Source organism: Mesocricetus auratus, unplaced genomic scaffold (genome assembly GCF_017639785.1).
Source record: "Mesocricetus auratus isolate SY011 unplaced genomic scaffold, BCM_Maur_2.0 Super-Scaffold_6731, whole genome shotgun sequence".
Taxonomy (NCBI): Eukaryota; Metazoa; Chordata; class Mammalia; order Rodentia; family Cricetidae; genus Mesocricetus; species Mesocricetus auratus.
This window is the reverse complement of record NW_024429185.1, coordinates 12,228,127-12,516,484: the sequence shown is the minus strand read 5'-3', so window position 1 is coordinate 12,516,484 and position 288,358 is coordinate 12,228,127. Positions and strand designations below refer to the sequence as shown.

Sequence of the window (288,358 nt, the reverse complement as noted above, 5' to 3'; positions counted from 1 at the left end):
GAATAAGCAAATACTGCTTATTCTCAACCACCACAAGCATCAGAACTTTTGAGCGACCAAGTTCAAAGAATCCATAGATGCCACCTGTGTGGTCATGGTGCTGATAATGGAGCAGAGCGCAAGAGATGCTTCTCCTCCCTAGCTGAACGTCACATTTTACCAGAGCACACCTCTGGGGATTCTTAACACTATCCTAAATATTCAAAGGAGCCGCTAACTGAAGGATCAATACAGATAAATTGACATCTGGGCACTTAGCTGGAGAGTATCATTGACCATTACCCACAGTTCCTTCCTTGTGGTGGCAGGACTTTAGTTAAATGAAAGAAATCATACTATTGAAGTAACTCAGAAAATATATAACAGCTATTTTCACTATCTCCACACAAAGAGAAACAAAGAAGCCCCAATTCTTAAAAGGCCATTAATGTGGAGGCCTCAAGTGGCAATGGTTAAGCATTACCTCAGAATGCAAACCCTCAGACGGGAATATATCATAGAGCAAAGATATTCACAATGGCGATTCAGGCCTGACTGACCTTCTATGTCATTTTTTGGCTCTTCTAATAGGTTTACTTCAACCTGTAATCAGCAAACCTGAGACAAATTGGATTATTAATACCAAGGGCCTACAAACCTGGTAGTTTCATGAAGTAATAATTGCTATGTGCAATTTAGCTCGCAGACAGTGAATTTATTTCTTTGGGGACGCTTAATTTACATGAGACTATAATTTGCCTAGATAGTTACAATATAAAAAGTCTTAAAAGGACCAAGAAAGTGTATTTATGGCACTTCTAAACAAAAACAACAAGAAGGCCACCCAGGAGCAGCACATTTCCTCAGGTATACTCCTCCCCTACTGTTGTGCCTAATGAGCAAACCCAGAGGCCCCTGTGCCTAAGGTTTCCCCCCAGTAGAAGAAAACTAAGCAAAGGATTAAAAACTTTAATGCTCCTGAATTTTCTTTCTTTCTATATTCACTTTGGATCAGTATCATGTAGCATCATCCTTATTTTTGCTTCATGGTGACCAGATACCATACAGAAACAGTTTAAAGACAAAGAGGCCTGTTTTCATTAATGCTTCAGGGAACACGGTCCATCATGGTGGGGCACCTGACAGAGCTGGTCACATCTCGGCAGATTAGGAACCAGCCATCTGATGCCACAAACAGGTCCAGGCTATCACTCCCAGGGTCCCACAACCTTCCAAAGCATCACCCTCTACTATGTCAGATGTTCAAACACTTTAGCCTGTGGAAAGTATTTCACATTCAAGCTCTACTTTCCACAGGGGATCGCATACATCTTAATAGATAGAGGCGATCCCTTCTCACTCTGCCTGAAAGCATTCTCGGATGTGTGTTTCATCTGTGACAGAAGAGACACTGGGCTGACGGCTGTCAAGGAGAACTCTGTTGTCTGTGTGCTGACAGCCTGCACATGTAATGCGATCTCAAGAAAACTTGACTTACCCCAGCTCATTTTACTATTTCATTCATTTAATAGAATTAAACAAGAGCATAGTCAAAACACTGGCTTCCTCAGACTTTTTATATAATTCACCATATTTTTATTTCATGAGCACTGTAAACAAGGCACCTGGCCCACCTCCCCTAGGAACATCAGTGGAAAGACTTTAAAGTCTTCATTAAAAAATCATAAAAAGAAATGTAGACGCCTTCAGTAGAAACATAACTCTAATTCTAACGTGGACAAAAAACAACAAATATCTCCATAACTAATTGCTCAATTGCAATTTTGACAAGCTCTACTATGAAGAACTAAAAAGTGCTAATACTAAGGACACCAACTCATCCAAATGGGCATCTGCAGAATGGGAAGAGGAGAACTGTCTAGGAATAAGAAGACTTCAGGTAGAGGGGACATGGGTCCCAGAAGTAGGCTGATAACTACATCAGTGACAGCACAGTGCAGAGTTGGTGAGGACAGACAAATGGAGACTTCCGAGTTCTGTAGAGGATGTTTGGGTTTTATCTTGAGATCAATATGACTCTATAAGAGGATTTAAAAACATCTTCTGTGTCTGTCAGTTCTGCAACTGTGAAAGAAAGGGAGGAGAAGGGGTATAGCCAGAACACCTAGGTGGACGAGGCAGAATTTTGCCTCATAGCAACAGAAATACAGGTTCAAGTGAGGATTTCCCCATTATAACTGGTGAAATCAGTGACCTTTGACATTCTAAGGACTGTAAAATCTTAGTTATTTAATTTTGCCAACTTAAAAATAGCCATCAGAAATTACATGATGAGGGGCAGCCATTCAAATGAATTAATCCAAAAACACAAAGGCACACCCAATTCATTTATTCTGCCCTGTATTACAGGACTTGTGCAGTTTGTAGCTTCAGCACTCTGCTTCTCAGGGAGGAGGTGGAGTTGGTTTGGCCCCTCACAGGCCAGAAGCACCCTCTCCCTACTAACAGGTGAATTGTAATCACAGTGGAGTTGAGGGACACAATTCTCCAGCCCTGGAGCCTGTTGTTCCAAAGAGTTAAATACAGGCTTAAATCAAAAGTCAATGTATCCTTTTAGGAGAATTGTCAACCACCACTTTACCGAAACTACATAGCAAGTCAGAATAAAGATGCTTCAAAGAAAACAGCATGAGATCATTTTGGAACTTAAGTCCGTCTCTAGTTGTTTTCATCCTGGACTATAATAAACAACAAAGGCCTTCACTTTCTGCCCCCAGCACACAGAAAACACAATTGGAGCCTTCAGCTCAGGCTCTAGGCTGTAATCACTGTATTTTGAAACACTGTCAGCTGTCATTTACATGCTTTAATGACTGAGAAGGACTGCTAAAGACAGGCTTCCAAACCTAACTTCATTTCTGTGAATGCCACTAAATCAAAACCTCCGAGATCCAATTAGATGCTAGGTTTGTAACAGGAAACTTCATTAAGCAAACCCATAACATGAACAAGACAGAAAATGAATGTGATAGAAGTCATAAAATACAAACTAGCTTCAGAGTGGCCACTGTGCTTTTCTCTAGTGTCTTATTGATTTGAAGCATCAGAGCCGGGGAAGTCTCTAATAAGGTCCACGAATATTTGAGGACATATATCCCCTCCTGTTGTCATAGCCATGTAATTTATTGTTCTTCTTAATTACATATGTGTAATAGAGACACAAGTATATACAAACATATACAACAATTGGCCATCAATATCCGTGGGTTTTGTGCCCAAAGATTCAATAAACAGCAGAGAAAGAATATTTGGAAGAAAAGTGGCATCTAAACTGAATATGTAATTATTCCACAAACAATGTAGTACAGCTCTTTACAGAGCACATATATTGTACTGGGTTTAATACCAGATATGATTTACCATATACAGGAAGATGTGCAAAGGCCTTATGTAGATACTAAGCCACTTTATACAAAGGACTTGAGTATCATGAGTTTCTTTTCATTTGAATAGTGTCTGGTAATTAAACCCCTAGTGAATGATGATGCATATGATGCCTGAAAGCCCAGCATGCACACACATGCATGTGTGCACACATGTATATGTGTGTATAACTGTCATGACTACTACAAAGAAATCACCACATTTTAAAGAACTAGACAACAAAATTAAGTTGCAGAAATTTTACCTAAACATAATTGAATCTTCTGTTTTTGTTTATGTTTTAGATTTACATCATGTAAAAACATGGCATTCAATTCTTTGAGCTACAAATACCCAGGTTCTTGTAACCATAACAGGATCTCACATTTTTGGGGCCAGCCAACCTGTCAGGACATGCCTGAAAAGGGGAGTGAGGAAAGATATAAAAGGCAGAAGATAGAGATGGGAGGGCTCTCAGTGAATACTGTAGCAGCCTCAAATTTATTTCTCACACCCCTTTGATACCCAAAGCAAAAGGAGACAGCAAAAGACTTCCTTTCCATAGTTCAAGGAACAAACAAACATAATCACCTCCTTAATTCTCAGAACATCTAGTAGCCACACCTTTGGCCAAACATCCCATTATTTGGCCTTGGAATATAAAAACAAGTGTGAACTCTCTGACCTTAAGTCAAGATGGAGTCACTGTGGGCTCCCACATCAAATGACCACAAAACCCCAAAGACTTTCTCCAGGTTTACCCTTCTTCAATTGGAAGCCCCAGCCCTCAACCATGGAAAGCACTGATGTGTTTTAATGTGGTAGTTTGAATGTAACTGGAACCCATAAGCTCATAGGGAGTGGCACTTTTGGGATGTGTAGCCTTATTAAAAGAACTGTGTCACTGTGGGGATTGGCTTTGAGGTCTCCTATGCTCAAGCTATGCCCAGTATGGACACAGACTCCTTCCGATGTCTGCAGATCAAGATGCAGAATACTCAGCTCCATGTCTGCCTACACATCACCATGCCATCATGATGATAATGGGCTAATCCTCTGAAACTGTAAGCCACCCAATTAAATGTTTTCCTTTATAGGAGTTTCCCTGGTCATGGTGTCTCTTCACAGCAATAAAAATCCTAGGACACTTCCCTATAGGTTTCATGCAGTATGTGATATTATATAAGCAGTTTCTTTTGCAGCACATGTTGTTATGTAGTCAGTTCATGCACTGTGTGGTGTTATGGAAGTGGCTCATGCGGTATGCGGCATTATATAAATAGCTCATGCAGGTGTGGTTCATAAAGTGTGTGGTGTTACATAAATGGATGAAGTGTGCAATGTTATATAAGTGTTTTATGTGATGTGTGGTGTGTGATGTTTTATAAGTGATCCATGCAGCATGATTTCTATATAAATGTTTCTCACTTTACAGGATATTATACAGGCAGTTCATGTGCTGTGCAATGTTATATAAGTGACCCATGAAGTATGTTGTAGCAAGCTGGTGTTCGCAGTTTTACAGCGCTACAATACTTCATAACGATCCAAGGCAAAGGGCTAAGGATGTAAATGAAGACAAAGACAGCGGCTCATTCTTACAAGGAGAATGGCGTTTATTTTAACAAGAGCAGAGCATTATATACCAGTGGCAGGCACAGTGGAAAAAACACCAAAGTCAGAATCCTATGTTCCCAGGGCTGTCCAGCAAAGGGTGGGCCAATAACAGAAATTAGCATTTAGACAATAAGGATGGACAGAAAACAGAAACTTGTATCCAGGCCTTACTGGGAGGAAGGTGCGAGAAGTGTTTTGCTAGAAGCTCCTAGTCACAAGCAGGTCAACAGACCCCTATGGGGGAAGGGTGCAACAGTATGTGGTGCTATACAGTGGTTCATGCATTGTGTGCAATGTTATCTACAATCATTTGAATCTAACTTTTCTCTTGTGGTACCCTTGAGCTTCATTTTCATTGTTACATATATCTTACTCTAATGAGTTCCTAAGTAGTGTTTTGCACCCTATCATGTAACTTACATACATACATACATGCATGGGAGATATTAATAATTAGCTCTCTAGCACAGCATGGTCACTTTTTAATTGTGACCTCTATATCAGCCAGCTTCTCTGCCATGAGTTTCTTTCTTCTTTCTTTAAATCATGTCATTTTAAGGGCTGGGGAGATGGCTCAGTGGTTAAGAGCACTTGCTGCTCTTACAAAGGATCAAAGTTTAGTTCCCAGCACTCACGTCGGAGAGCTCACAAACAATTGCAACCCACGCCCTCTTCCAGCCTCTGTGAGTGCCCACATCATGTACACATACATACGTGCGGACATACACAGAAGTTTAAAAAAATAAATATTTTAAGTGTCATTTTAGTCTAGCCACTATACAAATGAGTGGGCAGTTTACTTACAGAAATTAAAAAAACAGAACAACCACATGGTCCAACTATCCCACTCCTGTGTATTAATTCAAATGAATCAATAGATTAGTGATACCTGCATACTTGTGTTTATTGTGTGTTGCTGGAAGTTTTTCTTGTCCCACAAGGTCCCACCACTTCAGCCCCAAATAAACACACAGATGCTATATTAATTATTAAACTGTTGGCTGGTGGCTTGGGCTTCTTATTTGCTAGCTCTGTCTTAATTACTAACCTATTTCTATAAATCTATGTATTTCCAAGTGGTCTTAGCTTACCAGAGAAACGTCCAGACCTGTTACTCCTTCCTCCACTACAAGGCAACTCCTTTTGTCAGGCTCTCCTGCCTATCTTTCCCAGAATTCTCCTCATCTCCTAGTCCCACCTATCTTCCTGCCTCCATTGGCCAAACTGATTTTTTCATCAACAATGAGAAACATATACACAGAAGGACATCCCCCATCAATTGTGTTTATCTCTCTAGACCCAAGTGTCTTGCTAATTTTTAACTCTACTGAGAAGCTTCATGGTTCATAAATTCCTTGCCTAAAGTATTAAGTGCACAGAAATCTTTTTTATTGGTGCAAGTAAAGTAAGTTGTGGCCCTCACACTTACCTTGCAAGTTTGGGGTGTTCATACATTCAAGATTCCCACAAGAATACTACACAGAAAGCTAAAATGTATGTATGAGAAAACCTGGTACTGACCTGTGTAGGCCCTGTGTGTACTGCTTCAATCTCTGTGAGCTCATATGAGCTTTGCTTGGCTGATTTAGAGGGACTTGTTCTCCCGATGTCCTCCATCCCCTCTGGCTCTGACACTCTTTCTGTCTCCTCTTCCACAGGGTTCCCTGAGCTCTGAATGGAGAGGTTGGATGAAGACATCTCATTTAGAGTTGTATGTTCCAACGTTTCCCACTATATCAATAAAACCCTAAATAATCCAATTATAAATGGGGTATAGACCTAAATAGAGAATTCTCAATAGAGGAAAATCAAATGGCTGATCCTTAGCCATCAGGGAAATGAAAATCAAAACTACTTTGAGATTCTATCTTACACCTGTCAGAATTTCTAAGATCAATAATGCAAGTGACAGCTCATGCTATAAAGGATGTGGAGTATGGGGAATATTTCTCCATTGCTTGTGGGAGTGCAAATCAGTGTGGCAGTTCCTTAGAAAGATGTGAATTGATTCAGCTATACCACTTGAGCATATACCCAAAGTATGCTTCATCCTACACAAGGACACTTGCTTAATCATGGTTATTACTCATAATAAATAGTCAGAGACTGGAAACAACCTAGATGCCCTCAATAGAAAAATGGATTAAAAAATGGCATCATGAAATTTGCATGCAAATGGATGAAACTAGAAAAAAATCATCCTGAGTAAGGTAACCCATACCCAGAAAAATAAATATGGTATTCACTTGGGATAGTAGTCATTAAGTAAATGATAATTAAGCTATAATCCATAGACCCATAGAGTTAGGTTTAGAGAAAGGGAGAGAGGAAGGAACACATGAACCTCCCTGGGAGGGGAAACTAGAATTGACTTTATGGGTGGACTGGGGATGGGAAAAGGAGGATCAGGTAGACATGGGTAAGGGAGATGGGGTTGAGGGAAAGAATGTGGGAAGAGACAACTTGAATTGAGGAACATTTGAGGGGTGGTATGAAAACCTATTGCAGTGGAAACTTCCTAAAATATATGAAGGCAATCTCAATGAAGTCTCCAAATAATGGAGAGGATAGAGTCAGAACTGGCCATCACTTGTCACCAAATGAAGCTTCTAGTACTGGAACTGGATTACATCCTATTGATTAGTTGGTCAAAGGGACCCCATTGAAATTCCCAAACAACCCAAGATGTTACCAAGAAAATAGGTTGCTCTCCAGAAATTAATTGCAAAGACCCATTGCTGAAGACAGTACCCACACAACTCACTGAACATAGAGATCAAGCTGGTGCCTACACGGAGCCTTCACTTTTATGTCTTTGTGTCTTTGGTGTGGGAAGGTACTCTGAAGGCTACCTAATGAGAAACATGAACAGCAACCAAGCCACAAATCCATTTATCTATAATGCTATCCTGTCAGCAAAATATGCAAGATAAATGGTGGCACAAAGCTTATGGAAGTAACAAACAAACCAATGTTTAATTGACTTAAGACCCACTCCATGAAATGGAACCCATACCTGACACTTGGGTGACCAATAACCAGATAGCCCCAAGTCCTAGGGTAAACTCAAATACTACTGTTCTAGTATATACATACACACTAACAATAAAATGGCTCTTACTGACATCATGCTATACTCATAGATCAGTGCTTTGTTCATCCATCATCAGAAGAGCTTCCTCCTGCAGCAATGGGAACGAATACAGAGACCCAGTTCTCCTTTTATCTGTATACTCTTAGTATTAGCATTTCTAATAGTGTTCATTTTGGGGGATTTGAAAGTATCTGGGAATCAAACTCTTATATTTTTGGTTTTGAGCCTAGCCTTTAACAGCTGAGCCATCTCTCAGAGGCAGACACTCACAGCTAAACACTGAACTGAACTCCTGGAACCCAGTTGCAGAGAGGGAGGAGTGATGAGCAAAGAGGTCAAGACCAGGCAAGTGAAATCCATAGAAACAGCTGACCTGAACAAGGCAGAGCTCATGGACCCCAGACTGATGGCTAAGAGGCCAACTTGGGACTGATCCAGACCCCCTGAACGTGGGTGTCGGCGAGGAGGCCTCAGCAATCTATGGGGCCTTGGGTAGTAGATCAGTATTTATCCCCGAAGTATGAATAGACTTTGGGAGCCCGTTCCACATGGAGGGATGCTTTCTCAGCCTGGACACCTGGGGGAGGGCTCAGGCCCTGCCCTGGATGATATGACAAACTTTGGAGATTCCCCCATGGAGGGTCTGACCCTACCTGGGGAGAAAAGGGGGGATAGATGGGGGTTGGGGGAGTTGGGGGGCAGGGGAGGATGGGAGGGAGAGGGAGCTGGAATTGACATGTGAAGTAAGCTTGTTTCTAATTTACATTAAAATTAATTAATTAAAGTATCTGGGAGAAAATTAAGAACTATATTAGTGAAGGTTGAAGCTGTTAAAAGTTTAACTTTCAAAGATGTTATAGGTGCCAATATTGGATTTAATCTGGAATATTTAACTTGCTTTCTGGGCCCTGTAGTTATTCAGCAAGTCTCCTAGGCATAATAATTTAATTGTAGAACTCATTTACTTAATAGCCCATAATAGTGTCTGTCTAGCTTTTAAAACTACTACAATAACTTTGCGAAACATTAACACATTAGTAAAACTTTATTCCTAATCAAACATAAATGCAAAGCAGTATGAGTACCTGCCATGCCTTCTTTCTGAGCAAGTGTCTCTCTCGAGGCTGCTGGATTCTCTGCTGATGTAGTACTCAAGATTTCTTCGGACTCGGCATCAGTGACCCTCCAGGGGCCTTCCAAGCTGATTTTTTCCTACCTGTGTCTTTGCCTCACCAGCATACAAATGGCCATTGTAGGATTTTCTAGTTCCTATCCTATAAACTAGACTAATCATACCCGGACGTAGTTTTGTTTCCTGTTGCTATGATGAAATACCTTGTCACAGCAACCTAAAGGAGAAAGGATTTCTTTTAGCTCACAATTGCGAGTTATCATCCATCATAGTGAGGAAGTCACAGGAGTAGGATGTGGTGATATCTTGCTTGTACAAATAAAGCCTGATCAGAGGTTAGAGGCAGCCACTAGCTAACCATAGAGGTCGGGAGGTCTGTACAAACAGACAGGAAGTGAGATAACTGGGTGGAAACAGGAAGTAAGATGGCTGGGTACAGACAGGAAGTAAGAAGGCTGGGTGGAGAGAGACTATAAGCAGGAAGAAACAGGAACTCGATCTCTTTTCTGCTGGGAAGCTAAAGGTGGCATTGGCTTTCCCCTTCTCTTTATCTCTCAGTTTTTCCTCTATATCTGACTCCAGGTTTTTATTGCTTAAACCAATTAAGAACTCTCATTTACAGTAGGGGCTGCAGAGAACTGGTCACACTACATCTGCAATCAGGAACAGAGAACAAAGATTTAAGACATATATGGGAGTATTCAGCTCACTTCCTCCACTCTTCAAAAAGACGTTATTTTATGTGTATATGTAGCAAGCTTTTTCGGTCCAACATGCCCTAATTAATGACATAGACACTTAATTATGAATGCTCAACCTTAGCTTAGACTTGTTTCTTGCTAGCTTTTTCCCCCCTTATCTTAAATTAACCCATTTCTTTTCATCTATGTGCTGCCCCGAGGCTCCTTTACCTCATCTAAGTGCTTTTCTACCTAGCCCCCACCCCCACCCCCGTATCTGACTGAGTAGGCCCTGGCTGGCTGACTGGCTCTCCTTTTCTCTCTGACCACTAGCCCCACCTATCCCTCCTCTGCCTAGCTATTAGCCAGTCAGCTTTTTATTAGACCAATCAGGAGCCTTAGGCCGGCAAGGTGAAACAGCAACACATCTTTACATAGTTAAACAATTATTCTGCAACACAAACAAATGCAACACATCTTTATATAGTTAAACAAATATCCTACTCCACAACATGCATATGTCAATGTTTGCCTGCCTGTATGTGCACCATTTACCTGCCTGGTGCCCTGAGAAGAGCAAGAGAGGGCGCCAGATTCCCTGGTGCTAGAGCTGTAAGTGGTCATAAGCCTCCATAAGGGTGCCAGGAATCTGAGTCCTCTGCAAGCAGCAAGTACTTTTTTAAAGACTTATTTATTTTTACTTTATGTGTATAAGTATTTTGCATTGATGTATTTATGTGTACCAAATATGTGCCTGGTGCTCATAGAGGCCAGAAGAGGGTATTGGATCCCTGAAACTGGAGTTATAGATGATTGTGAGGCATCATGCAGTGATGGAAACCAACCCCTAGTCCACTGCAAGAACAGCCAGTGCTCTTATTCACCAAGCCACCTCTCCAACCCCTACTTCTCCACTCTGATACTGTCTAGAATCTTCTTCCCTGGGAATGGTGTCACCTACAACAGCTGGGTCTTCCCACCAAAATGTCCACAGGCCACCCTAATCCAGACAGTGCCTCAGTGAGACTTCCTCCCTCTGATTCTGGCTGTGTCACAGTGGCAATTTCAAACCAATCATCGCAGACTCCTATGCTATGGCATGGCTTCTAGCACACCCAAGGGTAGGGAGTCTTGGTAACTACCTTGAAGGGACAGATACATCTCACCTTTTTTTAAAACACAGAGCACACAAAAGAGGACATTCAGCAATTAATAAAATAACACTAAAAGGTTACATTACAAATGGATGTCTAGCCCTAGATTCTAAAGCCTACAAAATGAGAGAGAAAAGAATAGTGTAGAAACTGACCAAAAAAGAAAAGTCTGACATGACCAGTTCATACAACAGAAATTATTTTTCTCAGTTACAATTTCTATCTGGTATAAAAGCCATATAGAAGAAAAGAAAAAAAGCTAAAATTATTAAAAGATTATCAAGACTACTGGTATTTTTTTCTTCTGTTGCATTTAAGACATTCAAGTCTGCTTGGTTTCTCATGAGCCACATATGCCCTCCAAATGACTCATAGCAGTTTTATTTTCTGGAGTGACTCATAGAGCCTGGGTTGTGAGAGAAGTAGAAGGATGGCCGTATTCATCTTCCAAACACCACATTGCAGTTGGTCACTAATAGCAGAGTGAATCACTCTCCTCTCATGAGAATATGATTGTTCTACCTTCCCAACTGATTTATAAACACCTCAAAGATGAATCACATCATATGCTTCTCCATCTTGAATGGAGTTCACAAAAACCTTCTCTGCTGCCACATTTCACATCATGGCCATCACCCACACAGGCACAGGCACAGTTCATGGAAGTGATAAAAATTAAAATCATTCTGACTCTGTAGATACTGCAGTGTTTGATGAACCAAATCCCAACCACCACTTTTCCCATTTTCAATGTTACTTTCAGCTCTGCAAAGCTGATAGCCCTTCCTCTAAATCTCTCTCTCTGTGTCTCTCTCTGTGTCTCTCTCTGTCTCTCTCTCTGTCTCTCTCTATCTCTCTCTCTGTCTCTCTCTGTCTCTCTCTGTCTCTGTCTCTCTGTCTCTGTCTCTCACCCTCCCTCCCTCCCTCCCTCTTTTCAGTTTGACACTTGTGAAAGCAAAGACAGTCTTCCCACAAAACTAATAGTTAAGGGAAGCTAGCTGTGTCACTAGCCAGTCATGTAGCCTTCTGGGATTCCCCATCCTCCTCTTGGCTTGTGTCCTTGTCTATAAAGTAGTCATTGCATAAGATGTATTAAGTGTCACTCCCGTTCCAATATGTTCTGGTCTTAACCTTGAAGGAATGTTATGTTCCAGGACATATAGATATTCAAACGTGGGTATCGTTTTCATCTTCCTCTGGTTTCCTATCTAGGCAAAGGTAAGTCCAAACAGTATGACTGAACTGTTTTCCCTTCCCTGGGCCTCACTGGAACAGGTCAGTTAGGATTCTCTGTCCTGATAGCCCCACAGAACAATCTTTGAAGTAAATAATAAGATGACAATAAAAGTTCTGTTTCTTTTTATCCTGCTTTTAGTGGTTTTTCAAGTGAGAAAAATTGATGACAGATAAAAGCCTCATCAATATTGCAGGCACAAAGCACTCAATAGCTACAGATTGCAGTGGCCATGGATGGACCTTCAATATCTCAGCTGTTAATAGATAATAAAAATGGTTGGACCTTGAATTTCTTCTCTAATATAGTTAGGGCCTCAAAGTTAATAACTACTCTCTCTTGCACTCAAGCCTGTCCCTTGGGAAGACTCATTGACTCAGAATGGAGAGTCTGGAAGGCTGTTGCTATCCTCACAGCCCATGGAGGTATGACATGCCTTTCCTCCCATCACTCGGGAAGTGAGTGGTGGGGACCCAGGCATGGGACCCAGGCATGTAACCCAGCCCTGAGCCCTGTAGTTCTAGACAACAAAGGCTCTTTAGCCCAGACCCCAGGAGACCTCATACCCAACCAACCCAGAAGTGGCTCTGATCCTTAATATAACAGAGTGGTTGTATTAATTCACTGGCTCTTCCTGGACTTAGCATCTTTGGATAAATGTACAAGCTCAGTCACACTTGCATACAAGCTAAATGTTGAGAAGAAATCTGTTTGTCTTCCTCCCTCTCCCTCCTATTTTTCCCTCTCTCTATCTCTATGTCTGGGAACCTTTCAGCAATTATAGGACAAAGCACCATCTCTTCACACCTCCAAACTCTTTTAAAATAGATAGATGAAAGAACACATTCTGATGACATACAAACCACTATCCTGTCCAATGTTAAGTAGGAAGGGCAACAATATATGTAATATTAACTCAGTTACTGCCATGATTTGAAGGTGTCCCTCCAAGATTCACATGATAAAAGTAACTGTCAGCATGACACCATAGGTTTAACATTCATAATCTGAACCCAAAGTGCTCCCAAATGATATTGTGAGTATCAACATCATGTCACAAGTAGAAAATTCCATATCTAATCTCATATGAGCATGCCCAGTCCAAACACAGGGGCACTGAAAGTATTATATAAAATCACCTTCAATAAAGGAAATGTGGTGTATTTACACAGTGGTAAGAAACAGTGACATCCTGAAATTCACAGGCAAATGGACAGAAATAGAAAAAAACATCCTGAGTGAGGTAACCCAAAACCAGAAAGACAAATACAGCATATGCTCACTCATAAGTGAATACCAGGCATAAAACAAAAGATACCCATCCTACAATCCACAAACCCAGAGAAGCTAGAACCCTCTTGCAGAAACAGATGGAAGAAGATGCATAAACTCACAACTAACCAATGGGTCAAGCTCCTGAAATACAATCAAAGTGAGGCATGATTGATAATATGAACAAAGGAGTCAAGACCATGAAGGGGAAACTCACAAAACAACTGACCCAAGCTAGTGAGAGATCACTGACTCAGGTCTGACAAATGGGGAACCTGCATAAGACCAAACTAGACTTCCTTAATATAGGTGACAATGGTGTTACTGGGACAGTATATGAGGCCACTGGCAGTGGGTCCAAGATCTAACACTAATGCACAAACTGACTTAGTAGAGCCCATTCTATATGGAGAGATACCTTGCTCAGCCTAGACACAGGGGTTTTTGGGGGTGGAGAGGTGCCTTGGTTCTGCCTCAACGAGACAATGGGACAGACTTAGTAGACTTTGTAGGAGAGGCCTTACCCTCTATGAGGAGCAGATGGGAGGAGTGGGGGAGTAGGGGAAGTAGGAGGAGAGGAGGGAGGGGGTACTGGGATTGGAATGTAAAAAATTAATTTAAAAAATCACCTTCAGGTTGTATGTGCTGGTGGGTATGAGACATACTGGCCATGATGTTCATATATATGCATGAATTTCATTTCAAGATGGAGGTCTCTTCCCAGATACTTCATAAGATACATGTAGACATTCCAAAATCCAGAAAACGAGTTCAAAAACACCAACTCTTCTAGCCCCAAACATTTCTGGTAAAAAGGCTCTAAACCTTGTAGTAAAAGGACTTTCAGGAAGTAATTATTTTCTGAGCTCTCTGCCCTCAGGAAATGTGTCAACACTCTTACAAAAGAAGTTGAAGGGTTGCCCTATTCTTATGTGACCTACTGCCTTTTCGATTGTGGGAAGATGTTGCTGGAAGGTGCCACCCATGGGACAGACCCACACAACCCAAATGAGCAGGAGTCATGTTTCAGAACCACAAGAAATGAAAACAACCCAGTCTGGGTGAATTATTGTAGTTGCTTGAATCATCTAAGACGATTACCTAGAACTTCAGGGTATTCACTTAATACAAGCACGTCAATGGGCCTACCATGTGAGTGGATTCCACGACAGTCCCCATTTAACAGATGAGAAACTAAGCCCAGGGAAACAATTACATGGCTTCCCTGTGGTCTGGCTCTTAAGTGCTAAGTTCTATGTAATGGTTGATAAGGAAATGAGAGTGCAGGGTAGTCAACTTTACCAAATGCAAGGCCCGTTCATCTTGCTATAGTTGAACTTCAGATAAAAAGTCAGTAACACTTAATACAAGTGCTGCCCTGCCAAGAAATATTTGGAACATACCAAAACTGAAAAAAAAAAAAACATGTGTGTGTTGTTTACCTGAAATTTAAGTTTAGGTACATTTCCCACATTTAAACTGGCTTTGACTTAGAGGCAAGGCCCATGGGAGATAGCCAATGGGAATACAGTGGAGAAAATGTCACAAAGAACCAGGAACCAAAAACTGCAGCTGGGGTCCAAACAACCTCATTAGACAGTATAACCTCCAACTGACCTATCTCATAAAGGTCCAGGCCAACTCCCAGGACTGTCACTCTAGACAACTGGATGCCAAGACCTGACCTTTTGACAGGGTACAAACCTTATTCAAACCACAGCCGATGGAAAAATACAGGGATCTCATGGTATTATGCTTTCCAAACTTTCTGAAAAATCCTATCTTTTCTGAGCCCAACTCAGTAGGAAGTCTTGGCTGGAGGCCTGAAGAGAGAAATAATGAAAAGATGAGAATCAGGTCATTTGTTTTTATGTTTAGAATTGACCCCCCCCCCGCCGGAAGTACTCTAATACAAAACATCAGTGTTTTCTAAAGCTAGGAGTAGGGCTGAGGGGAGAGGAATGGAGAAGATACAGGAAGATCACCAACAATCACCAAAAAGACTGGAGCCTCTGACTTCCTTGCAACCTTCAGTCCCAGCCCGAGCCCCCAGCCAGGAAGGCAATATCTTGCATTCTCTCATAAGACACATCTGAACACTATTTAAAACACACTCGGGGAGCAGGACCACTGAAGTAAAGCATTTTGGAAGACATCTCTTAGAACATTTTGGTAGCTTCTCTTTTTAGCACTGGATGATGTCTGTTATTATGATTCAGTAAGTTTGTCTGTATTCCCATAAAGCTTGACATCACACAAGTGAGTCAGCAGGAACCAGCATCCTTCCCACACCTCCTATTTACCGACAATCTGCCCAAGCACAGGCACCCAAGTCATGAAGGGTTTTATCAGAGCAAGAGAATCTCATCTTGACCAAATCCTGATGTTCAGAATAAGGATAACTATGTACAGGGTAACTATGTACAGGACAGGAAGGGAAGGATTTTAGCTCCATGACTGGACCATTTGATTCAGCCAGATCTGCCAACTGAGAATTACGTTTAAGGGCCTCGGAGGAGAGGGGTTCAAATCCTGGCTCCCTCACTTAATAGCTTTTAATCTTGTACAAGTCACTTAGCCTCTCTGCTCTCTCTAAAATTAAAACAATATTATTAACCATCTCACAATGTTGTAAGGAATTAATGAGTTAGTCCATGTAAAGTTCTTTAAGCACAGTGCCTGGCCTATATAAACATCCAGTGGCTATCACTACTGTTATTAGTGTTGGTCACTGAATCAATATAATGTGCCTCTCTGTAGCCCGTGTGTAGAAAATCATATTTCTGACCCTGAGTCATATCCCTGTGGACAGTTTAACTGCATCTTAGGTACCAGAAAGGCTGGTAGGTATAGCCACTGTAAAATCAACTCCTGGTGTGTAAATTCATATATAATTACATCTCAGTGTTCTTTATTGGGCTTCTAGTTGCAATTAATACATTTCTTTTAAAATCTAAAAATTGCATATATTTAAATATTTAAAATCATCTAAGCTAATTGCTGACAGAAGACACTTTAAGCTATTTCTTCATGAGCCTGTTTACTACTAAGTAATTAGAAATAGGTTTATTTTGAAAGAATATCATCTCTTTGTCACCTAAATGAATGCTTAAATTTTTTCTCACAAAACTAGACTTAAATTTAGATTTTTAAGACAAAAACAATTCTCTGCCTTTAATAGTGCCATTTCAAATGCAGATGAGGAGAACTGAAATTTCCATAGCATAAAAATAAATGGGATTCCAGAGTCACTATCATATAAATAGGTGTCCATCTGGCCAACCCTAGGCTTGCCAAATTTCTGCCTTCAATTGTTCCCCAAGTTTAACAAGAGTTTAAGCAGTGCCCTCTTGTGGCCCATAAGGTCACTGGCAATCTGGAGTCTGGTAAATTTAATCTGTGGTCTTATTATTCACCAAGTGGTTTGTTTGGCATTATATATTTTATATTTGCTGGAGTGATGGAGAAGGGAAAACTACAAAGCTCTGAAGTGAATTCTGTCTCTTGTGAGCACAGATGCGGCCTGCTTTGAAGTCTCACAGCATCACTGATGGGAGCTGCTGCTGCTGCCACTGCTGCTGCTCCTTCTAATTTGGGGACTGTGTTTGTCTACAAGGCCAGGAGGAGTTTTGCCAAGAACAACTCATTAAATGAATGGCTGCCTGCAATTGATTATTTTAGCCACAAGATGCTTCAAAATCATCACATCTGATCTACCTATCTTCAGCTGAAAAGTTTCAGAACCCAAAGAATCCAGAACGAAGCCAGGGGTGGAGGCACACACCTTTAAACCTAGCATTTAGGAGAAAGAGGCTATATAGAGAGATTCCACGCTAAGAAAAAATGTTTTCAGAATGAATGAAAGTTCTTGTTTGTCTACAGATAGCTGCTATTTCCTGGCAAACTATATCACACTCTTAGAAATTCTACTTTTCTTTCTTGGTTCCAGAAATGTTGTTGAAGCAGTGATCAGGTACCATGACCTGTGCTAGACTCGGAAAATAAAGCAGTACTGAAGACCAGTACAGCTCTGTAGAGTGAACAGTGGGAAGACAGCATGGAACGAGCCGGCTGGAGGTGGGCATCACTAGAAAAGAAAATAACGGGGAGGTTTTGTGTAGAGAGCTACATGAGTGACCTGAGAAGGAATTTAACAGATTAAGGCAGGGTGGGAAACCATTCCAACTAAGAAAAACAAAACATCCCAGAGTTGGGGCTAGAGAAGGACTCGACTCTTCTAGGGAGCTGAAAGATCTCAGTGGAGCTGGAGAGGGTGGCATATTATAGATGTACACCAGGTCAGCGTCGGCCAGGGAGTCCCGGGGACTCGGGGGCAAAAGTGCTTGCTAAGTAAACCCAAGCTCTATCAGCAGAACCACACAGGCACACACACACACACACACACACACACACACACACACACACACACACACACACACGGCGGTGCAGGGAGGGGGAACAAGTCATGCAGGGCTCTGTAGACCACATGTAGACTTTGAGCATTTTGTCTTAAAGGCAGTGGGAGCACATGGAATGAGTTCCTGGCTAACATGATAGAGCCATCTTTAAAAAAAAAAGTCACAATGGGTATGAAGACAGACTTGAAGAGGAGGAGTGACGGCAGTGCAGATGTATATCAAAAGGCAATAGTAGTCATGTTCTGGAAAGAACCACTGCTGGCTGGAACCTTGTAGGAGTGCGTGGGGTGGCCGGCGTGTTTGAGGCCATAGCAGGAGGAAACAGGACTTTAGATATATTTGAAGATGATGCTGGTGAGATTTCACGGTGAAATTTAAAAGGGGAGGGGATGGTTAAACATGATGCAGCAAAGCACATGGACACGTTCCAATTATACGCACCTCACAAATGATACTGCATGCAGAGAAACCAGATTTCCAAAGGAAGAAAAAGCTGACTTCAAAAAATAAAAGGCATCCCCGTAGCTTGTTTCACCATGACCTCCCCTCTCTGAAGTTCCTGGAGCCCAGACAGGGGGCTTATTCTGTACCAGTGACTTTCCAGACTCAGGCCAAGAGAATGTACTGGAAAATCTGAAAGCCCATTATTTGAAGGGCCAAAAACAAGCAAGAAGTTTATCCTCAGCATCATGGCTATCCACGGAATGGCTTGGGCTCGGAGCAGAACATAAACTGAGCACACATTTCCAACATTATAGTCAACAGATTCAGAAAAGTCAAAAAGAGAATTCTCACATTTTTCGGTAAAGATGGAAGGGGTGTGAATACACATCGAAATCTCTTAGGAGACACACAAAGCAGGAGAAATGTTCCTTTCAGTTTCCTGCTTACTCTATGCCCACACTTCCGTCACTAGTATGAAATAAAAATAGATCTTTCTGGCCTCGAAGCAGAAAGAATTATCTAGTCTGCAGGACAAATGTCAGGCTTTTAAATTGTCTGAGAGTTCAAATGAGTTAGAAAGAGGCACCTCAATCTCTCAGCGGAGAGAGACATGATTGAATGTGGGAGGCCAGCTGAGGACATGGCTAGAGAATTTTGCATAGGAGTGTCTGGCAGGATGGATGGAGCAAACCTCATTTCCATTTACATAAAAAACAAATACAGGGAGGAGAATGGGGAGCTGAGAGTGTCTTCTGGTGGCTTCATTTAGTAACTCATTTCAAAGCAAATGAGAAGACAGTGTCTAACAAAACGGTTTCATTTCTTCCGAGGGTTCTAGAAGCCTTTATCACCTCAAGCCCACAAGGAGGAAAACTCCTTTTCATTAGGGAGAAAATAAATGTTCTTCCATCTGCTTTAGATGTGACATTGACTTTACTGGGCCCATTTGTCTCATTCTGTCATTTTGGTCTCTAGGAAGAAGACAGAAGCAAGAATGCAGACCCAAGACCAAGCAAACAGCTCAGTCAGTAAAGTTCTTGTGGTACAAACATGCGGATCTGAATTCAGACCACCGGCACCCATGCAGAAAGCCAGGTACAGTGTGTGTGTGTGTGTGTGTGTGTGTGTGTGTGTGTGTGTGTGTGTGTGTGTGTGTGTAATCCCAGCGATGGGGAGGTGGAGACAGGCAGAACGCTAAAGCTCACTGGAAAGCCAGTCTAGATACGTCAGTGGGTTCCATGTTCAGCAAGAGACCCCGACTCATGAAAACAAGAGAGATCTAAGAAGGAACTCAACATCGACCTTGGCCTCCACATAAACATGCATGTACACACACACACACACACACATTTTATGTTTACTGTTTTCCTTTGAACAGTTCTGTCTCTCTTCCTCCTGAGTATTCACCGATGGCGTTCCCACCTGCTGACAGTCATCCCCGTCCGCTTCCCAGGGGATACATTAGAATCACCAGACCATGTGATCTCTTGTCTATTTCCCTAGACAGAGGGAGGAAGAGCCTTAGCACAGGTGCCTTGTTGCATTTGATCTTTCTTTTCTGTGGGAACATGAAGGGATGGGAACAAGAGGTTCCACTTAGAAAACATTCAAAACCAACCTTGTATGGCCACAAACCATGAAAACCCCCAGCCTACACATTAAGCTCTATAAAATCTTGTGCAGGCCTTACATTCCTTGCATGGAGTGGCAAGGGGCTCACTAGGCCCCACCTCTGCCAAGGACCTGTAGATAGTTAATGTTTGCTGGGTGAGCAGGGGCATCCGGTTCTTCCGGGACATAACCACAGGTAGGTGGCCCATGCTCCTGTAACTCTAATGAAATTCATGGGGTCAAACTGAGAAGGAAAGGGGCTCAGAAAGAGCCTTGGGTGAGAGGGCCAGGGAGGCAGAAGAGCTTTTGTGTTTGAGGAGCTGCTTTGTCTGCCCACTGAATTTCTGGACAGAGTCGCAAGCCTCATAGAGAGGTCACCATTTACAATCACACCTGTGTCAAGGCTGTAGGAGGGAGCGGTTGTGAGGAGAGCCAATTCTTGGTTGCAGTCTTGGAAAGTGGAGTGTGCACAGCGTGTGAGAGGATTTATACAAGTATATGCCTGGTATTTGCTTGATGAGAAAAAGCTCGTTCCAGATCAAATGAAGCTAACTGGGGTGTGGGTATGGCATAGATTATTAGGAATCTGTAAGGCTGTTTCAATGCATTCTCTGCTGCCATGTGTCGATTTTGATGCATTTTGATGCCTGACTTTACCTTGACCCAGCAAGTGAATCACTGCAGTCTGCAATTTTTTTTTTGCCGTCACTGCTGATGCATGTGCAGAAGATCTGAGCTTAAAAGCAAAATCCTTGCTTTTCTGTGGTCACCTTTGCTACAAATCTCCACACCTTATGTCAAGCATGCTGACATGGCGGTCTTGTCTATCCTAGGATACAGAAAAGGCATAACCAGTCACCTTTTCATGTGAAGATAGACAGACAAGGAAAGCAGAGGGAGTCAGCCTGTCTTACCTTTGAACTAGCATGGGAGTAAGAAGGATGTATGTGCTGCATGAGTTGACAAGATGTTTGCACACAGCTCTATTGTTTACAGAAGGAGTTAAACATGTATTAAGCTCTTATTGCATGTTGGGGTTCTGCAAACAATGCAGAAAGATCAAAGAAATGCAAGATTGTCCTTATCCTGAGAAATAGCCATCTATGTGCTAAGAAAATGTTAGCACATATGATCACTCAGAGCAATTAGGCTCTGAAGTACTTGGCAGCTGAGCATAGGTCTGCCTTGACCGAAGAGACAAGTGTTCAACCACCAAGAGCCAGCTCACTTATTCAACAAGCAACACATGAAGGAAATGTGTCCGGGTCTCATCAGGCTTCCCTGGCATAAAGATGACACTTCATTAGAGTAAGTTACACCATCTGCTGTTGTGGGATATTTGATCACACCGTGAAAACCAGAGACTGTATTAGTAAAATCAACCTTGGATCAGGGGGTGGAGTCAGAAACTTGTTGACAGGATTCATTAGCCAGACAGAGAAACTAGGAAGATGGATAGAGAGATGCCCAGGAAGGACTCAGGAGGGACTTGAGGTTTTGCTTCTTTTGGGTTTGGGAAAGCTTGGACTCTCTTGCTGGGTCTCCAGCCAAAAAAAGAAGATCAACTGGTTGCCTCTCACCCTCTCTGGGCTAGCAGATTTTCACCCCAACATCTGACTCCCAAATCTTTATTGGTAAATAGAATGCTAGAGACTTAATTTAAAACTATATTTGGCTGGGCAGTGGTGGCGCACGCCTTAATCCCAGCACTCGGGAGGCAGAGGCAGGTGGATCTCTGTGAGTTCGAGGCCAGGCTGGACCGACAGCCTCCAAAACAATACAGAGAAACCCTGTCTCGTAAAACCAAAAAAAAAAAGAAAAACTATATTTGACGGCAGTGGGACAGCCAGTGCTGGCGGGACGGGAAATCCAACCAGATTGCAATCTGAGTGGCAGGGGGCTGACTTCAGGCCACAGGGCCCCAGACAGTAGTTAAATTTGTTATGGCCATGTCATGAACCCCCACCCCTCCCCAGAGGACCACCAGGAGTCTGAGTTCATATGTAAAAGCAAAGAGCCTTTATTGGAAGCTGGAGCTTGGGCTCTCTGTCCTGACTCAGAGGTTAGATCAGGGAGAGCACTGAACTCAGCTGTGGCAGGGTTTGTAAGGAATAAAGGATGGGGGAATTCTAGATTCGGCTGTGGGTGGGACTCTTGATTGAGCAGGAATGGGGTAACAGAAGTCTTGTCAAACAGGGATTGGTGGTGGCCTTGCTACAAGGAAACTGGCAACCCATATACAAGTTAGGTGAGCTATTCTTGATGTTTTGGAGCCTCTAATGCTTGTTTGTCTCAATTTGGATTGGTCCCCCACAGGGTACGTTTGCAGCTTTTCCTGGTTATTGTAAGGGTGAGGCCTAGTCCCGATATTGTTAGTCTCCCTGCCCCGAGCAAAAGCTTCCTGCTCTTTACCTAGCCTTATGTAGCTGGTGATTTTTAAGTCTTTGGCCTTTTAGAGGGGGCCTGCTACCCAGCTCCTAAGTAAATCAAACAGGGAGGCTTATTCTTACTTGTGAATGTCCAACCCTAGCTTGGCTTGTTTCTAGCCAGCTTTCCTTAAATTAACCCATCTACCTTTTGCCTCTGGGCTTTTCTTGTTCACTTCTGTAAATCTTACATGGGTGGCTGCGTGGCTGGCCCCTGATGTCCTCCTCTCCTTATTCTCTTGCTTCTCACCCTGCAGGTCTCCTGTTAATATTCTCTGCCTGCCAGCCCCGCCTGTCCTTACTCCTGCCTCTCTATTGGCCGTTCAGCTCTTTATTAGGGCCACCAGGTGTTTTAGACAGGAACAGTAACACAGCTTCACAGAGTTAAACAAATGCAGCATAAACAAAAGTCACACACCTGAAAATACCATTCTACCACAGCCTTATCGGGAGGATGTCACTACTCCTCCCCCACCCCCATACCTGACCCCTGGCACATTTCCCTGCAAACTCTCTTCCCTAGATGACCCACATGATAATTAGGTAATTAGGCAAATTGATAAGCCATTTTGATAGGACCCTACTGCCCCATACAAAGCCTTGTGATAGAAGCATGCCACCTAATGAAAACTAGGGTTTGTCCCCAGGTTCCCCAACCCTATGTATACTCTAGAATAAAGTCGAGCTAATTCATCAGTCTCTCTCCAGGAGGGCTGTCTCCATTAGTGCTTATGGCCCATGTACAAAGTTTTGTTTTTTTGTTTTTGTCAACCCTCCTGCCTCTTTCCCTTTCAGGCTGATGGCTAATCGGCTGAGAGGAAAAGGGGACCTCCACACAGTGATAACACTCTCCTTCCATGAAATCCCAACCATCTCCTGACATCCCCAAAGAAGAAAACCATGGACATCCTCAAGCTCAGGGTTTTCACTGACCCAGAACAATATTACATGCCTCGAAGCAACAGGCAGTGTCCTTTTCCCCTCTGGGCCACACTTCTTCAATTAGGAATACACATGGTAGTCCCTGGGTTTCCTACCCAGATCCCTTCCTACAACCCTTTCCCTCTCTTCGCCCAGCTCAGAAATCAGTCCATCCAAAGTGCGGAGGAACAGAATAAAGATTTAAAGCACACAATGCCTGTGAGAGACCATTCTAAGTAGACTATGCAAATTAACTCAAAATACCCTTGACAGGCTTCGGACTACAACTAGCACCATTTCCCAAACAGAGCATAGTGATAGAGATTGAGCAACTTGTCCAAGGTTGCTACCAGCTACTAGAAGAACTAGGGCTTGATCCAAGATCCTCGGCTACAGAATTTGCACACTCAGACATGCCTTCTCTGTTCCTTACTGTTCTGTCTTTCTCTCGGGCACCCACCCAGAAGTTATCCACTCTCCTCCAGGCAAGAGTTAATAAATGAATGAATGAATAATGAATGAATGAATGAATAATGAATGAATGAATGAATAGAAGTCCTTGGGATACCGGTTCAAACTGGGATCTGTTGTACAAGAGCATCTTCCCAAGCTCAGTTTTCCCAATTAGTTTAAACACAGTTCTCTCAAGGTCATAGATGCCCACCATCAACCCTGGTAACCTGAGGCTGATCTCTGTGACTCGCAAGGAGGAGGGAGAGAACTGACTCCCCCAAGTTGTCCTCTGACCTCCACACGCATCCATGCATGCTGTAATATGCATGTGTACCCATACTCACATCACACACACACACTCACACACGAGAGAGACAGAGAGACAGAGACAGACTGAGAAAGAAAAAGAGACAGAGAGAAATTTTTTTCAACCACATTGTCTCAAGCCTTAAATGGCATTCTCTTGGAAATCAACCCTCACTAACACCTCAATTTGTGTGGCATATGCCCTGTTGTTCTCACAGCAGTGGGCAGTTATCATGGAAAGTTGGAAACATCTGGAATAGGGGCATTATTCAGAAAGTGCAAACCCTAGCAGGTCTCTAAAGTGAGGCCTGAAGGAAGGCGGTAGAGACCAGACAGACAATAATAAAGCTCATAGAAAGGGGAAGGGAGCAAAATGACACAACAAACAGTTTCCTCTGGTTGACCTGTTTCCCCCTGTTAGGATGCAATGGCTGATCTTGTTTTCTCTCCTAGCCCAGGATTCCTGGTCTTAAGAAAAAAAAAAGTTTTTGCTTATCTCTACCTGCCCTCAAAATGCATTTTTCCTTCCCCAGGACCAACCTGATAAAACCCTGAGAGTTCACAATTCCATATACAAGGATCTGGGAGAGCCGGTTTCAAGTGGCTCTCGGGTACTGCTAATAGAAATGGTAAAAATCTCAAGGGCTTTCCACCTATGAACGATCGGCTATCAGAGCAATTCATTCAGTGACAGACACCGTAGGATGACTGTTCTGAAAACATAACATGGAATAAAGGGCTTCTGTTTGCACAGAATACCATGGCAACTGACAACTGCATCCCAATAGAATTTTTTTTTAAAAATCTAATACAGAGCTGAAAAAATCAAAAATTCTCCCGAGAGCCTGTAGGGTGGAAGTGCTTTCTCCTGGCTTTTACTGTGGAATACAGGAAGCCGAAGCTGGGCTGTAGGTGACTCAGGCTGCAAACCTGCCACGATTCGAAATGAGTCTCTTGCTAGGTGGGGTAGAAAGAGGAGAAAGAAAGATAACAAGATAACCGGCTCAACCACTCAGGGCCATGCAGCAGTCAAGACAGCTAGGGTGTGGGGGCAGCCATTGGCTGTGCCGCACAGTCTTTTTCTCTTTCTGAGAAAAGTAGATTGCCCTTTTATGACTCCCCCTCCCCCCCTTCCCTCTGGTGGCTTTATTCCTCTCTCTACTGTCCAATAGGCCAGCACTGACACGAAATGGAACTCCTAAAACCACTACATCAGCAGTGAGACCCCGTGGCTGATGGCAGAAAGCAACTTTGTTTCCTCCCCTTGGTTATTTATTTGAACTTTCTCTTTAGCGCTGATTGTTTACACTGGAAACGAAAATAGATCACACAGCTCTCAGTCAGCCTCAAGTAACATGGAGACTCCTGGCAATATCCTGTCAGTAAAAATTACTGTCATGGGGATGTCCTGCCTCGCGCAATAGTTAAAATTGCAATCTTCAAGGTCTGGGAGGAAGGGTAGCTCAGTGGTAAAGTGTATGCTTAGCACACAGGGGGATTTTCCTATAATCGTCTATGTCAGACATCTCCACGCTGTCTATGTGGATACTAGATGGAAACCTGAAAACCTGTAACTGGGGTGCGGCTCAATGGAAGGGCACTTGCTTAGCCTGCAAAGAGACCCTGACTATAAGCCCTTTGATCACTCGCACAAAAAGACAAGAGTTCAAAAACTAAAATGAAGCTTTTCATTCAGTCATCCAAGTCATTACAATATCCACTTTGCATTTTGATTTGACAATTATTTACCAGATATCTGCTGTATAAAGAATAAAGAATATTGGGTAAAGCCTGGGGATACAGAACAGGAGTGGATTGATTACCTAGTATGCACAAGTTCTTAGGTTCGATGCCTAGCAAAACACACATACTCACACACACAATGCAATATATAATTATAATATATAGTAATATTACACTATATATACACACATATAATATACAATTAACCAGATCACAAGGCCACATATACTTGTGATGATAGATTATTTATGATTTATTAAAGCTTGCCTGAGGATTTAGAAAGCAAAGTCAGCCTCAAGCTATAGAGATCAGATAGTGGTGATACACACCTTTAATTCCAGCAACCAGAAGCTAGGAGGCGGTGGTACACATTTTAATCCTAGGACTCAGGATTAAGAGGTAGACAGATCTCTGTGAGTCCAAGGCCACCTAGATCTACACAAGATTGATCCAGTCCTTGGGACAGACTTAGTAGACTTCCCATGGGAAGCCTTACCCTCTCTGTGGAGCAGAAAGGAGGGTGGGGGGAGTGGAGGGAACAGAAGGAAAAGAGGGAGAGGAAACTGGGATTGGAATGTGAAAAATAAATTAATAAAAAGAGAAAAAAAGATTGATCCAGTCCTAAAGAGAAACAGCTCACACAGAGATGATCTCAGCACCTGGGATCACACGCCTTTAATCCCAGCACTAGAGGGTATAAGAGATGGGAGCAGGGTCTTCAGTAGTCAGTATCAGGATTCATTCTCCAGCCACATTGAGGATAGGAAGACACTGAAGTCTCAGGGTTCTCCAGCCATGCTGAGTAGAGGCAGCAGTCTGAGGTTTGGTGGAGCCAGGATTGTCACTCAGTCTGAGGTAGAGTGAGAGCTAGTGACCAACTGCTTTGCATTTCTGATCTTCAGCTTGAAGCTTGAACCCCATTATTTTATGTATCATGTTACATGTACTAAAAGCCCTACTGGTCCTGAGGGAAGTAAGTGCTTTCATGAGTCATCACAGGAAGCTCTTCCTTCCAACAAGAATTGTTGGCAACAACTTTAAGAGGAAGTGGAATTTTCATTTGAATGTAAAGGCTTCATCATAATGATACCTCAATCTAATATTTTATATGTGTACCCTAAGTCCCTACCACAACCTTATGAAGTAGGTATGGATACTATATGCAGTTACAAATTTAAAAAACTAAAGCGAACAATATTAACTAACTTATCCAAGGGTACACGGATGGGAAAAGAAACAACAGGGATTCAAAACCAACACTACTAATCCAGTTCGCACCCTGTGGGGGTCATCCCAGGACAGGAGACAGCTGAACAACTACACGAACCAGGAGTCAAAGGGAGGGCAGGCTATTGAGGGACATGGTGTGGACTATTCCACTGAAGAGGACTATCTCATATAGAGTTATACCAGGCAGGAGGAAAGCAGTTATCTCCAGCTCTAAGTAGTATTTGTTAGGAACTGCTCAGGCAAGGGTACACCGTGAAGATACTTCTCCGTCAGTAATGGCCCACTGCCAAGTGCTAATAACAGAGTATATTGTTATTATATTTGTGCCTGTGCTCTCTCTCTGTCTCTCTGTCTCTGTTTCTCTGTCTCTGTCTCTGTCTCTGTCTCTCTCTCCCTCTCTCTGTATACTTAGGATCTGTGTGGGTGTAAATACACACACATTCCACACATTTGTTGCATTTGGCTGACCAGAAAACAACCTTGGTCGCCTGGCTGTGGTGGCGAAGACCTTTAATCCCAGCACTCGGGAGGCAGAGGCAGGGGGATCTCTGTGACTTCGAGGCAAGGCTGGACTGACAGCCTCCAAAACAATACAGAGAAACCCTGTCTCATAAAACCAAAAGGAGAAAGAAAGAAAGAAAGAAAGAAAGAAAGAAAGAAAGAAAGAAAGAAAGAAAGAAAGAAAGAAAAGAAATCAACCTTGGGTGTCATCCCTCAGGTGTGTTCATCTTGTTTTGATTTGGGAGATTGTTTGCTGCTGTTGGGTTCTGTTGTTGTTTTGCTTTTGTTTGAAACAGCGTCTCTCACTGATCTGGAACATGGCAACTAACATGGGCTCTGAGGATGTGTTAGTCTCCATCCCCTCAGCACTGGGGTCAAAAGTACATGTCACCAGGCCTGGCTTTTGTATGAGTGCTCTGGGGACTGAACGCAGGCCCTCATGCTTGCATGTCACTTACCAATGGAGTCATCTCCCCAGCCCTCCTTATTTCTTTATTGATGCAACAGGATTTGACCTGACAACTTGCAGACAAGGTCTCTCCATCTGTACAGTCTTACGCTTTGGTCCTGGAGCGCTCTCCTTTTTCACAATTCAGATGGATAAAATACCAATCAAAACTCTCTAGAAGTGGGGATGGAAAGACAGCCCAGGGGTTGACTCTTGCAGAGGACCCAGGTTTGGTTCCCCAGCACCCAAGGGTGCCTTCCAGGGGATCTGATGTCCTCTTCTGACTGACAAGGGCACCAGAAATACACATGGTGCACATAAATATATATGCAAGCATTTATTTACACAGACACATAAAAAGAAAAAGTCCCTGGAAGAGAAATGGCTTTCATTTCATCTTTTGGCGAGGGAGGAAAGCTCAACAAACATGATACATGAGAAAAAGTAGTCAATTACAAGAAGTAAAATATGGGATGGCCTGAAGGATTGATCTGTCAAAATAATAGAAAAACTATATGATTAAAGAATGAGGATCACTCCCAGTTCTCAGTGGCATCTTTGGAAGTGTGCTTTAAACTGCCATTTAGCCACAAGGACGACCTTTTATTTAAGAAAAAATGACATTGTTATTTATTGCTATGTTGGGTGATTTATAGTAATGCCCTCACAAACTGATGGGGATTCATCGTCTTTCTTGAATGAAAAGGTCAATGCGGAAATGAGACATTGAGCGTGTGAGTGTATGTCCATCTGCACTGCCATTGCTTTTCTGGAGAGTGGCAGGGACCTCCGTCACAATCTAGCTGAAGCATTATCACCCCCTCCTCATGGAGAAGACGTGGCAATGCTATGGCTGGCTTATGGCAGAGGTCCCTGACAAGAGAGTGTGTTTTACAGCAAGGTTTTTGAGCACATAATGATGAAGGGTCTAGAGACCAAGTTTGACAATATCTTTTTCAGCGCATGTTTAAATCCTAATCTTTTGATTACAAGCTGAAAGAGGGGAGCACAAATGACATAGGGGAGCACCCATTTTATTTTTCTGCCATCTGTAGTGGTGAGCAAAGACTTGGTGGGGTCATTATTTGGAACCAGTTTCCTGCTCTAAGGCCCAGCAAAACAGACTAGAATGGAGTCACTCCTATTCCACCCGCTTAAATTGAACCTGAAATGAGAACAACTTTAAATCCTGAGATTCCAGTCTTCTATGGCTATAGCAATAAAAAGTGCCCTTTGAGCGTCAGCCTACAATCCCAGTGCCAGTGAGTCTCGGAAACAGGGAGGTTCCCAAGAGAGATGCATGATACCCCAGAGAAGTGGAATGAGGCAAGACCTCCTGAGCAGATTGGGACCATGGGTGGGGGGGGAACCAGGGAAAAGAGAAGGGGATAAGAGGAGGGGAGAAGAAGACATGGGGGAGCAGGAAGGTTGAGTCAGGGTAAGGATGAGAGATACCATAATAGAGGGAGTCATTATAGGTTTGAGAAGAGAGCTGACACTAGTGAGATTTCCAGAGATCTATAAGGATGACCCCAACTGGCAAACTAAGCAATAGTGGAGAGACTACATTAAATGCCCCTCCTTGATAGTAAGGTTGATGAGTATTTTATATGCCATCCTAGAACCTTCACCCTGTGTCAGATGAAAGCAGAGACAGATACCCACAGCTAACCACTGAACTGAACCCCTGGAATCCAGGAACAGAGATTGAGAAGTGATGAGCAAAGGGGTCAAGACTGTGCTGGTGAAACCCATTAAGACAGCTGACCGGACAAGGGGGAGCTCTTGAACCCCAAACTGATGGCTGAGGGGCCAGAGGGGACTGATCCAGATTCCACAAATGCAGTGTCAGTGAGGAGGCCTCAGAAATCTCTGGGGTCTGGGGTAGTAGATCAGTGTTTACCATGGCGTACAAATGAACTTTGGGAACCCATTCCACATGGAGGGATGCTCTTTCAGCCTGGACACATGGGGAAGGGCCTAGGTCCTGCCCTGGATGAAATGACAGACTCTGGAGATCCCCCCAAGGAGAGCCTCACCCTCCCTGGGGAATGATGTAGGGATTGGACTGGGGGCTGGGAAGGTGGGCTGGTGGAGAGACCAGGCAGGAGGGATTGACAGGCGAAGCATTCATGTTTCTAATTTAAATAAAAACATATATTGAGAGAAAAAAAGTGCTCCTTTGCTCTAACCCTATAAGGAAAGTAATTTTGGGAGAAATTAATCATTTTGGGGTATCTCATTTCTATTTCACCCCTTTTCTATAAAGCCAAGTGTTCTCTGTTCAGTTCATCATTCCCTTATTCTAGAAGTACAAAGTCAATTAAGTCTTTACAGTGTGTGTTAACATAATCATGGACTCATCTTAGGACATGTCTACATGGCAGTGCACTTAACTCTTTGGAGTAGAGAAAATAACAAGCGCTCTTTTATTTACACATCGCCAAATATCATTGTCTTCCTTGCATTTTCTAGCTTTGGTGATGGTGTGTGTTCATGGCAGTTTAGTGACAGATAGCATGTCTATTGATGTTGTTAAAATGTCTAGGTTTACCCAGTAACGAGACACAGACCGTGACTCAATGATTCCCACCTGGAGTTTTATTGGTGGACAGGAAAGGAAAGGCGGGTGGGAGGTCACCAACCCGTGCAGAGCTGAGAGAGGGAGAGGGCGGGGTTGAGTGATAAAGGGGACAGTGCACTGAGTCCCGCAACGAGTGACATAGTGATGACATAGCCGCGTCACTGTGCGTGCCTGGTCGTCAAGGGGCAGAGTTAACAAAATACCTGAGTCCCTACTGTTAAGGGAAGCTTTTTCTTTGAGAGAAGCTTTTTCTTTGCTAGCCACTTTGGTTTATCACCCGCCAGCCACCTGGGCTCTGCCGCATTGTAGTCCCCAAATAACACACAAGACGCTGTATTAATTATGAAGTTGTTGGCCTTTGCTTGTTTCTTACTGGTTAGCGCTGACTTAAGTAATTACCCCATAATTGTTAATCTAAGTATTTCTTTTACCGGAGAATAGTTCCGGGCTTCCTACCTCCATGACATTACATCTTGACTCTCTTGTGTTTCTCCTTCCCAGAATCCTCCTGGACTCCTAGTCCCACCTATCTTGGTTCCCTATTGGCCAACAGTGCTTTATGACATATACACAGGACTTCCCCCATCATCTCCTCTTTTCTGTCTAAACAAAAAGAAAGGTCTTAACTTTAACATAGTGAAATTATATATAACAGAACAGTTATCAAGTAAGAACACAGTTACATTTTGTCTATCAACATTTAGCAAGATTTAAAGAAAATATCATCTATCCCATTCTTGTGAGTCCAAAGTCCTATATGTAGCTTATCTCTTACCATAACTAAGGAAAACTATAATTATAACTATCTGCCTTCAACTCCATCAAAGACCACAGAAGGATAATACATAAACACTAAGATTGACAGAGACATCTTACTGCCTGGACAGTCACCTGAGTTTCTCTGTAATGTCGGGGCATCCATCTTCAGCCCATAGGCCACAATGTGTCCAGGAGATTTCTCAGCAAAGCAGGAAATTTCAAACTATCCATCTGCATTGGCAGTCTGTCAGTCATTTTTTCTGTGTCCTGCAGAAAGTCTCGTAGACTGCTTCCATGAAGCAGGAACCCTGTAGGACTCTTTGAGTTCAGCAGTCACTTTCCTGTGGGTCCTGCATATCCAGTTTATATAGCAACAGTCAAACAGTCTAGGCAAGAGCAATTTCTTGCCCAAATGGCTAATCTTGCCATGTTGAAATCAAACTCCATAACGAATTTCTTCGATGCCCATCTTCCTCTCAGAGGTAATTGGTGCTGCAGGAGCAGATATTTCTCATTGTCAAGAAAAACTCTAAACCATTTTAAATGTCATTTTCTGAAGGTCTTTGAAAGGTTTGAAGACTATCTATCTCAAATATATTTCTGTATATCTAGAAAACCTAACTTACCTAACTATAAGTTCTGACTATTATAAGTAACTATCTGTAATCTGTATTTAATTATGCATTATGTTTTAAAAGATTAGTATAAACACAATACTTAATCAAGAGGAGAAATATACGCATCACAAAATTGACCTTGAATTTGTATCAATAAATGAAAAACCATACCCATACCACAAATTCCCCCTTTTTACCATTAAAAAGAGATTGGCTGTGATCATTAGCCAATTATAAACAACCCCATTTAAATGAAAACAAAGATTTATAAACAAGATGGGAATTAGGATGTCGCTCATTCCAAACTGCTTCGTGCTGGAAGGGGGCGCTGTTCATACCATGGGGATCATGACAAAACATCTCGACTTCCTGTGTTTCTCCTTCCCAGAGTCCTCCTGGACTCCTAGTCCCATCTATCTTGGTTCCCTATTGGCCAACAGTGCTTTATTGACATATACACAGGACTTCCCCCATCAACCCACCTCTCTCTCTTTTCTCACACACACACACACACACACACACACACACACACACACACACTCATGCATACACATAAAACACTGTAGTTTAAGATAATGAATCAGTGAATTGGTTATGCTTTTTGTCCACTATAAATATGAAGGCTGAGTGATATTTGACACCCTTTAAAGATGACTGGACCATCTAGCTGGTGCTAACTTAAGGCTACATGATGCCAGAGCTATTGATCTGGTTTAAGCAAAGTGGAACAGAACACTTTGCTCATTATACAGTTGAGTAATTTTTCAGGGCCAAGTGGTCACAGAATAGATCAGAATGTGGGGGTCAAAGGTTAATGCAGCCTTTAGAGTCCACCCACCTGGGATCCACCCTGTGTGACATTTTTGCTGAGTTTTAATGTGGTAATATAGCAAAAATTCACTGTCCACAAAGTTCAGTTTCCTCTGGAATCAGTGCAATCACCAGCCTTTCCATGATCCTCACTGCCAACAAGCCTTCAAAGGAGCCCTGCTTTATGAGGCGGGCTGGGAATCTGAATGCCCAGCCTCCACCTCCCAGGCTTTCTCCGTACCAGTGTCATCATTTACAGATGGACAATGGACTCCGTCACAGGGATTCATTTCACTCCTGGTTTCCAGATTGAAGATTTCTACCACCCAGAGCTCATGAAGGGCATTGTCGTCCCTTACACAGGTGCCAAGCCAAGGGCCATCTTGTCCGGAATCCCTGTGGATGCTGAGAGGAGGGTGCTCAACAGCACCTAGAATTCTAAGTGGCAAGCTCTCTTCTTGCCTTTAGTTTTCAACGACTCCTCAAACAAACGCTTATTTAAGAGACTAAATATGGCACAAACGGTTTTGAGCCCACCAAAGGTCAGAAAGAAATTGTCCTCTAAAATTTTTCTCTTTAATCAGAGTTTAAAATTGGAGGTATATTAGAATCATTCCTTTAAAGCATTCATAAGAATTTTTACTAGCACTTTGCACAGGCTAGGCCAGCACTTTAGCCTGAGCTATATCCCCCAGCCCCTTTTCACCTTCTTAGTTTTAAGTTGCACAGACTGACCTTGAACTCACTCTGTATTCCAGGAAGACTTTGAACTTGCAAGCCTCAGCTTTGGCCTCCTGAGTAACTGGGGTTGCAGCCTTGAGCCACTCAATTTAACTTGGTGTACATTTCTTTTAAGACATCAGAGATCCTGGCAATCACCAATTAGTACTCTTACTTTCATATGCAGAATTTTAAAAACAGAAATAGATTGACTGAGGATGCCTGGGAGATTAATAGAGCACACCTCTGGGGGTAATCATTGGAGATGATTGGATACCGAAGATTGACCTAATCGGATTAATCTCTTGGTGAATTCAATTTCAATGGGCATTATTGGGAGCTGGTGGAAACTGGGAAATTGGGAAAGCTTGAGGAAGTGTGTCCCTGGGGAAAATGCCTGTGAAGAGTCCATCATGCTCTAGACTCCTCCCCTTTTGGTCCATCTTTTTCTAGGCTGCCATGAGGCAAGGAACGATCTCCCACTCCAGTCATCCACCATGACATATTACTTCACTATGGACTCAGAAACACACAGCCAAGTGATCATGAACTGAAAACATGAGCCAAGAGAAATCTGCTTACCTCTCTCATGTTGTTTCTCTTGGGTATTGATGTCATCATGATGGAAAATTTATGTAACATAGAAGAAGTTCATGAGGATCATCCCTAATGACAATATCTACTCTAAAGCATGTAAAAATACAGAATGAAATCTACTATCCTCAGAGGTGTGGAGAGATGTGAGTGGGGGTATCATCTAGTCCATTCAGGGTCTGAATGAAATGAAAAGAGGAAGAGAGGATTCACTCTTACCCTACTCAACCTCCTCCTGTCATCATCTTCTCCTCCTTTTCCTTCTTCCTCCTCTTCCTCTTCCTCTCCCCGACTCCATTCCCTCCCCATAGCCCCTACCAGAATTCTAGAGCTTTGTCATCCATCTTCTCCTGTGCTCGGTGACCCTAGTTGTCATTCCTCCAGTCTGGAACTACACTCCTCAGCACTAGTACCCTGATGTTCAGGGTTCCCAACTTGGAGAAAACGATTTGTGGGACTTCTCAGCCATCTTGCGAACTGAATGGAGGAACAGATGAATGATAGACAAAGGATAAATATCTGTGGGTTGCCGGTTGCTGCCAAGAGCCATGTCTGGGTCTGTGGTCCTGCTGCAGCCGCTGTCTGTGTTGATTTACACAGCACATGTTGTTGGGGAAGTCTTATGCTAATAAAGCACTGTCTGGCCAATAGGAATCTAGATAGGTGGGGCTAGGAGTCGAGGAGGATTCTGGGAAGGGGAAACACAAGAGAGGTCGAGATGTAACCGCCATTGGGGTAGGAAGCCTGGAACCTCCCCCGGTAAGAAACATACTTAGATTAACAATTATGGGGTAATTACTTAAGGCAGAGCTAGCCAGTAAGAGACAAACAAGGCCAACAGCTTCGTAATTAATATAGCCTCCTGTGTGTTTATTTGGGACTCATGCGGATCTAGAACCAGGCTGGCGCGGCAGAGCCCAGGTGACTGGCGGGGGATAAACCAAAGCGGCTAGCAAAGGAAAAAGCTTCTCTTAACACATGTCACCTCAGGGGCCACAGGAACAATGCATGATGAAATCAGAGGGCTGGCTGAGGCCTCTGGGCCTACTTTTCACTGGCCCTGGGAAAGCTGGCCCTGCCCCTTACTGGACATTGCAGCAAGAGAGCCACCTGCCCCACAACACTGGGGAGAGATGGCCCAACCCTCACCGTAGGTGGGGGAGAACTGGCCCTGATGGCAAGGCATAGGAAAGCTGGCTCTGCACCTTGCCTGAGGGGGGGCAGTCCCAGTGGCCCAGACAGACCAGCTCAGCTACCACTCAGACCTGCATCCTGGGCCTTGGGTTGGGCCACCCTAACATCTACTCCTTCTGTGACCTGCTATGGCCTGTGTGAAGGGACTGGTCCTGAAGAATGAACAACCGCAGGATCTCCACGACTTGGGACAACAGCAGTATATCTAAGAGGAGTTTCAGTGAGGACCCAGGGATGATGGTGTGCCAGAGGCCTTGAACCAGACCAATGGCTAGTTGCAATGAACATGTTGCGGGTAGGGCTGATTGGACAAAAGAATACTACATGACACACCAGCATCTCCTGATGTCATTAGGAGAATGAAGAGATGTTGGAAACATGAAGGAGTGAGGTGGGTTTTGTTTGTTTTGTTTTTAGTTAATTTGGAGGGGTTCTTGGGAGGGTATGCTACAGGGTTGAGGGGTAAATATGGAGGGACTTGGAGGCGAGCAGGATTGGGGTACATTATGTGAAATTCCCAAAGAATCAGTAAAGAATTATATTAAAAATAAATAATTTAAAAAAGAGGTGTCTCACATAGGAAGAAGAGCAAAAGATGAAGAAAAATAGAAATAGGGAAGATAAGAAAAAATCAGACACATATACAAATATAAATGTCTAATTTCTGAAAAGGTAGCAATTTAGTGATGGGAGGTTAGAAGAAATTATCAAATAAGTCATGGCAGGATCCCAGAACTAAGGAACATGTATTATAAACCTGTATAGAGTCAACCCGTTCAAGGCTCAAAAGAAGTGAGAAAAAAAATTACAGTCAAAACACATTATAATTAGAACACTGAAATTAGAATTGAAAGAGGACCTGAAATTTTTTTGAGGCAAAACAGACAACAGGTGGGTTACATATAAAGAAGTTAATAACCTAAACAAAACAAATCAGTGGTATACGATTGTTTGTCAAGAGTATTAGCAACTAAAATGCTATAATCTTTAAGCTTCAGTATTCTTAATGCTTGTTATTTTCATCTAAGAAGCTGTTGTTTAAATAAGTGTATCACTGGCATCAGGAGACACAGCTCCATGCTGCTGGTTGTGCAGTCCAAGTACTTCCTTGTTAGCAGGCTTTTTCTTTCAGGCCACCAGCCAGCTCCCAAATCATGACATGGAGACTTACTACTAATTACAAATGCTGGGCCTTAGCTTAGGCTCGTTGGTTTTTATAACTTAACTTAGTCCTCTTTAGGTTTTGCCTTGGGGATTTTTACCTTTCTTTCTGTATGTCCTACTTTCCTGTTTCTCAAGTCTGGCTGGCTTGGTGGCTGCCTGGCTTCTGGCCTGGGGCATGTCCTTCTCTTTCTCCCTTGTTCCCTCCTCCTTCCTCTCAAGAGTAGATTTCTCTTTGTACTTATTCTCTCTGCCCACCAGCCCTGCCTATCCCTCTCCTGCCTAGCCCTTGGCCATTCAGCTTTTTACTAGACCAATCAGGTGCCTTAGGCAGGCAAGGTGTAAGAGCAACACATCTTTTTATAATTAAACAAAGCAGCACAGAAAATGTAGCTCATCTTTGCAGCATAAACAAATGTACACACCTTTGGCTAGTTAAAATAGTATTCCACAACACTTCCTCCCAGAGACCTTTACTGGGGGACAGTTGGGCTCTTGACCAATACTGTAGAAAGGAATTTCAGGACAAGTCAGTATGAAGCAAAGCTGGGGCTCATTAAGAAAGGAGCATACACACACAGAGAAACGAAAGGGCCATTGGTAAGAGCATCAGTTTGCTTTCAATTGCTGTAATAAACGCCATGACCCAAAGCAGCTTGAGAAGGAAAGCGTTTATGTTATCTTACAGCCCACAGTCCACCATGAAGGGAAGTCAGGGCAGGAGCTCATGCGGAAACTTGGAGGCAGTTACTGAAGCAGGGACCTCGGAGGAGTGATGCTTATTGACTTGCTCTCATGCCTGGCTCAGCTTGCTTTCTTTTGTTTTTTTGTTTTTATGAGACAGGGTTTCTCTGTATTGTTTTGGAGGCTGTCGGTCCAGCCTTGCCTCAAACTCACAGCGATCCGCCTGCCTCTGCCTCCCAAGTGCTGGGATTAAAGGTGTGTGCCACCACTGCCCAGCTCAGCTTGCTTTCTTATAGGACCTAGGGCCACCTGCCCAGGAATGGCAGTGCCCTCAGTGTGCAGGGTGCTCCTACATCAATCATTAATCAAGGAAATGCCTCCCAGACTTACCCACAGGCATTCTGACAGGGGTGTTGTCCCAATTGAGGTGCCTCTTCCCAGATGACCCTAGCTTGTGTCAAGATGTCAAAACAAAATGAAATAACAAAAAATAAAACTAAGCAAGGCAATAAGAGACACACGTTAATGTCTTTTAAAAATCTAAATTTTATATGTAGCTCTTGAAATTACATTGTTCAAAAGATGTATAAACACTCTCAAAGACTAAAGTTTTAAAATTAAATGCTAAAGGAGTTGATTTATTTAATTTTCTAATCTTAGAGAACCTCGTTTTGTAAAAGAAATTACAAGGTATTTTAAGAGATGCACTGCTCAGGTTTATGAATGAGATAAGGTCAATATCAGAGGTCATATGGGTCAAATACAAACATTCTGGTCGTAAGCATGGTTTATTAGCTGTTTCTATACTCCTGTTTCAATAGCTCTCAGAAAAGGGAGTACAATCACTTGAAAAGATTATATTATCATAGTCTTGAGTAGTCTTTTCAAGTTTTGTTAGGCGTGTTGAAATTCTTTAAGTAAGTGAGAAACATGTACCAGATGGGAGGATCGGGCAGGATCACGGAGGGACTGCTATCGCTTTGATGTTTTTACTTTTCCCTTTCTTTCATTCCTGCCTCAGTTACAGACTCGGAAGCAGCTATGCACCTGGCTTGACCAGCTCCTCAAAACCTGAGGCTAAGGGCTAGAGAGGCGGCTCCATGGTTAAGTGCAGGGAGCCATGAGTTGTGGCCGCCATTCCAAGATGGCACTGGGCCCCTGCAGGGCTGGAGTAAACAACTCCATATAGGGTCATAACCAGAATCACCAGCTCGAGCATACGCAGTGTCTTCAGCTTGCTGGGCCAATCAGGGAGCCTGAGGTGGCTGCCAGGGTTGCTCGACCAATAGGACAGTTGCACGCTGCCTCAGCTCCTATATAAGCAGCTGCAGTCTTTGTTCTGGGTCCCTTGCTTCCTGCTCTCCCTTCAACCAAGAGGCTCCAATAAAGCGTGATTTGGGAAGAATCCTTGTCTGGTGGTAGTCTTTCCTGCTGGTCAGGGAGTGCTCCACAACTGGTGCCGAAACCCGGGATGCTGGGACTCCTTTTGGTACCGAGCAAGGGACCACAGAGGATTCAGAACCCAACACGCGGAGCGGCGACGTCGGTAAGCAAGTTTTCTCCAAGTATGCTGATTGGGGGGATTGATCCTTTGGTGTTCTGTCTGGTTTTTGTGTTGATGGTAGTTGTTGTGCTCTTTTGCTGTTTTTGGTTGCGCTGTCATAGGCCTGAGCAAGAGTGCCTGTGCTGCTGCAGGCATTCTTAAACCCGAAAGTAAGCCTGTTGTAGATAAAACAGCCTTTGGGACGAACCAAATCCAGATTAGAGTCTATCATAATTTACGCAGCCTTTCGAAAACGCCAGATAAGTCCGCTGTAGATAAAGCGGCAACTTGACGTGCCATGGGTAACGTACAGGGCGCTGGTCGAGAGATGGTGGACATGATAGGCCCCGTACAGGCCTTACTTAAACAACGTGATTTAAAGGTGTCTAGGCGGACAATCGCCACCTTGCTGACAGATATAGATAAATCAGCTCCATGGTTCGCAGTCTCAGGGGATCTTACTTTGCCTGGGAAAAGCTAGGGCTCGACCTTGAAACAGCAGAGAGAGAAAGAAAACTAAAAAGGGGCACGATTCCTTTCTGGGGCCTTGCGCGTGACTGTCTCAGAGAGGGAACCAATACAGAAATCATTAGGGAAGGACGAAAAGCATTGATAGCACACCAGGATAGTTTTTCAGAATCAGACATACAAGAGGGAAACTTGGATAGGCCTAAGAAAAAAATAGAAAAGAAGAAGGAAAAGCAAATAATCATATGCAAAGATGAGAAGGAGAAATTAGATAAAAAGAAAGAAGAACAGCCCCTCCCCAGGCCAGGGGAGGAGACAGGCCGACTTTACCCGGTCTTGAGAGAATTTTCTAATCTAGAGTTGTCAGATGATGAACTTAGTCATGATGAGGAGGAGGAATTGGAAGAGGAAGCGGCAAGGTATCGAGAGGAGGAATGGGAATGGCCAGGAGTACATTCTCCTGCCCACAACCCCTCATATGGCATAAAAAATCCAACACCTCGTCCACCTGACCCACCACGGGTTGCGCCCTCCGCACCACCGATAAAGGCTGCTCCTTTGCATTTTGGAGTGCGGGGAGGCTGCCATTACATTAGCCAGAGCACCTGGGCCCGTTTAGCCTCAGCATTTCCGGTGCTGGAGGATCTAATGACTCAGGAGAGGAGATATGAGCCCGTCCCCTATAAGCAATTGAAAGATTTAGTCGCGGCGGTGAAAGACTTTGGGGCTACAGCAGATTACTCGATTGCCCTTTTGCGCAGAATCTGCGTCTCACCGCTGACGCCCACAGATTGGATTGAGTTGGGCAGAGCGTGCCTGACTAAGGGCCAATTCTTGGACTTTAAGTCCCTGGCCGCTGATAATGCCCAGACACAGGCTAGAATAAATATTCAAAATGGGCACCCAGAATGGACAGCAGACATGCTCCTGGGCCTTGGACGATATTTGGGCAATCAGGTTGGCCTCCCCATGGATGTTTATCAACAAATAAATGAAATTCATTATCGGGCCTGGAGAGCACTCCCCAATAAAGGGGAAGTGGCTGGTAACTTGACAAAGATCATTCAGGGCCCCGCGGGACCTTTTGCAGATTTTGTAGCCAGGCTACTTGAGGTAGCAGATAAGACAATAGGTGGTGCTGAATACACCATGCCTTTTGTACAACAAATTATCTTTGAACAAACCACAAAAGAGTGCCAAAGGGCCATAGCCCCGGTCAGACATAAGAATTTAGATGCTTGGATCAAAGCTTGCCAGGAGGTAGGGGGGCCCCCTGACTAACGCTGGCCTTGCTGCGGCTGTGCTTTCTGTCACTAAAGCCGCTCGTGATTCCAAAGGAAAAGGCTGCTTCCGATGTGGTCAGCCAGGACATTTAAAAAGAAATTGCCCTAATGGCACCGTCTCAACTGGGCAACCTGCATCGACAGGTTCGCGCATGCCTGGGACTTGTCCACGCTGTAAGAAAGGCAAACATTGGGCAAATGAGTGTCACTCCACTAAGGACATAAATGGCCACCCCATTCTTCCACCAGATACAACCGGGTCAAAAAAACGGGGTGAGGGGCCCCCGTCCCCAGGGCCCAAAAATATTTGGGGCATTTCAGACCCCTATGTCAACACAGACTCCCCAATTGATGGGGCCAAGTCAGTCGCCCGGCGAGCAACTAGCAGCTCCGCAGGGCTGGACCTCTGTGCCACCTCCGGATTGGTATTAACGCCTGAGATGGGGGTTCAGATTTTGACGTCAGACATGTCGGGTCCATTGCCAGAGGGCCAAGTGGGGATAGTTTTGGGACGTTCTTCGTCAACAATGAAAGGGCTTATGATTTTCCTGGGAGTAATCGACCCGGATTATACTGGGGAGATTAAGCTTCTTTGTCATTCCCTGTCAGGGGTTATTTCAATAGCTCCTGGAGATCACATTGCTCAGCTCCTGCTCCTGCCCTCGTCCCATGGGATGTTTCCCTCAAGAAAAGGGACCAGAGAAAAGGGAGGCCTAGGCTCTACAGGAGTTGATCTGGCTTGTTTGTCTATGGCTCTTGATGACAAACCTGTATTACAATTAATCATTGAAGGGAGGCCCTTTTATGGCCTAGTTGACACGGGCGCTGACAGGAGTACTATTAGAATTAAAGAATGGCCAAAAAAATGGCCCCTCCAACGCTCGGCCCAATCCCTACAGGGCTTGGGCTATGCACACACGCCCTGTATAAGCTCGAAAGAGCTGGTCTGGAAGATGGAGGACCAACAGGGCAGAGTTCAACCTTTTGTAATTGACCTCCCCATTAATCTTTGGGGCAGAGACATCCAACAGCAGTTACAGCTGCGGTTGACAAATGAGTTCTCAGAGGAAAGTAAAAACATGATGTCAAAACAGGGATTCGTCCCCACTAAGGGGCTAGGAAAAAATCTTCAGGGTATATCTCAGCCCATCATCCCGTCTGTGAAGACAGACCGGAAAGGGCTGGGTTTTTCTTAGGGGCCACTGACTCATCGGCTTCTGATGTTCAGTCTCTCCCCATACCTTAGGCAACTCAAAAGGCGGTGTGGGTACCCCAGTGGCCCCTTTCTCAAGAGAAATTAGAAGCCGTTAAACAGCTTGTCCAGGAACAGCTTCACTTGGACCATATTGAGCCCTCTGTTTCGCCATGGAATACACCAATTTTTGTCATTAAGAAACCATCTAGAAAATGGCGATTGCTCCATGACTTGAGAGCTGTTAACAACCAAATGCAGATCATGGGGCCTACGCAAAGAGGTCTCCCATTACTTTCTGCTCTACTGAGAAATTGGCCTGTGATGATTTTGGATATTAAAGTTTGTTTCTTCTCGATCCCCCTGTGTAAGCAAGTCAGGGAGTGGTTTCCTTTTACCATACCTTCCATTAATCATGAACAACCCGGTGCCCGTTTTCAATGGCGGGTCCTCCCACAGGGGATGGCTAATAGTCCTACAATGTGCCAACTGTTTGTGGATGCTGCCTTGTTGGCTGTGCGGCAGCAATATCCTGATGTGCGTATTATTCATTATATGGATGACATCCTGTTGGCAGCCCGTTCCCTACAAAATCTTGAGGATGCCTTTCAAAGGACAGTTTCTACACTGGAGGCTCGGGGCCTGGTTATAGCTCCTGAAAAGGTACAGCGTTCGACCACAGCTAAATTCCTAGGGATGATAATTCAGCCAGATACTATTCGCCCCCAGAAGGTCCTTATTCGGACTCAACATCTGACGACACTCAACGACTTCCAGCAGTTGCTGGGGGATATCAATTGGGTTAGGGGTTATCTTCATCTCCCTAGATCTGAATTATTGCCCCTATTTTCCATATTAGAGGGCAATCCTGATGTAACCTCCCCACGGGCCTTGACTCCTGCAGCAAAGCGTTCCTTACGCTTGGTGGAGGAGGCACTGTCCCGGGCACAGCTTAATAGATATGATCCATCTCTTCCCATTTCTTTATGCATCCTAAAGACAAGACATTCTCCCACTGGTGTGTTATGGCAGGATGGGCCCCTCTGGTGGCTACATGGCAATTCGGTGGGAATGCAGACCCTTAATTATTATCCTGCCCTAGTAGCCCTTCAGGCCATGATTGGCATAAAATTTTGCTTAACATCTTTTGCAAAAATGCCGGATAAGCTAATCATTCCTTATACCAAAGATCAGGTAGAAGTTTTGGCCGCCACTGTGGATGATTGGGCAGTTCTACTCTGCTCCTTTTCTAATATTATAGATAATCACTTTCCAAAACATCCATTGTTAAGTTTTGTGGATGATAATCTGGTCTATTTTCCCAAGGTCACTTCACCCGTTCCCTGGTCGGTGTCGTGACTATATTTACTGATGGGTCAAAAACAGGAAAAGGGGCGATGGTTGTGGGACACCAGCCGCCTCAGGTTTTTTCTTTTCAACCTGATACACCCCAAGCAACTGAATGCTTGGTGGTACTTGAAGTTTTCAAGAAATTCCCTGAGCCCTTTAATTTGTTTTCAGATTCCCAGTACGTGGTTAATGCGGTTTCCTCCCTTGAGGTGGCTGCCTCAGTTCGTCAGGCAAGCCCCGTCTCAAATATCTTGTTACAGATTCAACACTGTATTTTACAAAGAAGCCATTCCTTTTGTTGGCCATGTTAGAGCACATACCTTGCTTCCTGGCTTTACTGCTAAAGGCAATGAGCAAGCTGATTTAGCCACCAGAGCATTGATGACTATGGTGGTTGCAGATCCCATCCAGCAAGCTCGGGATTTTCATAACCTGTATCATGTCCCCGCCGATACCCTGCGGAAAAAGTTTGCTTTGACCAGACATGATGCTCGAAGCATTGTAAAAGCCTGTTCTTCTTGTATCACCTTCTTTCATCCCCCTCATGTAGGCGTTAACCCCCGAGGCCTACGACCAAATACCTTGTGGCAAATGGATGTCACTCATGTTCTAGAATTTGGCCGTGTCAAATATCTTCATGTCTCAGTGGATACCTATTCGGGTGTCATTTTTGCCACCCCTCTGGCAGGGGAAAAGTCCACTCATGTTAAAACCCACTGCCTGGAAGCTTGGGTGGCTTGGGACAAGCCAGTCCGTCTGAAGACAGATAACGGCTCTGCCTACTCTTCCAAGGGCTTTCGTGTCTTTTGTGCACAGCTTCAGGTTGCACACACCTTTGGATTGCCTTATAATCCCCAAGGCCAGGGGATAGTGGAGAGAGCTAATCGCAGCATCAAGGAACTCTTACAAAAACAAAAAGGGGGAGTGGCTGAGACTGCCTCCCCTAGGAACAGGATTGCCATGGCCCTTTTCACTCTTAATTTCTTGATAATGGATGACAAATGCCGTACAGCGGCTGACCGACACACCTACCCCACTCCGGATAGGGTAGGGGATGTGATGTGGAAGAATGTGCTGGATAACAAATGGTATGGCCCGGACCCTGTCATTCGGAGGTCCAGAGGAGCTGTTTGTGTTTTTCCACAGGGGCAAGAAGCACCTCATTGGGTTCCGAGTCGCCTGACCAGAGTCGTCGAGGCTCAGGAAAATGATTCTGCCATTCGTCAAGATATTGATGCTGTCGATCCTGTGGAAGATGATACAGAGTCGAGCAGAGCAGAGATGGGGGATTCTGTCAGCCTTCCCCAAGCCGATTCCTGTCAGGCATAATGCAGCTGTTTCCCCACGATTTTTTATCAGTCAGAAAATGTTGGGTCTTCCCATGTTACCCCTTGATATGCATGTGGCCCCCTTAGGGGAGAATAGAAGTTTTATGGAAAAGGGTTACCTATGTTTTACTTTGGAAATAAACCCGGGATCATGCATTGCTCTAAGAAAGCAGGGTTTGGCATGGTTCCAGCAGGATCAAGACTTTACTTTGGTTTCCCAGGAGAGAAGGAATTGGCAATTTGGGCCAGGGAATCAGTCGTCCCCTTTTCAGTTTAGCAATTATTCTTATCCCCAAAAGGCCCTTTGGTTCAATGGCACCTTTGTGTCCTTCCCCAATATTTCGGAAAGCGAGTCTCTGCCTGTCCAGCCACGACTTGCTCCACACTGCTGGGGCTCCCTTAAGGAAGGAGAACTTTGGCCTTGGACAGACTGTCAGTCTCACATGGTCGCCTGGGCGGATAGCGCACATAGATTCACCTTTTCTCCTGATATGCGGGGACCAGCCCCTCATAGGTTCTCGTTTACCATGGGTTTTTTTATGCAGGCGGATGTTATGATTCCCTATGATAAATGGTTACTTTGTGGTGTATATGGTAGCTGTTCAGATATCTCCCCTTTTGTATTGTTGGGAGAGGGGGGAGGCAGGATATAGTAAGTTTAGTTGTGTGTATAATCTGACTGAAAGAGAGGTAGCAAGTAATGCAGGGAGAGGGATGGTGCTGGGGTTTATGCAAGTTAATGGTACTGGAGGATGCACCAAAAGGTTGGAAGATGTTGTAAACGTTACCTCTTATAAAGCTGCCCCAGTATGCCTTCATCCACCATTTTTGTTTATTTTAAGTAATTCTTCTTTTACCAATTGCTCTAATGAGACTTGCTCATTATCACAATGCTGGAACACGGCTAAATACACTCGAGCCTTGGTGGCACAGGTCCCTCGTTGGGTCCCTGTGCCAGTAGAGGCCCCTAGTACGATGACGTTATTTCGTCACAAGAGGGACTTCGGTGTCACGGCTTTGGTGGTGGTCGCAATGTCGGCCATAGCGGTCTCTGCCACTACGGCGGCCATTGCCATGACTACTGCTATTCAAACAGGCGAGACACTTAATTGGTTGTCCACCGCTGTGGCCTCAGCCCTAGAAAAACAAACCGCCATGGATGCTCATATTAAAGGTGGATTAATGGTGATCAACCAAAGAATAGATTTGGTACAAGAGCAGGTGGATATTCTTTGGCAGTTGGCCCAATTGGGCTGCGAATAGAAGTTGGACGCCCTGTGCATTACCAGTGTTCAATATGAAAATTTTACTAGGACTGCCAATTTGTCTCGCTCTTTGTCCTTGTATCTTGCAGGAAATTGGTCTGAGGATTTTGATGCCACCCTGGAAGACCTCAGGCATGCTGTAGTCCTAATTAATTCAACACGTGTGGATCTCAGCTTGGAGAAGGGACTACAGTCCTGGATCTCCTCTGCCTTCTCCCTGTTCAAGGAGTGGGTGGGGGTAGGGATTTTTTTGCATGCTGCATAGGAGGGTGCATACTGTGCCTTTGGTTGACCTGCCGCCTGCGGACTCAGGTGTCCCGTGATAAGGCAGTAGTGCTGCAGGCACTGGCTGCTCTTGAGAAAGGCAACTCCCCCCAAGTATGGTTGTCCGCTCTCAGGAGCCACTAGCCAAGCACGGCCTTTGCACCCTCATGGGATATTTGCCCATTGCACTGAGGAAGGCGTGCTGGCCCCTTCGTAGCATTGCCTTTGCACCTCCAAGGGCTTGATCCCATTGCACTGGAGAAGGAATGCTATGAGGTGTTTTTGGCCTCCCTTGATCGGTCCACACATCATGAGGTGAAGACCTGATCGGGAATAAGACCTGACTTGGCCCTGAAGGAAACAAGAAGGGGGAACTGCAGGGAGCCATGAATTGTGGCCGCCATTCCAAGATGGCACTGGGCCCCTGCAGGGCTGGAGTAAACAACTCCATATAGGGTCATAACCAGAATCACCAGCTCGAGCATGCTCAGTGTCTTCAGCTTGCTGGGCCAATCAGGGAGCCTGAGGTGGCTGCCAGGGTTGCTCGACCAATAGGACAGTTGCACGCTGCCTCAGCTCCTATATAAGCAGCTGCAGTCTTTGTTCTGGGTCCCTTGCTTCCTGCTCTCCCTTCAACCAAGAGGCTCCAATAAAGCGTGATTTGGGAAGAATCCTTGTCTGGTGGTAGTCTTTCCTGCTGGTCAGGGAGTGCTCCACAGTTAAGACTAATACACTGCCCTTGCAGGACATGCATTTCGGGTGTCTCACAACCTCTCGTGACTCCATCTCCGGAGAATCCGATGCCTGCTTTGGCTTCTGTGGACACTTGCACACATGTGCACACATCCACGGGCACACATAACTAAGAATAAAATAATTTTAAAACTTAGGACATGTTCCACAAAATGAGAGTATGCAGATTATGAATAACGAAGTACAGACTCCATCTCAAGAATGGGGCGTTGCTGGGACGGTGATGGAGCAGTGTGTCTTTCAAACCATATGATTTCTAAAAGTCAGATTCTCATTTTTAAACTCTGGGTACAACCCGAGATTGTGCCTTTTAAACTAGCTCTCCGGGGCTGGATGTCGCTGCTGTTGATGCTGGTGGTTCAGGCCCTACAACTAAGCATAGCCGAGATGTAAAAAAGAAGAAGAAGAAGAAGAAAAAAAAAAAACAACACCAAATTGTATTAAGAATGAAGGAGAAAGAGAAAAGATGGGAAGAAATAGGGAAAGAAACGGAGAGCGAGAGAGGAAAGAAAAAAAAAGATTGATTTACTTCTCGAAGATAACAAGAGCGGGATTGACGATGGACCAGGGAAGGGAAAAGGATGGAAGGCAAAAGATCAATTCTTTAAATGAACAGAAGAAGACGCTGAAGCGAGGCGGCATCACACAGCCACCTGGCCAGCCGTGTGCACCCGAGGACGAAGTCTGGAGCCCAGGAACCCAGAGTCGATCACGTCTGGAGCATCAAGCCTGGGTACTGCACAGTGGGCCGCCCCAGAGGCGTCTCATGGGTCAGGACACGACAGACCAGCACTCAGGGGGCGGGGCCTGCGCCCTCCGGGTCCGCCTCGGGGGCGGGGCCTGCGCCCTCCACGTCCCGCCTCAGGGGGCGGGGTCGGATCTCTAAATTGGCGCCGCTGAGCGGCTGCTCGGATTGGCGGCTTTTGAACCCGGAAGCAGTAGTTGGCGCTCGGAAGCGGCGGGAACGCGGTGCCCGTCACGCTGCGGCTGCGGGATGGTCGGCGGCGGCGGCGGCGGGAAGCGCAGGTCGGGCGGGGCGGGGCCGCAGGTAGGTGAGGCGGGATGCGCTGGGTGCGGGGCTGCCGTGCGCGGCGGGGGCGGAGCTCCGGGCGGCGCTGGGCGGCGCCCTGGCTAGGCCGGGAGGGCCGCTCTCCCGGGGAACCGCGGCGGACTCTTTCCTCGTTCCTCTCCCGCCCCAGCCGGCGTCCCCGGGCGCAGTTCCCGCGCAGCGGTTTGGCCGACCGACCAGGCGCCCATCCATTCCCTCGATCAGCTGATGGACACGGAGATGTGGAGGGCCCCACGCGAGCGTACCTTTCACCGCAAACTTGGGCCTAACGCTGCATTTAGCGAGTCCTGGAGCTGTGAAAGGCGACGCTTGTTTGCTTGACACAGGGTCTGTTTTGTAGCCCTGGCTGCCCTGGAACTCTTGAGACCGGCCTCGAACTCACAGAGATCCTCCTGCCCCCCCCCACCACTTTAAGACAACTCTGTCCTGAAAATCTTTCTTGATGGCAGAGAAGAAAAATGAGAGATCCTTTGACATTGGACTGTGAGGGATGAAGTGGCCGGTCTGGACTTTGACATGATTTCCTGCGTCCCCTGGGCATTCAAAAGCTAATAAGGGGAATTGAGCAGGAAAACTAAAGTTTAGCAAAAATTGTTCTAGATGAATTTTTAAACCGATTAGGTAAGGTGAGGCTGTCGTTAGTGCTTAACGGTCAGCAGACGGTACTTACAATTTTCACACTGGCTCGTGTTTCCTCACAACATGAGCAGCTGTCTCAAATTCTACGTGTTAGGAATGTGAGGATTCTGAAACTTATTGGTTTACAGCAGAGCCGAGGTCTCTTAAAGGTACAGTGGGCTGCTTTGGCAGAATAACTGGCTTAACTGGAAATGAGATGGAGATGATCTGATGGAATGTTTTTAACAGGCAATAGTAGCCAGTGTCAATTATCTGCCAGGACTGTTTTATTTTGAAATAGAGCTATTTCTTATTAAAGAAAAAAAACTGTGAAAACAAGTACTACCATGTGCCTTTAGATGAGACATACACAGCACAATTAAGTAGCTTGCCCCAGGTGACAGCTGGAAATTAAGTAAGGAGTCAACTCAAAAGTCCGAGTGTTGGCACACACATTCCCAACACTTGTCAGGCAGAGGCAATGGGATCAAAAGTCCAGGGTCATCCTCAGCTACATTGCAAGTTCCGGGCCACCCTGGGCTACCAGTTTACCCTGTCTTAAACAGGGTCCGATGTGAGTAATAGCACTTAGCCTCCATTCTGATGACCTGAATTCAATCCTTGGAACTCATGTCTAGTTGAGGGGGGAGGGGTGATGTGACCAAAATATATTGTATTTGATAAATGTAAATAAAAAATGGCTTTGAAAATAAAACATCTCTGCATCCACCCATCCAGGTTCCTTATCCTTTCTGCCTAAACTTCCTGCTGCTTCCAGTCACTGTAACTATTACCCTGAATTTTGAGGTTTTCCTTGCCCTCTTTTAGAGTTTGTTGTTTCCTTTAAAAAACTATTGTGGTCCATCTTGTTTTATTGCTGTAAAGAGACACCATGACCATAACAACTCTTAGAAAAGAAAACATTTACTTGGGGCTGGCTTACAGTTTCGGAGGTTTAGTCCATTATTGTCAGGGCTGGATGCGTGGTGGGATGCAGGCAGACGTGGTTGGTGCTGGAGAAGCAGCTGAGTTCTGCATCTGGATCACAGGCAGCAGGAAGAGAGAGACTCTAGGATTGGGATGGGCTTTTTGAAACCTCAAAGCCCACCCCCAGGGACACAGTTCCTCTAACAAGGCCTCACCTACTCCTTTCAAATGGTTCATAATTGACCCATGTTGTCTAACTATACTCCTTTTAGTTTCTTTAGTGTTCTCCATTGTTTGAAAGACCTATAACTGTCCATTCTCCTGTCGGTTGGCATTTGAACCTCTAAGGACAGTGCCATTGTGAGCAAGTCTTCCATGCCATTTGATGTGTACATACATTAGTAGACCTGGGCCTCTGAGAAAACGTAATTATCAGAAACACCTAGGTGAAAGTTCTCAACTCTAGCACAGTTGACGTTGAGTGCAGCACTCTGTGCGTTGCAGTGTTGAGCACTGTCCCTAATCTCCGCCCCGCCTGCTGCCACTAGCCCTGAAGGGTTATATGTGCAGTTACCCTGTTCACAGCCAGGTCTGCGTCGAAAGGAGGACTGTGATGGGAATAATATACTCCAGAGGCTCTAGGGAAGGATCGAGGTTCCCAAAAAGAAAAAGGTGGTACTTAGAGAACGGAGACAGCTAACCTGAACTGAGCATGTTACCGTGGCAGGAGTGAGGCAGCTTTCTGGTAGTAATGTCTAGCCTAGCATGCTTACATTGCACGGGTGCTGGAAGATGCAAAGAATAGCAAGTCTTGGCATTACAAAGCTTTTTCTGAAAGAAGTGGTTGGTTTTCGCTCAGAGTTTATTCTCATTAACTTTGCCATGTCTCCCCTCATTTTGTTTGGAGTGTTAAAAGGAAGCCTCCAGTTTTAAATGGAAGGTTCGTAGTGATTGTGTTTAGAATACAAGGTAATTGGCTATTCTGGTTTCTTCGTATATATGTGCCATTGTACCTTTTTTTATTTGCTTGATTTTTAAGATGGTTTCACTGTGTATACCATGTTGGCTTTGCCCAGGCAGTCTTCTTGAGTGCTGATAATGGAGTAATGACTTTTTGACAGTTTTTAAAATTTTTCTTGTGTTTCTGCTATCACGGAGAAGGTTATTTAAAGACATGCTGTGTGGGTATTACTTGACCGCCATGTAAGCTATTTCTACTTTGTATAAAAGAATTCTTAGATTTTACTCATAAATATTACTTTTTTAACATGTACTAAAATGGAGCTCCAAAGATGGCTCAGTAGCTAAGCACTGGTCTCACCGAGGACGAAGGTTCAGTTCCTGTTATGTTGGGTAGCTCTCAGCATCATATAACTCCAGCTCCAGGGACTCTAATACAGGTAGCCAACACAGACATACACACATGCACTTAATTCACGTAAATCTTTAGAAAAATGTCTGTAGTTCATGGAAACTAACCAATTATAGGCGATAATTGGTATGCGAGGAGAGTTGTTGAGGTTTCTTTTGGAGAACTAAAGTTATATATGCCAATTTCCAGTGTGAGAAGACAGTTGAAGTGAAGAAAAGTAAATCCTGTGAAGCCGATGTCTCCAGTGACCTTCGAAAAGAAGTAGAAGATCTTTATAAGCTTTCCCTGCCTGAAGATTTCTATCACTTCTGGAAGTTCTGTGAAGACCTTGATCCTGAAAAGCCAGCTGGTGAGTTCCTCCAGCGTCTTTGCTTCTGTGACTGGAAGAGATGCTAGGGACACTGGAGGAAAGACAGAAACAAGTAGAGAAAAGGGATTGCAGCCAGGTATGGTGACGCGTGCCTATTGCAGTCTCGGCAATTAGGACACTGGTTTGAGAGTTTCACGAGTTTCTGTGTACAGTGAGATCACATCAAAAAAAGAGAAGACCAAGGAACATTCCCACGGTTTGTAATGAGAGCTATGTTGTCAAAGAAACAATTTTAATGACACTGACCTGAGAAAACAGCCCCGCAGGAAGACAGGGTTATTTGGAGTCATGGGTTGAAAGGTTTCTGACCCTGGTTAGTTGACTTCATTGTTTTGGGATTTGTGATCTGTTATGCCAGAAGGATGTGTCAGGAAAGTGCTATGTCATGGCAGACAGGAAGCAAAGAGCATTCGGGAGCAGGAATCCTAGGATAGGATGGAACCCTTCAAGTCATGGACCACTTCCTCCAGCCCGACCTCACCTCCTACTGGCCAGTCACTTCTCAGTAATGTCACCAGCGGGGACCCATGCTTTCAGTGCATGAACTTTTTTGGTTTGGTCATACTCAAACCATAATGCTAATAATATGCTGCTGTCACCCCATGGCAAAGGCAAGCAGTTTGAGGATACCCCAAGCATATATTGTCATTTTACTTCTGCAAACTTGTGGACTAGGCAAACTAAGAATTTCCTTCAAGTCTGTTGACTAAGAGATGGAGGGTTTACTGCTTGAGTGTATCCTTCCCAGGAAGCTGCAGGTACTGAAGTTGTCAGTTGCCCATCAGCACAGCCTTCAGCACTGTGGTTTTCTGCCCCAGTGATGTGTGAAAGCAGATGGAGTCATTGAGTGTTATGGTTCACAGTTTATCTAAAAGTCAAAAGAGCCTGGAGTGCCCGCTGAGGAGAAGGAAAGGAGGTGTTTTTCTATCCTTGGTCTATGTTGTCTCCTCCATAATCTGTGTATTTGTAGCTAACAGCAGACGGCAGTGAGACAAGGTTCGTGTGTGGCTCTTAGGCCCGAAAGAATTCAGAGCATCTTGGCTTGAGCTACATGAGGGATGGGATGTTTCAAATGCTAAGCTAGTTCAGTAGGAGGCTTATGGGGAAATCCTAAATTTAGTGCCATGTTTCTGTTAAATTGATTCCTCCATTGAGTAAAAACACTTTTACAGACTTTAAAAGCATTCTTTAAAACAGTTTGCTTAAGAATTATTTAGAATCAGGACGCAGGGCTAGGTGGACCTCTGAGTTTGAGGATAGTCTGGTCTACATGGTGAATTCTGTAAGAGCTGCATAGAGAAACCCTGTCTCAAAAAAAAAAGGGGGGGGGGAACAAATCAAAGTGATGAAAGGCATTTCTCCTATTTGCCTCTAGAAAGTGTTGCCTGAGTAAACTTATTTTCCTTATAGATGCACTTGCCACAAGCCTTGGACTTCGGTTAGTGGGTCCCTATGATATCCTTGCTGGGAAACATAAAATGAAGACAAAATCCACAGGCTTGAACTGTAATCTTCACTGGAGGTTTTACTATGACCCTCCTGAGTTCCAGACCATTGTTATTGGAGATAGTAAAACTCAGTACCACATGGGGTATTTCAGGTAAAGGATCTTCTCTCTCTCAAATACGGCTGCTCTGCTATCAGAGTCTTCCAGCCCTCACTGGCATCCCCGAGGAAAGACTCCTTTCCTCCTGTTGGTGGCTCTGTGGTCTGCCTGCTGTTCTGGCTGTCCTTCACCTCGGTAGCCTGCCTAGGCTGTGAACTCTTTGCAGTAATCTTCCCTGATTTCTTTTTCTCTTTGAATATAAAGTTTTGTCCTTTTGGGATCAGAAGAGCTTCTTTGAAGCCCAAATAAGATAATGTAAACCAGCTGTTGACTTAAACCACGCACTTCCAGATTGGTCCTGCTATTTATTATCTTGATCGAGGGTGTGCCAGTCAGTGGTGACTACGGGCTTTCTGTGACTCCTGTTTCCTTTCTTGAAAGAACAGATAATAGCATGTATTTGATAGGAATAGTGTGAGAATTAAGGGAATGCCTGCAGATAGGTAAACTGTTAGCAGATACGGTAATGTGAGAAATACCTTACATGTATCAGGAGTACTGTGGTATAAAGTCGAAGTGAATTAATAGAAGAAAAATGAGGCGTGGCTAGAGAGAAGTACTGTACAGAACACTCGTGGGGCTGGGAATGGGGTCAGATGGATTTTTGTTCTTGGTTTTGACATTAATCAGCTGTTAGAACCTTAGCCAAGAATATACTGGTTTCTTCAGTTTCAAAATAAAAGGTTTGGCTATATACATGAGTTAGATTCTTCAATTTTTTTAATAATATGCCCTGTTTATTTCTGACTTTTGCTTTTTCTTGTTTTTCTTAATGAACTCTAAATGAAGGTGATCATCAATTATTTGTAATACTCTGTTGATAGACTTTCTTTACCATCTTTTATATTTGAGGAAAATAATTAGGTACTAAGAACCTTAGCTTTGTGTTCTGATATATAAGATTTTTCATAGACAGTCTGGAGATACTTGGAGCTTAAACCTAGTAAGCTTATTCTGCTTTTTACAGGTACAGTTTGTCTATAGACTTAATTTTCTGCTTGTTGGATCATAAATTCTGGGCAGCTAAATTTTTATTATCTTTTGTTAAAACAGGGATTCTCCTGATGAACTTCCTGTGTATGTTGGTACAAATGAAGCAAAGAAAAATTGTATAATTATTCCAAATGGAGACAATGTGTTTGCTGCCATCAAGTAAGAAGCTGTGTCACTTCAGTTCCTTTTGATCTCTTTGTTGCCTGTCCACGCCACATTACAGAGTAGGGTTGTGGTGACGCCAACACTGCAGATTTCTAGCGCTCACGTCTGTGACTTCTGAAGCTAGCAGAAGTTTTGCTGCTCGCCACCAAAAGTTTATGTAACTGACATATTGCTTTATTCTGGGCTGAGCTCTGAACATGTGACAGAGCATGTTCTGAGCATGTCACAACCCGAGTTTTATCCCCTACATTGCAAAAGTGTGTGAATAGTGCTTAGTCTTAATTTCATTCAGAGTTTTCTTTTAACTAGATATTACATTTAAACAGTGCCTTGAAGAATTTATTGTAACTGCAATATAGTTCAAGCTGAACAGTTTTTAAGAATACAGTAGGTATTTATGAAATCCTTGGAAGAGCTACTAGTACAAGCTGAACCTCCAGGGATGACAGTTGTATGATGACTTCTTGTATAAAGAACCCAGGATATTAACTGCTTTCTCAAGTATCTCGATAGCTGTATCATTGTTCTGCAGTTATACCAGAAAAAACAGTGCCCCGCCCTCTGCCCCTCAACCTCATGAAGCTAAGGATGAGGTACTGAGATCTCATTTACAGCTGCTCTAGACCTATCTGCTGTCTCTGCATCTTATACAAAGTCGACTGCAGAAGCGTGGCCGCTACTCTCATCCTTTCTGCCTTTCAGACTTAAGTTGTTTCTGCTTGCCATAAGCCAGATCCCACATGGAATCAGCTAAAAAAAGAGAAAAAAGATAGCATGAGAAATACACTGATTTTTCAAGTAGGAAGGGGTCAGAATCCAGCTGAATGAACCAACTGGTATTGGCCACATACATGATTTAAAGTCATTTGTTAGTAGGTATGCACTTTATGTTGTAATTTATTCAACAAGGTAATCTTTGTCACATGAAATAGACTGTGTTTTGTATGACTCTAAAGGGCTTTATTCCTGTGACTTAACAGTGAAATTTATTATTATTAAAGTCCACCCAAAGTGACCACTCTACCAGTGTACACACTGTTATATATGAGGGACAGCCACAGCTTGTTTTTTCTCTTTTAAGACTTGATTTTTATGTAAAATTTGCTTGGCATTTGTAATTGGTGGTTTCCTCCCCCCAACCCCTCCCCGGCTGGGGTTGGTTTTTGTTTTGAGTACTGGGGACTGAGCCCAGTGCTGTGATCAGCCTAAACAGGTGCCTATTACTTGGGTTATATCCTTGGCCCTGATACCATTCTTGTAAACCTTTAAGATTTAGTGTTCAGTTTAAATTGGCATTGTCTTTATTGGAAACTGTAGTTGTTACTGTCTTTTATGCTAGCACATAAGCCCCATGAGGGCAGGGGCTGTGTCTTTTGCATGGTGATATTCTCTAGTAGATGCTCTATAAGTCATCTTAAAAACACCATAGCATATAAATGTGTCTTATTAAAATATCCAGTGCTGGGGACCAAACTCAGGGCATTACACTTGCAAGACAAATGCTCTACCACAGAACTAAATCTGTTAACTCCCCAAATATATAATTTAATTTGCCTTTGTCTTATCAGTCTTAATAGTTTAAAACAATCCAAATTCTAGGTTTTTTGTTTGTTGGTCTGTTGTATAAGACTCAATAGCTAAAGAAATTCGAATTAAGAAAGCAGTGTCACTAGAAGTTAGGCAGTGACAGTGACCAGTGACTGGCAGGATCTAAGAACCTTACTGGTAAGTGTTAATTGGTAAAACCTTTATGGAAATCAATTTGAAAAACACCTGAACACATCCATATTCCAAGATTTCTTAGCTGGTAGTTAACACCTACAGGTACTGTGCCATGTACACATTAATGTCTTTAAATAGGCTACTTATAGCTATAAAAAGGAATTTGATATCTATTAACATATGTATTATAAATTGCTTGTAAAAGCAAATTATAGAATTAATTCATCTAGCAATAAGGAAGATAAGGTAGATAGAAAGCATCTGTATATTATAAATGCCATGACTTTGATTTGTTGTGAAGAGGGCAGATATTGGGTCAGAATGATTCTATTTTTTCCTGTCTGATGCATGTAGGAAATAATTTATACTCATAAACAGCAGGAGTGATGTTTTGCATTTTTTTCCTTCCATGAAACTAAATGCTACAGTAATTTTGACCCGAGGGACCTATGGTCCCTGACCTAAGTCGGAAGTATTCGTAGTAATACAATGGTTTTGTGTTTTTGTTGTGGACCAGGGGCACGAGAGTGGTACTGTTGTGCCCTTTGTAAGAATCAGCACATTGGCACTCACCGTGTTAGCAGTATAGCAGTATTGCATTGTTTATCATCCAGCATGTGCAGCTGTGTTGCAGGACATCAGTGATGCACATCGCCAGGTGCATTAGGTTGCTGCAGTCCAGCATATCCTAACAGTGCATAAGGAGTGGGAAATAGGAAGTACCTCTGCACATTGAATTGATGTGATTTGTGAGCTGAACTTTTACCTACTTTTGCTGAGTGGGAGTGACTGGCAAACTTTTATTTGGGCACAAGATCTTGCAGAGCAGGCATTTTTCTCAACCCAAAGAAATGACCAGTTGTATTTTGTGTCAATATTAAAATTCAAGATTTTTATAAAAAATTATAAACACTACGATGAGCTTGACAGCTGTTCTCTAGAACTTCCTAATTGTCATGAATGTGATGTTTTTCATGTTGCATAATGGAATGAACTTGGTGTAATGAGAAGTTTCAACATTGAGATTTACATACTTAGTGGGCCAATATGGTCCAAATAACCATCACAGGCTGCTGTAAAACGTGTGGGTAAAGCTTTCTTCAGAGCTGCAGTGGGCCTAACAAAATGTTCATGATAATTGTTTGCACATTGCACATCTTTAAACACGGAGCAGTGCTGATCTGATAGTAACTCTGACTGGTATAGAGATGATCTTAGCATCTTGACGGATACAGGGCCATGGTGACTGCACAGCGCCTTCCTCACAGTACTGGAAAGAAGTGTTTTAGTGAAGGAACAGTGGCTGTGTGGATGTGTCTAAGTGAGAGACAGAGTGCTTAAGGCCTCCTAGCTCCCACAAGAGCTTCAGGGTAGAACTCATTTTGACGGACCAGATCTAATGATTATTCTCTTAATATACAGTCCGTGATTAAACAACTGTGCTGCAATGAGGAGGTGCTGATTTCTGTGGTTTGGGTCTCCATGGCATAAAATCTGACATGTCTGTCCTTTGTACCTGAGTTTCCTGATGTGTAAAGAGGAGTGAAAACTTACATGATCTAAATGACTACTGCAAAAGAAGTCAGTTTTTTCCAGGAGTCTGTAACCAGGGTGGGTGCTTTAGAAATAAAAAATTCTTTTTGTGGGCAGCACATTTGTGTTTTCCTCTTGAGTCAGCCTTATATTTTTGTTGTTGATGTTTTCCAAAACAGGATTTCTGTGTATGGCTGTGGCTGTCCTGGAACTCACTCTGTAGACCAGACTGACCTTGAACTCAGAGTTCTGCCTGTCTCTGCCTCCCCAGGGGTGGGATGAAAAGCGTGTGCCACCACTGCCCGGTTCTGTGTGCCACATCTGAATTTCCAGCAGTATGACTTAAAACTCAGCCTGGGCTTTTTGATTGTTTGCTTCCAGTGTTTACGGTGAAGATACATAATACAGACATTTAACATGAGTACTGCTTATTCCTTGCTTCATGCAACTGGAGACTTTGGAGAAAGCACTGCAGGGGACTTCCATTTTCATCTCAGCTCCTTGACCTCTGTGTTTTAAATAGAGGCCAGCAATGTAACTAGGGCTTTTGCTTCTTTTCCAGGTTGTTTTTGATGAAAAAGCTTAAAGAAGTAACAGATAAAAAGAAAACTAGCATTTTGAAAAGCATAGATGAAAAACTCACAGAAGCAGCCAGAAAACTAGGATACTCACTGGAACAGAGAACCATGAAGATGAGACAGAGAGATAAGAAGGTAGGGTTCCACCCATCGTCTGACTGTTGTGCTCTTGGCTCCTCCCCATCTGCACTGTGTACTTTTCTCTAGCTCTGTCCTAAAGAAAGCTACATACCAACTCCCAGGGGCTCTTAGACAGTGCTGGAGCAGGGATCAGGTCAGCTTGCAGGTTGGCGTGCAGCCTGACATAACTGGAGGCCATTCATGTGGCACTGTAAGTCATTCTGGTCTTTTTTGGTGTCTTGCCAACGTGTATGTCTGTGTGAGGGTGTCGGATCTCCCGTAACTAGAGTTAGTTGTGAGCTGCTATGTGGTTGTTAAGAATTGAACCTGGGTCCTCTGGAAGAGCAGCCAGTGCTCTTAACTGCTGAGCCATGTCTCTAGTCCCTCATTCTGGTCTTTTAATCTTGTTGTATTGGCCATTGTATAAAGGTATTTTAAATAAAAGCAGCTTTGTACTTAAGCTTCATTTTTTGATGGGTGAGGTCTCGTTTTCATGCAAGGTACTTTAGGTGTGTAGTTCTGTACTTAGTGACCTAAGATGGCAAAGGCATCTTGCTTTTTAGAAACAGTATGGATTAAGATTTGTTCATTTTCTCCTGATTCCTCCTTGACCCTATCATAATTTACTAGTGCCTGCAGAGTGAGAAAGTGTTTTATAAAGCAGCAAGCAATTCTCGGGTTTCGGGTCCATTTGGTTTTTCAGTTCTAAATCTGTAAGCCAATAGATAGGTAAAAGTATTCTGTTTTTTTCTTTGTTTTTTTTTTGTGGGCATTCCTCATAAGTTCCGGGGGTGTGGGGACTGGCATTCTCCTCCAGTCTTTCAAGGTGTCTTCTGAAGCTGTTTTGTGGGAACATGCTAAGGCAGATGGCATCCTTACTGTCTCTGAAGGAACTGGGGCAGAGTTTAGTGCACTTAGTCACTGGGAACCCTGCCTCACTCTGATCTTGATTCAGCCACAGACTCGACTGCTCTTTTAGTAACTCTCTTCAGTCCTAAAGAACAGAAATGGGTTCTAAAGATATGTATTTAGAGAGTAAATTACAGTGACATTTAAACACTTGTATTGTTCTTTTACCTGTGTGGTTCTCAAGGGAAATCTCTTACTAGAAGAAAGGGAAATGAGCTGGCCTAGCTTCCATGCATTCTGAAGGTGTCTTACCAGACACTGAGCTTTTGTGGATTTTACTGGTCAGCAAGTTCTTTGTGAAGACCCTTGCTTTTTTCTGTTAACAGAATTTAGTTCAGAAATTTCATTAATGCTTTCCTACATCTAAAAATATGATTGAAACTTAAGTTTCATGTTGTGCTTATTTTGACTCCTCAAGTTTATATTCAGTATTTGTTTTTCATTAAATGATAGCTAGTAACATAAATGCAAGGAAAATAATTTTCAAGAAAATTATGATTTTCCTCATTGTGTTAATAGCTTTCAGATCCCTTTTATGTATAATTTTTAATGTTACTGTGAGATCATTAATTTGTAATTTCCTATTCCTGAAAAATTCAGCTTCAGTAGTATGTTAGTGACTTTGTCCTTGCATAGCACCATAGAATCTGCATGGTAGTGTGACAGAGCGTGATATAGCATCTCAGAGAGCAGCAGTGTTTTCGTGTAGATGGCACCTTGTAGTACTAGGAATGCAAAGTCTATGTGAGTCCTGCCTACATTTGCCCTATAAGAAATCTGTATAGACTTGGAAGAAAGTCTGCTTTTCTTCCAGTATTTTAGTTTTTGTTTTCACATTTAAGACTGAAATGCAACCATAAATTAATCCAATGTAAAGATTAAAAGGCTATAATTTCTTTTTCCCTAAATCATGATCACTGAAAATTTCTTTTGATCATTCTGCCCTTCAGGGTAGCTTAGCAAAAGATGATGAAAGACGTGGAGGAGGGAGGGGTAAGGGGAGGGTGGGGTGAAGGAACTCTCAACAGACCTGGGGCTTTGGAAAACCTTTAAAGTAGAGGGCATTTGGGGACTTTAGTTTTCTTCTGTCCTAGAAGCTTTCACTAGACTACATAAACAAGTAGAATATTTAAGATACTTAACTAGAAAGACCAAGGCCATATGTTAGTGCACATTTGTAACCTCAGCACTCAGGAGGCTGAGGCAGGAGGATCAGAATGCAAGCCAGGGGGCTGGTGAGAAGGCTCAGCAGTTAAGAACACTGGCTGCTTTTCCACAGGACCAGGGTTTGATTCCCAGGACCTACATGGAGGTTCACTATCATCAGTAACGAGGTCTAGTGGATCTGATGCCCTTTGCTGGTCTCTCCAGGCACCAAATATGCAAGTGGTATACAGACATACACATAAAATGGACAAGGTGTTGTGAAAGCACAACAACAAAAAAATAGGAGAAAAAGAATCTAAAAATGATGCTAAAATATGACTAAAAGAATGTTAACCAGGTTTATAATGGTGACTCCTATAGCTGGGCTTATTTTCATCCCTGAAGATGACTAGGTAAACTAGTTATGCAGTTTGTCTATAAAGGCACCATCTACTAGAAGTATCCTGTTTCACAGTTTACTAATGACCCTACATTTTTCAGGTAAAAAATAGGACTCTGAATTTGGCAGTACTGAGAAGAGTTCTGTTGTTTTCTACAAACTCCACCCTATTTCCTACCCAGAGTCCCCTGTTTTCTGTCTAGAGAAGACTGCTATTCTGCCTCACCTGCTGTTAACATACTGTTTTCTGATGAATAAGACAAGCTTTAAATTTTATAATTACTTCAAATGCTTGACTTCTGGTTTTTAAGAATGTATTCTCCCCAGGATCCAGATTTACTAAGACAATGTCCTTGAGTGTTCTGTGTGAAAATACACTGGATTTATGTGTCTATTGAGGTGGGGAGTCTTCTGTTCTTTTGGGTCTGTTTTCTTGGTCTCATTTTGTTTTTTTTCGTTTTTTTTCTTGACTTTAGGTTGTGACAAAGACCTTTCATGGTGCAGGCTTGGTTGTTCCTGTAGATAAAAATGATGTTGGCTATAGAGAGCTCCCTGAAACAGATGGTAATGTGTTTCATGTGTAAATGTGTATGTATGTTTGTACACACGGAGGAAGCCTTCCCTTGTGTACGGAAAAAGGTAGTTACGAGCAAAGTCAGGTTCCAAGTAAAATGAATTAAAACTGGACTCATAGCTTGACCTTGCACAAACGATTTAGTTTTACTAAGCCTTGTCTTTCTCATCTGCAAATTGGGCAGTTCATTTCATAGGGGTATTTGGAATGTGAAAGGATATAAAGTACTTAGTATGGTGTCACATAATACTTGATGCAAGGTAATTACTTTTAAAGTCTAAGGGATTTAAAACCCATTGCGTAGGTTATTTTTTTCTAACTCGTTTCAGACACAGTACTAACTTTGACATAGTAATAACTGAGGAGAAAGTATTTGGTTGCAGTCATGAAGCGCTAGTTCTTTGTGAACATTTCAGCTTTCATACCTGAGATACTACTTCATATCATACAGAGATACTTAGACGATTACACAGAATCCAGTTATTACTCTGCTGAAATCATTTACCATTGTTCTGTCTCTTTACTGTGAGCACCCCTATTGAGATTACCTTACTGTTTCTGTGGCATAAAATTGAGTGAGAGAGAATCTGAATTAGTGCCCCCTCAAAGAAGCAAGTATTCCTGCCTCAGATAGATGGCCACTTGTTTCTCACAACTATAAATGAGTCTTAGTAATTACCACTCTTTAAGTGACAGTTCTCAAAGTTCTTATGTGGTGTATCCAGCTGTATGTTGGGATGTGTTGTGTGACAATTTATATTTAATCATGTTTGCTACAGTTTTGTTCTTCCTCTAGGAATTCACAGGGGGTGATGGGCTAAGGTGTCCAGTAAGTGGCTCCTAAACACTTCACCATGTGGCTAGTGCCATTGACAAATGGCATAATTTAAATTTAAAATCTTGTTAAAAATTAAAACAAATTTTGTTTAAAATTTTAAGTTGAACCAGCATTAAACATCTTTATATTGATTTATGTTGAAATAGTGCTATACTAGAAGTATTGGGTTAGATATCACCAGTTTCATCTGTTTCGAGTTTGGGTGTAGGTGTGTGTGAGAGAGAGGGAAGAGGGAGAGAGAAGATGGGAGGAGAGAGGAGAAGGTAGGGGCTAACACATGCTCTGGGGTGCATATGGAGTCATAGGACAACCGTTGGGAGTTGGTTCTCATCATAGGATCTGACAGTCAACTCAAGTGACCAGGCCTGTGTACAGCACCTCTAACCCACTGAGCCCTATCACCAGTCCTCTCTTGAAATGTGATTACTATAAAAATGCAAATCATATATGCACCAATCCTATATTTCTCTCTCATACTGGTCCCAGTTCCCTGAAGCCAGGATTAATCAGTCCCTGTGGGAAGTTCGGGCACCCTTGTCCAGTCTTCTGCTTGAATCAGAAGTGATGTTATGATTAACATTCTGAATTGCAGCTTGTCAGATTACTAAGATGGCATCAGTTGAGTAGTAGTAGACAGAAGTAGTAGAAGACATAGGAAAATCTACCATTAAAGATGGCTGTGTGGTTTTGTTCATGGTATCTTTATATCATTGATTTCTTTCAGCTGACCTTAGAAGAATTTGCAAGACAATTGTGGAGGCTGCAAGTGATGAGGAGAGACTAAAAGCATTTGCTCCCATTCAGGAAATGATGACTTTTGTGCAGTTTGCTAATGATGAATGTGATTATGGCATGGGGCTTGAATTAGGAATGGACCTCTTTTGCTATGGCTCTCATGTGAGTAAAAACTCCGCCTTTCCCCATTACTCCCTGTACACCACTCAGTCTTTGCACCTATATTTTCAAGTTCCAGTGCTGGCAAGACATGGATCCAGCTTGATTTTTCAAGACAGGGTTTCTCTGTGTAGCTTTGTAGCGAACGGCCCCTCTGCCTCCTGAGTGCTGGGATTAAAGGTGTACTACCTGGCTCCAGTTTGTATTTCAAATTGAACTTTTGAACTAATTTTAAAGAAAAGATTCTAAAACTGTTGGAAATCTTGTATTTTGGCAAACATATCAATATACTAGGGGTGTGCCATCTTTTGGGTGTGTGTATAGACTCATAGGGATATATGTGGGAATGTACACACACCATTGCTTTGGTTCTGCTTCGGTGTTTATCTGCTACAGTGTCTTACAATACTATTTTCATATATTTTAGTTAAAATATTGGAGCTAGTAGCCTATCATTATTTTTTCCTTAAGAAAATTAGCCATATCAGTGCTACTTTAACTGTAGGTGCCACAGAGTTGAAAGCCCCCCCCCCACCAGCTGTTGAAGGCTGGGCAGTTTTCTTAGTACCTTTTTATTTCTTTTCCTCCTGTAAAATTGTCTTATATACCATGCACATTTCTCATTGTATCTTAGTAAGTCATTGGTAGAATCTTCTTCAGGCTCACAAAGACAGTCCCATTGCAGTGTCTTAAATTCATTATCCACAAACTGCAGGAATGCAGATTGTTTGAGTAGGTCAGAGATGGGGCCCTTATGGCACTAACATTCCCATGTGACACGAATGCCACATTCCAGACCATGCTGAAGCGCAAGACTAAGCCAGTAGCTTTCTCACTTGAGTGTGCATCAGTCATCTGGAGGGTGGGCTTGTGTGCAGGTTAGTGCCTCCCTGTCCCCCACTTTGAGCTATGGGGTAGGTCCTGAAAAATTGATGTGACTAGTGGAGAACCCTGCTGTAAAACATGATTCTCTGCCTGTGGTTGCTTGTTACCAGTAAAACGTATCCAATAAACAGGCAGATTGATACAGTTGTCACAAAGGACCTAACCGGAAATACCTTTGAGACATGAAGTAGGTAAAAGCAAACTTGATGGCTATGACAATCACACGAGGTACAGTATAGGTGCTTAAGTAAATGCTTACTATATACCAGCAAAAGAATGTAATAGCAATACTGTAAAATCATTCAGTAAACCTAAGACTGAACTCTTAGCAGGGAAGAAGTGTCTATGTGGCAGAATGAGTCTGAGAATAAGGGCAGGGGCTGGAGAGATGGATCAGTGGTTAAGAGCACCCACTGTTCTTCCAGAGGACCTGGGTTCGATTACCAGCATCCACATGGCAGCTCACAACTGTCTGCAATTCCAGTTTCAAGGGATTTGACACCTCCTTGTAACTTCCTTGGAGACCAGTCAAATACATAGCACACATACAGGCAAAACACACATAACATTATTAAAATAAAAGAGTGATTTGTACCCTATATTTAACATATGTATTATAGGATCTATAAAAGAAAAAAGCGTCACATCATAATTAGTAAAAAGAGTTAAGGGAAAAAAAGCATTTTATGGCAGTTTAGGACAAAATGGTTGATAAAACTAATGGACCATGGGAAACTTAAATTTGCAATGGCTCTGAATTCCCTTCAAGATATGCTTTTGGGGAGGGGAGGGCTTTTCAATAAATTATCAGCTATACTTGCCATTTCCTCTGCTTGATGTTTGTTTTCTTTTCAGTATTTTCACAAAGTTGCTGGCCAGCTTTTACCTCTCGCGTATAATCTGTTGAAGAGGGATCTGTTTGCAAAAATTATTGAAGACCATCTGGCAAGCAGAAGTACAGAGAACATAGATCAGCTTGCAGGATGAGTGAGTTGCTCTGTCGGTGCAATGTTTTAAAGTGGGACTGTCAGATGGGGCTTCGTTTTTAAGGAAGAAAAATAAATAATGGAAACATTTATTAAAAACTTTCATAATACAGCTCTTCTGGTGTTTTTCTTTCACATGCTAACAAACGGCACTCCTCTTAACTTCTAGAAATTCCTTGGTTTCTAAGGTACTTCTTTGAGTGTTGTCACTAGTAGTAACATGTTTATATAAAATACTGCTTGTCCAAATTCAAATAACCATTTATTCACTAGAAATACCAGGCTAACTAAAGCTAAAACCACTCTGCTTTTAGTGATGCGACAGTCCCAAAAATATAGTTTGTAAGACTTTTTACATGTCCTAGAGCCAATATGAATCCCAACAAGATTTATCACAAACAGAAGAAGTGGGAGAGCCAGCTTTTCATCCATGTCATACAAACAGGCCTAACATGGAACTGTATCTCCAGAAGCCATGCCAGCCTAAGAGAGCCAAGTTAGGAACTGAACAAAAGACATGACTATTAACTGTGGAATCAAAGGTTAGCTTAACCATAGAGCGCTTTGTCTAAGATGTGTGAGGTCCTAGGTTTGATCCCTAGCCCCACTAAACAAAATTTTGTATATGGCAATTACAATTTGGATGTTTGTGGATACAGTAAAGAGGGCAGTGAGGTAATTGATCTTTCAGCTACTAAACACTTTTCATTGTATCACAGAATACCAAACCTTCCTTTGTTGGCATTTTCCTTTACTAAAGACATAGTCCCTTTGAAGTCAGTACTAAAAACATTTATCTAGGATCTGACTGGAACACATTTTAAGTGCCTGAACACATTCATGAATCATTCTAACTCAATTAGGATTATTAGCCAACTTAAATCCATGTTCTTACTTCTTGGGGCCTAATAATGGAATTTCTGTTAACTTTTCAAGTATTTGAGTATGTCCAAGGAAATGGAATGCTATGAAAGTGGGAGATGATACTTTATAAGGACCTAAAATTCTCACATTAACTCTAAATTGACCTTACTGTCTTAGCAGCATTGTCTCTAAACTACACCACCATAATTCTTTTATTGATCCAATGGACATACTTCAGTTCTGCTTTCTAGACTAGGGTTTGACAAACTTGGAGCTGGTCAGTACTAATAATGAAACCTCATCACAGTTCCAAGCACCCTACTACCTAAATGCTACCCCCAACTTTCCATCTTTCTTCCTCTAGGACCCCCCCTGTTTTTTTTCAACCTGACTATACCTTTTTTCCCAGCCTTAAGGGTTCAATTCCCATCATTGTGTATCCAGCCTCAACTCTGTTGTATTTATGTTTGTACCCTAAACCAAACAGTCTACATTTCATCCTAATTCTACTAAGTAGCTAGAGGGGAAAACATGCTTCGTGTCAAACTGAGGTTATTTACTTTAACCTCAGATGGTCATTTTGATGCCTGTGGGTCCTAGTCCTTTCTCACCTGTGCTTAGTCTCCAATATCTCCTCCATCCTCACAACTGAGGATGTCACAGAAAAAAAGTGGCAACCATCCAAACAACAGATTCAAATGCACAGTATACTTTGCCTTTTACATTTATGTCTCACTTTGTGGCCAAGATCCCATACTCTTTAGCCTACACAAAGACCCCCCCCACACACACACAGATCATTTTCCCTTGCTCCCATAATTAGCTTAGGCTGTAATACTAATACCCTACTTAAAATAGGATCTCAAACTATTCTCTCAAACATTGCTATCACCAATGGGAAAAGCTATATCCTGCATCTTTAATCACTTGTAACAGACTTCTTTTCTGGAAAACATCCCAGAAGAATCACACCTCTCTACTGCCTAACAGACCCATTCCACTATTGTATGCCACTGTTCCATCAAACAATGAGGTCATCAAGCCGGGCGTTGGTGGCGCACGCCTTTAATCCCAGCACTTGGGAGGCAGAGGCAGGCGGATCTGTGAGTTCGAGACCAGCCTGGACTACCAAGCGAGTTCCAGGACAGCCTCCAAAGCCACAGAGAAACCCTGTCTCGAAAAACCAAAAAACAAACCAATGAGGTCATCAGTCTGCTCACACTGGCCAACTTTCAGCCCTTGCTTCACCTGTCAGTACATAGCTGGCTGCTGAGGGCTCCCATCATTTGGTTTAGCTCCCTGTTCTAAGGGCAACTCTTCCCACCTCATTGGCAATTTTCTTTTGCTCTCATTTCACCGTTGCTCTTCTGCCTCTTCTCTGTCTAAACTTCAACCCATGTCATTTTATCCTGTTTCTGGGAATATACCTCCCATTTAGCTCAAGGTGGATCTTTAGCTCGAATCTTTTGTATGTATTAGTTCCTACTTGAAATTCTCATTTGTAATCCTAAAAGGTATTGGCTAGAGAGAGCTCAGCAGTTAAGAGCACTTGCACCTACCTATTTCAGAAAACAAGTTCGGTTCCTGCCACCCACATCTGGTAGCTCATGACTACCTGTAACTTGAGTTTCCAGAGGCATCTGCACTCATATGCGTACACACACACGAAATAAGGGGCCAGAGAGATGGCTCAGTGGTTAAAGAGCAAGTCATGTACTTAACAGAGGAGCCAAGTTCAGTTGTCAACACCCCCATTAGGTGCTCGCAAAGTACCTGTAACTCCAGCTTCACAGGAGCTGATACCTGGCCCCATGGGTACCTGCACAGCATACTCACAGCATAAATAAAACTTAAAAAAAAAAAAAAGCCCTAGTATTGGGCTGTTCAGGTGGGCCTTATGGCCCGAGTTAGATCTCTGGATCCCACGTGACGGCACTGACCACTGAAGGTTGCCCTCTGACCTCCACGTGCATGCTGTGTGCTCCTAATAAGCACAAAATAACTATAGCTTCCTGTCTAAACTCAGGTAGTAGGAGGCAAAGATCTATTCTTCCTCCATCCTTTCCAGTCTGTGCCATTCTGTGATCGTGCTCACCCTTGAGCTCACTCTTACACACTCAGCAATCCCTTAGCAAATCCTGCTCGCCTTCATCTCTAGAGTCCTACCATTTTCAGAACATCACAGTTAAGTTCCATGAACACTAAGTGGAAAAGTACATGATAGATTGATTTATCCTGTCCCTTTGGTGCTCTCCTCTTAACTAAATGCTTAGTATTAGAAGACTGAAATTCCATTCCTGTATTTCTTAAAGCAGATCTGTTAGTGTAAAACATAAAAGTCATTTATTCCCTCTGTGTAGACAGTATAATTTTTCTTCTACAAAATAAAAAAATTTGGAAAGTGAACTGGAATCTTCTGTGTTGACAATTGGGTGCCCTTGCCTGTTGCTAGAAATGTGTCCATACATTCTCAATCCAGCATTCTCCTCCTCCTCTTCTGGCTTCTTGCTCAAAGCGAGAGAAGGAACAGCTGTAACCTGACTGAAGTATCACGAGCACCATGCTTTTGAGGCTGCATGTGTCAGGCATGCGGGCTTCCACTGCAGAGTGCAGCTGTGCAGGGGAGGGCTGCTGGGACAGGTGCAATTAAAGGCCAAACCACACATTGAAGTAGAGATTTTAATAATTTTCTTATTAACTCATCACAGTAATCATCTTTACTGTAATGATATGCAGCTTTACTACACTAGTATAAATAAAAACAGATAAATACAGCTCTAGGCAACATCACAGATTAACAACTAAGCATTCTTCAGGAACCAAAACCAAAAGCAATTATTAGTAAGAGATGCTGACACCTTTGCCCATTTTCATCATACCTTCTTAAAAAGGGTACTCAAATAAGGCGCTGTACTTAGTATATTGGTCAGTAAGTTTGCCAATTAGCTAGGCACATGTAGTTCATGGTCTCCACTATATTATTTGGTTGAAAATCAACCAAACCTTAATGTATGGAAAAAGAAAAATAGATATACCATAAAGAAAAAAAAAACCCCAAACCTCTGAACACATTAAAAACACGGCACTTTTCATGTATTTCAGCAGTATGAAATAGAGAAATATAACAAAGAAAATGAATGCTTTAATATGTACCCTGAAATGTCAATCTCTGAAACAAGATGTGTCATGACAGCAGAATCTAAAGGGAAATGTAGAAATTAAAATCATGTTCAGTTTTACTTTGTGAAGCTGCCAAGAAGCTTGCTTCTCCTTTGAAGACTTGGAACCCAGAAAGGAATGAGTCACCCATTAGCCAAGCTAAGGAGTTTGTACCTCAGCAGTGCCTTGCACACTGCAAATACACTTCAAGATCTGCAGAAATAATACTAAAAATGGGTGGACTCTATTTATCCAAACAACAATGAAGGGGCTATGAAAGATCTTGAAATCTGCCAACAGAAGTGAAAAGACAAAAATATTGTTGGCAGACAGCACAGCTGAGAAACCTTAAAAGTTTGGTGAACTGTGGATCATTCTAATATGGCTTCCCGATCTTTTAAGTCATCAAGATCATACAGATCTAACATGATCTCACCAATATTAAAAACGGCTCTTTGCCAGTTGTCTCAGAAAATGTCTGTCTGCACAAATGCATTTGCCTTTCAAAAATGCATACTCACAGATATCTGGGCCAATCTAGCGAGTAAAGTGCCTTTGCCAGTAGTGAATTAAGACCATGATTAAAACAGGTATTTCCATTAACAATTCCGAATACTCTGAGGTACCTTATAACTAATCCTGAAACAATGTGCACCATAGCTATTCAAATCAATTATCACTGAACACTTCAGGTAAGGTCACCTACCCAGTGATTTGAAGGTTATACTCAGATTATGATTTTATTGTTTTCATGTTTGCTTGAAAAGTGGTTTTAATCTACTAGTAGTAATTTACGGTATATTCAACTTTCTAGTTTGCAAGTCAGAATGGACAAGTCAGAGGGCATAACCCAGGCAGGAAATGGCAGTGAGAACTCAAGGTCTCCTATGCACTCTGGATCACAGAGAAGTGACCCTCTTCTCAAACCCTTGCGCCCATGGGATACTTTGTTCATACCTCCACATTTGTAAGTCAGAATTAGTCTATTAAAAAAAATCACATTAAAAAGGTAAAATTATTTAAGTGCAATATTAACTGATCTGTATTTTATAAATTTTAATCCATAAAAATATAAATAAGAATGGTAAATTTTTAAGAAAAGAAATATACATTTAGTGCAAGTTATGAATTACATTTCATCTCCAGTGTCAGCAGTGAAACATCCTGAAATAAAAGAATAATCTAATTTCAAGAAAAAAGTTCCAGTGTTTAACATGCAATTAATACCAGGTCCAGCTAAACAGAATACTTCCTTCTTTTCACTGTCACAGCAGCAGCACTGTTTAATTAGGCTGAAAAGCACTGTATGTCATAGTAGGAATTTTAGAAATAGAAAATTTGCATAAGAGTAGGTCACATTATCCATAAAGTCTGAGAGGAAAAAATAAAACTGATTAGAGTCAAGTTTCTTTGTTCTTGAGTCTGAATCACACATCACATAAGCTGGGGGATTTCATTCCCATCTCAAGATTTTAACTGCTTGGCCAGCAGTGCTATGTGTGTGCACATTTCCAAGCCTTTAGTGATGTGTACCAACTATATGGTTAATGGCACAAGAAACATTCCCTTCTTGTGATGAAACCTCAGTAAAATCACAGTACTTCTCAATATGAGAAAGGACTGCTTCAAAAGGACACACCAATTTAAAGGTTTTCTTACAGCTCAGAAAAGGGAAGAGGGGAGGGAGGAGAGAGAAGCTCTTTTGGAATGTAGAAAGGTAATGCTTAACTATACATTTCATGAGTTAAACAGAACAGTTCTGATATAAAAGGGCAAGACCTTGCAGTCATAATAGATGGCTCAATTCAAAGTAATCCCTCCAGAAACAGGGACTGAGAACGCGGCTCTGTGGTGCTGAAGGACAGCCAGAGGCTTGAGGATTCCAGTGAAGGCTCCATGAAGGCTCAGGCCTGCACTCTCTCTGCATAGCCTCAGCGAATGCAGCCAGTGCAGAGCAGCATGAGATGAATCACTGCTCCAGTCACTTAGGGAAGTACCTCACTCCTTTTACCTTCTCCCTCCCCAGACAATCCCTCTGGTCTCCCAGCATTATTTGCAAACCAGGTTGCAAAAGCTCGGCTTGTATTTCCTTTCCTTTTTTTAAAGAAGAAAAAAGTGGATGAGTCCCTCATTAAAGAATTGTGCTATTCAACAAACGAACTTCCTCTTCTGTCTCCTCTCTCTCCTCATCTACAGAACTCAGTTGAACATTATTGAAGCGGGGTCTTGGTTTGCCGTCTGGGCCATATGACGGAGGATATCTTTTTTTGTTATAATGCCAAGGAGGCGCCTGAAAAGGATAAACAGAAAAGATCTATTAAACTAAAAGGCAAAAGAAAACAGGAGCTAAATCTATAGATAAATTCTTTTGTTGACAGGAACAGATAGCCAAGCAAGCAGGCTGATTATGCATTTTTAAAAAGTGTTTAACTGGTAAAAACAATGAAATTCCCCAGCAACCATCCTCTGACATAAAAAGTACTGTGGTCACTCAGGCCTGACTGAGGTGCTTCTACTGGGACTGAGGACTGCAAGCCTCCCTGAAGCAGAGCTGTTTTGATTCATGTATGCCAACAAAAAAGTAAAAAAAAAACTGGGAAGGTGTATGAACAGGAAGTAACACTGATCCAGTTTGGAAAAGGAACCCATTCCCATTGTATTAGGAAACAATTTAAAACCTCAACATTTTGTAGAACCAAAATTTCAAGAAGTAATTTCCACATTACCCCGTTGTATGCAGACTATTCCTGGAAGCACATACAATTGAGATGAGCACAAAGCTTCACCTCCCAACTGCAGGTGCAAGAGTAAGCCTACAGCACAAGCCGGGGCTCGGAAAGCACACTCATGGTCTGTTTCCAGTCTTGTGCTCCCCGGAAAGAAGATACAGTGCTGCTATGAAAATGTTAACGCTTACATTAGAAAGTAGGTGAAAATCAAGAGGCAATCCTGAAAGGTTATTAAGGGAAAGCAGAAAGCAGAACGAATAGCTACTATATTGAGGTTAGTAGTTTTTAAAGAAGGATGCATGAAACACTTGTGAAATATTAGCATACAACAGGAATACATACTCAGTTGTATACTTAAACAAATAGGGACAGGTTTCATATAGGTATGACAATTGCAGGGCAAAATAATTTGAGGCATTAAGTGTTAAAGCCAGACAACTGGTTATGCATAAATCAAAATTTATCTGTAATCAATGACACCACTAACACAAAAGCTACTTTGATGGTAATCCAGAAGCATCATACAAGAGGGGCACACACATGACCTATGTACAGTCCACTAATGAAATGGCAGGACACACATTCTAATTCTGAACATATACAAGGGGTAGCAGAAAAACGACTAATGCTATGATCACAGATACATACACAGTGTGCTCTGGTTAGTGTGCCCAATAAATATTAGATGTTCAGCATTTCTACTTGCTAAGCTCAGGTAAAGTCACAAAAGAGCTTAGATTTGCCACAACACTACCACAGACTGGGAAGCATAAGAGTGAAGGGTGGGGACAGGACAGGCATTTTTGAACCAGTAAGGAGTCTGCTGAAACCATGAATCCACTAAGGTAGACTTTTCATGTTTAAGCGTATTGAATAATGTCTCCTTAATTCAACCACAGACTTCCTGCAGTTCTCCAAGTTGACCTAATTTTCATGGACGTTAACTGTGGTTCACTTTCTAAGAATGGGATTTTAGACAGTGTATCTAATTTATCTCACAGACATTTGCTGAGATACAAGAGTGCCTGGCAGCATGGTGGGGTTGTTTGTTCACAAGTTTCATGCCTCCTGACTTAAGGTGTCTAGTGAGGAGAGCTGACAGCTAATCACCAAGGGCTCCACGTGCTGCTTTAGTTGCTCGAGATGTTCTAAAATGTTCTTCTTGGTGATGATCCCCAAGACAATCCTGAAACAGATTATTATGCTAATAACTGTGAGAAATTAAACTGAAAGAGGTTCCAATCATAATGATAAAGAATGAGAGAAGGACAACATAACCATAAGAATGTTTCTCATGAACTTGAGATAAAAATAAGATTTAAAAATCTACGTTCCATTTTTCAGACATTCTACTAACTTCAAAAGTGACATAATACTGTTTCTAATGGTGGAGTTTATTGTTTGTAAATCAAAATAATGAAAATATGATAAATTTTAATTATAATAATGACTAAAACTAAAAGTACAGAAGAAACTTAATGACACACAGCTACAGACCTCAAAATTGGGAGATGGGTTTCCTTGGATGAACACGCTTTTCAGTTTCTAACATAACAACCTAAGAGCTATTTGATCTTCAGCATTGTATGTGTTGAGGGATGGAGGTTGAGTTTGAATTCCATAAGAAAACTTAAATCTCCCAGATTTATTTGGAATTCCAATTAAGGAAGAGCACGTGTAAATACGACTGACCCCATTTTCAGGAACTGAATCCCATTTCTTGTAATATAGTAATAAAACATTTATGAGTAGAGGTCAAAATGATTTTCAATGCATATTTTTCTAAGCAATTATTTCTCAGTTTACAATTATTACATCATTTATAAATTCTCATAAGGATACCTAAAACTAAACTACTTTTAATTACTAAATAACCTAATGCTTATTTTACAACAAATAATTGAATTTGACTGTAATATGTAGTGATATAAATTCCAAAGCCCATCTCAAACATCTTCAATATAATCAGGCATCTCCTTGGTGATCTGTCTGCTTAAGTCAACTTTCTGTTGAGCCGCCTCGGAAATTTCTGATTTCATTTTTGTTGTTATTGTTTTGTTTTTTCAAGACAGGGTTTCTCTGTGTAGTTCTGGCTCTCATGAAACTTGCTCTGTAGACCAGACTGGTCTCGAACTCAAGATAAAAGCATGCACCACCACCACCACCATCACCACCAGGCCTGATTTCTTAAAGAGGGTCACTATGGGACTTCAAAGCAATCTGGCCTTTAACAAATATTTACCTCATAATACAGTAATGGAGGAGCAGGAAGGGTAGAATAAAGGCAAAGATAGGTTCGTGTGTTCATATTATTTTCTTTAAAAAAAATGTAGTGAACAACCTCTCCAAAGCTCAAAAACTGTACTGCTTAAATAGTTCACAGACAACATAGTCAAGAGTTTCCTCTACGTGTGACTTTTTTTCTTTCTGAACACACTTATTTTCTGTGAAGAAATAAGGAAAATATGATCAAGGCTGTGAAACATGACCCCTTGGAGAAAGAAAGTGCTTTTATATAAGCAACAGAAGAAGAAGAAAGAAGAGGAAAAGGAAAAGGAATAAGAAAGGAGGAGGAGGAGGAAGAGGAAGGAGGAAGAGGAGGAGGAGGAGGGAGGAGGAGGGAGGAGGAGGAAGAGGAAGGAGGAAGAGGAGGAGGAGGAGGAAGAGGTAGGAAGGAGGAGGAGGAAGAGGTAGGAAGGAGGAGGAGGAAGAGGTAGGAAGGAGGAGGAGGAAGAGGTAGGAAGAAGGAAGAGGAAGAAGAGGAGGAGGAGGAGGGGGAGGAGGAGGAAGAGGTAGGAAGAAGGAGAAGGAGGAGGAGGAAGAAGGAGGAGGAGGAGGAGGAGGAAGAGGAAGAAGAAGAAGAAGAAGAAGAAGAAGAAGAAGAAGAAGAAGAAGAAGAAGAAGAAGAGGAAGAGGAAGAGGAAGAGGAAGAGGAAGAGGAAGAGGAAGAGGAGGAGGAGGAGGAGGAGGAGGAGGAGGGGGAGGGGGAGGAGGAGGAGGAGGAGGAGGAGGGGGAGGGGGAGGGGGAGGAGGAGGAGGAGGAGGAGGGGGAGGAGGGGGAGGAGGAGGGGGAGGAGGAGGAGGAGGAGGGGGAGGAGGGGGAGGAGGAGGAGCCACATACCAGGGCTTTGTGGTCACAACTCATCACTGCTTACAGAGTAGCACTGGTGTTTGTCAGTACAGAAGAGAACCCATGCCAGGCACAGACAACTCAAAGCCAACTGTAGCTTATGAAAATTTACTTTAGTTTCCAATCTAGCCATATAATGATTTAAAGGGCCCACGGCAAAGCTTTATGAAAAGATACACTATTTAGCCAATAATTCAGTTTTAAACAACGAAGTTTGGTACCATTTTCTAAATTAGACAATAGTAAACAAAACTGTAGACCATAGTATTTTATGAAACACATTTCTGATTTATTATTATACAAACACCCAACATAGCTCTTGGATTTTCTGCTTTGTTTTGTTTTTAACAGAAGTATAAACATCTATGATACTGCTATTTCTAAGCCAATATGGTCTATGGTAGAGGCCCAGAAAATGTTTCAGGAGATGAAAAGATCATGAAGAAAGATCAGTCAGTAAGCAGACTAGCCCAGGAGAAGACTGTGGAATAGCAGCAAGAGTCTACAAGCTGGAACGCTAACTTGAACAAAATACCTGCAAATACAACCCCTCCTACTCAGTGTGCAGAGCTGTGGAATTAGGTGAAAAAGGATGAACGTGCCCAGTAAATTACCTTCCTTTGCTTTTTATGCCCCCTTTATCTAGAGAGGGGTCATGTGTCTAAAACAAAATCTTAAAAAAAGATAAAATGTGCTGTGATCCTCTGATGTGTTTGGTACAGTATTTAACCAGCTTCACACTGAAGGGTGAGCCGTCAGTTCATAACAAAAAAAAATCTGTTTCCTTTCCCTAGTGTCTCTGCTCCACAACTTCCCATGAAACAATGTTCTAAGAATTCCAACAAGTCACAAGCAAGGAGGCACATGCCCGTATTCTCAGTGCTCGTGAGCCTCACACGGATCACAAACTCCAGGCTGCCTCTAGCTACAGTGAGGCTCTGTCTCAGTAACAACAAAAGATAAATAAAAAATTAAAATTCTCCTAAGAAAAAGAATGGAAATAAAAGGCTCTAAATACATGAATGTTTGTATGCCATTAGCAGTTCAGTTTATGGGTCAGATTTGTTTTGGAGAGGGTAAAAAGAATAGAAAAAAGAAAGAAAAACAGTATGGGTAAAGAAGATTTTTAGTTAAACTACAAATTTTCATATATATTATTTCATTAATGATAAATACTGGCTCAAATAGCATATAGCAAAATATGTAGGAAAAGATACAGACAAAAGACATGCAAAAGACAGTGATGTTGCAATGCTTCCTGAAGTCTGTGCAGAGCATCCCCAGGAAAGAAACACAAAGACAGTGATTTTGCGATGCTCCCTGAGGCTGAGCCTAGTATCCCCCAGGAAAGAAACACCTTAAGCTCAACAATCTATCTCTTCATCCTTCTCCAGCTCCAGTCAAGGAGACACAGTGTCCTTGACAACAGACACAGAGCTGGCATCCTCCTGACTCTTCAGGCATGAGTGAAGCTTGACTGGTCCTGACTTTATAACCAAACGAAGTCAGACATGCCCAATTGGGACCTGACTCTCACTCTGCCCTGAAATGATTCTGTTAATAAGGACCAGTAACTCTAGGGAGGGAACTGACTTCTGTTGTGTTGAACTTACCCGTTGTGAGTTACAAGGCACTGCCTCAGACCCAGCTTTCGGAAGATGTCTACCACAATCTCCATTGGGGTGTGGTCTGTAACTGTAAAAGGGCTCATATCAAGGATGCTTCTCAGTTTTAATGGCCGAGGGCTTTCTGCTGGAAGAGATGGAGTATGTTGTGCAAAACATACCCGAGAACTGCCAACAATACCTTCTTGTTTTTTTCTGGCACTTTCTGAAAAAGAGAGAAGAACAAACATTTTCAATTGATGAGTTTTCTTTTCTTACATGCAACTTTGCTCATGTGACATTAAAAACTAAGTGTGTTCAGCTTCTGGTCCCATTCCTTTTTCCTGTCTTCTACTTAACAGAGAATTAACTGGTAAGGCACTTGGTAACTTTTCCTATCTGACTGAAAGGGAACCTGACAATAATTTTCTGTAATTATATCAGGATGCGATTTTCTTCAATGGCACTGAACTGTTTGCTATCTGCAGAGACAAGGAAGTGTGTTGCAAATAACACATCACAGAATGTCATCAAGTGAAGCCCGCCTACACAGAATGTGCCTTGTTCTGCACTGGAGATGAGACTGAAGACTTTTCACCCTTGTTGTCTCCGCTTTACACCCCACCACTGTGAATGAGCGGGCTCTTCCTAACCACAATTACATTCCCAAGTAAATAAAGACTGATCTGTGGGCTCCCCCCACCCCCAATACAGAGTTTCTCTGTGTAGTCATGGCTGTCCTGGAATTAGCTCTGTAGATTAGACCAGGCTAGCCTCAAACTCACAGAGATCCACCTGCCTCTGTCTCCCAAATGCTGGGATTAAAGCCCCCCACCTGGCTGGGCTGTTTTACTTATAAAGCTTCTATCAATTTCTCCTCCTCTCCAATGTGCTCTATCCAGCTGCCTCTTTCTTCTCCCCACTTTGAGAGCCCAAAGAAAGTGCAAGAGACCACATAGAGGAAAATAGAAACCCATAACATGGACAGGATATGCAAACGAAATAGTCACCCAGCTTTATGCTTGGTTTTGAGTAAATAAATATTAACTGAAAACTATGTGTGTGTAAATATGGTATTAGGTATAGTGAAAGTATTTTGCACATAAATTTTGCTACAAAAATATTTAAGCCAAAATAATAAACACCAGTCCAGTGGGAGAAAGGAAACAGGTACTGCTTCTAACTGAAAGCTTTTGTGCTGTTTAGTCTTTCTGACCACTGAAGCTGTACTCAGCTGTGCTATAAGCATACTGAATATCAGGGCACTAAGTGAGGTCCTAAAGGCTGGTGGATGGTTCACCTGAAGAGCTTGGTTATGGTACGGAAAAGACATCCAACTCAGATGGCTCTTGAAAAATGCTAAGTTGCTTTAGATCCATAAGAATACAGCTTGTGCATGACAACTGAATGTACAGTGTAAACAGTAAGAGTATATATCTCCAGTGAATACACAGAATAAAAATGATGGAAAATGTGACATCAACAATATCAAAAAGAGAAGTATGAAGAGAGTCTGTCCTCCAGCAGCTGATGGGAGCAGATGCAGAGACCCATAGCCAAACATTAGGCAGAATGCGGGGAACCCAACAGAACAGGTGGAGGAAGGCTGTAGGACCCAGAGGGGTCTAGGACACCAGGAGAACTGGGCCCAGAAAATCAACTCATAGGGTTGCTCATAGGGGCTCACAGAGACTGAGGCAACAATCAAGGAGCCTGTAAGGCTCTGTACTAGGCCCTCTGCCTATATATTGCAATTATGTAGTTTGGGGGTTTTGTGGGACTCCTAAGAGTGGGAATGGGGTTATCTCTGACTCTTTTGCCTGCTCTTGGGACCCCTTTTATCCTACTGGGTTGCCTCATCCAGCCTTGATATGAGGGTTTGTGTCTAGTCTTATTGTAACTTATGCTGTGTTTGGTGGATATCCCTGTGAGGCCTGTTCTCTGAAGGGAAAGGGAGGAGCAGTGGATCTGGGGGAAGGAGAATAGGAATAGATGTAGGGAACACTGTGTATGAGAGAAGGATGAATAAAAAGAAAGAGGAGTGTAAGTATGAAAGTTTTCTATGCAATTAAGTTATCAGGAGTAGACAATCAATTTAGTACACTGTAATATCATTTAAAAATCCAGTATAGAAAGCAAAAGTGCATGGAACCAGAAAATAAATAAATTATTGTATATTAAACTTCCATAGCACTAACCATTACAAATCATGAAGGTACTGACTATTTACAATCTGGTTAAGATGGCCCACTATTTCTTTTCTTGATATTTAGAGCTTGTTAGAAATTCCTTATGCACCTTGTTGTCAAACTACATAATAAAAGTGACTTACAAAAAAAAACAAAAAACAAAAACACACACACACCAGAAAGCAAAAGTGTTCAAAAACCAATTGTGACTACAATATTAACAATGTGATGTTAAATATACAAACAACAACAACAAATATATCACCAATGGAAAAAAACCCTAAATACTCCAACATTTACCTGTGGAGATATATTTTAGGAAAATGTCTCTCACATTCAGAGACAGGAACTTCTGAGTTAATAATACACTTTAGATCACATAAGACTAGATTTCCTGTTGTACGCTCAGTCTGTTTGTTGAACCCGCAACCTTAATCGCCTTGAATTCTTAGCTTTTATAACCTAAACTAATGCAGTGCTTTACTCTTCAATTACGTACTCTTTCTTCCATGCCCCTGACACAGAGTACCATATCCCTGTATGTGTAGACTGTGGTAACTGCTAGAAACAGCAAATAGCGCAAACGCGACTTTATACAGGCCAACATTTGCCATAAATACTGGGAACTGATATCCTTTGATAGCAGTATCTTTGCAGTTACGCTCGTTTTTCTGTGTGCTTCTAGGTCAGGTGAGGTAAACTGCCTCATCCCTTATAAAACTCTTAGAGATGTCTATAAAATATCCCTCATCCCTTCCTCATGCCACGTTTTCTGTGCTGCTCAACACACATGGAACAAAGCCATTTGTTAGGGACATTGACACAGGGACAGATCTACAGCACTGCATAGCAAGAGGGCAGTCAGACCCAGGATAGAATTCAGGCAGACAGCCCAGAAACCATTAGCTACAGACAGACTGAAGACACAGGGAGAGGGGAGATAGTACAACAGTGACCGTGCTAAGTTAATACAAGAGGAACCCTGGAATTTTACTCCTTAATGCAACACCAAAGTACTCTGGTGCCTCCGAGGTTACCTTGACTGTGTTTAACCAACACATTTATGACTAAACAGTTTCATTTTTGTTTGGCTTTCACTTGTTGCAGTACTGGGAGCAAACCTAGAGGCTGGTGTTAGACATATTTACCAACCTAGCTATATCACTACCCTAAAATGCAAATTCTAGAGAAAAAAAAAAGCATATTTTTTTGGAATCGGAATGGTCCTCTATGAGACAAGGTATCAGAAGTGAACATCCAGCCTCTTTGCCTTAAATGTGTCATTTCAAGGAAAGGCATTTTTTCATTATGGGAGTGGAGAGAGGATGATCAAGAGTTAAAAAATCATCCTCAGCTGCATACAGATTACTGAGGCCAGCCTGGCCTAAAGGAGACCCTGTCTTAACCTCTCCCACCCCAAATACAGAATGGTCACTTTCATTTTTCTATTTCATTTGAAATTTAAGAGATTTTTAGTCCTCACCATGAAATAAACATATGTGGTAACAGATATCAAGCAGCTTAACATTGCACAATGTATGCATTTATCAAAACAACATTAACATCTGTTTCTATATTAATACGACTAGTATATGGATGCAGAAATTACTCTAAGGAGCATCATTTATTAGACATACAATGTGCCATGGCATCTGCTAAGTTGTTTTATTCTTAAAATTATTTTAATGTCATTCATTCACAGGTCTTTGAAGTAGAAAACAAAAGATTTCCTTTTTTCCCTTTCTTCTTAAAGACCAGGGTCTTGCTACGTGGCCCAGCAACCTCACACTGCAGTCCCTCCTGCTTCCACCTCCAAAGTAACAGGGTTCCAGGAGGGTGCCAAGCCAGATTTTGTTTTCATGCCACCCAGATTTTTAAAGACTTTCAACACTTTCGTTTTCACGATTTGAAATGATAAGACTTCTCATTTGGATTTAATATTCTAAAAACTTGTTCTATTATTAATTCTCTATTAAAAAGGAGAATATATCTAATTTGGTATTTCAAAGATCGTGTCTTGTTGAGCAAAGACAAATCTGTTCTTCCAATAATATATAATTATGTGTGTGTATATATATTATATGTGTATATATATACATAATATATAGTGTAATAGCACACACATAGACATATACTTACTGTACAGAATTGTTTTCCACTAAAAAAATTAAAATCTACAGAAGTACACACGAGCAAATATTTAAGATATGTTCAAAAGTAATCTTGTGACTTAACATTTCTGATGCCACATCTTGCTTATTTCATGTATCAAGAGTACCACATTCCCTTAAACTAACATTATTTCCTATGCAATAGTCTGGGTCAAGAGACAAAAGTTTACAACACCATCTGTCCACAGTCAGTAGAAGTATGAGTTATTGAAAATTTTAGCATTGTCTTGTCTTCAAAACCTGACCATTTTCCTTTAACTTTCTATACTAATTCCAAAACTGCTCTCCTCTTTTCCTTTTCTTTGGCTGGCACTAGCAACCCCTAGAGAATGAGAGGCAGACCTCATTATGACATTTCTAGCTCAAGGTACTGCCCAAAACACCAGGGAGTAGCAATTAGTTGTTTAATGAGTCTCCTCTCTCACTTCTGGCATCATATGGAGAGGATTTAAAGATTAAAATTCTTAGTGGCCTTCCCACCAATTAGCACAAAAACAATCACTGAAGCCTCAATTCCTTTCCTAGAAAACACAAGACTTTAAAGCTCCTAAATTAACATCACTTGCCCCCAGAACCCAACCAATTAACCTCAATGCTTTCTCTCCTCCTACAAATCTATTACACATAAGGCATATACATTGATGATTGTGTTTTTAGAAACCATACCTATTGCAATCGTCAGGTCTCTTCTGAGGGCAAATCCCACTAATCTCTGAGATTCTTTTGACATTATAACAGGAAAGCCATTGTAGCTGGTTTCATTAATCATGTTTTCTATGTCATCTACTGTCATATTGTCCTGTGTCAAAACAGCTAAGGGAGGATCACTTCTTCGAGGTCTCATGACGTCAGCAGCCAGGGTTGTATGAGTGAACTCTTCTTTTGCATCCAAGAAAGGGTACCCATTTAGTCGGATGTGTGCTTCATAAATGCCTTCCCTACCAAAGGCATCACCAACCCATTTACTGGTCATTACTGCAGCCATAAGAGGAACAATATATTCCAAGCCTCCTGTAAGTTCAAAAACAATAACCACCAGGGAGACAGTCATTCTTGTCACACCACCTGAAAGAAATAAACACCACTGGTCAGGGAGACAGCCTCCTCTCCACCACATTACTAAAGTCTTGCACTAGACAGTAAAACATGGAACACAGACAGGCTCTTACAGTGAAAAGCATTATCACTAAAAACAACTGCTCTTAGGATAACAGCCATTACTTCTAATATGATCTAGAGAAAAACCAACAAGTTATATATAGCACAGAAGATGATTGAAGTAACATTCCTAACCCTTTTATAATATTAACAAACAAACCACAGCTGACCAAGAGAAGTGACTTTGGCATTTTGATTTACTGCTGCAGCAAAGACAAAGTTCACTCTTATAAAAGCTTACTATAATCTCTTAAATATAAGTAAGTACACATTGGCTCTTTCTTGTTACCTATTTATAAACTAAACATATAGGTAGAATAGTAAAGAAATTTATTTCCTCTATGTCTTCTCAAAATGTGTAAAATATTTTGAAGGCTTGATATTTATTAACAAAGTGACATTGTCAAGTAGAAAATATATTCTGAGGCTGGGGTGAGGGTCTAACACAGTGGGAGGGTGTCTGCCTAGCATGTGCAAAGACCTGGGTTTATACCATTCTCCCTAGGAGGGATGAGGAGAAAGGGAGAGAAGGGTATCTACGTATTCATCTACTCAGATAATCATCAGCTGTAAACTCTCCGACACTGTCACCTAATCGATTTCTACTTACTGGCACCTTTCCTATGCTTCTGGTATGCACGCCACCCCTTCCTACTTGTTTTGTCAACTATAAAAAAAACTTGAAGTGGCTGCCAAACAACAACACACATTTGAAATCCAAGTTTCTCTTCTTCACTAAGAGGGGTCATTTCAACATTCCTGACCCCACGTTCCTGCACACATTCTTCCCGACAATCTAGGGGACCGGTTTTAGAACCTTAGTTTTATTCCACAATCTTGACTATCACCTCTACAGATCTGAATTCTTCTGTAAAATACCTAGCTATAAGTCCTTTTCTCAGGATTCTGACTGCCACCAACCTAGTCCAGGACTCTCTCTAGTCCCTGTGCTGTCATCTTAATACCACTTTATCTTACCTCCTTGATTATTAGTTACTGCCAACCTACTCCATAAGCCATGTACTACAACTAAATACTACTCTTTGCTTTTAGAGACAAAGTCTTACTATGTAGTCCAGGCTGGCCTTGAACTGTCAGCCTTCACATTTCTACTGGGACGACAGGCATGCACAGTCACAATGGCTTTAGTATCATTTCCATCATGTTGTTCTTTCTGTCAAAAGACTTAATATGGGCCAGCTAGATGGCTTGGTAAGTAAAGGCACTTGATGCCAAGTCTGATGACCTAAGTTCAATCCCCCAAGACCCACATGGAATTGGAGAACTGATTCTCACAAATTGTCCACTGACCACCATATACAAGTGTGACACTCTGAAACCCCCACAAAGTAAATAAATAAAAGTTTAACTGACAAGTTAAACTTGTTTCTTAACCTAACAGAGTTAAGCTCTGTTTCTTAACCTAAAAAAGAAGGATCTACTATGCATTATGTATCTACTCTATGTCAGCATGTCCCAGTCAGTTTATACAAGCTTTTTCTTGTGCTTAAACTAAGCACTTATTTTTTTTCCTGGAACCATGCTAACATCCATATGTACATGTTATTGCATATAATCCTCAAAATAATAATGGACAAGCTAATATTTCCATTTTATAGATGAGAAAAGTAAATATCAAAGAACTAAAGGAACTTTTCTAAAGTCATCAAGGCAAAAAAGGCAAAGCCAGAACTCTGGCACAAATCTGAACAATTTTAAATATATATTCATGCTGATGCAAACTCAGATACTAATCTTTTTGTAGTCTACTTCTTTCCAATTCAACTTGTTTCCCAAAATATTCAAAATGTACTATATAGTTACATTTCTTCAAAGCATGAATTACAAATGTGCTTTCATACAAATTTATCTTTGCATTAAAATCTTCCTATCATCAGATTACTCTGAAAAAACCTCAGAGAGTAACTCTATAGATCTAACTTACAGGACTATTATAAAGAGCTATAAGACACTTATTAAAAGTTTAAGATTAGGGCCGGGAGTTGTGTGGCCGAGAGTTGTGGGCACACAGACAGTGGCCAGGAGGACACCTGCTGTTTTCCTCTATTGCTCTCTGCCTTATTCCTTTAAAAAAAGGTCTTATAGTAAAGTGAAAGGTCTCCCTAGACAGTGAGCTCCCAGGATCCACCTGGCTCCACCCTGTAATGCTTGGGTTACCTGGCTTTTGGGATGGCGCTAGGGACTAGAACTCAGGTCCTCATGCTTGCATACCAACTGCTCTTTTTCACTGCACTACCTTCCCAGCCCTCTATTACATTTTTTTATCTGAGGTGCTAGCATATCCCAAGAGTCTGTATGGCTCTTCATATAACAGCTTAGAAAACATGGATATGACCTGAACTCACATAGGAATCGAGAACCAGACAGATCTGTCTGATTGTAAAACGACCCTAAAGTCTGCTTGAACAAATCAGATCCCAAAGAGTCACAGGTTTTAAACTGTCATTAGTAAGCTCCTACTTCAAGTGGAAAGAAGGCATACCCAGACAGAAGAACTGGGGGCTGACAGTCTTTAAAGAGGGCTGCCTCAAAACCAAAGCTTTAGAAGTATGAAGGTGACATGTATAATTTCTCAATTAAAATGTAACTTAACAACAGTAAACTCCTATTCTGCCCTTGCTGGAATACTGGAATCTTTGCTCCCTGTAAACCCTGCACTATGCTGTTAGCCCAAGAAAGTGCTCACTGTTGTGTCTTAGTGCTGGCCGTATCTTGCCAGAGGCCAGCCCACATTTCATTTTCCTCTTATCATTCACTGTACGGTGCAACGCTAAAAGACAGTGGAAGTTAAAGACATACTTGTCACTTTGATGGAAATGGTTCTGTTCTTTCATTTCACCTAATATTACACTTCTGAAGATGCTGAGTCACTGAGCAAAAAAAGTCAAAGTACCAGCCAGTATTAAATAGTAAAACCAAAGATTGGTGGAATATTCAAATATAAAACCTAACAATTTTTTCATGCCAGAGAAAATAATAAATTCTAGTAGATTTAGAGTCATTATTTTGCTTTTATTTCACTAAAATGAAGATTCATTTTTTACTTTTCTACAAATGTACCTTAGAAGCTAGAAGGCTGAAAAAAAATAAATCTTGTATTTAGGCTGATAAGTACTACAGAGTTTAAAGTGAAACTATTTTATTTTAGGAACAGCAACTGCTATCAATGGTTATAGATAGGCTCAGATCATTAGCAGTGAAAAAACCAAGTCTCCTTGGACAGGATTCAGATTAAGTCTGTTTTAACAAGATGGTTTCTGCCATAAAGCATTTTGTGATATTACAAATATGCCATTATTAAATTTTACATTAAACAAATGTTCTCAGTAAAACAAAATCCAGTACTACATAAGAATATTAGTGCTTCATCTCTTTTAAAATTATTCCTTCCCTCCATCTTGCATCCACTTCTCCCTAGCAACCAAATAAACATGAATATATTAATCTCGTCTCTTCTTTCTCAGACCTGTAAATATCCACAAACAAGCAAACTCAATCCCATTACCTAAGCACGCAGCGGCGCCAACCATGGCATAAAGGCCAGGCGTGATACAGTCAGCCCCAACCTCGCACCACTCCTTGAAGATGAACCAGTCATGGTGATAGTAGGCCAGCTGCTCCACGGCAATCCCCACAATTCTCCCTGCAATTGCTCCGATGGCCATGCTGGGGATAAACAAGCCTGATGGAACCTGTGACAGTACATACCACAGCTCTAGTCATGTGACTGAAAACTACGTCCTATGCACCTGTTTCTAATAACTTATGAAACTGTAAAATCCTAGCACATGTTAAACTACAGCAAAGTCCTGTTAAATCAAACAGTTCCTTATGAGTCTTTAAATACAGTAACAAAGTAATAGAGTGGATTCTCTAAGCCAAAGAGAAAGTAACTCAGTTTATTTAACCTTTATCCTAGGGAATCCTTAGCTACTCTCTAACAAAATTTTCAGTAGTCCAGAGGGGAGGGAGGGAGGGACTGGTGTTCCCATAAAACTAAGTCTGTCCAGTGTGAAGCAGTTAAGCTCAAGGCTGTTCTTCCATTATACTTCTGCAAATGGTAGAGGCAGCAAATGTCACTTCTTAAGTGCTACAGCCCAAGTCAGACAATGCTTCTGGAGTCCCCAAGATTTAAATGTGAATCAACTACAAAGAGAAAACCTCACTGGCAGAAATTACTAGAAGATAAGGAAAGAACATATTGGCAAGTACGAAGCTAATTAAAGGGACATACAATGCTAAGGACTGAAATACAATTCACAATCTTCAGCAAGAGCCTAAGACTTAACCAGGGCTTGCCATCTGCCTCCAGCTTCATCAGCACTGGCTGAGAATATGTGGTGTAATTCTACTGACAATAATAACACTGGGATTCGTAAAGAAAAAATAACCACTTTAATGGCTCCTTTAACTTAACTTTCTGCTAAGGAAAATAAGAGTAAAACTGTAGTTTTTTCAGTTTGATATTCAATGGACAAAAAAGGCAAGAGAAAAACAATCTTAAACTCAAAACTCATTGACAATGTCGTAGAAATAAAGCTGTTATTCCAAATGAACTGTTTGTGAAATTATGCCATCCCTGCAAGTATCAACTACTACAGGAACCACAGGTGTCATGATTTGAGGACAATATACGGCAAGCTGACATTTGCTTCTCTGTGTTTGTGTTTATGGGAAAGCTGTATTAAGTGAGTCTAGGAGAAGTAATGTTCCAGGGTGCATGATCTTAAATGCTTGATGCGCAGTCACAGTATGTATAGCTCTAGCAATTTGATTTTCAGACCACGGTGCCATGTAAGCTAACACACGGCACTAGTGTAGAATGTACAATGATGGCTTCTCCTGAATCTGTGAACATGTTGCATCCCAGGAAAAACTATGGCTGCAGAGAAGTGACTTTTAGAACAAGAGATTACCCTATACTATCTAGGTAAATTAAAAGTAATCCTAGTGTTTTTTTCCCCATGTGAAATCAGGATTTTATTTCTAAGAGTTACGAGAGAAAAATCTGGCCGGCCATCCATGGCTCTGAAAATGCAAGAAGGGGAACATAAGTCAAGGAAAGCACACAACCTCTAGGACACAGAAAATGCAGAAAAAACAAATTCTGTCCCACTATCTCCAGAGATTACCAGGAACCTCTTGATTTTAGACTAATAAGGTCTTTATAGATTCTGGTCTCAGAATTGCAATCATTCAGATAAAGTTTCATTTCTCATTACACATAAATATTTTGGACATCTCTAAATTCTTTCAATATCATCTCACATGAGCACTTACCTTGATACCAAAAGTGAATACTGTCATTATTATTTTAAATATGAGTGCTAGGCACAGCTGCCAGATAGCTGAATATACTCCAACGCCTGCAGGACGGTCAGGAATATCGTCAACAATTTTACTGGCATTCATGTCATTTCTGTAGTCACAAAGAGAGGAGGATTCCAGCGGCCCACAATCTGTAAACAGCTCTTTAATCAGTTCACTGGTGTTGAGCCTAGTGTACGGATTGGGGAAGGCTATCACAGCAGTAATGGCAGCAACAATAATGACTTCGAGAACGGGATACTTTCCAAATTTGGTGGACTTGCGTCGACGACACCAGGCAATATTTGCCCTAATAAAAAAGGCTCCCCAAAGCCCTCCAAATACCCCTAAGAGAATAAAAGGGAACAGTTCAAAAAGGTACCATGGTGTATGATACTCCACATAAAAAAGGACCAGACGGCTGTTACCAAATGGATTGATGGATCTCAAAACAAATGCAGCCACCAAAGCAGCAAAAAATGATCTCCATAAAGTTTTGAGAGGAAAATAATAGCTAACCTGTAAAAGAGAAAGAAAAATTAGTGCCATCATCTATTTCTGACTCATGATAGCAAGTATAAACTTCACTGTAGCTAGCTCAAATTTTGTTGCAGCTTGAATTTACATGATTTGCCCTTAAAAAAAAATGATGCTGTTTGACTATCTTGTAACTACAAATTCACAGTAACTGATTATGAATGTCTAATAATCATTTAGAATACCAAGAAATGCTTATTTTTCAAAAGGAGTTTCATATCTAATTCAATGTGTTAGCTAAAAACTGACCCTTAGAAACTCTTGTTAACTCATTAAAATGATTTGTTCTATAAAACAAAGAAAAAATTTAAGTCATACATGGGCATATTTTTATGTAAAATATAAAAAAGGGAAGACTTAAGAATCAATGAGAAAATAAAAACCTATTCCACCAAAGCAATAAAATTATTTCCTTAAACATCAATAACTGTTAAGGAAATAACCATACAAATTTTAAACAAGCAAATCATAAAACTTTAATTAAAAGTCAGCTAATGAACTGATTTAAAATAGTAAAATGAAAAGATGGACTGAAATTTAGCCAGCAGAGAAACACAGGTTTTAGTGGCTTCCATTAAGTAAAATTCTTATTTTGCTAGTTTTAAATATGTCAACAACGTAAAGTTCAGCTGGAAACAACTGCTAATCTTGACACATGAATACAAGGTCTAAACCTTAGAGCTGTTGGGATGGCCCAGCAGGAAAGTGCTCACATACTGCTCTTATGGAGAACTGGCCTCTGGTGGCTCACAAGTCTGTAACTCCAGCCCCGAGGACTTGACGCCCACTTCTGACTCACATGCATAAACCCACACACAGATGCATATAAATAATTTAAAATAAATCTGTTTTTGAAAAAAATTAAATAATTTTCTGTAGTTTGTAGTTCTCACTTTTTATGTGAGAACTAGTTTAAAACCTTCTAAAAGTACTAAAAAACTTAAATTCTATTACACAAGCTATGAAAATAAAATATACACCAAGATAATGGAGGAAGTCCTTCTGTGTATATGTAAATAAAGCACTGTTGGCCAATAGGAAAGCAAGATAGGTGGGACTAGGCGTCGAGGAGGATTCTGGGAAACAGAGGCACAGGGTCACGATGTAGGACACGGGAGACGTGAAGGGTCCGACCGGAACCTTTCTCCAGGAAGAGACATGGAAATATGCACATTAGCAATTGTGGGTTAAATATTAAGTCAGAGCTAGCCGATAAGAAATCAGCAAACAGTCAACAGCTTCATAACTAATAGAGTGTCTCGTGTGTTATTTGGGGGCTAAAGCGGCAATGGGACCCAGGCAGGAATCCTGCAACACCAAGATACAATTTTAAATGTATTCCTATGGCATTTTCATGCCGCTTTTGTACATACCTCTTCCAAACTAAAAAGAACTCCGCCAATGGGCGCCCCAAAGGCTACAGAAACACCTGCTGCGGAGGCTGCTGACAGCACCTGCAAAGAGAAAGTGGATTGTCTCTAGTTCCCGATCTACTCAGACCCAGCAAACACTTTATATTCCATGCTATCTAAATGCCACTTCTGACCTTGCCCTCCACGTCCTCTTGCAAAGGGCAAGAATTCATGTCTTCTAAAAGCTATTTTTTTCTTTTCTGCTTGAATTTAAAACTCATTTGCACTTTTTCTATTCAGTCAAAGCGTTGACACCAGACCTACAAATGTGAGTGTACTGTAATGAAGAGAAGGAAATGAATGCTGTTTACCTCGGGGAGAGAGGACAACCGTGGAATAGGGGTAAACAATTTACTTATTTTTACCTAGGATATCATTTCTCCGGGTTTTGAAGCCAATTGCTTTACCATTAGTAATTACTCAACACCTTATCAAGAACATTACAGCCCATTAAAGATGTCTCTATATTTTAACTGCCCTAAGCACTCTGAACATCCTGCCACACCATTCTAAGAATGCTCCAAAGGCATCTTTCTAAAAGGACCATTTGTTGCTGGTCCACTTTGAGTCACCAACTAAACAGTAAAGAAAGCTTCAAGAAGAAATAAGCCTATACACATTCTTGTGGGCCCTGGGCACATCTCTAGGGGCACTTGATCATTGCTGACTTTCCACCTGTAGGAAAATCAACTACACTGTAATTTCTTTGGAAATTTAATGAAGTATTATTCTTAAGAATCTTTATCCCTTTCACTACTTTGATCAAGTAAACATCTGTGGGCACCCTAAGCACTTGCTCAAATCATCAAATTTTATACTCCACAAACTGTATCAAGCTGCAGGGCAGAGGTCCTGCCTCTGTCACAGACCAGCAGTGCAGCCATGGTAAGTACCTCAACCTCTCTGAGGCTCCCTGTTCCTTTCTCTAAAATGATCGCAATAGTTTTTCTTAGTGAATACATACATACATACATACATACATACATACATACATACGGTACTGAGAATACCACCTACAACCCATAATACAGGATTTGGATATTGCACTTTTTAGCATACCTAGATATACATAGACAATTAGAGTAATAGCACAGTAGATAAAACAGTTTTTGGAATTAGAGAAAAATAAATTCACATTCTGCTACTAATTGTATGCTATCTTGAGCCATGTCTGCCATTTACTTATTTATTTGTTTTTAAGTTTCTCTGTGTAGTCCTGGCTGTTCCGGAACTTACTCTGTAGACCAGGTTGGCCTTGAATTCAAAGAGATACACCTGCCTCTACCTCCTGAATTCTGGGATTATAGATGTGCACCACTACCACCTGGTTCTGCTAGTGGTTTAAATGCTAAATTTTAACTTATGAATAAAGGTGGCAGTGCCATAATTTCACAATGTGAGCAAATACTTCCTAAGTACCAGATACAAAACAATGAAATTACAATTATCATTCAAAGATGGAAATGTGATGCTTTTAAATGTTCCACTTTGGAGATATCTATATCCAGTACAAGAATAGTACCTCAATGCTAATATTAAAAAGTACTATAATTACTTATAATTAAAGAAACTGATAAAAATTGGAGAAGGGGTATACTAGTACCAGCAGGATGAAAGGCTAGGGCCTGAGTTCAATCCTTGATGAGATGTAAAAGTCATCCCTGAACAACCATAGGATCTCTGTACCATCTAAGGCTGCAGGGTTAGATTATGAAAACAGAATCTAAGACTCTTAAAGAGACTCAAAACTCGAGAAAAGCTCAGAATGCTGCTTTTCATCCAGAAACACCCGCAATAATACATGAGCTGCAGACTAGTTTAACAGTCTGCTAGAAACGCTCAAGTTGGCCTAGAATAATGTAAGGGGGGACTTCCCTTGTTCCCTGTAAGGTAAGTTTCTGACTTAGACTCCAGAAGTCCTAAAGGCACTCAGAACTTTCTGTGTATCACACCCAATTTCCAAGGCATCAGATACTGTCTCCAGGAGGAAAACACAACATGACTTCCCAAGTAAGAACACAACGTAATATCAAAGGCCAAGTGAATAAAAATAGCAAAGAAGTTTGAGAAATCAACAGAAATCAAAGGGGTTCTAGCTAGCCTGGCTGAACCAGTAGTCAATTCCAAAAAGGTACAAGCTAGGAAAGTGAAAAGAAACACAGGTTAAACCAAGTTTTACTCTGAATACATAATGTATCCAAACAAGTTACATAGAAACACAGGGAAATCATTCAAGGGACATCAAGTTTATGTAACACTCATTCTTCTGTTAAATGAGCTACAGACATCACTTACCTCCCTCTTTTTAGCTTCATTTGTGCTGTACTTTGGAAAGAGGTAGGAAAAGATATTTCCACAGCAACAAGCAACGTGTACCAGGGGGCCTTCTTTTCCTAAACTTAAACCTGAAGCCACAGCCAGCACTAATGTGATGGTTTTAATCATTAAAGTCCATTTTCCCAAGTAACCTCTGATGATGAATCCACTCAAAATAGTTTTAATCTACAAAGGAAGGATGAAGGCAGTTTAATTTACTTTAGGAAATGAGAAGTTAACTTAGCTAAAACTATCTCACATTTCACTCACCAAGCTACTTGGTGAACTATAAAATATTTCATAATTTAAAAAAACTTTATTTTACCACATACAATAAATCTTTATCATATTTATGTATGGAACCAAAGATAAGAGGCAACCCTATCTCAGGAACGATAAAAACAGTAGGTCATGGTAAAGTAAATGCAGGGCCATAGTGATACATAATAAAACACAAATTTGAAAATGTCTGTTGTAGGAATAAACACAAAGTATTCAGAGACATTTCAGTCTGTCAAGAGCAAAGACATGCCTCCTCACCACATTGTGACCACATGGAATGTTCTTACCTAAACCACAGAGAATGAATGACAACAAGTACTGATTCCTTACTAAAGATATATTTATCTACACGGCCTTTAAAAATCACAATTTATTTTTAAAAGATATTAGAAATAACTTATTTTTTAAAAAATAAAAAATAGAATTAAATGAGTTCGAGCCTAAATGTTATTGTCTTTTAAATTACTACTGATGAAGTAAAAAGTAAGCACTTACACTACTGTGATAAATATTGTCCTAAAATATAAAATGTCTACGCTGGGCAGTGGTGGCCCACATCTTTAATCCCAGCAATCAGGAGGCAGAGGCAGGTGGATCTCTGTGAATTCCAGGCTAGCCTGGTCTACAAAGTGAATTCCAGGACAGGCTCCAAAGTTACAGAGAGAAACCCTGTCCTGAGAAACAATAGGTAGACAGATGATTGATTGGTAGACAGATAAAAATAAAATGACCAAATTCATGAGTCGTGTGTGTGTGTGTGTGTGTGAGAGAGAGAGAGAGAGAGAGAGAGAGAGAGAGAGAGAGAGAGAGAGACAGAGAGACAGAGAGACAGAGAGACAGAGAGAGAGAGAGAGAGGAGATGATGATGATGATGATGATGATGAAGAACCTCTCTATTACAGGCAGAACCATCTTTCTAGCCCCAGCTTACACTGTTTTAAATTTTCATTGTATATTAACAAAAAAAAACCCACCCTATTTTCTAAAACTTACAATTCCTAAAGATAAAAAGCAGCATGCAATTTTCATTCAATGGATATTATGGGCTTACCTCTGGAATTCCAGAGCCACAGGCATATGGAGCAAATACTTTCACCAAAGAAACTGCAAGAAAGGCAAAACTCAGGGCCCAAAAGATGTACATTATGTAGTTCATGATATAAGATCCCGGACCCTAAAAAACAAAACCAGCTCGGAGTATGAATGTGAGTTTTACAGTGTACCACTAACTCAAGTTCTGCCACATAAGAAACCTAATTGATACTTACCATTATGCTACTGTTATTATGATTTTTTGATTTGGGATTCAGATATGCACCCAGGCTGAGTTCAAACTTCTAGGCTCAAGAAACGCTCTTGCCTCAACTTCCTAAGTAGCGGGGTACAAGCACATGCCACCACACACAATTGGGTAAAAGCTCTAAAAGTCTCTTGGTTTATTTCTACAATGATAAGAGCTTTTTTTATGTGAACAAAGCATTTAAGTAGAAGACAAAAGCTAATCACTGTACATACTAAGAAGCCTTATTCCCATTTGGTAAATTTCCTAATTTTTCTGTTCTAAAGTCTTGTTACATAGATACATAGGCACTGACCTATGCCTACCCACAAATGTTTTAGAAATGGTTGGTGGAGGTAAAATTGTATTGGCACTTGATTTTTCCTTTCTTTTGCAAGCTTCTTTGTTTAATGCACACATGTATTTGGCGGTGTGAATTTACTGAACCACAACCATGCAGAAGCCCACAGCACACTGAAAAGGACAATGTGATTCTCTGGAAACAGAGTTAGAACTATGAGCTCCCACGTGGAGCTGAGAACTGAACTCTGGTCTCCAACAAGAGCAGTGGCCTCTCTTAAACATTGAACCATCACTCCAGCCTTGGCACTCAGATTTCATTCTATTTCAGTTCTCCTGGAAATTGCTATACTAACTTTAATTAAGCAAGATAAGAAACAAAAACCATACTGAACATAATACCAAAAAATATTATTGACCTAAACTTTGGCTATAATGAAAGGTTTTTTGTTTTTGTTTTTGTTTTTTTTAGTTTTTCAAGACAGGGTTTCTCTGTGGCTTTGGGGGCTGTCCTGGAACTGGCTTGGTAGTCCAGTCTGGTCTCGAATTCACAGAGATCCGCCTGCCTCTGCCTCCCGAGTGCTGGGATTAAAGGCGTGCGCCACCAACGCCCGGCTAATGAAAGTTTTTAAAATATATCTATATGTGGCTGGGCAGTGGTGGTGCATGCCTTTAATCCCAGAATTTTGGAGACAGAGGCAGGCAGATCTCTGTGAATTCGAGACCAGCCTGGTCAACAGTGCAAGTTCCAGGACAGTCAAGACTGTCACACAGAAAAACGCTATCTTTAAAAAAAAAAGTCCTTTTGTGAATATATATCCACATGTGAATATATAAATATTGACTCTAATATCCTAAGTTTAAGCTTTAGTACAGAACATCATTATAATAATATAATTAAATATTATACCAATACAAAAAAACATGACCTGCTACCATCTGCAAATACATAAGCCTAGCTCCGGTCCAAGGCCTGCTAATCCTTTTTGTGTGGGAGGCACGTTTCCTGGCAAATGGAGGTCATCTCAGAAATCTGTCCATAACGCAGAGATCAATGGATTATAGGGAGCCCAGGCCCACTGGACACATCTCTATCATAGCTCCTGCATCTGTGGTTCAGCACACAGGAAGCAGAGAGGTTTTAAGAACCAAAATGCCAGGAAGTCTACCTGAAAATAGTATCTCCTAGAAAAAGGCAGCATGAGCAAGGCCACAACAATGGCCTAGACAAAGAACTATAGAGACCAATAACAACCAGAAGTACTAGGCTCTTCCAAGGATGATTCCCCCTTTTAGTTATCCAATACAAAATGGACAGCCCTGCAAACATGGGCAAACAAAAATAGGCTCATCAGAGTGCACGTACACACACACACACACACACACACACACACACACACACACACACACACACACACACACACACACTGGAACAACAATAAAAGACAAAGAAACTATCAATTTAAGAGCAAGGGAAGCATAGGAGGAGTTGGAAGGAGGGTACCTGGGAGGGGATGGAGGGAGGAAAGAGAAGGGGGAAGGATGTACTTCTATTTCAATTAAGAATGTATCTTAGAAAGGCTGATTTTATAAACTATAAAATATATCTGCACTTCCATAATTCATATTTTCCAATCTTAGTGACATAAAATGTTAGTCCACTTTAGTACCTTTACACAGCTCCAGTTGCACTAACTACACTTCTGTGCAATAAATCTGTATCGTAATGCATATGACTCATAGCATTATTCATTAAATAACACAAAAGCTGCTTCAAACAATCTGCCTTTGTTCTCACTGTATTTAAAGACTTTCTATTATTCTCTGCTACATACAGACTGTCTTTTTTTCTTTAGTGCAGGTTACAATCACCTAATATGTCATTAATTCTATAGCTAAGGGAAGTAGACATTTATCAACATAACCGACTAACTCATCTTGAGCTAAGACTTACCTCTGCTTGACCTATGATTAACTCTGCCCATGTTTTCCACTGTGGACATTTATCCCTCTCTTCAAATGTTGTTTCATTAGACCCCCAACAACACTGCTCATGGTTGTACCACAATGCACTGAGGCAAATGCCCTCCTTTAGGTCAGTCATCCAGTCAGCAGCGATGTCTATCAATCCAGCTAGTGCCCCTGTAAGAATACATTGGAAATGTTTTGTAAGTCTAGTCAGGGAGGGTTGAAACTAGTTAGGAGATTAATAAAAAGCAAAAAAATTTCCTATAAACAAAGGGTCAATTAAGAACTAGTATCCAAATTTAAGAGTTAAATTTTTAAATACATGCTTTTAATTTTTTAATTTTTAATTTTTTTAAATTTAAAAATGTAAACACAATTTCAAAACTTTTGGATAGTTTTATTTTAAAATAAAATTAATATTCTTTGGAATTAAAACTGACACTTCATTAAAATCAATTGCCATTTTAAAAAGGGAAAAAGTTAGCCGGGCGGTGGTGGCGCACGCCTTTAATCCCAGCACTCGGGAGGCAGAGGCAGGCGGATCTCTGTGAGTTCGAGGCCAGGCTGGACCGATAGCCTCCAAAACAATACAGAGAAACCTTGTCTCGTAAAAACCAAAAAAATTTAAAAAATTTAAAAAAAGGGAAAAAGTTATCTCAAAACCATTAAAGCACCTTCAAAAGACAGCTACTTGACAGGAGCTTCACAACTCTGAAAACTGAGGTCAGGATGTTTAACTAGCATGTTTCCACCCAAAACTTAATCAGTAGACTCATAAATGATATAGACCTCATGAAAATTGAATGCTGACAACTAGGTGTGGTGGCACACCTTCAATATCAGCAATGAATTAAGAGTAGGGTGAATCTCTGTAAGTTTCAGGCCAGCTTTTATCTACATAGCAAATTCCAGTACAGTCAGAGTGAGATGGTAAGACTGTCCCAAAATAATAAAATAATATGTTCATTATTAAGGAAGTTCACATCATTCACTGAGTAAATTCATGATAAATTTAATTTTTCTTAATTGACACAAAGCTATACATATGAAGATTACCTTACTAACAGAATACTAAAAATATATCATTATGCTCAAATGATGCTCTCATCTCATCACAAGAAATTAATGGGTCACAATTCTTTTTTTTAAAGAATTATTTATTTTATGTTGATGGGTACTTTGTCTGCACACACATAAATACACACACACACACACACACACACTCACTCACTCACTCACTCACTCACTCACTCACTCACCACATGCATGCCTGGTGCCACAGACGCTCTGGAATTAGAGTTACAAACAGTTGTGTGCTGCCACATGGGTGCTGGGAATTGAACTTGGGTCATGTACAGAAGCACCCAGTGCTCCTAACCCCTGAGCCATTTCTCCAGCCCCCAGAACACAAAATTCTTATACATGCCAGTATTCAATACTTTTTTCTATTCCACAAATACTACTTTTTCACGCTTTCTGTCTTAGATGCTGGGAATGATTAAAACTATCCCAGTGGTACTCACACCATCAGCTCTGCTCTCTAAGAGACTGGGTGGCCACACTGGACAGTGCAGCACTACAACAGGCCGTGACTAGCCAAGCCACCTGTGGCTAGAAGGTTGCAGCCAAGACACTTGTACTTTAGTCCCTCATCTGTACATAGTTAGGATGCCGTTAATGATGGAGATTGCCACAGGCTTAAACACATGCAGAGCTGCTAGAGTACTGCACGAGAACCAGTATTAGCTATCAATTATGATACTAAAATACAAGATATTTCATTCATCCAAACCATTTATCTTCTCCAATACAGAAACTGAAAATCTGAAGTACCTAAAAGCTGAGGAGAGGAGTTATTCATCTAACTTAAAAACCAAACCAAAGGTTTACCGTCAACTTCCTTACCTGAAGCCAGTCCTGTCAGTGTCACTACCAGCCATCCTGACCAGGCATCATACAGACTTTTTGTCATTTCCCATGCTGACTCTTTTTTTTTACTGTTGATCTGAAATCACAAATATTTGCTTTATTTTTTAAACTGTATTTCTACAATTCTTGAGTCTAATTTTATCAAGTTATCACAACACAGAAAGTACCTTATAAAGTAACAGCAACAAAATTAGGACTGTAGGATGTTGTATTAAGAGCAGAGGATAAACACCATGCAGAGATCTGTATTTTAAATAAGAACCTCTAGATAAGTGGGAGGGGCCCATAAACTACATGGAAGTCTGACCTCTGCTGTTTCAAACTACATCAAATTCAAACCTTACCTGCTACACACAGATAACTTACACATCAGAAGTTAGATAACACAGCTGGAAACATCTGGCTTCAGTACTTAAGGTAAAATACAATTGTGTTTAAAACTTAAAATTAATAAGACAAAAAATGCTCATAAATATGAGTCACACGGGCAAAGATACCCCCCCAAGTTATACAACTGTGAATACATTGGTGCCCAGCTCCAATCCCATTTGCAATAGCTAAAGAACAGCCTCAACTGACTGTGAGAGTAGGCAGTTAGGAGAGTAACAAGAAGGAAACATATTTGCTGCAAATCTCACCTCATTAAGAATAGGGCACACACCTGTCTTCCTAAGAACGTTTTTCTAAGCCCAGCCCTAACTAGCTTCTTTTGTCCTACTCCTAGCTTAGTTTAAGAAGCTCTGGTGTACATCCAGGACTTCAGTGCTCAACTATCCTATAGGAGAGCTATAGCTGGAATTCAACGGCCTCGTCTATTTCAAATAGATCCTCTACACAAAAGTCACAATAACCAATTAAAAAGACACAGTAAATTCTGTGGTGAATGAGAAAATTGTATTCCTTTCATAACAGAAGCATCCAAACACAGACAACAACCACTTTTAGGATTGGATGTAAGGCAAGTCTTAAAAATAGTCACTAAATTTCATTTTGCTTTTCCTTGATAAAAAAATCAACATATTTTTAAAAGATAATACGAAATCATTTTCAGATACAGTCTGCCATTCTTCCTGTTCCTCTGTTTGTACATAACAGTCACTTAATAAACACTTGCTAATTATTTTCAGTATAGAAACACTGTGTGCATCACCACGCAACAAAAAATATAGAAACCACCTAAATGCTTACCAATCTAGTTTGGTCAAATAAGTTGTAATGCATATAAAAACTTTTCTAAAGAAATCACTGGGGATATTATCTGTCACTATGTAAAGCAAATTAAAAACAATGTAAAGTATTTTTACTCTTTGGTAGTTTTCTGATAGTTACGATAGTATATAATAAAAATTATCAATCTGGGGTAGACTAAAAAAATAGTTCTCAAAGAAAAATCCACAGACAACCTAGAAGACCCATAAAACCCCCGAAGCTTTGCAAAAAAAACTAAGATTGTATATGGCATGGGTTAAATGCCCAGGACCAGCATACTAAGATTGTATAGGGCCATGAGTTCCCAGGACAAACCCAACCAACAACATTGTCCACACTTGACAATCCATACATCAGCAAAGTCGTTATTTACCAAATAATAATTTCATGTCTAGAAAGTATAGCCTAAAAGTTCAAGGTGAAACAATGGATTTTAAGGTAACAAAGTCAGTATTGGTTAAGACAACTTCTGAATGCACACAACAGCTAATCTTTTACAAACTACTTGTTATTTTATTCTATCAGAAAGCAGCTATGATAATCTAAAATGATTAGTGAAATACTTATAGCTTTTCAAACTACAAATGTGTGAAGCTGTACTTTCTTTTTGTTCTTTAAGCATTGGAATGCAAAAGCAGATATAAAAATCCACCAGTCTTTTATCAAGCCAGGCAATCATGAGGGTTAAAAAAATACTCTGCAAATACATTTTTATTTTAGAAAATGCATTATTTTAATATAACATTAGTTAGGTTTAAAAATAATAGGTCTGTGATCATAACTTTTAAGTGAATCAGTATTTTTAAATGTTCTAAATTTTAACAATTAACAGGGAACTATTTATTAACTCATCTAAACAAGTTTCCTGAGGTTCCTCAGTACTTTTTCTAGTTCAAAGGCCATTTGAGTGCTTAAAACAAGACCCACTGGATGAGAGCAGTGAGTTCATGTGCTACTTGCAGTCATGCTCAGGTCAAGTGCCCCTGAACAACAGGACCTTCCGCCACAGCACAATCTGTGACAGGCTCAGGCTTCTCCAAGAAACAGACACCAAGACAAAAATTTACAGCCAACTTGTATAAACTTATTTTGATAGTAAATTTCAGATACCAAATAAGTAAATAAGCTTTGGAAACTTGGAACTTTTACTTGAAAGAAATTTTCTTTCTCTTTTTTGAAAACTCGTATTTTAATTACACCAGTTTGCATTCACCATACTGTGGATTTGGGGGATGGGGCTGTTTTGTTTGAGATATGCACTCCTGCACCTCAGCTTCTTGGTTGCTGGAATTATAGGCTTGCACTAACATGCCTCAATTTTTATTTCTGTTTTTCCTTTAAAAAAAAAATGGGGGCCTGAAGAGATGGTTCAGCAGTTAAGAGCACTGGCTGCTCTTCCAGAGGACCCAAGTTCAATTCCCAGCGCCCACAAGTCAGCTAACAACTGTTTGTGTCTTCTATTCTAAAGAATCTAGCACCCTCACACAAATATACATGTAGGCAAGACACCACTGCACATGAAATAAAAACAAATCATTTAAAAAAAGTAAAAACAACAACAACAAAATCACTGGCTGGTTATGCACACAAAAAGTTTTATCCAGGATCCAACTTGAGAAACATCTCAGCATTTAGTACCGGAAAAGGAAATGTTAAACAGCAAACCCCTACAAAAATCATTCTTTTTCTCAGTACATTATCTTCCTTTCGCATTAGACTTATGCAACAAGGTTCTTTTTGCTTTAGCTGCTGAGTGCTGAAAGCAAATACCTTGCTGTCTCACCCAACTCCTAGACTGCGCTTCTCTATTTCCTTCATATTTTGTGTTATTAAATCACCTCAAACCCTGTCCAGAAAAATACAAGGTATAAAGAACTAAAAGAGGGAAACCAAGACAAAGGGAAGAAATGCATCCTATATGACACGTCAAATATATTCTAATGTGCATTATTTTGATGACCTGAGATCATGGGCAGAAATGTAATCTTTTTTTGTTTGTTTGTTTTTTTCAAGGCAGGGTTTCCCTGTGGCTTTGGAGGCTGTCTTGGAACTAGCTCTTATAGTCCAGGCTGGTCTCGAACTCACAGAGATCCACCTGCCTCCGCCTCCTGAGTGCTGGGATTAAAGGCGTGTGTCACCACCACCCAGCAACATGTAATTTTAAATAATCCATTTTGCACCATTTTTATAAAATACTAAAACCACTTACACGTCTGTGCCTTTCTCTGTCTTTACATTTCTCTCGAACCCAGTCAATAGTATGGAAATCATCGTATGTACCAACACCTGGGATCGGTTCATCCAAAAGATCCAGCAAGTGTGTAGAGCTATTAATGCTGCCTCCATTTGTCATTGTATAATGAGTTCCTGCAGAACAAAAAAGAAAAGGCAAGTTTATTTTATCAGGTAACAGTGAGTTTTGCAACTTCCTTACAAATTGTTAAGTTACTAATGCCATGACAAAAATCACTGAAAAGTAGAGGAAATGTTGATTATCCAAAATTTATTTCCAATTTTGGATAAATTAAGATAAAAAGAATACAAATGACCTTTTATTAACAAGCAGCCCAATAGTCATCTGGTACTCTGGACGAAAGAATATTGTGTGAACTTATACCATTTGCCACTGACAACAAGATGAACTCCAGTTAGAAGACAATTTGTGATTCTAATAAGCAGAAAATAATTTTCATCTGGTAAAATGCAAATAGTTGCTTTTCAATAGGAAAGATAACTCTCAGAATTGTGAAGGTTTTTGTTGCTAGTTGTTGTTTTATGTCTTAAAAGAATTTTCTTTCCTTCACAGACTATATACATTTCTGTCTCACATGTTTACTGAATCTACTGTGAAATCAAGCTGGTTCCTTCATTAACATTAAATAAATCTTTGACATATATTTTATATGCACAAACAAATGTAAAGAAGGTTCTGTGATGCTAAAAAGACAACTGGGGAGTTGAAGAAATACAGATAGCTTTTAAATATGAAAATAAGTTCATTCTAACACATAAATGAAACACAAATTTTTAAAGTATGTAAATGCACTGAGCTGCCAGCTATGTAAAGGAAGACCTGACAAAAAGCTCATACTTTAAATATAAACCCTTTGGGAAGACAAAGGGGATGTCCTCATAGGCTCCTATATCTGCATCCTTAGTTCCCATTACAACTGTTTGGAAGGGTTAGGAGGCATGTCCTTGTTAGAGTACGTGAGTCTTTGCTGGAGCAGATGTGTCTGGGGATGGGCTTGAGAGTCCACAAGCCCAGCCAAGCCCAGGCTAGGCTCTCTGTCTCCTTGCTACCTATGATCTCTCAGCTCTCAGCTATTGCTCCAGTGCCATGACTGACTGCCTTCTGCCATGACAATGAACAAACCTTGAGAAACTGTGAGCAAGACCCAATTAAAAGCTTTCTTTCATGAGAGTTGCCTTGCCCGTGATGTCTCTTCATGGCAATAGGACATTAACTAAGACATATACACATAATCTAAAACCCGTAAGTTCACTACTAGGAAATTTTTAAGTTTCTATCTGTACAATCGTTGAACAAATTAAAAATTATGCAGTGTGTGTAGGATTTCCTACAGAAAATAAAACAAAAACATGAATGCCAGAAGACTTAAGATACAAAAGCCAACCAACAGTTAGAGGGTAAGTATTTTTGACATGGAAGCCACAAAGTTACAACTACTTAATTCTGTCTGCCCCAGTACCACAAAATAAAGTACAGAAATAAAGCATTCTAAGAGAAGTTTAAGAAACAGGTGAAATAAAAAAAAAGGAAAAAAGAAGGAAAGAAAGGTGGAGCCTAAGATTTGTCAGACTGGCCAGTTTGGCAACCCCTAATTCACTTCTTTATTTGGGAAAACAGGTACTTTCTCAGAATTTTATTCTTAACATAAATAAAAATAAAAATATTCATACATGATAAATATCTATGAAAAATGTTATGTTTTGTATAACTTGGCACATTTAATACAAATGCAAAGAACAAAACACAGAATGAACTAATGTGGTAAAATGCTAATACTTTAGGAATTCAGATAAATTTCAGGATCCTTTTGTCTTCAATGCTGAGAATCATTCACAATAAGTGCCCTGAAATTATTCAGAGAACCTGCTACAGGGATAAAGAAACAGCTCAGTCAGTAGAGGCCTGCTGTGTGAGCATGAGGAGCAAAGCTGAGATCGCAGGATGTACACAAAGTCCAGATACAGGAGTGAGATGACAGGAAGCACACACGAGGACCACTCTCCGGGTCTTGCTGGCTAGGAATTCAAGTTAGCAAGCTCAACGCTTAGTGAGGATCCTGTCTCTCTCTCAAATTAAAAAAAAAACAAAGGTATAAAAGGACTCAAGATCAGTTCCCAACAAAATCATCTGTACTCTAGATCCAGGGATCCAATGCCCCCTTTTTGGCTTCTGCAGGCAGCCACACACAGGTAGCACACATTTCTAGACTATCTGTATCATGAAGATATGCATATGGAATACCTAGTTCTCCAATACACTGTGACACGGAAAGTAGAAAAAGATTGCTATTCTCACTTTTACAAAATAAGAAAACAGGAACACAACAAATACTTATATTCATCATTCACATGCTTGAGTTTAGCAACTTTCAAATAATTACCCCATGGAAAATATTCTAACTTGCCAAGTCACAAAACTATGCAGCAAATCAAAACTTCTAAAAACCAATATTTTCAAGAATTCAAATAATTTCTTTAGCATGAATACCTCTACCTGATTTTTATGTACTTTGTTCCAAAACACACACACACACACACACACACACACACACACACACACACACACACACACACACACACAATTGTAAAAACGGAGAGGAGTAAAAGCCACTTGAGTCTCCTCTAATACATACATCAGAGATGCATACACATCCCACTTGTGGAGTAACGTTAAAGGTCCATTTCCTAACATTAACCACAAAGTATTTCAAATGCATCATTTCTTTGCATTCAATTCATAGTAGTGTGTTTGTGTATAAGGTTTTACTTACATATGCAAAAGTGAAATAAACAGAAATCAATTATATGTATATTAAATCTTTTAATAAGCAGCAGATTAAACACATGAAGTAGACAAGTTTTAGGCATTACCCAAACACAAACCAAAGTTCTCTTACACTTAGGATACACTTCTTTTATGCTAAAAGAGTATTTCAAGAGTTGGTTTGGAGATATACTTGTTATTAATAATGAATATTTGGGAGTAGGCTTTGAAAACAGGGACAAGAAAAAGTTGAAATTAATTGGAAAAGATGACCAAAAATACACATATAATTCTATTATTGTTTGCAATGGTAATCTAAATGTTTACATTATAGTACATCATAGACATATTAAATAATTCATCAGAAGTGATATTTTATTCACTTAATATGACTTTCAGAAACTGAATGAGAAACTCATACAGAAATGATGATATGGCTTTTATAAAAAAATATATATGTGTATATATATGTATATATATATATGTATATATAAGCTCTGGAAAATAAAGAGGTCTTCAAGGTTAAAATAGGGTTAGTCAAGACCATCGTGTTTCCTTGATTATTCCTTTCTTTGTCCTCAGCAAAAAAATGCTCCTTACAATTGGATTTTATTAACCTAAGCTTACAGGATGTCATTTCTCAATGCAAATGCTGCCCTCGTTTGCTATCTATAAAGACAGTAATGGAGATGTAGGAAAACACCTTCTGGAACTATGAATGAAGTTCATGACCTTATTTCCTTCCCCTGACCATCAAAGACATGAGTTATCAGGGAAAGAGTAGAAGATAAGAATTGGTATTACTGGGGATGGAGAGATGGCTCAGCAGGGAAATCACTCGCTTTTCTTGAAGAGAACCCAGGTTCAGTTCCCAGTTCCCACACAGAAGCTCACCACCATCTGTAACTCCAGTTCCAGGGCATTCCATACACACGGTATACATACATACATGTGGGCATTCCATACACACGGTACACATACATACATGTGTGCAAAACACTTATGCATATAAAGAATAAATATTTTTATTCAATATTATTCCCAAGTTTCAAATTAGGAATTCTGAAAGGTATACAAAAAAGAAAATCATAAAAGCAAATACTTTGAGCACAAGAGATAATTTTCTAGATTTCAAAAATCTGTAAGGAAAATAAATGGCAAGAAGCCATTTGAAGAACCCATCTTTCTTTGTTATTTGAGATGTGCTGTGGAAAGAACTGGAGAGAACCAAGTAAACAAGAGAGTCCTAAGAGACTAGTGAATGGCCTCAGCCTTTTCCATTTCCTGTAAGTGAAATATACAGACCATACTTACCTGCTGGCCATATTTGTTTAGATGATGAGTTTTTCATTCACACTTTCTGAAAGTCTTATCATTAAATGGACAAACATCACTTTTGATGAGCTGCTTAACATATTTTCTATGATGAACTACAATTAACCATATAGATGTTTAAGTTCAGTAACTGAATAATATGCATATTCCTGATCATCCTTTCCAATTTCAATTTTTCCTTGTCTCTGTTTTCAGAGCCCACTCCCAAATAATCATTATTAATAACAAGTATATCTCCAAACTTAAAATGATTAAATAATCAAGTAATTGCAAAAGGTCCATATTAATATTACCCATTTGGTATCCCTTTACTTCTCTTCTAGTAACATCTTAAGCTTTTTAAAGAAAACTTCTACCTTATGAGGTCTGTAGTCTTGATTTGGAGATCTATCAGATACACGCCTCGGCCAGGAAAAAGTGAGTATAGCTTGCCCATCAAGAAATAGGCACAGGATTTGAACTCTTTGTGGGACTGGGGGTCCATCAAAACTAGCTGCTGGATACATAAATTTCAAATATACTGATATAAAAATGAAACTAATTAATTTTAATAGCTAAACTATCAGAAGGATGTAAGCTGGCTCCTGCTACTTGGACTCCAAGATATTCAACTTTATTAAAGCTTGTTAGCTCTCAAATTTAAGACCCACTCCCATGACCCTGCAAAACACTCACAGAGAGAGATAGTTAGATAGATAGATAGATAGATAGATAGATAGATAGATAGATAGATAGATAGAGAGAGAGAGACAGACAGACAGACAGACAGACAGACAGACAGACAGACAGACAAACAGACTGACTTCTCTGGAGATTTAATCACACAATGTCTGTGCAGGCCAATCTAATGTCTACTTATATTTACCTAGCAGTTAAAATTCGTAACAAATTCTTTCCTTCAGAGGAGCCTAGAAAAGACCTTAATGTACTTTGATGTTTGAAGGTTTTAGAGTCAAATTCCAGCTTTGCCACCCATTAGCTCTGTGATCCAGTACACATTACTTATTAACCTCTTAGTGCATAGGTCCATTCTCTCAGCCACTCTCAGCTTAAAAGCCAGTGTGTAGACCAGAAGCAAGTAATAAGAAAGATTAATATTTGACAGACATTTTTGGTGTCTAAGACATCTCTAGATTGTATTATATGATACTCAATATAATCAAATCATATAGTATTAATCTTAACCCAAATAATTGACAAATTGCAAAAGAAAAGGGGAGAAAAAAGTATCTTCTACATGTAGGCAAGGAATTATTCAACTTTAGAGGTGGTAGGTGGGTCTCAAATTTGTAACTCTAATAATTATACTAATATATATACAAAAGCAGATCGCTTAGAAGTATAATCAACAACATAATTAGTGGCAATTTCAGAGCTCAAATATCACAACACTAAAAGACTTCACTTAGTAAAAAAAAAAAAAGCTATTCCGCTAATGAATTGGAGACTGGCCTGCAAGTGACATCACCAATTAACTGTACTAAGAAGGCTTTTCAATTTCATTTCATTCTTCTATAGTCATTGAACTGTATAACACTTGGACACCCATGGAAATAAAATGCACCATTTACTAATTACCTAAATATTTATCTTAGAAAATTTAAGTCTAGCTGTTCATTGAAAAAATATATTTCTAATAGAAAAAATAATCTTTTCAACAAATGATAGCCATCCATGCAAAAGAAAAAAATTAAGATTAGGTCCAAGTATAAAAGCCTTAGAAGAAAATGTAAGAGTCTTGTGACCCTGGGTTGGGCAATTAGACCTAACACTAAAGCACAAATGATAACTAAGTATATCAAGTGGACCCATCAGATTAAAATAACTGTTCCTTGTAAAAGCTAGACCCTAGTATAACTAACTCATATCTGAAAACAATAAAAACTCCTAGCCCTTGTACAACACCTGTACAACAGACATTGTTCTTAGTACAGTCATCCAATACAATAACATTGTACGATAAGAATTATTCTCCGTCAGGCGTTGGTGGCGTACGCCTTTAGTATGAGGCATGAGGGAGGCAGAGGCAGGAGGATCTCTGTGAGTTCGAGGCTAGCCTGGTCTACATAGAAACCCTATCTCAAAAAACAAAAAATAAAACAAAAAGAATTATTCTCCATTTTATAAATCTGAAAAACAAGACTAGGAGACTATTAAGTAAGGTCAAGGTCACGATGTAAGTAAGTAGTGGAATAAGCACACAAACCTATTTATCCCCAAAATCACTGCCACTGCATTAACGGGGTAAAAATAAAAATTTCATAATTGGTATACTTACCCATTTAGGGTACGTGGACACCTTTGTTAAGAGTTCAGAATGATTAGACTATGACTAACTCCTAAGCATATGTGCATATGCATTTAGCCTATGAACAACTGGTCCAACCCTATCCATAACAATCACCATGGGAACTCTGCCTTTACTTCCAGGCTCCAGATCACTTTTTACTGTATTGCTTAAAATGCTACAATAAAAAATATTGTGGCCGAAGGGATGCCTCAGTGATTACAGAGTCCAGATATATCACATAGATGCCAGGTAGGCATGGCAACTAGTTTGTAATTCCAGCCCTGGAGACAAGAAATCACACAAGAAGGGGGCTAGAAAGACTTTAGCCCTGTCTAAATTCAGAGTCTAACTTTAAGACCAAATAAAGGTTGGATCAAATAAAGTTTGCATCAAATAACATGGTAAAGAATAATCAAGGGAGATTCCTAATATCAACCTCTAACCTCCATACTCATAGGCACACATGTATGCATGCATGTGTGTGGGCGCAAACAAGCACCTACACATGACAAATGATAAAAAGAGAAGATGCTGTACTAGTAGTCATGGGCAGTGTTCTGTTTTCAGAATACACATTCCAAACCTACTGTGAGAACCCATTCCCATGTTCACCCTCAGGTTGTTCAAGATTCATCTTACACCACAGAAAGCATACCCACACAAATTGAAATATGCCTCTAGGTACATACCTAGAAGATAGTTTTTAAGACCTTTTGACTGTAGCCTACAGCATTCCTCACTGACATGGCTTACAGATACATACCTAGATAAAATGAAAGCTTAATAAATGATACTATTTAGTAAGTAGTGATTTTTTACTTCTTGCTTTATCTTTTAAAAAAATACTGGTCAGTCTCATGACCAACATTTTAACCCTGAAGAATGACGCAAAAGTAGAGAATAATAAATACTAAGATAATCTACTTTTCTATAGGTTAAAATCTTTATAACTCCTACTAGCTATCAATGTGTAGTTGTTGAACTGTAAACTGCTATCTCTTACATTGGAGTCAGTAATAAGTTCCATAGTCATGTAAACAGCAACCTGATGTTTTCCTAACAGAAAAACACTCCAATTGCATTCCTTCACAAAAAAGTAAGCATACCATTGCTTAATAAGATTGTCATTTATTGCTGGGTGGTGGTGGTGGTGGTGGCGGTGGCCACAGCAGCAGCGCGTGCCTTTAATCCCAGCACTTGGGAGGCAGAGGCAGGCAGATCTCTGTGAGTTTGAGGCCAGCCTGGTCTACAGAGCAAGTTCCAGGACAGCCTCCAAAACAATATAGGAAAACCAGAAAAAAAAAAAAAAAGGTTGTCATCTATTACCTCTAGGCCAACTGCCAAAGATATGAAGGCGAGCCTGGCGTTCCCACCGATATTCATGTTGCTATCAGAGAAGGCAAGCATAAAAAGCACAGGCACTGCACGCTATGGAAGAAGCAGGCAGAAATCCATGTTTAAGTATCCCTGCCACAGAGTTCCTTCTGTCCTGAGAGCAAGGGGTCCAGCCATGAACCTTCTCTCCCTCTGTGGACTTACTGATAAGGAATGGTCATCCTAATAAGGGAAGAGAGGGCAAATGTTGTAGGTTGATAGCAGAGGTGTCCCAGAGTTTTGGTAAATTTGAAAGGTAAATGTGCCTCAGTTGGTAGCTATTTACTTAGCATGTACAAATGCTAAATTGGATCCGCAGCACTGCATAAACCGGGTATGGTGGCCACACCTGCAATCCCAGCACTTGGGAGGTAGAGGCAGGATAAACAGACATTCAAGGTCATCTTCAACTACCTATCAAGTTCCAGGCGGGGCAATGGAGCATGGAGCTCTGCAGTTAGTAAGGATCCTTAGAATGAGATACAGACGTATATGCTCTGAAATCTGTTCAGTCATCTGGTCACATTTAATTGTTTAGAGCACACAGACTTAGAAGCTAATACAAAGTCCAAAAGAAGGCACACAGTTAACCAGCAGCAGTGCCGAGCCCACTGCCACATCAGGGCATGGCTTAGCTCTGCCGTGCTGCCACCTCAATATAACGATGGCAGCCTTGGGTAGAAAACAGATCACAGGTCCTAGGCATATTGGAAGCAGGTTCAACGTTCACTTCATGATCTGCATACATTATCACAACAAATAATAAAATGTGCCAAAAAGAAGATAAATTTTGGGTTGAGTTGCCAAGGAAAGACTACACACACACACACACAAAGAGAGAGAGAGAGAGAGAGAGAGAGAGAGAGAGAGAGAGAGAGAGAGAGAGAGAGAGAGAGAGAGAGAGAGAGAGAGAGAGAGAGAGAGAAAATACAACTTAAACACAATTAAAAATAAAATTTGAGCCAGGCAGTGGTGGTGCACGCCTTTAATCCCAGCACTCGGGAGGTAGAGGCAGGCGGATCTCTGTGAGTTCCAGGCTGGGCTGGACCGACAGCCTCCAAAACAATACAGAGAAACCCTGTCTCGTAAAAACCAAAATAAATAAATACATGCATAAATAAATAAATAAATAAAATTTGAAAGTATAATTTAGCTCACTAGCCTCCTATGGAGGTATAAGGTGGAAACCTCAATGCAAGAAAAATGCCAAAATTACAAATTTAGAAGCCCGTTCACATCCTGAATTTCTGATGAGGATAAGCCATGAGATTATTTAAAAATGAATTATAGTAAAGTGCCTGTTAGCTGCTTTTAGAAAACAGAGCTAGAGGGGCTGGAGAGAAGGCTCAGGGGTTAAGAGTACTTGCTGCTCTTCCATAGGTCCTGAGTTTAATTCCCAGCAACCACATGGTGGCTCACAATCACCTGTAATGACAGCTGGTGCCCTCTTCTGGCCTGCAGGGATACATGCAGGCAAAACACTATACACGATAAATAACTTTATCTTTAAAAAAATAGAGATCAGAATTTTTGAAAATTTAAAATTTAAATACTATGGGCAATATAAAACACTTGCGTATAACAGTGCTTGAAGACAAATAGTGTAAAACAAAGCATTGCTAATATCAAATAATTTATTCTTATTTTTTTTTAACCAGAAGCTTTCAGGATGCCCTTTTGACAATATATTTTAACACTTGAATTTCAAAAGTTGTACAAAAGGTGGAGAACTACTATGCTTTCAGAGGGAGGAAAAACAAACACATTCACCAATATAACAGGTAGGGGAAAAAAACTTAAATACATCTACTTTCTACACTGCTTCCTTCTCACAATAAAATAGGTCTCTTGGTTTTGGTGCAACAGAACTAATCATCTTCTGACTAGCTCTTTACTCCCACAGCATCTATTCATTCTATTCTCTCCACCACAAATGCCTGGCAAATTCCCTGTTCCTTGGGAAATGGCCTACTTAGTAACACCTGCCAAAAGGAGACTGCTCTCTTCCTCTCCCAAAGAGCCACGGAAGAGTCAGTCTAATAGCAGTTACAAGAAATTAACAGCCTTGATTATTTGTTTTCAGTATCAAAGCCTTAAGCCCCCACCGGACTCAAGCACAGGTGATTCGAGGCTTGAGAAGAGTATCTTATGATGGAAAGGGCCAAATTATCTCAATCAGATTCTACTAAGTTTTAGCTATTAATATTACTGTTGTAGCTACCATCAGTCTTTTTGAGTACCTAACTGTAACTTATGTAAACACAAGAGCTTCATAATTCAAATAAAACAATAGGTAGTCACATATTTTTTAAAGGCTTTCTACATGGAGTAAATGGAATATTAAACCTGTCCCCTTCAGCCCCACAAAAGTCCAGGGGCTGGTGAGAAGGCTCAGTGCATTAAAAACTGCTGCCAAGCCTGACACTAGTTTGATTCCCGTGGCCCACGTGGTGGGAAGACAGGAATTCGTTTCCACAAGTGCCTCCAAAAACATGCCACGGCACATGTGACCACCTGCCTCGTGACACACAAATAAATGTAGTAAATACAGTTTTAAAAACAAAACCATGAGAAGAGATTAGTAGGTGAAAGGAATTCGACCCCCAAATGACTTAAACTTCATTAAAAATTTAAGCAAGCAAGCATACTGAATAAAACTAGCAGTACAAATAAGTCAAGCTTTTTTTACATCTTGAAAAAAAAAGAGACAAATTATGAAAACCTGATTGCTTCTACCTAGCAAATTTACTCCCAAAGATGGCTATTTCTAAAATAGCATTTTAACTTCTAATCAATAACATATAAATGATTTCTATCTTGAATCTACTTGCTCTAGCCACTACAATATGCACTTAAGTAAAAAGCTTCATTTTTTATTTTTATTCATTATTCATATTATTTTATCCATTTATTCTATTAATTATTCATTTTTATCCCACCTTGAAAAGTACAATTAAGTCCAATTACCCACAGAGCTAATTCTTAGCTCCGGCGGCTTTACTAAACATATCCATGCTTACTTTATAGACAATTTTATACTTTTAATTTTTCCTCTTTCCTCCATCCTAAAGATCTATTCCTAACTATTTCATTTTGTCCTCATGGGGAAGTTGATTCACTTTTCTTGATTTAATTTACGTTCCTATATCCATATGCCCAGTTCCTTTGTGCTGACCTATGGTTTCAAAGGGTTACAAATTACAGAAAACAAACACCTCTCTCACAGAAACTAGGACACTACAGTATGCTTTTAAAGTAAGGCTAATAAATAACTGGTTTATATTGCAACCACTCATTCTTCCTAAACCATCAGCTTATATTAACAAAGGAAGTCTCATCAAAGAAGCAGGATGGCATTTGAGTGAGCGTCTAAGAGGGTTTTAGGCCTTCACGATGGTGCCTGGGAAATTAAGGACATGTCACAGAATTTGTTTAGTTTCTCTCTTAGTAATATCTGTATGTCTAGTTTCAAAGAAGTTTTGACATTTCTTATTTCTTGTGGGCTTTAAAATCAGTATAAATTAGTCCTGCCAAAGACTATCAAGCCAGACCCTTCTAGTTTATCATTACTAACAAACAGATGTTGCCATTACTCAGAGAAAGTATGGCCTGTCTGGTTTTATCATTTAAATACTGATTAATAAATAATGTTACATTTGAATAATCACTGTTCAATAGGAACAAAGAGAAATGAAAAAGAAATAAGCCCTGGGAGTAAAAACATTAGAAAAAATTATTCTTAGTACTTTCAGTTATTTCCTCAAATGTTTTAACATTTTATTTATGTATGTATCTATGTATGTGTATATATATGGAAATGGTATACAGAAAGCAACTCATAAAGGAAAGCACAATATATGTATGTGCCATGATCTTTAAACAGTTTTCTCTCAAAATATAAAAAAACAACCTTTTACTGAGCACAGAATTCTACAGAAAATTGTTGCACCTGTTCAGAGTCTAACATTTTGCAGGCACAGTATGACAAGCAAGTATCTGTTGAATGCATTATAATTCCTAAATTCTATGGAACTTAAAACTATTCTCAGGATACAATATGTACTTTAAATTTTCCTTATTTACCTTGTAAACATAATAAAGTTAGGATTACACCATAAAGTTTATAACGTCAAGCAAATAATTCAAACTAATATGGCTCATACATGAAGTCATCTGGCTAAAGAGTATTTCTTGAAGTTTATTTCTAGAACAACAAAGGCCAACTAGTCTTTTAAAAAATAATTTAAGAAAATGAGCAAAAGACCAGTTTAATTAACTAACACCTAATTAGCTTTAAGGAGACCAAGGCAGAAACTGCCAAAAGATTAACACCATTACACTGGGTACTTATCTGCTCCCAAACTACTGACTTATACTCTGGATACATAAAAAGAACCCTGAATTGTTTTATTCTATCAAGCTGTACAAGATTCCCATGGGAGACAATACAGTATGTCAATTAGATACATTAAATGACAAAAACAAGTTAAATAAAAAAATCCTTCCTGCCATTTTTAAACGTTATAAAATGCAGCTAAGAGCTTTTACTATTACTCCGTGGTGCAAAGTCTACACAGTAATTGGCAGCAGCTAAAAAAGAATGGCATACCGGCACTTGATTTCACTGTGTAAAGAAATTCTAAGTTTCCAGAGATACAAACATACTACTTTGCAGGTGCCAACCAACCACCGGGACTTTAGCTGGCTATAAAGGCAGCTTATTGCTGAGTTAAACAGAAAGCATTTTCACACAGAAGATGGAGTCGCAGCCCTATGTGATCTGAAGCCGTGCTAATCTGCACCGAGCAAACAACTGGGGAGGGCCAGCCCTGCTGGGAAGGTCGCATTCTCCCACACCACCAAGGCAGGACAACTAAGCAGCACACTGCAGCAAGAGGACAACAGACAGCCTGTCTGTCCCCAGAACCGCCCAGCCGCATGCACAACAACCAACAGAGGATTCAGAGCAAGGGGATGCTCTTACCTCTTTTATGTAATTCCCTCAAGGGAATACTGTCTCCTCCCCCGTCATAAGGCAAATAGGGATCGGAAGAAGCATCCATGATCAGAATTTTTTAAAAGAAGGAAAAAAAAAGAAGAGAAGCTTGCTAGATTAAAAAGACGGCAGCATTTTTTCCTCCCCTGCTATAGCAGGCAAGGGAGATGCCATATTTGATGAGGTTGGAACTGTATAGTTCGACTGGCTGAAGCAACTGGGTTCTTCCACAGTGGATGATGTCATCAAAGGGAAATTATTGCAGCCTGGTTGCTAGTGGCTACAATCTAGCTCGGCTTAGAGGCAGTGCAGCCTTCTTAATCAGGTCCTGCTGTGTACGACGATGACTAAGCGCCAAGTATAACAGCCGAAACTGGCTTGAGAAATTTAAAGTGCTCACAACGTAGTTTCAATAGTAAGAAAGCAGAAACACTTATTTTTATTTGGAGAAAATATAAGACATAAAAAAGTAATTCTAAATGCAAACAATGACCCTTTTCATGGCTAATGTGGGAAAAGAGAAAACACAAAAAAGGGTATGTTTCATAAATGTAATAATTTATGCATAAATTCATGAGTCATAACAATGAAAACTAAAACATACCAACAAGTCTCTCCACAGTCTTGGCCTTAAGACTATGTTTAATTTTCCTTTGATCCTTTTATGGAGAATTTAAATGCTGAGTCACTGAATTGAGTGAATGGTGTTTTATCTCATTTACTAATCCCCTTCACAGCCTCCTGTTCCCTTCCTTCAAACCCCAGCCGGGAGACACTCCAGCTTGGGGAAAAGGTGAAAACTTACCACTATACTAACAACTCTTACATGTGCAAATTATACAAAAAGATTAACTATGTATGAGACTTTCTATTTTGCTACTGTTTCCCAACTTACAGAGATTATGTACTTAGAAAGACTTTTAGTAGGAAAATATCTATCAAAGTTAGCTACTCCCACTGCCTCTGTGTTAGAAAATGAGTCAACCTCTAAGATCCTCTCCAACTCAGCATATCTGAAAACTGCAGGTAAGAAGAAAAAGAGAAAGTCTATTCATTTAACCTGGCCTGTTTTTAGTTATTCTGGAGTCTTTTCTCTCCCAAATTTGTTAACTTAGATAGGTTTCTATATTTCAAAAACTTGAAACTCAAATAGACAGCTTCTTACAAAAGTCCACAAGGAATCTGGAAGTCAAGACTCCAGGAAAAGAATCCAAACTAGAACTAGAGTGACATTTTAAGCAAGGAAAGTTTTGACAAAGTCAATTTTACTAAACTAGCTCAATGTGAATTTGGTCACTTGCTGTTCTTTGGTATAATATACACTGCATAGCACTCATAAATCATTTCACCTGCATGAGACTACTTCCTTACACGCCTTAACACAACATGAGAAACCGTCCTACTAACTTCCCTAGCATTTGTGCACTCTCTCCAAACTTGGTCACAAAGAATGAAGAGGACAGTACTGAGGAGGAATATCATTCCTGTGAAATGTTGACAATGCCAAGTAAACTTTGTAGCCATATTGACTTACTTTTCAAGAAAAAATTATGTGCATATGATATATGTGCTAGCATTTGCATAGAGGTAGTTTTAGAATGCGACAAAGTTTAACAGCTGTTATCACTGAGCAATGAGACAGAAGCGGAAAGTGGCTTGCATTCAGTACTCATCAGTTAGACATCAGTTTAATTGAGGGGAAGATTCCGAGATTAGACCCAAGACCTTCTGCATGATGAACACTGGGTCGCATCTCCAGCTCTTCATTAGAATTTTTAAAGGAATATGTTACTTTTATAATAATGAAAGTGAAGTTTGTTCTATTTCCAAAGCAAACTGTTCTGCATCACAGGGTTCACAGAAGATCCTCTCTCCTCAGACATACTTGGAAGCACAAGGCACTAGATCTTACTTTACAGTTAGCCCTCTTCCCTAAGAGAGTGCCGAGCATGGAGAAAGACGGAGCAAAGCTTTCAGAAAGGCAATCCATTAAAGCTACACAGACGTTTTGAAGTTAAAACACCACTAAACAAAGAAACACTAAGGTCTAAGAAGTAAACCTCCCCCTCCCAAAAAAGTACACCCCACAATAAACTGAAATCACAAAGTAGTTTTGTGATGTTCATACCTCATAAAGTTTTAGTCCCTCACCTAGGCAAACACACTGTGAATTTTAGGCCCTCACCTAGGCAAACACACTGTGAGTGAGTTTTAGGCCCTCACCTAAGCAAACACACTGTGAGTTTTAGGCCCTCACCTAGGCAAACACACTGTGAGTGAGTTTTAGACCCTCACTCACCTAGGCAAACACACTGAGTTTTAGGCCCTCAACTAGGCAAACACACTGTGAGTGAGTTTTAGGCCCTCACCTAAGCAAACACACTGTGAGTTTTAGACCCTCACCTAGGCAAACACACTGAGTTTTAGGCCCTCACCTAGGCGAACACACTGTGAGTGAGTTTTAGGCCCTCACCTAGGCAAACACACTGTGAGTGAGTTTTAGACCCTCACTCACCTAGGCAAACACACTGTTGAGTTTTAGACCCTCACCTGGGCAAACACACTGTGCAGTTGGTCTTTAGACAAGGACAGGAAGGCAGGAGGGCTGGGACCAGGAAATTAAAACGGATTACAATCAGGGTGTGGTAGAAGGAAGGGGAGCAAAAGAAAAAAGTCCAGAATTATTTTCTTGTTTTGTTTTTGGTATTTCAAGACAGGGTTTCTCTGTGTAGCTTTGGAGGCTGTCCTGGAACTCACTCTGTAGACCAGGTTGGACTGGAAACTCACAGAGATCCACCTGCCTCTGCCTCCATGCCCAGTGAAAAGTCCAGCATTCTTTTTTTTTTTTTTTTTTTTTTTTTTTTTGGTTTTACGAGACAGGGTTTCTCTGTATTGTTTTGGAGGCTATCAGTCCAGCCTAGCCTCGAACTCACAGAGATCCACCTGCCTGGGCCTCCCGAGTGCTGGGATTAAAGGCATGTGCTACCAATGCCCGGCAAGTCCAGAATTCTTAAGCACAGCATGAAGTTAAGGCTCAAGGGGGAAACTCTGAAGAACAAAACCCACAGGCCTGGAAGTAACACACAGGGCTTGCAAGCCTCTTTCTAGTCAAACATCAACCTCATATGGAAGCCTGGCTAAATTAGATTGTTTATATTGTGATATTGTGGTGGTCCAGCCTCCTGGTCACATAAACACTAATGATCTAAGAAAACTACTATCTTTTTGTTAAATTTCAAACCCAGGACAAACAGTTGAGGTGCCTATTTAACATAGCAAAGCAGACCTGGCCAACAGGTCCTCCCAGCATCCTCAGTCCCTAACTGTTCCAAGGTATGGCTGGCACTCCTCTACCCTTCCTCCAGAGGCTTTTCCTAGATAATCCAGACATTTTGGTTACCCACCCCTTCCCCTTTTGTCCCTTTGGCCTCCTGGCTGCTGTACTTAGTTCCTCTCTCCCTTCCCCTCCCTGTCCCACATGGCCCAGCTCAACCTGGTCATGTCCACTCGTAAATACCATTGTAAAAGGTAAAATGACAATGATTATGATAACTAAAGATAACAGCATGAAGATTCAATAATATCTACAGCGAAATTTACACCCTTAAATGTACTCAATTGAAATGGAAAGCCAAAGACCTACCATCTATTTCCAGTTTTAAAAAACTTTCTGTAGAAAGCAGAAGATAAAAATCAAGAATCAGAAAACAAATACACAACAGAAAAACAAAGACGAACTGATTCACTCTCTGGGAATTTGTTGTATTCACTCCTTTGCTCTTAACCTAGGGGTAGAGCAAATATATTATAACACAGTATTTCACTTTTCTGGACCTTTTTAAAACCTTTTGCAGTGCTAAGGCAACATATGCAGATGGGGTTTTAGAAACAAGTAGCCACGTCCTGTAGTATAATAAAAAGCAAGCTCACTTCTTTCCAGTGACACCAATTCAGGATTTTTAGGATTTCATCGGTACTTCAGGCTCATTTTACCTAGACAGGAACCAACAGATTAATATCAAGTTGTTTATCCTTGTACATTTAAAACATTTCAAATCACAGCACTGCATACATTTAACACGTTTTAATTTTCTCTAAATGTATTGCCTTCCTGTTACATGAATGCACACATTTGGGCAGCCCTCTATCCTCTATTTCTACTAACAGTAAGTAGGTTGCTCTAAATAAACAGCCTGGGGATACCAGTGCAGAAAATGTTTACAAGGGAACTGGCAACAGAATGAAGGCTATCAAATGCTTGAAGAACATGACCTTGCTTACAATAAGTACCAGATGAACTTTGGAATAGTTTATTTCTAAAAATAATTCTGAGTAGACCATTTGAAAGCATCTGGACTTCTCTCTAGCAGGCAGACATTAAATAAAACTACTAGAGTTGTTTCAGGGCAAAGTCCAGGGCCTGGAAGTCTCAAAGAAATAGGCTTGGCCACTGTGCTGGCTAATTTTATGTCAGCTTGTCACATGAAAAAATACCTTCATAAGGGTGGAGTATAGGCAGGCTATAGGACATTTTCTTAATTAGTGGTTGATGTGGGAGGGCTCAATCTATTGTGAGTGGGGCCATACAAGAGCTGGTGGTCCTGGGTTCTATAAGAAAGCAGCTGAGCAGGCCATGGGGAACAAGCCAGTAATCAGCACTCCTCCAGGGGCTCTGCATCAGCTCCTACCTCCAGGTCCTGTCCTGGGTGAATTCCTACTCTCACTGCTTAAGACGAACTGTTACGTAAAATTGAGAAACAAACCATTTCCTCCAAGTTGCTTTGGACATGGTGTTCCATCACAGCAATAGCCATTCTAACTAGGACAGCCACCTATCACAAAAGCCAATCAAAGAGAGAAGTCATGGTGAAAAGCAAGAAAAGAGACTTAACAATGCTAAATGCTGTAGGGACTCCAGACCTCTGCAGCCATGAGCATCCGTACTCACATGCTCCTACAAAACATACATAAAACGAAAAGTAACAATAAGTGCTTAAAAAGTTTCTGTATTAGTCAGGGCTCTTTAGAGTCACAGAATTTATAGGATGAATATATATATTCATATATATATAACTTTGAGAATATATGCATTCCCATATTGGAATGACTTAAGGACTACAGTTCAACAATGGCTACCTGTGAATAAAAAGTCCAAGAATCTAGTCCTGTGAGACTCGGTATCTCAGCGGGTCTTCTGATGCTGGAAACCCAAAGTAGACTCCAATACCAGTGAAGGAATGGATGTGCTGACAAAGTGAGGGCAATCGGGCAAAAAACAAACACACCCCTTCCTTCCTCCATTGTTCTTCCAGCACAAGGTGTGGCCAGATTAAAGATGTACCTTCAGCCTCAAGCAAAGTCTGGATTAAAGGCATGTGTCAACCATTCTCAAGATCCGGATCATTCGTGTGCCCTCCAGATACCGTCCAGTTGACAACCAAGAACAGCCATCACTGTTTCTAAACCAGCCTTTACCAAAGATTTTCAATGTATGGTAGTTGAGTTTATGTTGCCCAATGTGGCATGGTGCTGACCATCTCAGTGGACTAGTACCACCAAGTAGCCACCAACTAAAACAATACAGTTAAAAGCAGCTTGTCATCTCTCAAGGTCAGCATGCTGTTGCCAAATAAAAAGATTCTAACTCAGAATTCCTTTATTTGGTTTCTGAGCAACACCACAACTTTCTACTACAAAGCAATTTCTTTTGTTCTTAAACCAACAAAGACACTGTACTAATGGCTGGCTACTCTTGGATTACTGTGCCAGAGATTTTTTAACTGAGGTAGAAACACCCAACTTCATTATCATTTATAAAAGCAACCAACTCCAAATTCTAGGATTTCAACTTTTATATTCTAGGAACAATCTTCTTTTTTATAATCTTTTTTTTTCATACAATATGTTTTGATCATATTTTCTCCACCCCCAAACTCTTCACAGATCTTCCCTACCCCACCACAAACCTAAGGCTAATCCTTTGTCTCTGTTTCTCTGTCTCTCTCGCTGTCTCTCAAACAAAACAAATAAAATAAAAAGTCCTTAAAAATGAGATTTTGTGGCGTGGGGCTGACATACCATTGACACCCCATGGGGGAAAGTGATTTTTCCCTTTCCCAAGAGGCAGCAACTGCAAACAGCGTGTATTCTATCATCACTTTTAACACAGTACACGAGGTCCTGTGCTTCTCACCCACAAGTCAGCAGACCCCTGTTATCACTGTCCAGCTTCAGTACCCTCGGTGAGCTCCATCATTTTCAAGGGGACATGACTCCCAAGCTCAGTTTCATGATTTACATCTTCCTTTGCTACTTCTTCAGTCTCAGGCTATTCCTTTCTAAATGCTCATGCTCTGCTCTCCAGATCCTGTTCCTCCCTGGCACTGTGTGTGTGCTATGAGGTTCAGCACCAGCTGATGCTCTGCCTCCAAATCCACACTGTACTCCAGCTCCCATCCCACATCTACTGCTTCCTCCTTTCACCTCCTAAATTATTTCTCCATTTTAATTTAAAGGACAGACATGTCATTGGTTCTACCACTTACATGTTCTCGAAATCATCATCCCTAGATAGTACATCATCTTTCCCTAGACAGCAACAATCTCGAAACAAAGACCCACCGCATTCTCACTCCTCCATTATCCTAAGCACTTACTTATCTTGGTATCTGGTCCATATAGAAGCCTAATAATTATCTGTGGGCTGGGAAATACATAATTAAAATTAAGTCTATAAGCCTGAGTATATATACCAATATAATTACGTAAACACATATACACAAACAAAATTATGTCTGCATGGTCACGGAAACAAGTTAAATCTAAAAAGCAGTCAAAATCCAAAGATGATAATCAAGTTAGGTGCTTTGCATTTTCAACTGTCAGGTCCAAAGGAAATAGACTCCAATTCCCCAAACTCCAAAAGGCAGTTTGTATATCCGAAATGAGCTCAAACTAGACTATAGAATTTCTGGTAGTTAGATAACCACCAGAATTCCTCAGGAACTTGGGAAACCAATATCAATCTACCAAAAGGAGTCATTTTCCTTACCCTTACCTCTGGCAGAAGTGACAAATGGCTCTCCTTTGACATATACCTGTAACTGCATATCAAAACCCATGCCAGCCTCCAGACTCCCTCAGTAGCACAAGTACTTGTTAAACATTTCAAAGCACGCGTGTGCACGCATGCGCTCGCTCGCACACACACAAGCACACACACACACTCTCTCTCTCTCTCTCACACCCCTCTCTCTCCTGGTCCTCCCACACCCTTAATACCCTGCTATCACTATTCTCTGCTCTTATTCTGATGTCCTCTTACTCATTCTTTCCCCCCTCACTCTGTTCTCTCTTTTGTAAATTACATAATACTTTTATTGCTTACTCAGGAATCTCATTATGCAGCCCTGTCACACCCACCTTCCAGTCCTCCCAAGTCTGCCCCCCACTCATTGTGACCCTCCCCAACAAAAAAAAGAAACAAAGTCCAATTTGTGTTGTCCTTATACCCACTGGAACACGGTCAAGCTCCCAGAGGCCACCCCTTAAAGAAATCAGTCCTTTTGCGCCTGCACCCCACAAGAAGCCATCGGCTGTGGAGAGTCAAGCTTCAGCATCCTTATCACAACTTTTAAGGGTTCTCTTCAGTGGCTTTCTGCGTAAGCTGTTACCTTGGGGTGGGGGCGTAGGAGTTGTCACAGAAGGAGTTGCCATCTACGTCCCTCGTTGCCAACTGCACGTCTGCAGCCTCTCTATCCTGCTATCCGGCTATCCCCCTGTCTCTCCCACTCGGCCACTTCCCTGTTCCCTAGCCCTGGCCACATTCACTCCGCTTCTCTCTCTCTCTCTGCTCTGCACTTTTCCAGATGTCTCTGGAAGTTCTCTCTCTCTCTCTCTCTCTCTCTCTCTCTCTCTCTCTCTCTCTCTCTCTCTCTCTCTCCCTTTCCTCTCTCTCCCTCTCTCTCTGCTCTGTCGGTACAGTTTCTTTACTGTGCCCCCTTGCGCACATCTTGTATCATTTGGGGAACTGGGATTCCCTTTGGACCTAGCATCAGCCCTATATTTTTCTTAATTCCTCATATTCTCTACAAGCTCACTTAGATTTTATATTGAAAATCAACTCTTTCTAACCATGGGGTGGGTAGGGAAATTCTGACACAGAGTTTCACCATAGCTCTGGCTACATTGAAACTGAGTCTGTAAGCAGTCTGTTAAATCTCCCCTCTCTCTCTCCCTGTATGTGTGTGCATGCATGTATGTATCTTGGGACGTGATGCAAGGCCAGCACTCTACCACTAAGATATATCCCCAGCTTTTTCTAATCTATCTTTAAAGGTAAAGTTTAATCTCAGAATAGAAAGATCCTGACTACTTCTTACTCATTTTCCCAACTGTTCATATTTTATATTTCCATGGCACACTTGTCAAAATTAAAAATTAACGTTGGTAAACTCCAAACTTCACTTGGACTTCAGAATGCTTCCTGCATCTGTCATCTTTGTATTCTAGATTCCAGTTCAGGATACCACACTTCACTTGGCTGTCATCTTTCGTTTTTGACTTTTTCAGAAGTGACTTGTTTCCATGACCTTTCCTGTAAAATGCCCCCTTTTCTTCAGCTAGTATCTTTTTCTGGAGAAGATCTTTGGATAGAAGAATGAATACAAGGATGACATCTCCAGGGATATGATCTCAATCTCAACACATTTGTGATATTAATGTACAACATTTGCCAAGTTTCCACAGTCAAATATCTCTTTTTCTACCTGCCCCTAACTCTATTCTGTGGAAGTGGCTTTCAAGGAAGAAAGATGTAAGGATTAAGCTTTGTTCCTGGAGTTGCAAGAGCTACATGAAGTTTCAGGATTCTTCCACAAACTAGATTCTCTCCCCACCTCCCCACCCCGTTTATTCATATCATTTATAGCATAGATGTGGGCTCACTTCATACTTAGAGCAATAGTCCACATTCCTTCCCTTGTGGCTCCTCTGATTCTAGCTCGGCCTAGTGGGGGTTCTTTCAGGATCCTCTGACATGATCCCAGTAAGGTTTTTATGTTGTTGTTGTGGGGTTTTTTTTGTTTGTTTGTTTGTTTGTTTGTTTTTGGAGACAGCATTTCTCTGTATTGCTTTGGAGCCTGTCCCTGTCCTGGCACTCACTCTGTAGACCAGGCTGGCCTCGAATTCACAGAGATCCACCTGCCTCTACCTTCCAGGTGCTGGGATTAAAGGTGTGCGCCACCAACGCCCGGCTCCCAGTAGGTTTTTTAAAGTATTCTCTTGTTTCTGACACTGTAAGATACTGCAGTCTCATTTTGTGTTTTCCCACACCAGTAATCCAAATCATTATTAAATCTTTAAGTGAATCATAAAATACTTTTTGAGTCCAGGATAAACCAAAGGAATGTCATGACATAATCTATTTGATGGCTGGGATGTTTAAATTTTGGATAACCATGCCAAAATTGCCACAGAGGACTTTAAGGTATAATAAAACACTTCCACGATTTCTTCTAACATAGTCTTTGTTTTTCCTTCCGAAAACTAGACGAAACAAGTCTGAATTGAGTAGGCAGCCTAGATACTTTTCTCCTCATTTTTCAGAGAAGGAAACTGAGAAGCAGAAGTGATAATCCCTGACAGTGTCAGAAAACTTCTTAATATAGCTATGCTCTGCTGTCCACCACAGTGTCAATATTGTCACTTTTCCTCTCCAATACCACTACCATTTTGCTGGGTTCTTGTGCACTGCAGTTATGACAGCATAAGTAACATACTGCCTCCTATCCAACTGAATAGTCTATCCATTTCTATGGCTAACTAGTTAAACCAAACACTTCCCTATTAATTCATAATGATTCCCACCCCCCAAAAAAGAAAAAAGGGGTCCTAAAAACCATAAAATAGGCTGGACCAACAGCCTCCAAAACAATACAGAGAAACCCTGTCTTGTAAAAACCAAAAAAACAAACCATAAAATATGAACAGCAAATATACTAAATAGTTGGTTGTTCAACAACACTGCATTAAAGAACTCCTCCTACATGCATACCAATAAATTATAAGGGAAGGATAAATAATCAGCATATATGGTTGCCCATGATAAACTTTTATCTTCTTTACCATGAAGTTTGAGGAGAATTGGGAGTTCAAGGTCAGCCTCAGCTATGTAGTGACTTCAAGGCTAGCCTGAGCAACAAGAGACCCTGTCACAAAAAAAGTCAATTAAAATGTATGAGCCCTAAGGAAATTATGTGAAGAAAGTAAACTACTTCTAAAGCAAAAGGAACAATTAGGATAATGTTACTGAAACTTAAAAACGCTTGCACACGGGAGTAGGACTCGCAATGAACAGCACAGACAAGGATGACGAAAGCAAATACTGCAGAGGCAGCATGGACAGCTACAGGGAAAGGGCCACAGCAGCCGCAGCTCCAGTAAGATGAGGCTGGCCAGGGTCCTAGGGGCTAACTTCAGAAGCAGTGAACAATCAGTATTGTAGGGAAAGGCAAAGCACCTGCAGAAACTGCAGCCAGATGCAAGGCAAACAGCTCATCACCAGTGATATTTGGCAAAATAACAGCTTATCCTCCTATAATAACAAATGTACTTTTATCACAGACATGGAAGACCAGTTTTTTAATTTTGTAGTCAGATTGTTAGGGTTTGAAAGACACTGAAATGAATAAAGAAAAATGTAGTCAAATTCTGTAACCAAAATAAAAGCCATTATTTTCAGGTTTTTTTTCCATCCTTGTATATATAGCCAAAAGAACTGGAATATTAGGCAGAGTTTACTAATAAAAACCTTGCCTGTGCAAAGTGGTGGTGGTGCACACCTTTGATCCCAGCACTTGGGAGAGAGGCAGAGGCAGGCAGATCTCTGTGAGTTCGTGGACAAGGGCCTGGTCTACAAAGCAAGTTCCAGGACAGCCAGAGCTATACAGAGAAACCCTGTCTCAACAAACAAGCAAACAAACAAACAAGCTTGCCTGTGTCAGAGATCCACACCTTTAATTCCAGCACTCAGAAAGCAGAGGCAGGTGGATCTCTGTGAGTTCCAGGACAGCCAGGGCTACAAACAGCTCGGAAGCAAACAAACAAACAAAAAACCTTGGCTGCAGTTTTTACCAGATGGTAAATCACTTTAGCAACCCAGTATGTTTCTGGCTGCTAGCTTATCCTGAAACAAAATTCATTGTATCAAGCGGGTTCCTTAGACTCTGAAGACCTGTAAGATCTCTTACAAAATGTCTGTGAAGTTAAAAACCATTAACACTAACACACTTATCAAAATTCTATTGCTACTGTAAAAAAAATCAATATACATTTGCTAACTGAAACAAAAAAAAACCCATTCACTTACAGTACTAGGTAGATACCAAAAGTCCAAGATCAAGGTGTCAGCTGGAATGCATTCTTCTTGGAGGTTTTAAGAACAAAATCTGTTTCCTTGCTTTTTTCAGCTTCTAAAGGCCTCCTTGGTTCCTTTACTCATGGCCTCCTCTTGTATCATTCCAACCTCTCAGCTTTGTCTCGAAGTCTCCCACCAATGATACTGATCCACCTGCCTTCCTCTTTTAAAAACCTTTGTGATTACATTGGCACCACCCAGTTATTCCAGGCTAATCTCCTCATCTCAAAAGATCACTGAATGAACCACAAAGTCCCTTTCATCATCTGCTAAGTTATTTACAGGTGCCCGGAACTAAGGTATGGGGAGTGTGAGAGGGTGTGGGAGGGGCCATTACTCAGTCAAACAGAACACCTCTTTTTCTTCCTACTGACCTTTGTATATATATAGTTCAAGGGTAACAAGAAGCCACCATCTAGTACAAATCAAAGCTGTCACATGAACATGTACTAAATACCCTAGTGTTTTTCACAATTGTGTCCTGTTTTCCCTACAGATAAATGCCTGACACAACAGCAAATATTACTCACTTTATTAAATCACAGCTTCAGTCATATGCTCTACTTAATATTCCATGTGTGGAAACAGAAAATCTATCCCTCTGTCATCCTTACAAAGGCCCACCTGGGGAAAGATACTTGAGCTAATATGTAAGCTGAAATGTGAACTTACTTTCACAAACCCCACTTTCTGAAAGAACACCAAATATAGCTGTGTAGAACTCAGAATCTGGCAGGCATTTTCTCAACAAAATCAGGTGAGCCTACCTCTTCAAATATGGTAGTATGTGTTACCAATAATAAATTCACTTTTAGGCAAAAATAAAAACTGAACCTGTGACCCAGAGAACTTCCCATCAGTTCAAGACTTTCTCTCTGACATCTGTAGCTTCTTGATTGTATGCATGAAGACATACAGAAATCAACTGTTAGGGACTGAATTATGTGCCCCCCCTCAATTTGTATCTAAGTCTTTAGCTCTTATCTTAGAAAGTAACTGTATTTGGAAATAAGGTCCAGGTTAACTTTTGAAGTCCTAGTTAAGTGTGCCTCATTTCTTATGATGTGCAGACACTGAGAAGAACAATACTGTGAAGACGAAGACAGCGGGGGGTAGAGAGCTACCAACAAACCAAGGACTCAAAAGGAAAGAAAGCAGTATGTGGCTTAAGGTTCTCGGCCTGTAGTATGTTACTATGGCTGTAACAGCGAAGTGATACATTAATAAATACATTTTCCAAATTATTTCTAAGTATGTGGGTAGAAGATCCATTAAAAGTGCAAGGTGGACAAATAGATTAATTTTTACAGAGCACAAAGTATTCATCAATGGTTTCAACACTGCAATTAGCCTTTAAGAAATTAACACTTGTCACCTTTTAGTATAATATTAAAGAATATCCACAATGACATACAAGAGGCTACTAAATTATATTCTTTTCTAACTATGTATTTTTTGAGATGGATCTTCTAACATGTCACAATACATACATTTGAGAATCTGTCCTCTACTAAGCTAAACATTAGAGATATTTTTAAATGCAAATCAGTGCCACTCTTCTCATTAGGCTTATTGGGAAAATATATTTTTCATTAATGTCAAAATACATTTTAAATTTATATTTAACTGAACTAACATTCTTCTTTAATTCATAAAGGCAAATATTAATAACTTACATTTTAAGAGATGCCACTGGGTATGGTGAGACACGCTTATCACCCAGCATCTGTGAGGCAGAGCTCCAGGTCAGCAGGCTACACTGTGACGTTCTGTCTCACAGACACAGGGGTAGGGAGCAAGTACAATACCACATGGTAAATGTACGAGGTCAGGACTCCTAATTATTTTCTCAATAGTACAACAGAAAGACATCTGGGGAAGAGAAAAAAGCTCCTGCTTAAAGACACACTAAGAAGTATACCTCAATTATAGGTATTTTGTGAATTCCTGGATGAACTATTTACTTCATTTTTCTAAGGCATTTATGTCACTGTTTTCTTTAAAACTAATGATAGTTTAAATTACTGTAGCTTTGTTGTACAGACAGCATACACATTTGACCTATTCTCAATACTGAATGTCTTCTGACAGACACAAAATTATTCCTTTTTTAGAAGATTTCTTTTTAGTTAGGTGGTAGTGGTGGTGGCGGCGGCTGCAGCAGCAGCACAAGCCTTTAACCCCAGCACTTGGGAGGCAGAGGCAGGCGGATCTCTGTGAGTTCGAGGCCAGCCTGGTCTACAAAGTGAGTTCCATGACAGCCTCCAAAGACAGAGAAACCCTGACTTGGAAAAAAAAAAAAGATGTGTTTTTATTTTATGTGTATGAGCACTGTGTAGCATGTCACACTGCATGTAATGTCCACAAAGGCCAGAAGAGGATGTCAGATCACCTGGATCTGGAGTTACTGACAACCATGAACCAAATATGAGTGTTGAGACTAGAACCCAGGTCCTTAAAAGCAGCAGATACTCTTAATCACCAATCCATTCTCTAGCCCCACAAATTTCTTCTTAATGAAGAAGTCTGACCTTGTGTAAAAACAGTTTTCATGAATGGAATCTCTAGCAACTTCTATTTAGTCTTACATTGTATTGAGCTTTACTACTTCCCTTTTCTTTCTTTCTTTTTTTTTTTTTCTTTTGTGTGTTTTTTTTTTTTTCAAGACAGGGTTTCTCTGTGTAGCTTTGGCACCTGCTCTGGAACTCCCTGTAGGAAGGCCTCCAATTCACATAGATCCAGCAGCTTCTGCCTCCTGAGTGCTGGGATTAAAGGCATGCGCCACCACCACCTGGCCAAGCTTTACTATTTCTTTTTTTTTTTTTTCTTTTTTTTTTAATTTAAATTTAAAATAGAAAGGCTGCTTCACATGTCAATCCCAGGCCCCTCTCCCTTTCCCTCCCCTCCTCCCACACCCTCCCACCAACCCCCCCAATATCCCCTCATTTCCCCAGGGAGGGTGAGGCCCTCCATGGGGGTGTCCATAGTCTGTCATTTCATCCAGGGCAAGGCATAGACCCTCCCCCAAGAGTCCAGGGTGAGAGTACATCTCACATTGTTGGATGGGAAGTCCATTTGTATAACCGGGATGAATACTGATCTACTACCCAAGGCACAATAGATTACCTAGGCCTCCTCACTGACACCCACATTCAGGGGGTCTTGATCAGTTCCATGCTGGATTCCCAGCCATGAGTCTGGGATTCAAGAGCTAACCCTTGTCAGGTAAGCTGTTTCTGGGGGTTAAACCAGCCCAGTCTTAACCCCTCTGCTCATCAGTCCTCCCTTTCTGTCACTGGATTCCTTGAGTTCAGCTCAGTGTTTAGCTGTGGGAGTCTGCCTCTGCTTCCATCAGCCACTGAATGAAGGTTCTGTTTCCCAGACTTTCTGGCAGTGGGACTGTATGCTGGCACTCCCCAGATCTATGTCTAAAAACCATAAATGAGAGAGTACACGCCATGTTTCTCTTTTTGTGACAGAGTTACATCGCTCAGGATGGTTTCTTATAGTGTCATCCATTTGCCTGCAAATTTCAGGATTCCATTGTTTTTGCCCCCCCCCCCCGCTGAGTAGTACTCCATTGTGTAAATGTACCACATTTTCTCTATCAACTCTTTGGTTGAGGGGCATCTAGGTTGCTTCCAAGTTCTGGCTATTACAAATAATGCTGCTATGAACATAGTGGAACAGGTGTCCTTGTTGCATGAATGTGAATCTTTTGGATATATGCCTAAGAGTGGAGTTGTTGGGTCTTGTGGTAGGTTTATTTCCAGTTTTCTGAGGAATCTCCATACTGATTTCCAAAGTGGCTGTACAAGTTGGCACTCCCACCAGCAGAGGAGGAGTGTTCCCCTTTCACCACAACCTCTCCAGCATAAATTGTCATTGGTGTTTTTGATTCTGACAGGAGTAAGATAGTATCTCAGAGTTGTTTTGATTTGCATTTCTGAATGAAAGCTAACTGAATATAAAGAATTATAAGCCTAAAATCACACAGAATAACTCTTCGAGAAATAATCAAATGATGAATTCCTAAAACATTATCTATAGTCTCATCTATCCAAAGATAGTCTGAGATGAACTTTTGAATCTGATAATGCCTATCAGATGCAGTACTCTTGTCCAAAATGTCAGGGAGCAGCATATTCAAATTTTGTTTTTTGTTGTTTTTGTTTGCTTGAGGATTTGGGGACAGTCATATACACATAATAAGATACCTTAGGGTGAGGTCTGAGTCTAAACAGAAAACTCACTTATGTTATATTTTGGGGCATTACCACTGGATCATGCATAGAAGAGGCGCCTACAAGGTGCCACTCCCTGAGGGCTTAGTGGCTGCTGGGTGAAGGTGCCATTTTCTCTAGTGGTATAGCCACTGATAAGTTGGCTGTGATGCAACAATAACCTCCCACTCATGTTCAGATCAGCAACCCTAACTAAATTAGTCACAAGAAGCAGAAGTGAAAGTTGGTGGAGGAAGACTATTTGGGGGAGAAGAGTTTCATGGGGGGTGAGGGGTAAGAGGAAAATGACTAAAATTATATATATACATGCCTGACATTTTCAAGTGTATTGGTGAGCTAGACAGACAGCTCAGCTGGTTAAGAGGACTGGTTACCTTCCCAAAGGACCCAGGTTTGATTCCCAGCATCCTGTGGCAGCTCACAATTGTCTGTATATAACTAGTGTCCGAGGATCTGACTCCCTATTCTGGTCACCTCGGACACCAGGGATGCACATGGACACACATGCAGACAAAACACTAATACACACAACAGAATAAAATATTTTTTAAATGTTAAGTATGTTGGTAACATTTATTTCCTGTTCTCCTTTCTACATTTTTGTCACTTCAGGTGGCTTTCCTTTTGCTTAATTCTTATATAATACTTAAGTTAATAACTGAATTCTGTGTGTCCTTTTGAGCTACGTTGCTTCTTTTGTTGAAATAAAGTAGACTATTTCTCACTATACAAAAGAAATCTGCACTATGGTTTTACCCAGTAAGAGCTGAAGACCTGGATAACATGAGCCTACTTCTTAGATACCACAGTTTCATGAGGTTGATGCTATGCTTATCTGTAGTGATATATTCACCCCCCACACCTGGAGCACTGACCAACTTGATTCAACTTGATGTCATTGAACTAGCATACATCACCCCTACACCGGTTTGGGACTATACTGCTCTAGACAATTCCAGAACATTTAGATCAAGCAGTGCACTTCCTTATTACACCCTGGCCAGAGATTCAGATAAGAACTTCAGTCAAGCATCTCCTGCCACACAGAGACTAGCTAAAAATGTTATAGCTAGTCCTCTTGAGACTTTCTGTTCCTTTTTTTTTTTTTTCCTACAGGATCCAATGGAGTCATAGTCATCTCATTTCAGCAGGAAGTAATTCTAAGAAAACAACCCCTTTCCCTACTGTTGGCATTAAGGATATTTTGGGCTTTTTCTTTTCTCTCATTGCTAAAAAAGGGATAACTATCACCTGCTTGGGGTTGGTTTTAAGTTGTTGAGGGTTGGGTATGGAAGGTGACGCTCAGACTCGGGTATCTCTTTCACGTAAGTTTAAGGGTATGGATGGGAAGGGTGTGGTTAGGATGGGATATAGGTAGATTAACATATCTTCTTGTAAAGTAATTTTAGCAACTATTAGCTATAGATAACTTAAATTGTTAGATTCTTGTATGCTGACTGTATAGGATCTTCTTTCTGTTTACGATGTGTTACACACAAATGCAAAACTATCTTTACGTATATATTTTGTATATTGACACAACTTGGGATATTTTATCATATTGCACTTTCCAGTTCTACGTCTAGTCAAGACATTGCAGCTCTATATCTGTTAGTGAAAATTTTTTTATATATGTATGTATGTACATAGTTACACTTTTTGAAATCATTATCCTTGCTAAATTATTTTGGAAAGCTTCAGCCATCAAGCAACTATGTTTCTGAGAATTACAGATTATAGTTACCCATAGGTATAAGAATATACCTATGAGGTTAGCCAGACATAGATATTTGATCTTCAAACACTTCAAAGACCTGCAGAATATGCCATTTAAATATTGCAATATTAGTACTCCACTGACATGAGACACAATTGTTCCTGACAGCACCAAGCTATTCCCAAGTGTATGTTGGGCACTGATGTCACTCCTTCTAGAGTTCATTCTCTCCTTGGCTACTGGCCTCTTGGGCAAAGAACTGCCCCCACCTCAACCGCTGACTCTGGACATGCTGTCCCACTGTGCTTGCAGGGGATATACTTAAAGACTGCTGAACCCTACCAAGTCAGTGTAAGACAGTCTTTCAACCTCCCTGCTTCTGTGTTGGTCTTAGCCAAAGCTGGCTGTCCCAACGCGCTGCATGAGACTTTGGGTGACTGTCCAGGTAGCCTGTTGTCTCTGTCTTCCTTGTACCTTTGGAAGCTGCTCACCTGCGCTTCCTGCCTACCCTAGTATTGTTATCTTCCTTCTCAGGTCTTGGACAAGGTTTAACTGTCACAGTTATTGTCCTCTCTCCCTAGATGGAAATATTAAGTCAACTTCATAGTAGTCTCTATCACATAGTCTCTATCATACCTTTACCCTAGCACTGGATATGTAGTGCATGCCAGTTGTTTTTACATTTCCTCCTCCTAGAGATACCTGATATTTGCTGTTATTGTATATAGCTTGGTATCAAACCTAAATCATCTTCTCTAGACTAAAAGGGGAATTGTTCTGACCATTCCCATTTGGGCGTGGTCACAGGTGTGGACGTGACCAGTTAAAAGGATTGAATTGGGGCTCAGAAGACCCTTTGGGTGGCAGAGAGAATCCAGGTGGTAGGGTCTGCATACTTGGAGTGGGAGCCCGCAACCATCACTTGTTTCCTGTGTAAGTTATTTTCTCCTAATAAACTCCACTTCATCTTACTGTCAAGCATCCTGACTTTCACACCCATATCTACCTGCAGGACTAAGGATGGCATATGTGACCACATCCTAACAAGTATCCTTTAGGCCACCCAATCTCTTGAATGGCCACTCTGCATCTACTTTACCTAGCATTGCTTCTGAAATTTCTCATGGAGGAAGATTTAAGAATATTCTACAAGGTAAGCTGGGTGGGTGGTGGTGGCACACGCCTTTAGACCCAGCACTTGAGAGCTAGAGAGAGGTGATGGATCTCTGTGATTTTGAGGCCAGCCTTGTCTACAGAGACACCCCATATCAAAAAAAAATATGCACAATGGATACAATGTAAATAAAAGTATAAATATCTTTAATGAAGTTGAACTTAATGGTAGATATTTGAATGCTAATCTCAGAACCTCTGAGCCTAATAACACAAATCAGTTTTGAGTTTTAAAGCTCATGAACTGTTACACAGATACAGGATCTCTAATCCAAAACTTCAAAATCCACTGTGCTATTAAATCTGAAGCTTTCTGAGCCAATATGAAACAGAAACAGGAAACTCTCCACCAGATTCATGCTAGTCACAGTCAAGGCACAGGCACACTGCAAATACAGTACAAATTATCTTCAGGCTATATGTAATAAATTAATTCTGTGTTTAAATGAGTTCCCTGCCCAAGAAATTTCATTTTATATATGTGCAAATATTATCCCTTCAAAGTTCTTTAAAAAATAAGAAACATGGCTCTAAGCATTTCAAGTAAAGAATATTCAATCTATGTTTGAGAAATGAATAAGATAATATCTGTATTCCAATCCCACATATCATACGTCCCAAAAAAATCCATTAATTAAAGCATCTTACATTTGTTTTTCTGAAATATTTTAAGGGTTTTCCATACAAAGGAAATTAAAACAATTAAGAGTAAGACTTCTTGGGCTGGAGAGATGGCTCAGAGGTTAAGACCACCAACTGCTCTTCCAGAGGTCCTGAGTTCAATTCCCAGCAACCACATGGTCGCTCACAACCATCTACAATTCAGTCTGGTGCCCTCTTCTGGCCTGCAGGAATATATCACTGTATACATAATAAATCTTAAAAAAAAATCTTAAAAAAAAAAGAGTAAGACTTCTCAACTCTCACATTCAGTTTTACACAATCTAAAAACTTCAAAGATCACTTGACACTGCCAGGTAAACATTTCAGACAAGACAAAAATATACACAGGCTCAGTCAGGCGTTGGTAGCTCACATCTTTAGTCCCAGCACTCGGGAGGCAGATGCAGGAGGATCTCTGTGAGTCTGAGGTCAGCCTAGACTACAGAACAAGTGCCAGGACAGACCAAAGCTACATAGAGAAACACTGCCTCAAAAAACAAAAACAAAAATAGACACAGGCTTATATTTAAACAGGGTAATTACATTAGCAACACAAAGCAACTGCTTATGACTAATCTGCTTAAGTCTGTGGCTACCTATGGTTCACTCTTATTCTCAGTAGTTTACTTCGCCTAGAGACTGCACTGGGTAAGAATAATTCTAAGGTTCTGCTCATGAATAGCCTTGTGCTTCATTGGCAATGGCAGAACCATATGGTTCTCTTCAATAAATCCACCCTCATCACAAAAGCTCGGCAATGAAAGTGTTTCCAGAAATACTGGAAATGTAACTGGCATGTTGCATGAATGCTCTCATAAAAGGAATATGCTTACATTAGGATGAAAGAGTTTGGCATATCCAAGCAGAAAGAACACAGGAGAAAACAGAAACAGCCTCTCGTAACAGGTTCTCTATCATTAACCAGATACCCTTTTATGACCCAATTTATATCATGTGGGCAAAGATCTCTAATGCACTTATTCTCAGAGCACTCATTCAATGATTATTACTTTTAATAGGAAAGCACGGGGCATGCAGTTGCTGACTTGCTGAAGGGTACAGAATTAGCTGCGCCAGGATGTAAATTCAGGTTTCCAATTTGAAGGCTAATAACCACACAGCAAAACATCACTGCTACTTTTCAGAGATTTTTGTTGTTGGTGGTGCTGTTGGTTATTTGTGTTGTGGGGCTTTGTCTTGGAAAACTAAACAAATACTGAATTATGAAAGAATAGTTATTCCCGATCACTTGTCCTACTATTCATTGTCATAACCTTTAGACACAGGTCCTCACAAAAGACTTTTCCTTTCGTCTGTCTGAGTTCACGATGACAAAGCCCCTAATTCTTCCAAATACCCCCTTTCTGCTGCTGTTGGGAGGATCACATCGACTACACTGAAAGAACTCTCTCTCCCTCTCTCTCTGGGACATTCGCTGCTTCCGAGACAATTCTTACTCCACTGCTGGCCCTTCAGGTATTACTTTGTTGTGGAATATTGGTTTAAGATGTGTTACACTCATTTATGCTGTGGAATATCTGTGAAGTGATGCAAGGATTACTGCATTCTTTTACGCTGCATTTGTTAAACTCTGTAAAGCTATGTTACTTTGCCTGTCTAAAACACCCGATCAGTCTAACAAAGCCCTGAACAACCAATAGCTAGGCAGGAGAAGGATAGGTGGGGCTGCCAAACAGAGAGAGTAAATAGGAGAAATCTAGGCTGGAGAGAATAGGAGGGAGGAGCAAGAAAAGGAGGTGACAATGACACCAGGGACCAGAAATTCTGTCACACAGCCAGCCAAGGTATAAAAAGAAAGATACACAGAATGAAGAAAGGTAAGAAGCTCAGAGGCAAATTTAAGTTAGAAAAGCTGGCTACAAACAAGCCCAGCTAAGGCTGGGCATTCATAAGTAAGAATAAGTCTCCATGCATTTATTTAGGAGCTGGGTAGTGGTCCCCCAAAGAGTTTAAAAATAATAATTAAAAGAAAACCAACTACATTTACTTCCCCTTGTACAACAATCTTACCAATTCAAAAGATGTATTAAAATAGCATTCACTGAGACTGGTGAGATGGTTCAGTGGGTAAAGGCACTTGTCAACAAGCCTGATGACCTTAAATTCCCACTCACCTACATGGAGAGAACTGACTCCCCTAAGTTAACCTGACTTCCTCATGCACAATAAGCCGTGCATACACGTGTGCACAATAAACAAATGTAACAAAAAGCATTTAAAAGAAAATAAATTCATTTTTGAGATATAGTATGCAGACTATCAAACTTAAAAATATATAGCTAACTTTGAGGACAAAATCCATACAAAAAACACAAATGTCTGCTTCCCCTAATGTTTTTCAAACTTCTTCCTTGCTAATACTGCCTTAATTCATTTGGTTGGTAACATACCTAATCCAGTAAAGGAATCATGACTGTTGTAACTACTCACTGATGTCATTCCCATTGCCAATGGCTGGTTTTGGTTAGGATATGTTGTCAAGTTCTAGTCAGTGACATACAAAGAAGTATACTGGTGAATTTGGTTGGAGGAAAATTACGTCATATTTTTGTACCCTGGTCCTTCCTTTCTACTTAATCCTCCTTTTGTTTGTTTTTGTTCTTGGAGACAGGACTGTGTAACAGTACTGGCTGTCCTGAACTCACTTTGTAGACCAGGCTAGCCTCAAACTCACAGAGATCCACCTGCCTTTGCCTCTCAAATACTGGAATTAAGGGTATGTGCCACCACCACCACTTGGCTTAATCCTCTTTCTTAAAAGTCGAAGTAATGGCATCATCAGCATTTAATGACAGTGGGACGGGCTGGATCCTTCCTCCTGTCTCTTCTAGTTTCTTGAGTTAATTTTACGCCCACATAAAAAACCAAAGTGCTAAAGAGAGAAAAAAGAGAATGATGCTCATTTCACCTCTTTTTTGAAATTATGAATGCATATATTATAGCTTACAACTGTCAATAGAAAAAACTCAGTGATTATAAGAAAGTAAATGGCTAATAATACACGTACTGTTTTTCTAAATCAAGGACCATCCCAGGAGGCAGCCTGGAGTGTTACTATTGTGAAAAGCAATGAAACAAAGAGGTAAACACAACAGTCTTAACCACTTTTTGTTTTGTGCCATTTCTGGGCTCATAAACTGAGAGCCCCCAGGGTGGAGACTGAAAGCTCTGTCAGGGAAAGGGCTAAAGACACCACAGCAAAGGATCTGAGAGGAGGTGGGGCGCTTCTCAGTACTCATTGTTCCCAAGGAAAGAAGCACAGGGCAAGTAAGACGCAGAGCTACGGCTATCTAAGAGTCAAAGAGAACACTGGTGTCTGCCACTGAATGCCTTCAGTAAATACAGCAGGTTCCTTAAACAAAGCAAAACAAAAACCCACACAAAACCTCAGGAGCAATGCCCTAAGAATAAAATGATCTGAGAGACCAACTAACAGAAAGCCCACCATGTTGTAAATTCTCCTGCCAGATCCTAAGTTGTATGTCTGCTGGAGAAAAATTTCAAAGTACTCTGGTGCAGGTACTGCCACCCAGCGCAGTACTCAGTTAACAATTACAGGCATTAAAGCAAAAAAAAAAAAAAAAAAAAAAGCAAGCAAACAAACAAAAAAATCCAGAAAGTAGGCAACAGAAATGAAACCAAAGATCCAGGCACTGAAATTCTCAGACACAGATGTCAAGAAATGTGATTAATATGTTCAAAAAGGCACACAGTAACATGGAGACTTCCTTAGCACACGAAATAACTTCAATAAACTGGGAATCAGAGTAAAAACAGCAAATTTCTGTAATACAGAAATTGTATATTTCGGCATGTGTATTATAGAATGGCTACACTCCAAATCTCCAAATCACCAACACTATGAGAAGGCAGGCAACAGGAACTCTCATTCAAAACGACAGACACTAGTTGGGAGGCCTGTGGCAGTGGAAACAGTATTTATCCCAGGTTTGGGAGCCCATTCCCTATGGAGGGTTACTCTCTCAGCCTAGATGGGGGGTGGAGGCCCTGGGCCCTGTCACAAATCATGTGACAGACATTAATGATCCCTCATGGAAGGCCTCACTCTCCCTGGGGAGTGGATGGGGGTGGTGAGGGGCATGGGAGGACCGGAGGGAGAGGGAACTGGGATTAGTATGTAATATAATATTGTTTTAATTTAAATAAAAATTTATTTTAAAAAATGACAGTCGGGCATTGGTGGCATACGTCTTTAATCCCAGCACTCGGGAAGCAGAGGTAGGCGGATCTCTGTGAGTTCAAGACCAGCCTGGTCTACAGAGCAAATTCCAGGACAGCCTCCAAAACAATACAGAGAAACCCTGTCTGGAAAAAACAAAACAAAACAAAAAAACCAAAAAGATAGACACTTTAGAAGACAGACACTTTAGAAGTTGCTTACACTATTAGCTGTACCTTTACCCTTTACCATAGGATTCAGCTACAATGCACCAAAATATTTACTCCAGTTAGGTGAAATATTCACATTAAAATGAATAAAAAGATGAGAAATACAGAAGAGCCTAAGCATCCCAGTGAGAAACTACCACGTGTAACTGAAATCCTAACAAGAGTAGAATAGTAACGTTTGGATGGCTAATCTTGGTTATCAACTTGACACAGCTGGAGAGAGGGACCCTCAACTGCAGAGCTGCCTCTATCAGATTGGCCTGTTGCACGGTCTGTGAGGCATTTGCTTGATTACTAATTTACATAGGATGGGCCAACTCACGCTAGGTGGTCTAAGAAAAGTGGCTGATTGAGTAAGCCAATCTGCAGCACTCCTCCATGGTCTCTGCTTCTGTTCCTGTTCCAGCCCCTGCCCTGGCTTCCCTACATGCTGGACTGTAAGCTTTAAGATGGAATAAGCCCCTTCCTTGCCAACAGCATTACATCAAAGCAACAGAAAGCAAAGTAGAACAGGGATATACTATAAAAACTGTCTGAGAAAATCCCATTTAAGTTTCTCTAATTCCTCCACCGGGGTTGACACACAGAAAAGATCACTTTACTACAAAACCCAGATGTATGCATGCTGAGGTCACTGGACAAAAAGGCACCTATTTCCGAAGTGTAAGGAGCATGGAGCCCAGCACACACCCACTGAAATACAGCTACTTGGCACACAGAGGGGACACTGTAGCCAGTACCCTGGGGCTAGCACACTTTCTCACTGGGATGCTTAGGCTCTTGTGTATTTCCCATCTTTTACTTGCTGTTTTCATTTTTATGTGAATATTTCACCTAACTGGAGTGAATATTTTGGTGCAGTATTGCTGAATCTTACAGCTAATAGTATAGGAAACTGCCAAACTATCTCCCAAAATTTCTGTCATTTTGGTTTAGATTTCAAGGTGCCTGCCTTGGTACTGAACCAATCAGTTATGCCTTTGGGAAAAAACAAATTTGAATTCTTATTCACATTTCCCAAAATTAAATACAAGCAGATTCTAGATCTAAATGTGAATGACACAAGAAGAAAACAGAATACTATCTTTGGTCCCCTCAAGTACCTGAAATCTTTATTTTTAAGCAACAGTTTGGCTATGTAAGCCAAGCCTTAGATTCTGTATCCTTGTCTCAGCATCTAGGATTCCATGTGTGTACCATCATACCCAGTTTAGAAGATCATTAACCAGAACAAAGAAAGAAACAAGAACAAAGAATGTTACTAACTACATTTCATTAGAGTCAATGACTTCCTCAAAAGATCCTACTAAGAAAATGAAGACAATTCAGAGTAGGAGAAGACATCTCCAATAAATTATCCTGACAAATCAGAATATATAACAGGATTCTATAAAATAGAGATTGATCTGGCACTTCCAAAAGCAACCTAAAAAGCCAAGTCAACATATATAAATACATTTCAACTCCCATGTCATCAAATATAAGCTTTCTGCATACACAGAAGAGTAAATATGTTTAAAACTGATAACACTTTAGTATTTGTTTTTCGTTAAGATGTACAACTAAGCTTTCACACACCACTGACAGAGATAAGCATACCACAGTGTTGGAGTATCTCTGACAGTAGCTGATGATGCTGAGACATGCACACTCTAGATTTAATCATTCTAGACTAAGTGTAACTCTGAATTACACTACTTTACCAGTACTATTAACAAGAGCTAAACTCTGCAATGAAATAGAGAGAACAGTTACACCACAGTGTATTTACAATGGAAAACTACACGGTGATGGGAGTAACCACTGCCATATGCAACAACACAGATAATCTCAAAACACAATAAAAAACACCAGAGATGAGAGTTCACACATTAAGACTCCACTTACATAAAGTGTAAATACCCACTAAATCAATCTACATGGAAATCAAATAAGAGTTATCTTTTAAGGTAAGAAGAGAAAGTTTTAGGTGATGCTCTGTTTGTTAACTAAAGGGAAATCATTTAACCTGGTTACTGCTCAGACATTCATATACCTTCACGAGTACAATATAATGATTGCATGTTTCTCTGAATTATATTTAGTATAATTTAAAATTTTGTTTCAATGTTGGAGACGTTGGAGGTAGTAAAAATATTTTAGGAAAATACTATAAGGCCACTTTTAAACAGTTGAGTTTAAGTTTTTTGAATCTACCTTGACTTTCAAAAGTGACCCCAAATGTTAGTCTCAAAAAAAAAAAATCAAAAACAAAATAAAAAAGTATACATATTGGTATATATTCATGACTACAATTCTCAGTTGTCATGCTGCACTTACCAACAGCTGTGTCACCGTCTAACAAATTGTCATCTTCAGAAGTCTGAAAGTCCATAATAGCACCTGCTCCATCTAAGAGCTCCTCATCGCTACTCGCGCTTGTTATGCTGTTGTAGCTGTTTCTATAGTAGCCTCTATGGAACAGCTGCTCAGACTCCATTGAGCTGTCTGGTTATCTGGAAAAAAGGGGAAAATGGCTTCAACATTTTCCCAACATAGAACAAAAATCATGTATTCTAACATCACCAAATGAAAGCTATGGTCTTTGTACTAAAAAGTCCTAAGTCCATCCTCTGTGACAGTGGCTCCCTCTGTTATGCTAAGTGGTGAGGGATGGTTCAGTTCTTCTTTCTCACTATGCAGCTGTCAGAAAGACTCCTCCATACAGTAGTACTGTACAATCCTGTGCAATCGGGAAGGGCTGCAGTACGCAATCACTTATGTGTGCACAGACTTGACAGGGCTTTGCAAGGAAGAGGCCCGCAAGAATGGCAGCACATGGCTGAAATTCCAAGTCCCCTGGATTTTACCTCAGGCAAGTACTACCTAATTTTTAAAATTAGCATTGTAACTTAAAAATTTTTAAACTGACTTGAAATATTCACGTATTTTTGAGCTAGGGTCAACCATTAACCAGGGAAAAACTGAAAATAGTTAAAATTTTTCATTTTTTTCAAAGCAGGTACAACCAAATTATTGTATTCATTGTTTTTACTCTTTAGATACCAAAAATAACTTCTAAATTTCTTTATATATTACTTCCGTGCTCATTATCAAGATGGGAATTTATCAGTATGATGACATACGGGGAGCTCAGCAACCACTGAGGCAGTCAAACTAGTAAGGCTTGTAGGGCAGGGTGACTACAATGCACAGTAGGCACACACACCATGAAAGAATCAAGTCCCCACACTCAACCAAGACTCAAGCTCTTAGACAATCTTGCCTCCTTAGTACTCTTCCTTCTGCACATGTAAATAGCCATCACCGTGTCTCAGCAACAAAGGTATTCAGAAACTACAGTCTGCTTTAGAAAATCAGACATTACTAAACAATAGCCATCTTTTTCAAATCAATTTATGCTACAATCCCCTAAAGATTCCTTCAAAAAACACTCCCCCATATTCTCAGCACCTAGTACAGTGATTGGAATAGAAAATGGCAATCAATACCAAGCTTCCCACTCAACTGAGCTCAAAGAGAAATGTGTTCAGTTTTCAACACATACACACCCTCTGCAATAACAGTAAACTGGCCTTGAAATAAACAAATATGGAAATAAATTACAAAGAAATATTTGCTGTTCTGCAATTTTATAAATCTTTATTTCTTCTACCATAAAAACCCTGAGTGTTAATGTATTACTTAAATCATTTGTACAGTAGAGGGCAGCTTGCATATTTCCTATAGTTTAAAGATCAGACTCCAGAGACAAAGTCTAGTGTGCTGTAATAAATTTCTAATGACCCCAGCACAAGCACCTTGTCTGCCTCTAACTTCATCTTTATACTGCAGCCAGCCCTCCACCACCACCAAAAAAAGTCTGACGAGTAATTTCTCTCCCTATTCTGTGTATCAAAATACTTGAATCATTCTCACACTTCTTAGGAGACAAAGTCCTTAACAAAGCAGAAAAGCCCCAGGCTGGCAGTCCTGCCTAGCTCAGTTGGCCTTTCGTCTGGAGCATATCCTCTTCTCTTCATCTGACTGTACTACTCATTCTTCAGATCGCACATCAAATATCCATTAACTAGCTAGCAACTGGCACATTCTTGTAGCCTCAGCTACTCAGGAACCCGACGCAGGATTGTCCAGAGGTCAAAGCCAACCTCAGGAACTTATACCATCTCAAAACATCAGCAGTAACAAAAGCACTTCTCTAGTTAGAAAACACATTTCTTTGGCACTCTTATGACACTTTGGAAAAGTACATGTACTAACTACGAGCCAATAATACAGTTTGGGAGTTATTATTCTCTCCACTTAACGGATGAGAAATCTGAGACACAAAACGTTTAAATAACTTAAACACAACCATGCAGGTAGTTAAAGAAAAATGTCTATCCCAGTACATGAGTCAAATTTTGCCTATATCAACATTTCCTATTAGTTATTAAAGCTCCCCTTCGATAGCACTGACCTCAGCTTTATGAGGTTTTATGAATTTACTGATCTTCTGATCTGGAATGTATCCTGAGGCCTACTACTGCTCAATTTTTGTTTTCTACTATATAGCCAATGGTTAGCAAAGTATGTGGTATATATATTAGGTATTCAATTTGAGTATTTTTGTTTGTTTGCTTTTTATGAGATGGTTTCATTCCGTAGCCCAGGATGGTCTACCACATAACAAAACTATTTAATTTTGATAAAGTTCAATTCACCAGTTTTTCTCCATGGCTATTACTTTTTATTGTTAAAACACAAATAGTTCTTAGACCTGTTTCCCAAAGACCCTGCAAGCAAGTAACTTAAGGGAGCTTTGTGGTTTCAGTCAAGCAGAGCTGAAGATAGTGGCTAAACTCCCAAGGTGTGTCAGTCAACTATGTGTCTCACTGGGAAGTTAAACAGAGAAGAGCCAGTCACATCTGGTGAAAGAAGCAAATGAAAACTCTCCATGTCAGCAACCAGAAAGGACCAAAGTCTCCATGACGGCAGAGGGGGGAAAGTCTAGCCATCTGTAGGTAAGACACATTCCTATCTAAAGCTTTTTTAAATGTTTTACTAGCAAGGCATGGAACTTTTCTACTGCTCACTGGTCAGGGAGGCCCCAGAGGTCTCCAGAACCTAGGCTACTTCCACTGCCCTTGGCTACCCACCATGACTACAGGATGTGTTGCTGAAGACAGCACATACTTTGGCTGCAGAACACAGAGCAATGAATCCCAACTGACCAAGAAGGTACTAAGCAAGTTACTGAGGTAGAAAAGACACCCATGGTCTTACTCAGCCCTGACCTTTCATGTTGCAAAACCAACCTGTCAGGCAAATGTGCCCACTAGTGAAGAGTGATTTTTTTTTTCTTTTAGAGACAGTGTTACTCAGTGTAGCAGTCCTAGCTGTTCTGGAACTCAATCTGTAGACTAGACTGACCTCAAACTCAGAGATCCACTTGCCTCTGACTCCTGGAGTCCTGGATTAAAGGTGTGTGCCACGATTGCCTGGCAATGGTACAACTTGTAAGGGCTAACCAAGAACTTTCTGATTAGATCTGATGCCTCCTCTGACAGCGGAAATCTGGTACTGAGTCCTCTTGGGGAGGTCAAAGGCCCAAGGGTAGAACCTGCTATTCTTATTTTGACAGTTGTGCTGTCAAATTGCCTTCAAAATATTTATATTTATACCCACATGTGCTTCTTTTTGCACTGGGCAACAATCAATGGAGACATGCAAAATTAAAGTGCTGGGACAAGAGTCTGAGTACTTAGTCCTAAACTGAAGAGCTATATTACACACACACACACACACACACACACACACACACACACACACACACACACACACCACCAAGGCATAGATGAGGAGGTAGAAATAATTTAAGAGCTGGAGGATAGGGAGGAATGCTACAAAATGCTTTCTTCTGTCTAAGATGTGGCTATCATCTCAAGAACTCATGGGAGCTGTGATTATTTGCATATGACCTGTACAAGATCATCGCAAAAGCCAAACTTTACCCCAGTATAGATGTGGTAGATGATTTCCAGGCCTCACCCCCTACCAAGGAGCTGTTGGCACTGGAAGTGGATAGTTGCTGAAAGAGAACCACTTAGTGAGGATGTTACCACTGGTAGATTCATACCATATGCAGTAGATGCCCCACCCCCACACACATATGAACAACACTAAGTGGACTCAGTAGGTGATAGACATAGATAGGACAGACACACAGATGGACGGACAGACAGACAGACAGACCATCCACCCACCCTTCGATGGACCAAATGGGAGGATAAAAAAAGACAAACATGAGGTTGGAAGGGGGAAAAGTTGGAGAGGACATGGAGGGCATTAGAAGGGGTAATTGATAGGTATGATTATATTTCACTGCATACAAAATTTTCAAAAACAAAAAACTTTTGTTTATACTAGGTCTCAATTAAAATGTGACATTTTATTGATTTCAAAATAATTGTCTAATCACAAATACAGAACAGTTAAAAAGTATCAGAAATCGATTTAACTATAAATGCAATTTTATTGTATACTGTATTTTTACAGGTCTCAGAGAGTTCAGTAAACCTCAGTATACATCAAATACTATCTTTAAGGGAGATGTAGTATTCCCACAGTAAAAAACAGAACCCAACCGATGGCACGATGTAACAAAACTCAGAGAAACAGACTATCTCACTGTGATAGATAACATGAAACTCCCTGTGGTAGTTCGAATGTTATAGGCCCCCATAAGTTCATAAGGAGTGGCACTACTAGGAAGTGTGGCCTTATGGGGGGGAAGTATGCCACTGTGATGTGGGCTATAAGGTCTCCTATGCTCAAGATATTGCCTAATGTCTTAGATCACTTCCTGCTGCCTGACTGCCCAAGATGTGGAACTCTCAGCTACCTCTCCAGCACCATGTCTGTCTGCACGCCACCATGTCCCACCATGATAATGGGCTGAATCTCTGTGTAAGCCACCCAAATTAAGTGTTTTCTTTTGTAAGAGTTGCCTTAGTCATGATGTCTCTTCACAGCAATCAAAACCCTAAATAAAACACTCTTCTCCTCCCACCCCCCCTTTTTTTTTTTTGAGACACTCTTGAGCCTCAAAAAAGCTAAGTAGGATTTGGGGAGGGGTTGCTTACCTGATTTAAAAAGAGGCAGGAACTGAACTACCAAGCTGAGACAAGGAAAATCATTTATAGGTAGGTACATGAACTTCTAATTCTGGGAAAGGCTTGATGGTCAGTATGTTTGGGAAATCTACCATACAATATATATTTGTTAACAGTATAAGTTTTTGAGAAAACAATATGAACATGAACTTGATAAGCAAAATCTATGAAATGTTTCTCAAATTTATTCTGTCAAGGAATGACTCTTCCACACCATGAAACACTTCCAACAGTCTATGGTATCAGAACCTTAGAATACTTGTAGAGGGGGCTGGAGAGATAACTCAGTAGCTAGGAGCACTGACTGCTTTTCCAGAGGACCCAGGATCAATTCCCAGCACCGGCATGGCAGCTCACAATTGTCTGTAACCAAGTTCCAGGGGATCCACACCCTCACACAGACAAATGAGCACATGAAATAAAAACAAATGGTAACATACTTTCTGAAAGACCACGTGTGGAGACGCTGACCTGGTGCAGCAGGCAGGATAGTCCTACAGCCATGCAGTGCAGAAGGAACCAAGACCAGCTGCAAAAAGCCTGATACGATGGATGAGAGCGCCTGATTAAATGGGGGCAGAGCGGGTGGAGCAGATGACATGATCCATGCTGGCCTCAGAGAAGAGGGAAGTAACAGCCAGATAAGTAGGGCACCACGAAGAAAAACTGCACACAGGGACAGCACTTGGAAAAAGTTCTGGTATTGCTTCAATACCAAATTATAAATCAGTTTGTAGATAAAATTCAGGGTAGAGTCTAGCATACTCAAGACCCTGGGTTCGATCAGACAACACGCAAGAGGCAGAGGAAGACGAATCTCTGTGAGTTCAAGACCAGCCTGAGTTCCAGGACAACCTCCAAAGCCACAGAGAAACCCTGTCTCAAAAAAAAAAGAAGAATCTTAAACCATAGTAAAAACTGAAAATATCTTTAAGGTGTCACAGAGAAGAAAGATCAATAAATCTGGATCTATTGGGAACTAGGGGGAAATGAAGCAGTAGCTCTCTTTGTCTACACAGATTCAATGAAAAGATTTCACTTCTAGAGTAGGAAAGTCAATGAAAGCAGGAAGTGGAAGAACAGAGGGAGAAGAGCAGGCAGACATGTCCGTGCACAGGTCCCCATCCCAGGACATCTGGACAGAAACAGACACCAGTCGCAGACCACTGGGAGGAAGTCCCACATTCTTTGTTCCATCTGATTTCACATTGAGGGAAAAATCTTTCTCCTTTTCCTATCAAGGGATTACAAAGCAAAGTGGAGAAGACATAGTAAACTGAAATGAAACAAAACTAATTACTAATCAATACTAGTTATTAAGAAACAGCATCAAACTGATGAGTTATTTATATACTAAAGTATAATAAAAATGTATATACTTCGGAAGAAATTTAATAACTTGAATTAACTCAGGACTATTCTAAAAAGTAACCTTTTCTAATTTTTCTAATTTAGTTTGATAGTTTCATACACATACATAACAAAGTTTAGTTATTTTCAGCCCTCATTTCATTTTCTTTCCTCTCTATCTGGAGCCCTTCTTCTTAAATAAATTAAGAGAAAAGTGTATTACATATGTGTATGTATGTAATATATATTACAACTTTTTACATTATACATATAATTTTTATATATTTATATGTTTTTATATACAACACACACATACATATAAATATGTAGTCTTTTGAGGAAAATTCCCATCTAAAATTATCAGAAAGATCACTATACAACAGAAAGTAAATGTAACCTATTGAGAATATCAGCATTGGGTAGGGTTCAATTTAAAATATGTACCAAAGTAAAATGAATCTCTCAAATTTCTTATATAATTTTTCTTAGGTGTGGTGGCACATGTATTTAATGCCAGCATTCAGGAGGCAAAGGCAAGCAGATCTCTGTGAATCTGAGAACAACCTGCTTTTGCAGGTCACACAGGGCTACAGACCATCTCTAAAAGAAATAAATAAAAGTAAAATAGAATTATTTATCTTCTTTCAAATACAGTAACTTACAACAGACACCGACATAACAAGCATCTAAAGGTTACACTATGGTTACTGATTACTACCAGAAAAATAAGCAAAATTCTAAGTATTCTCTCATTTTGATAACAAAAATGCAAAAATTTTATTCTGTGTAAGTCAAGCTTAAGTACATTATTAAATATATCCAAGATCAGTGTAAAACATCACAGTAAAAAACACGCAGCAGGGGCTGGAGAGATGGCTCTGCAGTTAAGAGCACTGGCTGCTCTTCCAGAGGTCCTGAGTTCAATTCCCAGCACTCACATGTTGGCTCCCAACTGTCTGATCTATAATGAATCTGAAGCCCTCTTCTGCCATGCAAAGTCCCCATATACATAAAATATTTAAAAAAAATTATAAAGCTAAATAGTTGAAAAACACAGTAGGATTTGTTCTAAAGAGTGGGGGACAGAACAGCATGAATAAATTGAGGAAGGGGTTGCTGATTAGATTCATTGGGCTATTAAAACAGAATTTATCACGTTCCAAGAGAAGATTATAATCTAGCCAGCTTCTCCCAAAAGTAGTATTACTTGTTATTTTTAATAATTATTGTTTACTTAACATATTGAAATTGAATCTTATATATTTTAGTTCAAAAATACAAAAAAAACTAAATAATTAGCTCCCTGAAGAATATTTCTTAAAGCTACAAATTCTTTTAAGTTAAATACTATTACTTACAAGAGTCAAGATACGAAAGCCTAAATCGACAGATACAGTAAACAAGCTCAGGCGAACACTGAATGATCTCACTTGTACATGGGATCTGCAGAGTTCAATTCTAAAGCACAGTAGAAATGGTAGTTACAAAGGGCTGGAAGGCTGGAATGGGGGGGGAGGCTGGCCAAAGGGTCAGTTACCTAGGCAATTAGTGACAGCACATGGAGCACACTTGATGAGCTGCATGCCTTCAAACTGCTACTTCCTCAAACACAAGTGTTTCTGCCACATACATGAAAGACAAGCTGACCTATGTGGGTTTGACTTAACGTTTCCACAATGTACACTTTTATCAAAGTACCACTTTGTACTCAAATATATACACATAAGTAAAATTTGAAAATTAAAAACAAGCATCAAGAAAAGGGGGAAACTGAGCATTTTTAAAAGGCAACAGGGAAAAATCCACAAATGCAAGGGTCCTAATAAGAAGGGGGGGGGTTAAAACAAAAACCCAATTGAAAAGCTGCTATGGAAGGCTGAGACTTTAAAAACAAGCAGGTTTCACTAGTTTAAGAGACCTATTCAGCTAATCTCCCAAGAATGGGAAGAACTGGTTTCCTTGGTTTCCTCCCAGCGGCAGCAAATCTCTGAGTTCCAGCAAAGCCCGAGGCTGCAGGGGGTCCTCCTTCCCTTTATACTTCACTAAGGCGCACTTACTTCAGAAACCAAAAGGAACTGCAGCTGCAACGCTTATAAACACACATGAATCTGCACAGAGACCACATAAAAGGTTATTAACATGGTAGTGCTGGGTGCTTTTCTTTTTTACAACCACACTTAGGAGAGTCTCTGCACTTGCATGTCCCTTTTATAAATTATAAATGAATGGACCTGTGGGATGTTAGGATAACAACTAAATTCTTTCTTACATTTCCATACCTATTAAGTAATCTACTTTGTGAGACTGGTGAAAACTTGAGCTAGCTCTCCTTCCCCCCCCTCCTCTCCCTCCCTCCCTCTCTCCTCTCTCTTCTCTCTCTCTTCCTCTCTCTCTCCCCCCCTCTTGTGTGTGTGTGTGACCCTAAACTACAGAAGGTATTCATTTACATGCATTATATCATAAATACAGGCGTGTCTTCTGACAGTTTTGACTACAAAGCAAGTTAAGAATTCTACGAGGCAGGGATAGTGGTCAAACCCAACAGGATACAACTTTGATATACGACCCACCACAGAGATCAAATCTGGCTTCCTGAGGTCTGAAAATTATTACCAACATGTTACAACAGGAAACAGAAAGCCTATCGCCAACATGACCTGGACAACTGCCATTTTTCTATTGCAAACCCAGAACCTTAACAAATCTGTTCTTCTGAACCATGTATATATATATATACATACATACATTCAAAACCTGGTTAACTCTTAAAGGCTTCAGGAAGTACATAAGACAGCACCATTTCCAAGTAATGGCCTAAGTTATTCATACTGACCTCTTAAAATAGTTGGAGCTGCCACTCAAAGTCTTTGAAGTAGCAAAGGGAGAGGAAGTGGTGGGCTTGGGGTTGAATGCTATCTGTAACAAATTCTGACACCACCATATATAAGCTTATTCAATTTGAGAAAGCACCCATAAATCACACCCCTGATTTTAAAGCCATATAAAACTGGGCATTAGCAGAAGCCGCACCTTTCCAGCCTGGTCAGCAACATGTACACGAGCATTGGACTTCCTGAATATCCCGAACTGAAATCTTGTTTTTCAGTAACTTACAATGGCATGTAAAACTGATCCAAAGAAAACAGTCATCTAAACTCTTCATGGGCGCAAAGTACATCTACACGGTGTCCACTATACATAAGCCACAGTGGTAGTGTGGCACAGAATTCAAGTTTGCAGAACTGAATTTTTGAATTTTATACACACACACAGAGCTATTAAAAGGCAATGTCACCATTGCTCCAATTGTCATAAACAGTCATTGTTTCTAAAGGAAACAGAAATCTGGGGCTAGAATTAGAATACACCTGATGAATATGTAATTAACTTCCTTGTCCTCTAATTTTAAAACGCCATACTTGAAATAAAGCATATCGCATGAAAAGTCCTCCAAAGTAACTTCTGGTCCAACAATCTACTCCTAACACGCAAATATTTACACACACACACACACACACACACACACACACAAAATGACTCGACATACATTAAGTCTAAAGATAGACAAACTAAACGTTACGCTAAATTTGGGCAAACTCTGTAAAATTCATAATCGTGTCCTGGCACCTAGTTCTAATTCAGGCAGGTCCTCCGAGGGTGGCCGGAGGCAATGGGGGCGATTTTAACGGGCTGGACGGCCGGCAGGTAGGGTAGGTGCCACTGTGTAAAGGAACCGGGACGCCGGAGCCTGGGCTCGCGAGCACCGCCGCCGCCGTGGCGTGACACCTGACAGCTGGCGACTCACCTCGCAGCGCAGAGGCATAGCAGGCCGGGCGGCTGGTGGCTGCGCTGCCTGGGGACCCCGCATCTGCTTGAGATCGCGCGCCAGCCACCCCGGGAGCTTCACCGGGACGCGGCTCCCGGGTTGCCCGCGTCAGTGCGGCCAGGGGGGACGGGCGGAGGGCGGCTTCGGGGAGAAACGCAGTCCTGCGGCTCCAGCGGGCCCTCGGGTCCACCTGCCTCAGCCCCGACGGGAGCCTCCAGCCTCGGGGCGCTCACGGAGGACCGCCACGGGAGCCGCGCTCCGCGCCGGGCGGCGGGCGGGGTGGGAGGTGGGGGACGGGCAGAGCCGCAGCGACGCTCTCACACCTCCGCCCACCCGGGCCTCATCCTCCAGACCAGGCGGCACCCGGGGCGCAACCGCACTGAGCGGGCGGCTCGACGATCCGGACCCGACCGGCCCTGCCCCGCGGAACTGGAAGGGAAGCGGCGGGAGGCGCGGGGGCCCGACAGGTGCGTCGCGCGCGCGCGTGACGTCACCGCGTCGACGTGAACGGCCGTTCGGCGTCCGGCCGTGCCAGCGCTTGGGGAGGCTCGTCGGCTCCTATTGGTCGGGATGGGGCGGTGGGCGTGGCCGCCAGGGGACCTGCTGGGCGAGCCGGACAGGTCCGTCCTCGGTCTTCCGCTGGCCGCCGTGGAGGAAAGCGCGTGCTTTGGCGAGTTGCTCACGTCACCCACGTCTCCGCTTTTGCCCCGCCGGCGTCTACGTGAAAGGACATCAGGCGACCCCGGCAGGGAAGGCGCTTTCGGAAGCCGGCGCTCCGCGGCATGGTGGCGAAGCCTGGCTTCTGCCCGGCCCTGCCCGGGAGAAAACCGGAGCGGGCTGAAGCGAGCGTGTGACCCCCGCACCCCAAATGCTGCGGGGACAGTAACGGTGTGTGCCACCGTGTCACCTAGCCTTGCACACCGTCACAGGTTATAAATTTAGCAAAAATACCGGGGGGGGGAGGAGAACCCTTATAAATCCGAATTTAGACATCACACATTAACGACAACATTCTCGTGAGAATCTTAGGGTGTCACGTGGTCTTACGTGCTGGGTTCCCATCCTTGTGTCACAATACACAGGAAACCTGTTCCCCGTGCCCGAGGAGCTGTTTTGTGACTCAAGCAGGGAGGTGCAAACGAATGCCTGGCCTCGGCCAGGGCTTGCCCAACTGCCCGGTGGACACAAAGGTGCAGTTTGAAACTGAGCAGGGCCTGTGGGAGCAGTACGGGTGTCGCCACTGGGTGGCAGAATTCAGACGTGAGGGGGTTGAGCGGCTCGAGTATATTTAGCATGCTATGAATGTATATTAGCGTAATGAATATTCATATCCTCGTACTTAAGGCCTTGGGTGTGACTCGGGCTCTCACTGCAGACTTGTAGCCTAGTTCTTTTTTTTTTTTTTTTTGTGGGTGGGGGTGGAAGAGCATCTAGATTTTTATTAGACAGTAGCCATAGCCAGCCATAAAGATGTTTTTCTGTTTTAGTTCTTTTATGGAAGACCACTCGTTTAAGTAGACAAGAAAATTGCACTTGTACACTTGCTCTTCTCTGCTAGTTATACACTAATTCATGAGATTGTTTATTTTAAAGTTTGTTTTAAAGTTTGTGGTGGGAAGTGCTTGTGGCCCAGCGATAGAGGGCGTCCTCGGCATACCAGGAGCTCTGTGTTCCACCTCCAGCTGGACAAAAATGAAATACTTGATTTCTGGCATCCATTCAATCACAGTAGTAGTTCTCAGTCTTCACTTTCCTCACAGAAGTTATTTTAACCGTTTCTGAATTGGACTTAAGCCTTTCTGTATTCAATCCTTAAATGTGCGAGGCTGGGTGAGCAGCGCCACATTGGACAATATATTTAAACAATGCACCGTGTGATAGCCTTGCCACCAAGCAGTTGATTACACCTGAGAATCACTTTCCTTGTGATTCTGCTGAGATTTTTGTCATTAAGTGTCTTCTTCAAACGACTTTAGTGGAAAGAGAAGGCAAGGACGTCCCGGGCGCAGTGCTGTGCGCTGTGAAATGATACTCGAAGCACGCAGGATCTTAGGGCAGTGATGATATCCAACAGGGAGTTTTTAGAGACCTTTTCCAATCCTTCTAGCGCTTTAGTGGAAGTGCATGCCAGTGCCCTCCCGTTGTGCAGGTGTATTGTGTTAGCGTTCTAGAGGATAAAAGCCTAAAGCTGGTCTCACTGGTTAAAATCAAGGTTGACTGGGTTGTTTTCCTCTATAGACCCTAGGGAAGAGTACCCTTGGTGCTTTTTGTGGTTATTGGAGAGCACTTGAACTTCTAGGCTCATTTTACTCCTCCAAGCTTTCAATGATAGGTAGAGTCTTCCTCTAATCTATTCTATTGGCTGACTCTGTGGATTAGACAAACGTGGATGTCTGCTGTGGAAGACTTAATTCAGCCTTTTACAGCATAAAGGTCTTAGTATACATGCTAGTATACTGGAAGGATTTGGAGATACAGAACATTAAGCTGTCTGCATATGGTCAGTTTCTCTTTAAGTTGGATTTTGCTGTTGTTAGAACGGAGCTTAAGCTGTAAGAGCCAAAATTCATTGTGTAACGGTGTTACCCACATCTTCTATTGTTTCTGCTGCATTGTGTACTTCAACCTATTGTACTGTCGGTGCCTCTCCTGTCACAGATGAGTGCTGAGATGACAGAAGCAGGCCACCGCACCTCTCTTGAGCTCTGGGCCTCTCTCAAACTCGCTGTTAAGGCGCAGTGATCACTTTTCCCACTCACCCATCTTGCTGGCCATAATATTGCTTTTAATACGTGATTCATGAAGATTCTTCCATTGTGAAGGGTTTTATGCTCTCACAGGGCTGGATTATTTCCAGTTGTTGTAAAGCAAGGCCAAGTCTCGTGATTTTGTCTCCAGGCACCCACTTATATTCCTGTTCTTGCATGTTGTGAGGCCGTTTCTGTGTTATGACTAGCCAAATAAGTTTTCCACTGTAAGTTGCCCACTGGCAGATTCTCATTCCATAATGCCAGTGGAAGATGGACCAAGACAGAGATCAACAAAATACTAAAGAGAAATACAGAAATAAATGCAAACATAAGTGGTAATTTAATATATGAAGGATTATATCCCCAGTCAGTGCCAAAGGGAACCACAGTCAATAACGATTTTGGCACATCTAGTTTACCTCAAAAAGAATACAAAGATAGTTTCCTTAGGGTAATTACAGAAAATAATTTCAGATGGATCAAGGTTATTAAAGCAAAAGAAAATGTAGGTTATTTGGACAACTGGGGTTTGAGGATCTGCATGGCAAGAGAGGAACCTGATGGACAGGACTGATCATATGCAATTTAAAATTTATCTGCATGGTCAAAGACACCATAAAGAAAACATCTTAGTGAGACCAACAGAAACATTAGTTCTATATTATGGTAAATGGTTAGTTTCTTTATTTCATAAGCAGTTTATATAAACTGAATTTACTATATTTATCATGTGTGAGTGTACACAAGCACATCGTGTGGCACATGTATGGCTGTCAGGAAAACTTGTGGGCATCTCCTTCCAGCACGGAGGTCCTTGGGGTTGGATTCAGGTCACCCAGATTGGCAGAGAGCACTTTTACAGGTTAACCAACTCACCAGCCCTAAACTCACCAACTCACCAAATCACCAGCCCTAAACTTGGGGTTGGATTCAGATCACCCGGATTGGCAGAGAGCACTTTTACAGGTTAACCAACTCACTGGCCCTAAACTCCTAAACTCACCAGCCCTAAACTCACCAACTCACCAGCCCTAAACTCACCAACTCACCAGCCCCAAACTAACTGCTAACAGCACAACAGTCACAGGCAAAAATGCAAACTTTATACAAAATTAAAAGAAATACAAACTGAGGCCACTTCTAGGCACTTTTTCTTATAAAGGTAACCCAAAATATTGAACATATTCCAAATATGGCTGACATTTTCCCCACTTAATAAACTTTTGCCTCCAAGATCTCCTGAGCAGATTGGGAGCACAGGGTGGGGGAGGGGAAAGGGAGCCAGGAAAAAGAGAGGGAGACAAGAGGAAAGGAGAGGAGAACATAGGGGAGCAGAAAGGTTGAGTCAGGGGGAAGACTAGAGGAGAGCAGGATGAGGGATATCATAATAGAGGGAGTCATTCTAGGTTTGAGGGGAGATCTGGCACTAGTGAGATTTCCAGAGATCTACAAGGATGACACAAACTGGCAAACTAAGCAGTAGTGGAGAGACTACCTTAAATGCTCCTCCCTGATAATGATTTTGATGACTATCTTATATGCCATCCTAGAACCTCCTTCCAGTGATAGACGGAAGCAGAGGCAGACACCCACAGCTAAACACTGAACTGAACTGGAACCCAGTGACAGAGATGGAGGAGTGATGAACAAAAGGGTCAAGACTGGGATGGTGAAACCCAGAGAAACAGCTGACCTGAACAAGGGGGAGATCTTGAACCCCAGACTGATGGCTGAGAGGCCAGCATGGGACTGATCCAGACCCCTGAATGTGGGTGTCAATGAGGAGACTCAGGCAATCTATGGAGTTTTGGGTAGTAGATCAGTATTTGTCCCTGGCACACAAATGGACTTGGGTGACCATTCCACAATGAGAGATGCTCTCTCAATCTGGAAACTTGAGGGAGGGCCTGGGCCCTCCCTGCAATGAAATGACAGACTTCTTGAGATCCCCTTACCTCCCTGGGGAATGGAGTAGGGATTGGGGGGGAGAGGCTGGGGGAGGGAGTAGACATGGAGGGGGGAGAGAGTGAGCTGGGACTGGCATGGGAAGCAAGCTTGTTTCTAATTTAAATATATAATAAAAATGTTAAAAATAAAATACAAAAAATACACAGAAAAAATAAATTTTTGCGTCTCTATATCTATCTCTCTCTCCCTCCCTTCTCCCCCTCCCCTCTTTCCCCCTTTTCCTTTCTCTCTCTTTCCCTCCCCCTCTCCTTTCACCAAAAACATGTCCAGAATGGCATCGGACTTGTTTTAAAAGTCTTCAAAGGACTCACAACTTCTGTGTTTCTTATTTGAAGGCAACTGCTATGGAAAAAACATGCCTGAGATCACAATGCTATGAACTGTCCAAACTATCCATGGGGAGAGACTGGAGGACACCAAGGGAGGGTCTTAACATGTGAATGAAGCATAGCCTCCCCCCAAGAAGCTATGTGGAGTAGAACTTCATGGTAGAACCATCCTTGACCTCCACTCACTTAACTTCAAGGCCCTATATTTAAAGATGATGTGTTATCCAACAGTGTATACCCAAGTGTGGCAGAGCTAATTCAAGAGTGGGAAAATATACAACATGTGATTTACTAGACCCAATTTAAGAATCCTTTAGAAATAAGTGTGCTACCACCCCTCATCAAAGAAGCCTCTTGTCACAACAAATGGAGACCATCACAGGAAACCACAAATGGACACAATGCAGAAACCAGCTGATCATGGGGAGCCCAGCTCCAACCAATATAGCTACATCACTACACCCGTGATTCAAAACATATCCAAAGGGGAGAAAAAGATTGTAGGAGCTAGAATACCAGGAAGTCAGCTATAAAACAGCCTCTCCTAGAAATGGCTATATAGACAATGGCATTATCAACAGACACGCTGGAATGGGAGGGGGGATTTTTAACTGGGTTTCACTGCCCCCCCTCGCGACAATGAATGACAAACTAATGACTGCTGGGAAAATTATCTTCTCCGAGGATGAGCCCCTTTACTAGTTGATCAGTGCAGAGTGGTCAGCCTTGAAGCCATGTACACCCAACAATGGGCCCAGTAGGCTCTATTTCCATATATTTGTGCATATGCATGCACACATATACACACATACATATATGCAACATATAATTAAAGAGGCTATCAACAACTCATGGGAGGGATTTGAGGGAGAAAGAGGAGGAGGAGGTGATGTAATTTTATTTCAATTAAAAGCATTTTTAGGGCTGGGTGTTGGTGGTGCACGCCTTTAATCCCAGCACTCGGGAGGCAGAGGCAGGTGGATCTCTGTGAGTTCGAGGCCAGCCTGGTCTACAGAGCCAATTCCAGGACAGCCTCCAAAACAATACAGAGAAACCCTGCCTTGAACCCCCCCCCAAAAAAAGCATTTTTAAGAGGCTGGAGAGATGGCTCAGAGGTTAAGAGCATCGGCTGCTCTTCCAAAGGTCCTAAGTTTAACTCCCAGCAACCACACAGTAGCTCACAAACATCTATAATGGGATCTGGTGCCCTCTTCTGGCCTGCAGGTGGAACACTTTATACATAATAAATAAACGCTTAAGAACTCTTTTAAAGAATACTGTAAGAAACAATTCCTATAAATGCTATATACTGAAGTGGATTTTAATACATCTGTCTCATGGAAATTTTTGCAAGGGCATTTGTGTGTGGCATGTGTGTTTGAATCTGTGGGCACAAATGGAGGGGATGTACATGCTCACAATTGTACATGTGGAGACACAAAGCTGACATCTTCCTCAGTTGCTCTCACCTTTAACAAGGCAGAGCCTATCACTGATTATGGACATCACCAGTTCTGTATGTTAGCTAGCTAGCATGCCCCATGAATCTCCTGTCTCTGCCTCCTAAATGCCTGGGGTGCAGGCACCCCAAAAGCCTGTACAGTCTATTTCCATGGGTTCTAGAGAACTGAACTCTAGACCTCATGTTCACAGCAAGCACTTTATCCAATTAGACACCGCCTCAGCCACTGATCATGGGATCATTATGTTAACAGGAATTTTGTGTTCTCTAGAGAGAAGCTCAGGATCTGCTTTTAAATTGCTTATCCAAGATGTGAATGTGTGTGTCATATAACATAAAATGTGTGTACCATGATCCCACTGTAGGAGATTAGGACTACCATGCATATGTACATGAGCATTCCTTATGAGTAGAAATACAAGTGAAATTCAGAAACTATTCATATTGATTTGTGCACAGAGGGTGGAGGCTGAAAGCTTTGCATTTGTACACTTAAGACTGCTAGATTGTTCCCAGGAGAAATGTGGGAACACCAGACCTTGAGCAGAGACCCACTTCCCCTTCTGCCTGGGAGTAGGCAGCTGTAAGACAATGTTTACTAAAAACAATACAATGCCTGGGGGCATTAAGTTCCTGGAAAAGGCCTGCCCGCAGAAACCACCCTGAGCTCGACCTTGTCCAGAGACTAACCGCCTCTTCTGCCACGCCCAGATCAGTTTCTGGGGTGAGAGCAGAACCAGCCAGGGGAGAGGAGAGAGCAGAAGCTTCTCTGGTGGGAGCCTTTCTTAGGAAGTTTTCTTGAACCTTTTTGGGGCCTGCTTAAAGTTTTCTTTACATCGTTGAACGAGTCTCTGTGTTGGCAATCCCCGACACCCTCCGCCCGTTCTCGGACACAGGCCGCGCAGCAGACGCGACAATTGGAGGTCCTACCGAGATCGTGAAAGCGAGGTAAGTGGACGGGGTCGTCCCTTTTGCCAGCTAGGGACAGATGGAGGAAAATAGGAAAAGAAACAATGGGAAATAGTCCCTGGAAGTTTAAATTACAGTATCACGTAAAAAAGTTGCTTGAAGAACAGGGGACTACAACCATGGCAGGCTTTTTAAAATGGATTGAACGAGGGAGCCCATGGTTCATTACTGGGGAAGGTTTAAATGTCCCAGATTGGGAGGATGTTTGCTATGATATTCAGAGAGCCGGGTGTTGGTGGCATACGCCTTTAATCCCAACACTCGGGAGGCAGAGATAGGAAGGAATGAGGCTATCCTGGTCTATAGAGCAAGTTCCAGGACAGCCTCCAAAAGGATAGAGAGAAACCCAGTTTCAAAAAAAAAAAAAAAAAAAAGAAAAAGAAAAAGAAAAAGAAAAAAAGAAATGAAAAAAAAGGGTAAAATAAGAAATAAAATAAAAAATCTCCAGTCTTTTGCCTGATCCACTGAGGTCAGGAAAGTAAAGGGGAACTGAGAGATCTAAAAGGCTAGCCAGTAAGGCTATGTGGATGTGTTAAAAAGGGGTACCAAGCTAGGGGTACCAGATTAAATCTCCAGGCCTTCGCCTGACAAAGGTCAGGAAAGTAAGGGGACCCTGAGAGATGGCCCTCAATTGGAGGGTGGATTGTGTAAATCTTAAGGCTTTTTGCATGAGGGAACATCCTGGGTTGAAAGTTGGATTGAAAATGGGTGAATAGCCGGGCGTTGGCGGCACACGCCTTTAATCCCAGTACTCGGGAGACACAGGCAGGCAGATCTCTTGAGTTCAAGGCCAGCCTGGTTTACAGAGCAAGTTCCAAGACAGCCTCCAAATAATACAGAGAAAAAAAATTGGTAACAAGCTGGGCGGTGGTGGCACACGCCTTTAATCCCAGCACTTGGGAGGCAGAGGCAGGCAGTATCTCTGTGAGTTCGAGGCCAGGCTGGACTGACAGCCTCAAACAATACAGAGAAACCCTGATTTAAAAAAAATGGGTGAAACAAAAATTTGTAACAGTAAAGAGGTACTGGTATTAAGTAAAGAAAAAGAAAAAGACAAAGGTATATAGAATGGAAAATTTTGTTTACATTTAAGTTCTATTTTGTGAGTCATCTCTAAAAACTTATGGCCAAAAGCTTGGCCTCTCCACCTCACATCTACAGAGTTACAAGGAGTAGGTACAGCTGTACCCCATGACTGTAGCTCAAATGGAGGAATGATAAAGAACATACAGGACTTTTTAACCCTTTTAGTTCAAGGATTGGCTGGAGTTGTTCTTTTACATAGATTTCAATTAAGGAAGCTTCATTGCAACAGACTAATCATGACCTAGGGAAAAAGGATGACTGAAAGATGCATGTATGTTCTGAATGTATGGTGTGGCCACACCGGTATGTATGAAATGTGATTGTGAATGCATGAGTGTGAACTGCTTATATGATTAAAAGGATACTTAAATCCCTTCAAAAATAGTTAAGAAGCTACCTAGATTGCTTTAAATATAGACAAAAGGAACATCCAGCCAGTCTGTTAATGTTTTTACAGAAAAATTTAAGATGCAAATGAGGCCTTGTCAGCTAGTGAGAGCTCTACAGGTTAGATTGGGAAAGACTGCTCACAGACTTCAAATAATTTTCACAAGTTATTTGGACACAGTATAGTTTACAATCTTTGAGTGATTTTCAGAAGTTTTTGGGAAATATTTAATGGATATGTCCTTTTTAATGGGCATCTACAAATAATCTAAGTAGTAATCCCAATTTACCTAGGTAGTCAACCAAGGAGGGTAGACAAATCCTTCTACTATTATGGTCCAGCTTCAACAGTTCAAAAAAATTTTTTTAGAAAATTAAAAAGGGGGAATAATGTCTCCAGTCCCCATATAACTCATCAAATAATACACTCCTCATTTAAAAATTTTATAATGTGAGTGCCAGTGAGCTTCAGACAGATTCTGGCATGATGGAACTTGAGCAACCATTGCTCAGGTCAAATGGAGACATCCATGCACTAAACAGTGGAGAAGACCCTAATTTGGGGTCGAGGGCATGTTTGTGTTTTCTTGTAGGAAAAGAATAAAAGCTTCGGCATGGAGCAGAGAAAAACTGGACCTGAGACCATGGGAGCCTACCTAAGCCAGTTTGAGTGAGATCTCCTAAAATCAGTGTTCCTGACCCTTGCTGTCATCGAATCTAGAGCCCAAGAAAGAAAGAAAACAGTCGGTTCGAGATTTCCAGTTTCTCAACAGACCTGCTGCATCAACCTTCCAGACCCATGAGTTTTCATTGTGAAGCCAACAGAAAAAAAGGACCCATTTAAAACACTTGGACATTGGTATGGACTGTGATGAGGGGCAAAAGCCTCTTTTAAGTAATTGAACAGGACATGGTCACTTGAAATATCAGACTTGATGGTTCCTGTTTCTGGAATCACGACTAGGCCAGTGTATTTTTCTGGAGAGATGCAACTTGTCCTAATGTGACAAAAAGGAGACTTTGACTCAAGTCGCATAATCAGCTGACGTTAAATCAACAAACTGCATCACCACAGGAACAAATTGGTGCTCTGTGGATAGTGCAACAAGCCTATTGTTCATATTTTTCATAATGCTACATGTGTAACATCAATGATTGTACCTAATGTATCTGTGCAAGTGCACTTTCTAAATGCTTTCCTGAGCAGATCTTGGAACAATTGTAAACTTCATCAAATTGTAAATGTAAATCACATGCGGGTTACCCTTGTAACAGAATGTAAATCACGTACATGTTACCCTTGTAACAGACGAAGGCTGGTAGAATGTTATGGCCCAGATCTGGTGATGGGTACGGTGATGGAGAGGCGCTATGTCAATGGGGGTCCTGGAAATGGTGGCAGTGGCGGTAGGCATTCTGGCTTTATGCCGGGCTCAAACGTGCCTTGTTCCAGAGGCAAGAGATCCGTAACCAAGTATTGCTTAGCCTAGCCCATGGCAATCCCGATAGCCATGAAGGTTGGTTACAGATGATTTAAAGTTGGGGTGCTCTGATGACGGGCCACCTGTGGGGAAGACTCCTCCCGCCTAAGACAGGGGTTCAAGGTCCCCCAAGGACGGGAAAGGGAGGGTGACCCTAGTTGACCTAAGCCAGGAGTGCCTCATTTAAAAATAAAAAGGGGTGAATTGTGGGAACACCAGACCTTGAGCAGAGACCCACTTCCCCTTCTGCCTGGGAGTAGGCAGCTGTAAGACAATGTTTACTAAAAACAATACAATGCCTGGGGGCATTAAGTTCCTGGAAAAGGCCTGCCCGCAGAAACCACCCTGAGCTCGACCTTGTCCAGAGACTAACCGCCTCTTCTGCCACGCCCAGATCAGTTTCTGGGGTGAGAGCAGAACCAGCCAGGGGAGAGGAGAGAGCAGAAGCTTCTCTGGTGGGAGCCTTTCTTAGGAAGTTTTCTTGAACCTTTTTGGGGCCTGCTTAAAGTTTTCTTTACATCGTTGAACGAGTCTCTGTGTTGGCAATCCCCGACACCCTCCGCCCGTTCTCGGACACAGGCCGCGCAGCAGACGCGACAGAGAAAAACTACTTTTGTTGAAAAGGGATAACCAATGGCATACTTAAGAAGAATCAAAAATATTTGTGCTGTAATAATCAAACATTAACTAGTACAGGGTATATAAACCAGAAAAGGAAACAGATGTGCTTAATTTTTAAAAAATATACCAATGTTCTATGTCAGTAAAAATAGATCCTTTCTATCTTTTATAATAGTTTTTGAGTATTCCATTGTTTAAATATATTGTGATCGAATCTACTTTTTGTAGACAATTACATTATTTCTAGGTTATCTCATTATAAACAATAATAGCAAGTTCGTTTTGTTTGTTTGGCTCCATAGTTCTAGAAGTGAAATTTAAAGTTAGAGAGTATAAATATTGACAGCATACTTTTATAAAGACTAGCATTTGTATTTCCATCACAGCTTCCCAGGAGTCTAACATATTGGTTCTCAACCTTCCTAGAGCTGTGACCCTTTAATACAATTTCCCATGTTGTGGTGACCCCCAACCATAAATTATTTCATTGCTGCTTCTTAATTGTAATTTTTTCCCTGTTGTGAATCATAATGTAAATCTGTATTTTCTGATGGTCTTAGGTGACCTCTGTGAAAAAGTTGTTTGAATTCCCCCCCCCAGGGTTCATGACCCAAATATAAAAGTCTAAAGAATTATCTTCAGACATGTCTGACTAGTCATTGTTCATGCAAGCATTAAAAATGAATTTGCTTAGATTAGCCGTTGGCACTGTTTCCTTGTCACTTAGCTAGACAGTGTTATGTTGGTAGAACTAGAGTTATACTTTAGACAGCAAAGCTCCTGCTAGCTGGATTTGGATGGGTCTAAAGATTAGAAGTATGTATGTATGTGTGTGTGTATGTATGTATGTATGTATGTATGTATGTATGTAGTATGTGTATGCATGTAGACTGAAGTGCTGAATCTCAACATTTCTTTTTCTAGTGTTGTAGCTTAGGCAAAGAAGCCCCAAATCTGTCCATTTCCAAGTTAGAAATGATTACAAACCCTGAACCTGGAAAAGTAGTTGTCTTGAATGTACAGAGCGGGGAAAGGATGGGGAAAACAGGAAAAGGAGGTGGGTTTCTTTGATCTGCATCATCTGACCTGAGATCTCTGGCAAAGCCTGTTGGGTCTCTCCCACTCTGTCTGCATGCAACACCTGAGCACCAAGCACAACACCCAGCAACTGTGGTAGCACACCCAAGACCCTGTCTTCTTCCCGCTTCAAGTGTGGCCTTCCCCGCTGTTTCAGGTCATGCTAGGAGGTGCTAGGTTACTGAGCAAAGCTACTCAGGATGACACTAGGTGTGTTCTCAACTGTTTCGATTCCTACACTGAAAGGTTTTTAGTCTGCTGTACACCACCAGTCCCTTCAGTATAAAACTTACACACACAGCAGATGTAAAGGTGTAGAAAACTGTATCACAGCTTTGTATTTTAATAGTTAAAAATAACAATTCCATTAATTGAACAAAGTAACCTAAAGAAATCTTGTTTTTAATCATGAAGATATGTGTGGCTATGTGCGTAAGCGCAGGTGTTAGTACCTGCAGAAGCCAGAGGGTTCAGAGTCTTCCTGAAGTTAAATTGCAGGTGGTTGTGAGCTAACCAACATGGGAGCTGGGAACCCGAACTCTTCCTCCGTCCTAACAGCTGAATCTTTTCTCCAGTCCCTCAAAATAACTTTCTAAAGGCTTCGTACTTACAGGAAAATTATTTGTGACTATACGGCATCCTCAGTTACTTAATGAGCGCTGACATGAAATAAAAGTACCTTGTCTGTGTACCGTGTGGGGGAAAGTTATTAATAGGCTTTATTCAGTCTGAGATTCCTGAGTGAATTTCCCGCCTTCACTCCGCCTATTTCTTCCCAGTTTTACATTCTTCTTCCCACACTCATCTCTCACATCAGCCTTCTGTGTCACTCTCGCTCTTAGGAGTGGCAAGCCCTGAAGCTCCGCCCCGCCCCACCTGCCCCGCCCCCTGTCGGCCCCGCCCTGCGAGCGCTCTTTCTCTTCATCTTCCCAAGTCTCCCGTTTGCCCCGCCCCGGTGGCCCCGCCCCTTCTCGATACCCCGGCCCGGTTCCTTCGCCCCGCCTCGATCCCGCCCTCCACCTAGCCTCACCCAACTCGCTTCGGCCCGCCCTCAATCCGTCTTTCCTAACAAGCACCCCCACTCTCGCTCCGCCCTCTGCCCCGCCTCCTCTCTCCTCTAGGCCCGCCCCTACGGCCCCCGCCCCCTCGCGGCTTACTCCGTCCTCCCTCTCTTCTCAGCGGCCGTAACCCCGCCCTTCCAAGAAACCCCGCCCCTACCATCCCCGCTAGTCCCGCCCCGCCATGCAGGCACCGCCCCCGTTCGCTTCGCCCGGCTAGCCCCGCCCCACCGCGCCTCTCGGCTCCTCCCCTGCAGCACCGCTACCAGCCGGCTCCTGCGCCCTGACGTCACACGCCAGCGACAGTGACGCGCGGGGCCGTTCCTCTCCTCTCTCTCCCCCCCTCTCAGCCTTAGCCCCAGGGTTTGGGGCGACAACGTGCGGAGTCTTTACCTTGAGCCGCTGCAGTCGCCCGCACCCCGGGATCCATGGTCCCTGTGGCGAGGCGGGAGGACGCGGGCGGCAGGTAGCCTGGCCCAGCCACCTGGACCGGGGAAGTTGGGGGCGGTCCCCGGGGCACTCCCCCTGTGCCGCCGCCGTTTCCAAGGGGTCAGAAACGCTGCGTTTGTTGCGTCCCCGTCGCCAGGACCGGTGGCGCGGGCGCTGTGCCCGGCCGGCCCGCCCGCCCGAGGCGAGCCTGACGCGTCAGCCCGAGCCCCGTGCCAGGCTGTAGGAGTCGCAGTCTGGGCTGTGAGCGGCTGCTGGGTAGACAGACCTGCTTTGTCTTAACGGCGTGTCATTTTTCAAAATGCACCGGCGTGCCTCTACCTTAAGTCCTGAGGGAAGCCACTGCCGCGTCTAGACCGGTGCTTATGGTCGCCACTGTTAACTCTGACTCAGGTCCCGTGTCACTGAGGTGAGTTGCTCCTGGGGGAAGCGGAGAGAGGCAGAACTCACTGGGAGCGAGGAGACCTGGGCAGATCTCTTGTAAGAGTGCATGGATACTCGCCCAGAGTGTGGGCACGTGAAGCACTTTGATCTCATCAAAACGGTAACGCGGAGGACCTGTGTGTGGCTCAAAGCAGTTCTTTGATATCATAAAATGACAACGCAATCTTGGTGGATGATAGGCGGTCATTTAAATGGATTAGATACCTATCTAATCCATTTGTTTTTCAAGGCAGGGTTTCTCTGTGGCTTTGGAGGCTGTTGTCCTGGAACGAGCTCTTGTAGACCAGGTTGGTTTCGAACTCACAGAGATCTGCCTGCCTCTGCCTCCCGAGTGCTGGGATTAAAGGCACCACCGCTCCACTATCCTGCCTATATATTTTAATGAAGAGAAAATAACAGTTAACTGGTTACCCTAAAACCTAACATCGCTTATTTTTTCCATGATTTGACACAGTTTCCATGTTAAAGTGTTAAAAGTTTTACTGCTTTAATAATTCAATGTAACTTTGAGGAGGGGTCCTGGGGATTGAATACAGGACTTAAAACAGATTTTTTGCTAGGCTTGTAGTCTGCCACTGAGTTATATACCCCGGCTAATTTTTTATTCTCTCCTGTAAGATCTCTGAGAAGCAGAATATTTTTATTACCTACATAAATCACCTCCGGAAATGTTTGTGAAAGCTTAAAAGCCCTAGTCCTTTTAAGCTTTAATGATGGGCTTTTCTTATGATGCAGTAGGTAGAGATGATGGGCCACAGCCTAACACAAAGTTCTTTGTTTCTAGGTTCCAGGATCTAGGCGCCTACATTTAAATTGTTTCTTCTGGTGGAACCCGAGTAGCCTATTTTGTGGGGAAACTGGTTTTTACACTGGAAAAAAAGTCTGTTAGAAATATGATAAAGCCTGTGGAAAAGCCACAGAAACTCTTTTGAGGTGGTATTAATAATACATTGACATTGTATTTCAAGTAGATTTTCTTATCTAAATCATGGACATGATAACTTTCCATGCATACAAAGTTTTTCTTTGTATGTTGGTAGTCTCTGCTACAGATCCTTGATTGTTGTCTGAATACATTTACCACGGAGAAAACACATACTGTAGAAAAGATAGTAGCATTCCTTTATTTTGCTTTCTGATTTATTCTCAGTAATGGGAAAAATAGAGAAGAATTTTCCTCTGAGAAGATACATCCACCCCTTTCTACAATTCAGGGTGTTTCTATTGTTTTGGAAGAACCCTGTGTACAGATTTTGCAGACAGTACCAGAAAATTTCTTGACATCTGTTGTCATCTATCCCTAATGTTCCCCTTTGGAGTAATCACCTCTCCATCAAATATCTGAAATAGTTACTGCTTAATGCCTGTCAGTATGTGTTTTCCTGATTGATGAAGATGCAGTTTTAAATTCATGTCCTCTGACAGCTTTCACATGTGGTTCATAATATTGTGTCAAACATTGCTTATTAGTAATAGTTCTTAGAAAAATGCAAAAGAAGATATCTAATTTGACTAGAGTAGAGGTATATTTTTCTGGAACATAATTGACATACTTAAAAAGCAGCATGACATCGTAGCAAAGCTATAAATGTAAAGATGAAAAGTTTGGAAATGGGGAATTGTTGAAGGTTTCCCCTCAGTCCTCAGGATTAGTCGCAGGGCCTGGCATACTTGGCTGCTGCTTCTGCTACCAAGCTATGTTCCCATTCCTGTTCAACTATTTAATTAGGGCCAGCAGGATGGGCCAGCAGCTAAAGGCACTTGCCACCAAGCCTGATAACCTTAGTTCAATCTCCATGACCTGCCCTACATGGTGGAAGAAAAGAACCAACTCCCACAAGTCTTATTCTTAGTACACACACACACACACACACACACACACACACACACACACACACAGAGTCTCTAAATACATATATTTAAAAATATTTTAAAATTAAAGTAGGGGAAATTGATTTCTCAGTGTTCTTCCTACTTGTATCAGTATACATAGCTGATGAAATTTAATTTTGTTTTGACTAGCTAATCAATTCTTACAGTTCAAACTTCAGACAATAGAAAAGATTGAAGAATTCTCAACTGTTCATTTCTCTTTGGAAGCATGGTTACTAGCTTTTTGTTTGTTTGGTTTGTGTGTGTGTGTGTGTGTGTGTGTGTGTGTGTGTGTCCTTACAGAATTATTTCTTATACAAATACTTCTGTGTGTATGTACATATATGTGTATATATAAATGCAAACATGAATCTATATGTAGGTATTTCCTTTTGCCACACAAATGAGTTTGTTGCCAACTCCATACACATCTGGGCCTATCTTGGAAAAGTGAAAGATTGCCTGCCTCAGTCAAGTTGTCTGTGAGCATTTCTTGACTAATGATAGGTGTGGGAGAGCTTAGCTACTCTGCGTGGTGCCACCCTTAGGCAGGTAGTCCTGGGTTGTGTAAGAAAGCCAGCTCTTGCAGGTAGTATATTTTATCTTTCATTTCATTTGAAATTGTTTCCTAGTATAATAAATTACTTGTAAAGTCTCATGGCTATGAAGTAGGTAGCTTATGTTTTCCTTCTGATATATATTGACTGCAGAAAAGAAGAGCTTGTCATATATTCTGAAACTCATTAACCATGAATCTCTTATTGCTCAGAAAGGTACTTGTGTGGTTTCTGGTGGCAATTAGAATTATCTTTCTTCTTCCCAAGGGCAGTAGATTTGGCCTTACTGAATTAGAACCATAGTGCTCAGGATGTAGATGGCAATAGAATAAAATACTAGGGATACTAATAGGTTCCACTGTCTTGGTATAATCCCTAGAAAGGAATTGCCAATTAAATTTGGAAGAGCCAAACTGGCAAATTTTGTTTTTTCCGCTCCTGGCAAAAAGTCACAAAAGAATGATGGTTATGAAATAACCTCATTATGTGGTTATTATTTAATTTCATGGAGTCGAGTCTTCTAAGATGAGTTTATCATGATTTGCTCTCTAAGTAGTGTAGTAATATGATACATTGAGCTTTCTTGTTCTGGAGATAACATTACGTTTTGGCTGGTTCCCAGATACCCATTACACTGTGCCAGTTGAATCAATGTAGACCATGTTTGGAATGACTTTTCCTCTCTACCTCACAGTTGATGGCTGGAGTTTTATGATAATGTTTTAATTCTTTTTTCTTTTAAGGGTGCTAAAAGCATCATTGTAGAAATTGAAATGGGATCTGATTATAATGTTTTTGAATGTTGAAGAAGGTTCTTTTCATAAAATTTCATTAGCTTTAATAATAAATTTTATTACAGGTTGGATTTTTAACCTTTAGTTTTCAGGACTATATTATGAATTCTGTAATTTAAGAAAATAGAACCTTTTTTAGAAAAAATATCATTGTGGATGAGATGAACACATCAGTTTATTAATATGGTGAACTGTGGCAGAAAATGTAAGTTTCCTGAAAGCCCATTTCCTCCTAGAAAGGAATCACACATTGGAAACCTGGGTGAATAAAGTATTAGTTTCAGATTAAAATAGTGAATTTGTATATTTGCTTATCCTAAGATTATAGTTGTTAAAGCTACTGTATTAGTCACAGTTCTCTAGAGAAACAACTAGCAGAAAGTGTGTGTGTGAAAGGGCAATATGTAAAGAGAAGCTTTTTCCTTGAGAGAAGCCTTTCCGCCAGCCTGGTTCTAGATCCGCATCAGTCCCAAATAAACACACAGGAGGCTATATTAATTATGAAGCTGTTGGCCTTGCTTGTTTCTTACTGGTTAGCTCTGACTTAAGTAATTACCCCATAATTGTTAATCTAAGTATGTCTCTTACCAGAGAATAGTTCTGGGCTCCTACCCCCATGGCGGTTACATGTTGACTCTCCTGTTTCTCCTTCCCAGAATCCTCCTGGACTCCTAGTCCCTCCTATCTTAGTTCCCTATAGGCTCAACAGTACTTTATTGACAAATAACAGGACTTCCCCAACAGCAATATATTAGAGTGACTCACAGGCCGTGGTCCAGCCATTCCAGCAATGGCTGTCAGCAGATGGAAAGCAAAGAATCTGGTAGTTGTTCTGTTCCAAAGGCTGGTCTTCAATCCGGAAGAGGTAGGCTCCAATGTCAGTGAAGGAGTGCTTCAGCCAGAATAGATGAACTTGCCAGCTGGAGTGAAGGCAAGCATGCAGAGCAAAAGCTTCTGTCCTCCATGTCCTTTTATGTGGACTGTCTCTAACAGGTAGCCCAGATTTTAGGATGGATCTTCTGGTCTCAAATGATCAGTGAAGAAAAGTCCCTCACAGGTGTACCCAGCTGCTTAGTTTAGTTGATTCCAGATGCAGTCAAGTTGACAACCAAGATTAGCCAAACTCCTACTAAAAATCACTGAAGTATGCAAATCAAGCCAGTTCACATTAAGCTGAGCATGCTGGTACACACTTGTATCCCAGCATTTAGGATTGGGAAGGAGGACAGGTTTGAGACCAGCCTATACTACATGAATAACCTGTCTCCAAGTTTTTACCTTTATAACAGCTAAAGCTCTCATAGAGTAAAGTTTCCCAAACTAATAAAAAAGAATATAGAGAAAATCCAAATGTTCAATAAATGTGGAAGAATTTTTCAAATTTATCAGTAAGCAAAAGAATTGAAATGCAACCCTGTCTCATCAAACATCAGAAACAAGAACATAATGACACTTGGCTCAGGTTGTTCTTAGTATATTGCTTTAGTTAATCCTCACAGGGATTCTTTAAGTACATACTGTGTTTATCTACATTTACAGGTGAATAAACTGAGATACAGAAATCAATAGTGTAAGACAGTGGTTCTCAACCTTCCTAATGCTGCAACCCTAATACAGTTCCTCATGTTGTGGTGACCCCCAACTATATAATTATTTTTGTTGCTACTTCATAACTATAACTTTGCAACTATTATGAATTGTAGCGTAAATATCTGATATGCAGGATAACTGATGTGCAATCCCTGTGAAAGGATAGTTTGACCACAAAGGGGTTGCAACCCACAGGTTGAGAGCCACTGATGTAAGGTCATGTGACAAGTGACAGAACCAGGGTTTAAACTCTGTCTTGGTGGTCTATTGCTGTGAAGAGACACCATAACCAAGACAACTCTTACAAAGGAAAGAATTTAACGGGGGGCATGCTTATGGTTTCAGAGGGTTAGAGCACAGTGGCAGGCCAGAAGGCATGGTACTGGAGTGGTGCTGACACCTTTACGTCCTGATCACAAGCAGGCCTGCAGAGGAAGGTGGTATGAGTGTTTGAAGTCTCAAATCCCACTCCCGGTGATGTACCTCCTCCAACAAGGCCACACGGCCTATCCTTCTAAACAGCTCTTCACCTGGGCATGAGCATGCAAATATATGAGCCTATGGGCCATTCTCATTCACACCACCAGAAGTGCTAAGGTTCCAGTGCTCTTTAGAAAGTGAAGTGTATTACAATTGTATGTACATACACAAATGATGTATGTGAGTGGGGGCATGCATCCCCTTGTGGTATGTACACATGATCTATGGGAGTGTGGGCATGTATACCATGTGCATGTGTAGAGGTCAGATGACAACTTTGTGGAGTTTTCTCCTTCCAAGGATCAAACTCTGGTCTCTAGGCTTGCTTAGCAAGTGTCTTTAACCCGCTGAGGCGTCTTGCCGGGCCAGCTCTTTAACTGCTACTGCCTTTTGTTGCTTCTTTGAGACTTTTATAAAGAACAGCCACTGTTGGTAAGAGTATTTAAGAGTCAGCATCTATACAGTATTGCTTACAGTGGTAGATGTTTACTGAGTTGGTGGCATGAGCCTGAGAAGGGGCCTAAACATGAGTCAGGCTAAAGTCTCATGAAATAGCCATCCTCAGAGCATCAGAAGTTTATACTGTAAGGGTTAAGAAGAGTCACATGAGTAAAGAATACAATCACAAAGAAAACATCTTTCCATAGAGTTGAATAGCAGCAGCTGAAATAAACTCACTCTTATCCACTATGCCCGGGAGGCGCACAATCCAAGGATAAGTCTGTCTTTTGAAGAAACTGAAGTCACAGGACTCTTGTCTTGTTGTATTGGAGTTTTCCCACGAGCACTGAGAATTCTCACAGTTCTCACGTGGCTTCATTCTTGGACTGTGTTCTCACAGATATTTCTGTAAGATGCTTAAGTAATGTGTTTGCAAGCTTTAACACCTGCATAGTCTTTGATTTCATATTTTATCCTAAAAAAATCCTTACAACAAATTACTCTAAAATATAAGTACAAAATTTTATCTGCAATTGTGGAAACAACTTCAAGAAATTGTGTCTTACTAAGCTTATATTCTTACTAAAGTAATAAAACAATGCTACTGATTTATATAGGAAAAAGATTACATTTATGTGCCTGTATTGTAAGTATGCTTAGTATTGGATGTTTCAAAGCATTCTGATACAACTGAAATATGACTATTTCTTGTTTGTTTTGTTCAGTCAAGTTGTTAGATATCCTTTTTGTTAGGACTTGCTTAATCTCTGTTAACTCTCTTTATGTGTAGCTAACTTATAAACATGCCTTAAGAAAGAACCATGGAGAAGTATGTTAGACTACAGAAGATTGGAGAAGGCTCATTTGGAAAAGCTGTTCTTGTTAAATCCACAGAGGACAGCAGGCATTATGTTATCAAAGAAATTAACATCTCAAGAGTAAGTATATTTTTACTTCGGTTGCAAAGTAGTGATTTGGGTGCCATAGGATATTTTAGTAGAGAAATGCATAGCCTAATGAGAAAGAGTGCTGTTATCCCACCAAGGATCACTGATTTCAGAGGAATCCGTGTGTCTTTTCAGATTTTTTTTCATGTATTTGTATGTTCCTGTACTTGTATGTAGAAATGTATACTTACAGTCTTGTGACTTACTATAAATTAGGTACCCTAAGAGGGTTTCATTTATGGATTCAGTTCATTCCTTTTTAACTTAGTGTTGTGGTTTTTAATTTGTTATTGTACTGTATTTGTACCATTTTTAACCACTCTGTTGTTGATGAACTTTTAACTTTATTAGTGGTTTTACTATTTCCTCCTATTTAAGATGTCCGGTAAAGAACGGCAAGAATCAAGGAGAGAAGTTGCTGTGTTGGCAAACATGAAGCATCCAAATATTGTCCAATATAAAGAGTCATTTGAAGGTCAGATTCATTTTGCAAACATGTAAAATAAGCTCTAAGACACAACTTTTGTGTATTTTCCTTGTAAGGAATTATTTTGTGAATGTATTTTTAGGAAAAAATGTGGGTGTTTTTGTTTTTGTTGTTTAATAAATATGCACATAAGTATCAGTTTGATCCTAGGATAGTATTGACACCAGACTGTCCCCTCATAGCTTAATACTGGCTCATTGTTATTAGCAATTACTTATAAAGAAGCAGCATAGTACAAAAATTTGGAGTGGGCAAAATTAATAATAATTAACATTTTAAGCGTAAAACTCATATAAGTATTCCTATCACTAAAACTGAAAAGATGTTCTGATCTTGATTTTTTAAACCGTTTGTCATTTTCTGGCAGTTTCATACATGTATATAACTCAATCATATGTCACACACACCCCATTGCTCTCTTTCCAGCACCTCCTTCCTACCGTCAAGTCTTCTCTTTTTAATGGCCCACTGACTCCAGGTAGGGCTGCTTGCATGCACACAGGTGTGGAGTCACTTCTGGATCTTGGTAGTTTACCGTGATTACAGCCCTGAGGAAAAGTGACTCCTCTTTCCCACTAGCCTTTAACTGCTGTATCTCTTCATCTAGGAGTAGGTCTTCCTGGCCCTTCCCCAGTCCATCCTAGAACACTAACAGGCCCCATTTTCACCAGAAGTAATCTGGATGATTGAAGTGTACTTCGTTTTAAAGCAGTGCCTGCTCACAATAAGTGTTCAAAAGGTATAGACAGGCAGGCGTGACTAGAGCTGTCAGTTCCTCTAACTTCACCCTCATTCCAAGTCTCTAGGAATTAGCGGAGTGGACAGTCCAGTGTTCATTCTTAGCCCGTTTTCTGCGCCTACAGGACACATGCTGTGTTAGGGAAACAAAGTACTTGTTTTTCCCTCTGCTCTTGCACCACAATGCTGAGGACTTCCATAACTCTAAAGGTGGGAGTCTTCCCCATAGCAAGCAGGCAAGCAAGCAGCTCTGCAGTGGAAAACAGCTAGGAACCCTCTACTCCAGTTCCCATCAGACACTGTCTACCTGCAGTGTCATGCTGCCTATGTTGTCCACACCGTCCCTATTTCAGACCCAGCAGCAAGTGCAGACCTGTGAATTCCTGCCAAATAAGCTACAAATGGATGTTTCCATGATCTCCTTTCAGGTCTGATTGACTTGCTATGGCAGCTCACAGAATTGCAGAAAACACTGTACTTAAATTTATAATTGAGATGTACACACACATTTATTTGCGTATATATACACACACGCATGTCTTTTATATTGAATACAAATCTACACCCCAAACTGGTAGAAAAAAGTGATTAAAAACAGCTGGGCCTTTTTGGCTTCTGAAATTAGCAGTGGTAAAGGAAAGGGTGCCATAAGTCGTCAAGCAGTGTGCTTGTACTGAGTTTTCTAATTCATGCCCGTTATTCTTCCATCAGTTTCTAAGGTTGTAGTTTTGGGCTCTTGGGGTCTTTAAAGGCCTATAAGCCTATTAGTGATAAGGGATTTTTGTGTATTTGTAGTCTTATGCAAAGTAATCTGACAAACAGGTGATAAGGTGTTATAAGGGTTCAAAACATCACTACTTCTCTCACGGGAAATGCTTTTCTGTTAGTTACGAATTTGAATACGTACTGGCTGGGTGTGGTGCCACCCAGTACTATGGAGGTAGAATCAGAAGGATTGGGAGTTGGAGGCCAGCCTGGGCAACACATATGGAGACCTTGGCAAGCAAGCTTTGGAGCAGAGGGTAGATGGACGGGAGAAAACGGGGAGGCAGGATGGGAAGGAGAGAGGATGAGAAGGAGAAAACAAATGATAATAGAGATCTGAGTAGCAGAAAATATAACTAATTCATATACTAAATCCCCATCATTTCACAAAATTCTTTGTGTTCTGTGTAACCTCCCATAGTCTCAGCTCTCCATGTCTGCATGGTCCAGTGCTGGAGATCAAACATGGGGCTTTGTGTGTTCTGAGAAAACCCTTCCACCAAGTTACATCTCAAGCTTTGACACAGGATCTTGCCTTGCTCAAACTTGCAAATCTTGTTCAACTTCCTGACACCACACATAGCTTACAAAACATAGAAGAAGATTTGCTTTCAGTCATCTTTGAAATGCAATCATTCTTTTCTTGGAACTAGCTATTGTTGCTGCTCTTGATTCTTCCCATGAATAGTCTTAAGTATTCATAAGTATATAAATGACGACACACTATATGAAACTTGTGGATTGTGCAGTTTTTCATTTCTCATTTTTTTTAGGTTTATTTCTATTCTATGTGTGTGTTTGTCTGTATTTATCTAAGTGCACTATGTGCATGTTTGGTGCTCTTGGAGATCAGGAGGTAGCATCAGATCCCCTGGAACTGGAATTATTAGTGATTGTGAGCCACCGTGTGGGTGCTGGGAAACAAAGTCAGGTCCTCTGTGAGTACTCTTAGCCACTGAGTCATCTCTCCAGCCCCATTTTATTTTGTCATTTCTAGCATGTATATTCAGATGATCTTTCCATCTCAGTCATAGTCATACAGGTTCCTAATTAGTTTAATCCGGGTAAGTTTCTAGCTCTAATGGTATATTATAGGCAGTATATCAGAAGAGCTTACAAGAGCCCTCATTAATAATGCCACCACAAAGTAAGAGAAATGAGTGTTTCTAGAAATGTGGCCATTGTACACATCATAAGGACATGAGAAGAGGAGCACTACCCTTTGAGTTGTGATAGTCTCCTTGGTGAGTCATGGTTCAGCAACTGTTGCAAGTCATATTGATCACTCTTACATGAAAAAAATTGGTAGTGGAAAGAATGATTGTTTTCTAGGCCATTCTAATGGATGGAAAGACACACAGAAGACCCTTTCTCCATGCATAAATGTAATGTTAAATGTTTTTTAGTCTTTTGAATCTTTTGTCTTCCTGGGGGAACTGCCACCCAGTTCCCAAGTAAGTCATACACAGAGGCTTATTCTTACTTACGAGTGCCCGGCCTTAGCTTAGCTTGTTTCTAGCCACCTCTTATCTTTAGTTACCTTTCCCTCTGGGCTTTTATCTTTCTTACTTTCCATTTACTCCATGGGTGGCTGGGTGGCTGGGTGGCTGGGTGTCTAGGTGTCTGGGTGGCTGACCCCTGATGTCCTCTTCTCCTTGTTCTCTCATTGCTCCTCTTCTCCTTGTTTCTCTTTCTATTTCTCCTCTCTGCCTGCCAGCCCCGCCTGTCCTGGATCCTGACTCTCTATTGGCCGTTCAGCACTTTCTTAGGATCACCAGGTGTTTTAGACAGGCACAGTAACACAGCTACACAGAGTTAAACAAATGTAGCATTAACAAAAGTCACACACCTGAAAATACCATTCTACCACACATAATGATGTAAAGGTATAAAAGATACAGAAGTGATTATGGCAGTGTCCCATCTTCATGCTTTTATTCATATGCATACAGCTTGTTTTAAGAGAATGAAAGAAACCCCAAGGCTTTGGGGTGGAGGCTGTATCTTTTTGTTTTTTGTTTTTTTCCTCAAGACTGGGTTTCTCTGTGGCTTTGGAGGCTGTCCTGGAACTAGCCCTTGTAGACCAGGCTGGTCTCAAACTCACAAAGATCCTCCTGCCTCTGCCTCCCGAGTGCTGGGACTAAAGGTGTGTGCCACCACCGCCCGGCGGAGGCTGTATCTTATTCACTATTGAATCCTCAGAATTCATTGTATTATTTATTGTTGTGTTTGTGTTTAACAAGCAATTAATTCAAAGTGAATAATTCAAAATTGAAAACTAGTGATCATTTCAAATCTAAGATATGGGCTTTGAAAAATTGGTGGGAAAACATGGTTTTGTATGTAACATTTGAGAAAATTGAGCAAAAATATACTGTTATGCATTTTATTTATGTCCTTGAAGTACTAAGGTATAAAAACTGTTCTCTACTCAGATGGTGTATTCTAGGTAGAAAAATGGTCAATAATGGAGTTACCTAAAACTTTTCATACCATTTTTTTAACCATTGTGCAACCTGTATAGGCAGGGTTCCTAGACCCTGTGCCCTAATTCTTTTGAAGATGGTCCACTCTGTTGTTTGGGTGGTGCTTTTTATCTAATCTTTAAGTTTCTTCACTTAACTGTGCTTTTGATGCAAGATTTTAACAATGGATTTGATGTTTATATTTTGTAGAAAATGGCTCTCTCTACATAGTAATGGATTACTGTGAAGGAGGGGATCTGTTTAAACGGATAAATGCTCAGAAAGGCACTTTGTTTCAAGAAGATCAGGTGGGTTGGTATGTAGGAGCCTGATTCCTACCCCACTACCAAGAAGCAACTCAAAGTGTGGTTTCATATGTATTCATTTGGGGCAGGATGGGAAACAGAGCAGAGGATAGAGTCACGTAACCCAGGCTGGCCTGAAACTTGTGATCATCCTGCCTCTACTACTTCTGTGCTGAAACTATAGACATGTGCCACCACACCCAGCTATATGCATTCAGTTTTAACCATGGATGCTAGTCACAATTGCTACAGCATGCTGGTATTTTATAAAATCCAATATTTTACTGTTTTAGAAAAAATGGGAACACTGTATACATACTATTTTGCAACTTCCTGTGTTCAGCTAACAGTGTTGAGTTTTTACATAGAGGTGCTTCATTCTCAGCGGCTGCATAGTCAGTCTCCTTAATGGACATGTGGATTGTTTAATAAACAAGTAGTACTAAACCATACACCCCTTGTATACATGTTTTGGCATTTTTGATACTATTTCTGGAATAAATTTGAAATTGCAGTTACTAATTTAAAAGGCATGTGAATTTTAAGGTTTGTGTTTTATCAAATGATTTAACCACCTCCTCACATGCATGCATTGTACAACAATGCATGAGGTATGCATTGTACAACATTATGAACAATATTATGTATTATTTCAAATTAAAATGGTACCTTTCTTTGTTACTATTTTTAATTTGGAAAGTTAGTATTTCCTGTATGTATTTTTTGTCCTTTGTTCCTTTGTGTCATTTGTCATCTCTTGTTTTAGTCACCAGCATTTTCCCCAGGGATGGGAAAGAACTTAGGCATATTTGAGAATTAGCAACCTATTAATTACATTCAAGCATTTTCTCAAATTGTTACTATCTTGAATATATATTTTGCTATGAAGATGTTTTAAATTTTATATATCAAAGTTACCTTGGAACTTTGGAGAGTGGTATTTTTTGTATTCCATTTTGGAAATCGTATGTCAATCAAAAATTATTAAAATTGACCAAGTGTTTTATGATTATGCTTAATAGTACCATCTAAATGGAATTATTTTGGTGTGAGGTAGAAATTAAGTTGTTTTACTTCTTAATGACAACTCCAGAGACTGTTTATACGTGGTGAATTTGGTTAGAGATGTTAGGTAGATACCTTCTAAATTTCTATCTTGATAATTTTCTTTGTATAATTTTTATTTGTATTAAAAATTAGAGAAAAAACTTAATAAACTTATCCACTTACTACCAGTCTATTATAAAGTATAAATTATATTTTTCCTTCAAGTTTCTTCCCATACTCATTTGCTGTGTATAACAGATGTAGTATGTGTTACACCTATCTTGTCAGTTGACTTGAGTACCTGCTAATGTTACTATCTGCAAAGAAGTTGTAGCCTAAATGTTCTTAATGTTCCTAATATGATGTTTTGCTCTAGATTTTGGACTGGTTTGTACAGATATGTTTGGCTTTGAAGCATGTACACGATAGAAAAATTCTTCACCGAGATATAAAGTCACAGGTATGCTATTTATAGTCTGTCACCAATAACCTCTCCCATGCTCTTTTTTAAAGCACAGAGTCTCACAGTTTTGCTTATCTTAGCCTTAAACTCTATGTAGCCCAAGCTGGCTTCAAATTCTTTGTGATCCTCAGACCTTAGCATCCTATGTGCTGAGATCACCAGTGTGAACCCTCACCATGCCAGGCAATGACTTCTTCATGACTGAAAACAACAGCTCTCTCCTTTCTGCCTGTCCTGTTCACTCAATGTGCGATGTCCCCCACTTTCCTGTTCTCTTTCTTAATTTACTCCTTCCTTGTGATAGAATAAATCAAAGATATGTGGACGTTAATCTTTTTTGAGATTTTTGTATGTCTGTGGTTAACTTTATTCCCTTTTCTCTAATTAATGATAATTTAGATATAAATTTCTGGATAGGAGATTATTTTTCTAAAAAAATGGATGATATGGTTCATTTGTTTTTTGGTATCAAGTATTGACATTCAGAAATTTAAAGCCATTATGACTTTTTTCTGAAAATTTGAGATTTTTCTTCATGCCTTTTGTTCTGAAAATTTGCCAAGTTGTCTATTAGTGAGGTTAATGTTTTATTTACTACACTGTGCCTTTTTGTGTGCATGAGAATCTGTATCCTCTGGAAATGTTCTGTATTTTCTTTTTTTGTTTTTTGTTTTGTTTTTCAAGACAGGGTTTCTCTGTATTGCTTTGGAGTCTGGCCTGGAACTCGCTCTGTAGACCAGGCTGGCCTTGAACTCATAGAGATCTGCCTGCCTCTGCCTCCCGAGTGCTGGGATTAAAGGCATACGCCACCACCGCCCGGCTCGGGTTTTCATTTAAATGAATCTTAATACAACACTTCAAATGTCTGCTTGGTTCTTTCTTCATTGACTATTAAAGTAGTAATTTCCCAGTTAACTAAGTCTACACTTCTTCCTTTTGCCTTTTTCTTCTGGATGGTACCATGATCATATCCAGGGCATGCTAGGAAAGTGCTCAATTTGAATCTATCTCTAGCCCCAAATCCCTTTGAAATTTTCTGTAAGCTAGTACTTGTCTCATCCTCCATAGTCTTTACTGTAATGACCAGTTTTTAAAGAATAGTGGGATGTAGCTATGTCTGTTCTTGTGTTTTATTTCTTCATGTTTTATCTTTTTATTGGATACTTGGTCATTTCTTGCCCTGCTCCTGATATTTTCCCTCTGTAGCATGTGCTAGTCTTGAATTCTTCCATTCTTGATTGAACCTCTAGAATGTGAGGATTCCAGGCTCTTTGCAGTGTGTAAGCATATTTAATACTGTTTTATAACCTTTTGTTTTTTGAGTGTCTTATTCTGTAGACCAGGCTGGCCTTGAACTTGTAGTCACACTCCTGCCCCTTCATCTTGAGTTGTTGGGATTATAGGTATGCACTGCCATCCTGGGCTGAGGAGTTGTGTTTGCAGTGAAGTCTCACATTAATGATTTCATTGCCTGGTTTTGTTTTTGTTGTTATTTTATTAGATTTCCTCATGTCTAACTGAATCCCCCCCCCCAGGTCCTTTTGTGGGAAATATTTTATTTTCAGAGTGTTCTTGCATCTCTCCCTCTCTCCCTCTTTTGTCTCTCTCTCTGTCTCCCTCTCTGTCTCTGTCTCTCTGTCTGTCTCTGTCTCTTGCGCTCTCTCTCTCTCTCCCTCTTTTGTCTCTCTCTCTGTCTCTGTCTCTCTGTCTCTGTCTCTCTGTCTGTCTCTGTCTCTTGCGCTCTCTCTCTCTTTCTCTCTCTCTCTCTCTCCCTCTTTTGTCTCTCTCTCTGTCTCCCTCTCTGTCTCTGTCTGTCTCTGTCTCTTGCGCTCTATCTCTCTCTCTTTCTCTCTCTCTATCCCTCTTTTGTCTCTCTCTCTCTCTGTCTCTCTCTTGCTCTCAAGAAGCGTGCGGTTTACTGATGTCAGTATGTGTATAGAATTTTTTCTCTTCAAAGGAGCACTGCATGTCCATTCCCAGTCACACCTCCTCCTCCTCCTTGTAGACCGTGGCAACCACTGCTCTTCTTTCTGTCTGTATATCTCTATTCAGGATATCTAAATAAACTCTGATAATACGTGTTTTTAGATGTTAAAACTAGATTATTTGCCTAGTGTGGTATTCCACACATTAATTCCAGCACATGAGACAGTTTTAATTTTACCAAAATCCAATTTTTCTTTCTTTCTCTTCAGTTTTTGTTTGATGTTATATCTAAGAAATTAGCGCCTGCCTTAAAAGTATGAGAATTTTTTTCTGTCTATAGTTTTAGTTCTTATAGTCTATTCTGATTTAAATTTTTCATATGGTAAGGTAAGTAGGAAGCTACATTTATTCTTTTTCATGGGAGTATCCAGTTATTGTAGAAAATTTATAATTGTATTAATTTTCTGAAAACCAATATTGTCTCATAGAAGTAACAGGACTGAAATATTTCTGTTTGTTTTCTCTCTCTCTCTCTCTCTCTCTCTCTCTCTCCCCCCCTCCCTTCGTTCTTACAGAACATATTTTTAACTAAAGAGGGGACAGTACAGCTTGGAGATTTTGGAATTGCTCGAGTTCTTAACAGGTAACATAAGAGCTTTGAGCATTGTTTTGGTATAATATCTTCAGTCAACTTGAATCTGGTGTAGTGTATATGTAATAAATTATAATATCTCTGTCTTAAACTTCTTTAACAATTTTATTGTTCTAGTACTGTAGAGCTGGCTCGAACTTGCATAGGAACTCCATACTACCTGTCACCTGAAATCTGTGAGAACAAGCCTTATAATAATAAAAGGTATTTAAAATGATTGATTTAAACCTTTCTGCCATACTCTATTTAATAGCCTTGAGAATGCTATTCTAAAAATCAGTAATGTATGTGCAAACATGTATATCTTTAGATTTTTAGTGTATGATGAGGGAATTGTAAAAGCACTCTCTCTCTTTGGGAAAACTCAACAAAGAATCACTATTGTTTGTCATAGTTAGGAGTAGAGTGCTCTCTTGGCTCTTTCTCTTTGTCATAGTCACTTCCTGTGGAGCTATAGCTAATAATATAGAATGCATGCTAGATTCTCAATGAAGAAACCAAATTCAGAGGGCGCTAGACCAACGTCCTTGATGCCTCAGCCTCTAGTCATCCCAGCTGCTGGTAGATTATGTGGCACATTAGTGAGGACAGTCCCATAATTGAATAAAAGTCCCAACCATGAAACACTGTTTATTTTGCTCTCAGTAAATTATTATTTTTCATTTTGTAATAGCTTTAAAATTGAGTAAAGCATTTGAATTTTACAAAATAAAAAGTTATTTTATACCATTCTTTTAAATATTAAATTTACGTAATGAAATTTTGAAGTAATTGCTTAGGCAACCCTTATTTTTGTAATTTGAGATAGCTACTTTTATTATCTAGTTTGAAATTTTGAGTTAAAAAATACTTTATAGAGTATATATTTTCTGCAAGGTTTTCCATGCTATTCGTTTGCTTAAATGAAAAAAAATTGAATATATTCTGATATTAAGGAGAAATTTCTCCCTTTTGTCTTCCCAGTGACATCTGGGCTTTGGGCTGTGTCCTTTATGAGTTGTGTACACTTAAACATGCAGTAAGTAAAAGTTCTGATGTCTCCAGGTTTGTGACTTCTTCCGGATAATGCTTACAGAGTAGAGGTTTTGTTTTCTGAAATGCGATCTTAGGTTGATTTAGTCTTATTACATATTTGCTGTTGTTATAGTTTGTGATTCCACAACCCTCCCCACAAAACATTGTTTCTCATGCTACAAACAGATCTCAGTCCCCTTCACGGAAATTCACTTACTGTGAATTTGATGATTTTCCCTTATACTTTTATTAGTTTCATTTTAGCAAGTTCTTTCAAAATACTCTTGTTTATCTGGGTGTGGTGGAAAAGCCTATAAGCCCAGCATTTAGGAGGCTGAGACCAGAAGAATTGCAAGTTCAGGACCAGTTTGGCCTAGATAGCAAGATTCTGTGTGAAAAACAAAATAAAAATTAAAAGCATCCAAATTCTTTGAGTTTGTTATTGGAAGTTATTTAAAGAACTTTATTTTCTGTGACAACCACCAGAGTGTTGTTTATTAAAACTAAACTGCCAAAAAGAAAACAAAAGAATTTTGTGATAGGCAGTGGTGGTGGATGGTTTTAATCCCAGCCGGGAGGCAGAGACAGATGGATCTCTGTGAGTTTGAGGCCAGCCTGGTCCACAGAGGGAGTTCCAGGACCAGTTTCAAAGCTATAGAAAAATCCTGTCTCAAACAGCAAAAGAATTTGTTCAGTGTGTTCAAGTTGTATGTGTATGTGTGGTGTGCATACTTGATAGGTAATGGGATGTGCATGTGTGCTGTGAGAGGCTGGAGGTGCCCAGCGTGGCCCAAGGTCAGTGTCTTTCCTTAGTTGCTCTCTATCTTTATCTTTTGCTCCGCATTTTGGCTAGGTTGGCTTTAGTGAGCTTTAGGGGTCCACCTGCTTCTCCCCACAACACACTAGAGGAGAGTACAGAACCATCAGCTCTTGCATGTGTTCTGGGGTTCTGAACTCACATCTTTGTGCATGCACCACAGGCATCTTCCCAACTGAGCATCTCCCGTCTCTTACCAAGTCATTCTGTCACATTAAGTACCCTATAGTATGATTTCACCATTGGCATGTTTTTGAAATAGTATTAAATATAGCATGTCAAAATATATTTAATCTTAAAAGCTTCTTCATTTTTATACCCTCCTTTTAAGGAATGTTTCCTTCACTGATTAAACAGTACCGTGTTTTCAAACTTCAAAAACTACATAAAATTGTAAAGCAGTAAATAGATACTACAAGCAGTTCTAGCAAGAAACAACTGCTTATGTTTGTTCTTTTCCCCTAAGCTTTATTCTAGTTTATAAATTGAATTGCTCATCTCCAAGAATTTGCTTATATTATATGAGCAGCTTTATAGCCTGTTTTTATTAATATTGTTTGAAGTCTGTCTTTTATTATTGTTGAAGTATTTTTATATTTGCATGAATGTGCATGCATAGATGAAAATGCATTACATTTATCTGAATGCAAGTATCATTGGAGGTCAGACAAGTGTGTTTGAACACTGCTCTGAGCTACCTGATATGAGTGCCCATAACCAAACTGAGATTCTCTGGAAGAGCAGAAAGACCTGGACATGGCCTAAGAAAAAAGTAGTTACATCTTTTCGCTCAGTAGTTAGTGTTTTTCTTCTAGTTGTTAGAGCAGAGGCAGAGGCAGCTCTTCAATAAAGACCACTGGGTTATATAACTTTTTAATATCTTGATCATTGTTATGTCATACAAATATATATTAATATTTATACCTTCCCTCAGCATGTTGCACAATTAGATTTTACTCTTATAGCAAGTTACAATATTTTACTTTTTTGAAGACAGTCTTTTGAAATGATAGGTAATTAGGTAAAGTTTCAGACAGTGTGCTGATCACATTACTTGGGAGAGGATTTATTTCTATTCTGTGTTAGTGGAAAGAGAACTACTGCTTTACTTCGGTTTCAGTTTCTTTACGTTTTACATATGTGCCTGTGTTTTCTGGATTGTAGTTTGAAGCTGGAAACATGAAGAACTTGGTACTGAAGATAATATCTGGATCCTTTCCTCCCGTGTCTCTGCATTATTCCTATGATCTCCGCAGTTTGCTCTCTCAGCTATTTAAAAGGAATCCTAGGGATAGACCCTCAGTCAACTCCATATTGGAGAAAGGTTTTATAGCTAAACGAATCGAAAAGTTTCTCTCACCTCAGGTATGTGGCAACGTTAAACAGTGAGGCTCTGGTGCCTACTGAAGGTCTGTGGCATCGCCACAGTGCCTGGGCTGCATTGGTGACCCTGTTTCCCTCGATTTCTATTGAGATTAGTGAAGCTGTCTGTGCTTCGATTCCTGTGAGCTCTGAGCTAAGAGATACAGCCATAATGTGAGGTGGCTGTGAGAAATGAAAAACAGTGTGCATGCAGCGCTTAATGTCTAACACATGTGTATTCAAAGTAATTAATATGTATCACCACCATATATTATACTAGATATATGTAATGCAGCATGATTTACATGATTATGACTGTATTTGACAAAAGGATTGGAAACCATGGTTCTCTGGGCATATATAAGTAAATATACTATATTGCTATAGTTCATAATTTTTCTCTTATATTTAAATATAGCTGCAAAACAAATACTTATGGAGATAATTGAATTTAATGTGGCATGTTTTATAAAAAAATTTGCCAAGACAAATGACATCAATTATTCAAAAATACGATCATCTGAAATTAGATTGTTTTACTTTTCATGTTTATTGTGGCCTTTATTAATTTAATCAGCATTAATCCTTTTGTAAATATGATATGTAGCAAAACATAACTCTATTGCTTATATATGCTTCTGGTTTAACAGAACATTCCTTAGAACAAATGTTCTTCAGAAAACAAGAGATGGCACTTAAATTTAATACTCAAAGAATGCATTAGTAAGCAAGAAGGCTTGTTCAACTCCCAGGGTAAAGGTTACTTGTATAAAACATAGCAACAATCTCAGAAATGTGTGTTTTACAAGACTTCTTTGTTAAAAATAATTCTTTCAAAGACTGTTTAGATGTAATGTACTGTTATTTTTTGGGCAGCTACCAGATAAGAAACAAAAGCTTCATTTAATCTCATTGACGCTACCTCCCCCTTACCAGTGTCTTAGAACATAGTCTCAAGGCTGAAACACTGGAATGCACCTTCTTAGCAATGAAAGGGAAATTGTTAAAGCCTCAATTACCAAACATAATCTGCAAGCGGGAGGCGGATTATGATGAATAACAAATAGAGTATTAAGCATTACATGTTTGGTACGTGTGGCATCCATTCCTTACTGGTCTTTAAGCACCACTTGAATTTATGAAAACTGAACTGTATCACTTGGTCAGCATTCAGCAAGGTGCTTTGTGCTGCGTCTGTAAGGCTGTAGCATTGAACACTTGATGAGCTTTCACGTCGAAGCTGTTTCTTCTCATGTCATTACAATGATCTGCATTTTACGTGTTCTCACCATGTGGTTGCACACCTGTGATCCTTCTGCCTCAGCCTTGTGAATTTCTGGATTACCGGACAACTTTTATTTTTGAAACCATAGTTCTTTCAATGCCATTGGTCAAAATTAAAATTCAAGGGCTCAGTGCTCCTCCCTGTGTCCTGACAGGTTTTCTTGCATGTGACTTCACAAATACCAGTAAGCTTTTTTTCCTTAGGCTTAGAGGATGGAAGACTTCCATATTCCAAGCAGTCCAACATCACAGCTTCTGCCTACCTGTTGAACACTGAGAATGTGACTAGTGTGACTAGAGAACTAAAATTGAAGTTTTTAATGATAAGTAGCCACATCACACTGGTGATGGCTTTTAAATTGGACCACATTCCCATAATGTTCCTTCTTGAGTTCTGTATGTACCATCTCTCAATTCATCTCAACATTTACATAGAACATAAAGATGCATATGGAGAACTGAAGAAATTATTCAATTTGAGGGCAAGTTGGAGATCATAAAATACCCATTGAACCAGACCTAGGATACAGTCCTATCTCAGCTTTTCAAGAGGTCTTGAAGCAGGAAGATCCCAAGTTCAAGGCCAGCCTGGACAACATAATGAGTCCCTGTCTCAAAATAAAAGCTTTGAAAACAAAAAAGTAGGGTTGGCATGCCATGGAGAGGGCTCAAGAATTAGGGCACTGGTATAGTGCTTCTCCAGCATATGTGAAGTCCCGGAACCAATGCCTGTTTCACAGAAAATGGAACAGATCCACCTGTCTTTCTAGGAAGCATAAAGGAAAACATGCCCACCCACTTGCCCTGAATTGCCTTTGAGCCAGACTTTTGCCATGTTACCTTCTGCTGGGTTAGTTCTTAAGTGCAGCACACAGTCTTCTGAAGGATATTTCTGGGTTCATTCACTGCCATCTCAGTTGGGGACAATCTTTTCATACTCTGTGAAGATGTGTCTTTGCCAAGGCCCCTTCTGCTTGCTTTAATAAAGAGTTGAATGGCCAATAGCTAGGCAGGAGAGGATAGGTGGGATTTCTGGGGAGAGGGAGGAAAAGGAGGATGAATCTAGGTATGAGGATTTTGCCAGCAAACTTGGAGCAAGCCTGATGTTCTATACTGAGGAAAGGTAAAAGCTATGTGGCAGAATGTAGACTAATAAAAGCAGGTTAACTTGAATTATAAGAGCCAGTTGGGGACAAACCTAAGCTAAAAGTCAAGCTTTCATAATTAATAAGTCTCCGTGTTATTTAGGGTCTGGCAGTCCAAACATGTCAGACAAGAACTCTTGCTACACTTCTCTGTTTGAGTAATTGAGGCAGAGCCAGAGAATCCCTGTGCTAACACCAGGTAGTACTGACGGTGTTGCTTGTAGACTTGAGTACGGCTGCCATAGCGCTTCTTCAGTAGGAAAGAAAAGCCACCTTAGGTTGCAGATTGTGCCTACTGGATATCTCATCTCCTTCCCGTGGTGCCTTACTTCTCTGGAAAAACATGAAAAAATTCACTTGGCATTTTGCTCTCCACAAATAAGATAAAAATAAACCCAAATTGAGGCAAATCTTTGTTTTACACTGCAAAAATGTTAAAAATAGTGAAAATTACTTGTGGAAAATATGAATACTTGTTTCATGAAATATATTTATAAGTGCTGAAAACATAGTAATGGAATGTTTTTAATGTTAAGAGACACTAAAAATATTCTTTCAATGACATGTTTACAGATGAGTATGAACTCATTGCAGGTGGTAAGGGGATTCATAGTAAACTTAAATAATGTGTTTCAAGAGAGGATTTTTTGATGTGACTCTTGAACAGTTTTGACTTGAATGAGGTCTATGCATGCATATAGAACACAGTGATCCCTCCATAGATGTTTTGTTGTTAAGTCATTAAGGTATGGAAAAGGCAAATAACATATGTGCTATGTATTAGTCTAGCTTGAAAATGAAAGACTGTAGAAGTAATAAAAATTATTAGCAGGGGTAAGTGGTTAGCAATAGGAGAATTTGCTGGATGGATTACAAGATTTTAATTTCGTTTATTTATCAACATCTTTATGACTGGAAGAAAAAAATACATTGTAGTTGATGGGTAGCTTTTTTTCTTTGTTCAGGAAATGAATTTTTTTGTTTTTGTTTTTGTTTAGTTTGTTTTGTTTAGACAGGATTTCACTGTGTATCCCTGGCCGTCCTGGAACTCACTCTGTAGACCAGGCTGGCCTCGAACTCAGAGATCCACATGCCTCTGCCTCCAGTGTACTGGAACTAAAGGTGTGCACCACTATACTCAGAGGTGATATCTTTTTAATATTTTTTCCTCTCTCTCTTTCAATTTAAGCTTATTGCAGAAGAATTTTGTCTAAAATCATTTTCAAAGTTTGGACCACAGCCTATACCAGGTAAATTATGTTTGACATGAAACTTTTCATCTGTTTGCAGTTCTCAAGCTCTGTTCTAGTTTGATCATATGGCTGAATTCCTCAAAGTTCCTAGTTTATGGATCAAAATGTTTTGGGAAAACTTCACCCTATCACAGAGAATCACATTATTATCAATATAAATTGCTTCTGCATCCCTACCAAGACATCCAATAGTTAATAATATTATTTTTAGTTTCTATCTTAGTTAAGGTTTCCTACTACTGTGATAAAACACTATAACTAAACAGCTTGGGGAGGAAAGGGTTTAATTCCCTTACATTTCCACATCATACTACACCCTCTAATGAGTACGGGCAGGAACTAAAGAGCAGGAACCTAGAGGCAGGAATTAATGCAGAGACCATGGAGGAATGCTACCTATTGGCTTGTTCTCCATAGCTTGTTTAACCTACTTTCTTAGAGTTCCCAGGACCACTAGCCCAGTGGTGTCACTGCCCACAGTATGCTGGACCCTCCCACATCAATTATCAATCACAAGAGAGGCTTGCACACAGCGCAGTATGGTGGGGACATTTTCTCAATTGAAGTTCCCTCTCCAAAAATGACGGTAGCTTGTGTCAAATTGGCATAAAAGTAGCCAGCACAATTTCGTTAAGAGTTGACTAAATTATATGAATAATGTATGCTTACAATGATTTTTAAAGAAAAATTACATCAATTTTAATACATACTTTTCATAATTTGATGTATTTTTCTTGTTAACATATCCACAATGAGTTTGAATGAGAATATATTATAAACAGTTTTGTTTTTTTGGTTATTTGAGACAGGGTTTCTCTGTACCTTTGGAGGCTGTCCTGGAACTCACTCTGTAGTTCAGGCTGGTCTTGAACTCAGAGAGATCCACCTGCTTCTGCCTCCCAAGTGCTGGGATTAAAGGCATGTACCACCACCACTTGACTATAAACAGTTTTCTTATACATAGTGAACATTTTCTTTGAAAATGTAAGTTTAATGGTAGCTTTTCATTGTGAACTACCATTTAATATTTTTCTTTTCCCTCCTGAAAATGAATACTTGTTGTAAGAGATTGATTTAAATTGTGTTAGCACATGGTGAAAATCCTGAGCTAGAGAGTGGGCTCGAAGAGAGAGAAAGTTGCACCTCAGGCTGTGGGGGAACTTAACCAGAGGTAACTTACAGAGGTGGAAAGCAGATGAGAAAGGGCTTGGGTAAGGGCTAGGGGCAATGCACACTATTTGACTTGTAATATTTTCTTATTGGACTTGATATGTTTTCTGGAGCTTTGAGGGATGCTTTGTTTGGTTATTAAGTACTTTAACAGTTTCATGCATGTATATAATGCATCCCGAGTCTCATACTGTGGAGTTTATCCAGAGAACTCGTTTTTTTAGTGTATTCACAGATATGCTACCTTGCCTCATTGGTGCATGTGTGTGTGTGTCCATGTGAAAGGGTGCCTGTGTGGGCACATATGTGAACCTATGTGTATGCCAAAGAACAACTTCAGGTGTCGTCCTCAGAAATACCTTTCACTTGCATGGAGATAACCATTAGGTTATACTGGTGGCCAGCAAGCCCCAGATATCTGCTTGTCTCTGCTTCCCATATAATTATGAGATGATAATTGCACACCACCACTCCTGATATTTTTACATGGGTGCTAGGGACCAACTCCGTCCTCATGCTTGTGAGGCAAGCACTTACCTTTGGAGCTACCTTCTCAAAACCAGGAAATTCTATTATCTTAGAGGAATTAATCTTATTTCTTTGAGAAAAGATTTTCAATCCAAAGCAGTTGAAGCATTGATATTTGCTAATGATGCAAAAATCATTTGATTAAAAGTTTGTAAAGTTGTCAATTATTGTGAAAATTAAAAAAAAAGCATTCTTGAAGAATTTTGGAATTAAAAATTCAATATAAATAACTACTGAAAAAGAGTGGCTTGTCTTTTCATGTAGGTAAAAGACCAGCATCGGGGCAAAGCTCCATCTCTCTTGTCCCTGCTCAGAAAATCACGAAGCCTGCTGCTAAATATGGAGTGCCTTTAACATATAAGAAGTATGGAGATAAAAGGTTACTTGAAAAGAAACCACCCCCAAAAAATAAGCAGGTAAGATAATTTTGCAAACTGGTTAATATCAAGTGCATGTAGTAACAGCTCCGTGAATTTCTTGATCCTCAGGGTAGTCTTTATTTCCTTACCAAGGGGTGGTGCTGTGCTTTGTCCAACCTCTCTAACTTGGGAGCCGTACAGAAGCAGTGGTGGACAGCCATTAAGTAGATATACTGAGTGAACAAGTGGTGTAATAAAGAACGGTAGCGTTATAAATGAAGCCCTCCTTGAACCACTTGATTGTATGCATAGATGTAAGTACCTGTGATATTGTTGCTAAAACACCAGGAAATTTGTGTATTTCAGAATTCACAGTCAAATAAATAAAAATCTTAGAACTATATAAAGAATATGATCATATGTGTGACAGTCTCCCATTCAGATTTTAAAAAAATTATGGCCTAAAGTATTGAGTTACATGACTCGGATCTTGATGTTAGTTGCAGCGTATTGGTACTTTTTATTTGGAGTTTGAGTGTTAAAATTTTAATGTAAATAATTATTAGCTAACTTTAGGAATTAGCCATTAAATGGGTAAAGAGGAATATACTGTAGGAATGGCAGATACAGGAATCAACTGCTACTCCTCGTATTAAAAGAATACTTCAAGAACGAAAGTTTAAAGATCCTCCAGTCCCATCCATGAAGTTAATTCAGATCTCATTTGGTGGGGCATAGTTGTAAGCCTGTTTGTGGTGACACCCACTGAATTCCCACTGTCTGACATTGGTAAACAGAAAGCCATCTACCACAGAAGTGAAGCCCACTGGGAAGCTGTTTGGATGTCAGTAAAGTGCATTAGGAAGCCATCTACACAGCTGACAAACTGAAAAACCTCCTGGAAGGCAGGCAGAATATGCCCGTAGTGATATTTTGTTTGTACTCTAACAATTAAAGCTTGCCTGAGAAAGTGTAGAACTAAGTCACTAGTTAGACACACACACACACACACACACACACACACACACACACACACACACACACTCTCTCTCTCTCTCACACTCTAGTTAGATGTAGAGAACAGGCAGTGGTGGTCACACCTTTAATCCCAGCAGTCGGGGAAACAGGCAGATGGATCTCTGAGTTCAAGGCCACCCTGGCTATATGAGAGTGAATCAGTGTAAAACAGAAACAGAGCTCACACCTTTAGTCCCAGCACTAGAGAGGAATGTAAGGTTCAGTGCAGTCTGAGTTTTGGTGGAGAAGAGAGCATTGCAGTCTGCAGTCACTCTGAAAACAGGATTGGCCCCTTTGGTCTGAGCCTTGGTTAGAGGTAAGAACTCTCTAGTGACTTGACTGTTTTGCTTTTCTGATCTTCAGTATCTGTCCCTGGGTTTTTATTATTTGTGCTGCAAGTGCCTAGTTCTTCTGTGCTTTCTGGGAAACTGCAGAGCTCTGTAGGAAGCTGTCTTTGGGGTACTGCTGAAATTCGGTTGGAAACTGGCAGGATAGAGGCACAATGTTTGCAAGGTACCTGCAGCAGTGAGTGCCAGTGTGTTCCCACAGGTAGCAATAACAAAAGAAGCACTGAGCAGGAGCTGCTTTCCTTCCGGAGTGTCTCCATCTCTCCATCGGCTGCTAATGTGATAATGAGCGAAAGGAAACTGTTACCATGCCCCGCTGTGATAGTGGGAGCAGGACTGCATACAGGGCAGTTTAACTGGCATGCTGGCTTTACCATTTGCTGATTCTATTTATTCAGCTATCGAACAATGCCTTCGTATCCTTTTCTCTCAGTGGTCATTAAAAGAATCCTAGGACTGAAGACATTCCTTATTTCTTGGACTTTAAAACCCCTAGGACTCTGATCACACCCTAATCTTCCAACCTCAACATTTCTGGTAGTTTTTTTGATTGATTGTTTTGTTTTTTGAGACAGGGTTTCTCTGTGTAACCCCATGACTGTCCTGGAACTTGCTCTGTAGACCAGGCTGGCCTCGAACTCACAGAGATCTGCCTGCCTCTGCCTCCCAACTTGCTGGAGTTAAAGGTGTGTGCCATCACAGCTTGATTGTATTATGTTTTATTGATATGAAATCAATTGACTTCATTACTACAAGTAAGCTTTTAAAATTTTTATGTTCCTTTCCAAAATTTCTTTACATTTTTCATTTCTTCTAAATAGGTTTATTATTTATTTTTAAGTTTACATTTAGATTAGAAACAAGGTTGCTTCACAAGTCAGTTCCAGGTCCCTCTCTGTTTCCCTCCCCTCCTCCCTTGCCTTCCCCTAAATAGATTTTTCAAAATATTAATTCATAGATAATTTTCAAGGCATGTTTATTCCAAACAGTGTTTACATTTGTAACCCATGTTTACCAATTGTAATATAGACATGCATAACTTGCCTGATTTCTGGGGGATAAAACTCTTGTTGGCCATGGAGTAAGAGAGGGCAGAGATACTTACCTTTATGTGATTAGGTAGGTATCATATAGAATAATCATAAAAAGTAATACACACTTGGGTGAACTTGTAAAAGTAGAGCTGTTTTGTCTCTTGGCCACACACTATTCTGTGAGAATGAATGAAATGGTGTGCTGAATTAAGGGCATGGTAGAAGGCCCCTTACCTTTGACCAGGACTGAAAAGAAACCAAGTGTAAAATCAGTGTATATGGGGCTGGAGAGATGGCTCAGAGGTTAAGAACACTGGCTGCTCTTCCAGAGGTCCTGAGTTCAATTCCCAGCAACCATCCATAATGAGACCTGGTGCCTTCTTCTGGCCTGCAGGGATATGTGCAGACACAACACTGTATACATAATAAATAAATATTTAAAAAATCAGTGTTTATGTATAGCTGACAGAATCAAATAATGTGTTTTCTTAATGTTTCCTTCATTTTCAGTTAATGAAATATGAATGAACTACATGCTATGGGAATTTTGGATTCCTACTGCTAATATTTAAAATAATAGACTCCACCTGACATATTCTGAGTAATAGAAAACTGGTTCAGATGATAGCTACAGGCTTTTGGATTTTAGGCAAGGTTATTGCTTTTTAATTTTTTTAATCAAATAAGCACGATTTTTCTAAGCTAGTCCATTGAAAACTAAACAGTAATCCGTACTTGGAGTGTGTCATAACTTATTTTAAAAACATTTAACCTAACACAAATTCACTGTACAACAGAATAAATTTGCTTAATGACACAGAATACACACTTAAAATGGTAAAAAATGATTTTACAAGGTATATTTTGTGACAATAAAAATATAAATAAAGTTATGAAATTTTAAAACAATAATAGGCAAAAGGAAAAGCATAGCAATCAGATAGATGAGAAAATTGTCAAGGTCATAACAAGGGAGAGGAATAAAAAGAAACACCAGCTTCTGAAGTGTTTTAGTTGTTTGAAGCAGGGTCTCACTGTCTCCTCAGTTTAGTTGGAATTTTTGTTCTTCCTCTGCTCCTGAAGAGCTGAGAGGGTGTCAGCTAGCACACTAACTGAGATTTTAAATAAATGCTTGTTGTCTTGAACGATTCCTTTTTAAATTAAAGACAGTTCCCTCAACAAATATAAAGTATCTTTTACAAATTTGGAGTAGTTTATTGATAGCTTAATTTTTTAGCTTCAAATGATTGCTAATGTACATAATTATAATATGATGATATCATGTTTATTCAGATAAATTTAAGCTGTTCCATGTTGTAGTTTTGTTCTTGTTGGGTTTTTTGTTGTTGTTTGTGAAGGCTTCTGGTCATAAGCCACCAGGGGGAGCTCCGTGAACACATTTCAGTGTTTGGGCTCGTGTTTATTTTGTTTTTGTTTTTTGAGTGACACAATGTTTGTGTTTATCTCTACAGTATAGAAATAACACTTTGAGAATACTCAGACTCTCTAAGAGGAACAGCTTGGAATTCTTATTCCATAAATACTTGAATAGTCTCTATGTAAGGCAATAGAGAAGATCAAAGAGGTATATAACCTTTGCTTCCATATAGCTTACCTCTTACACAGCCCCTCGGGCTGAGGATAGTTCCTTGGGCTGAGACTCACTCAGCAGCTGAAGAGTGGTGCTTGCAGCTAACGTCTGACAACCAGCCTTTGGCTGCAACCCACATGAAAGGGGAGGGAGAGCATCAACTCCAGTGTTGTCCTTGCGCTGCACAGAAGCCTGTATACATAATATGCACACCATGAGAGGACATTTAGTCATGGATCCTGCAGAGCTCTTGTTACGGTCATTCCTCTCCCCTTTCTCCCTCCGGTCTCTGAGTGCCCTCGAACTTACTTCCCTGAAAGTTAAGATTGTAGATGTGCACCACTGGTTCACTAATACTGTTTAATGGTTTGATTTTTATGGTGCTAACAGCTACATGGTTTATCTGTGGAAGGTATCAAAGGATAATGCAATAAGAATATTTACTAAACAAAATATCTTTTTTAGCTATATAGTATTAACATATATCATAAAGGAAAACACTGATAATTGTAACTGAATTTATAATTATTAACTTTAGTGAAGTAAAGAATATGTATTAAAAATAAGAAACAGCAGCTGTGATAAACATGATATACCAAGAATTTATCTAAGATTATGTGTACAGTAAGCATGTAAGAGAAAATATTCTTAGCCTTTTTAAGGAGCAGAAATTAAGAGAGATGGACAAAATGAGAATCTGGGTTTTCTACATCCATTGGTGGAATATAAATGAGGGTAGCCTTTGAGGAGGGCAGAGTTCTCAAAATATAAATTATGATCTTACTCTTTAATTCCACTTTTTAAAAAAATGCTCTCGTGAGAGACTTGAGTATGATACAAAGAGAGATATATGTAAGAAAGTTCCTTACAGCATATAGAATAGGACAACTTAAAATCAACTCAAAATCTATCCCCAGAATAATGGTTAAATACATTATTTCTAGACTATTTCCTTGTTAATTTATTGCCATCTTGTAGTAAATTATTTCCATGATATAGAATTGTTAAGACATGTTATTAAAAATGCTTTGATATCAAATGATACATTTTTATAAAAATCATAAAAGCTAAAATTATGTGCATATATATGTGTGTATGTATGTAAGTTTGTAATAATGTCTAGAAGGATACTCACAAAAATACTGATACTGGTTACCTCCAAGAGCGAAGAAGCTATGGATTTTTATTATTATTTGAATTTTATGTGGTGAACATATATTGTATACTTTTTTTTTTTTTTTTTTTGGTTTTTCGAGACAGGGTTTCTCTGTGGCTTTGGAGGCTGTCCTGGAACTCGCTCTGTAGACCAGGCTGGCCTCAAACTCACAGAGATCCGCCTGCCTCTGCCTGGGATTAAAGGCGTGCGCCACCAACGCCCGACCGTATAATTTATTTTTTAAGAAAAATTTATTTATTGGGCTTTCAAAGCGATGTTTCATCATAGTATTATAGTGCTTAAAATTAGCATCCATTGTGGGAACTCATGAGGCCCAACCCCTTGTTGAGGAAATAGTGGCAAGCTGATGGCTGCTGGAGGAGGAAGTCACTTTTCTTTGGGTGTGTGCCCCTAATATGTTGCTGATGCTTCATTGGATAGCTCCACACATGTGCATGTATGGACAGTTGGGCTCAGTTATAATAACTAAAAGGACAGGAAATTGAGAGAGGTATGTTGATGGGAAGAGTTGGGGGTAGTGTACATGATCAAAATATACTATGTACATATATGAAATTCCCATTAAATAAAATATTTTAAAAATATGTGTGTGAGGCAGAACTAGTTGATGATAAGGAACCCCTTTCCATGTTTTGAGTGTCATGTTCCAGGATGTTAAGTAAAAGGCATATCAAAGAGTAGTGTGTCTTTGTAAAGCCAATAAATTTGAAAGAGTTACAGCTATACTGGATTTACCTTTTCTTACTTTAAACTTCCTTAGGTTTGTAATTTCCAAAGAGTGTCTTAAGTCTCTAATTTGTAGCCTTATTTTTTGTTCAGACCCACCAAATTCCAGTGAAGAAAATGCACTCTGGGGAAGAAAGGAGGAAAATGTTTGAGGTATAAAGATGCATATTTGCTTATCTTAAAGCTTTACAAAACAGTTCTTATGGCAGCAGCAATATCCACTAACTCTATAGATAGTGGTTCTCAGCCTTCCTAATGCTGTGATGCTTTAAAACAGTTCCTCATGTGGTAATCCCCAACTATAAAATTATTTTCCTTGTTACTTTATAACTGTACTTTTGCCACTGTTATGAATTGTAATGTTGCTCTTAGGCTATCCTTGTAAAAAGGCCATTTGACCCCCAGGGGTCAAATTGAGAACCACTGTTATAGAGCCTCTAAACTTTTCTGCCTTGTCTCTTTCAAATACTTACATCTTTGTTTTGTCCATTCTTTCATTCTCCTCATCTCTTTGGGCATGCCTCTCTTGTTGATATACTGCCTTGATGCAGATATTAAAAAGTAGAAGTCATTGATAGAAGTGTTCTTTTGTTTAAGGAAGCAGCAAAGAAAAGAAGATTGGAATTCATTGAGAAAGAGAAGAAGCAGAAGGATCAGGTAGCTTCTGGCTCTTGTTTTCTCCCTTTGGCTATGTGTAGATGGTAAGACCTGGGCTCTAAGCATATGTCTTAACTGTTGCAGATTACTTTCCTGAAGGCCGAGCAGGTGAAGAGGCAAGAGAAGCAGCGGGTAAGAGGAAACTCCATCTCCACAGTGCAGTTTTCCCCCCCACCCTACCCCCCGCTTGTGTTTAAAGGAGATACCCTGATTTTAATTGTATTGCTAAATGTACTCTATATGTTTTATATTAAGTAGTTGAAATGGTATTTTGTTTATTTCTCTTTCCCCAAAAGTTGGAGAGGATAAATAGGGCCAGGGAACAAGGATGGAGGAGTGTTTTAAGGGCTGGTGGCAGCGGTGAAGTCAAGGTAGGCATCGATTCCAGGGGAGCTAAACTCCCGTTGTTTGGCTCCATTTCACCTTGTTTGTTCAGTGTGTACAGCTACACGTTGCCTCTTGGTATACCGATAATGTTTGTCTAGAATTTTGCAGCATGTGTTTTGATTTGTTCCTTACTTGTGGGTGTTGGTTAGTTAATTAATAATTGACATTTATACAAGTTAAAATATTCATGTGAGGGCTGTAATGCAGTTCCTTACTGGGGAATCTCACAAATCAAATGCAAAATCAAATATGCTTGTTAGAATTTTTCATGTAACCTTGAAAGTTAAGTTCTCAGAAGCTTTTCTTAATTGGCCATTGCCAGACTGCAAGATATTGGTACCCAGCCCCTGCACGCTCCTCCTGCCCTACTTCTGCTGAGTGTGAGGAGGGAGCATGCTGATCCTCATGTCTTTGCACTTTGCTTTTCTCGACTTTATGGCACCCCTTCTCTATTCTCCACTCGCAGCTCTGCCTGCATTCATTCACCTAGATAACCAATTGCCTAAATAGCCATTTACCTACATTCTTCACTCCACACATTCCCTTTGGGCAAATCTGACTCCGTAACCTTGGGTAAGTTAATTTTCCTGAGCTTATTTTCAGTGCCTAGAGCTTTTCTACTAGGACTCAGATAAAAAAATCCTTACCCATCTTTGTTCTGTCAGAGTCTTTTACTTCCCGGTTGTTTTCAGAAGTACCAGCCTCTACTTACACTGGTAAGATGAATCCTGAAGCAGTCTCTGGGATTCCCCCCCAGTGTATGTACCTTGTATTCTCTCCCTTGAGCTGTAAGTAGAACTTGCTAATGGTAGCTAGCTCCTTTGATTAGATTATGTCATGTGGTAAATGAGTAAATTGAGCACTCCCATGATTACATTGGCCGAGTAGACGGGAACGGGAAAAGAAATGTAAGGAAATCCACCACTACTGACCTGGAAGGTAGCAAACATGGACATGACAAGAAAGTATGAATGACTCCCGAGTTGTAACAGTTATCTCTAGCCAATAACCAAGGGGAAAGTATCCTTAATTATGAAACCACAAGAAATGAACACCCTAGAACCAGTGAGCTCCAAAATCCTGAGCCTCAGATACGAATGTGGCCCTGGCTGATAGCTAAATATACATATCTTAAATCTTCCACCTATCCAAATCAGGGAAGATAATAAAGAAATACTGTTCGTGATATTGTTTTTGCACAGCAGTAGAAAATGGATATACTTTTCCTTTATATTATCATTTTTATTTGGACAGTGAGCAAGGTGTCGCTCAACTTGTAATTAAACTGTTAATTTACCTGTCTGCTGCCATTAGCCTCTCAGGGTTGAAACAGACAATTGGTGGCTATCAAAATGGCTTGCTTACCATTCTTGTTTCTTCTCTCAAAGTTATAATGTGGACAAAAATGAGTTTTGCTTGTTTCACCTAGATATATATACTGTCTTCAATTTGTGTTGTTTTTTTCTTTTGAGATGTTTTTCATCACATATCAATAATTCAGTAAGAATCTTTTTTCCTAAGTCAGTACTAAAGTAGCCATTACATGATATTTTTAGTAATTCAGTTTTATATGAGTAGCACTTATTACTTCCTGGTCAATAAAAAATAACTCAGAACTTGACCCTTGGTTGATAATTAGCTTCCCCTGTATTTAACTGTAGGTCCAGGACCCTTATCCAACACTTTTTTTTTTTAACAAATTCACCATCAGTATTGAGATTTTGATGGTTGCTTCTTTACTCCTTTAGAAACAATTTTTTAGGTTTATTTTATTTTTGTTTGTGAGTGTTTTGCCTGCATGTACATATGTTCTCCTCATGCATGCTGTTGGCCACAGAGATTTAAAGAGGGTGTCACATCCTTTCAAGCTGGAAGGTTATGAGCCGTCATGTGGGGACTGAACCGAAGCCAGGATTTCTGCACCAATAGCAAGTTCTTCTAACTGCTGAGTGAATTCTCCAACCCCATTTAACATACTCCTTGACAAAAACATAATGAACTATTTCCAGCTCCACCTCAGCCAACTGAGTCCCTGCTATATTCCTGTAATGTCTGCTGTGGCACCTTGACTCTTTTTATGTTTTTAATGTATTTATTTTTATTCTATGTGCATTGTTGTTTTGCCATGGGTGTCAGGTCCCCTAGAACTGGAATCATAGACAGTTGTGCACTGCCATGTGGGTGTTGGGAATTGAACTCCAGTCCTCTGGAAGAGCAGTCAGAGATCTTAATCACTGAGCCATCTCTCCAACCCTGGCACCATGGCTCTTATATGATGATAATTTTTGTTTATTTGGTTGGTTTTGTTTTTTCAAGACAGGGTTTCTCTGTGTATCCCTAGATGCCCTAGATCTCACAGTGTAGAGTAGGCTGTCCCAGAACTCAGAGAACTGCCTGCCTCTGCCTCCCAAGTGCTGGGACTAAAGGAGTGTCCCGCCTGGCAAGATGATTAATTTTATGTCTTGTTTGATAATGTAGCAGCTTTTTTGAATAGTTAGGTACTATGTCTTTAATGTTTATTTCACTTATAGAATTCTATAATGCTTCCACAATAAAAAGTAAATTCTGCTACTGCCTGTACCTATTCCTAAGTTTAAAATATTTACTATGTGAGGCTGTTTGATTTCTGCATAGTTGCTAAGGACGTGGAGTTACAGTGTAATATGAGTCAAAGTAAGGAAATTCCCAAAGGAGAGATGAATGAAAACTGAAAATTAAGATAATACAAAGTTTGTAATTGTATTATGTATAGACAATGATACTTGAAAGTATAAATATCTGACTTCATTGGACAATTGCAAAATCCAAGACTTCTTGGCTGCTTCTGGCTTTTTTGTTTTAGTTTTAGAATAGTTTTGTTTGCTTGGTTTTCTCCTATTATGTTTGAGACAGGGTCTCATGTAATCTTGAGTGGCCTTAAATTCAGTACTAGAGAACCTTATTAGAAGCAGGAGGATTAAGATTCATTATAGACTGTCTCTCCTAGAAATGACTGCATAAATTAGGTCAGAACATTGGCAATATCAGTGTATATATTTATGTGGAAGGAGAGAAATTTTGTGGGGTCCTACCCCAAGACAAAGAAGTACAGGCAACTGGACTGCTGGAAGAAGGAGAGTTACCTCTCCCAGAGATGAGCCCCCTTACTGGTTGCCCAATGAGAGAGGTCATCCCTGAAACTGTATGCACACACAGACGCAGGACATGCACACATAGGCACAGGCACACACCCAGAACAGCAAAGAAAAAGAAGCTATCAATTTTGGAGAGGAATCGGGGCTGGAGGGGAGAAAAGTGATATAGTTCTAGTTCAATTAAGAACATTAAAAAAAAAAGAAAATTAGCACTAGAAAAGAAAAAATGAATAATTGTTGACTTAAAGAAGATTCAAGGTAGAATCTGCATGCAAATCCATCCACACCATAGAAATAAAAGGCAGATCAGTGGTTTTTCATTGACTAAGGAGCAGGAGGGCTGTATCTTGGAGTAATTGTGGTTGTGGCAGCGGTTACATGAATTTGCTCATTCATCAGTATTCATCAAACTAGTACCAGAGAGGTTGCTCAGTGTGTAAGGTACTCACCATCAGTCCTGATAATGTGAGTGAGGTCCACAGGATCCACACAGTGGAAGGAAAAAACTGACTCCTCTGACCTCTGACCTCTGACTTCTTCTAACCTCCACTCATGCTCCCTAGCACACAGACACACAAGATAGAAACACAAAATAAAATGGTGAAAATAGTCACAGACCTGTGCTTGTAATCGGTAAGTTTTATTGTTTGTAAGCTGTGCCTCAGTAAAGGTGATTTTTAGAGCATTCTAACACAGTATTTTGACATTTTGTGTAGGCATCTTCAGAGATGTTTACCGGTTTCACTTTACTAGAAAGAAACATTAGAATTATTTAAAGTCAAAGTCTTTCCATTGAACTGAAGATCAGTTTTGGAGAAGATGTGACCACCTTGTAACAGAACTGACTTTTTAAAATATTTATTATGTATACCGTGTTCTGTTTGCATGTCTGCCTGCATGCCAGAAGAGGACACCAGATCTCGTTACAGATGACTATGAGCCACTTTGTGGTTGCTGAGACTTGAACTCAGGACCTCTGGAAGAGCAGCCAGTGCTCTTAACCTCAGAGCCATCTCTGAAGCATGAATTCTGACTCTTAAAGTGAATATTTTTAAATCTTTATTTTTGTATCTGTGTATGTACATGTAGAGGTGAGTTAGTGGGTGGAGACCTAAAGAGGGTATCAGATTTCCTGGAGCTGGAGTTACAGGTGGTTCTGAGCCACTTTAATATGGGTGCTGGAAACCAAACTCTGCTCCTCTGGGGGAGTAGCACACCCTCTTACTCCCTGAGCCATTTCTCCAGCCCCTTACAGTACAAATCTTGAGGGTGTATGGGGTATATGAGAAGACCTCTGTGATAGAACTTACCACTTAAATATCTTTCTGATTTCTGCCAACTTTTAATTTGTTATCTAATGTCACTTACTAACTTCTCTTGAATTGATTTTTTAAATTGCTTATACAATATCAAGAGATTAAGACAATTCTCTCCTTGGATTTCCAAGAAACTTCTTTTAGTTGATTCTAATACTAGTTTTGGGTTTTTGGTGGGGGTGTGGAATTGAGACAAGGTTTCTCTGTGTAGCCCTGGCTGTCCCAGAACTCACTTTGTAGACCATACTGACCTCAAACTCAAAGATCTGCCTGCCTCAGTTTTCGGAGTACTAGACTTAAAGGTGTGAGTCCCCACCACCTCACTGTTCTAATATGAGTAGTTTTAAAAGGCCACCACTCAACTTTTCTCTCTTGATTTCAGTGCTGTTAACCTCTACATATGAGGTCATTGACTTTTCTCTTTTCAGTGAACTTCTTCCACCAGATTTCTGTAGTATTTCACTTGTTTCATTTGCGCTCATCTCTTAGCCATTTCTAACGGCTTTCCTAATCATGAGTTCTTCTGTCTTGAGTCCTTAGATTCTGACCTTTCTCATTTGGTCATTTCTACAGGAAATCCCCAAGTCTGTTCAGCATTTACCTTTTCATTTACACCCTTTCTTCCTGTTTTCTTACCTTGCTGTCATACAGCAGCCCTCTAACCAGTTTTTCTGCTCCTGTCTCTCATTTCTGCGTGTGTGTGTGTAGTGTTAATTTAATGATCTTAAAATGTTTCTGTACACTGGTAAGTTTTAAAATGCTTTCTGTTGTTTATTTCATGAGTTCATTCTTCCCAGACCCAGTAGTGCTTAGCTCTCGCTCCTTTCTTTTTCAGGGTGTAATAAATACTCTACTTATCTTCCTTATAATAGTGTTCATGCTCACACTTCCTTCCTCTCCCTATTGCAGCATACACACAAAACATATGCATATTTTATTTCAGTTACCTTGAGTCTTTTCTGTGTGTTTTTAAAAATACTATTATCAAGACTGGGTTAAATAATATCTATCTCCAAGAGTTTTAAAATAAAATAGATTTTTACCTATGGCCATTTTTTTGTCTGGTTTGTGAATCTCGTTAGTTAGAGTGTAACTACTTGATCCATTTATTCACTCACCATATGACTGGAACGCTGCTTTACTTTCATGGGTTTTTCCAACTTGTTTGAAAAATATTAAGAGTAGCTATCTTTTCCTTCTTCTGTTTGCATATGAAATATATTTTAAGCCATCTTTTTACCTTCATATCTACTTGGTGAATAGATTTGTAGTGTATCAAAAATCACGTTTTTTAAATAAAAATTTTAACTGATATAATCAAATTCTGTTTGAGTTCTAAACATACATAATTAAACTTGGTAGAACTGACTCATACAAAATGTAGGATCTAAGCATGTTTCAAAAGCTTCATAATCAAGTTTATGTTTTTCCTCATTTATATGAATTTAGTGACATCTTAATGTTTTTGTCACATTGTTATACTTTACTGTTAGTAGGAAGACTACTATGGGAACACAGATTACTTATATAGGAAAACATTTTAGTATGTGTTTTGGCTATGTGTTTAATATGTTAAAACTGAGTAATCGTTATTTTTAAAGTTAAGCATTGAAACTGACTTTTTCTTTTAAGGGTGGCTCAGGCCTCTTGGGCCCTATGAGGTAAATATGGCATGTAAGAGCTCTTTGTTTAATCCCTAGACTCCCTTTTTTGGCAGTGGAGGGGCTTTCTCTCCATCACCTTGTTCTTCTCGAGGGCAGTATGAACATTACCATGCCATTTTTGACCAAATGCAGCGACTGAGAGCAGAAGATAATGAAGCAAGATGGAAAGGAGAAATATATGGTCGACGGCTCCCAGAAAGGTATGGCTGTGCTCTGTTGAAGTTGCTTGTGCTTTGCTTCAGAGAAAGTGATGAAAATCACTGTGAGTAGTTATCTACAGAGGAGTTCCAACTGGAGTTTGTCCAGGATTTCCCAGTGGGGGGCAGGTCACCACCATTTCCCTGATGCTGATGCTATTAGAAAAACTTTGAAAGGCTGAAGGCCATGTCTAAACAAGCCATTGCAAACAGGTTAGACTGTGCTGATTCATGCAGTCATCCTGTGTATAATTTTGTCTTTTATCTTTTTGGTTGTGAGCCTAGCCTTTAATGGCTGAGCCATCTCTCCAGCCCTTGTCTTTTATCATATCTACACTTGTAGATGTTTTTCCAGTGTTTACACAGAACAGTTTTTGCTCCCTAGATATTGTAAATCTTCAAGTGAGCATTTGACCCTTGATTACATTATGACAAATGTGTAGCTCTTCATTTCAGCCAGATTATTGTGGCTTCTTTTAATGTTAGACAGAACATACTGTTTAAAGGAAGGTGTAATAACTGTCTGCCAACATATGGTTATAATAATTTGAATAAAGCAAAGCATAAATTTAAAGAGAATCACACTTTTCATAAAACTCTAAAGCTTATCTACTCTTTGGCCTTTCCTCATTCCCACTTTTCTCTTTTTTGTCTTAAAATGTTTCCTCTTCCTTTTCATCAATTTTTCCATTGAATTAACTTGATAATCAACAATAGCTGTAATTTGTATAATTTTTTTCTTTTAAGTATGCATATGTGCTTGCTTAGCAAGTCCCATTTCTTTTGTCAAACACTCTGGTGAGACACTATGAAATTTTAGTTATCCTTTTCTTGTAGTTTTTAAGTGTTAAAAAATCTTTCATTTCTTTTTTAATAATTAAAATATATGAGTATGTTTTATGAAAATAATTGTATTGGAGGAGATATAGCTTAATTATAGAGAACTTGTATAACATGTTGGTCTCTTTGTTCACTTTATAGAAAGGTTATGGTAAAAATAAACGTAAGATAATGTTATGATTACATTATAAATTGTTTGCAGAAGCCTGAGGTGTGAAACTAGCTATAATATCACTACCAGCACCACCACCACCACCACCACCCCACCCCCACTTTGAGGAAAGAAAGCTATACACTCAAATTACATGCATAATTTTGTTCAGTGACAAAGCATATATTATCTTTGCAATGCGATGAATTGAACCCAGTTCTTCAGCATGATAGGTACTACTGAGTTATTTACCTATCCTAGGCCAATTTTGTATGAGGTTTTTACCCTACATTCAGTAATTTGTACATTTTCTTTGTATTTTAAATTAATAGACTTGACTTTTAAAACAATTTTAGGTTTCCAGTAATACTGGGTAAAAGTTCAGAGTGTTCTACATATGTACATTCTCTATTTCAGTATCCTTAACAGAGTAATAACATTTATTACAGTTAAAAAATCTGCCTTGTTCATTAGTAAACACACTCTTGATAGTGTATGGGGGTATAATCGCATATAACTACTGTTGCAATACCATTCAAAATAGGGTCACTACCCAGAAAATTTCTATTCTACCTTTTCCCCTTCCCTCTTAAATAACCTTGAGAATGACTTGTTTTTCTGCCCATTGCTTCACTTTTTCCAGACTTCTGTTTAGTTGGGATCCTGAAGTGTCACCTTTTCATATTGGTGCCTCCCACTCTATATTTAAGTCCATCTCTTTTTGGGACTTGATAGTTCATTTCCACAGATGCCTGGTGAAGGCACCTTGATTGCATGCAAGTTATTGCAGTTATGAATATAAAGTTTTGTAAGAAACCACAGAACTCTTCCAAACTTGTCCTGTTCTGCATTCTCACCAGCAGTAAGTGAGAGTTCTGTTTCCCCATATTCTCTCCAGCATTTTGAATTAGTGTTTTGAATTGGGGCCATTTTACTTGGTGTGTGATGACATCTTGTTTTAATTGCAATTGCCTTGCATGATGTTGAACATCCTTTCCATACTTCTTACCTCTGCATAAGCATTTTGGCAAATTTTTTGTTTATGGTTTTTGCTTTTGGGGATGATGAAAGTTGAGGCAGGTTTCCTCTGTTGTGTATCCCTGGCTGCCCTGGAACTTGATCTGTAGACCATGCTGGCCTTGAACTCAGAGATCTGCCTGCCTCTGCCTCCCAAGTGGTATGATTGAAGGTGTGTGCTATCACCATCTGGTCTTTTGCCTAGTTTTTAATTGTGTTTTTATTTTTGTTGTTGTTGTTGAGTTTAGGATAATGGTTACTTATTAGTTATGCCTCCAACTACACCAGATGGAAAATTAAGCACAAGGCACAATAGGCACTTGACCGCTGACCTATATTCTCACTCTAGATGTCATTCATAAATATCATCTCCCAATTTGTGACTTGTGTTCTCATTCCCTTGATATTGTCCTCCACAGAATAGACAGTTGTCATTTTAATGTAGCCTCTCTTCGGTGTAATATCTAGAAACTTGTTACTGATTTGCAAGATGATTCAACAGGTAAAGGTATCTGCCACTGAGCCTGTGGACCTGTGTTTGAACCCCAGGACTCATATGGTAGATATCTTCTGACCTCCACACATGCCTGTTGTGTGTGTGTGCACGCTCAAATATACATGCAAATAAATAAATAAATAAATTTTATTCACTAAGTTGTTATCTTCATGCCCAAGTTCAGCCGTGTGTTTTTCCTCTGTTGTTTTCTAGGAGTTTTATAGGTTAATATTTTACTTTTAGGTCTCTGATACATTTTGAGTGAAACTTTTGTGAAGGATGTAAGATTAGTATCTAGGTTTATTTTTCTTTTGCATGTGGATATCCAGTTGTTCCATAATATATCTTGAAAAGATAAATCATGTTTTCCTCAAATTAACTATGTTCTTTGATCAAAGATCAATTGGCTGTTGCTTACTTTGAACTGTGTTCCTAATTTATTTGTCTATTCTGTGACCAATAACCACAGTGTATATATTACAGACACTGTAGAGTAAATCTTAAAATTTGTTTGGTTCATTACTCCAGATTTTCTTCTTTCAGTACTTAGTAGCTTATCCTGGGTTATTTCTTCTCCATTATAAATTTTAGATCAGTTTGTTCGTAACAACAAAGCTAACAGTTAACTTGCTGAGATTTTGACTCAAATTGTGAATACACCGATAAGTATGGGAAGAATTGACATGTTGACAGTATGAAATCTTCCTATTATGTCTGAAATCTTCCTCGTTCTTTGTTATCTTTCAGCAGACTGTTAATGCTTTCTTCATATAGCTCTTTGTGTGTTGTTAAATCTGTGTCTACTATTTCATTTTAGGGGTCACTAATATAAATAGTAATGGATTTTATATCAACTTTCACTTATTCATGTTGATGCATATAGGCAGTTGGCTGATGTACTCTTGCTGTGATCTCTTACTAAATTCAGAAATTCTTTTTGTCCTTAGACAGTCATGTCATCTGTGAACAAAATCAGTTTTATTTCTTCTTTCTCAATATTTACATGTTTTTTCCTTCTGACATTAGATAGTACCCCAATATGTTGACAAAACAGTGACAAGAAACAAATATTCTGATCCATGCTTCTCATCACTAAGTATTATGCTAACTGGCTGGACATGGTGACACACAACTTTAATTCTAGCATTTTGGAGGTAAATCTCTTGAGTTTGGTGCCAGCCTGGCTTACATAGCAAGTTCCAGGGAGAGCCTGTCTCCAACAAACAACAAACTTAATACATTACACTAACTTTTGGTTAATGAAATTATAGAGTTCTTTTAACAGGTTTTCTTCCACTGTTTTCCTAAATGAATGCTCAATTTTATAGATATGTTTAAAGTACTAATATGCTCATATTACCTTATGTAGTTGGTTGATGTAATAGATTTTATATGCTAGATTTTATAATCTGAACCAGCCTTATGTGCCTGAGATGAATTCTATTTCATCTTTTATATACATTGTTGGGTTTAATTCTCTTTTTTTATTGAGGATTTTTGTGCTTATATTTATGAGTGATACTTATTTACTATTCTAGTGTCTCTGTAACTATACCAATGATATCTTTTATATTAGACATTAGTAATTTATATCTCATCTCTTTTATTCTTCACCTTGTTGGTGACTTACTGAATTATTTCATCTTTTCAAATAACCAGCTTTGGAATTACTGGATTGTTTGTTGTTTTGTTTGTAATCTATTGACTTACTTACAGTTTCATTGACTTGCCTTGTTTGTTTCTTAGTGTCAGGGTCCCATGAGACTGTCCCTAGAACTTGGATCCTTTTGCCTCTTATGTCCTGACTCCTGAGATGGCAGGCATGTGCCATCACACCCAATTACAACTGTAATTATTATTTTCCTTCTACGTTCTTTGTATTTAATGACTTTTCTCACTCTATTTTCCTACATTAAAAATGATGGTTGATTTTAGACTTTGAATAATATTTATTTGTGGTACTATAGATTTCCGAATAAACATGACTTTCTGTTTTTTTTTTTTTCTCTACATGTGTCTTCAAACTTAAGGTGGGTTTTTTTATAGTCTATAATTAATGGGGTTTTCTTTTTGACACCTCCACTCTTGACAGTCTCTAAAGGGATTGTTGATATATTCTGGTTAGTGTGTGCCATATTTGTTATGTTTTTTTCTTTCATGCCATGTTTTTTTTGTACTTCATTTTTTAGTTTCATAGTTCTTTTTTTTGTGGTTTAAATTGAGCACTTTATGTGATCCTGTTCTTAATATATCAATTACATGCTTCTTTGTAAACTTTTTCTTTGATGATGCCTTAGATTTTGCGATACACATGTAAAACAAACCAGAGTCCTCTTTTATATTATGTTTATACCTCATAACCTCAAAATGCTTCTAATTTCTCCCTACTATTCATTATGTTATTACTGTCATTTATGTCACATCTAGGTGTGCATGGATATGCATAAACAAATGCTTCCCTGCTGTTCCTGTAAACAAGCTAATGTCAGCTAGATGAAAGTGAGATAACTTTATCTTCACTTCTTCCTTTCTTGATACGCCGCTGCTGCTTTATTTTACTTCTCAGAAGAGCTTCGTTTAACTTGTCTTTAAAGCAGGTATAATGACAACAGATTTCTCTAGGTTTTGTCAGAGAAAGTTTTTCTCTCACTTTTTGTTAGAATAAATATTACAGAGTACAGAGGTTAAGATTTTTGTTTGTTTTTTTCAGCAGTTAAATAATTCCCTCACTTTATTCTTTGTGTCCTTTCTGGGGAGAAGTTAAATGTAATTTTTATCTGCTCTTAATATACATATGCGTTTTCTTCTTTCAAGACTTTATGTTTGATTTCCCAAAGCTTGGCTGTGGTAGGGTTTTTCTGTTTGTGTATTTTGCATTTTCTGCTGCTTGTTCTCAGTTCTCTGGATCTTTGGTTTAGTGTTTGACACGAATCCAAGGAATTCAGGGTCATTATTGTTTAAATGATGTTTCTGTCTCTCTAATGTCTCCACAGCATGCATGTTGCGCCTTTTGTAATTGTCCCACAGTTCTTATATGTTCTCTTTGTTTTGGTCTTTTCTTTTTCTTTCAGTTTTGGAAATGTCTTCTACCATACCCTCAAGATTAGGGTTTCTTTTTGCAGTCTTGTCCAGTCTGCTAATGAGCTGCTCAGAGGGATTCTGCATTTCCACTGTAGTCCATTTGGATTTAGACATTTTGTTTGTATATTTTTATCAGAATTTCATGCTTCTGCTTACATTATCATCTGTTCTTGCATGTTACCTACTTTTTCCCATTAAAGATATTCCTGCAGAAGAGGCAAGGTGATAAGATGAGCTTTTCTTACCTTTGTTCATCTGTACCTTCTCTTGCCTAGAATAACTTTGCCTTTGTCCACTTTGAGCACATAGAACCTAGTCATTATTATGGCCTTGGTATAGTTCTGTAAAATAGAAAATAAAAATTAAATGTGAAACCTAATTGAGGATAATTTGGCCATAGACACTTTTCTTGAGTAACTGTTCCCAATGAAAGAACACAATTGTTCTTCCCTGTCAACACCATAGCTGCTGATGTCCTTATTCCTGTTCTACCACAATTCTTAGTCTATTTTAACATCTTTGTATGTTGTTGTCCTAGTCTCAAAGCCTCCTAGTATTTATCTCTGAGTTGTATGCATGTAGTTCTTCTGTTGTTAATATAGGGTGATGTTTTCCTAATACTAAGTGATGATGTTCAGTATCTTTGCATCTGAATTCTTTTTTTCTTTTTGCTGTTGTTTAGTTTTTCTTTTTTTTTTTTCACTTGCTTTGTTTTGAGACAGGGTGTCTTAGTCACTGTTCTGTTGCTGTGAAGAGGCACCATGGCCAAGCCAACTCTTATAAAGGAAAGCATTTAATTGGGGCTGGCTTACAATTTCAGAGTTCAGTCCATACCATCATGATGGGAAGCATGGCACTATGCAGGCAGACATAGTGCTGGAGAAGGAGCTAAGAATTCTACATCTGGATCCAGAGGCAGCAGGAAGAGAGGAGCCACTGGGCCTGGCTTGAACTTCTGAACCCCAGAGCCCACCCCAGTGACACACTTCCTCCAACAAGACCTCATGTCCTAATCCTTTAAAGTAGTGTCATTCTCTATGAACCAGTGGGGGCTATTTTCATTCAAACAACTATGCAATGTCTTTACATAGCCTTGATGGTCTTGTAACTCACTGTGTAGATCAAGTTGTCCTTGAACTCTCAGAGATCAGCCTGCCTCTGCTTCTTGAGTGCTGGGTTTAAAGGCATGTGCCACCGCACCTGACCACTCCACCTGAATTCTTAATAGAGTTTAATGGAAAGAATGAATAATAAGTAAATTATTTTCTCCTCACCCCCTTGAGCCTTCTGTATTAATTTGTGCCCACAGTTTAGCAGTTTTACTACTTTAAGAATAGCAAAAAACGAGAATCTGAGCACCAATACATAAGAATATGTGTTATAGATTATTCAGGGCATATATGAAGTTGGAAAAGGTAAATGCGTGTAGAAAATAAGTGTAGTTTCTAGATTTGTAATATAAGTCATAAAACTACTCAAAATGGTTGATTTTTATCAGTTAAACACTGTATCCTGGAAATCTGTTTTAGTCATTGTATAGTTAGGGTGACTATGGTTATGATGAACGCCATGACCAAAGCAACATGGGGAGGAAAGGATTCATTCATCTTACACTTCCACATCACAGTTGATCATCAAAAGCAGCCAGGGCAGGAACCTGGAGGCAGACATATGCAGAGGCCTTAGAGGGGTGCTGTTTACTTGCTTGTTCCCATGACTTGCTTAGCCTGCTTTGTTAAAGAACGAAGGACCACCAACCCAGGGAAGGTACCACCCAACAATGGGCTTGACCCTCCCCCATCTATCACTAATTAAGAAAATGGCTTGCAACCTGATCTTATGGAGGCATTTGCTCATTTGAGACTCGCTCCTCTGTGATGATTCTAGCTTGTGTCACACTGATGTAAAAAGCAACCAGTACAGTCATCTTTACGTCTTCACAGGTTGATATATTATGACAGATAGTTGACAGTTAATAATTCTTTGTTTAATAAATCATAAGAAAGGAGAAATCATGTGTAAACAATCATCAAAGATTTTAAGTGTCTTTGAAAGCAGCCAGTCATATAAAACCAGCGTAATTAAACAACTAAGGAAATAGCTGTTGAATGTAGCTGCACTTTTAAATACATTGAGCAGATAGTGTCATGTATACATAAGCAGTGTGAAAACCTATAGATCAAGACCACTATACATGTGATCGTGGTATTTTTGTGCAATAATTCTAATAGTGTTTGCTAGTTGGCGTGTCATACTGGCAAACACTACATAGACCATGTCTTGGACTGGCAAATTAAACACGTTTTGCTTCTATGAAGGTTGAAGTCAGTGCCATCATGTTGCAAAGCAGAGAGGTTGGGGGCTGTATCTAATTGCAGGTGGTGGTGTATACTTCCAGGACCCTCAAAAAGATCCTCACCATGTAGTCATCCATTTCAGATGACATGTCCCAGCATGATACTTGATACTTTGTCTACCCTCTTTGAACTCCAGCTTACATAAACAGGGAAGTAGCAGAACAGGATGCTGGCTTACCTGGATGTATGCAGAAGCATGCTGAATTCAGACCAGATGCCCTTAACTGATCTCAGTTTTATAGTATATTCTAATATGTCTGCGAGCGGATAGCATATGTGCACTTCAGAGGCATGAACTAATCTCTTGTTATTACAAACCTACTCAAGCTAGCATAGCTTGGATTTCAGAAATGTCATGTGGATCTACAGTAACCATCTGGAATAACTGAACATCATAGTAATTGGCTCTTAAAGCAGTTATAGATATTACCTAATCCTAGAAAAGTCCTGTGATGGAAGTTCTAAAGAATTTCTTTTAAATAATATGTAAAGTAAAGGACCGCAGACTGCTATCATTCATGGGGAAATAGTGCAGTAAATTTTAGACTCTTCTTTTCAGAGACTTACTTTTTAATGTGTCTGTGGATAAGTGCAGATGCCTGTGGAAGGCAGAGGTGTTAAATCCCCTGGAGCTGGAATGATTGGTGGTTTTGAGCCATCTCGCACCCGTGCGAGGAGTGGAACTTAGGTCTCTATAAAAGCAGCCTCTGAGTCATCTCTCCAGTCCCAGATTTTATATTTTTACAGATAAATTTCTTAATTAAAATATGTTTGTGTTTCAGTTGTTGCTTTAAAAAAGTTGAAGAAATGATTATTTGTAGAATGAGAATTAGACTTTTTAAAATGTTACTGGGAAATAGTAACAGAAAAGGCATTATTTCATGACTTTTCCCCCCAGAACATAACTTAGTTATTGCCCCCACAAAAAAGCTACAGGAAGTTTATATGCCATACTAGCCACAGTGCAAGTAGAACCCAGACAATAACTTGCTCGTCCTTCTTGCTCTTCTCCAGATTTAACCCCACTTGATGTTGTGCTGTGAGTTTTCCTGATTACTAGATCTGGGATATTTCTGCGTGTTTGTTTCTACCCATATGTTTGTCATGATAACCAACACAACATGGAGTAAATGTTCAGTAAACGTTTACCACTTTAATTTGATGTCTATACACAGCATGTTTACATCCTTTCATAAGTGTCAGCAAAAGATGCCAAAATGTTACAGGGAAAAATTAAAGCCAATAACTAGTGTTACTTTTCTATTTTATGGAACACAAAGCATACCATATGAATACAAAATGAATCTTGTCGAGATTTTGAGGTAGTGTTAAGATTGTACTTATTTAAAAATAGTAAGTAATGTGATTGAGACAATAGAGACCAATATACACACACACACTAATTTCTTCTTTACAGAGAAAGTGTTTATTTTGTTTCTGCTTTCATGTTCTACAAGGGGGAAAAAGCAAATGATAAATATTTTAATTTGGAATTTAATGCTCAAGATAGCTGACTGTGATTTGTCCACAATAGGCAAAAAGGACAGCTAGCTGTAGAGAGAGCTAAGCAAGTAGAAGAATTCCTACAGCGTAAGCGAGAAGCTATGCAGAATAAAGCCCGAGCCGAAGGACATGTGGTATGATATTTTTTTCTTGAGATTTTGAACCTGTCAATCTTACAAGTTAAGATCTGGAATGATGTAAAAGAATTATGATGTAGCGGTCTGTATATAATAAAAGTTATTGAAGGTGTTCAAAAGTAATGTACAGATTATGTTTTCATATATCTTGTTTATTAACCTGTTTTCTGATGTCTTTTATTGGTATCTTTTATGCCAAAGGTGAAATTACATCATTATTTTACATTTTCTTTCTAAAGGGTTGAAATAGGTATGACAATCTAGATATTCATATTAGAGAAATAAGTTCTTAAATTGCTAAATTTTCTTCCTAATATACTTTTTGTTTTCAGTACTTTTAAGTAGCAAAGAATTTTAGAGGAAAAAAGGGGAAATAAATGTTTGAATGTAGATATGTAAAACTGTATTTCTTGAAAAGTGTATTAGAAATAAAATTATTTTAAAACAGCCAGTTAAGCCAATTAGAAAATTAAGTCACTTACCTAAAAAATGTATTAAGTTCTGGGATAATCATCTAAATAGTTAAAATTCTCAATAGCTCTTAGTTGTGGTGTGCCCCAAATGTCTTTTGATCTTTTGTTCACAAAGCAACTGAGGATTGCTTCTGTCAGTTCATCTCCCTGTGGAGCCTGCTTTCATGTAGCATGGGCGTCAAGGTGTTTCTGTTAGACTTATTACAGGTGGATTATAGGCTTATAACTGGTAACTTTGTAAGTTTCTTAAGGTATTCAATATAAGGTTTTTTCCCTTTGAGAGTATATTATAGAAAATAGTTACAGGTTTAATTGGCCATCTATGTTTTTAACACACATTCTCCAATTACTTTCTTAATATCTGAAATCAATCTGTATTTGTGACCTTTCTCTTCTGTCAGGTTCAGTGTAACTGGCTTTATGTTGAGGCCTTTGATCCACTTGGACTTGAGTTTTGTGCATGGCGATAGATACGGATCTATTTGCATGCCAACATCCGGTTATGCTAGTACCGTTTATTGAAGATGCTTTAGTTTTTCTATTGTATAATTTTGGCTCCTTTGCCAAAACTTAGGTGTCCATAGGGGTGTAGATTTATATCAGGATCTTTGTTTTTATTTCATTAATCCACCTGTCTGTTTTTATGCCAATACGAAGCTCAACCCTGTACTACCAATAGTTCCTCATTATGGGGTAGGGCCTGTGGATAAGTACTTCATCTGTGGCTGAGTTGATTTTACAAAGGTCTTGTATAGGTAACCACAGCTGCTGTGAGTTCGTGAATTCCATAGCCATGTCATCTAGAGCAGTGGTTCTCAACCTTCCCAATGCTGCGACCCTTTAACTCAGTTCCTCATGCTGTGGTGACCCCAACCATAAAATTATTTTCATTGCTACTTCCTAACTATAGTTTTGCTACTGTTGTGAATATCTGTGTTTCCCAATGGTCTTAGACAATCCCTGTGAAAGGGTCATTTGACCCCAAAGTATTATGACACACAGGTTGAGAACTGCTGTTCTAAAGACAGATTTCACAGCACTTTCCCATTCTTTCCACTGCCTCTTCTGTGATGCTCCCTAGCCTGTAAGCCTTCCTTTTCTTTATTTTTAATTAATTGATTTTCATACAATATATTTTATCATGATTTTTTTCCTCCCCATCTACCCAATTTTAGGTTCTCTCACTGTCTGTCTTTCTCTGCCTTTCAAAAAACAAACAAAAACAAAAAACTTTGTACGCATGAAGAAGTATACATGTGAAGGGTTTGTTTCCGTGCTCACTTGTTCATTTCCCGTTGTACTGTGAAGATTCTGCTCTGTCATCTTCCTTTCGCTGTTGCTAATGAGATAGGACGCTTTTAAGCAGCTGTTTCTCTGATAACTTTTAGGCCTACTTTTCTACCCTTGATATTTCACATGATTATTTTTCAATTGTTTGTCTTGTTTAATTTTTCCTTTGACTTGACACGGGTTCTCACGGATTTATGTAGCTCTCAGTATATATGCTTATCTTCAGTTCTGGGGATATTCTCACTGATTATCTCCCTGATTACTGTTTCTCTACTTTACCTTTTCAGGAAAACTGCTCTCCACTGAGATTATAAGCTTTGTGTTTAAAGTTCTTTCTTTTAATGTTTTGTTTCTTCTGTCCTTTCCCCCTTGATTTTTCCAGCTCACTGATATACCTAGCTCTCACCTCATCTACTCAATATGTTTGTACTTCAAAACTTTGCTTATATGTTTCTAGATTCTACTTTAGGTTCTCTTTAAGCTCCTCTGCTGTATTCTCATTTTCCTGATGTCCCTGGTGTCATCTTATTCTTGGTGCATACTGGTAAATACTGGCTGTGCTGCCTTGGTTCCTTCAACTTAAAATGTGTTAGCTATTCCATGGTATTGGCAGTCCTCAGGTGCTCATTGTTAGAACAGCATGTGCACTATAGCTGTTACCTTTCCTGTGAACACTGTCCAGGGAGAACAGATGAGTGGAACCCTCTTACCGTAGCCATTCGTACTCGCTGTGGAGCATACTCACACCCTCTGCCACCACAGTCTTTCTGACATGCTTTTCCTTCTGGAGGGTTCACTTTGGAAGCCAATGCCATTCCCTTTCCATACTACTGAATTCCTTTGGTCTTTGCAGTACCAACCTAAATCCTTGATTTTGAATGCTTAATGCTAACATGCACTGCCATAAAAGGGCACCCTTTCTCTTTGTCTCCAGTACCACCCAGAAGCAAATGTAAAATCACAGCATTTTAATCTGAGAATGTGTAGGAAGTGGATCTGGGTTGTTTGCTATCAGTAATTGGTATATTTGGGGCTGGAGGGATAATTAAATACTTACTTGACATGCAAAAGACAGTGAGTTTTATCTTCCATGTTGTAAGATTTTAAAAAATGTTTCTCCCTTGTCTGGTCTAGGTACTTGAATACAAATCTAAAGGTACTTCTACCTGTATTCCTGACAAATCAGTTTCTGTGCCTGCCTGCCTTCCTCCTTCCGTCCCTCCCTCTTCCCTCCTTTTCTCCTTCTTTCTCTCTCCCACTTCCCTCCCTCTTGCTCACCTCTCTAGACGCTGTGGATATTAGTTTATTTCATTTTATTATTGCTTCCTCATTTTAACAGAATATATATTTAGTATATCTTCAACTTATCCTGGTGTGTGTACATATGAGAGAAGATTATCCCCCCACCCCACCTCATAATTTGAGAAGATCTGTCATAATGGCAGGGGAGAGCATGTGGCACCTCCTTATGGCATCAGCAGTCAGGAAGAGGAGAGAACTTGGGAAGGAAGGAACTAGCCTGTAACCACCAAGCCCTGCTTCCAAATAACATGCTTCTTCAAGTAGTTCTCACCCTCTGTCAGTTCCACAACCATCCAAAGCAGCAACTCTAAGAGTGCCAAGTGTTCAAACACGTGAGCTGTGGGACTTTACATTCAAACCGTAACATTCTCCCCCAGCACAAAGGGGCCCAGACTCACATAGGCTTCCGTGTAGACGGAAGTTTCTGTCCCTCCTGGTCCCACAGCTGTTTAGTCCCAAATAAACACACAGAAGCTTATATTAATTATAAACTGTTTGACCAATGGCTAAGGCTTCTTATTGGCTAGCTCTCTTAATTATTAACCCATTTCCACCAATCTATGTGTCTCCGCTTGGTCTTGGCTTACCAGAGAATGCCTGGGAATCCTACCTTCCTGGTAGCTACTTCCTGGTAGTTGTCTTGCTAGCAACTCACTCTCTGTGTTCCTCTTCCCAGAATTCTCCTAGTTTGGTAGCCCCGCCTATACTCTGCCCTGTCTACTGGCCAAAACATCTTTATTCATCAACCAATAAGAGAAACATATATTGACCACATGCAGAAGGACATCCCCCATCACTTCTGTGTACCTCATAGTATAAAATTCAGTAAGACTGCAAAAGTCTTCATGGTCTTACAGTTCTGATGCTTTTCACAAGTCTTATCTAAGACTCAAAGCAAATTACATACTTCCAGTGTGCAATGCACAAAATAAACATCTACATTCCAACAGATAGGAAGGGTATTTGATTTTCCTTTCTGTTGTTGTGTGGAACACTCTGACCAAAAGCAGCTTAGTGGAGGGGGAAAAGGGGCTTATCTGAATTGCACTTGCCAATCCATCACTGGGGACATTCAGTTGCTACAAACTCATGCAGGAATTTGAAGCAGGAAACATGACCTCTAAGTTAGCTAGCTTTCTTAGACAACCCATGACCTCCTGCCTAGAATGATACCACCCACAATTGACTGGACCCTCCTCTGTCAGTTAATAATCATGCCCTTGGAGCAGTCTGATAAAGACAGTTCTTCAATTTAAACTTATTTTTTTCATGTAATTTTAGGCTGTATCAAGGTGACAATTAATGCTAAGTGGGATAAAGTGATAGCAAGGAAAAGATACAACTAGAGCTGAAACACAACTGTGTTCTGTCCCTACAGCTTGTGATGGTATCATCTGAGCTTTAATGGGCTGGGTAGCCCACCTCTGTACTTCTGTGCAGAGTGTAGGGCTTCACTCTTGGATTGAGTCCATTCAATACCTCAAGTTCAGCATGACAAACATTTCAACTTGATCACATCTTGCATATCATCTGGTCTCTTTTGTCACTTGGACTTTATAGTCCACTCAAGAGCCTTTTGCAGTGTACCTAACCCTTTTGCATGTTGCCTGACCTCACTGACTTTCTGGGACCTTTATGCCAGGCTCTATGAATGTATCCAACTTTGCATCATTTTGCACGCCGGTAAACCTGGAATCAATTATGCAATGACAAGTTCGGCTGCCAGTCGGAGATGTGGTCTGGCCTCATTGCCTGTAGCTGCAGCACCCTCAGAGTGCCTATATGGCTGTAACAGAGAAAACATTAATTAGAAATATCTGGAAGATTTCCTTGTTCAGGGACTATCTTTTCAAATAAAAGTTTTGAAATTAGTTCACATTACTAACCCTGCTACTTTTGTTTAGTGGAGTCTTGCTCTAAAGACTTCTCTCCTGTTGTTTTAATATACAGCTCAGGGGTTTCTTTTTAATATTTTTTAGCTATGATAGGCCCTGCTGTATTACTTTAATCAATAAACCTCCTTTCCTCAACAAAAGATATTTTCACATCTTTGTGTTTTATATTACAGTAAACCTTGAGAAGTAAACAGGAAGCTTGCCATAGACTAACTGCATGTCACATTGTCTTGAATTTTCTTTTGCCAACAAAGTAATCCATTTAATCAAATTTTCAGGACATAGGCAGATCACAGCCAGATTTTTGCTAAACATACTATGACTGGCTTCTAGGCCCATTCACAAATGAAATCCTATTCACCCTCTGAAATTCATGAGCCTGCTTTTACTCTCCGAGTGCCTCTCAGCTTTCTGCTCTTTCATTCTCCTCCCAGAACATTTCAGTCCTCGCTACTCACAGCTTTCTGGGGCTTCTTTAGTCCACAGCTACACCATTCTTCCCACAAACAAGTTATGAAAGCCTCCAAACCTCATGGCCCGGTTACAGTACAGCCGTCTCACTCCAGGAGCTAGTTTTCTGTTTCGTTTTCTCTCTGTTGTGACAATACCTGACAAGAATCCACTTCAAGGAGGAGAAATGTGTCCTGGCTTACTGTTTCAGATGACACAGTTCATGTGACAAAGGTATATGACAACTGTTTAGCATTGCCAGCGATCAGGAGCAGGGATTTTAGGAGTTACGTTTTTCCAAGATACATTCTGTTAATGCAGAATTTCGCATGTTTTTAGTACCTATTGTGTATATGTATAAAACTGCCTTAAAAAGGGGATTATATGAGAATTCTGTATTTTTATTATGTTTGGGTAGTTGTGTCATATATTTCTTGTTGTAATGATTGACTAATTTGACAAGGCTATTTTTATTTTTAAGAAAATTGGGAGTGGTAGGAATGTAAAGATTAGGAGAGTGTAAATTTTTTTTTAATTTATTTATAGATTTCACATCATACGCCCTGATCCCATTCATCTCCCCACCCCTTCATATTTTTTCTTCCTTTTTAAATTTAAATTAGAAACTAGCTTGCTTCACATGTCAGTCCCATCTCCCTCTCCCTCCTCTCCTTCCCTACCTCCCACCAGGTCCCTCAGTCCCCCGTCCAATCCCCACTCTGATCCCTGGGGAGAGTGAGGCCCTCAATGGAGGATCTCCAGAGTCTTGTCATTTCATCTGGGGCAGGGTCTAGGCCCTCCCCCAAGAGTTCAGGCTGAGAGAGCATCCCTCATTGTGGGATGGGCACCCAAAGTCCATTTGCATCCCACCCTTCATATTCCCCCTCTGCCCTTGTAACCTACCTCCCAAAATAAAATAAAATTTCAAAGAAAGAAATCTCATCATGGATGCTGTAGTGTGACACATTATGTCACATAATAAATCCTTTAGTTGATACATCTTACTTGCAAGTGTTCATTGTGAGGAATCAGTGATCTGGTTAGAGGCCTCTGATTTCTGCTACACTATCAATACTGAGCCCTCACTGGGACTCTTCAATATCCCGTTGTCCTATGTCATGGTGATCCTGCAGCTTTGGATCTGCAGGACTGGCCCCTTCACATGCTCCAACAGTTAGAGGTGGGGTGGATGTTGTGGTGGGCCAAATCATAGCTCTGGTTCTGGGCCATGACTGGATTGGTCAGCTGGCCAGCTCTCCCTCATTTTCACCACCAGGTGAACTCTCCAGCACTTTCTTGGCCAGCTCACCCACTCCAGCAAGAGACAGGGCCTGTTTTCCTGTTCTCCTGTTCTCCTGCTCTCCTGCTCTCCTGCTCTCCTGCTCTCCTGCTCTCCTGCTCTCCTGCTCTCCTGCTCTCCTGCTCCCAGGGACCAGCTCACTGGCACCTACACTATCAGGGCCAGCTCTACTCTGTTGTCCAGGCATATTGTAGGGACTTCTCTTCTAAGTGCTGTTGCTGTAGCACCATAAGGAGCAGGGCCAGCTCTCCTACCTACCACAGGTAGGGAAGGATTGGTGGGGAGCATATCTCCCTAGGTGAGTATAATTTATCTCTGTAATTGTTAGACAAGAAAAATGTGCACTAGTGCATTAGGCAAAATTATCCAGCAAAGCATGTAGAAACATTAGAGTATATATTTATGAAAGAGGATTTAATAGATTTGACTCACAGTTAATCATAAAAGTAGAAAAGTTCTGTATGGGAGTTTGTGGGCCAGGGAAGCTGACAATGACACAATCTGGGAAGCCAGTAACATCCAGACATAAGATATTAGTATGAGAGTCACCAGTCTCTGCAGAGACCTGGAAGTCCCATGGAAAATTAACTGGATCAAGTCCAAATGCTGAGGAACCTGGAGTCTTTATGTTCAAAACAAAAGATGTAAAACATCTGCTTTCGAAGAGCTAGAGAAGTAGATTAAGCGGTTCCCCTTTCTTTCTTGGCTGTCTTTTTAGAATTATCTCTTTGTTAATAATTTTATACTATATTTAGAGATGATAGATGAGATGAGGTAAAGGAGCAATTGTTTAGACTTTAATTTTTTGTTGTTGTTTGTTTGTTTTTCGGGACAAAGTTTCACTGAGTAGTCCTGGCTATCCTGGAGCTCTGTTGACCAGGCTGGCCCTGAACTCACAGAGATCTGCCTGCCTCTGCCTTCTGTGTGTACACGCGTTTGCAGAACCAGAGAACAACTTTGTAGAGTCAGCTCTTCCCACCTTGACCTCAGTTTCAGGACGTGAGCTCGGGCTGTCAAGCTCACATAACAAGCGTCTGCACTCACTGAGTCACTGCAGCGGCAGGCTCCCAGGAAAGTAGACCAAATGTGCAATGCCTTCCTCGTCACCAACGCTCTGAGGAGCCCACATTGACACACACTAACCATCAAAGTGTGTGGGTTCCGTTAGGGTTCCCCTTTGGGTTGTACTTTTGGTAGTTCTGCACAGATACGAAATGACATGTGACCACCATGTACTGACACACACAGCTCTTTCACCACTGACTCTAGGGAGGATTTCATAGAAGAACATACTACCCATGTTTCTACAATTTGACATGATATAATTGAATCATAATAAAATTTACCAGTGCCAAATGTCCCAGTGAGTAATTGGCAAGCATATAATCATGTGTATATTGCTTTATCATGTTAACAAACATTTCTGCTATTCCCCCAGTTTCCTTATGCCCCTTCAGTTGATCAGTTCCTTACTGATCTGCTTCCATTCATTCTAGTTCTGGAACTTTTTAAAAAGACATTTACTAAAAATTCTGAATCAAAATATGGTATTCCCAAGTGCTAAGGTTCAAGGTGTGTGCCACCACACCTAGCTATATTAGTTCTTTTATTCTTGAGTTACATTCTGTTGTATGGATATACCTCAGTTAGAGTATTCATTCCTCTGTAGAGGGACATTGAAGTTGTTTCTAGTAATATGATCTGGTCATTCAGTTTACTCAGTTATACGCATGCCCAGATAATCGACTCACCTGTCCTCTTGTGGAACCTATTTTCTGAGTTGCCATGTCTAATTATAGTATGTCTATGATCACTCCTTTAGACATCACTGGAGAAAATCAAAGCTATGAAGATGATGTTTAAACTATTTATGATTTGTACTTTCAGCATTGTGTTATCTTCGATGCCATACTGTCATTTGGGGGCCTTATAATAGTTATGTCCTATCTCCTTTTAACAGCCCTTCTTTAATCATACCTTTATGTAACCTTTAATTATATTTGTTTCTCCCATCATTAACTGTGCATAAGTCTGCATAAGGAGACTCTTGAAATGAATGAAAGTCCATTTGTTTCTGGTTCCTTATTTTAACTCTGTAAACAGTTAATCACCCCACCACCATATTAAAAGAAGTCACTGTGTCCATCCTGTGAACTATGTGCTTTTTCATTGTTGTTGTTTGTTTATTTTTGTGGTGTGGGAGATTGAACCTAGGACTTCTTATGAGCTAAATAAGTGATGGACCATTGAGCGATATTACCGGCCCAAGCAAACCATTTGTGATCCTCATCTTAATTGACCTTCCTGTGACATCCAAACATGAACTATGAACTTTCTTCCTTGCCTTCTGCACCCTTTGCCATGAACCCTTCTGTCTACAATTTCTTAGCATGTTTTTTGTGTAGTTGTTATTTTTTCTTCAATTTTTACATGTTAATGCTCTTTGAGACTGCATCCTTAATTGTTTCTCTCTCTTTTTTTCCTTCCTGTTTCCTTCTTTTTAGGATAGGTTTCTCTGTGCAGCCTGGAACTTGATCTGTAGACCAGGCTGGCCTCAGACTCATAGAGATCCGCCTGCCTCCCAAGTGCTGGTATTAAAGGCGTGTGCCAACACTACCCGGCCTTCCTACCACCCAGCCTTAATTGTTCCTTGCTATAAGTATTGTGGAGTGATTGCACTGAGATTTCTACAGGCAATGTGTGTGTGTGTGTACAAATGTGGTAAATGAGCCTACTCCCCAGCTTCTAACACTGCTCTATCTGCATTCTGCACATTCGTTTCAGTTTTTCTTTTGTTTTCTTACAAGTCTCCTATTTTTAATGTTATTTTTACTTATGTGTGTATATGTGTATATGTCATTATTCATACCAGTGCCCTTGGAAGCCAAAGAGGGCATTAGATCCTCTAAGGAATAGAGTTATAGATGATTTTGAGGCACCTGACATAGATTCTGAGAATCAAATCAGCAAGAGCAACAAGTACCCTTAACTGCTGAGCCATCTCCTCAGCGCCAGAGCCTTATTTTTTGGCATTTACTTTTAAAATTGCTGTATAATAAGAATGACTTTGTTTTCTTCAGTTTTATGAATTTTAACACACATATAAATGCATGTATAAAGTTATGGTAACCTCCATCATGCCCCAAATTCTCTTTTGTTAATTTTCTGTGTGTTTAGATTTTATTTACTGTGTATGCTACATTCTGCCTCCAAGTATGCCTGCGGGCCAGAAGAGGGCACCAGATCTCTTTGTAGGTGGTTATAAGCTACCATATGGTTGCTGGTAATTGAACTCAGGACCTCTACAAGAGTAGCCTGTGCTCTTAATCTCTGAGCCATCTCTCCAGCTCTTGTGTGTGATTTTAATCAGGGCTGTCTGTGTAACCATGGGTTTACTCCTATTCACTGGAGTGTGGTGAACTCATCAGCGGTATACAACAGAAGACAATATATGCCCCTCTCTCAGAATTCATCAGTAACACAGTTCATCAGGGCTTAGTCTTCTGTTCCTTTTCTTTTTCATGTAATAATTTACCAAATTTAGTAGCTTTTAGCAATACACATTTATTGGCTCATGCTTTCTGTGAGTTAAGACTCAATACAGTTTAGCTAGTCTCCTCGTACTTTCATAAGGCAATAAGGAAGGTCGGTTGGACTACATTCTTATCTGCAGTCAAATGCTCTCCCACAAGACCCAGCAACTCCACTCTTAGGCATATATCCAAAAGATGCCCATTCATACAACAAGGATGTCTGTTCCACTACGTTCATAGCAGCATTATTTGTAATAGCCAGAACTTGGAAGCAACCTAGATGCCCCTCAACCAAAGAGTGGATAGAGAAAATGTGGTACATTTACACAATGGAGTACTATTCAGCAGAAAAAAAACAATGGAATCCTGAGATTTGCAGGCAAATGAATGACACTAGAAGAAACCATCCTGAGTGAGGTAATGCAGTCACAAAAAGAGAAACATGGCTTGTATTCTCTCATATATGGATTTTAGACATAGATCTGGGGAATGCCAGCCTAGAATCCCATGGCCAGAGAGTCTGGGAAACAGAACCTTCATTAGCCTTTTTCATAGTCTAATGGTTCTAAGCACATCACACTCAGGGCAAGGGACTGGACTGCTCACATGAGTTTATGAGCCATACTATCACTGTTCAATTTTGGTTTCTTTTTGAAAAATCGCTTTAGTTGATGGCAATATAGCCATTGTAGTTTCATTTTTTTCCCTTAATATATGTTTTTATTTAAATTAGAAACATGAATGCTTCACAAGTCAACCCCAGCTCCCTCTCCCACCCCCTCCCTTGTCTCTCCTCCAGTCCCCCACCCAATCCCCACATCATTCCCCAGGGAGGGTGAGGCTCTCCTTGGGGGTGGTCTCTAAAGTCTGTCATTTCATCCAGGGCAGGACCTAGACCCTTCCCATGTGTCCAGGCTGGGAGAGCATCACTCTATGTGGAATGGGCTCCCAAAGTTCATTTGTACTCCATGGTAAACACTGATCTACTACCCAAGGCCCCATAGATTTCTGAGGCCTCTTCACTGACACTACATATATGGAGTCTGGATCAGTCCTCTGTTGGCCTCTCAGCCATCAGTCTGGGGTTCAAGAGCTCCCCCTTGTCCAGTCAGGTGTCTTTGTGGGTTTCACCAGCACGGTCTTGACCCCTTTGCTCATCACTCCTCCATCTCTGTCACTAGGTTCCAGGAGTTCAGTTCAGTGTTTAGCTGTGGGTATCTGTCTCTGCTTCCAACAGCCACTGGATAAAGATTCTACGATGGCATATAAGGTTGTCATCAACCTTATCATCAGGGAGGGGCTATTAATGTAGTCTGTCCACTATTGCTTAGTTTGCTAGTTGGTGTTATCCTTTTAGATCTCTGGAGATCTCACTAGTGTCAGCTCTCTCCTCAAAGCTATAATGACTCTATCTATTATGGTATCTCTCATCCTGCTCTCCTCTGTTCTTACCTCAACTCAACCTTCCTGCTCCCCCATGCCTTCTTCTCCCCTCCTCTTATCTCCCTCTCTTTTTCCTGGTTCCCTCTCCCATCCCCCGGTGTTCCCAATCTGCTCAGGAGATCTTGACTTATTCCAGTTTCATTTTTATAAAATAAGTGTTTCTATAGTATTTCTAGTTCTGTCCTTTATTTTTAAGGTACCTGAATAACAGAGTAAGACATTTTATAATGAATATATACTTGGTTTGTTTGTTTTATAAAAAAATCTTATCAAATGACCACTATCAATTAAGGTCTGTTTTCATAATTATATAATAACATTCAATGACAGTATAATTTTTATGTGTTTGGATTGGTTATGTTTTATCGTTTTATGTTTGATTCTTCTATTTTTGTTCTGCTTCTTCTCTTGCTTCCTTTATCTTATCTGGGTACTTTTTTAATATTCTATTTCAATCAATCAGGAAGAGCTTGTGCATGAATGTACTCCTCTCACGGCTCTTGACTGTTTGCCATGTGACTTGCTGCTTCAAGCTTCTGCCACTGTGACTTCTATGCAGTGATGAACTGTGATCTGGAATTGTAAGCTAGAGTAAGCTTTCTCTTCTGAGTTCCTTTTCGTTCAGGGTTTTATTACAGGAACAGAAAGGAAACTAGAATAAGTGGGAACGGAAAAATGTTGCCACCATAGTGGTTCCTTTACCTTCTCCTGGCAACCAGGAGTATTAGTAGCTGTGTGTGTGTTGCTGGACATTGAACCCAAGAATTTGCACATGCTGAGCAAATACTGTCACTGACATACTTCCAGCCCTTGAATATCCCTTTTTTTAACTATTTTTTTTTATTTAGATTAGAAACAATCTTGGTTCACATGTCAATCCCAGCTCCCTCTCCCTCCCCTCCTCCCGCAACTTCCCCACCAGGTCCCTTGGTCCCCCACCCAATCTCCACTCTGATCCCCAAGGAGGGTGAGGCCCTACATGTTGGATCTCCAGTAACTGTCATTTCATACAGGGCAGGGCCCTCCCCCAAGAGTCGTGGCTGAGAGAGGCTCCTATATGGGCATGGGCACTCAAAGTCCTATTTGTACGCCAGGGATAAATACTACCCAAGGCCCCATAGATTACCTAGGCCTCCTCACTGACACCCACATTCAGGGGGTCTGGGTCAGTCCCATGCTTTCCACACAGCCATCAATCTGGAGTCCCAAGAGCTCCCCCTTGTTCAGGTCAACTGTTTCTGTGGGTTAAACCAGCCCACTCTTAACTCCTTTGCCCGTCAATTCTCTCTTTCTGACACTGGATTCCAGGAACTCAGTTCAGTGTTTGTCTGTGAGTATCTGCCTCTGCTTTCATCAGTCGATGGATGAAGGTTCTGTTTCCTAGACTCTCTGGCAGTGGGATTGTATGCTGGCACTCCCCTGATTCAAGTCTAAAATCCATAAATGAGTGAGTACATACCATGTTTCTCTTTTTGTAATTGGGTTACCTCACTCAGTATGGTTTCTTCTAGTGCCATCCATTTGCCTGCAAATTTCAAGATTCCATTATTTTTTTTCTGCTGAATAGTACTCCATTGTGTAAATGTACCACATTTTCTCTATCCACTCTTCAGTTGAGGGACATCTAAAATGCTTCCAGGTTCTGGCTATTACAAATAATGCTGCTATGAATGTAGTGGAACAGACATCCTTGTATGAATGTGCATCTTTTGGGTATATGCCTAAGAGTAGAATTGCTGGGTCTTGTGGTAGACTGATTCCCATTTTCCTGGGGAATCTCCATACTGATTTCCAAAGTGTCTGTACAAGTCGGCACTCCCACCAGCAGTGTAGGAGTGTTCCCCTTTCTGTCGTTGGAGTTTTTGATTTTAGCCATTCTGACAGGAGTGAGATGGTATCTCAGAGCTGTTTTGATTTGCATTTCCCAGATGGCTAGGGATATTGAGCACTTTCTCAAGTATCTCTCAGTCATTTTAGTCTCCTCTATTGAGAATTCTCTATTTAGTTCTGTACCTCATTTTTGATTGGATCCTTTGGTGTTTTGGAGACTTGCTTCTTGAGTTCTCTGTAAATTTTGGAGATCAGCTCTCTGTCAGATGTGGGGTTAGTGAATATCTTTTCCCAATCTGTGGGTTGCCTTTTTGTCTTGCTGTGTCCTTTGCGTTACAGAAGCTTCTCAGTTTCAGGAGGTCCCATTTATTAATTATCGATCTTAGTGTCTGTGCTACTGGAGTTATGTTCAGGAAGTGGTCTCCTGTACCAATTCGTTCAAGAGTGCCTCCCACTTTCTCTTCTAACAGGGTCAGTGTGGCTGGATTTATTTTGAGGTCTTCGATCCATTTGGACTTAAGTTTTATGCATGGCGATAGACATGGATCTATCTGCATTCTTCTACATGTCAGCACCCATTATGCCAGCACCATTTGTTGAAGATACTTTCTTCTTTCCATTATATATTTTTAGCTTTTTTGTCAAAAATCAGATGTTCATACATGTATGGGTTAATATCAGGGTGTTCAGTTCGATTCCATTGGTCTACCTGTCTATTTTTGTGCCAATACCAAGCTGTTTTCAGGACTACAGCTCTATAATAGAGCTTGAAGTCAGGGATGGCGATGCCTCCAGATGTTGCTTTGTTGAATAAGGTTGTTTTGGCTATCCTGGGTCTTTTGTTTTTCCATACAAAGTTGATTATTGTTCTTTCGAGGTCTGTGAAGAATTGTGCTGGGATTTTAATGGGGATTGCATTAAATCTGTACATTGCTTTCAGTAAGATGCCATTTTTACTATGTTGATCCTACCTATCCAAGAGCATGGGAGATCTTTCCACCTTCTGGTGACTTCTTTAATTTCTTTCTTTAAAGACTCAAAGTTCTTGCTATACAGGTCTTTTACTTGTTTGGTTAGCATTGCACCAAGGTATTTTATGTTGTTTGTGGCTATTGTAAGGGGCAATGTTTCTCTGATTTCTTTCTCGGCCCTTTTATTATCTGTATATAGTAAGGCTCATCTGTATATAGTAGGGCTACTGATTTTCTTGAGTTGACCTTGTATCCTGCCACTTTGCTGAAAGTATTTATCAGCTGCAGGAGTTCCCTGGTGGAGTTTTTTGGGTCACTTATGTAAACTATCATATCATCTGCAAATAGTGAAAGTTTGACCTCTTCCTTTCCAATTTGTATCCCCTTGATTTCCTTTTGTTGTCTTATCACTCTAGCTGGAACTTCAAGTACAATATTGAAGAGGTATGGAGAGAGTGGGCAGCCTTGTCTTGTTCCTGATTTTAGAGGAATTGCATTGAGTTTTTCTCCATTTAGTTTGATGTTAGCTGTTGGTTTACTGTATATTCCTTTTATTATGTTCAGGTACATTCCTGGTATCCCTGATATCTCTAGGACCTTTATCATGAAGGGGTGCTGGATTTTGTCAAAGATTTTTCAGCATCTAGTGAGATGATCATGTTGTTTTTCTTTCACAGTTTGTTTATATGGTGGATTACATTGATAGATTTTCTAATGTTGAACCATCCCTGCATTCCTGGGATGAAGCCTGCTTGATCATGGTGGATGATTTTTCTTGAATCAGATTTGCTAGTATTTTATTGAGTATTTTTGCATCGATGTTCATGAGGGAAATTGGTTTTTAGTTCTCTTTCTTAGTTGTGTCTTTGTGTGGCTTGGGTACCAAGGTAATTGTAACCTCGTAAACAGAGTTTGGCAGTGAGCCTCCTGCTTCTATTGTGCGGAATACTTTGAGGAGTATTGGAATTAGCTCTCCTTTGAATTTCTGGTAGAATTCTGCACTGAGGCCATCTGGCCCTGGGCTTTTTTTGGTTGGGAGACTTTTGATGACTGCTTCTATTTCCTTAGAGGTTATAGGTCTATTTAAATTGCTAATCTGTTCTTGATTTAATTTTGGCAAGTGATAGCTATCCAGAAAATTGTCCATTTCCTTTAGATTTTTAAATTGAGTGGAGTACAGGTTTTCAAAGTATGACCTGATGATTCCCTGGATTTCCTCAGTGTCTGTTTTTATGTCCCCCTTTTCGTTTCTGATTTTGTTAATTTGCATGTTCACACTCTGTCATTTGGTAAGTTTGGATAAAGGTATGTCTATCTTGTTTTTTCTCAAAGAACCAACTCTTCATTACATTGATTTTTTTTTTTGTATTATTTTCCTAGTCTCTGCTTTACTGATTTCAGCTCTCAATTTGATTATTTCCTGTCGTCTACTCCTCCAAGGTGAATTTGCTTCTTTGTGTTCTAGAGCTTTCAGTTGTGCTGTTAATTCTCTAGTGTAACTATCCTCCAGTTTCTTAATGTAGGCACTTAGTGCTATGAACTTCCCTCATAGCACTGCTTTCAAAGTGTCCCATAAGTTTGGGTATGTTGTGTCTTCATTCTCTTTGAATTCTAGGAAGTCTTTAATTTCTTTATTACTTCATTGACCCAGGAATGGTGCAATTGTGCATTATTCAACTTCCATGATTTTGTAGGGTTTTTGCAATTTGTATTGTTGTTGAATTCTAATTTTATTACATGATTGTCTGATAAGGTACATGGAGTTATTCTAATTTTTTGTACCTGTTGAGATTTGATATGTTGCCAAGTATGTGGTCAATTTCTGAGAAGGTTCAATGTGGCGCTGAGAAGAAGGTATATTGCTTTTTATTTGGGTGGAATGTTCTATAGATGTCTGTTAATCCCAATTGGGTCATAACTTCTATTAGTTCCTTTGCTTCTTTGTTAAGTTTCTGTCTGGTAGTCCTGTCTAGAGGTGAGAGTGGGGTGTTGCCTTTGTATTTGGGGCATAGATGTTCAAAATTGAGACTTCATCTTGGTGTATTTCTCCTGTGATGAATATGAAGTGCCCTCCTTCATCTTTTTTGATTGATTTTATTTTGAAATTAGGATTGCTACCCCAACTTGTTTCTTGGGTCCATTTGATTTGAAAATCTTTTCCCAACCATTATCTTTGAGGTAATGTCTGTCTTTGAGGCTGAGGTGGGTTTCTTGTATGCAGCAGCAGGATGGGTTCTGTCTTTGAATCCATTCTGTTAGCCTGTGTCTCTTAATGTGTGAGTTAAGATCATTAATATTGAGAGTTTAATGACCATTCAATATCCCTTTCTATTGTCTAATTAAAGAACTAAGAGAAAGGGATCATTTAGCATAATTATCGTTCCTTTCCATCCAGTTTTCCAAGCTACTTATATCCCTTCTGTTCAAATTCCTATTTACTTATATTGACTTTTCCTTTTTCTTTTTTTAATTGCATCTTAGCCTTTTGGCTAAGATCACATGCACTTTTGTTTTTACAGTGCTAGGATTCAAACTCACAACTACACACATGCAAGGGCTACACCAGCCTCAACCGTAAAGAAATTAATTATTATTATTAAGAACTTTTAAATTAAAGAAAAGTCTGTCAGACACAAAAGCAGAGCCCAAGAGAAGCAATGCCTTCAGCAGTGTTTTGGTAATTGGTAGCGTTTTAAGGAAATGACCCCTTGTTCTGTAGACCAGAAGGCTACTTTCTTTATCTTTTACACTAAGATACCTTCAGTTTGCCTTTATCTGTTGAGCTGTGTCATTTACAAATCCATATTTTGAATTGAAAAAAATTGTGACATCAACTGCTTTTTATTTTATATAGTTTTTAATGAGATACCTTCACGTGTTAATAACTTTCTTCTGTAGGTAATATTTCTCTGGATGCTTTGAATATTTTACTTTTAACTCTTTTTCAGTAGTATTAGGTGTTCTTTGGGTATGTGTGGGTTATTAGGTTCTAGTCACTTTATCTAGTTTTGATATCTATGCTGTTCTGAAATATTAGCATTATAATACATTATTTGAAGTGTCAGTGATATAATACATTGTTTAACTGTTATACTCGTAGATGGCTTTGCATGGGATTTGGATGGTTTTCCAATATTATTGCCATTATGTCATTAAAAAAATTTTAACCTTTGACAAGATCTTTAATTTTGTTTGTCAGTATTTTGGTTTGTTTTCGGAGGTGGATTTTGGTTTTGTTTGTTTGGTTTTTTGGCTAGTGGAGGTCAGTGCTCAAGATCAAGTCTAGAATTTTACACATTCAAGACAAGTACTCTGCTATCACACTCCATCCTCAACCCCGTTAGTGGATTTGACATAGGTTTGCATTGTATCATCAGATGTTTGGAACATTGAACTGAGAGTGGATTTGACATAGGTTTGCATTGTATCATCAGATGTTTGGAACATTGAACTGAGAGATGACCAGTAAAGACCTGCATGTGATGATTGTAAAGAGATGGATTGTTAGGGATGGGGGACTCTCTCAGGCGACTCATTTTACAATAATCAATAATGCATGTTTATATGCCATTCATTTATGTTTTATTGGTATGACAATTTTTACTTCTCAATTCAGCATTACACCTGCTAAGGTCTCCATTTAACAGTTGCACTTACATATACTACTGTACAATAATTGGTACTATTTAAGGGTAGCATTGATTCTTCAGGAAATATTAACATCAGGTGAAAGTATCTCATTAAAAACTATACAGAATAAAAAGCAGTTGATGTCACAATTTTTTCAGCCCAGAATATCGGTAAATGACGCAGCTCAACAGAAAAGGCAAACTGAAGGTATCTTTTTTTTTTTTTTTTTGGTTTTACGAGACAGGGTTTCTCTGTATTGTTTTGGAGGTTGGTATCTTAGTGTAAAAGATAAAGGAAGTAGCCTCCTGGTCTACAGAACAAGGAGCCGTTTCATTAAAGCGCTACCAATTACCAAACACTGCTAAAGGCATTGCTTTAACGTTGAACCTAATAAATATTTTCCATTGCTACTAATCCCTGTGATAAGTTTAAATGATTTAAAATGTAACTGTATCTACAGTGGCTTTTATTTGATTGCTGTGTGTGTATATGAAAGTAGACATGTACCCAGATCAGTGGACAACTGGAAGCAGTGTGTCTCACCTGCTACTCTGATGAGGCAGGGCCTCTCTTTTCTTTGTTTTCTATAATTAAACAATAAGTCTCTATAAAAGCAGAAAAGTACTGTATCCAATAAAAAACGCTGCATTTCGTAGTCCTGAATTTGGAGGCCAGGTTTCAGGAAGCATTGGTGTTAAGGGAGTAACAACATGCACACTGCAGAGTGTACTTTCCAGAACCAACGTTTTTTCGGGAAGTTGCATCTGGTAATGTGGATGAGCACTGCAAAAAATTACTTCCAGTTCATTGTACATGAGATTTTGAATTAAATGTTGGTCATATGTGTTAGAAAATACTACAAAAGGGAATGTCTAACCTTTAACTTGCCTGGACCACATTGTTGTTATCTACAAAGTTAGCACTTGAAAGCTTTGCAATCTATTTTTACAAAACAAATTATAGAAAAACGCAATCTCATAATTTTGTATTGGGCTGCATTCATAACTATCCTACTCTCCTTAAACTCTGTGGATAACTTCTGTGAACCTTTTAGAAAATTAGCTCACATATAAACTATGGTATATAATGGGTTAGAGGGGCCACCAACCTCATGCCTTATTATTGTAGAGACTGAGACAGAAGGATCATTTGAGCCTAGGAACTCTCAAAGTGAGTCTTGGCAATATAGTAAGACCCTGCCTCCAAACATAACAACAAGTACCCCATCACATAGCCTTTTTCTCTCGAACTACAAAATTTAGAATTTATTAGATTGATATTTGAGTAACCATTTATGAGGAACAAGACTACCTCAAACAGTCTCTGAGCTTGACTTTCCCATTCTTTTTACAACATGGCCTTATTCTTAACCAGTTGTTGGTTATGATCAATCACTAGAGTCAACAAGCTAGAGTTTGCCTTTGCCTTTCTACTATCCACCAAGTACAAATGCTACCAGTTCTCTTTCCTAACTAGCTGTTATTGAGCCCTTCAGTTTCTGCCTTACCTTAGGCATTTCTTCTTTTGCCTTCTAAATATTCAAAGCAATTTCCTAATTTATACTCCCTCTAGTCTCACATGTATCCCTGATTTATTCGTGTGTGTGTATGTGTGTGTGAGAGAGAGAGGGGGGGAGATATGGGGAGGGAATACGCATGTACTCTCTCTCTCTCTCTCTCTCTCTCTCTCTCTCTCTCTCTCTCTCTCTCTCTCTCTCTCTCTCTCTCTCTCTCTCTCTCTCTCTCTCTCTCTCATGTTATCCTGACCTCCTAGAAGTGCCAAACAAGTGCTCTACCATAGAGCTACATCCCCTACCCCTACATATCTGTTCTTATGTTTTAGTGAATATGAGGAAGGACTGAAACTATAATTGTAAATGAAAAAATCAGAATTGTAGAAATGTTCATTTCTATAAAAGCATGATTGTATGCATTCATATATATGAATAAAAGTGTATTTGGGAGATAATACCTTTACATTTTAAGGTTTTCAAATGTTAGCTTTATAAATGTTTAGTGCTTTATTTTTTTAAATTTTCCATAGTGAACCTTCCATATTTATTAGAAAAATACACACACATATGTAAATGAAGTAGGTTTAGTCAATTTTTTGAAAAAATATTGCTCAAAATGATCCATTGGAATCATATCTGACACCGCTGGTGACTTAGAAAAAATTTTGAATTACACTGGAAAGAAGCCAGATTTATAGAGGGTGAAAAAAATGATTGACTGTCAAGAAAATGGAGATAATGAGTATAAAAGTACATTCGCCACACACTGATACAAGGTAATAGATGGGAAAGTGGATTAAGAACTCTTTAAGTTTGAAGAAACTTTAAACATGATTGTAGGTTAAAGAAAGAGAAAGTTGATAATTGGATAATCTGGTAGTTTTGCTGAAGTATGTGAATAATTTCTAGTAAGATAATTCCATGTTATCAGTAAGGTATATTTGGAAATGAGTCAGTTTGTGCCTGGGGCTGATGATTTGTAGTATTCTTACAGCAAGTATCCGAGAACAGAGCTTGATTTATGTCTGATGGACAGCACAGTGTTTGAAATCAGCAGTGAACATAAAAGTTTGTATGTATGTATTGTGTAGCTGTGCACAGAGACATCTAGAAATGGATTGGATCTTTTAAAGGCAAAAAAGGCAGTACTTTGGTATTTAACAAGGAAAACACACTTAAAAACCTCTTTAATAGCTATTAAAACATATGCAGTCTCTGTTTTTAAATAATTATACTTGGAGTTTAGTGACTTCTGTTCTCACTGGATTTACATGCCATCATGGCCGTAGGAAGTGCCTGGGCTTCTTAGTGTAGTTATCTACAAGTGGCCAGTATTATCCAGGAGAAGTAAGCGGCATGCTGATGTGCCTAGGTGGAAGGGCAATGTCGCCCCACTCATCCTTTAAACTTAGTACATTAAATGACAAACAGGGAATCCTGCAAAACCTGGCATCTCTGTATGGAGGCAGGCCCAGCTCTTCTCGAGGAGGGAAGCCAAGGAACAATGAGGAAGAGGTATGCTTTCCGCATGCTCAGCACCTCCCTCCGCCATGCAGCCATTTTCAGTTCATCTTCTTTTCTTGCATGGTTTAAATACTTAACAGTTATTTTAAGACTTTGTAAGTCTATAGGAACCTGTTAATATATTTTGACTGACATGCTGTGTCATAATTTTGCCCCATAACTGTTACTCAGTCCTGAGTTTCAATTTCTTTTCTTTTGATATAATTTAAAAATTTGTATTTATAATATATTTCTTTCTTTGCAGAAAATTGCTTTAAATTAAATACTTGAAAGCTAATATTTCGTTTTCATTAACCAAATTTCAGAACTTTTGTTTCTTACGTTCAGATTAACACTTTTCTATAAATTAAGGTTTTATTTTTTTTTAGCAGTAAAAATGTTCATAGTTTTCCTTTTAAGTGAATGTTTGGGTTTTTTTTTTGTTGTTGTTCCTGTTTTAGGTTTATCTGGCAAGACTGAGGCAAATAAGACTACAGAATTTCAATGAACGCCAACAGATTAAAGCCAAACTTCGTGGTGACAATGTAGGTAAAAATAAATTTTTCCAAAAGTAAGTAATAGATTAAGTTTAAACATGCCATGTCCATAATAATAAAGTTAAAAGAAAATAAGGTCAAAAACCAGAAATCTATATGTATGTAGGGATGAAGTAAATGTTAAAATACATGACTTCAAATTGGTAAGGTCATTTGTTCCATAGGAATTTTAATAGAGAATACACCTGGTGTCCCTGAAAGGATTAAAGATCACTTGACATCATTCCATTTTGGTCTTTCACTCTAGAGGGTTCTGTTGCAGCTCTTGGAGAAAACTGACAGTGTTCAGTGGTTTCATTTCACATGGTGTTAGTTCAGGCAAATGTGACACTGAGGTTGGCTACTATTTGTTAAGTGGTGTGTTGACAATTGTTCTAGAAAGAAGCTAATGGTACCAAAGGACCAGAAGCAACTGAAGAGACTGACTTGAGGCTCAAAAAGATGGAGTCACTTAAGGTATAGACTAAATAATACAACTTCTTAAGAAAATGAAAGCTGAGAGAGAAAAGTTTGTTGTTAAGATTTTTTAATAGATGGAACATCTTCTTAACTTACTTTAACTGTTGATTTCTTCTTTACCTGTCACCTTATAATGTCTGGAAAATAGCATTTATACAACACTTATGAAGAACAATTAGGTGAAATTATGATGTGAATACATAAAACTGTGACACATATAATTCTGTGAAAGAAATAGCCAGAGTGGGTTTACTCCTATAATCTGAGCATTCCGTGGGCTGATGCAGGAGGATTGCCATGAATTGGAGGCCAGGCTGGGCTTATATATCGAAAGATACTGTCTTTAAAAAGTAGCTTTAAAAATGAAATCTACAACTTTCTCTGAAGATTAATGGAATTAGGTACAGCAATTGTTTTAAATGTTAACATTTTAGTTTCTATTCCAATGTATTGGACTTACTTCCACTTGGCACATAAACTGATCCCCTATTGTCCGTGGCTAGAGGGGTACAAAGTGAGTGTGCATTTTTATTCTGGAACCACACACCTTCTACTTTGTTGGATTCAAAGTCTGTCATTTTTAGACTGTAGGCTCTCCTTCTGATAACTATAATTTTGTTAATGGTTTTCATTTTCAGGCTCAAACAAATGCTCGTGCTGCTGTACTGAAAGAACAGTTGGAGCGAAAAAGAAAGGAAGCCTATGAGAGAGAAAAGAGAGTGTGGGAAGAACAGGTAAGACTCTTGTATTTAATCCGCCTCGAACTCATGTCCTTGGTTCTTACTGAGGGGTCAGTCACCTTACACTTTGTAAGTCCTATAGCACTAAAGATCAAACCCAGGGCCTTGCTCTTGATAGGCAAGTGTCCATGACCAAGCAGTAACAGCCCTTTCTTCTGATTTTTATTGGGTCTCCTGTCTCCCCCTCTTTCCCTCCCTCCTTTCCTCCCTCCCTCCCTCCCCTTTTCCTCTCCCTTCTAGCCCCTCCCCCAAACCCCCACCCTGCACCCTTCGTTTTCCAAATTTAAGGATAATCTGCCACAGATTTATACTGCTACCTCGAGGTCTTTTACATTCCTAAAATACTTACAAATGATTCTGTAGTGTATGTGCAGAAAAGCTGTCTTTCTGTGGCCGAGTATCCTCTGCTCAGCTCTTATGCCTGTCTAGCTAATACCTCACGTATGGGTGATTGTAGCTTTAGAATATACTTGAATTTCTTCCTAGGACTCTTGATTCATTTGAGCTTACCCTCCTTTTCACAGTTTTTGGTTCTTTCCTTCCTTCATATGCTTGTTTTTTCTTTGTTAGGGTAATTTTTGTTGTTTTAACCCTGTTGGAACTTGCATAAGTGTAACATTAAACTTATGAGTTAAAGAAATGATGTGTTTATAAATTTTGGTGTCTATTCATTATTTTATATCCTAATTTTTGTTTTGTTACCTGTGTTCCCCCAAGATCGGGTGAATGTCTGTCTCACTTCGTTCAGTGATTGGCATGTAGGACACTGGCATAACACATTTATCAAGTGGTATTGTTTTCCCTAGATATGTAGGCTCTACTCACTTAGAGTAGTATGCCTCCATCCACTCAATTTCATATAACTCAGAAAGCCCAACCTAGGATTAGCTTTGTGATGATGATGGTGGTGGTGGTGGTGGTGGTGATGATGATAATGAGAAACAGGTGGATAAATTTGTTGGGAATTTTGTGACACAGCTTATTTCAAATATGCATATAGACTATTGTCCAAGAAATATTTGTTGATTGAATATAGGAAGGGAAAATGTGTGGAATGGGAAGTCTGACTTTTGGTCTCAGTTTTGACAGCTGACTAGTTGGATTTGTTCTTCAAACAAAAGTTTAGCTGTGATATATATCCTTAGGTGCTACAGAACTACATATGAAATTATTCTATATTCAAAATATGAAGTTGGGCCCCTTTAAAATGGATCTGACATATTTATTCATCCTCACTAATCCACTGTTCCGTGACTTAACACTTGATAAATTCATAATTGTAAAGCTTGCTCCATTTTTTATTACATTTTTTCTTTTGTTGTTTGGTGGCACTGCTGAATAAGTTTTCAGCACATAGTAAAAATTGAAATGTGAAACAGAAAATCTTATAGAAGTAACTGAAAACCTATGGAGATGTAAGTAATGTGAATTTTTTCCTTTTTTAAATTTAAATTAGAAGCAAGTTTGTTTTACGTGTCAATCCCAGTTTCCTCTCCCTCCCCTCTTCCCCTGCCACCCACTGACCCCCTCTCCCATCTCCTTTCTGCTCCCCAGGGAGGGTGAGGCCTTCCATTGGGGATCTTCAAAGTCTGTCATATCATTTGGAGCAGGGCCTAGACCATCCCCCATGTGTCTAGGCTGAGAGAGTATCCCTCTATGTGGATTGGGTTCCCAAAGTTCATTTGTGTACTAGGGATAAACACTGATCCACTACCAGAGGCCCCATAGATTAACCAGACCTCCACACTGACATCTATGTTCAAGGGGTCTGGAACAATCATATGCTGGTTTCCCAGTTATTAGTCTGGGGTCCATGAGCTCCCCTTGTTCAGGTCAGCTGTTTCTGTGGGTTTCTCCAGAATGGTCTTGACCCCTTTGCTCATCACTCCTCCCTCTCTGCAACTGGATTCCAGAGTTCACCTCAGTGTGGGTGTCTGTGTCTGCTTTTGGATGAAGGCTCTAGGATGGCATATAAGGGAATCGTCAATCTCATTATCAGAGAAGGGTGTTTAAGGTAGCCTCTCCACTATTGCTTAGATTGCTAGTTGGGGTCATCCTTGTAGGTCTCTGAACATTTCCCTAGCACCAGATTTCTCTTCAAACTTACAATGGCTCCCTCTATTATGGCATCTCTTTTCTTGCTCTCCTCTATTCTTCCCCCAACTCAATCTTCCTGTTTTCTCATGTCCTCCTCTCCCCTCTTCTTTCCTTCTATTTTTCCTAACTCCCTCTCCTCTCACCCCATGCTCCCAATTGGCTCAGGAGATCTTGTCCCTTTTCCCTTCTCTGGGGGACCATGTATGTTTCTCTTAGGGTTCTCCTTGTTTCCTAGCTTGTCTGGCAGTATGAATTGTAAGCTGGTTCTCCTTTGCTCTATGCCTAAAATCCATATATGAGTGAGTACCTACCATGTTTGTCTTTTTGTGACTGGGTTACCTCACTCAGGATGGTTTCTTCTAGTTCCATCCATTTGCCTGCAAATTTCAAGATTCCATTGTTTTGTTTTTTTTCACTGAGTAGTACCCCATGGTGTAAATGTACCACATTTTCTTCATCCATTCTTGGTTTGAAGGGCATCTAGGTTGCTTCCAGGTTCTGTCTATTACAAATAATGCTGTTATGAATGTGGTTGAGCAGATGTCCTTGTTGTGTGAATGGGCATCTTTTGGGTATATGCTTAAGAGTGGAATTGCTGGTTCTTATGGTAGACTGATTCCCATTTTCCTGAGGAACCGCCTTACTAATTTCCAAAGTGGCTGTATGAGTTGGCACTCTCACCAGTAGTGGAGGAGTGTTACCCTTTCTCCACATCCTCTCCAGCATAAACTGTCGTTGGAGTTTTTGATTATAGCCATTCTGACAGGAGTGAGATAGTATCTCAGAGTTGTTTTGAGTTGCATTTCCCTGATGGCTAAGGATGTTGAGCACTTTCTTAAGTGTCTTTTAGCCATTTTAGATTCCTCTATTGAGAATTCTCTATTTAGTTCTGTACCCCACTTTTTTTTCTTTTTTCTTTAAATTAGAAACATGCATGCTTCAACTGTCAATCCCAGCTCCCCCCCTTGTCCCTCCACCAGCCTCCCCAGCCCAGTTGCCCACATCATTCCCCAGGGAGAGTGAGGCCCTCCTTGGGGGATCTCCAGAGTCTGTCATTTCATCCAGGGAAGGACCTAGGTCCTTCCCCATGTGTCCAGGCTGAGAGAGCATCCCTCCATGTGGAATGGGCTCCCAAAGTTCATTTGTATGTCATGATGAACATTAATCTACTACCTAAGGCCCCAGAGATTTCTGAGGCCTCCCCACTGACACTACATTCATGGAGTCTGAATCAGTCCCCTGTTGGCCTCTTAATCATCAGTCTGGGGTTCAAGAGCTCCCCTTTGTCCAGTCAGGTCTCTTTGTTGTACCCCACTTTTTTTTTTTGTTTTGTTTTGTTTTTACGAGACAGGGTTTCTCTGTATTGTTTCGGAGGCTATCGGTCCAGCCTGGCCTCGAACGCACAAAGATCCGCCTGCCTCTGCCTCCCGAGTGCTGGGATTAAAGGCGTGCGCCACCACCGCCCGGCTTGTACCCCACTTTTTAATTGGATTATTTGGTATTTTGGTGACTAGCTTCTTGAGTTCTTGTATATTTTGGAAATCAGCCCTCTGTCAGATGTGGGGTTGGTGAACATCTTTTCCCATTCTGTGGGCTGCCATTTTGTCTTGTTGACTGTGTTCTTTGCCATACAGAAGCTCTCAGTTTCAGGAGGTCCCATTTATTAATTGTCAATCTCAGTATCTGTGCTACTGGTGTTATGTTCAGGAAGCGGTCTCCTATACCAATTCGTTCAAGGGTACCACCTACTTTCTCTTCTAAGAGGTTCATGTGGTTGGATTTTCATTGGTCCATTTGGACTTAACTTTTGTGCATGGCGATAGATATGGATCTATAGGCAGTCTTCTACATGCCAGCATTCAGTTATGCCAGCATCATTTGTTGAAGATGCTTTCTTTTTTCTATTGTATAATTTTAGCTTCTTTGTCAAAATCAGGTGTTTGTAGGTATGTGATCCATATCAGGGTTTTCAATTAGATTCTGTTGGTCTGCCTGTCTATTTTTGTGCCAATACCAAGCTGTTTTCAGGACTATAGCTCAATGATAGAGCTTGAAGTCAGGGATGGTAATGCCTCCAGACATTTCTTTATTGTACAGGGTTATTTTAGCTGTCCTTGATCTTTTGTTTTTCCATATAAAGTTGAGAATCGTTCTTTCACCGGGTGGTGGCGGTGCACGCCTTTAATCCCAGCACTCGGGAGGCAGAGGCAGGCGGATCTCTGTGAGTTCGAGGCCGGGCCAACCGACAGCCTCCAAAACAATACAGAGAGACCCTGTCTCATAAAAAAAAAAAAAAAAAAAAGAGAGAGAGAGAGAGAGAGACTGAGAGAATCATTCTTTCAAGGTCTGTGAAGAATTGTGCTGGGATTTTGATGGAGATTGCACTGAATCTGTAGATTGCTTTTGGCAAGGTTGCCATTTTTACTATGTTGATCCTACCAATCCAAGAGCATGGGAGATCTTTCCGTTTTCTGGTATCTTCTTTAATTTTTTTTCCTTAAAGACTCAAGGTCTTTAGTACATGACAGGAATATGTGCTTCCAAGGGTTCATTTTTAAAGCCTGTCTTCTAAGAGTCAGGGATATAGCTCAACAATCAAGGCTTGCCTAGCATGCCCAAACTCTAGTTCAGTTTCCTAGTACCATAAGAAAAAGTAATTTCTTATGCAGATTATGACACTTCTTGCCTCTCTTCCCAGCATTCAGGAGACTGGAACGTAAGTTACAGGCCGTGCTGGCCTATGTGCCATGAGTCAGATGCCAGCCTGGGAGAAATGGGCATAAGGAATTAATCATCACCTTTGGTCACCAACCAGTCCTAACAAAAATGGCATATCAACTAATAATAATTGGGCTGCTTTGTTCTTGTTACCTGGCCTTAAAGAGTTCCTCCTTCAACTATGTTCCTTTCTAAAACTAAAGATTGCCTTCTTGGGTTTTCACCTCAAAGCTATTTAACAAAAACATCTTAGTCTAACTTTAAGTTATTTTCAAAGCTTTGTTTCAGGTATGTTGCACTCTAAATCTGTAAACACATCTCCCAACATTAAGCTGCCCTAAAAGAATTTAGGATAGCTGGGCAACTGAGACTCAATTGTTTTTCTCAATCATTAACCTAAGCCATAGTCTGTATGACTCCTCAATAGAAACTCATGTGTTCTAGCTGTATGACACTTCCTTGTTTTATTTTTAATCATCAAACTAAAACAATATTAGACAGTACAGCTTAGGAAGAAATCATCTTCATAATAATCCATAGGTAAAAATGCCCAGTAAAATGGGATGTTCCCATGAGATAAGACACTACAATTACAGCCAGTGGAGAACTCCCCAAGCCCACTCACACCATGCCAGATACCAGAGAAAGAGAACAGCAGCAAACAGGTGAAGGCACAGCAGAAGCAAAAGACATTCTGTGGTCTCAGAGCCTTGTCTATCTTAGATTCACCCATCAGGGTTTTACTGTTTCTGTTTTTGTTTTTACACCTATTTCATTTTGAGAATCTCATGTATGAGTACTGTATTTATACCATTTTCACTCTGTAGCCTTCATCTTCCAATTCATCCTAATAAACACACCCTATCAAACTCATGACCTCGATTTCTTACCATACACACAGACAGGCACTCATACACTCACACACACACACACAACCTACTGAACCCATTTAGTTATGTGTTCAGGGCTGACCACATGACTGGCTGCTCTATCAGGACTTTTCCCTGGAGAAAATTGATAAAACTTTGTTGTTTTGGAGTTCAGTTTTTTTGTTATTCCCTTTTGATAGTTTTCTAAATTGAGGGGTGGGTGAAATATCTTCTCCTTCAGTGGTTATGGTACACTATAATATCATACTATTTTAAGAATATGTGAATATTTTAATTTAAGAATGGCGTCCCTTGAGTGCGTCCATCTTGACATAAGCACAGCTGGTACTGATTCTTATTCTCTGGTGTCAACCCAGTTTAACCTGGCAGCCTTAACTTAGATGCTTGTCTCTTACTTTAGGCTTCTCTCATGGTTGTGTTTAATACATAAATACTTCTACTAATTACACTTTATAGCTTCCTTGAAAATATTAGTACAAAGATAAAGAATTTTCACACTCAGTGTTTTTGCCATTTTGGTCTTGGAACAAAACTAAATATTGCATGACAGTTTTGGTTTATTTTGCGTTGGAGATAGGATCTCATAGCCCAGGCTATCTTCAAACTTAGTGTGTAGCTAAGGGTGACCTTGAGCTTCTTTCCTCTATCTACAGAGTGCTAGAATCTGAGGCATGTACCACCAAGCCAGGTATATTCAGTGCTAGGGATGGAACCCAGGGATTTGTGTTAGACAAATGCTAGACACTCTAATTGAACTCCGACATTGGCCCTTCATTGTGTATCTGAGACCACGTGCCTACATTTTCAGAGTTGTGCTAGTATCTTATTTACATAGTAGTTATGTTTATGTATATAAGAATTATGTGGATAAAACAACTTAATTTTTTGGTTCTAAGTATCAGTTCCTTCCTCATATTAGACAACTATTCTACCACTGAACTACATCCGAGCCTGAATGAACATTTTAACAGGTATGGATACATGTACATAGGGAGACAGCTGAAGTGGCAAAGTTCCTGCTGTCGAAAGCCTGAGGGACTGAATTCAGATCCACAGCACTGTTGTAAAAGCTGGGCAAGGCAGTGCACACCTGTCATCCCAGTCCTGGGGATGCCGAGACAGGAAGACCCTTGGGATTCACTGAGCAACCAGTCCAGAACGAGTCTGCAAGAGGTTCAGTGAGAGCTACCACTAAAGTCGGGTGAAGAATGATTGAGGAAGGCACACGACATCAATCCCTGGCTGCCATACATACACACAATAATTGTGGTCAAATGAAGTATAATTCATTGAAGCAGTGGGAGCTTGGATCTTTCTTTTTAAGGATATCCTTTATGTCCCTACTTATAGGTGCCTGCCTAGTGGTTTAAAAAATGACTTTTAAGACAGTCTTTAAAATCATGAACTGAAGTAAACTCTGAATTGAGAAGGGCATTTGATGCTATCCTTTCCTTAGCGTAATTGTTTTAATACATATTCTTACTTCTCCTTAATTAGTCATACAACCATATGACTTTTTGATCCTTTTGAATGTTAGTTTTCTTTGAATTTTATAAAGCATTTGACTTGTGGATCACTGTTTGTTATGAACTTCTGTTCTAAAGCGTCCAGTGCACTGCCTAAACTTTGAACACTGATTATACACAGATGACTTTTTGTTTTTAATTCTGCCTTCTAAAGATCAGAAACTTGATTTCTGAAAATAAATATACCAGTAATTCAATCTAAGCTTTTGGTGCTTAAGCCAAATGACATTATTTGATAAAGGTTAAGTCAATAATTGCTGTGTGTTTCACACAACTTACTCCATCTGATCTCTTCAGAAAGAGAAAATGAGGATTATAACTCTTCTGTTAGAGGGATCGCAGAGAGTCCAAGAAGTAATGAAAAAAATCTCAACACTAGTAACTTTGAGTTTGAGGCTTTGAGTGTAGTAGTGTTCTGAAGGGCTGCTGAGGCGCTGGTGTGAGGAGGCTGCTCTTCGGCACCTCATCTGGATAACATGGCCAGTTCTTGCTCTTTGTTGTTGTTTCATTCTATTTCAGACAATTTAACATTTCTTAGTAACACACAAATTCATTTATAGTTTGCAACCCTTGATGAGCAAACACTGAACCTTATTCATTATGGTGTTTGTTATCTAGATGGCATTTGGTACAGATAGGAACATAATGCAACCTTTAGTTTGTTAGTAGATTTGCTCAAGTCCTATGAATTTGCTTACTTATAAAAGAATCACATTAGACTCATGTATTAAAATACTAGGAAGTATTTCATCAAGAGAATTGGCACAAGATTCTAAAATGTTCACAACAGCGGTGTTTCTAAGCAGTTCCTTGATTTTGATTTATGGGTGTCTTCCAGTTTTTATAGAAATCAACTTATAAATGACTTTTAATATATCCTAAAAATGCTGATGTTGTATAGGACAATTTTGAAACTTATTTCAACTTGCATAGAATTTGAGAAACCTTGAATATACGTTCTTTTGTTAACAGAACAGTTTCAAGACATTTTAGCATAATCCTTCAAAGTGAGAAAACTTGGTTGTTATGAGTTCTAGATACTTTAAAATTTTATTTTACATCTTGAAATGAGATTAATTATATTAACCTGTGGTTAAGTCAATTATGCTATTTTTTAAATGGACAGATACTGGTATAAACAAAAAAAACCTAGATGTCTAAATATTAGACTTACCACTTTATTCATAGCTCAGTAAATACTACCTAAAATATACACTTAGTGAATGTCTTAGTGATTGAGAGGGACTTAAGTAAGCAGTAACTCACTGCATGCTACCAATTTAAAAGTTCACTATTATGGTTTCTGGAAAGATGGCTCAGGAGTGCTCTTGGAGAACACCTGAGTAGACACCCACATCAGGCAGCTCTCAACCTCCTGAAACGCTAACTCCCGGAGAGCCTTAGTTCACATATACTATGTATAGCACACACATCCACACAGTTACAAAATAACAAAATTATAAGCTCACAATCTTTATGTTTATTAGAGTCTCAATGACTAGTACATAATAAGAGCAAACATATGCTGATATAATAAGTAAATTTTACTTTCTGAACCTGTCACTTGTCCATTATTACTCGTGTTGATATTTTTATAATAAGTGCCCTTGTGTTGAAAGATGGGTTTTCAGACTTTAAAAAAAAAACACAAAATTTGGTAGAAATTTCAGAAGCATTTCTTTCTCAAATGCAAAATTAAATTACTTTTACTCCAAACATTGTGGTAGATTAAAATAAAGTAATAGTATTAGAAGTGAATGTTATATAAGACTTTTACAGATTGTTTTTGTCTGTATTTTTATGGGTATGTGTGTCTGCTTGTGTGAGGTCTATATACTAAGTGTGTGCAGGAGTCCATGGAAACCAAGGGTGGCATTGGGTCTTCTGGAACTGGAGTTAACAATGGTTGTGAGCTGCTGTATTGGTTCTGGGAACTTACCATGGTGCTCTGTAAGAGAAGTAAGTACTCTTAACTACTGAGCATTCCTGGTGACCATAAAAGGCTTCTGTGAGGTCATCATTTTATGAGACATTGCTATTGCAGTGGTAGCCAATTTTATTTAGGAGTGTTTGACAGACACATAGCTGTATTTCCATATGTAGCCGGAGGATTTTCTTGTTCACTATTCTACCACTGTATATATCATAGTTTCCAATCCAATGAGTAACTAAGGAATGAGAAACTGTCTGTACTATGCATACATCTGGGGCCTTTTATTTCTCCAGTGTATTTAGCTATGTATTCTGTCTTCTGCAGTTGGTGGTGAGGGCAAGGAGCTCAGATGTTTCTCCACCTTTGGAGCATCAAGAAACAGCAGGCTCTCCATCAAAGCAGCCAATGAGACCTGTCATTTCTGTGACTTCAGCTCTAAGAGAAGTGGTCCTGGTAAGTTTTATAAAATTTAGAACTCCTCAGACACCACAGGTTATTTTAAATGAAAATAAATTTAATGAGTTGACATTAGTTCCTAGTGTATTCTTTGTTGTTTTTCTAGAGAAAAAGTATCTTCTTGAAATTTTTTCTGTTGGCTTCCTCTGAATGTTGGAACTTTTCTGCCCATAGATTCTCTATCATGGATAAATATACCTTGAGCCCTCTTCTCCTGAGGATTCCCTATAAAGAGTCAATCAGTTTCAGATCCAAAGTGTTTGAGAAAGAAAGTCATATTGCTGCTGATGTGTATTACACAGACCTGTAGTACTGCATGATGATGCTGTTAAATCATATGACAACTATTTACATAGCATGTCCTTTTAGATATTGTAACTAGTCTAGAGATGATTCGTGGTACATGGAGGAGATACATATATTATATGCACTTACCATTTTCAATATGAGAATTGAGCACCCGTGGATTTTAGTAAGGGAGTAGGGAGATCTTAGAACCAGTGTCTCACAGATCATGTGTATAGGAGTAGGGGCATTTTGTTGAAATGAGTCTCTTTTTACTTTAAAACAATTACAGACTGGTAAGATCACTCATTGGGGAAAGGTGCTTGCCATGATGCCTGATGACCTGAGTTTGATCCCTAAGACTGACCCACGTGGTAGAAGGAGAGAACGACTCCCACAAATTTTCCTCCGACTTCCATGTGCATGTAGTTGTAGCAGCAGTAGCTGCAAGCATACACACACACACTAGATAAACGTAGTAACAACATTTGAAAGCAGTATACTGAAAGTAATGTGGCAAACAGTTTTATACTCTAACCCTTATGATTAACAAATTTTTAAGAATAGATTCTCTTTGGTAATTATAGTAACTAATTCTAGGAACAAACTCCAACTATTTGAAATTTTGTAACATGATAAATGATGTTCAGTGCAATTTTATTTAACCGTCTACTTCTGAGTCTCTGTATGCCACACAGATAATAAGCAAAAATGTGTGAACAAGTAAAAGTTTAAACTCGCAAGTGTGCACCGGTTTACCTATCTAAAAAGACTGTTCTGGGTGAGAGAAGTGGAGTGCCTGACTTAATGGTCCTCGAAAGTCTCCTGAGTCCTACAACTTAGTAGCCTCTTTTCCTTTCCCAGTAGCTACTGTCTGTGACTTGTATTTCATGGGATTCATTAGATTTGTTTCACGCTGCATTGATTACCATGCAGATAGATGTTTTTGCAGCCTTGGTGCTTATCTTGAAAATAAGGCAAAGTATAAAACTGTATCATGGTCATGCTCCTGGGCCTTGTCATAGGAATCTCTTGTTCTCCCAGTAGGTTTATCTGTTTCTGATCATGACTTTGCATGTGCCACATTGTTTACAGCAACTTTAGATACCATTGTGTGATTTCCTTCCTGGTACCCAGTCTCACATCTCAAGTAGCTGTTCGTCTTTCTGACTGCTTTCCTGGGTAAAATCCTCCTTGTCTCATTTACATGTGTTATTTTAAATCCGATCACTGTAGTCTTTTATGTTTTTCAAATAATACAAAATTCGAGATAATCTATCTGACTAAATGTTTTTTCTTATTGTGTTGTGTTTATAGAAACTGCTTATTTAAAACTTTAAAGATTATTTAGTTACACAGAGTCATAGCCTTCATAACAACTAATCTTTTCATATATTTTAAATTTTAAGTTTTTAAGGATATCTTTATTATACTAATCATAACAAAATTTACATTAGTAATGTCACAAATGAGTAAGAATCTGTTCTTGCTAACCTCCTTCCATAGAGAAGAAAGCTAGTTGTCAATTATGTTTAATGCTTTGGCTTAGTGTGTGTGTGCACAGGCACACACCTATATGCGTGCGTGTTCGTGTTTGTGTGTGTGTGTGTGTGTGTATGTACATAAAGACGGTTTCAAAATAGCACATCTTGAATTCTTTTACCAAAACACCCCCTGGGACTAAGAATTTAGCTAAGTTGGTAGGACACTTAACATGAGGCAAGTTCAGTCCCCAGGATTATTACTTTTTAGGATATATTTATTTTATGTATATGGGTGTTTTGCCTGCACAGAGGTGCACAGTGTGCATGCCTGATGCCCCCAGAGGTCAGAAGAGAGTGTTAAATCTTTTAGAATTGAAGTTACAGTTGGTTGTGAGCCACGTTGTGGGTTCTGGGAATCATACCCAGGTCCTCTACAGAAGCAGTCAATCCACTGAGGCATCTCTCTAGCCCCAAGAACCATATTTTTAAAAGCAAAATATAATAACCCTTTTCCTGGGTCTAATAAAGAATATGGCTTTTCTTTATATGCCTGTCATTGACTTTAAATTATCAAAAATTAGATACCAAGGAGAACAAAGAGATAATTGTTAGCAGTAATCCACAAACATGACATATAACTTGGAATTGATCCTAACATATATTAAGTTTATTAACTAACTGACAATGTTAAAATGTTCATCATTGCTGACAATGAGAGAAACTGTGTTAACATTTTACAGGAATGTGCAAAGTTCATAGGGGTAAGCTAAATGAAAAACTAAAAGTAACAAAAATATTAACTGTTTCAGCATAGAGTTCTACAATGGTTTTGTCTCTTATTACTCTTCACCATCTTGTGTTTAAAGGAAGGAAGTTTAACTGGTACCCAAGAAAGTTCAGAAGAAATGCAAAAGAGCAACAATGCTGTTTCAGTAAGTACAGTATTCAAAGATTCGGTCAGGTGTTTTATTTAATAATGTGCTTACTAAAGTGTGCCTGTTTCAGAGTAAGCGAGAAATACTGCGTAGGCTAAATGAAAATCTTAAAGCTCAAGAAGATGAAAAGGAAAAACAGCATCACTCTGAGTCTTGTGAGATTGTTGGTCATAAAGATGCTAAAGAGTATGAGAAAGAAAATGCTGTTTCCTCGGATCGAAAGAAGTGGGAGGTTGGAGGTCAGCTTGTGATTCCTCTGGATGAAGTGACCCTGGATATGTCCTTCTCTGCAACTGAGAGTATGTATGAGCATGGCCATGTCCTGTTATGGCTTAGCACTTACGTAAACTTGTATCCTGGCCGTCGCAAGGAGCCAACATGTAGACAGGTTGAGGGAGGTAGAATAATTCTGTGCATCTTCCTCATGGGCTTGAAGTATCGTCCAGTAAATATAAAGAAAATGAAAAATTATATTAAGAGTCTAGTGAGAGGAGAACTAAGGACATTTACATTGTACTATTTGACCCCTTTAGACCATGTTAATCTGTTACGTTCTTTGTTCTTGTTGGAATGAAGGGGTTCCTGGTGGGTGAGACAGTGACTCACTTTGTATCCAGGACTGTCCTTGAACTCATGGTCTTCTTTGTTTGCTTAAACTATAGGTATGTGTTACCTGGCTCCCCCTGCTTTGGTTTTATGTGGTAATATCTCAATCAGGCTGACCTCAAACCTCATAATCCTCTTGCCTCTGCCTCTGAATGCTGGGTAGTTTACCTAGCAAGAATTGCCAAGCTCCACTTTGTTCTTATTCTTACATTGTTTTAGGCACTGGAGATACTATGAACAAAACAGAAGTCTATGTTCTTTTGAGCTCACACTCTAAACAGGCAAGTGTGGCTGTGAGCAATGCTCATTTCAGCTGGTTTTGAGTTGTGAAGAAGCCCAGTCAGTCTTTATTGAGTATCTGCTGAATGCCAACCACTCCTAAGCAGTACAAACATGATGACAGTTAAGAAAGATAGGATATAGTAGAAAGGCAATTATAATTGATAACACACTAATAATAATGGGCCACTCTGAGAATACTTACAATGCAGAAATGAGTCTTTAGAAATAAAGGAAGTAGTTTCTTTAAAATGTAAAATGTCTTGGTAAAAGTAATAGTTAGCTGAGCCAAAGCCCAGCCAAAGGTTTAGACAGAGAACAACAAGGACTCAGAGGTTAGAGGTTTAATTTCACCATGTCTCACTGTGTATCCCTGTCTGTGATCTCATGATTGTCTTGCCTCTGTCTTCCAAGTGCTGGAATAATAGGTGTGAGCCACCATCCCTAACTCCCAACTCTTGTGAAGGGAATCTGATATAATTCAACATGGATGGCTAAAACTCAAATTGCATGATTAGAAAATCAAACAAGGAGCCCTGGGAGAACTCCACAGATCCTCATTGTGAAGGGTTCTACAGCTGACTCAAGAAATGGTACAGACTTATTAGTATAGAAGGGAGAGTTTAAAATTGGGTCTTGCTGGTACCAGAGCACACACAAGCATACAAGAACTGTTATGGAAGGGGTGTGGTGGAAAGACCACAAGAGCCAGAAGTTAAAAAAAAAAAAAAAAAGAGCCAGAAGTTGAGGAGGACTGGATTGAAACAGTGTCTTCTGGGCATGAAGAAATACTACATTCATAAACTCAAAGTAGCTGTGGTCTCTATAGAAGACCAAGCTAGTTGGAATTCTAGCATGGAGGGGGAAGCAGTTCATGGGATTCCATCTCTAACTACCTATGTTCATGGCTTCTGAGGGAAGGAGAGTCAGTTTTCTTTAGTCCCGTTTTCTCTGTCATCTTCCATCGATTGTCCTGTACCCAGGAGTGTATGAACATCAAAAATTTGACTCAGTGAGTTATTTTTTATTTTTAAGGACATAAAAAGAGGTGGGAGGAAAGGTGTATCTGGGTGGAGTTGAAGGTGAATATGATCAAAATACATTGTATGAAATTCTCAAAGAATTAATAAATTCAAATCAGTAAAAGGGTGGTCAGCAAATATATTCTCCACATCAGAAGAGAGTAAATATACGGTATTTGTTACAATAAATTTTAACACCTGTAGAACAAATCATCAGTTCACATGAACATGGCTTTATTTGTTTATTGTACAGTTTTTATTTATAAACACTGGAATTTGAATTTTGTATAATTACTTTAATATATTGTTTCTTTTCTTGGAAGAAAGCTTATGATTACTTCTGCAACATTTTTATAATAGCTTCGTTTAAGTTGTTATGCAATTCCAACATCTGGGTTACATTGTGTTGATTGTTTTCTGTAACAGCTAATATTTTGTATTTCTTTGTATATCAAATAATTTCTAACTATGTCTTCATCTTGAATATTGCCTAATGAGGCTTGGAGTCTTGCTTACATCCTACAGAGAATGTTGATACAGTTGTGTTAGCAGCAGTTGGCCAAGGTAGGGTTAGCTGTAAGCTCCTATGTTTCCACCTGTGGGTCATGGCCCTGGTGTTAGTTCTTTTTTCATAGCCTGACAGTACTACTTGGATCTTAGCGTGTATTCCATCTCCAATGGAGCACAAATTCTAATTTTCATAATAATGAAACTCAGGGGGTGAAAGCTGAAGGATCAGAGAAACAAAGAGGCCAGCCACTAGAGTTTTTACCTCAACCAATGCTCAGACCAAAGGGGTGATCCTGTCCTCAGACTGCATCCTCAGACTGCATCCTCAGACTGACTGCTTCTCAGACTGCTTCCACAGACTGAGTGTCCTGCTTTATATTCCTCTCTCCACACAGCCATACCCCTTCCTGTGTGCTGGGATTAAAGGTGTGAGCTCCCACTGCTTGGCTCTTTTTCTCTTTTAGATTGAATCAATTTCAGGTTGCTCAGGGTGGCCTTGAACTAACAGATCTGTCTGTCTCTGTCTCCCAAGTGCTGTGATTAAAGTGTGAGCCACCACTGCCTGGCCTTTATGGCTAACTAGTATGGCTTTGCACTCTCATCTTCGGGGAAGCTTTATTTGTGAGATCATAAACAAAATATCACCACACTCCTAGTCTGGGACTTGGACAGTAGTCTGTTAGTTCAGTTAGTTCAGTTTCCAAAGTCTTTGAGAAGCTGCTCAAGACCAGATCCATGTGTGCACATAGGAACAGTAATCTGTAGTAAATATACAAAACCATACACAGTGCACACATGCATACTTGAACACATGAAAAGGGGTGGGAATATATGGAACAGTAGGAAAACGGTTTGACTCAATACAAAGAACATATTTCTGGAAAAAAGATGACCAATTGTGGGCTATATTTTATGTTATGGTTGCCAATGAAGAGGTATTGTGAACTTAAGGAAACTAGTCATCCATCATTGTACCAGAGGGATAATAAAATCCATTTTAAAAGTAAATGGAAGGCAAGGAAGAAGAAAAAGATGGAAAGCATCGATGGTGTTACTTGGTAGGGGTATGAAGACACTTTAAACCTCTATAAAGACTTGAGATTAATTTTCACTAATCATGAGGATGTATTTCACGTCACTCTGCTGTCTTAAAACGGTTGGTTCCAACAGTTAGAATACAGCCCAGAGCCCCTTCATGACCCAGGAGACTGCTCTCCCTCTGTGTCCTTCATGCCACTCTATCCATTTCCTTCACCGTCTCACTAAGAACTGCTCATTTCTCACCACCTCTTAAACCTGCTGCACTCTGTCTTTCCACAGCTCGTACTTCTCCCTCTTCTCAGGTCTTTGTTTATTCCTGTCTTCCCCTATCCTAATCCATGAGCCATCAGCCATTTCCCTTTATAACATACTTCTCAAACGTGTCTATTTTTATTCTAATTCCTCTCCTGTTCTTCCTTACCTTTTTCCTATCAGTGAGCAAAACTATTCAGTCACTGGAGTCCTCTTTATTTATTTATTTATTTTTAATTTCATTTTACGTTCCAATCACAATTCTCTCTCTTACCCTCCTTCTGTTCTTCCTCACTTCCTCCTCCACATCCCCCCCCATTCACTCCTCCCAAAGAATAAGGGCTCTCATGGGGGTCAACAAAGCCTGGCCCATTAAATTGAGGCAGGACTAATCCCCTCTCCCTTGCATCAAGGTTGAACATGGCATCCCACCATAGGGAATGAGCTCCAAAAAACCAGCTCATGCACCAGGGATAGGTCCTGGTTCTACTGCCAGGGGCCCCTCAGATAGATCAAGTTACTCAACTGTTGTCCACATGCAGAGGGCCTAGTTCAGTGCCATGGAGGTTCTACAACTATAGATCTAGAGTTTATGAGTTCCTACCAGCTTGGTTCAGCTGTCTCTGTAGATTTCCCCTTCATGATTTTGACCTCCCTTGCTCATATATTCCCTCCTCTCTCTCTTCAACTGTATTCCCAGAGGTGGGCCTAGTGCTTGACTATGGATCTCTTCATCTGGTTCCATCAATTACTGAATGAAGGCTCTATGATGACAGAGTAGTCACCAATCTGATTACAGGAGAAGGCCAGTCCAGGCACCCTTCCCACTATTGCTAGGAGTCTTAGCTAGCTGGGGCCATCTTTGTGAATTCCTGGGAAATTTCCTAGCCCCAAGTTCTCCCTAACCCCATAGTGGTTCTCTCTATCAAGATACCTCTTTCTTTACTCTTCTACTCCAACTCTCCCCCAACTCAACCATCCCGTTCCCTCATGTTTTTACCCCCCATCCTCTCTCCTTTACTCCCCTCCCCAGTTTACCTAGGAGATCTCATCTAATTCCCCTTCTTAGGGTGATCCATGCATCCCTCTTAGGGTCCTCCTTGTTACCTAGCTTCTCTGGAGCTGTGGATTTAGTCTCGTTATCCTTTGCTTTACATCTGGTATCCACGTACCAGTTGAGTACATATCATATGTGTTTGTCTTTCTGGGTCTGGGTTTCCTCACTCAGGATGGTTTTTTCCAGTTCCATCCATTTGCCTGCAAATTTCATGATGTCATTGTTTTTTTGGGGTTTTGTTTGTTTGTTTTTGGTTTTGTTTTTTTTTTGCAGCGGAGTAATTCTCCATTGTGTAAATGTACCACGTTTTCTTTATCCATTCTTAGGTTGAGGAGCATCTAAGTTGTTTCCAGGTTATGGCTATAACATATAATGCTGCTATAAAAATTGTTGAGGAAGTTTCTTTGTGATATGATTGAGTATCCTTTAGGTATGTGCCCAAGAATGGGTCTTGAGGTAGATTGATTCCCAATTTTCTGAGAAACTGCCATTGGTAAATTCAATGGCTTTATTTTACAGATCTCTGTACAATCAGATACACATTTATCCTTTTCTTCCCGCAATGAATAACAGACCTCACTCATTTGTTTTTCATTTTTATTAGAATTTAAAGTAATGAGTTGCCTTGTGGAGTTTGATAATTTATTTTCATTGATAATCATCCTGTTTTTTTTCCTTTGCTTAAGTATGTTGTATTTCCTTTTAATATACAAACTTTTTAGCTAAGCTTGTGTGACATGTACCACAGATTCTGTGCTTTCTGCATGTGTAGCTCACATTTTATACAGGAAAATAGTCAGTAAATAAAAGGACACATAATGCCTGTTGTAAGAAGTCTGAGGTAGGAGGCTATAGCTGACTTGGCTTCTGGATTAGATGTTCTCAACCTGTGGTTTGAGACCCCCTTAGGATCAAACAACCTTTTCACTGGGTCACCTAGGACCCTCAAAAAACATAGATGTTTGCATTACAATTCATAACATTAGCAAAATTACAGTCATGAAATAGCAACGAAAATAACTATGGTTGGGGGAATCAGCACAACATGAGGAAGTGTATTAAAAGGTTACAGTCAGCATCAGGAAGGTTGAGAGCCACTGCTCTGGAGTAATAGACCACTGCCAATATAAAAGGCCAGGTGGGGGACAGAGGTGAGAAGCACACATAATCTTCCTGGAAATTGATTTTAAAAAGGGATTTTACTTTGCTATTTGTTTGTTTGTTTTGGACAGGGTTATATGACCTGTCTGGCATGGAACTCACTAAGGATTTCCTGCCTCAGAACTTCTGAGTCCTAGGGTTACAGTTGTATGCCACCATGCTCACCTTTTCTTATTTCTTAAGAAAGCAGGAAGACTGGTCACAAACCAAAAATACAAGAACTGGGTGAACTCTTCTTCTTCTTCTTCTTCTTCTTCTTCTTCTTCTTCTTCTTCTTCTTCTTCTTCTTCTTCTTCTTCTTCTTCTTCTTCTTCTCCTCCTCCTCCTCCTCCTCCTCCTCCTCCTTCCCCCCTCCTCCTCCTTGTCCTCCTTCTTTTCCTCTTCTTTCTTCCTGGTGCAGTAGTTTCCTAGAGTCTCGAGTAAGCATATAGACCTATCTCTTGGAGTAAAATTACCATAGACGGGATAGGGATGACGTAGGTTAATTTTATTGGGGAGAAATCACTTACATGGGAAACTGATAACCCAGGGTCAGCGCTCCTGGCATCTGAACCCCAAGAGAGTAAGCCTGTCCTCTCCCCAGGCCTAAATCCCACAGGCCCCATAAGCACCTGTGGCCATGCCCAAATGGGCGTGGTCAGCACCACAGGTACCTAGTAAGAGATCTCTAGCAAAGATCAGGGGCAATCCCTCCTGTTACCAGGTAGTTACTGACATTAGCATGTTGTTTGTCTACATATTTTGCATTGTTTATAATATGTAATTTTTATTATTTGCATTGTTCCAGAGTTTATTTTTAAGTGTATTTTATGGACCTTATTGTGGTACTACTACATTAAAATTCTCTTTATGTTAGTATAATATTCCATTGAATTATCATACATAAGTTCCTAGAATTTCATTGAGAAATTTCAAATGTACGGAAGAATTAAATAATTTTACAGTGCTATTATAAATCACCCTTTTCATCATACCATTAGTGCTTTACTATACATTGTCAGTATCTGTGCTCTATTCATCAGTCGTCTTTTTGATGTAACTCAGAGTGAACTGCAGACATTTGTATACTTTCCTCTAAGTTTTTCACAGCGTATAGGCATCATCAGAATTCTATGTTTATTTCAAGTTTTTTTCCTTTTATATTATTTTATGCATGACGATATATACACATTGTAATTGTGTATTTGTTGAGTTCCAGATGTTAACTACTAGTAATACACAGGGCATTACCATCACTTCAAGAAGTTTCACAGCCCTTCTTCAATCAGACTTTGACCTTTGTCTCCTAGAGACTACTTTGTATGAAATTTCCCCACCTTAGATTAGTTATTCTGGTTCTAGAATGCCATGTAAGCCAACTCTAAAAGCTTTGTGTTCTTTTGTTTCTGGCTTTTTTGATGTAGCTTTTTGAGAACCATCTGTGTTGTGATTTTTAATTTATTTCTTTAAGGAATTATTAATTGGTATAGTCATTTCTATATTCTCTATCCTGTACTCCCATTCAGCCTTTTTATACAATTATATTGAATGTGGGTTTGCTTTTTAGTCCACTCATAACATCTAATTCATATTTTTATACTATTTACATTCTGCATAATTTAAATATACTTTATTTATTTTTTATTTGTCCATCTGTGATTTTTTTCTCTATTTCTTCTTGCTTTCTTAGCTAGGGTCCATTACCTTCATAACTCAGCATTTGATTTAGAGTTGATAATATATACTTTTATGAAATCTATTTTCAAATGATTTCAGCGCTTAACCTATAGCAGCATTATAACAGTCTTGCACTTATTCCCTTCCTTCTTTGGTGCTGTGATTGGGAAGGGTGAGGTAGTTACTTTGCTTGTTTTATGCTATAAAATTCATGATAGTCATTAGTTCGTAGGGAGACTTGAGCAGTAAGTGAAAAGGTCCTGTGTGTCTGCTCTGTATTTGCTATTCGAGTGCTCTTTACCTTCTGTGGAGAGCAAGTTTCCATCTGACACTGCCTCCTCTGCATGATGGATTCCCTTTCAGAGTTGCTACACTGTAATACCACTAATGATATGTTCTTTGAGCTTGTATATGTCTGTAAAAGTCTCTTATGCCTGCTTTCAGCAAATATTTGTTAATGAGCTATGGCCTTACTGTTTTTCTTTCCTACTTTAACAGCACTGCTCCACTATTTAGTGTGGAGAAGTGGGAAGTCTTCTGTAACTGTTAGTCTCAGCCATTCCTCTGTATGCAGTATGTCATTGTCTTGTTGCTACTTCTCAGACTTTTTCCTGAAGCCCTCGTTTCAGTGAGTTTGGTGGTGACACACCTTGTTAGCACATCCTTTCGCCAGTGTTTCTTGGATTTGTGAATCATAGCTATCACCAGTTTTGGAAAATTCTTGGCCATTGTTTTTCCTGCTTTCATATGGTCTTTCCTCCTACAAGTCCGGTACCTATTTTTTTTTTCCTTCTTCCTTTGGTGATGCTTCAAACCCAGAGCCTTTGCATACTAGGCAAGTACTCTACAACTGAACTATGTACCAGCCCAACTTTTCGTATTTGTCACTCTCTGGCCCGTCTTCTCTAGTTGTTGAACCAGTGGAACTCAGCTTTAATAATCACTTAAATGTCCTTCTCCAGTGAGTAATCTCATCATCTCTGCCCTTCGGACATTGGTTTTAATTAGTTGGCAATATTATGCTTGATTATTTTGCTTAGGGACAAAACACTGAGTTTTAGTTAGTAGAGTTTATGTACTTTTATATATTTCTGTAACTGTTCTTGGCCTTTGCTCTGGGATACAGTTTAGTTAGTTATGAATATCTTGATCCTTTTAGGTCTCTTCCTAAGCTCTGTGAAGTGGAATTGAGCAGTGTTTAGTCTATAGCTAATCTTTCCCCTTTAATGAGTCTGAACTATCTGCCTGATGGTTTGTGAGCTACAAGTATTTCTGTTCTCACTGATGGAGATAGGAGCTATTTCTGGCTCTTTGTAAACTCTAAGTCTTCCTCCTCCTCTTCCTTTTGGGTGGTCTCCTTTCAAGACCTCAGTGATTTCCTTGCACATGATGTGCAAACTGGTGCTCAATTAATGACATGCAACAGTGTTGTGAAATCTGACTTTTCTCCATGGATGTCAGATACTAGCCTTTTTCTCCCCTTAGACTCCAAGTTCTATCTCTTCAGCTCATACTGGCCATGAACCCTGCTCATTTTTCTCCCCTATGCTTTATAGGAATCATAAATTATGATTTGTTGTTTTTTGGGGGGTTGTTATGCTTTGTTTTAATAGGCATTCAGGTTTTTCAATTTCATTTGTTTCAGAAATTTTCCATTCTGTTATATTACTTCACCTTTTTTAAATCAGATATCAAGAAACTTTAAGCGTTGGTGGCGCATGCCTTTAATCCCAGTACTCGGAAGGTAGAGGCAGGCAGATCTCTGAGTTCGAGGCCAGCCTGGTCTACAGAGCAAGTTCCAGAACAGCCTCCAAAACAATACAGAGAAACCCTGTCTCGGAAAAAAGAAAAAAGAAACGTTAAGTTCCATGTCTTATTGCTGGGTTTTTTTTTAACCTATACTATTTTAACCACTTTGGTTTTTTTTGTTTTTTGTTTTTTTTGGCCAGTGATTTTAGACTTTAGATAGCTCTGTAGCAAAGGTGGTTTTTTGTTTGTTTGTTTTACATTGGTGCTTGAAACTCTAAATACTGGGCTTGCTGTTCTTGTAGAAAAGTTGTTTCCAAGTTAACCACCTTCTTAAAGTTTATTGTAAAGAACTTGCAAATAAAAACATCACATAGCAAAATTAGCCAGGACCAAAGTCAATACATCTCAACTAACTTCTATACCATTAGAATAGCCATGTGGGACTTCACATTGAAATTTACACTCCCACTTATCAGTTATGTTTGTTTATACTTACCCACCAGAGAAAAATTCATAACAAGGATAAAATTAGAAAAGCAAGTAGATTTATATCCTCTTTCATGATTCATGTGTCTTTTACCTTAGCTATAGTTTTGAAGCTTAGGTCACTCATGGTAATCATGTCAGTGCTAACAAACTGAATATTACTTGATGAATATTACCTGCTGATCTGCATGAGCCTTTAGAACTTGGAGTCTGTTTCCTGTTCTCCTTTATGCTACATCCTAAGTCCTAATACAGCATCTTCCAGGTGATGTCATAGTCACAGTTCTATAGAAGGACAGAATCTATAGAGTGATCTATATTGCAAGAGGGTTTATTAGATTGGCTTACATGACACAATTAGGGTCTTCCAAAGATGGCCATTTCATACCTGAAAGGCCAAGAATCCAGGAGCTGCACATTCCATGGGGCTTGATACTTCAACAGTCCCAGTCTGTGACCAAAGGTCTGGAGGATTTCTGGAGAGCCACTTGTCTGTGGTTGAAGTTGGAAGTCCAAAGAAGCTGGGTTCTGGACTCAGTGAAGGAGTGCAGCAAAACCAGCAGCACTTGCCAATGAGAATGAAGAAAATCAGGTGAAAAGCAAGGCTTCTTGGACTTCCTTTATCTGGTCTGCCACCAGGAGATACGGCCCACATGAGGGGACCTCTTCCCACTTGAGATAACCGTCACAGCTGATTCCAGGTCCACCTAAATTGACAACCAAGATTAAACTTCATAGTTTTCTTTAAGTCACCTTGTGTAGGCTACAGCTCTAAGGCATATTAACATACACAATGTAATATAGCATATATATTACTCTTTGTATATAAATCTTATTTTTATTTTATGTGTATTGGTGTTTGCACGAATGTATAGTGCGTCTGTGCATCAGTTGGTACCTGGTGTCTGCAGAGGCTAGAAGAAGATGTCAGAGCACTGAAACTAGAGTTACAGATGTTTGTGAACTGCCACATGTGTATTGGGAAATGAACCTGGTCCTCTGGATGGGCAACTAATGCTCTTAATTGCTGAGTTGTCTCCCCAGTCCCTATGTTCATGTTTTGTTATCAAATATTCTAATAACTCTAATTATTTTTGCTTTTCTAAATTTTATTTTAATTATTTATCCAGAATTATTTGTAAAAAGGAAATATTAGTTTCCTGGTTATGATATAAGCTAAAATAAAGGCAGAGTTTTCTTAGACTATTTTCTGCCTTTTAGCCCATATGTATATTTATCTTGTGATTTATTTTTATATTAGTTTCTAGCATGAAAGAGCTGGATAATAGAAATTAAATCTACAAAACAATGAATTATTCTGTCTTTGAAGATGTATTTCTTTCCTCACAGCACATACTGTGGGAGAGGTCATTAAGTTAGATTCCAATGGCTCTCCAAGAAAACTCTGGGGGAAAAGCCCTACAGATTCTGTGCTGAAGATACTAGGAGAAGCTGACCTCCAACTACAGACAGAACTTCTAGAAAACACAGCTTCTAAAAGTGGTAAGCGCAAGAAGTGATATTATGAATAATGAATGTTTTAAGATGGCTCCGTCTGCCTGTGTGGAATTATTTTATCTCTGGGGCTTGGTTGGTCTAAGTGGGAATGAGTTCTGACCTCATCAGACCTATAGGAAATCAAAGAATAGGAAATCTGAATGAGAGACAACAAAAGTCTAAGCATGTTTTCCATGAGGGCAAATGTTGAAATAATTTACTAAGATGCATGAAGAGATTGAAGAATTAAATTGAGTAGAAGAAATGTTAAGTATGTGTAACATCATTCAGGGATGGGGAGGGAGTACTGTCACAAGACAGAAGGAAGCTATTCGGGACTCGTGAATCTTAGGTGTTTGGGTGTCGTAGTAGCAACTGTGTATACAGAAGCCTTCCCACCGCACAGCTTGTTCATAAGAGAGGGAGCAGATAGAACTGTGTTATCTTTGCATTCTCTGTTCCTCCTTGAGGTTTAGTGTAAACTCACATCTAAAGCATATGAAAGATTGACCTTAGAACATGAGGATATTGACATGTTCTATAGTGGTCATCTGGATGCTGAGAAATACTGTGAAAAGAGCCTGTGCACATTACTAATAGGCAAATGGAAGCTGTTCATTCTCATTAAAGGTGAGCCTCCTAGCCGTAAGTCACTGGCTCCCATTTAAAGGTCTTACTACTCTAACATCACCATACTCAGAAAAGAGGACCTTCAGAGAACACTTGCCCATCTGAACCATAAAGAGAAGTAATGAATTGAAATTGAGGTCACTTGACAGTGATTTCTATTTTTCTCCAATCATGTCAACCAGGTATGTGCAGAAATGGAATGAATTTAGGGTTTTTCTACTTGAGTACAGTGAAGTGAGTTCAATAAGCTGAGGGTAAATGCAAAGGAATAATTCCGATGATGACTTTTAGAAGGATGTAAATGGGGATGATGGAGCAGTCATTAAACATACTTGCAAAATCATACTTCTTTGACGTTATGATATTCTTCCTCCCCTTTTAAGACTTTTCATTGTTTTGCTTCTACAGAAATTTATCCTGAAGGGGAAAACGACAAACCCTTACTCGTTGGAGAAGAGAAACCAGAATGTATTTCAAAAGGAATAAACCCATCAGCTACGGTTGATTCTATTGAAACAAAAAGCCCAAAGTTTTGTGAGGTACCTCCACCAGTATCAGAAGGAAATGTGGAAGGTATGTTATGATGCATTAAAATGAGCTAAATTTTATTTGATACTGAAATCATTAAAGAAATCAAATTTTGTGTTGTTTTTTTTTTTTTTTTTAGTAATTCGTCTCAAATTAGACTTCTATTTTTATACTTTCAGTAACTGTCTCTTTTTTTCCCTCCTGTTTTTGGTTTTTTAAGACCAAGAGTTTTCAAGGGTTTTATTACATGGATCAGGATGTCCCCTAGAAAACAAGACTGCTTGTGTTCTAGAGCTATAGGCATGTATGGCCATGAATACTAGTGACAGCCATTCTATTCCATTATTTTATGGATCATGGATTGAGTCAAGGCTGGGCTTATGATTTTCCTAATACATGTGTCTGCCTAAGAGATGAGGTGGTATGATGCTCAGCTGGAGTGAGACTACCTGACGGCTTCTCTGTCATCTTGGAAGGTAGACCTGGAAGGCTGAGTAAGATAGGCCCTCTCCCCCTTTTGAGAAGTCTCGGTCCCATTCCTTATTTTTCCTTTTTTCAGAAAGCTTGTATTAGTTTATGGACACAGGTGTTTTGCCTGTATGTATGTTTGGTGCCTGCCTAAGCTAGAAGATGATGAGCAACTAAAGTTTCAGGTGGTTGTGAGTCACCATGTGGGTGCTGGGAATTGAACCTTGGGCCTTTGGAAAACAACCTGTGCTCTTGACTGTTGTTGAGTCATCTCCCCAGGTTTTTCCTGTCTTACGTGATTTATTCTCTGATGACCCAGAAGTTCTCACGTGGGGGAGATAGGCTTCACCTCTGGAAGGGAAAAGTTGTAAAAGGATCTAACAGCCGTACTGGGTACTATGGTGAAAGCTATGTATGCTCTTTAGCGTTAACCAGAGAACTGAACTGGGACCCTTTGCACTTCTAGTGGTCAGAGCTGTCACAAACCCAGTCAACCCAACGTAGGGAACTATGCCTGCCTCCCAAAGGAAGAGTATTAAAGAATCTGCAACCATCTTTAACCTACCAGTCTGCTCACTAACTAAAAATTACTACATTCTTTCTACACACAAATTGATTTTAGTCTCAAAAAAATTGCCAAGGGCTAAACTTATTTCATGACGCATTGACTTCCAGATACCAACCAGAGGCTGCCTGTTTTCTCAAACATTCAGTCATGAGTTGGAATAGCATCACTTCCATTGTATTTCATTATAAACAGTTCCTCCTGGAAAACAGGACTATCAGACTGTAAGATGCAACCATGTTCATCACAGTGTAAGAATTGTATTCTCTAGAAGCATGGCTGGCAGTGGCTGTTACAGAATAATGTCTCTGTTCCTCAAAAGATGTATATGTTGGAATCTAATCCCCTGTGTGAGGCCTCATGAATGGCATTAACATCCTTCTAAGAAGAGGTCCAAGGGCCAGCCTTTTGTTCTTTGCCATGCTAGAAATACAGGAAGAAAAAGGCTGTAATGTACCTGGAGGAAAACCTTTCTCCTGAACTGACTGTGTTGGGATCCTGATGCTAGATTCTCTGACCTTTGGAACAAAGGGAAATAAATTTCTGTTCAAGCCACCCAGTCAGATATTTTATCATAGTAGCCCAAACATGACAGCATGTTGTACCCTTAAAAATTAAGAATAAAAAATCTAAGAGGAAATAAAATCAACTAGTAGGATGAGTGTGCATGTTGGAGACTATATAACCTAGTTTGGAGGTTGACAAACTTAACTTTTCCTGCAAAGAGTTGTTGAGTAAATATTTTAGGCTGTGTGAAAAGCACAGTCACAAATTGAGTTTATAGAGTGGAATACGTTGACTTTAATACAGCTAAAGATCTCTAGGTCATAGGTTGTGGACCAGCCCCTTTAAGAAGCTGATCTCTCTAAGCAGTCCAGCCCACAGCTGAAGATACCAGGCCTTGCTCCCCTGCAGTTCTTTCTCTGGGACAGAGAGTTAAGCAGCCATCTGTGCTGTGATTTTACCACCCCTAGTTTATAGTGCTACACTGCATCTGACTCCTTCATGCTTCCAGTCAGTGGGCTATGTTGAACCAAACCATGTGACATGGAGCTTCCTACCAGCCCCTGAAAGGATATAGAGGTCGTATATTTTCCTGTGTTTGGGGGAGTTCTCTAAAGTTGCCCCCGCACCTGTCATCCTGTCCATGACAGCTGTCTCTCTCTGAAGCTCCTTTCCGGGTTCTACAGGAAAGCTCACCTCTGTAAGGCCTTCTCCTCCTTGTTGTCTGACAAAGAGTGCTGTTCCTTTTTCATGCTTCCCTGCCTCAAAGCCTGACATGTTTCCCATTATCTTAAGGCCTTTTCTCTTGACTAAACTCATCCCCGAAGGAAAACTTGTGTCAGCTTCTTTCTAGAAACAACCAGCCCATCCACCACCCCCTCTCTTTCTCCATTCAACAAGAACAGAATTACATATTAAAAAGCAAAAGAGGGTCTTCCTCCTTAGTCCTTACCTTCTATGAATGCCCCAAACATTCATGTGGCAGCAGATAAAAATTATTAGAATTGTATGTCTCTTGTCTTTCACAATGGGGCAAATCATTAGAAATTTTTAAATAAACAAGAAAAGTGTGTCTGAGTTCCATGAACACGTGGACATAGTGTTGAATTAAGTAAGATAGTATATGATGTCAGACAGAAAACAGAAGTCTCAGTGGGGCTGGAGAGAGGGTTCAGCAGTTAAGCACAGTCATGCAGACTGGAGTTTGGATCCCAGCACCCACACAACACATCTGCCATCCTGCAAGCAATCATAACTTCAGCTCTAAGGGATCTGGCTCTCTTCTAGCCTCTGCGCATATTTACACACAGTTTGCATATGTGCATACACTCATGCAGACATATACATGCACACGTAAATAACAGATAGACCGACAGATGAGTCTGTTTGAAGACTGCCTTAGCTATTTGAGGGTATAAGAAAATGGATTTAGCATACTCCAGTTCTTTTCAAAGCCATTATAAAAGTCCAGGTAACCATATTGGTTTTCTTTTGTGGTTGTGGAAGGTAGATTTTAAAGATGAAAGTTTCTTTACTATTTTCCCATACTTATAACAACAGGTATCTTTACACTTTGGTTTTGATACCTTTAAGCTAATTTACATATTACTATAATTTTAATAAGGCAAATATTTTTGTTATACCAAAAAGGTGAAAGGACTAGTCTTTCATTCCAGAACTATGTTACAAAACTAGCACAAAAGCTTAAAACACTTGGTTTTTATGTAATTAGCATTAGCTAGACTAATTGTAGTGATGACTTACAGAAAGTTCATTCAGTCCATTCTCAGCAAACTTTTTCTGACATCTCCTGATCTTGCTTTGAAGAACCTGATGATTTGGAAACAGAAGTTCTGCAAGAGCCAAGTAGCACAGACACAGATGGGAGTTTGCCATGTGCTGCTAATGATGTGTGGGTTAATGAGGAAGAAGCTACAGAAACTGAGTATGTCGTCTTTTTCTTTCCTTTTCAAAGCCAAGGTCCTTTAGTAAACTCTTTAGTAAGAAATGCTGCAGTGAACTAATACTATAGTTTAATAATTTCATATTGTAATAACTCAAAGTAATTTGTTTTCTTAATAGATTTTAAAGTGGGTCAGAAATCAAAAGCTGATGAAGATGAACAGTAAATGTCTTACCAGTCTATATTTCCATTCAACCAATTTCTGATCTTTCTCTGATGATAATTTTATTGTGTATAAACAAAATACATAGTCTTCATCCCATTTCAAATACAGTTGCTGATACATACAATGGTTTCCACCTTTTCAGTTTTTTAAATTTGGTTTGTGTGTCTGCTCACAGTGTGTGCACAAGTACTATGTGGAGGCAAGAATGCACATTGGCTCCCCTGGAGCTGGACCTATAGTGTTTATGAGCTGGCCCGTGTGTGCTAGCATCCAAACTCTCGTCCTCGTGAAAGAGCAACAAGTGCCCTTAACCACTGAGCCACCTCTCCAGGCTCACTTTGTTTTTATAAAAGTCAGTAGTCTGAGGGCCAGGAATGATGACTCAGAAGGCCTGGGTTTGGCTCCCAGCACATACATGCCAGCTCATAGACCCCTGTAACTCTAGTTTTAGGGTATCTTCTGCCCTCTTCTGACCTTCAGTGACTCTTGTGCAATGTGATACATACACATACACTCAGGCACACACATACACAGATATATAGAAAATATATACTATATGTAGTCTGAGAAGTTTTCTCACATTAATACATGACAGTTCTCTATATTCCATTATATGGATATAAGGCAACTCAGTAACTTATTATTTGATGAATTATTTATTAATACTATATATTGTGATGCTGCAGTGAGTCATAGTTTACTTAAAGTGTTTTTGCAAAAGTAGGTGTGTGGTTTTTTAAGACAAATTGGTGTAATTTTTAGATGAATTACACTTTAATTTAGTCATTCTTTAGTGATTTGATCAATATAAGCTTTCAGAATGAATGAATGATCATTAACTAATGAATAATAATTGGTGAGAATTTTACTTTGCTCAAAGTTGAAAACATATTGTGCTTAAGAGAAAGTATTATCTGAAAATTGGAAAAATACTTGGACAAAGGGAGTTCAGGATACAGTAGATATGGGATTCATTTTCTTTATATAAGGGCTTTATTTCTAATACACTATGTGGTATTTGTTTATTTTGTTGGTTTACCTGTCTGTGGCAGGTTGGAAGATAAGGTTGCCATGCAGCAGAATGAAGTTTGTGAGGCTATAATTCCAGGGAATGTGAACCAGTCTTGTGAGGATCATATAGGAGGTAAGTTCACTATATTAGTCTAATTCTTTCTGGAACACTTAACTCCAACCTGTCTAATTTGGTCACCATATTTAAGAGCACTTTTGTTTGTTTGTTTTGTTTTCGAGATAGAGTTTCTCTGTGTAACAGCCCTGCTGTCCTGGAACTACTCTGTATACAGGCTGGCTTTGAACGCAGATATCTGTCTGCCTCTGCCTCCCAAGTTCTGGGATTAAAGGTGTGCACCACCACCACCTGGCAAGAGCATTTCTTATAAGTCATCTTAATTCTATTTTAAAAATAGGCCTAGAGAACAAGAACCTGTACTAGCCAGCCCACTGTTGTGGTAATATAAGCAGTTAACTTTTGGGTAAGTTATATTGTTGAAAATGAAAAGAAGTACTGAAAAAACAAAACCAGTATACTTAAAAGCACTGAATAAACTGGTTTCTTTTTAAAATACCATTGGTTAAAATGTAAGACAATATAAACACTTTCTCTACTCTATAGAAACAAACCAAAAAAACTGATTTTCTAAACTGTATTTTTTTTACATTTCTTTGGATTTCTAAATTTTAAACTTCCAATATAATGAAAATATATATTAAATTAAATCATTAAAACCAAACACTGTATCTGTTTTAAGGATATACAGTATACTTATGTGTATACTTTGATTTTGTCTTCCTGGTATGAGGGGTTTTTTTTTGATGGAGTCATTTTTAATTAAATATTGTATATGTCTGAGTGCTTTGCCTGCATAGAAGTAATATTTGTTCCATGTGTAGTCTTGGCACCCACAGAAGCCAGAAGAGCATGGCAGATTCCCTGGAACTGTGGTTACAGATGGTTATGAGCTGCTGTGTGTGCCCTGGGAGCCAAACCCAGGTCCCCTGCAAGAACAGCAAATGCTTTTAATGCTAAGCCATGTCTGCAACCCCTTGGATGAAATTTGTGTTAAACAATATATGATACTTGTTGATCTTTAAGTGCTGTTGTGTAGATTGATGGTAGCACCTCCCTTTGCTCCACAGAGCCTGCAGTGGGTGATTCTCAGCAGTCTGAATGTGATGTGGGGAAGTCAGTACAACCAGAACCATTTTTCCAGAAAGTGCTTCATTCTGAGCACTTGAGCTTAGTTCAGTCAACTCACTGTTCACCAGAAGAATCAGTTATACTCCGATCCCGCTCTGATTCACCACCAAAAACTAAAGCCAAGAATTCCTTACTGATTGGGCTTTCAACTGGTCTATTTGATGCCAACAACCCAAAGGTAAATGTGGTCTCGGATGGATAGTGCTGTCTCTCCACTGATAACATTGCTTGATTACCAGCATTTGGTTTTAATTGATTCAGAACCCAAACAAGTATAAACACACACAAACAAAAGCAACAAAAAGCCCATATTTTATTGGCTAGGGTTTTTTGTTTGTTTGTTTGTTTTTGTTTTTTGTTTTTTTAGTGGTACTAACAAATAGCCAGGGATCTGTCATTGCTCTCCAATAAAAATCCTACTTGGGCAATAAGACAGAGTTTGTAGCACGCACTCAGAATTGTTGGTCTGAGGAATTGTTTTCCCAGATACCCATTCAGTGTTACCGCATCCAGGTCCCACATCGACATGCAAATACCTCAAGTGAAAGGATGCAGCTGGTTTCTGCAACCTTGGTGCCCCTTGATTCTGTTGAGGGGGGTAAGTCCTTTCCTAATAGTTCCCTGGACTCCTGCATGCCACTGTGGCCCTCTGGTTTTCACTCTTTATGGGTAGCTTTATTCTACAAGTAGTACTGTGGTGCAGAATGGAGATAGCTTCCTTTTGGATTAGAAATGTTAAATTCTATTGCTTACTCCAAATAGCAGACATTAGAAGATATAAACTACCAAAACAGATTTATAGTCTTCCGTGTTGTAAGCAAAGCATTATTGGAAAGACATCACTATCATATTATGTATGTACTTTCTTTGTATGTGCATTTGTGCACGTGTACATATAGAAGCCAGTAGTCAAACTCAGGTGTTGATCTTCAGGTATTGTGCACTTTGGATCTTGAGACAGCATCTCTCATTGGCCTGGAGCTGACCAAGTAATCCTCCTGAATCTGCTTCCCAGCACTGGGATTACACCATGCCAAGCTTATTACATGGGTGCTGGAACCAAACTCACACCCTCATGTTTGCATGGCAAGCACTTTACCAGCTGAACCATTTCCCCAGCTCCCCATGTACTTTCTATAGCCTGAGCTTTTGAAGTTACTGGTATCTACTGGATTAATATTCATTACATGTGGTGCTTTAGTGGTGACTCTGGAAGACTTTAGCCATAGTGAGATTTCGTGTGGATCTCTGTGAGAGAAGAGGCAAGAAGTAAGACAGAAAAAGCATAGCAACACATGGCCATTGAAGACAAGAACAAAAGTTTTTACACGTATCCTGAGATCAGGAAAGTCATCACTGGGCCAGTGTAGTAAACAGTCAAATTCATAATGCTAGCCAAAAGTTCACAATTAAATATGAAGATAAAAGTTGCAAGTAATCCATTAAACTAAAAGGGTATGATCTAAAGCCTTACAAAGATGGTCTTTTTGTATTAAGTTAAATTACTTGTATCATTTTTCTAATAAAGTCTTCTCTAACCCATTCCCCTTCTCAAGGGCCTTGCTCCATTGCTTTTCTGCTCTGGCCCAAGTCATATAGTCATTCCTCTACAGTGGATCATTTCTTCAATGTTCTAAGAAATCTCATCTAAAATGCAAGCCTTGACCACATGTACTTTTTACCTACCACCTGTCTCTCTGCTATTTTTCATGTCTAAACATCTTAAATATGTCATAGTCTCTGCATATGCGTACACTTCCAACTACATTCTGTATGGCTTCCGACCATTCTTCCACTATACGGCTCTTGTCAAGATCAGCAGTTGGTAGCACGTTGCCATTTCCTGAACCCGTTCTCTCCTTTCTTCATGCTGCTGCTCTTCAGTAGAATTGTTACTGCACTGTACTTGATATCACGCTCTCCCACTTTTCTCTGAACTGTTGATGACTCTGCAGTCTCCTTTGATAGTAGCTCCTATGCTACAAGTCTGTCTCTCTGTCTCTGTCTCTGTCTCTGTCTCTGTCTCTCTCTCTCTCTCTCTCTCTCTTAAAAAGTGTTTTCTTCAATAGTCAAGTGAAATTTTCTATGTCAATTTAATCAAATGAGTTGGTAGTGCTGTTCAAGGCTCCTATATCTTTGCTGCTTTTTTTTTGTATACTTGAGCTGTCATTTGCTAAATGAAGGTTGAAATTTTTACCTATTGTACTATTTCTCTCTATTGTGTCAAGTTTTTATTCTATGCATTGTAGAGTTCTGCTGCTGAGTAAATAAAAATGTAGTATTGTTTTGTCTTCTGGATGAATTGATATGATGCTGTTATGACACATCCTTTGATAGTGATATGTAAGACTTCAAAGCTTTGCCAGTTTTCTTTGTGTTTATTTATTAAGTACTCAGAAAGAATGGCAATTGTCATTCGATTGCATTTAAATTCAGAACTCTTATGGCTTCTTGAACTCATTCGTTTTTCAGTATGAAGTGAATCTTGTTATCTCTAGTCATCACCCCATCTGAAGTCTATGTTGTCTGGTTTTGATACAGTCATTCTCTCTTCCTTATGTTTAGCCTGTATACTGTATAAATGTTTACATCCTTTCATTTTATATTTGCTTTCATTATGTATTTATATAGTACTTTCATTTCACAGTTAATAGCAAGAGTCCAGTTTTGCTTTAAAAAAATCTTTGTGTGTATGCATGCATATTTGTGTAAATACACATGTGGAGGCCTAAGGACCATTCACAGGTGTTGGTTGTCATCGTCCACCTTGAAACAAGCGTCTCGTAGGCTGACTGGCCTGAAAGCTTCCAGAAGTCTCCTATTCCCTCCTACAGGAAGCTGCCGATGTATACAACAATAGTGGCTTAACCTGGGTTCTAGAATCCAAACTTAGATTTTTCACACTTGGACAGCTAGCACTTGACCAACTAATCATCTTCCCTGCCAGAGTCCTACTCTGTAACTCTCTTAACATAAGCTTCAGTATGATGTCATCAGTGTGGTTGACTTTGTACCTGCTATTTTGCTGTTTTTCTACTTCACTACTTCTTTTGTTCAAAACAAACCTTTTACTATTTCGCCTTTATTTTGGTTTCAATATTTTTAGCATTTCATCTTTTCTCCTTTCTAGTAGCTTATGAATACACTTCTTTTAAAAATATTTAATAATCATTCTGCTTTCAAAATAAATCTTTTAGCTTATCATAAATTCCCTTCCAGTAATACTGTGCAACGTGGTATGTAATTAAGGACCTCACAATGCCGCTGCTGCTTCCTTCCTCCTGCCTATCTCTGTGACTGCTGTCACACTGCTTTTCTTCCTCTTTGACAGTCAGCATTGACACTTCTTGTCCGGACTGTTGGTAACTTTTTCTGCTTTGTGTATATGAAACCTTTTTGTTTCACTCTCATTTTTAAAGAATATTTGCTAGATAGAGAGTTACTGCCTTCTGGGTTGTACTTGTTTTTGACAAGTTTGGGGGGGGCGAGTAATCCTCATTCCCTTGTATTTAGTGCTCCCGTTAGTATTTGACTATGAATTGATTTACAGTAGGAGTGTGTGTCCTCTTAGAGTCTTTTGATGTTATAATTCTCAGGAAGTCTGGAAACCTTTAGCTATTATTTTTGTGCCTTTTCTACTGTCCTTCTTGAGTCAAGTTACTTCTTGACTCCTTGATACAATGTCACAGGTTCCTGAAACTTTGTTCATTTTGGTTTTCCATGGGATAGATTTTGTCATGTGTTCAGGTTTTCCTATCTTCCTTTCTATAGTAATAAACTCTTAATCTCATTTAGTTAAAAAAAAAGTTGTTTAAGTATGTTTTAGCATACAAAGTTACTGTTTTCACCTACTGGTTTTTCTACTAGTTTAGGGTCATATCATCTTGCTCCTCACATGTTCTGCAATTATTTAAAGTTGGACATCATAAATATCATGCCGAGTATCTGGAATCTGTTACCCTTTAAAATATGTTGGACTTTTTCAGATAGTCCAATTATCTCTCAATTCATTTTACATTTTCAAACCGTTTCAACTTTGTTGGAACAGATATAAAGCTCTTCACCATAAAGCTAGTTCAGCTTGTTACCTGTGACCCTCTGTGGCCTCCATGGCATGCCCAGATTCTCCCTGAGTACTCTTGCCACCTGGTCCAGGTTCAACCATCTTCTCCACCTGCATGAGCCTTGAGTACCCTTCAGCCTTCTTGGCTAGTCTTGCTCACTCCTTTTCCTTCTGAAACCCTTTGCCTCGATTCAAACCAGGGCCGTTATTAATGTTAGATATCATATCAAGTGGAGAGTTTCACTCTACATTACATAGTCTAGCGCTCATTGTTGACTTAAGACCTCACATGTTTTGTGTCCTTTTTCCCTAGTTGAACTCTGTCCAATCTTCATTAGTCTAGGAAGGCCACATAAACTCCAAATATGTCCTTTCAGACAGAAGACTGGTGTAATGGCCGGATGCACCCCATTTGTTTCTCTCCTCTCAAAATCACTATCTTGGTTGTATGTTATTTAGTGTCTAAATTGTTTTCTATATTTTATCCAGTTTTCTAGTTATTTTTGTGAGATGCTAAGTCTAGCCCTTGATATCCTATCATAGCAAGAACAGGAGTTCCCAGGAGATAAATGTTCCAGTTTATCAAGGCCATATCTTGAGCCTTCTCTATTGCCCATGCTCCACAAATACTTTCTGACCCTAAATATCATTTAAATGGTGGCATAGTTTATTCCTCATTTCCTTGTGCTGGTCACTCATGTACTAGTCAACCCACTAACTACACCATCCAGTTGGTTTTTAACTAGTCTTCCTCACTCCATTTCCTTCCAAAACCCTTTGCCCCAATTCAAACCAGAACCGTTTTTAATGTTAGATATCATATCAACCACAACAGTGCTCTGCTTAAGACTTGAGGGTTTCTACTGCTATTAAATTGCATTCCCCCTTCACCATGGTTTGTAAGATTTGACAAGACATTTGCCACCTCTCTGGCTCAGCTCATAGTCTCTCTCATCTCTTTCCCCTTGATAGTCAAGCCCCTCCTATGTTAGAAGGTATTTTCTGTTAAGCTTGGCCAGGTTGAGCTTCTCTTTGTTCTTTTCAGTTCTAACTCATTTTCTTACTTTCAAGTATCACTTCTCAAATGTTATCTTCACAAGCCTTAAATACAGTAATTTGCATCCAAAGTTACCTTTTTATTTGTAATTCATCTTTTTTTATTATTTATCTTCTACTAGAGTATTATCCCTCTTCAGGTTAAGAATCTTATTTATAACACACAAACACATTCATATTTATAGCCCATGGCTTAGACTATAATGAATGGTAAATAGATGTAAGTAAACCGTCAGTAGATGAATAGCAGACATATGGCCCTCCATGCCCTAGTGGACTGAAACCCTCAGTCAAGATAAATAATTCCTCCCTATAAAAAATATGAGCCAATGAGATGATTCAGTGGGTATACGTGATTACCGTCAAACTGGGCAACCTGGGTTCAGTCCCCAGGACCCACCCAGTAGAAAGAAAAATATACTCCTACAAGTTATCCTCTTACTTCTAGTTGTGCACATGTGTACCTCTCCACACATGAAGACATAATAAAAATTTAAACATATACATAATGTGAGCATAATTAAAAAACTAAGGAGTCAGACTGCTTACTTCATATTCTAGCTGAAGTCTTGTGGTTGTATAATTTAAGTGCCTTAGTTTCTCATATGTAAGGTAGGGATAATGATGCTTTCTTGCCCATAGAATTACCAAAAGATTGAAATCATGTGAGTGAAGCACTTAGGCTCTGCTTGGTACTAGCTATGGACTCAGTAAGCATTAGATACCCTCACCAAGGAAGATAAGAATTACAGGAGCTCTCAGCAGTTGCAGGAGTCTCTAAGACAGTACGGTGCACTTTCAGCTTCATTTATTTCAGTGACCTCAGTGTCATCCCTATAGGTAATAATACAGTTTTCAAAGCTCTATGAAGACTTGACACGTCTGCTGTAAAGAAGGAGTAAATGTTTGAGGAAGCAGTTTGTGTTTAACCTGATTTAAACATTACATGGGGTGTACCGTCAAAGCATTACATGATGTCCTGCTAATTTGTACAATTTTTATGTTTTTCTGTATCAGTAAAATTAATTTAAGAAAATTAAACTAGTTACTAATAATCTGAAAAAATTAAATTAAGTACATTCTGATCGTGCTTCATCTTTGAATATCCAATACATATAAAAGGTTAGTTTCTGAAAGACATTATTATGGGACTATAAGAATATTTATGCTGAAAATACTCATGTCTAGGAATTTATTCGACTATGATAGTTACTTAATGCAAGACCTGTTAGTACAAAAAGATTTGTCTTCAATTTATGCTAGTATTCCTTTGAAGCCTTGCCTTGCTTTGTGCATTGTGAACAATTCTCCAGAAAACTTTATGTATTTAGCTTGAGAATGTTGTTGCAAATGTCTGCCACATCTGTGTCTTTCAGGTTCCTAAACTGAGTTAAGTACATCATTATCATCAATTCAATCAATGCATATCAAGCCATAGTGTATGCTAGGTGCTGTTTATAGTGACGATCCAGTGTTTGTAAACTGAGTTAAGTGCATCATTAGCATCAATTCAGGGGATATGTATCAAGCTGTGGTGTATGCTAAGTACTATGTTTATAGTAATGATACAATGTTTGTAGCTGAGAGAGGGAGGAAATAAGTGAAAAAATTGTGAGAATTCCTATAATGGAGAGATGAAAATGGAGAGTGTACCAGTAAAGAAGAAATGCTCAAGTCTGCATCGGGGTTAAGAAAGGAAGCTTTCCAGTGCACAAGTTTGCAAGGTCTGGGCCTTCTGGAGCATTTAAGTTGGCATGGGGCAGCACAGTGTGTTTGAGGTCCTGGGGGCTGGGAAGCAGGGGAGGCTGGAGCAGAGACTCACCAGGTAAGAACACTAGCTGCTCGTACTAGTCTGATTCCCAGAACCCGCATGCTGGCTCACTGTCTGTCAGTGCAGTCCCAGTACTCTCTTCATGCCTTTGCAGGTGCTGTGTATGTGGCACACAGACAGACATGCAGACATGCACTCACACACATTAAAACAACAGTAACAAAAACCAACCTTTGTTAAAATCTCAAAGTGTGAGGAAAGTGGGATACCAGCCTTCTTGTTCTTAATCAATAGTTTTCAAATAAGGAACACACTGTCTGAAGAGATCAAAGTATTTGTTGACTCAGATTATCCCTGTCTCCTTGCCTGTCTCCTGTCCTCAGCCACACAGCTTCCTTAGGCATCCCTCAGACTCCTAAGACTCAGTAAATAATACTAAGGCATTCATCTAATGTACTTTAAATAGGTCCTTTTGCAAAAAGCAAATGTAGTATTAGTTAACTGAATTGTACAGCTATGCACCCACACAGATGGTAATTAGTGGTTTAGTTGATCGTTGTAGGACCAGCAATGAGGGTGATGCTTTCATGGCCACCGTTCATCAGTGGAGATTTAAGTGATGGCCTGAAACAAGCCTGAGTCCTGAAGTCTGCTCTTCCTTTTGTACTACTTACTTATACGATGCTTCAGGCAAGTTGAAAATTATACCCAAATACATAAATTGTCTTTAAGACTGTGCATTATACATCAGCAAGCCATTAGAACTATTACAATAGTCATTAACGTTAATTAAGTAAAAGATTTATCTATATTGTAGTCAAAGTGAAATGAGAGTTGTAAATCATGCCATATTTCTGAGGCTAGAAAATGTGAGTTGTTTAGGGGAAAGCCTTTCTTGTTTTTTCCTCTGGAAAATATTTCTCTTCTGGAGGTTTCTTTGTGCAGGGCCTCACTTTCTACCCAGGCTGGCCTCAAGCTTTCTACCTCTCTGCCTGCCTGCCAAGTATGGGTATACACCACCACACCCAGAGCTGGATCCTTTAGATTTGATAATAAGTGATAGCCTCAAGTCTTTCTCCTCTACAAACAGAGAAGCAGAGTTCCTTAGGCAATTAAATGCAATGTTTTTTTTTTAAAAAAAAATAGGTATAACAGTAACTGGAGAGTCTCAACAGTAAATTTCAAAAAGTCTAAATAAAATAAAGTGTGGTTTTCTCATGATCTTGCTTTTGTAAGTTACAGAATCTGGATTACCAAACCAACAGACCCCTTGCCTTCCCAACAGTCCTCACAACAGTGGCTACTCTGTGTGGTCCTGCAAGGGCATGTGTATATGGTTGGCTCACAGATCGTCTGTGTAACTTAGATAGCATGTGAGGAAATGATAAGGTTAATAACTGTATAGAAATTGACAGGGTATTCGTTTTCTGTTGTTACAAGAACATTCTAACTTACTAAAATTCAAGCAAATTTAGAGTTAGGATTACAAAACAGCCACTCACTGTTCCTAGTTATCACTGGAGAAGTAATTCAGCCCATTTTGATTTTTATAAAGTTATCTAATAAATGTATAATACTACTTGTTCATATAGGATAGTCAACTTTGACAGCCATATATGCAGTGTCAATATTGTTCCAGCAGTTTTGGCATAATAATATCATAATCACCCAGGCAATCCTGTTGTTACCCCATCTCACACAAAAGCAGCTTGCCCACAGTCACATAGTGGATCCCCATAGCTCTTAGGTACCAGGCAGGAAACCTGCTTTCATATTGCAGTACTGGTAAAGAGGAAAGCCTAAAATTTGTATTTGTTATGACTGCAAGGAAATTATTGATATATTTCCTCCCGTGAATTTTCTAAGCTACTAATGTTTTCAAGGTTAGTACATTCCCATATGGTCGCAGTGAGAGTGCAGTGTGAGTTTCATCTCCTTGAGCTCCAGTTTCAGGACACTGAAAGTTAGATGTGTTTTTTCCTTGACTCCATGCCAGTCTGTTTTTAAGTAATAGATAATCTGGCTTTTTAAATAAAGTGGGCAGTTATTTGTAAAAGCTGTTTTGAGGGAACAGTGTTGAAGTATTTATGGTAGTAATCAGACACTGAACAAGAAGTCTCCATAATAAACTACTTCATAGTATAGCTAGAGGATTACTGATTCATAGTTTATATTAAAACTTGTAAAAATTAAAAGAATTCTTTGACATAGAATTTGATGTGGCATTACTAATAGGACTAGCGCCTAATTCATTCACTGTTTTATGTGGTTCCTTATTTTGAGGTGGGGGTGACGGGCTCGTTAATTGACACTAAAAAGTAAGGAAACACTGTTTTGAAATGTAAAGTTCCCTAAAGCATTGCTCTTGTTTGACTCTGTGACAGTGCCAGATACCCTCTGGTATGAACAGTTGAAGGAAATCACGCCTGAAATAAGCTCTCAAGCAATGCTATGGATTACCTGGTATTTTTAGTATTTCTTTCAGTTGGTGCTAAGACAATAAAATATACTTTAAGCAATCTGAAAAAAAAAAAACAGGAGAATCAAAACCAAAAAATGACAGGCTCTAGGGCTATACCTCAGGGGTGTAATCTGGGCATAATATGCTCACAGCCTTAGCACCAAACTAATGAGAACAGAGATGTTCTGATATAATGCTTTCACTGGGGAAAGATCCATTTAAACCATAAAGTCAGGCTGCAATGGCACACATAACCATAATTTCACATGCTGCAGAGGGCAAGACCAGAATATTGTAAGTTCAAGCCCAGCCCAGACAACGTTCAAACAGATCTATGAAGTCTGAGGAGGCCTACCAAGGAGTGCTGTGTGCACAAACGATTGTTCTGCAAATGCACTAGTAAATGAGTATTATCCTTGAGAAGAGTTAAGGTGTCAAATCACATGGCCTCTTGAAATACTTCCTGATGGAATTATTCCATGATAGACTATAAGAGTTATTAATATGCATAGTGGCACACACCTGTAACTGTAGAACTCTGCAGGCGGAAACAGGAGGGTTATATCCTGGGCTAAGTATTGAAGGGGGAAAAGTTATTTTAACTATCAAAAGGAATAAACTAAAATTGAGATGTATTTCTTTGAATGAGCTAAAGTTTCCTCAGCCTAAATGTATGTCATTCTCAAGTATAAGTATGTGATTAATTTATCCTGTTCATTTTTGTTGATTGGCAGTCAACCTGAGTAGATTATTACAAGATGCCTGCTTTACATCTCTGGCTTATTATATATGTGGTCTGAATCTTGAAGTCAAGAGCTGCGTGTGGGCGCACTGCAGTCTCGGCACTGGGGGCCCTGCAATAAGTGCTTTAGCAAGCAGGGTTTTTCCCATTTGTGCCAGTTTTACCAGTTTGTAACTAATAATCACCTCCCTTAATTGCTGTAATAAATAAACTATGTTCAAATAATAAGAATTTATTCTTTATTATTTTGAAAAAGAGGTACTAATAAAATTGGCCAAATACACAAGTTTTCATTAGTGTTAACACTGCATTTTCTTCAAAGCCTTCCCTCTAATGCTGAATCCTTTTCGGGACCTAGTGCTCAGATGTCACTCTCGGGTTCCTTTAGAGACTTGTGTGTACAGTTATGTGTCTCGTGTCCTGTCTGACTGTCATTTTCTAGCTGTTGAAAGTTTGGTGAATAGAGATGCTTCCTGTCCTCCCTGCTCTTGGCCAACACTGATTCCAGTTTTCAGCACCTCCACTGGATGGATGTGCTTATCCTTAGTACAGTTGGCTGAGTTCCTTCGCGGTGTTGTCATAAAAGATTCAGAGCTCGTCCTTACAGCCTTCTGCTTAAATGTGAGGACCCCACTCAGCCCCTTTCTCAGGGGGCAAAGTCGGGTTTGTCTTTACACTGATGCAGGGTCCCTGATTAGCCCACGTAGCTGGCCAGCAGCTCCTAGGAGAGTGATGCACAGGCCATAGTGCCTCAGCACAGTCCAGACAGCTCGCTTGGGTTTGCAGCACGTCCGCACGGGGAGAGTTGACCCCAGGAAGGTGGGAGAGCTCCAGTATGGGTGAGAAAGAACACGTGGGCATGCCTCATACTGCCAAATCCCAGCAGGTGTACTTTCCCAGGCCATATGTGTCTCTACGATAACAACTCCCGCTCTTCATAAAGTGACCCGTGGGAATCTCCGTGCTAAAGCCCAATCATTACTCAAAGTTTAGTTTTCTTTGTGGAAGAAAAATAAGCTGAATTTGTGATTTAAGATTTTTGGGGATTTCTTACATGAGTGCTCTATTCGCACCATTCTCAACCTTCTGTCTCCCCTGCAACTCCTCGTATTCCCACACCCTCCCAAATTCATGCCCTCTTCTTTAGTTAGTATTGGTACATACATATGCGTGTGTATGTTTCAATCTATCTAGTGTTGCTTATATGAGTCATTTTAAGAAAGTTAGGCTTTAATCTCAGGCAAGTCACCTTTGAATCCTTTAAATCTAAATACATAATTTAAATATTGTAGTTAGTATTATACTACCTCTGATTTTCCCCCCTTTGGCTTTTAATTCTCTTCCTCCTAATAAGCACCCTGTCAACCTCTCTGTAGATGCTGAGGACGTGTTCACTTCCAGATCTTTCCAAGCTGTTCAGAACCCTGATGGACGTTCCCACTGTAGGAGATGTTCGTCAAGACAGTCTTGAAATAGATGAGCTTGAAGATGAGCACGCCAAAGAAGGGCCCTCTGATTTCGAAGACACGTGAGTATAACCATTAATTAGCAAATGCACGTATCGCTGTGACATCTGAATTGAGATTTTGAAGGATCCAGATAGTGTGGCCTACAGCTGGCTTTTCACCACCCTTCAAGTGGTGATAGGATAATGACTGTTAAATAGTGCAGTCTCAGTTATACTAGGATTGCCATGGGAAATTGGAACGTGTTAAATACTTTGTATTTCCTCAGGAAAATACCTGAAAGTTTCATATCTATCTTGTGACATGTTTGATTTGAGGATGTATCAGTGGTGAGGTAGAGTGTTGTTTTATCTGTCTGATATATGTAGCAGTGTGGGACAGGGTAACTGTGTGTGTGTGTGTGTATGTGTGTATGTGTGTGTGTGTGTGTGTGTGTGTGTGTGTGTGTGTGTGTGTGTGGCTTTCACAAAATTTCTTTCTTGTGACTCATATGGATTGTAGAACTCAGAAAGGAAATGTAACAATATTTCTGAAAGTTAAGGTAAATGTTGACCAACCGTCAGGTAAGAATCCTTGACCTCTTCAGGTTTAGACTTCCAAGCACCTCAGACAAGTATTACACACTTGGGGGCGACAAAACCAAAGCATCCTGTAATGAAATGCTAGAAAAAGTGAGTGTTGGAGCCCAGTGCTGCAGATGCAGGAGTGGAGCTCCATAGTAGACTAGCTCAGCCTGTGTGAGACCCAGTTTGAGTCAGAGTTGCTGTTACTTTTCAAGTTCCTAACAAACTGCCCCTTCTCGTCAGTCCGCGTAGAGACCTGTGGGTTGTTACTAGGGGCCTAGGGGCTTAGAGGAAGTCACTTTAGTCCCCTGTTTAGTAGGCTTCCTGGTGAACACAACAGTCAGCAGTGAAGTGCTAGGGAATGGATTTTGTGGAAGGTTTTTCTCAAAAAGAATGAAAATGAACAGTTTCTAACTGAGCAAGCTGTAGCATTATTCCTAAAGTGCAATTCTACATTTACTTGTTTGTCATTGAAAACTGACTTTGGTCCATATCTTTCTGTAGATTTTATAATGGGAAAGCTGACTAAAAATTAAGCTCAGGGCCACATTCAAATTACCTGACACAGATTATAAGAGCTGACTTGGTAAAATATTGAATCTCCTCGGGGTTTTCTTTTCTTTTTTAATTTTTTATTTTAACTTTAAATAGCTTGTTTTACATGTCAATCCCTGTTCTCTCTCCCTCCCCTCCTCCCGCACCCCTCCACCATCCCCCCCCCCCCCAGCCTCCCACCCTATTGCCATTTCCTTCCACATAGGGGATATCTAGAGTCTGTCATTTCACTCAGGGCAGGGTCCAGGCACTCCCCTAAGAGTCCAGGCTGAGAGAGAATCCCTCTTTGTGTTATGGACACATGATGTCTGTTTGTATGCCAGGGATAAACACTGATCCACTGCCCAGGGCCCCATAGGTTGCCCGGGCCTCCTCACTGACTCTCACACTCAGGGGGTCTGCATCAGTCCCATGCTGGCCTCCCAGCTGTGGGTCTAGGGTCCAAGAGCTCTCCCCTGTTCAGATCAGCTGTCTCTGCTGGTTTTGCCAGTCCATTCTTAGCCAATTTGCTCATCGCTCCTCTCTCTCTGTCACTGGGTTCCTTGGGTTCAGTTCAGTGTTTAACTGTAGGTGTTTGCCTCTGCTTCCATCAGTCACTGGATGAAGGCTCCCAGATGGTATAGACATCAAGTTCATTATCAGGAATGGTCATTTGAGGTGGTCTCTCTCTCTCCACTATTGCTTAGCTTGCCAGTTGGTGTCATCCCTTTAGATCACTAGAGGTCACACTGGTGCCTGATCTGTCTTCTAACCTATGATTCCCTCTTCCCCCTATTCTACCCCCCCCCCACTCAACCTTCCTGTTCCCCCATGACCTACCCTCTCTTCCTCTTCTCCCCCTCTCTAATTCCCAGCTCCCACTCTCCTCCATCCCTCGCCATGTTCCCCATCTGTTCAGAGGATCTTGCCTCATTTCTCTTCTCTTGGGTACCTCTTTTAGGTTCTTTCCTGTTACCCAGACTCTCTGTCAGTGGAAGTACAGACTGGCATTATCCTGATACATGTCTAAAATCCATATATGAGTGAGGACATACCATGTTTGTCTTTTTGTGACTGGGTTACCTCACTCAGGATGGTTTCTTCTAGTACAATCCACTTACCTGCTAATTTCAAGATTCCATTGTTTTTTTCTGCTGAGTAATACTCCATTGTGTAAATGTACCACATATTCTCTATTCACTCTTCAGTTGAGGGGCATCTAGGTTGCTTCCATGTTCTGGCTATTACAAATAAAGCTGCTATGAACATAGTGGAGCAGATGCCCTTGTTGCATGAATTTGCCTCTTTTGGATATATGCCTAAGTGTGGAATTGCTGGGTCTCGTGGTAGATTGATTCCCATTTTCCTGAGGAATCTCCATACTGATTTCTGAAGTAGCTGTACAAGTTGGCACACCCACCAGCAGTGGAGGAGTGTTCCCCTCTCTCCACATCCTCTCCAGCATAAATTGTCTTCAGTGTTTTTGATTTTAGCCATTCTGACAGGAGTAAGATGGTATCTCAAAGTTGTTTTGATTTGCATTTCCCTGATGGCTAAGGATGTTGAGCACTTTCTTAAGTGTCTCTCAGCCATTTTAGACTCCTCTTGAGAATTCTCTATTTAGTTCTGTACCCCACCTTTTAATTGGATCCTTTGGTGTTTTGGAGACTTGCTTCTTGAGTTCTTTGTAAATTTGGAGATCAGCCCTCTGTCAGATGTAGGGTTAGTGAATATCTTTTCCCATTCTGTGGACTGCCTTTTTGTCTTGTTGACTGTGTCCTTTACCTTACAGGAGCTTTTTGGTTTTAGGAGGTCCCATCCTCAGGTTTTTCTAACAGTGGCAGTCAAATCAACCTCACTTGTTTAACTCCCATTGTTTACTCAAGCTAACATATGGGGTACCGGCAGGTCAATATTAGTCACCACCAAGTTACTTGATGAGCTAGACTCATTGCTAAACACCAAGTCAAAAGACTGTGTTTTGTTCTTATCAGATCCTTTTCTGTACCTTCCACAGAATGCATTTGCTAATTAGTATCAGAATTACCAAATAAAGGTATTTCCATATAAATGGTTATTTTATTTTTCATTAATATAAATTGTCGTCAAGGTCTCACTTGGTATTTGTATTTGGGAGTTGAGTGTGACCTTTTGGGGAGGTCATCCATCATCACCTCTGTACCTAACTTAGATTGCATTTCTAATGAATGAAGCTCTCTGCCTGGGGACATCCCTCAGCAGGTGTCCCCACACATCCAGACTCTGGCAGAACTCCATCTGCAGGCATGTCCTTGGGGACAGCCTTGAGTGTTTCTCAGTTCCTGGAGAAGTGCTCAAGGACAGAGCTCAGCCTTGTTGTATAAGGCCTCAAGCAGTATCACACTTTGATTTACAGTTTCATGTCTCTAACATGAGTTACATTTGGATAAAATCTAAAAATAGGATGAAACTGTTTAGTAAATGCTCTATACAAATATGATATCTTACTGTATAAATTCATTTTTTAACATTTTAAGTCTCACAAAAATAGAATTTATGTGCTGACCAATGCTTTGAAAACAAGATTCTCCTGTCAGGATTATGGTATTTGACTTATTCTTGGGAAAAATCTACTTACATATTTGAGAAATGTTTTCAAGAATATGCACAGAAGGTAAGTTTCTGGTGACTATTGTATTCACTGTATCATCATCCTATTAGCCTACACCAAAATACAAATACTATGCAAGATCAAATACATTCACATGGCAATCTGTGCATGAGTACACAGCTGGTATCCACATGAAGATTGAGATGAACTGTCAAAAGTACATGTTTTTTCAAAATTTCTTTTAAACATTTGAATATTAATTCATTTTTAGAAAACAAATGATAAGTATCTTTGCTTTTTTAAGTTGTCCAACTCTGGCTTGGACACAGAGACACAGAACATTATTTCAAAGTTTAGGCAGTGACTGATGCTAATAAGTACTTGATGCTCCTTGACAGATACAGGACCAATCTAAGCAAGTCATCTTCTAGTTTATGAATAATTGCAGAATATCCCTCATGTTCTATATTTCTCATTTGTATTCACCCTCATTTCCTTAGCTAAAAACCATACAGGCTTATTCAGGCTTCTTTTTATTTACAGTTAGTAAGTACTTTTAGCTGGGAGAGACTACGTATGCGTGTGTTGAGTTGAAGTGCCATTTTGAATTGTGTTCAAGTTTAGACAACGTTCAGTTTGATTCTTTAAATTGCAGTGTGTTTGAAGAAACTGACACAGACTTACAAGAGCTTCAGGCCTCCATGGAGCAGCTGCTAAGGGAGCAGCCTGGTGACGAGTGCAGTGAGGAAGAAGAGTCGGTCTTGAAAAGCAGCAGTGTGGAGCAGACAGCAAGGGGGCCAGACGCAGCAGATGAGGACGACAACCCCAGCAGCGACAGTGCCCTGAATGAAGAGTGGCATTCGGGTGTGTGCTCCTGCTTGTGGGCCTGTTTCCTTCTCTGTGCTCAGACATTTCAAGCAGGAGGTCTTTTTGTGACATGTGACGTGGCCGTGCGAGCTTTACAGCTAAAGAGTGCTTCTGTCGTGTGTTCACCGTGTGTCTCCCACACGTACAAGTTGTTTCTTCCTGCTGAGTTACAGCCGTGGCTTGTGAAGCACTTTTACTCTGCTATTTGCTCTCCATTTCTTGACGTGTTTTGCTAGTAATAAAGATAATAACTTAGCTTTAGTGTGCTTCTTGGCTAATCTGTGTTCTGCATGTCTTTTCATGTTCTGTTCCATTTTATCATCTTTTATGATAGGTTTGGCTGCTTCAGTTCAGAAATAAAAATACACTGTTTCTATTTGTTTCCAAACTAACATTTCATAGTGATGTTTCTGGGATCTTCCTTTGTAACCTGATTTACTGTTTACGTCTTGAAAAGAAACAATTCTCCAAGTAAGGTTCTTGGGCAAGACAGCTTTGCATGTGCTTTGATGGGCAGATGCCGTAGTGATGACTGCTTGTGTTGAAGGTATACAATAAGAATACAAGAAGCCACTTGTCGTTGATGCTCGCCTGTTGGTTCTGTAGTATAAGAATTACCTCTAATTATAAAGTATCCTTTTTTCTTTTTAGATAATAGTGATGGTGAGACTACTAGTGAATGTGAATATGACAGTGTCTTTAACCATTTGGAGGAACTAAGACTTCACCTGGAGCAAGAAATGGGCTTTGAAAAGTTCTTTGAGGTTTATGAGAAAGTAAAGGTATGTAAATTTAATTGCATCATTTCTCCCTCTCTTCCCAAATAAGCCACCTCCCAAATTCGCAGCCTCTTCTTTAACCATTGTTATTATATACACATATAAAAGAATACACAGATGCATCATATGGCTTCCCATGATGACTTTAGCTTTCTGTAATGATCTCATGCTGTTGTAAAGGTAAGCTTCTTTGTTGAGGAATGAGCTCTACACCTACTGTGAATGTAATCGTAAGCGTTTAGATGGAGTTAGGAATCAAAGTAGCAGTAGTGGGTTTTCTTCTAAAATCCCTGACCTCACCAGCTGCATATAGTGGCTAGGTCTATAGTACCAGGCATGACCCCCTCCCCAAAGTGAACAGGCCTTGAGTCTAGTTAGACAGCTCTTGGTTGCCAAGATGTAAGTGCCACTATTGTACCATTATAAGAGCTTGCTGTGCTAGTCATTGGTGTGGTTGCTGTTATTGATTGCTTCTCTTCTTTAGCAGCTTCATATTAACTTATGTTTGGTAATTTGGCATAGGCTATTCATGAGGATGAAGATGAAAATATTGAAATTTGTTCAACAATAGTTGAGAATATTTTGGGCAATGAGCATCAGCATCTCTATGCCAAGATTCTGCATTTAGTCATGGCAGATGGAGCCTATCAAGAAGGTAAAGTTTTTCACATGTCTTCATGTTTTAAACAAATGGGAGAAAAAAACAAGATGGCACATATAAGAAGAGGCACTCCCATCAAATGGACTTTGATGCAGTCTGTGCTGGAGCCTCTCTGTTACTTTCAAGTAGCTATAAAATTTACTCTGTCCTGTCACAAGATTTTGTTGCCTTGGGTTATTTAAGTCACTGTCCTTTATTTCATAAGGAACATTTGAATGAATTTTAATGCTTTATTTTTGTATTTATTTAATGTGTATGAGTATTTTGCCTGTGCATATGTATGTGCACCTTTTGTGTACATTGCCCACAAAAGCCATATGAGGGTATCAGATCCCTTGGAACCAGCATTACAGATGGTTATGAGCTACCATGTTAGTGCTGGCCATTGAACCTGGGTCATCTGCAATAGCATCCAGTGCTCTTACCCACTGAACCATCTCTCCAGCCCTTAAGTAAAAAATTTTAAGTCTCCTAATTGAAAACTCAACAGCTCTAGAAAGTAAAACAACTCTCATCAATGACATACCATTAAACCTCTTTGCAGAGAAGAAAATGTAAAATTCTGAACAAGAATTTATTTCTAACATGGTTGTCAAAATTAATATAATTAAAGATTTAGTTTGTAGACCAAAATTGAAGGTTTTAAATGTTGATATTCAATTTTAACTATGTAATTTTTCTTAAAGATATATTTATTTTCCCTCTTGTTAAAAACAATTAAGATAATTTTTAAGAATACATCCAGGTACAAAATAAAAATAAGCTTTAAAATATTTGAGAAAGCATCTTGTTAGAGAAACAAGCACAACAAGGGATAGAGTGAAAATACGATAATGTTTAGAAGGCCTCCATTCTGAAACTGGAAACACTTTTCAGTGAAGCAGGAACCCTGACTAGTGGAGTCAGAATCATGGGACAGAGCACACCTAGCTCTCTAGAAGACAGCAGTCTGTGGTGTGGAAACCATTCTTGGTGGTCTGCTTTCTCTGCCTTTTCCCGGACCACTATGCCTGGTAGTTATCATATAGTTCCTTAACGTACAGTTTAATACTGAGCCCTTTAAGGGAGGAAGGGTTTATCCTCCCCCTCCCTCGGCACAACAGAATCCAGGGTCTGTAGATCTCAGTACAAGACTGAAGGGTTAAGACTTTGAAAATATCCTTCAGATGTGTTACTGTAAAATAGGTGTTTTATTTTCTGAAATGATAAGAGATTACTTGATCATTAAGGTGAAAGTCTCTAATTTAACAACTATCTGGAACTTATAGGTTCTGATTTTATTGAGATCTTGAACTACAGCTCTACTTCACTGAAGTGAGAAATAGCCTGTAATTTTTACAGTCGGATTTTATAGGTTATTTTTCATATCATTGTGTAAGCTAGCGGCACAAGGCCAGAAAATGATTCTATTTCAGTAAATCTGTGGCAAGATCTAGCCAGTTCTATTCTCATTCAGACTGTTCCTTCAGGAAGCTCTCCACAAGTCTTGTTTCAATGGAGCTTTTCACAGGAGTCGGCAGCAGTATGCTCAGGCTGTAGTGTTCCTTGTCAAGTGTCTGAAAAGCTTTTCTTTTGCTTTACCCCTTAGTGGAGAGCTATAACAATCAACTGAGCCACAAGGTAGGATTGGCCCAGCTGAGTGGTTTTTAAAGGGTGTCTGTCTTCATAGAAGCCCATTCACCTACAAGGACCAAAATCTAGGCTGAGCCATACAGCCTTCAAGAAACGTGATCAGTTTGCTAGTATGCAGTGGAAACAGGTGTGAAATCACAGAGCTCACTGTCTCAGAGCCTGGCTGTAATCTCTTCAGCCAGGGGGAGAAAATGTAAAGCAGTTTTAAACCCAAGTGACTGCTTTTACAAAGAACAAAAGACAAGATAGAACATTCTAGCAACCTTTACAAACTGCTTAGTGTATCCTATAGCATATTTTAACTTACTGATGTAGACACTGGATAAATACATGTAAAAGACATTATCTGAGTAAAAGCTAACATGCTATGTTAAACATTAGACAGTGTTTAGTGCTAGACAGTGATTGGGTTTGAAATAATGGGAGCCCTTCTTGTATGGAGCAAATGGATCTCAAATCAAGCTGTCTTATGTATAGCTGTGCTTTAGATATTATCTAGGAGATAAATCATCTCATATACATGGTGCTTACACACTTTTATTGTCTATGGCAAAATTTGATTTAGCTCATTCAAAATGATGACAAGCCAGTATGGTGAAGAGATTGAGGAAAACACTCATCCTCACTACAGAGACTTCACCATGGACATTTATGATCTTGCTTTTTCTTATCACTTGCGCGTCTTTATTTACCTTTCTCTTTGTGTCTTATATAGAAAACAGGTCCCATATCTGCATCTTGGTCTAATGTTCTTAAGAGTTATTTGTGCTTCAGAAGGTGATCTAAGGATCTATACATACTTAATTGTAACATTGTAACACTAGTTGTCTTTGATCATTCGTATTTCCACCTTCATTCTTTGTAATACTGTCTGGGTGTTATACAAAGAATACTCACTATTATAATAAAATTACATTTAAAAATGAACTAATGATCTCCTTTGGAGAGGAATTTTTTTAAAAAAATCTAGATACTGCTTGAATTAAAATGAATTCTTTTTCCTTTTTTCTACAGATAATGATGAATAATCCTCAGGACATTCTCTAATACTCAACTATATGAAAACATTTGAACTTGGCTCATAATACAAGCTTCCTGGAAAATATTATTTATGAGAAATGCCAGGTTTAAGACGGGCATGCTTAATGCATGAAAAAAATTGAGAAGTGTGGTTTTTTTCTTATACTTTATCTACTTAATTTTTTTTTGGATTCTATAGCTGACTCCTATAGACTCCTATAGAATGTATTATGTCTTTAAGTCATCCCACCAAAGCATTGACTCAGAACTGGAATTAATAGCGTTGAAATTTACCACAACATAAGGAACTACTTTTAGCAACCATCTTTCTCTGGGAAGAGTTGCCTATGTCATAAAAGGCCCACCGTAGGTTCTCATTGAAGTTTCAGCATGACTCTTTTTCTCTCTGGAAGTTTTCATTCTGGCTAGCAGTTCTGCATTAAATAATCCTTATCAAGGGCTCTATTCAAATCTCTACATTTGGAAGATGAAATTTTAGCCTTGAAGTTTGTATTCTCAAGTCATTTTCCAACCACTGAATCTCCAGAGATAGCTTGGTGGAAACAGGCTGTGGAAGCAAACCTGAAAATCATTGAAAGATTTGATTATAGAGGAATAGCAAAGTTATATTTCCTGATACTTAAAAGTTCCTTAATTTCTTCTGTTTCTTTTTATAGACCAGAAATAGTGTATCTAAAAATCAGGTTATAAATGTAAACCTGGACCTAGAATATAACATAAAGTTGCCCTTTTGGTTTTAACCCCTCTTATATATGTGCCTCAGTGTTACCTGCGTTAAAATGGAAAGAGGAGCCTTTCCCTTTTAGCACCTTGACAATCTGGTAACTACTATGGGAAACGGTTGCCTGTTATTTTAATATGAGGATTTAACCAGGTCATTACAATGACGGTCACATAGTTTCAGTTATGTGAAACTATATATAGAAACAGTTATAGTTACAGAATATACCAAGTATACATGGTTGTCTACAATCCAAATGTTCTTAATAGCAGAAATGTGTGCTTCTCAGTACCAATCAGCCTGATTGGCATAATCTGTCACCTGAAACGTGGACTCTTACCTTGCAGCACTATTAGTACTGTATTGACTTTATTATATATATTATTTCTAACATCCAAAGCTAAATAGTTGATTTTTATATTGTTATTTTATACTATTAAATTTGTATTATGTACCTGAAGTATGCAATCATTTGTCTTTATTAGCAGTGTTTTCAATATTTGTGTCAATTTTTTTTCTGGGTTGTTTTGTTTTTTGAGGTTTTTTTCTAGTTTTTTAAAATTATTTTTTACATTCCAGTCCCAGTTCCCCCTTCCTCCTTTCCTCCTGCTCCCCCCACGTTCCCCACCCTGCCTCCCATCTGCACCTTGGAGAGGGGGGTTAAGGCCTCCCCTAGGAAGTTTACTAAGTCTGTCCCATCATATCCTTGAGGCAGGATCAAGGCACCTCCCCACCCCCCACCCCCCACCCCCCACCCCCTACCCCTGTGTCTAGGCTAAGTAAGGTATCTCTCCATATAGAATGGGCTCCTCTAAGTCAGTTTCTCCATTAGAGCTAGATCGTGGACCCACTGCCAATGACCTCCTACATTGCCCCAGTCGCACCATTGTCACCAATGTTAAGGGAGTCTAGTTCCGTCTTATGCAGGTTGCCATTTGTTAGATGGAGTCAGTGATCTCTCATTGTGTCGTCTTCAGGCCAACTCACAATGGCAGGAGTATGTGCAGAGGAGGAGAGTGTATCTGGAGATGTGATGCCAGGCAGTTGATGAGACTGAGCTCGGGCTTTCAAGCAACCCTTGCTTGAAAGTTACCATAATCTGTAAGAGCCCTTGACAACCTGAAGACCTCCTACAGGCTTTCCCACCTAAAGTCATACCTCCTTACTACCATCTTGGGAGCCAAACTTTCATCACATGGACCTTTGGACAGTCAAACCATCATCTTCAACACAGAGCATTTACTTGGGAAACAGGTGACAGAAAGCAGTGAGTTCTGACTACTGTCTGTGATGAAGAGAAAGACAACTGGTCTACCTTTAGCAACCAGACCAGACAAAATATTGAACAGAGAGCTTTCTAATGGTGAGTACCAGACTGTGAGACTAATGCTACAACAGAGGTGGGCTGAAAACAGTGAGTGCAGTGGTTCTTGAACCTCACAGGACTGGGGGTACAGAGGTTGGAGCCAAGCAAAACCAGAGGTCTCCATCAGTTGCTAGATGTATTGAACTCACAGGTTAAAATATAATTTATTACTTTAAACAATCATAAAAAATTCATAGCTTATGCCTCTCCCTTGAGACAGAAGTGAACTCAAAGTGTCAGAAATGAAATTATTTTTCTAAACTACACAAATCAATCCAATGTAAACAAAATGGGAGAATCTGAGGGGTAGTTATTTAATGATATCAATAATACTGACTGATAAATCTGTAGCTAAACTAACGAATACTTGAGGCATAATTAGAAATATCTGAAATGAGGATGATTCACTGTATCTGACAGCCTTCTAATGGATTGTAAGGAAGTATGAACAGTTCATGCCAAAATAATTAAAAATGTCTTTTTCTTAAACAAAACTTACCAATGCTAGGTTGCCATAACAGACAAGAGAGTAACTTCAGCTACAGAAATCCATTTTCTCAGTATCATAGGGGCTACAAATCCAAGGTCGTGATTTCTAGTGTGGGCTCTCATTGGTTACAGGTAGGATTTCCTCTTGAGGCAATGGAAGTGAGTTCTCTACTGAGTAGCAAATCCTATAGCATCCAGGCCCATTTTTATGACCTCACTTAACCTTAATTGCTTGCTTGATAGCCCCATGTTCACTAGCACTTCTAGGTGATTAGGACTTCATCAAGAATTTATTTGATTCGTGGAGAAAGAGTCACAAGCATTTAGCATTATCCAAGGTCACACAAAACCTTTATCTAATTACTCATAGCCTTATATCTAATTATGAAAGTGCAATTTAGTTTAAAACCTTCCACAAATGAGCCATTGGGTCCAGATGGATTCAGTGATAAGTCTACCAAGCACTTCTGGAAGAAACAGTACTGATTCTACACAAGCTGTTCTGAAGTACTGGAATGCAGGGAAAATGGCCCCTCTTCAGAGAGTACAACCTGTTCTAAAAGTGGGAGGAGAAAATGATGGGAGGGAGAATATGATGAGAGAGAGATAAAAAATCCTATTTACTGAACAATGATGAAAAAGTTACAAATTAACAAATCAAGCTCAACAACAGCTCAAAAAGCAATGGGTTGTAACAAAGCAGAATGCATGCTAGGAGCACTATTTAACATTTGAATAACAATATAAGTCTTTATATCATCAGACTACAAGGGAAAATATATTGACATGGAAGAAAAGCATATGAAAGAATTGGGTATCTGTTTCCATACAATTTATGCAAACGAGCAACAGAAAGGGTAAAGGCCACAGAGAGAGAGAGAGAGAGAGAGAGAGAGAGAGAGAGAGAGAGAGAGAGAGAGACCTACAGTTGGTATGCTTAAAACAAAGTTTCCTCCCTAAGGGAAAATAGAAATGGATTTCTGCTTGCTTCATTTTCCAGTGTCCTGGATGTAACACCACAGTAATGAACAATAATCAGGACACCTACAGAGTATAAAGAAAGGAAACGGAAACTGTTCACAAATGACATGGTAGGCAGGACATACAAAAAAAAATCCAAAGGGATCTACATAACTGCTACAAAAACTAAAGAGAACTGAGCATATTCATATGGGAACATGGCTCAGTAGAGTGCTTGCCTGGCATGTACAAAGTTCTGGATCCACATAATACCCGAGCCTGTTAATCTCAATGCATAGGAAGTGGAGGCAGGAGAGTCAAAAGTTCAAGATCATCTTCTACTATAATACAAGTTTGAGGCCAGCATGAACTACATGAAATCCTGTCCCAAAAGATATCATATGTAATAGGATCATAAATTATGAAATACTTAGCAATAAATTTGACAAACTATGAGTGTGTATGTATGGATGTATATGTATACAATATACAAACTATCCTGGCAGTTATAAAATAATTGCTCAGAGAAATTACTATAAACTGAACTGATTAAAAGTACAAACTACAAAAGAAAAGTACATTTGACCTCGCTAAAATAACATCCATAATTTCCCAAAGATTGTCTCAAAAATGAAAAGTCCAGAACAGGCTAGATGCTTACAAAGCATGTATCTGACAAAGATGTATAGTAAAGAAAGAAAATGTAGCAGTAAGATGCCTCAATTTGAAAATGGGAAATGAATATGCATTCAAAAACTTGAGGAGAAACTCATGTAAAGATTCAT

General features: G+C 40.1%; 3 protein-coding genes across 15 annotated transcripts; 2 read left to right on the top strand and 1 right to left on the bottom strand.

The window, feature by feature from the left end:
- Window positions 1–47,560: 47,560 nt before the first annotated feature.
- On the top strand, window positions 47,561–64,433 carry LOC101833339 (histone PARylation factor 1). The gene is made up of 8 exons (XM_005075162.4): window positions 47,561–47,664; window positions 50,792–50,951; window positions 52,383–52,572; window positions 53,632–53,730; window positions 57,554–57,704; window positions 60,621–60,708; window positions 62,281–62,453; window positions 64,191–64,433. The coding sequence occupies exons 1-8, from the start codon at window positions 47,611–47,613 to the stop codon at window positions 64,320–64,322; spliced, it is 1,047 nt and encodes a 348-aa protein (XP_005075219.1). The 5' UTR covers window positions 47,561–47,610; the 3' UTR covers window positions 64,323–64,433.
- Window positions 64,434–67,850: 3,417 nt separating this feature from the next.
- On the bottom strand, window positions 67,851–162,562 carry Clcn3 (chloride voltage-gated channel 3). 7 transcript variants are annotated; one of them, XM_040742257.1, is made up of 14 exons: window positions 162,453–162,562; window positions 138,861–139,036; window positions 100,095–100,252; window positions 96,653–96,752; window positions 94,734–94,921; window positions 92,252–92,374; window positions 90,898–91,104; window positions 88,564–88,644; window positions 86,627–87,172; window positions 84,852–85,038; window positions 80,834–81,232; window positions 75,817–76,033; window positions 72,184–72,259; window positions 67,851–70,634 (listed from the first exon to the last, which is right to left on the bottom strand). In XM_040742257.1, the coding sequence occupies exons 2-14, from the start codon at window positions 139,018–139,020 to the stop codon at window positions 70,476–70,478; spliced, it is 2,601 nt and encodes an 866-aa protein (XP_040598191.1). In that variant the 5' UTR covers window positions 139,021–139,036; window positions 162,453–162,562; the 3' UTR covers window positions 67,851–70,475. The 7 variants fall into 7 exon arrangements, with proteins under 7 accessions (XP_040598191.1, XP_005075220.1, XP_012972637.1 ...); XM_005075163.4 differs by lacking the exon at window positions 162,453–162,562 and adding an exon at window positions 148,851–149,340; XM_013117183.3 differs by lacking the exon at window positions 162,453–162,562 and adding an exon at window positions 116,828–116,890 and having other exon boundaries at window positions 138,861–138,989.
- Window positions 162,563–162,587: 25 nt separating this feature from the next.
- Window positions 162,588–285,218, top strand: Nek1 (NIMA related kinase 1). Of its 7 annotated transcripts, XM_040742249.1 has the most exons (34): window positions 162,591–162,915; window positions 169,475–169,622; window positions 170,010–170,106; window positions 174,297–174,394; window positions 175,815–175,898; window positions 178,403–178,470; window positions 178,597–178,683; window positions 179,443–179,497; window positions 181,475–181,675; window positions 185,291–185,351; window positions 187,317–187,468; window positions 193,397–193,456; window positions 193,901–193,960; window positions 194,045–194,092; window positions 194,257–194,331; window positions 200,498–200,661; window positions 210,135–210,237; window positions 231,302–231,385; window positions 231,835–231,918; window positions 232,309–232,386; window positions 233,028–233,123; window positions 242,618–242,746; window positions 245,385–245,450; window positions 245,524–245,752; window positions 256,623–256,775; window positions 257,808–257,972; window positions 261,292–261,409; window positions 262,646–262,737; window positions 263,751–263,989; window positions 275,281–275,432; window positions 279,713–279,921; window positions 280,576–280,706; window positions 281,226–281,358; window positions 284,011–285,218. In XM_040742249.1, the coding sequence occupies exons 2-34, from the start codon at window positions 169,506–169,508 to the stop codon at window positions 284,022–284,024; spliced, it is 3,702 nt and encodes a 1,233-aa protein (XP_040598183.1). In that variant the 5' UTR covers window positions 162,591–162,915; window positions 169,475–169,505; the 3' UTR covers window positions 284,025–285,218. The 7 variants fall into 7 exon arrangements, with proteins under 7 accessions (XP_040598185.1, XP_040598183.1, XP_040598184.1 ...); XM_040742251.1 differs by lacking the exon at window positions 232,309–232,386 and having other exon boundaries at window positions 162,588–162,915; XM_040742250.1 differs by lacking the exon at window positions 194,257–194,331.
- Window positions 285,219–288,358: the final 3,140 nt, after the last annotated feature.

Bases quoted from the DNA above. Each gene is read 5' to 3' on its own strand.
- LOC101833339 (XM_005075162.4), top strand. From the start codon at position 47,611: ATGGTCGGCGGCGGCGGCGGCGGGAAGCGCAGGTCGGGCGGGGCGGGG. The intron at 47,665-50,791 runs GTAGGTGAGGCG...GCCAATTTCCAG, and splicing joins CGGGCGGGGCGGGGCCGCAG to TGTGAGAAGACAGTTGAAGT. The intron at 50,952-52,382 runs GTGAGTTCCTCC...TTTTCCTTATAG, and splicing joins TGATCCTGAAAAGCCAGCTG to ATGCACTTGCCACAAGCCTT.
- Clcn3 (XM_040742257.1), bottom strand. From the start codon at position 139,020: ATGGAGTCTGAGCAGCTGTTCCATAGAGGCTACTATAGAAACAGCTAC. The intron at 92,375-94,733 runs GTAAGTCTTAGC...TTTGTTTTTTAG, and splicing joins TAATCATAGGTCAAGCAGAG to GGTCCGGGATCTTATATCAT. The intron at 88,645-90,897 runs GTAAGTGATGTC...TTCTCTTTGCAG, and splicing joins ATGAAGCTAAAAAGAGGGAG to GTGCTGTCAGCAGCCTCCGC.
- Nek1 (XM_040742249.1), top strand. From the start codon at position 169,506: ATGGAGAAGTATGTTAGACTACAGAAGATTGGAGAAGGCTCATTTGGA. The intron at 178,684-179,442 runs GTATTTAAAATG...TTGTCTTCCCAG, and splicing joins AAGCCTTATAATAATAAAAG to TGACATCTGGGCTTTGGGCT. The intron at 193,961-194,044 runs GTAGCTTCTGGC...TAACTGTTGCAG, and splicing joins AGAAGAAGCAGAAGGATCAG to ATTACTTTCCTGAAGGCCGA.